Raw genomic sequence first — 288,358 nt, 5'->3', positions numbered from 1 at the left:
GACTCTCGGCAATATAACATTACTATCATCAAAGATTCAATGATACCACCACACTTACCAAATCAACCTCTAATCAGAAAAAGAAATCTAATAAAAATACCTCATAACTTGAAAAATGTAAATACATTATTGGGCACTTAATAAAAGGATTATAAAAATAAGGGCAAACCCTGGAGATGGATAGACAGCAAAGCCATGAATCTGGAACCCAAACTCAACAATGGAAAGTCAACACTGGGTATGGTAGAATGTTCATTGCCTTGGCCAGAAATATTGGCAGGAAAAATAATGACTGTTATGAGAAAAGTCTAACCCTGGGAGAGAATTTTCCAAGGGCTATGCCAAGGTCTATAATATTGCTATTATTTTCTATATAAATACATGTTCTGTAAAATGGACCTAGGGTGATTTGATATGAAGACCCAATTCATTAGCAATATCCAATAAATAACAGCTGTGACATGAACCCTCACAGAGCATCTAATCGTGAGTCACATTTTACTTGCAACATTGGCTCTAACTAGAAGTGTCAAGTTATTAGTTTTGAGATTTTATAGACTAGTTTTAGTAGATTCAATAAGCTGAAGGATATATGGTGGTATTGAAACACCCTTATGGAATTTTCCACTGAGGCCTAACTGAAGATAATCCCAGGAACTACATATTATAATTCATGTATTCAGGCATATGTATACATTTTGAGAGAGAAAGAGACAGCATCTGTCTAAGGATTTATTTATTCATTCAGTTAAGGAATATTTATTAAATTACTATTATATGGCAGACCTTGTTTTAAGCCCTGGAGAGACAAATGGAGAACAAGAAAGACAAGACGTCTCCGTTCTTGTGGAGATAACATCCTAGTGGAAGGAGTTAGGAGACATTCAACTAAAGCAATAAATGAATACTTTCTTACGTGTAAAGTGAAAAAAAAAAGAAAACAGAATAATGTGATAGAAAGGAACTGCTCAAGGGCTATTGGTATCTGATTTCCAGAAATGCCAGTTAAGGTAAAGACAGGGCTGGGACCAAATGTCAAGAAAGAGCCAGACGATGGGTACAAAATTGTAGTTACATAGAATAAATAAGATCTAGTATTGGAGAGCACAACAGTGTGACTATAGTCAACAATAATTTATTGTACATTTTAAAATAACTAAAACTATAATTGAATTGTTTGTAACATGAAGGATAAATGCTTGAGGTGATAGATATCCCATTTACTCTGATGTGATAATTACACATTGTATGCCTATAACAAAATATCTTATGAAACCCATAAATACATACTCCTACTATGTACCCACAAATATTAAAAGTTGCAAGTTATTAGAAAATATTTTTAAAAAGAAAAGAAAGAGCTGTCCATGCCAAAAGCTGGCTGCATAAAATATGCTTACTTCTTTTTGACCCACCTATGGTTTTGTGGTTGACTTTTACCTACTTTTTTTCCATGTAACCAAGTCTGATTCCCAAGTCCGAATCTTGAAACCTCATACACAATCCATGGGTAACTACCTGACTGTGAGAGTTGATAATATTTAAGTTACATTCTTTTGGAAGTAAGATGCCTTGCCTTAGCAGTGTATTAAGGCATATGATGAATATAAAGTTATAGAAAATATGGAATAGGTTCTCTAAGAGGTTGAGGAATGACAGATTGACTTGTATAGCTATAAGAGCACTTTAATTTTTCAGACAGAAAATTAATGTCATTTTATCTAAGGGGAATGAAATGAGTTGTAAATCCATTGTTTTACTTCCTTAAATAGCCTGTGTATGGTACAAAAAATTTTTAATCAAAAGAAAAATTTAATCTTAATGGGAAAAAAATGAGAATATGAATACTTTTATTAGCACATTTGATTTTGTTATTAAGAGCTACATTATATATTTCTGAATTGTAAAGTAGGGTTTTGGTCAGCCTAACATTGTATCTTCTTAGTTGTTCAGATTGGTGTCTCAAAATATTACTCTGAATTATCCAACTTTGCCAGTCATTAACAAAATTGAAATTCCTGCCCAAATCATCACCAGTTATCAGAGAAATAATTAAATCAAGAAAAATTAGGATGTTCTAAAATTTCCAGAACTTATCATGGAAAGTAGAATGAATAGAAGATACTTTTATTAATTATTCATAAGTTTTTCCATAATGACTAAGGAAGCAGTATACATAGAAATTGAAAAATTTTCCATTCTTGCTGTCTATGATTTCATCACCAACTTTTTCTGCAACTTTCATTTCTGTACTGGAAGTTCTCCTCCTACTTGTTTGCCAGACATATGAAATTGGACTTAATAATTTGACATCTTAACTTCCTTTATAATAAATAAAATAAGAAAATAAAAAATGTGAAATTGTTTTGTAATCATTAAGCCATTCTTGGTTTTGTAGCAGGGTTCTTGGAAACTAGAGTGGACTGTGTCCTATTCTCTATATTCACTCATTCAACATGTTTTTCAGCTTTCTTTTATAGTGCTTTCAGTAGACAGAGTTAGCAAAGGTGAAAATGAAATTTCTCAGACTTCCTTACAGTTAGAGTTCTAGATGTAACGTTGGTTCTGCCAATCAAGTGAACCCTGAAAGATAGTAAAGACCTGAGACACTGATTTTACTGTTGAAGACCCAGCCAGTGGATTACGGGTCTGAAGCCAACATTTCTTGCAAGTTCTTCTTGACTTCCATAATACTGATAAGCAATGATTTCCTGGAGACAATAATGTGGTACTCATAACAGCTTTCCAATTGGATTATGAATAAGATAATATAATACTAGAGTCAGTAATTAGTATGTCATGTTCTGATTCCTCAGCTTCCTGATTGTAGAAGACAACCACCCCTTCATAAACTATTTTGGCAGTGCATTCTGGGAGTCTTTCCTAGAGGACCAAGGCTAAAACTTGGCTCCTCCAGCCTTTTTAGTGATTTTACAAGTACCCAACAGGCTGTTTCAAATCTCTTTCTGTTCAAAGACCAGCTAGAGTTAAGTTTCCAATTTGGGCTAAGATGAAAGATGGAAGTGCTAATTAAATTTGTTACTTCCAACAAAATTCAATATTCCTGAACTTTTTATGGATGAAGGCAGAGATTAAATGCCAAAACTGGTAGATGTGTATTATTTTAAGTGTAGAAAAATATTTTATTTTCATTAAATTATTTTTTCCATTTTTTCTATTAAGTTGTGAGAAAGATCACTTTATAATTCTCTCAGTTAAATTCCTATTCAATATCTTCAACTCAGTCCTGAATTTTGGTGGAGTTGTTCAAATTTCAGACTGACATGTGAAAAATTTTACTTGGAAAAACGTGTTGTAGACTTTTTATAAGGAAGGAGCTCTCAGCTCTCCTCTCATGTTAGGAAAAAAAAAATTCTCTTTCCAAAGGGAAATATATAGACACAGATATTTGAGTATCTAGATTACAGACACAAGTTGGGCCTTATTTACTACTTACTGGCACCCATGTTCATGCTATGCTGCTGTATGGGTAAATTAAGTCTTCTTTCTTTAGAGCAGACCCAACCATCTCATTCTTTGCTTCTCATTTCTTTCCTGCATGCTATGGTACTGTCATTTTCTCCAGCTCAGAGAAAAGCTAAGGGTAAGCTTTCAATTTTAGCTAAAATGAAAGATGGGGACTCTATATAGATCTCAAATCTAAGCTGACTTCCCGACAGAGCTTTATCAGAATACCACAATTATACCAGACACTTCACAAGCTAACAATACCTATACTGCTATTGTTTGAATGTGCAGTTTTCTGTGAAACTTCCTGGAACATAGACAAGGCAATATTTAGTTGTTCTTGAGTTCCTGATGATCATATCACCAAACACTTAGCCTTGGGTCCTAGATAGAGGAGTGGGGAATAGAGGTTTTTTTTTTTTCATTGCTCCATTAGTAATCTGGAAGTTATATGGATATCTGGCAGCTCCAAACTTGGACTACAAAATGGAAAGTAATGGTCTTGCATGCCAAGATATATATATTCCTGCTTAACATGATAATATTTGCATGAATCCTTGACCTAGTTGGTTAAAGACAGTTTTAGAAGTGTCAGGTATTCTACTTAAATCACAAGGGAGTTAGCAAAGCAAGTACAGAAATAACTAAGACTCTATCACTTCTTGAAAAAAAAAAAAAAAGAAATGCTTTATTGAGTTCTCATTATTTTTAATATTATTTTACATTTAAAATAGATACTGAGTTTTCATTTTAAGCTGGTATATTAAGATGAAAACAAGCTTCCCCACTGCTTAATAAACTGTGGTGCATACCTGGTCAGTCAAGTACATTTTTATCAATTATAAACAAAATGAAACAGAATGCTCTTCTGTCTCACATTGTAAACAAATGCTAAAATGCTAACATCTTTTTTAAAACATGAGTAATTTTGGTCTACAATCCAAGGTCAGATGCTGTTTTAAAATATGTTATAAATACACATATATATGTATACACACATATACAACAAGATCCAACTTTTCTAGATAGGAAACCTCTTCATCGACTATATGACTATATACTTTACAATGGTTTGTACAATGACAATTGAGCGAAAATTTCGACCTATTTCATTTGGTTGACTCATTTGGATTCTAACTCAGCTGTAAACACTTTAAAAGTGGGTATCAATTTTATTCCTTATACTTAATTCAAAGTTTGCCCAGAGTAAATTTCAGTAAAATTTTGTGGCGTTAACTGTCAATTTAATTTCCATCTAGGTCAATGTCTTCATTGACCTAGTGTCTCTCAAACTAATGTAAATATGATTGCCTGAGGAGTTTGCTACAATTCACATTCTAATTCAGGAGATCTAGAGAGAAGTCCAAGATTCTGCAATTCTAATCAATTCCCAGAAGATTTAAATGCTACTAACACTGGGACCATATTTTCAGAAACAAAAGTCTCACTCGCTCCTAAGAGTCTTATTTCCGTGAGCCAATGCCACATAGTGGTTAAGAGCATGAATTAGATGAATTAGGGTCAGAGAAACATTAGCTCACACTCTATCTCCTGTATTTATTAGCTGAGTAAACACAGGAAAAAAATAATCTTTCTGTGCTTTAATTTCTTTATATGTAAAATGCTGACAATAATAGTATATTTCATATAGGTGTTATGATATTTAAATGAACTATTATAGAAAAATACTGGCAGAATGGCTGGTATATGGCCAGCACTCAATAAATGGTAGCTATGTATTCTCCTATTTTTTCTTCTTCCAATGCCTGAGATTATACTTTCGAAGAACTCTTTGTAGGCTAAGCGAGTTTAAACCTCAAGCCTAATCTTGCCAAGTTTAATTCTCTCAGACCCCTTCAGAAATTGACGGCAAATGCAGGAGACCCAGAGTTGTAAGGTATAACTGAGTGAGAAAGCAAAACTAATGAAAAACAAAGAGAGAATCTAGATAGGAATGTGGGGGTTATTACTGAAAAAGGCAATTTTTAGAGTAAGATAAAGAATTTTAAAAGGGCTAAAGAAAAGGACATAAAGAGCCAGTGTATTTGATGGGGAAACTTGAAAACCTGCAGAAAATATAAAATGATATTCAAAATGCTTTTGTTTGCCATGTCTTAGGTCACCTTGCCTAGAAGACAGGTCTTGAGACAAAGATGCATAGTAAGTGGTACAATAAGGAAGTGCTCTTGAGGAAACCAGCAAGAGCATGTGAGCAGCTGACTAGAGAAAGGGAGAAATTCCAGCAAGGGTGAGCTTTCCAGCAAAGTATCACAGAGGAAATCTTCCACAGAACATTCAGGGAATCCCGGGAGTGTAAGTTTTCCTTCAATTTGTCCTGATTTGAGGAAACGGAGCTGAAGTTTTCTTCATTGGTTATAAGCATCCCAGAGAATTGGGGAAGACATAAAGTGAACACCCTATACACTTCTAGCTCTTCACAGGGGCTGGCAAAGCAGTTCCCAGTACCTGAAGACAATTTTGCAAAAAGAGTCACAAGTCTTCAAGGTTCAAATTCAAACCTGACAGAAAGAAAGGAGACTTAACGACATAAAAATGAAAGATGCCAGCATACTAAATATCACATTACAATATAAACTTTATTGATTACACTTCCCAGGACAACCGTTAACAAAGAAAGTAATTATTTGTCTGTGACTCTTTCAATGCCTACAGCTTCTTATTGTGAGATACTGCATGGAAATGTCAATGTTTCCAGCAAGTTAGGCTTATTTTTCAACATGAGCTCTTTATTTAATTTTATTTCTGTTTCTTTTTTTTTTTCTTTAAACCTACTCTTCAGCAGCAGAGCGAGGGAAAGCAAGCAAGATGACGGAAGTGTTAGTAAGCACTACCAGCATAAATAGAAATTGGAACGAAGGCCAGCTATAACCAAATTGCTTAAAACTTAGTGTTGTAGATGAGAGAGAAGAACGTCCAAAAACCATATGCCACAATAAACAAAGTATTATACTAAAAATATGGTTAACCCATATGACTTTTAAAAATTGTTTGTCCCTTTTGTTTGCATTCCCGCTTTCTGGAATGAATAAGCCATCGTGAAAGATGTAGAACTAAATCAATGCTATAATGAATGATGTCCAAAATAGCTATGCAAATGTATGTTTCCTAACTTGACTGCCAGAAATTTAGAGGCTGAACATGGAAGAAGTGTCTTAGGGTAAAAATAAATTAAAATGTTCTGTTAATTGAAGAACTCAAATCTAGTTCCATATTTCACATTGCACACAAATTGAATCTAAAGAGAAAAACTAAAAATACTGGAATATATTTTCCGTACTTGTTACCAAAAATGCTGAAATTGGAAGAAAGGGGGGATTGCCTTTTCCAGGAATGAGAAATGTAGAACATTTTCTTCTGAAATGTTGGAAGTTTCGTTATACGAGGCAAGATTTAAATTAACCCTTAAATAGCTGAAGCTTAATAAACCAACACCAAAATATAGGTGTATAATTAGTTTTCTCAAACAAAATATTTTATATACAGTAGGACAAAATAATTAATTATAAATAATGACTGGCAGAAGTAACTGACTCTTTTTTAGGGTTAAGTACTTTAGAAACAAAAGGTACTTCAAAATAGCACCAAAATATTAAAATAGCCGGGAAAAAAATTTAACAAGAAATGTTCAGAAACTATAAAGGAATAAATAACATAAAGGACAAAATAAATACAGAATACAAAGAGGATAAAAAGTCTCTGAATCAAAGGAGAGAGAGAAAATTTTCCTAGATGGGAAGACTTACAAATTTTAAAGATGCCACAAACTAAGATATAAATTCAACCACATCCAATGAGAAAGTCATTACAATTTTAGATGGATTTTGGTATGCAAATTCTAAAGTCCACCTGGAGTCGAAAACTAGAGGGAGTAACTAAAAAATATCTGGTAAAAAATAGTGCAAGGAATATTTTCTTACCAGATATCAAGTTACATTATAAGCATATAAAAATGAAAACAGAATGATTTTAGTGAAGAAATAGATTAGTCAAACAGAAGGAAGAGTCTAGAAACGTTTGGATGTGAATTTTAGTATTTAAAAAGTTAGTCGTTAGAAAACCCAGGAACAGAAAACCAAAAACCATATGTTCTCACTTATAAGTGGAAACTAAATAATGGGAACCCATGGAGAGAAAGAGCGGAACAACAAAAACTGGGGCCTACTTGAAGGAGGAGGGAACGAGAAGGGAGAAGATAAAAAAAAAGAACCAAACAGTTGGGTAATATGCTTAGTACCTCGGTGACAAAATAACCTGTACACCAAATCCCTGAGTCACAAATTTACCTATATAACAAACTTTTACGTGTACCCCTCAACCTAAAATAAAAGTTAAAACGTTAAAAAAAAAAAAAAAATTAGCGTTGCAATCCAGTGGAAAGCTATTTAATATCTCCATTTGCACCCACTACAGGCAAAAATAAATCCCAGGTAGATTAAAGATAAACTTAAATAAATTAAATATAATGTTAAAAAATATGCATACATAAGATGAATGGACAAAGAAAATGTGGTATGTATTTACCAAGGAATACTATTCAGCCTTTAAAATCAGGGCAATTTCATTATTTGCTATGATATGGATTAACTTGGAGGACATTGTGTTAAGTGAAATAACACGGGAACAGAAAGACAAACACTGCATGACCTCCCTTATATATGGTATGTGAAAAAGTTGAAATAGTAGAAACAGAGAGTAAAATGGTGGTTACCAGAGGCTGAGGCATAGGGAATGAGGGAAATGTTGGTCAACAAACACAAAATTTCAGTTAGAACAAATAAGTTCAAGATATCTATTGTACATTATGCCAACTACAGTTAAAAACAATACATTGTATATTTGACCATTGCTAAGCAAGTAGATTGTAAGTGTTCCCACCACAAAACAGTGATAAGTATTGAAGTAATGCGTATGTTAAGTAGCTTGATTTCGTCATTCCACAATGTATACATGTATCAAAACATCCTGTTATATATGGTGATATAATTAGGATGTTTTGTCCCCTCCCCACAAAATCTCATGTAGAAATGTGACCTTGTGGTGGAGGTGGGGCCTAGAGGGAGGTGTTCGGGTCACGGGGGCAGATCCCTTATGAATGACTTGGTGCTGTCCTTGCAGTAACGAGTGAGTTCTCGCTCTGAGTTCACACGAGATCTGGTTGTTTAAAAGAGCCTGGCAACTCCTCCCTTTTTCTCTTGCTCCCTCTCTCGCCACGTGACCTGCTGGCTTCCCTTCATCATCCATCACGATTGTAAGCTTCTTTAGGCCCTCACCAGAAGCAGATGCCCACACTATGCTTTGTGTATAGCATGCAGAACCCTGAGCAAAATAAACCTATTTTCTTTATAAATTATAAACCCTCAGGTATTCCTTTATAGCAATGCAAATGGATGAACACATACACCATCAATATATATGATTTTTAGTTGTCAAATAAAAATAATAAAATGATATCTGAAAAACAATTCATATAGCAGCATTTTAATATAAATAAACAGAAACCTAAATGCTCTTAAAATGAGCATAATCTATATATATTCTAAATATATATATTATGATTTATATAATAACATATAGTATATATAATGATCTAGCCACATAACAGAATAATATACAGCTATTAGAAAGACAAAGCTAGATATGGATGAACAAAGACTGAAATATTTTCAAGATATGTAATTAGATGAATAAACAAATTACTGAACAATATGTATAATATCACTGAGAGTTTTTAAACAATCTTTTCTGCTTAAAAGGATACATAGCTAATTATTATAAGTAATTACCTCTGCAAAATGGAAAGAAGCTGGGTATAGGTGATAGTGGCAATATGAAGAAGAACGCCACTATTTTTGCTCTCTATATGGGTTTACATTATTTTTGAAATTAAAAAAAAAAGATATTAAGAACACCCCCCTGAGTTGTGAAAAGCAAAGGCATACATGAAGTCATGATGAAAGGTGCCAGCCGCTGAAATTCCTCGCATGGCCACACTCTAAGATCCTGAGTTGGAGACTACAAAATTCAGCAAGAGTGAGAAAGTGAGTCTACAGAGATGACAGTCAGCCAAGGCCAGCACAAGCAAAAATGTGAACTATCTTTGCTGGCACATATGGCATTCCCATTATAAGGGCTTATTCAGCCAAAAGTAATAAATTTCATTTTAAACTAAAAAGCAAAGAAGAAAGGATAACCATAATCTTTGCAAAATGTACATGATAAAATGTGATCATTCTGGCATAATATACAGAATGCATTTTATATAAAAAGGAAAACGTGGAACTAATATAAATAAATCATGTTTTATAAGTTATTTTCAATTGACTGCTTCATATGGATCTACCATATGAGCCTACACTTACACCTTATAAACATGAAAAAAAACCAAATCAGCAGGAGGGATTTCTTTCTTCAATAAAAGAACCATATGCCAGCTAAAAATTAAAATAATCACATCCACCTATGTTATTCTGAAACTCTGTCCCTGCTCAGTAACAGAACTGTAGCAGAACCATACCATCAACTAACGTAATGGTGTAGAATAGCCTTTACTTATGATGTAAATCAAAAAGACAGCTAAGTAGAGGCACTTTCTATTACTGGTTTCATCAACTGACAATCTACACAGAGAAATAAATATTCCTAACGAAAAGTTAGAGGCAGCCTGTGGTAAATATATGCTGTACATGTCCCTTATCTTTCATCCCAGTGGAGCTGGCAGAAACTAATCAGCAATTGCTGAGTTCCAACATGGTCTCAGAATCCTTCTCAATTCAACAAGTCAGGCAGTCACTATCAATCAAATAGAATTCTTGCCAATCTAGAGGAAAGTAAAGAAATTCCATTTACCATTTAAAACTTTATCTCTATTCCAACACATTTTGTAGATCAAGAAATTTGGAATTGCTATTGATCTTGATAATTTTATAGTTTTAATAATCTTGATAGTTTAATTTTCATAGTGTATGAGAGTAATAAGAGAATTCAATTCAATAGAAAAGTATTTTCATTGTAATTCTCACATGATTTTGGCATTACACTTACTGTACTATGAGTTAAATAGAATGTTAAGAATTCAATCTGTAACCCAGTATTGTTTTAGACCTCTATACTGGAAAAATAAATTATTTTTTTATTTTCTTTTTAAAAATAGTTTTGATTTATACTTTCAAAGATAAAATTATTAGTCTTTTTCTTACTGTATAATAACTAAGAATAACTGAATATCTGGCATGTAAAATTTTGTACTTTCCAAGGTTCTTGAGAGATAAACATCATTTTCAAATATCTCAGAAAAAAAGCAAAGTTTAATACGAGGTTTTCATCTCTTCTGGCTTTTATCATTTTAGTGGCAGCCCTTAAATTGTTATCACAGCATTTGTACTTGCTTTCCCTTTATTTTAATACCTATAGATAGAAAAAGAGAACTTGATAAAGAATTTAGTATATTGTTTATTTATGCAATAACAAGTTAATAAGCAGAATTTTGTGAAATGTAATAAATCGAATAAGTAAAAGGTTATTTGATATAAAAATAAACACTTAGCAAACGTATAACTTAAGGTGCTGGTTACATTTCCATTGTCAAACCTGATTATTTATTAAATTCTGCTAATCCACTTAGTTTTAGGCCTCATAGTTGTGATTGACAAAATTGCTTTTTAAAGCTTTATGAAATAACCAACTAAAATTTTATAATTTTGTATTCCATTGTTGGAACCTGGAATAATTTGTTAACAGTTTTTGCAAGGGAACAAATCCTATAATAAAAGTGTTTATCATATGCATTTGTTAATTTCTTATTGTGATCGGAGTCTTACACTGTAGAAGTTACAGTAAGTCACCAATTGAGTGAAGAATTAAATGCATGAATGACAAAATGATTAAGAAAAACATAATTCATTTGATGAATAGATCATATGTATTGAGATAGACATTTGCAGTCTTTAATTGAAAGGATAAGTAAGTATAGCACATTATACTTTGATATATACAATTTATTGTGTGTATTTATTATGCACATTTATAATGGTGCCATGCCTTTTTTCTTTCTCTATTGCCCACATAGTCTTCCAGCTGTTTAGAGAATCTTAATTGTTTTATTAGTGAAGTAAGACTAATAAAGTTAATTATAAACACATTCTACAAAATGCTGACTGTATTTCCTTGATTTAAATTTGCATATTTGCCATGTTTAATGTGGTGATGAACCTTTCAATAAGTGGCTTCATGTAGTCCGGAAACAGAGTAGGGGAGAACTTGTCTCTGATTTACAGTAGTTTAAATAGTCTTCTTTAGCTAGGTCTGTATTCTAGGAACATAAAGATGTAGCTAGAACTGTATGTAGACAACACTCACTCACACTTAACACTGAATACAATGGTGAATTGTCTTCATGGCTTCACCAAAAACTACTTCACCAATTAAAATATGAAGAGATTTGACAAGTAACATACATAAGTGGAAATTTGGGACCAAAAAGTTTTCTTGCATTCTGCACTCTGTGTTAGTCACACATACTCAGTAGAAGTATATTATTTCTCACATAATCATTCTGGTTTCCTGGAATAGTATACATAATGATCAGATAATGAATCAAAAGCAAAATATGTGTACAATACGAAAATGAGTTTTATTAACCACACTTTTTAAAAATTAGGACACTCTTGCTTGATGACTTGTGATATAGAAAAATAAATTAGGACACAAAGTCCAAATAATTTATTTTGTTAGATATATTTTAATAGGCATTAATGTTTCACTTTAAATGTTATTATTTATATTGTTGAACTGGCTTGGTAATTTATTCCAGACTGACAGATACATTAGTAGTACAATTAAGCCAATGCAGTGAAAATTCACTGCCATTAATTTAAGTAAAAAGCTTTATAAAAGTCTAAATTTGAAAAATACCCCAATCTACAAAAATGTGTTTTATATGTAAACTAGGCTATTTATGATATTAAACTAAACTGAAACATAACAATTTCATTTTAATTAATAAATGTATATATTCACTAAAAGACTAGAGAGCCAATAATTTCAACTCCTGCAAATGGCCCCAGGAAAATATGATTTAATATAATTCAGTTATCATTTATTATTGAATTAACATATTCTAACAAAAGTACAGAAAAGGCATTACATTTATTATTGGAGGTCATCATAACTTTAGTAGCATGCCATTGTATCATGGCTAGAAACCAAAAAGTAAAAATACTTTACATTTCAAAGTTCTTAGTTTTATTATTACAATTGTTTAATGGGAACCATAGAATATGAGAGTAATCAGAACACAGAAATTATTGTCCCAAGCGAAAGGAAATATATTTGAGAAGGTGTTACTTATTAGTTGCAAAACACAAATATATCACATAAAGACAAATGACAAGGTTAGGAAATTCATAATCAAAATTTTCCCAAATCTGGCCCTAATAATACTAGTGCCCTGAGATGCTGTGAAAAAAATAGTCATGTAGTCTTATTTGTGAGAAATATCATATCTCCTCTCTGTTTATCTTTTACGTCTACATGTGTTTGTCTACTTGTATATATGTTTGTGTGTTTATTTCATATCTGTCTTCCCCATTAGTCTATAAATCCATGATACTTGGATCCCTATTTATTTTATTCATCCCAAGAAACAATAAGCTCTCAATAATGTATCTTAAACTACTATTAAAATATCTCCCAAATAGAAATAAATGATGTATACTTACATATTAAAGGTTCTAGCTAGTTCTTCAGTAAAGAAAAACAGAACAAAACTATTTAATTTTTAAATGCCCATTTTGCAAGTTGTTGAACATCCTTTGAAATTAGTGTTCACATGATTCATTTGGAGAAATTAAAATGTTAAATTAATTGCAGGCTTTCAAGTCTGGCAAATAATGTAGTCAGTATTAAATGTAAAGGTAAGAGAAGAAAAAATGGCTATGAGGACAATTATCCAAATCAAAATATATGTTTAAGGCAGAATTTATTCTGTAATCTATTTTGGCATTAAGTAAGCTGTCTGAATATGGTTATTATATTCCATGGATACAACTTAATTTTTGATTATTTGAATCTCATACACATATTGCTAACTATATATAAGCAAAATACTGCCTTTATACTGTCTTAACTTGTATATTTTTCCCATGCATATGCTAATCTAAAGTATATCTAAATTCTACCACATAAGTCACGTTAAGTACTATGCTTTCCTATGATATTAGTAGTTCCTACATGATAACTGATAATATGGTAGTACTTCTCTTGTATGAAGATAATACATCCATATAACTGACTAAAATGTACATTTTTTATTTTGATGGAGATGCATCCTTGGGTTCAATCTTCTAGATTTTGAGATAAATCCACTAGATATTAAGTGTATGTGTGTGTGTGTGTGTGTATTTTCCCATATGTGCACGTGCCTTTATATATTTTTCTGTTGTTATTATAGCTACACTTACCAACAGTAATAGATATACTTATTTGTAATTTAGGGTATGAACTCCAGTAGCAAAATACTTAGTAATAAGGCAAAATATTGTTTCAACATTTCATCAAAATTTATTCAGTGGATATCTCAATCAAATCAGTAAATCCTCGAAAAGTAGGAATAAATCATTTCCTAAAAATCCATTAAGTGTAAATGAAGTAAAATTTAATTTAAGGTAATTATATCTTTAAGAACTAATCTCATAGTGTCCCCCACTTGTGTAAAAAATATTATACATGCAGAAAATATGTTTCCTAGATCTTAATAAATATAATCCACTTCTCTCTGCATTGTGAAGTCTCTCATAAGAAATTACATCTTTTATTCTTTTCTTTTTGCATAATTCTTAGAAAAAGTAAGTTACTAGACAACTGCTTCTTATGTAGTTTTTATACACAGAAGTCTTAATGGATGTTAATTTTTATATTCCTATATTTTATAAACTTAGCATAATTCATTTAATATCTACATGATCAGAAACATATCTTTCTGTCCACCTCCTAGAATTTTATCAGAACATCTCAATTTGAATTAATCTTTTTTCCTCTGTATTTTCACATATGTTCTTTACTACTCTACCTACAATTACTTATGATATCTTCCTCATTTGATTGGATGTTTCTGGCAGCAAGAAAATCTCAAAGGTAGCACTTGCATTGCTACCTATAGGGACCAAGATAGAAATATCTGCATAATTATTCTTTCTTATTCCCCACTGTCCCCACTTTCCTGAAATTTTACACAGGAACTATTTCTTAAACATTGACATGTACTATACACTTTTTATTAAAAAAAAAAGGTGCTACTTGATTTTTTATGATAACAGTTTTAATAATAGTTTATTAAGAAATTAAGCTATAAACTCCAGGAGCAAAATTCTTAGTGATAAAGCAAAATATTGTTCCAAAATGTTTCATCAAAATTTATTCAGTGGATATGTCACTCAAATCAGTAAATCCTCCAAAAATAGAAATGAATCATTTCCTTAAAAACTATTAGGTGTAAATTAAGTAAAATGTAATTTAAGGTAATTATTTATATCTTTAAAAATAATCTCATATTCTTTCCCACTTGTGTGAAAAAATATCAATTTGGAATTTAGACATTGTATTAGTCAGGGTTCTCTAAAGGGACAGAACTAATAGGATATACATATATATGAAGGGGAGTTTATTAGGAGTATTAACTCACACGATCACACGTGAAGTCTCACAATAGGCCATCTGCAGACTGAAGAGCAGGAAGCCAGTCGGAGTCCCCAAACCTCAAAAGTAGGAAAGCTGATAGTGTAGCCTTCAGTCTGTGGCCAAAGGCCCAAGAGCCCCTGGCACATCACTGGTGGAAGTCCAAGAGTCCAAAAGCTACAGAACTTGGAGTCTGATGTTCTAGGGCAGGAAGCATCCAACACGGGAGAAAGATGGAGTTCGGAAGACGCAGCAAGTCTCTTCATTCCACTTTCTTCTGCTTGCTTTATTCTAGCCACAGCTGGCAGCTGATTCAATGGTGACCACCCAGATGAGGGCGGGTCTGCCTTTCTCAGTACACTGACTCAAATGTTTGTCTCCTTTGGCAACACCCTCAGAGACACCCAGGAACAATACTTTGCATCCTTCAATCCAATCAAGTTGACACTCAATATTAACCACCACAGACACACTTTATTTTCTTTTAAAGTTAAACTGAAAATACATGAGAACACTAATATGTGTAATAAAAATTAGCATACTTTTTACAAACAAACTGAAACCATAATAAAATTCTAGCTATTTTATCAGTTCTTAGATTATCATCTGTACTTTCCATTTGGGCTGTTCTTGGATATTGCATATACATTTTTAGAATATCAATAGATTAATAAGATATATATGGTGCAGAGCTGTGCTATTTACAGTAGCCTAGCCTCTGGGCCCATGTGACAGTACAGACTATATGTGTCAAATTATCTTTGTCATAGAACATTTCATCATCACCAAAGTTCTGTTGGTCAGTGATGGTGTAGAGAGTTGAGATAAAAATTGCTGCAGGAACTAGAAGTTATACTTTTTCTGAAGTCACAGTGTTGTATATAAATAATTCAAAGTTTTCCTTTTAGTCTTCTCGATATTTCAATGACAGAAGCAGCCATTAATTGCTAAATATTGTTTTGTGCATCTTTCTGACAGATGTGACAGGGATGTGACCTATTTTTCTATGTTTCTTTGAGGCATGTTATGCTCTGAGTCCACTCTGGTACTATGCCATTAATTCCCAAGATTTTATCACTCTCTCAGACTCAAATATTTTACTCTGGTTGAAAATCTAATATTTCAACTTGCATTGTATAAACTAAATTACTTTTCATTATGACTTGCTGCCAGAGAACAAGAACCTGGATTAGGCAAAGCTTACTGATATTGAGTGGTTTTATCATGAGAAAATATATTAGAATACTCAGTGCTCTCTCTCTTAAATTTAATATGAGGTTTTCTTGCCAATGTCTAAAAAACACTAGCTTTATAAGTTCTCTTTTTTCAGAGGACACTTCCTGGTGGTTATTTTGCACCCTCTTTTTCCTTAAGATTCCACTTACTCCCTTTTATTCTCATTTAGAATGGATGATTGTGTAATATTTGTCTTTACTGCGATCAAGGTTATCTACCTGTGCTTTCACATAGAAATCTTTTATAATACCATTTGCTTCCACACCTTCTTGTCTGTAATTCTCTCCCCTCCCTGCTGTTGTAATCCTAGATGAATTGAAGGAAAGCCTACCTTCTGCTCTAGAATGACTGCTCCACTCCTTGTTTTTTTAATCCTATTCACTCTTATTCTTTCCCTCCTTGTTTAAAAATTCTATTCACTCTTATTCTACACCCAGTTAGAATTATATGGTTGCAGACAACAGAGATTATCCCTGGTCAATCTACATAAAAGATAATTTATTAAAGGGATATGTATTCTTCACATGTAAGAATAGCTGGAAAAAGTAAAAATAAAAATTGGAAAATGGCCAAAGAAACAGGAAACATCTAAGGATCTAGACACTCAGCTCAAGCCTGTCAGAACACCAAGATCAGGGTGAACAGGGAGAGCAGAGCACCTTAAGCAGAGCTCCAACTGTATACAAATAAAAAATATACTTTTCCTGAAGTAAAAATAAGGTTTTGTTACCTGGAGAGGAACTGCATGCTGGAAGGCATAAGCTAAAAATGTCCGCTATACTTCCCTTTCAAACATGCACAAAACCATTTTAAATATGCACATGCACGCACACACACCGCTGAAAAATATACCATTTGCCCTCTTCCTCCCTCCTCCTCCTCCTTCTTCATCTTTGTCTTCTTCTTCTTCCTCTTCTTCCTCTTATTCTCTCATTATTATTAGCAGTAGTAGTAGGATCACGGTTCCATAATAATATATAATATGTATTAGTCATTGAACATTTATCATATGCAAATACTGTTTATCTTCACAAGGACTCTGGGTAGGTTGGTAGTATTATGATTCTCAGTTTTTGTCAAATGAAAATTAACCTATTGCTCAATAGGTTTCCAGTTTGCATTTGTCTAATTTTAAATACTGTGTTGGACACATTAGTTAACAGTAAAGTTGTTTGCTATGGTCTGAGTGTTTGTGTTCCCCTAAAATTCATACGTGGAAATCGTAACACAAAAGGTGATGGTATTAGGAGGTCATGAGGGTGGAGCCTTCACTAATGGAATTAGTTCTCATGTGCCTGGCCTCTTGCCATGTGAGGCCCCATCTATGAATAGTGACAGACTTTGTTTAAGACTGCAATAGTAGTATTACAATAGCCATAATCATAGTAAGAATCTCAGTGGGTGGAAAATTACTAACAGGAGACATCAAGGATAGGAATTCTTGCTAAACTGGCCTAACAGGAATCTTGCTAAAGGCTGGTCAAGACATCAAAGGTGAATGATAATAAACTTCATCTGATATCATGGGTAGGGGTTGACTTAGCAGGATTATTTGCTCAGACTGGGCTGAGTAGGCCAAAAGCAGGTGGAGGTGGGGGCAGTCCAAGCCGAAAGAAGGCTCAGAGAAGCGTTACTAAAATTTGGTCAAAAGGTGAATCTTTGGGCTTTGTCCAAGTCACACATTTTAAGTTGTCCTTTTCTCTCTGACATGGTATGTGTTCAGAATTCAGAAAAAACAAACAAGCCAAAAAAAAAAAAAAAAAAAAAAAAAAAAAAAGACTGGCTGTAAACACAATGAATGGCAATATTGTCAGTGATTTCTTAAAAAAAAAACCCTTCCCCTTAGCAATTTCTGGACTCAGTTAAAGCTTAGCAACATCTCTCTTTTGAAATAGTCTGAAGAACAGATTAGGAAGACAAACTCTCAAATATTATCCTAGCTTCGAAACATTATAAATTCCCATTTATTGGAAGTTACTAGGATGGGGCGTGGTGGCTCACGCCTGTAATTCTAGCACTTTGGGAGGCCAAGCATGGTGGATCACCTGAGGTCAGGAGTTCAAGACCAACCTGGCCTACATGGTGAAACTTTGTCTCTACTAAAAATACAAAAATTAGCCAGGTGTAGTGGCAGGCATCTGTAATCCCAGCTACTGGGCAGGCTGAGGCAGGAGAGTCTCTTGAACCCAGGAGGCAGAGGTTGCAGTGAGCCAAGAACGCGCCATTGCACTCCAGCCTAGGCAACAAGAGCGAGACTCCGTCAAAAAAAAAAAAAGAAACAAACAAAGAAAGTTATACTATAATTGTGTTATTGTTTAAATTATTTATTATATGTAATTATATCTCTGAGAAGCCATTGTAAAACAGTTCTTTTCACTCACACCACAGTTTCAGAATAGAATATTTAAAGCAGAGCAAACAAAGGTATATTTACCCAGTTTAATGTAAAATAGGATACTTGAATAATGATTATACTCTTATTTCTTTCTTTTAATCACAGCACTGTTGCATTTTTATATATTTTTCCATAACTAGGACATCAAAAAGGTAGAGATTTATTTGATAACAATAGGCAGTGTTAACTGACATGTTATCTTTTAAAATATGTCAGTAGTTCTTAATTTCTTGTTGCAGAAAGGTCACAATTATTTCTACCTTTCTATCAATCTTTCCTGACTCTAAAGAATATTTAAAAGGAATTCGGTTTGGTATTTCTATGTCAAAGTTACAGACAACTTATTTTCAATTCACACATCTAATAAGACAAAGTATGTTATTTTCCTAACTTTTTAAAAAGGAAAACAACTTCCGGCTACATAAATAAATTTTATGTTCAAAATGTTTGATTAATTATATATAATTATATATAGCAACATACACATATTCACAAATAGTTTGTTTTATGCTTTAGCTAATTGCCTTTTTTCTCTAGCTTCTCTCATCTTTCTGTCTTCTCTTGTTATGATGCATAATAGTGGTCCGCAGGGAAAAATGTATCTGGTAACTGCACAATTGCTGTCATACAAGGCATAAATCAGTTTCATAACATCTACAGGCTTACATTTAAAAATCACTAAATCAATGCCCTGCTAGTGAGTATGAAATTAATGTGTCTGGTCACCTTGGCAATGGTTATTAAATTAATTTGATGGTGGCTGAAATTGATATATTTTCTTAACTGCATTCAAAAAGATTATTTTTAAGATAAATGTATGGCATTTTAGTATATATAAAAAATTATATATGTTTACTTCTTTAATACAACAAAAGTTCAAAAAAGAAAGCGAAACCAAGACCATATCCTACTATCTAAAATAATGATCATTAAGTTAAGCTGAACTAGCAGATCCTTTTCTATGCATAGCTGTATGTATATCTATAGATGTGGCTATAGATGTTGATAGATGTGTAGATAGGGAGTTAGATAATAAGTAAGTAGATAGTTAAAGATAGCATTATAAAAATTGAATTTAAGAAAAAACAAAGTACAACTTTAAAAATTGATAACACATATCTGTTTACTATAAGAGATATTAATGACTTAAAGTTCTCCTTATGGATGATATATAACTGTCAAGGTATAGTCAAGAAGACAAAACCTATGCCAAGTGGCCCATTAGATGGTTAAATAAGGGAAATTTAATGTGAGCAGTTAGTTACAATAATCAAAAAAGTGGCACAATTTAATTATTAAAAAGGTTGAGAAGCCACCACCATTCAGGGACAAAGAAGGAAGTGGTTTTTCAAAGCACAGGAGCCAGCGCTGCTTGGATGGAGGAAGCAGGCACTACAGAGGCTGTTCTTTGGGAGCTGGGATCACATAAACACAGTTACTGCCAGAGATGTCACCCAAAGCAGAGAAAGAAAGGAGTATCTTGGCTTTTCCCCACCTATCAATCTGCCACCTCTGATTCCCATTGGCCAAACCTAACCGAAAGTCCTGGGTAAAGAAGCCTAAGAAATATAGCTTATAGAAATTAGCTCCACGACATACGGAGCAGACCAATGGCAGGGGTGAAAAATAGACCTGGAAGCCAACAACCAAATTACTAGATAAATAAACTCAAAAGATTATGACAATAAGAAGGGTTGGTGACTTTTGTTAATTCCATATTTCAACTTTAGACAGTATTGACTTTTTGTCACAAAAGATGAACAAATTATCACTCCCATTTTCTCCCTCTTCGTTTACCTCTATCTCACGTTTTTTTTAATCAGTTATATGTTGACTACTGGGCCATAATTTATAATACACATTATGCCACACACACACACTCACACACACGCACGTTTTAATAGGTTCAATACTTACCACTAGGCTTCCTACATACTTATGCTCCTTAATTTGATAATTCTCATAGTTGGCTGCATTTTAAGTATTTCTTTAGAAATTTTACTTACAGATGGCCATGCACGATGACTCATGCCTGTAATCCTAGCACTTTGGGAGGCCAAGGAGGGTGGATCACGAGGCCAGGAGATCGAGACCATCCTGGCTAACAAGGTGGAACCCCGTCTCTACTAAAAAATACAAAAAAAATTAGCCAGATGTGCTGGCAGGCACCTGTAGTCCCAGCTACTTGGAGGCTAAGGCAGGAGAATGGCGTGAACCCGGGAGGCGGAGGTTGCAGTGAGCCGAGATCTCCACTGCACTCCAGCCTGGGAGACAGAGCGAGACCCCCTCTCAAAAAAAAAGAAAAAAAAAAAAGAAAAGAAAAGAAAAAGAAAAAAGAAAGAAATTTGAAATTTTACTTAGAGATGAGGTTTTCTGAGTTCCTACTTGAAATCTTGCCTCTTTGAAAATGACTGTTGCCACAATACTTGAAAGGAAGTAAGGCTGGATGTAAAATTCATGACTCAAATTCATTTCCCCAAAATAGTGCCCATTGCTCGGTAGAGGACAAAGCCTCCTCCATTTATCTTTTAGTTGGCTTTTTGGCTAGATTGCCTATATAAGTAGGTTATTTTAAATTTATTTCTAAATTTCCTAAGTTCTCCCATGATTAATATGTGCCTCTTATCTTGTTCTTGAAAAAGTAATCAAGACTAATACAATATTCCTGCAACACACGCTCCACCAGCACCTACCATCAGAGTATATTTATATTACTTATTATCTTGTGGCATTCAATCTTGCTGAGGGGAAATTTTAGGCCAAATTGATCTTTTTCTTCGTATGTGACTCATTTTTTTCCACCTGGTTCTCCAAAACTTTTTATTTGATCATTGAAGTGCAATACTTTAATCAGCATATTTGCTTGATATTTTTAATCATTTTTTCCAAGAATGTGGCATGCTTTTTCATTCCTTAGTTTCGGTGTTCTTCTTTTCGTTTTTTTCTACCATATCTTTGAATAGTTTTATTTGTTCCATTTTCGCAGGGGTTGGTTGTCTTCTTCAAAGATGTCAAGTACCCTTATTTTTAACTATCTTTATCCATCACATTTTTATCTCTCTAATTTCATTAATATTTTAATCTCACATCTACCATTTAAAAATTACTGTGATTATCTCAAACCTTTCTCTAAGTCAGCACATTAAAATCTATTTATTATATATTCAGAAATGATTCACCATTTGTTTTAGTTTTGCAACCTCTCTTTATTGTCATGTTGTCATTGAGTTCATTTTTCATTGAATTCCTTAACTTATGTTTTTTACAGTATGAAGAATCACTGGGGAATTTTATCCTTTTCCTTAAGTTATGTTTTCTTCAAGAACAGTTTCCTTTTTGTTTATGACAAACTAAACAAAATTTGTGTGTGTGGTGGTGGTTTGCTTGCATATTTTTCTTATCACTCCTTTTCTGTCCAAACATTCTGCTTACTCTTATTGAGTAGCCTTATTGTTGGTATCTGTGAAATAACAATATACCTAAGCGGCCAGGTGCGGTGGCTCACACCTGTAATCCCAGCACTTTGGGAGGCCAAAGTGGGCAGATCACGAGGTCAGGAGATCGAGACCATCCTGTCTAACACAGTGAACCCTGTGTTTACAAAAAAGTAGCCGGGTGCGGTGGCATGCACCTGTAGTCCCAGCTACTCAGGAGGCTGAGGCAGGAGAATTGCTTGAACCCTGGAGGCGGAGGTTGCAGTGAGCCAGATTGCACCACTGCACTCCAGTCTGGGTGACAGAGCAAGACCCTGTCAAATGTGAATTCAAAAACTTTTAAAATGTTTTCCCATGAACCCTGGGTCAATGGCCTACATGTAGCCAATGATTGAAGTAGAGGAAATGACAAAATTTTGGAAAGAATAGTTATAATCCTCTCTCCTTCACTTACTAATTGAATGAACTTGGACAAGTCATTTAACCTTTACAAACTTCTGTTTCTCATTTACAACATAGAGATAATGCTATTTATGTTACCAGGTTATTGTGGTGATTAAATAATATCATAAAGGAAAAAACCTAACAAAGCAAATAGGAGATGCTCAATAAATATTAAACTCTCTCCCTTTGGGCCCCAGGACTACCCATGACCCGATGTTTTGTTCATTTTAATAGAAACTAGTTGGTTCCATTAGAAGTATCATGAATATCTTAAGAAAAAAGTGACTAGTGACTGTATGAGGCCCAAGAAGTTGTATTCTCATTTTTAATCTTAGCTCCAAGAACAACCACGGTTTCTTCTCCTCCCTTTTCCTAGTATTTAAAAAAAGTATAAATTTGCCCAAAATTAAAGTTAAAAAAATTAAAGATGAAGGTTAAAAAAGTAGAAATTTACCCAAAATTAAAGGTAAATTCATACTAGTTTTTCCATTGTACCTGAAAGATACACTCCAAAATCTTCTTATTTGTTGACTTTTTGGATCTATTTCTATTCTACTATGGCATTACAATATTTTGACAGCCAACATTCCTGTAATATAATTTCTTACAATTTCCACTAAGTAAAAAGCGCTTATTTCTTTGGGGAAAGAGAACATATCACTTAGCACACGGATATAAAATAGTATCCCAAACATGTTTTTCTAAACATCTATTGTGGTTGTTTATCTGTTCTTGGATTTGCAAAACCTGGCTCTGCATGTTAAGAGTGCAAGTCTGGATGACTGAGAACATAAAATTAGATAATAAATCCCATAACGAGGAAAAATTATATAACAACATTAATCCAGTCTTTCCTTAGAGAACAGATTAAAATCATTTTCTGGAATGTGCATAGGAGTTGGGAGAAGTTTTGAAAGAGAAGGCAAGACAACTTGAATATGGATAAGGAAGTCTGTTTCTAGTTTTACCTTTCCTTAGAGTCAAAATCATAAAGAGATTATAGGACATGCTCAATAGGTTTGGCCATCCAAAAGTCGAAGGAACTTGAGAACTTTTGTGTCACTTTCCATATGGAACTCTGAGAGGAGAGAGTCATGAAGAATCGTTCATGCTATCACGTAGGCAAGGCAAGTCTGAGGAGATAAAGGGCCTCAGATTTTTTCATCTCTTTCCCTTTTGAGTTTTACTTCACTTCCACAGAACATTGGCAAGACGTGACATGTGTTTTGCATACTTGAGAATTGAGGGCCTGTATGCCTAATGCAGTGCAGAGGAAGGAGGGTATACGTGGGGAACCATTAGCATCAGCTGGACATTACACAGTCTCAAGTGTCATCTGGATGAAGGATGTGGCTACTTATGGTATCAGTACTGCCACTCGTAGTTAAGGTGTGGGCATATTCTTTAAGGAGTGACCATCAAGATCTCCATGCACTGCCTGATATGATTTGGCTCTGTGTCCCACCCAAATGTCATCTTGAATTGTATTCCCATAATTCCCACGTGTTGTGGGAGGGACCCCCTGGGAGATAATTAGAATCATAGGGGTGGTTTCCTCCAAACTGTTCTCATGGAAGTGAACAAGTCTCACAAGATCTGATGGTTTTATCAGGGGTTTTCACTTTTGTATCTTCTACATTTTCTATTGCCACCACCATGTAAGAAGTGCCTTTCACTTCCCACCATGATTCTGAGGCCTCCCCAGCCATATGGAACTAAAAGTCCAATTAAACCTCTTTTTCTTCCCAGTTTCAGGTATGTCTTTATCAGCAGCATGAAAACGGACTAATACACTGCCCAGGCCAAAAACACAGATAAATGACACCAATAGAAGAGTGCCACAGGGCTCTTGAGCTGAAATTTCCCATGGAATATAGGGATAGAATGGGGAGTCTTTACTCAAAAAGACTGTGATTTAAACCACCAGGAATTTTCTTACCTTAATTTGGTAAAATAATGTTTTCTGCAATAAAAAGCAGTCAGAGTTTGAGAGCTAAGTTCAGTAGGAAAATAAAATTAGAACTCTACACATGTGATAATATAATCTGAAATTTTAAAATGGCTGTGAAAATAAGGCATTTACTCAAAAAGGAAAAGATTTATAATTCCCTAATAAGCTCTTATTTGAAAAATGAAAAAAATAAGTGTAGCTCATCTCAGAGAGTTGTTATAACAATTCAGTATATTAGTATATGCAACTGAGATGACTAAATAAATATTAGCTATTTTGTTATAATTATAGATTATAACTAACATCATGTTGATTTTGATATATAATCTTGCTTTATACATCCAGGTACTGCATAGGGTAGCATGAGTCAACACGATTTTTTGTATAATTTGCCCATTTGAAAATCTGATGAAAGCTGAGGACTGCCCCCTATAGAAGAGAAAACATGGACACCAAATTTTGCATGTAATTTCAGGAGTTCAACAGTAATACAGGTTCGTCATTTGAGCCTCTAAAAATCATTGAGCCTCTAAAAATAATTGGGTCCCATGTGGAAAGTCCCTGATTTTAACATTACAAATAACATCTACTAGGGCATTTAACCTTCGAGGAGGTATATAATTTTTTATTTTTGATAGAATGAATAAACTTGTTTCATCAAAATATCTTACTGGACAATGAGAAAACACTGAAGTAAATACAAAAACTAAAAAAACTCAATGGAGGAGCTTAACAACAAAATGAAGACGACAGACGAAACAGTGAACTTGAAGCTAGAACAGTAAAAATTACCCAACTTGAACAAAAGAGAAAAAATAGACTGGGAGAAGGGGTGGAATTCATGAACAGAAACTAAAGGACCTGTGGAACTAAAACGAAAGATTTAACATCATGTCAATGGAATCTAGAAAGGAGAAAAGAAAGTGGAGCTAAAAAAATATTCTAAGAAATAATTGCCGATATTTTCCAAAATTTGGCAAAAGACATGCCTACAGAATCAAAACGATAAGCCAACTCTAAACAGAAAAAATGGGTGGAAATCCAAACCAAAATACATTAAAATTACACTTCTGAAACTGTGAAGAAAAACTCTTAAAGTGGTGAGAGAAAAACGACATTTTAACAATAGAGCAAAAATAATATAAATGACAAATTTGTCAACAGAAACCATGGATGCCAGAAGGAAACGGTACAGCATTTTCAAATGCTGAAAGAAAAGCAGTGTCAGCCTCCAGTTCTATATATGGTTAAATTATCCTTCAAAAATCAAGACATTTGGCCGTGCGCGGTGGCTCACGCCTGTAATCCCAGCACTCTGGGAGGCCGACGCGGCCGTATCACGTGAGGTCTGGAGTTTGAGAACAGCCTGACCAACGTGGCGAAACCCTGTCTCTACTAAAAAAAAAAAAAAAAAAAAAAAAATTAGCTGGGCGTGGTGGTGGGTGCCTGTAATCCCAGCTACTCAGGAGACTGAGTCAGGAGAATCCCGTGAACCCGGGAGGCGGAGGTTGCGGTGAGCCGAGATCTCACCATTGCACTCCAGCTTGGGCGACAGTAGTGAAACTCCATCTCAAATTAATTAATTAATTTTAAAAAAGACATTCTCAGGTGAAAGAAAGCTAAGACAATGTGTCACCAACAGACCTCCTCTAAACAAAGACTAAAAGAATTTTTTAACAAAATATTCATGTTTTATTGAGAGAAGATGTAGTTATTATTTATATGTAAATTGTGTAAATAAGAACAAGGAAACTTAATGAAGAGTTTACCCAAGATTTTCAGAGATAATTTTACATTATAAAAATAAGTCACTAAAGAGCCCGTTTAACAAGTTTTTAAATATATTCCCCCTTTTGTCTCCATACTCTTTAGTTCCCACACCATGAAAAATATTGTTTTTTTAAATTTTATTTTGCTCTTAAATAGAATTATAAATGTCTTTTAATTATAATTTTGTAACAGTAAGTATAATATTCCATTTATATAACTAGATTATAAATATGAATATAATACCTTTAACAAATTGCAGAAACTATATTCTACCAATATCCTGCCCTGGATAATATGTATAATGACAAGCAGTGAAATCGTTTTTAATCTACAGGGGCCAATTTGCTGGTGCACTGCACAAGGTTCAGTGCTTTCCAGCTATAATTAGAAAATGGTGTCTGCTCTTGATTAGTTTTGGTTACTATAGCAATTCCATATGCAACCTATGTCTGCTGACTATTGAACTATATCGTGTATCTTCTGTAAATTGCTCATTAGTCACTTGTAATTTATTTTATGTTTTCAACAACAATTTCAAACTGGCAGTGTCAGAAACACATGTTTTTACAATTATTGGAAAAACAGACGAACGTCCACCTTCAATCTCACCCCCACTCTTGGATATTCAGGTTTATGTAAACTACTGAATATTTTTGTAAATCATCAAAAAATATGAACATGGTTTTATGTTTCTCTATTAGAAAATACAAAATAGATAGAAAAAATACTCTTTCTACCAAGAGTATTTATTATAAAATTAAGAAATCCCTTTATTTCTAGAAGAGATTATGAAATGATTTATAATCTGCATTGATTTTACTATTCTGATTTTGATAGCCAATTTTTTCATGAAAGATTATTTGAAATTCAATTGTGCATTTAAATTCAGTTAACATTTTGAAGGTGCCTAACATGCCTGAGATTAGCAAATACTTCTATCCATTCTTTTCCATTGGTGCATGTATATACAATGAAAACTAACGGCATTCTATTTTCTTATTCCATCTTGGCATATTGTCAGTGCTTATAAATATATGCATAACCTCACACAGAATATCTTACAAAAAGACTATTGATATTATGTCAGATGCTTAGTATAATAATGGATATTTTAACAGCTATTCCACAAAGCTTTGAAAAATTGTGGAGGGTAAAAATCCAATATTGATCTGTACATATATGTGTCCTTTACATACTGCTTTCCAGAAAGATTTTCATTTAAAAAAATGAGAAATTTGGTTAACAAAATTTAAATATATAAACTATGGAAATTGGTGTGTAATCATTTTAATGCATTAAATCACATCCTGACATATAGTTGGTTACCAAATTCTTATTGAATAAATGAATGAGTAAAAACTTGTGATATTAATATAAAATTTAAAGGTTGTGTATAAAGTGAGAAGGCTTTGTTTGTAGTGATAAACAAATAAATTTGCTTTTAGAATAAATTAAACATTGAAGTATAAATCTGAATTTTAAATAAATGCTCAATATTCTGAGATTATCATAGACCTCATTTAGAGATTGATACTACTTGTATTACATATAAATGTAAAATAGAATTTGATTATTCATGTTATATCCCTGCACTTATAGTTTGAAATCATTGCATATAAAAATTTTTTAAGATTTAAGTCCTGATCATTCATGAGTTAAAAGAATAAAACCACAATGGCGCTTTAGAACACTGTAAGCTATTCTGAACTCCGATCTTAACCCCAATATTAAGAGTAATAAAGCTCCAAGAGACAGTTGTATACACGTTAATTATTGTAATGATTCAAGCTACTTTTCCCTAGGGACACCATATTTCTAAGCCAAAAGGGCATTCTTAGCCCACTATGACAATTAGCATCTGATAAATGATGCTACTGCCACACTTCTAATATAGTGATTGATCATTTTCAATTTATTCCTGAGAGAAATCAATGGTTCCTTCCTAGAGCATTTACATTAATTAATTTATGTTAATAATAAATACCCTATATCCACAATTTCTTAGGGAAGATGGGCCATTCTATTTATAATTGGTTTCTACTTTAGAGCTTTGATATATTGTTTCAGAGCTTTTAACATATATAAAAGAGCTATAAAGATCAAGAAAAAAATGGAAATTTAACCACAGCAACTAAATCTTGACATTGATAAATCTTGTTGATCCAACTCAAATGCAACAAAGAAGATTTGGAAGATTTTTCAGATTGTTGGGTGGCAGCATGAAAATGTTACCATGTATTGGGACCCCCACTCTTCTTGTGTGAGTTTACACTCTTTGTAGCCACTACCAAAATGACTTATGTTTCTTAGAGATATGACACAGAGGATGATGCTCTCATCAAATTTCTAATTTATTCCTATTCATAAGCTACTTAATGTATGTCAGTCATAGTATGAGGGGCTTAGATGTTCAATAGTTAGCAAAAGAGAGGCATTCTCACCCTCCCTGAGCTTATAGTCCAGTGAAAAAGACAGACACAAATGAACAGGAAAACTATAATTAATAGAAAATGGGCTACCTGAAGAAAAATATCAGGATGAAATATATTTAGACAGAGATGTTATAGTGAGAAGATAAGGTTAAGCTGAGAGGTGAAAGACCTGAATGAGAACATTATTGACTGAAGGAATAATGTAAGCAAAAGTGCTAGAACAGGAAAAACAGAATCTGTTTATTTCAAAAACTGAAAGAATGTGCATGTTTTTGGAGTGTATGGAAAGGAGAATGACAAGAGATGAGGAAATAAACATATGTAGAGAAGGAGAGTATACTTTTAATCTTGTAAGGCAAGGAAAGAAAGAAAAATGGCCTTTATTTAAAGTGGAATGAGAAGCCACTAAAGGGTTTTGAGTAAGTGACTGAAATCATAAAATTGACTCTATGAAAACTACTTTATTCTTTCATATATTTATTTAACAAATGCTTTTTGAGCTTTCACTTTGTGCTAAAAACTGTTCCCCACTCTTCGGATATATGACCAAACAATACAGACTAAGTACCCTCTTTTTAAGGAGTTTACATTCTATAGTGAGAAGGCAGAAAAAAATAATAAATAAAATAAACAAGGAAATAGTAAATTAGTAGGTAATGATGAACATTTCTATGGAAACAAGAAAGAATGGAACAGTACAAGGAGGATCATGAATGGGGATGGGAAAAAAGTGAGCAGGATCTCTGGTAGTGGGGAAAGTTGCTATATTAAACAGAGTACTTAGAATAAGATTCAACGAGGTGAAAGTTGAGCAAAGATTTGAAGTAGGTTAGAAAGTTAGCTAACCAGGTAATGGGAAAAAGAGTTTCACAGGCAGAGAGAACAGCAATAAGGCAGGGCCATGCCTGGCATTTTCTAAGAGCAGCAAGGAGGGCAGTGTGGCTAGGGCAGAGGGAGTTAGGGTAAGAGTAAGAGAAAAGGCAGAGGGGTACAAGAGAAAGTGCTGATTATATAAAGCCTTGTAGGACAGTAGAACTCGATAAAAGGAGATGCCAATGCAGTATTTTAAGGAGAGGAATAACATGATCTGTCTTATATTTTAAATTACCCTAACTGCATTGTTCAGAATGGATGGTAGAGAGACCCCAATGCAGTCAGGACCTGATTAAAAAGCTACTATCTACCACAAACTAAAACAATGAGATACCATTATATACCTATTAGAATGGCTAAAGTTCAGAACGCTGACAACACCAAATGCTGACAAGGATGTGAAGCAACAGAAACTTGCATTCATTGCTGGTGGGAATGCAAAATGGTACAGCCACTTTGGTGGACAGTTTAGCAGTGTCTTACAAAACTAAAGATACTCTTACAGTACAATCCAGCACTCGCATTCCTTGGTATTTACCCAAAGGTGTTGAAAACATGTATTCACACAAAAACTTGCACATAGAGGTTTATGAAAGCTTTATTTATGACTGACAAAAGTTAGAAGCAACCAAGACGTCCCTCAGCAAGTGCATGGATAAACTATGGTACATCCAGACAATGGAATATTATTTAGCACTAAAAGGAAATGAACTATCAAGTCATGAAAAGACATGGAGGACGTTTACATATATATTACTAAGTCAAGGAGGCCAATTTGAAAAGGATACATTACTGTAGGATTCCAACTATATGACAATCTGGAAAAGGAAAACTATAGAGACAGTAAAAGGATCAGTGGTTTCAATGATAAATGGGGAGAGAGGAAAGAATAGGCAGAGCATAAATAATTTTTAGCACAGTGAAACTACTCTCTATGCTACTATAATGGTGGATACATAATATTATATATTAGCCTAAACCCATAGAATGTGTAACACCAAGAGAGAACCCCAACGTAAACTATGGACTTTCAGTGACATGTCACTCTAGGTTCATTAATTTTAATAAACATACAATGTTGGTGGGAATGTTGATAATGGAGGAGTCTATGCATATATAGGGGGAAGGGTTGGGGGAATCTCTACACCATATGCTCAGTTTTGCTGTGAATCTAAAACTTCTTTTTTAAAAAGCCTATTAAAAAAAAGAAAAAAGCTATTGCAGGAGTCCAGGTAAAAGATGATGGTGGCTCAGACAAGGGGTTTAGCAACAGAGATGATGCAGACACATTCTGAAGACATTTGAACTAAAAGCCTGGCAGTTTGGACACAGAACAATAAAGAGAGGAAAGAAGAGCAACTCCAGGATTTTTGTCCTGAGAAAACTGGAAAGATAGAAGTGCCACTAACAGGGATGGGGAAGGCTGCAGATCAATAGGTTTGGCACGTGTTTAGTTTGAGGTATCCAAGAGGAGGTATTTAGCATGAAATTGAATATACAGATCTGGAATTTGAGGAAAAAGTCCGGGCTGGAGAAAGATCTGAGTCACTGACACATGGATGATGTTAAAGTCATGGAAAGGACAAGATTATTTAAAAAGTTCGTGTATAGAGAGAAGAGGATGAAGGAGTCAACTTTGGGGCACTCCAATATTAACAGTTTATAGAAAGGAGAATATTGAAAAGGAGTTATAATAAAGGTAGAGGAATATTAAGGAACTATGTTATTCTGGAAGCCAAATGGAGAAATTGTAATAAGAACAGAAGCATCAATGATGTAAACTTTTGCTGATCAACTAAACAAGATGAAGTCTGAGAACTTACCAATGGATTTAGCAAGGTAGAGGAAACTAGGTGTCCTTGCAAGGGCATGTTTGATGGAATTGCAAGGTCAGTGGGAGAATCCAGATTGGAACAGTCTTAAGAGAAAATAGAGGCTTTCGAGAAACCTGCTGCAATGGAGAGCAAATAAATGAAGCAGGTATTTGGTATGTAAAGTGGGAACAGATGTTTTGTTTGCTTTAAGTTGGTAAAAATAGTGGCATGTATGTAGGCTGGAGTGGTAAGAAAGAAAGAATTTCTGAATCCCTGATCTTGAGTGCTTGAAGAGGTATGAAATCTAGTGGGGAAGTAGAAAAAATTGGCTTAATATAGAATAACATATCACTGAAAACAAGCAGAAGATAAAGCACATAGGCATAAATGTTACTATAAATAGATATTGTGGTGAGAGACTAAGTTATCTTCCAGTTGCTTCAGATTTCTCAATGAATGTCACTAAAATATCACTACCTGGGCAGTAATGTGGATTACGGATTGTATAGGTGTAATAAAGAAATAAGGGAAAACAGTCAAGACACAGTTGCAATAATCTGGTGGAGATATGATGACTGGGACCAACGTGATCATATAAATTATCAGTGAAACCATGGCACCTTAGAGAATAAAAGGGACGCTTATAATAATTATGCTTGGAGAATAGACATATCCCAAATATTTCCTGAGCAAATAAAAATACATGGTTAACATATCCGATATGAAGGTGATGAGTAGAAACAAAGAAAAGGTGACATATGTTGACGTAATGGATATGGTGCTTAGGAGAAAGAAATAATTTAAGGATAATTCCCAGGTTTCTGGGTATTTACTGAGAAACATATGAGGATAAGCAGGCTTCTGTGGATATATGTAGAGTTGTTTTGGGTTTTTTGTTTTCTGTTTTTAATTTCTGTGGGTACATTGTAGGTATATATATTTATGGGGTACCATGAAATGCTTTTCTATAGGCATGCAATGCAAAATAAGCACATCACGGAGAATGGATTAACCATCCCCTCAAACATTTATCATTTGAGTTATAAACAATTGAATTACATTCTTTAAGTTATTTTAAAATATACAATTAAATTATTGTCGACTATAGTCACCCTATTATGCTATCAAATTGTAGGTCTTATTCATTCTTCCTAGATTTTTGTACAAATTAACCATCCACACCTTCCCCTCTCAACCTCCCACTTCCCTTCCCAGCCTCTGGTAACCATCCTTATGCTCTCTATATGCATGAGTTCAATTGATTTGCGTTTTAGATCCCACAGATAAGTAAGAACATGTGACGTTTGTCTTTTGGTGCCTAGCTTATTTCACTTAACATGATGATTTCCAGTTCCACTCACATTGTTGCAAATAACTGTATCTCATCCTTTTTATGGCTGAATAGTGCCCCATTGTGTACATATACCACATTTTTTATCCATTCACCTGTTAATTGACACTTAGTTTGCTTCCAAATTTTAGTTATTGTAAACAATGCGGCAACAAATATATGAGTACAGATATCTCTTCAATAGAATGATTTTCATTCTTTGAGGTATATACTGTATTAGTTCGTTTTCACACTGCTAATAAAGACATACTTGAGGTTGGGTAATTTATAAAGAAAAGGAAGTTTAATGTATTCACAGTTCCACGTGGCTGGGGAAGCCTCACAATCATGGCGGAAGGAAAAAGTCACTTCTTACTTGGTGGTGGCAAGAGACAATGAGAGCCAAAAAAAGAGGTTTCCTCTTATAAAACCATTAGCTCTCCTGAGACTTATTCACTACCATGAGAACAATATGGGGGAAGTTGTCCCATGATTCAATTATCTCCCACCAGTTTCCTCCCATGACACATGGAAATTATGACAGCTACAATTCAAGATGAGATTTGGGTGGGGACACAGCCAAATCATATCATTCCACCCTTGGCCCCTCCCAAATCTCATGACCTTATATTTCAAAACCAATCATGCCTTCCCAACAGTTACCCAAAGTCTTATTTCAGCTTTAACTCAACAGTTCACAGACAAAAGTCTCACCTGAGACAAGGCAAGTCCATTCTGCCTATGAGCCCGTAAAATCAAAAGCAAGTTAGTTACTTCCTACACACAATGAAGGTACAGGCATTGAATAAATACACTCATTCCAAATCAGAGAAGTTGGCCATAATTAAGGGACTAAAGACCCCATGTGAGTCCGAAATTCAGTGGGTCAGTCAAATCTTACAGTTCCAAAGTGATCTCTTTTAACTCCATGTCTCACATCCAGGTCACATCAATGCAAGAGGCAGATTTCCATGGCCTTGGGTAGCTCTGCCCCTGTGACTTTGCAGGGTACAGTCCCACTCCCAGCTGCTTTCACAGGCTGGCATTGAATGGCTGTGGCTTTTCTAGGTGAGGGTGTAAGCTGTCGGTGGATCTACCATTCCGGGGTCTGGAGGATGGTCACCCTCTTCTTACAGCACTGCTAGGCAGTGTTCCAGTGGAGACTCTGTGTTGGGGCTTCGGCCCCACATTTCCCTTCTGCACTGCCCTAGCAGAGGTTCTCAATGAGGGTTCTGCCCCTACAGCAAACTTCTTCCTGGATATCCAGACATTTCTATACATTCCCTGAAGTCTAGGTGGAGGTTCCCAAACCTCAATTATTGACTGTTAATATTGGAGTGCCCCAAAGTTGACTCCTTCATCCTCTTCTCTGTATACACGAACTTTTTGTGCACCCAGAGGCTAAACACCATGTGGAAGCTGCCAAGGCATTGGGCTTGCACCCTCTAAAGTCACAGCCCAAGCTGTTCCTTGTCCCCTTTTAGCCATGACTAGAGCCACTGGGACACAGGGCACCAAGTCCCTAGGCTGCACACAGCTGGCTGTCCCTGGGCCCAGCCCACAAAACCATTTTTCCTCCAAGGCCTCTGGGCCTGTGATGGGAGGGGCTGCCGCAAAGGTCTCTTACATGCCCTGGAGATATTTTCCTTATTGTCTTGACCATTAACACTTGGCTTCTCATTACTTGTGCACATTTCTGCAGCCTGCTTGAAATTCTCCTTAGAAAATGGGTTTTTCTTTTCTATTGCGTCATCAGGCTACAAATTTTTCAGACTTCTATGCTGTTTCCTTTTAAAACAGAATGAGGCCAGGCGTGGAGGTTCACTCCTGTAATCCCAGCACTTTGGGAGGCTGAGGCGGGCAGATCATGAGGTCAGGAGATCGAGACCATCCTGGCTAACGCGGTGAAACCCTGTCTCTACTAAAAATACAAAAAAAGTAGCTGGGCATGGTGGCTGGCGCCTGTAGTCCCAGCTACTCGGGAGGCTGAGGCAGCAGAATGGTGTGAACCCCAGGAGGCAGCACTTGCAGTGAGCCGAGATTACGCCACTGCATTCCAACCTTGGCAACAGAGCAAGACTCCATCTCAAAAAAATAAAATAAAATAAAATAAAATAAAAAACAGAATGCTTTTAACACCACCCAAATCACCTCTTGAATGCTTCCTTGCTTAGAAATTTTTTCTGCCAGATACCCTAAATCATTTCCCTTAAGTTCAAAGTTCCACATATCACAAGGGCAGGGGCAAAATTTCACCAATTTCTTTCCTAAAACATAGCAAGAGTCACCTTTACCCCAATTCCCAACAAGTTCCTCATCTCCATCTGACACCACCTCAGCCTGGATTTCATTGTCCATATCAATATCAGCATTTTTGTCAAAGCCATTCAGTAAGTCTCTAGGAAGTCCCAAACTTTCTTACATTTTCCTGTCTTCTTCTGAGTCCGCCAAAGTGTTCCAACCTCTGCCTGTTATCCAGTTCCAAAGTCACGTCCACATTTTCAGGTTATCTTTACAGCAGCGCTTCACTCTACCAGTATCCAATTTATTGTATTAGACTATTTTCACACTGCTGATAAAGACATGCCCCAAACCGGGTATTTTATAAAGAAAAAGATGTTTAATGGACTCAGATCCACATGGCTGGAGGGGCCTCACAATCATGGTGGAAGCTGAAAGGTACTTCTTACATGGTGATGGCAAGAGAGAATCACAGCCAAATAAAAGGGGTTTACCCTTATAAAACCATCAGATCTCGTGAGACTTATTCACTACCATGAGAACAGTATGGGGGAAACTGCCCCCCACGATTCAATTATCTCCCACCAGGTCCCTCCCACAACACATGGGAATTATGGGAGATATAATTCAAAATGAGATTTGCATGGGGACACAGCCAAACCATATCAATACTCAGCAGTTGAACTGCTGGGTTATATAGTAGCTCAGTTTTCGGATTTTTGAGGAATCTTCAAACCTCCATAGTGGGTATACTAATTTACAGTCCCACCAACAGTGTACAAGGGTTCCCTTTTCTCTGCATCCTCACTAACACTTGTTATTGCCTGCCTTTTTGATATAAGTCTTTTAACCAGGTTCAAATAATATACCATTGTAATTTTGATTTGCATTTCTCTGATGAGCAATAATGTAGAGCACCTTATCGTATGACCGTTTGTCATCTATATTTTAAGAAATGTCTATTCAAATATTTTGCCCATTTTTGATTGGATTATTAGATTTTTTTTCTATACAACAGTGCATGGAAGATAATTTTTCTATGGATGATGCAGGTGATGGGAGTATGGTTTCTTGTTCAACAGGCATTAGATTCTCGTAAGGAGAGCACAACCTAGATCCCTAGCATGTACAGTTCACAATAGGGTTTGTGCTCCTATGAGAATCTAATACTGCTGCTAATCTGACAAGAGGCAGAGCTCAGGCAGTAATGCTTGCTCACCCATGGCTCAACTCCTGCTGTGCAGTTTGATTCCTAACAGGCCATGGACCAGGGTGGGGAAAGGGCTTTTGGGTTTGGGACCCCTGCTATAGAGTTATTTGAGTTCCTTATATATTCTCATTGTTAATCCCTTGTCAGAGTGGTAATTTTACAAATATTTTCTCCCATTCTGTGGGTTGTCTCTTCACTTTATTGATTGTATCCTTTACTGTGCAGAAGCTCTTTTACTTGATGTGAACCCATTTGCCAATTTTTGCATTGGTTGCCTATACTTGTGGGATATTGCTGAAGAAGTCTTTTCCAAGACCAATGTACTGGAGTTTTCCCCCAATTTTTTGTAGTAGTTTATTAGTTTAAGATATCAGATTTAGGCCTTTAATTCATTTTGATTTGTTTTTTATATATGGTGAGAGATAGGAGTCTAGTTTCTTCTCTTACATATAGATATCCAGTTTTTCCAGCACAATTTATTATTGAAGAGACTGTACTTTCCCCAGTATATGTTCTTGGCATGTTTGTCAAAAATAAGTCTGCTATAGGGATTTTTTTTAATGGGTTCTCTATTCTGTTCCATTGGTCTATATGTCTGTTTTTATACCAGTACCATGCTATCTGTTTTGGTTACTATAGCTCTGTAATATAATTTGAAGTTAGGTAATGGGATTACTCAAGTTTTGTTCTTTTAACTTAAGGTAGTTTTTGATATTTTGGGTCTTTTGTGGTTCCATATAAGTTTTAGGTTTTTTTTTTCTATTTCTGTGAAGAATGTCATTGGCATTTTGATAGGAATTTCATTGAATCTGTAGATTGCTATGGGTAATACAGACATTTTTAAAATATTGATTCTTCTACTCCATGAACATGGAGTACTTTCCCATTTTTTTGGTGTCCTTTTCAATTTCTTTTATCAGTGTTCTATATTTTTCATTACAGAGATCTTTTCATTTCTTTGGTTAATTCCTAGATATTTAATTTAATGTGTGGCTACTGTAAAGGGATTACTTTTTTATTGCTTTTTTATATTGTTTACTGTTGGCATATAAAAATGTTACTAATTTTTGCATGTTGATTTTTGTATCCTGCAACTTTACTGAATTAGTTTTAATTGTTTTTTCATGAAGTCTTTAGGCTTTTTAAAATATAAGATTGTATCATCAGCAAACAAGGATAATTTGACTTTTTCCTTTACAACTTGGATACACTTTATATCATTCTCTTATCTGATATCTCTAGCTAGGACTTTCAGTATTATGTTAAATAACAGTGGTGATGGTGGGCATCTTTGTCATGTTCCAAGTCTTAAAGGATGTGTTTCCCCAATTCAGTATTATACTAGATGTGGGTCTGTCATATATGACTTTTACTATGTTGAGGTATGTTCCTTCTGTATCCCGTTTTTTGAGGGTTTTTATTATGAAGCGATATTGAATTTTATCAAATGCTTTTTCAGCATCAATTGAAATGATCCTGTTGTTTTTATCCTTCATTCTCTTGATATGATGCATCATATTGATTGATTTGTATGTATTGAACCATCCTTGCATCACAGGAATAAATGCTACTTGGTGATGACGAATGCTCTTTCTAATGTATTATTTAATTTGGTTTGCTAGCATATTGTTGAGGAATAATATGCATCAGGGATATTGGCCTGTAGTTTCGTTTTTTTTTTTTTTTTGATATGTCTGTCTGGTTTTGGTATCTGGGTAATATTGCTCGTGTAGAATGAGTTTGGAAGCATTCTCTCTTCCTCTATTTTTCAGGATATTTGAGTAGTATTGTTAGTTCTTCTTTAAATGTTTGTTAGAATTCAGCAATGAATTCACTGGGTCCTAGGCTTTTCTTTACTGGGAGAGTTTTTACTGCAGCTTCAATCTCATTACCTTTTATTGGTCCATTCAGGTTTTGGATTTCTTCCTGATTCAATCTTGGCAGTGTGTATGTATCTAGAAATTTTCCCATTTTTTCTAGATCTTCCAATTTATAGGTAAATAGTTGGGCATGGTGGCTGGCGCCTGTAGACACTAATGATTCTTTGAATTTCTGCAGTATCTGTTTTAATGTCTCCTTTTACATTTCTGCTTTTATTTATTTGGATATCTTTTTCTCTTAGTCTGACTAAAGTTTTGCTAATTTTATTTAACTTTTCAAAAAAACAATTTTTTGTTTCATTGACATATTTTTTTGAAATTTCAATTTCATTTATTTTTGTTCTGATCTTTATTATTTCTTTACTTCTACTAATTTTGGGTTTGAGTTCCTCTTCCTTTTCTAGTCCTTTAAGATGCATTGCAATATTGTTTATTTGAAATTTTTCTTGTTTTTTGATGTAGGCACTTATAAACGTCCCACTGAGTACTGCTTTTTGCTGTATCCCATAGGTTTTGGTATGGTGTATTTCTATTATCATTTGATTTGAAAATTTTTTAAATTTCTTTCTCTATTTCTCCATTGACCCACTGGTCATTCAGGAGCATATTACTTAATTTCCATGTATTTGTATAGTTTCCAAAATTCCTTTAATTATTAATTTCTAATTGTATTCCATTCTGGTCAGAGGAGATGCTCGATGTTTTTCAAGTTTTTAAAAAAATATTTTAAGACTTGTTTTGTGGCCTATTACATAGTCTATCCTTGAGAATGATCCATGTCCTGAGGAAAAGAATTTATAGAAATCTAAAGAATCTATAAAGATCTGTTAGATTCATTTCGTCTACAGTGCAGATTAAGATTGAGGTATCTTTACCGACTTTTCGTCTGGAAGATCTGTCTTGTGCTGAAAGTGGGGCATTAAAGTCTCCAGCTATTGTATTGTGGCTTATGTCTTTCATTGGCTCTAATATTTCCTTTATATATCTGGATGCTCCAGGGTTGGGTGCATATATATTTAAAACTGTTATATCCTCTGACTGCATTGACCCCTTTATCATTTTAGAATGACCTTCTTTGTCTCTCTTTACAGTTTTTGTCTTGGAATCTGTTTTGTCTGATATAAGGATTGCAGCTGCTGCTCTGTTTCTGTTGGCATAGAATATCTTTTTTCACTGCTTTTTCAGTCTATGTGTATTTTGTATGAAGTGTGTTTCTCGTAGGGGACGAATCAACGGGTCTTGTTTTTTCAACCATTCAGCCAGTCTATGTCTTTTGATTGGAGAGTTTTGCTCATTTACATTTGATGTTATTATTGATAAGTGAGAATTTATACCTGACATTCTGGGTGCTTTGTAATCTCTTCCTTATTTCTTTTCTTCCTGTCTTCAACTAGTGGAGGTGATTTTCTCTGGTTATATGACTTAGTTTCTTGCTTTTTATTTTTTGTGTATCCATTGTATGTTTTGTGTTTGTTTGAGGTTACCATGAGGCTTGCATATACTATCGTATAAGTCATTATTTTAACCTGATAATAACTTAACACTATTTGCATAAACAAACAAGCAAAAAGAAAACTAACAAAAGTCCTATGCTTCAATGTTATCCCCCTCTTTTTAGCTTTTTGTTGTTTCTATTTATGTTTTATTGTATTGGTTATGTCTTGAAAAGTTGTTGTAGTTATCATTTTTGATTAGTTCATCATTCAGACTTTCTACTTAGGACAAGAGTAATTTACACACTACAGTTACCATGTTATAATACTCTGTGTTTTTCTGTGTACTTACTCTTACCAGTGAGTTTTTACCTTAAGAAGATTATTTGTGGCTTATTAGTATCATTTTCTTTCTGATTGAAGTACTTTAGCATTTCTTATAGGACAGGTCTGGTATTGATGAAATCCCTCATTGTTGTCTATCTGGAAAAGTCTTATTTTATCTTCATGTTGGAAAGCTGTATTCACCAGATTTACTATTCCAGGGTAAAGACTTTTTTTTTTTTTTTCTTCAGCACTTCAAATATTTCATGGCACTGTCTTCTGGCCTGTAAAGTTTCTAATGAAAAGTCTTCTGTCAGACATATTGGACCTCCGTTATATATTATTTGCTTTTATTTTGCTGCTTTTAGAACCCTTTCTTTATCTTTGACCTTTGAGAGTTTTATCATTGAATGTCTTGAGGTAGTCTTCTTTTGGTTAAATCTACTTGGTGTTCTATAACCTTCTTATACTTGGATATTGATATCTTTCTCTAGGTTTGGGAAGTTTTCTGTTCTTATCCCTTTGAATAAAGTTTCTCCCTCCATCTCTTTCTCTACCTCCTCTTTAAGGCCAATAACTCTTAGATTTGCCCTTTGAGGCTATGTTCTAGATTCTGTAAGCATGCTTCATTACTTTTTATTCTTTTTTTTTTTTTTGTCTCCTCTGACTGTGTATTTTCCATTAGCCTGTCTTCAAGCTCAATAATTCTTTCTTCTGCTTGAACCATTCTGATATTAAAGAAGTCTGATACATTCTTTAGTACACTAATTGCATTTTTCAGCACCAGAATTTCTGTCTGATTCTTTTTAAGTATTTCAATCTCTTTGTTAAATTTATCTGTTAGAATTCCAAATTCCTTCTCTGTGTTATCTTGAATTTCTTTGAGTTTCCTCAACATAGTTATTTTGAATTCTCTGTCTGAAAGGTCACATATCTCTGTTTCTCCAGAATTGATCCTTGGTGCCTTATTTAGTTCATTTAGTAAGATCATGTTTTCCTACATGCTGTTGAGGCTAGCAGATGTTCTTCGGTGTCTGAGAATTGATGAATTAGGTATTTATTGTAGTCTTCACTGTCTGGGCTTATTTTTAACTGTCCTTCTTGGGAAGGCTATTCAGACATTTAAAATGACTTGGGTTTGTGATCTAAACTATATTTGCATTAGGGGGCACCCCAATCCCAGCAATGTTGTAACTCTTGTGGACTCATACAGGTGCTGCCTTGATGGGTTTGGGCGAGATCCAGGAGAGTTATCTGGATTACCAGGCAGAGGCTCTTGTTTCCTTCCCTTACTTTCTCCTAAATATACAGAGTCTCTCTCTCTGTCTCTCTGTCTGTCTCTCTCCCTCTCCTGAGCCACCCGAACCTGGGGATGGAGTGACACAAGCACCTCTGTGTCCATCACCACGATGACTGCAGGAGGTTAGACCTGAAGCCAGCACAGCACTGGGTCTCACCCAAGGCCTGCTTACAACTCCCTTTCTACTGTCTATATTTGCTTAAGGCCCTGGAGTACTACATTCAGCAGATAGTAGAGCCAGCCAGGCCTGTGTTCGTCCGTTCAGTGCAGCAAGGTGCCCCAAGTCCTGGGTGGGTCCAGAAGTGCCATTTGGGAGTCAGGGATGAGAGTCAAAAACTTTAGGAGTCTATTTGATGTTCTAAAGTACTGCAGCTGAGCTGGCACTCAAGGCACACAAGGCAGTCCTTACCACTCTCCCTATACCTTTCTAAAGGCAGAGAAGCCTCTTCCCACAGCCACTGCCACCCCAGGCCGTGAGAAATATTGGCAGACTACCTCCGATGTTCCCTTAAGGCCCAAAGTCTCTTAGGTGTGTTGTGAATGCTGCCTGGCCCGGGACTCGTCCTTCAGAGCAGTGGGCTTCCCTCTGGCCCAGGGCAGGTCCAAAAATGTCATCCAAGAGTCAAGTCCTAGAATCAAAGACCTCAGGATCACACTTGGTCCTTCCCTCCCCTTGTTGGTGCCCAAAGTGCAGGAAAAAAAGTCCCCTTTACTTTTCCCTCAGCTTTTCTCAAGTAGAAGGAATTTTGTCCCCTAGCTACCATGGCCGGTTATGTACTGAGTCTCACCTGAAGTCAGCAAATCTCAGAGGCTCACCAAGGCCTTTGATATAGTACCTGGGCATCACTGCTGGTTGTTCAGGGCCCAAGGGTTCTTCAGTTAGCAGGTGATAAATGCTGCCAGTAGAGGGTCCTTTCCTTCAAGGCAGCAGGTTCCATTCCCTTCTGGCCCAGGGTGTATCTAGAAATGTCATCTGGGAGGTAGTGTCTGGAACAGGGGCTTCACTACTTTGACCAGTCCCTTATTCTGCTGTGGCTGGGCTGGGATCCTACATGCAAAACGAAGTCCTCCTCACTCTTCCCTCTGTTCTCCTCAAGTGAAAGGAAAGGGTCTCTTTTGGAGACACGAGCTGTGCCACCTGAGGTTAGGGGAGGAGTGATGCCAGAACTCCCTTGGCTGCCCCAGCTGGTTTATCAGTATGCCGTGTGCCCTTTCAGTCCATTGTCTATGGGCCTAACTCAACACAAGGACTTGCCTAAGAGTTTATGACCTCGACTGCCTTTCAAGTTTACTTGGAGGCACAGACTGCTATAGCCTGTAGCCCATGTTGGTGAGATCTGCAGGAATTCAGATTCCCACTAGGGCTGGTTTAAATGTTCCCTCTGTGGGCAGGATGAGTGTGGTCCGGTTTTCCTTTCTGCTGTAACAGGACAGCACTGAATTCATTGCTTTACAATTGCTGTGTTCTCCCTCTCTCAGTGCTCAGAGGCTGCTGCTTCCTGGTGTGAGGAAGGGATGGCATTTGTGATTCAGGGCTGTTTTTAAATCACTTCAGTACCTCTTTTACCAATATGTAGTTAAAACCAGGCACTATGAGTTCTCACCTGATTTTTGGTTGCTATGAAGATCTTTTTTCTGTATACATGTCTTAACTCAGTGTCCTTGCTGGGGAGGCAGGGGAATGATTGGTTTCTGTTTGGCCATCTTGCTCCACCCTCTCTCTGATATTTAGAGTTGGTTTGGGTGTTTGGTATGAGAGGCTTGTGAGACATTCAAGTGGGGATATTGGTCCTGAAGCTATGATGAGATCGCCAGGCTAAAGATATAAACTGTGCAATTCATACCATATAGGTAGTATTTAACGCCACAGAAATGGATGAGATCATACGGGGTGAGAGCACTACACAAAAGAGGCAGCAGTTATTAAACACTGAGAAATCTTGAATATTTAAAGGATGATTAGAAGAAGAAGAGACAAAAAAAGTAGACTGTAAAAAAATTGCTGGAGAGGTAAGAGGAAACTAGGATAGAGTGGTGTCATGTATGTTATAACAATAGAATTCCAAGCCCAGTTTCAAAAAAGAGAGGATAGGCCATGGTATTGAATGCTGCTGAGAAGTCAAATAACTGAATACCAGAAAACTGTCTGATATGGTTTGGCTCTGTGAACCCACCCAAATCTCATCTTGAATCGTAATCCTCACGTGTTGAGGGAAGGGCCTAGTGGGAGGTGATCGGATCATGGGGGCAGTTTTCCCCATGCTGTTCTCGTGATAGTGAGTTCTCATGAGATCTGATGATTTAAAAGTGTGGCACCTCCTCTCTTCTCTCTCTTTCTCTTTCTCTCTGTCTCCTACAGCCTCGTAAGGAAGGTACTTGCTTCTTCTTCACCTTCTGCCATGATCGTAAGTTTCCTGAGGCCTCCCAGGCCATGTGAAACTGTGAGTCAATTAAACCTCTTTCCTTTATAAATTACCCTGTCTTGGGGAATTCTTTATAGCAGTGTGAAAATGGACTAATACAGTGTCTTTTGAATTTAGCATCATGCAGGTGATTGGTGAGCTTGACAAGACTTATTTCAGAGGAGTGCTGATAGCAGAAGTTAGTTTGGTGTGGGCTAAAGGGAAAATGAGGACTTCCACTTTTAGCAAATCAGTAACTAGATATTCCATAGGGCCCAACTGCTACAAAACAAATAGATTCTCAATATAACATTCTTTGAATGTTTTGTTGGAGTTTCAGAAAATAAAGGAAATTTCCAAGCCACCCCTTCATATCTGTTTCTCCAAAACAGGGAGATCTGAGTAGTAAGCAAATAAAATTTGGAAAATATGCTTTGAGCAAAACGTAAGGTAGAAAAACTCAAGCCAAAACTCTTACAATAAACCAAAGTAGTCCTAGGTTAGGGGGGTTCTCTATTTCTCTAGCAGAAGCATTTAAATATGTCCTCATTGGGCAAAGAATACCCTATTTAGACTCCTAGGTTTACATAGACTATGACCAAACACATGCGAATTTACAATAAGAAATTACAAAAGATGTAAAGAAATAAACTGTCATGAGAATCAACAGAATAGGTTTAGATTCCCAATACTTCAGGTTGTGATTATTAGATGATAAAATAACAATGATAAAAAATGAAAATAGAATCACAAAAAGCCTGCCATATGAGATTATTAAAAGGTAAACAGATTAGGAGAAAAAAAGCCAATTAAGACTTTTAAAAAAATCACTGAAATTTAAAACTCAATTGATAGCTTAAACCTCAGATCAGACAGAATTACCAAGACTATACCAACACTATTTAGGATTATAGGCAATGTTGATGACATAAGACATCTCAAGCAGTGTTTACAAGACAAAGTTGTATTCCTCTCCTATATTAACAGGACAAGCTACGCAGGTGGGCTCTGTTTTGCCATTCTGTACATATGACTTCATCTTTGGGTCTACAGCAATTGTCCCAGTCATCTTCAGCCATCTGGTTCAAGGTAGCCGCAAACTAGCAGCAAATTAACTTTCCAGCCCATAAAAAGGGAGAAGCAGAGCATTAAGGGCAAATCATTTCAGATTTGTAGAGAATGAATAGTAAGTTGTACATATCACTTCTGCTTATATAAAAGTAACCAAAACCTAGCATTATGGCCACATGTAACTGTAGGAGAAACTGGGAAATTTACTCTCTGAGTGGCCATTTTCAGCTAAAACATGGTGGTAGGCTAAAATGAAGATGGGGAAATTTATCTTGGGATATAACAGCAGTTTCCAGAGCAAAATAGAATGATATGGAGATAGAAACTGGAAGAGACAGGTTACATGATTTGAGTAGTGTGAGAAGATCTGCTATAGGCCTGATCAAAGTTACAGGAATGATTTAAAAAAATGGAAGAAAGGAAATATTGGGGAAAAAATGGCTGGAAATTTTTCAGAATGAAGAAAAACGCACATCCACACATAAATGAAACACAACATAAAACAAGCAAGAAAAACATAAATTTACAATTAGATATTCTGAAGTGACTATAGACACTGAAACCGGGACCACCTTAAAATAAACCAGAAAGAAGAAATCACTTACAAAAGAACCACAAGTAGATGAATAGCTTTCTTAATATCAACAATGGAAACCAGAAAAGAGTTAATATCTTTAACATGTTAACCTCAAATCAGGAACACAGCAAAATTACCTTCCAACAACATCAACAAGGAATGATCTTTGTAAATAAAAACTGAGTAAGTTTACCACCAAGAGACCTTCTCCAAGTGAATTTGAGGTACAATCATGGGAAACAAAATTGTTAAACCAAAACACTGGATAATAACTTGAGAGTTTAGAGATAAGAGATCAGAGTTAAAGTTTCCTAAGGTCCATCGTATCATTAAGAGGAGGGTTTAGATACTAATATTAGATATTTTTAAGTTAAATATGATAAGTTTTGAGAGTAAAAGCATGGGTATAGAATATAACATCCTAACTGGTAGAGGGGAAAAGATCATGAAATAAGAAGGCAAACACATATTTAGTCAATTAAAGAACTGAGAGAGAAATGAAACAGAGAAATCAAAGGAAGTGGAAAGCACAAAATAGGATAGCAGGGAAAAGTCCAATCATATAGAGTTAATATATGACAATGACAATAGACAAAAATAGACTTTAAAGCAGAAAAGCAGTCACTACAAATAAAAGGTTCAATTCATTAAGATGATATAACAATTGTATATTTGTTTTCATGTCATAAAATTGCTCAAAATACTTAAGATGATAATTGATAAAATTTCCTGAAACAGTGTTACAATGGGAGATTTCAATAGTGCTCCCTCATTTGATAGGACATAGGGAAAAAAACACAAAATAAATATTTCTAGATGTTATAAAGAAGTTATCAAATATTCTATTTTTATAGTCTTCCTCTCACTTTTCTCTCTCTCAGTGTATGCATAGATTCTTAATCTTTTCAAGTCTTTAAGAGAAAGTATATAAAGCTCTAATGCTGGTTTCATTTATTCAAACACTAGAAGTATCTACCATACCCTGAACACTATGCTAGGCCCCTGGAAACAAAATAAATAACCGATACAGTTTCCACTTTCATGTTGCTTTTGTTTATACCCTTGGGCATTTTACTTAATCTTTTAGCTTATATTCATAAGAATACAGTTTTGGTGTGAAGATTAAATAAGATTATGTATGTAATGTACATATGGAGACTAAAAGAATAATAAATGGTAAGTATAAAATAGATTTTAAAATGTTATTTAAGTCTATTGTCAATCTTTATAATTGCATTGTAAATCATAGTGTGAGATACCACTGCAAATATAGGGAAGTAAGTTCACAAACTTATTTTCTAAAGCTAAAGCTAATATTAGGCCTTGCTATGGTAGAACTCTTCACTGGGTTCTTTCTTAAAAAAAAAATAATTTCATGTAACTGACAGGAGGAATTGTCTTTATTCTTGCATTAATGACAAATGTAATCTACAAGATGGCCTTCATGGATTAGAAAAAGGAATCTGACCACAGGGAAAAAGAAATTACTGGTTTTCACTCAAGATTATCTAGAAAAGTGTATTTCCTACTGGAATAATAGTTTACCCCTGGGTTGTACCACAGAATGAGAAATTCTACAAGATTATACAACTCTTTTTCCACAAGATTACACAGTTCTTACTGTTTTTATTCTATTCTGGAATTAGAAATTAACTTTCTAAATACCATTTTTTTAACCTCCAAAAAAATCCTGTTACCAGCTAACCTGAATATGGACAAAAATATCTTGATTACTGTAAAGTTCTACCTCCCTAGTAAAAATGAATAAATTGCCCTTAAGTTTGGTTACTGGAAATCACTACCAGCTATGGAACACCCAGGTAAACTAACACAACCAGGTTCCTACATGCAAAACAAATATTCTAAACTGTTTCCATAGGGCAGCCACCAAGGGAAAAACAAGGACATTTAACTTATTTTAGTCTAAACACTTCATTTACATAAAAGGCAACTGTGGTCCCAAGTTTGTGATTTATTAACCTAGTTAACGGCAGAAGTTGCACTAAAACCTGGATCTTCTACTTAAAACGTTTCTTTTGGCTGGGCGCGGTGGCTCACGCCTGTAATCCCAGCACTTTGGGAGGCTGAGGCCGGCGGATCACCAGGTCAGGAGTCTGAGACCAGCCTGGCTAGCATGGTGAAACCCCGTCTCTACTAAAAATACAAAAAATTAGCCGGGCATGGTGGTGTGGGCCTGTAATCCCAGCTACTTGGGAGGCTGAGTCAGAATTGCTTTAACCAGGGAGGCAGAGGTTGCAGTGAGCAGTGATCGCACCACTGCACTCCAGACTGGGCGACAGGGCAAGACTCCGTTTCAAAAAAAAGTTTGTTTTGATTCTTTCATCATCAAGCATTAATTTGATATCCAAAGGCACATATTTGTATTTACTGTGCTTTAAACATTTGTCGGTGAGTCAATGCTTTAAATGGACATACTATGTGGTGACTCATTTTCAGAGTAAGAATTTGCAGAAAATGAGAAACAAACTTTATTAATAATACAATTTTAATGCATACTAAGGCTGGTTAACTGGCTAGAATACTTAGAATACTAGCTTAACAAGGCCAAACTCTAGACAGGCCAATAGCTTTTCAAACCAACATTCCTGACACTGTCACATATTGGTTGGTTAAAGACAACTCTTCACTACTGAGGGACGGAAAGAAAACCTAGAAAAATAAACCATACTGAAAGAAAAACGGTATTTTGTTTGTCACCTTAAAGCTCCTTTTTCTTTAAACGGTACATATATTTTCAATATTCTTACAAATGGGCCTTCTATTAACAAGCAAACTATTGCTAATTCCATGGCTTTGAGTACTTCCAATCACTTCCCCTACCCAGCAAATCCATGACACTACATGCCAGTTACTTTGCACATTTATAATTGTTTAATAAACTATTCAAAATTAGCATCTAAAATAATTATACTTTGGACACACGAAGGCATATATTTGGTGAGAACATTGTAATTTTCATTTTGTAAACTATATATTCTATACTCAAGTAATAATAACACAGCATTGCCTATACAGAACTGAGGCCTGGGCTGAGACCCAAAACTTGTCTTTTCCTAAATGCACCACTCCGCAGAGCTAATAAGAGGTCTGTCCAGATGCTAAGACCAGGTACTTCGAAATCTCCATCCTGCGCTTTACAGGTCTCCAGGGCAGTTAGAACTTTATCTTTCAGAGGTGGAGGGGCCTGACAGAGGCTTTGAAACCTATTGTGCAACTCCTCCCAGGGCACATCTTGGGACTCAGTTCCAACCCAAATGCCTTTCTGAAGGTCATAGTGCAAACGCTGACCCCAGTCTGTTAGCAGACCCAGATAGACAGGAGACAGCGCTGGGTGGCGGCTAGTCACTAAAGTCAAAAGCCCGGCTGGGAGGGCGCGACAAAAGGCAGCAAAGACTTCCGAATTCCCCAGAAGCCAGTGGACTAGCGCTTGGCTCCCCTCTCCAGGTGTTTTGTGGATGCTGGGTTCCGACTCTTCTTGGGGCCGGGGAGACAAAGGCGGCTGCAACAGCGCCACCGCTATCACCTTCAGGAAGTTGTTCTGAGGCAAACGCTCCCACAGGCTGCTGAGAAATCTGGCGGGACCCTCCGCTTCGGCCTTCCCCACCTCCTGCAGACGCTCCAGCAGCAGCTCCGCCTGGGTCTTCATCAGAGAGTCCTCCTGGAGATTCAGGTTCTTTCTATAGCCGTTGAAGCGCAGCATGTGCACCGCGGACCCGCAGCGGGCAAGGCGGGCCAGGCTCTCTTGGAGCGTCTCCTCATCAGCGTCCGGGACGCCCGGGCCCGGAAAGAGTTGCTGCACCAGGTGGTGACGAGCTGCATCCCCGAGGGCCTGGTTCTCCAGCAGGCGCAGAGAGAGCAGGACATCACAGTGACCGAGGGCCTGGAAGTTCGCCAATCCCGGAACTGGACCCCGCCCAAAGCCGCCCTCTTGCCGCCACTGGTTGTGCAGCCGCCGCTCCAGAGCCGTGCGAATGGGGCCGTGCCGACCAAAGCGCCGATGGATGTGGCGCAGGTAGCGCGCCCACTGCAGGGCCCGGCGCACAGTGACGGGGTCCCAGGTGCGGACGTGGGCAGTGCGTGAGACCGCCAGAAGCTCGGAAAAGCGATCCAGGTGCTGCAGGAGGGATTCCATGAGGTGCGCGAAGGCCCTACTTCCGCTTTCACCTTGGAGACAGCGACTCTCTGTGTACTGATTGGGACATCCGTGAAATGATACGCCTTTCTGCAATGCTATTGGTCGAAATGCATGTCAATCTCCTGGCGTCTTTAAACGTGTTCCTCGACTGGGCAACTTAAAAGCCTTAATACTTTTACTTTCGCCACACGAAGAGGTTCTTCTTAGTGGAGGGAGAGCGGATGTAGGGCATCCTACCGAGAATTTCCGGAGCCCATATGCGAGATGATGCCAGTCATGAACGTCTCTGCACTTCCTTTCGCTTTGGAAATATCCTTAAGTAGAACTTTTCTGAGCTTTGCCTAAAACTAGAATCTGTGTTGAGGTTTTTCAAAATTAAGTAACGCCAGAGACATACCGTGACGTGAGGAAACGCTCTTAAATGAAATTTTAAGATCTATTTGAGAAACATGTACTAAAAATGTACTGACGTCCTATTAATGCCAGGCGCTATGCTACATTCTAGGCCTTCACATTGTCCTTTCGTTATTAGAACTGAAGCCCTGATTATTTGAAACAAAAAAAAACTTTAATAATTTATTAAAATTTGCAAAGGAACAAAATTTTACTTCACAATTGTACATTTCGTTTTCGTAATTTTTGGGACAAAATAGCTTAATTGACTCTTCTGTCACACAAATAATCAGCTGAAGGAAATGGCGTTTAAGAGCATCGAACAATAATAAATGTTTGATTAAATAAAAACTGTGAGAAGAGAGTAGGGAGGAGAAGGTCCTATGTCGCTCATTGATGCACTTAACAAACATTTGTCAACTCCTAGGAGTTACATTGTGTACCAAATGCACAATTCTTACTAAAGTTGATAATATAGTAATTCGTTTGAGCTGAATTTCTTTCTAGTCCTACAGACAGTCAAAACTATTCGAAAAAGTGGGAGCAAGGTGTTTTGTTTTGTACTTTAACAAAAAGGGGAAGAGAAATTTAAGAGGGGAAAAGTCATTTTTCATTTATTAAAATAAGCATTCCTACACCTTTTAGAAAGTAAAGCAGTCATGTGCATGCTGTTAATTCAAATTTATGCATTTATTTATTTATTTTGAAAGGGAGTCTCATTCTGTCGCCCAGGTGCGGCCAATTTTTGTATTTTTAGTAGAGACGGGATTTCACCTTGTTGGCCAGGCTGGTCTCGAACTCCTGACCTCAAGTGATCCTCCCGCCTCGGCCTCCCAAAGTGCTGGGATTCCAGGCGTGTGCCACTGCGCTCGGCTATTATTTGATTTTTATTAGTTATTTCAAACTCGTATTTGGTCCTGAAATGGTTGTTTTATTTTATCCTAAGGATACTACGAATCTTAAAATTATTTTTGTTGGCTACTAGAAACTTAGAACCAAATGTGCAGCCTGCCTTTAGCAAATGTACAGGCATCACTAATTATTTATTCTTATATTGAACACCTATTATGATACATAGTATGAGGTGCTACAGATGTAGTAGTTAAATAAATGCAGTCCTAGCATGAGTGGAAAAGTTCATGTTGTACGGTTTAAGAGAGACATTAAATGAATAACCTCAAATGTGTAGGAGGATGAAATTGAGTAGGGTCACCAAGTGATAGGAAAGTCTCTTTAATTACTGACTTTTCAGGCAGGGGACAGTGGCTTACGCCTGTAATCCCAGCACTTTGGAGAGCCAAGCTGAGGCAGGTGGATCACCTGAGGTCAGGAGTTCGAGACCAGCCTGGCCAGCATGACAAAACTCTGTCTTTACTGGGAAAAAAAAAAAAAAAATTAACTGGGCATGGCGGTGCACACTTGTGACCCTAGCAAATCGGGAGGCTGAGGCAGGAGAATAGTTTGAACCCAGGAGGTGGAGGTTACGGTGAGCCGAGATCGGGCCATTGCACTCCAGCTTGGGCGACAGAGGAAGACTCCCTCTCAAAAAAAAAAAAAAAAAAAAAAAAGCGGGGGGGGAAAGAAAAGAAACGGACTTTTCAGTTGAAAGTTCAAAGCTGAGTGTTGAGAGGAGCCTTCAAGGCTACAGGAATCCTTAATTTTTTTTTGCAGGTATCTGAGTTGAAAGAACCAGGCCTATTTAAGGAGGTAGAAAAATCCAAAAAAGCTTTGATTCAAAATGGGGATGACAGTGTATGGCAAGAATTATGCAGATTAACTTTAGCTTCATACCTTTCTACTTATGTATTTAAATCTTGATTTTAAATTCTTCCTTGAGCATAGTAATGTATAAACTCCTACATATTTCAGGTTAGTCTATTTTCATTAACTAAAATGTCTATGAAGTTCCCCCCTGTAGAAGAAAGAAAAGCCTAGGATTTTAACCTATATTCTTGAGGCAGGGTGGGTAGGGATACAAAAAATTATAATGCAAAGCAGGTTTTATATATTTTGAAAATTTTAAGAATGTTGCTATGAAAGACTAGAGATAAACTGACAGGAGAATTCTCAGAAGACTACAGAGGACTGATACTTGATTTAGGCCTCGAAGTATTTGAACAATCATGGGACAGAAGAAAATCCAAGTGAGAGAAATAATATAAGGTAAAATATATGAGAACACAAATGTGTGTACTGTGTGCCATGAATACCAGGAACAGTCTCCCTCCTTTTGGTTTTGATCCCCAAATTCCTTGAATACAGTAAATTGGGGGGAAAAAAGGCCAAATTTCAGCAGATTTTATTTTTATTTATTTATTTTGATTTTTTCTCTTTGGTGAAGTTTTCAAATATTGTAGCTCATAAAAATTTTTTTGTCCTCTTTTCATTAACAGACGTCTTTTTTTTCTTTTTTGTTTATTTTTATTTCAATAGCTTTAAGGGTACAAGTGTGGATTTTGGTTACTTGGTGGAATTTTATTGTGGTGAAGCCTGAGATTTTAGTGTACCCTTTAACTGAGTAGTGTATGTTGTACCCAACATGTAGATTTTTATCCCTCACCCCATCCCACCTCCCCTGCTTCCAAGTTTCCAGTGTCCATTATACCACTCTGTCTGCCTTTGCATACCCACAGCTTAGCTCCTACTTACAAGTGAGAACATGCAGTGTTAGGTTTCCATTCCTGAGTTACTTCACTTAGAATAATGGCCTCCAGTTCCATCCAAGTGGCTGCAAAATATATTATTTCATTCTTTTTATAGCTGAGTAGTATTCCATGCTGTGTGTGTGTGTGTGTTTGTGTGTGTGTGTGTGTGTGTGTGTATGACTTTTTGTATCCACTTTTCAGTTGTTGGGCCCTTATGTTGGTTCTGTATCTTTGCAATTGTGAATTGTGCTGTGATAAACATATACATGCAAGTGTCTTTCTGATATAATGACTTATTTTCTTTGGGGTAGATACTCAGTAGTGGGATTGCTGGATCAAATGTAGCTCTACATTTATTTCCATACTGTTTTCCATAGAGGTTGTACTGGTTTGCATTCCCACAAGCAGTGTATAAGCATTCCGTTTTCACCACATCCATGCCAACATCTATTTTTCGACTTTTTAATAATGACCATTCTGGCTGGAGTAAGGTAGTATCCTTTTCCATAGAGGTTGTACTGGTTTGCATTGCCACCAACAGTGTATAAGCATTCCGTTTTCACCACATCCATGACAACATCTATTGTTCTTCGACTTTTTAATAATGACCATTCTGGCTAGGGTAAGGTGGTATCCCATGGTGGTTTTAATTTGCATTTCCCTGATAATTAGTGAAGTTGAGTACTTTTTCGTACATTTGTTGGCCATTTCTGTATCTTCTCTTGAGAAATGTGTATTCATGTCATTTGCTCACTTCTTAATGGGATTATTTTATTTTCTTGCTGATTTGAGTTCCTTATAGATTCTAGATATTTGTCCTTTATCTGATGTATATTTTGCAAATATTTTCTCCCATTCTGTGAGTTGTCTGTTTGCTCTGATGACTATTTCATTCGCTGTGCAGAAGCTTTTTAGTTTAATTAGGTCCCACTTATTTTTGTTTTTGTTGCATTTGCTTTTGGGGTCTTAGTCATGAGTCTTGGCCTCAGTCAGTGTCCAGAAGAGTTTTTCCTAAGTTTTCTTCTAGAATTTTTGTGGTTTCAGCTCTTAAATTTATGTCTTTAATACATCTTGAGTTGATTTTTCTTAAATGATGAGATATAGGGATCCAGTTTCATTCTTCTACACAGGGCTATCCACTTTTCCCCACACCATTTATTAAATAAGGTGACCTTTTCCCAATTTATGTTTTTGTATGTTTTGTCAAAGATCAGCTGGTTGTAAGTATTTGGCTTTATTTCTGAGTTCTCTATTCTCTTCCATTGGTCTGTATATCTACTTTTATACCAGTGTCATGCTGCTTTGCTTACTACAGCCTTGTAGAATTTGATGTCGAGTAATGTGATGCCTCTAGATTTGTTCTTTTTGCTTAGGATTGCTTTGGCTGTTCAGGCTGGTTTTTGGTTCCATATGAATTTTATGATTACTTTTTCTAATTCTGTGAAAGATAATGTTAATATTTTGATAGGAATTGCATTGAATCTGTGTATTGCTTTGGGCAGTATGGTCATTATCATAATATTGATTCTTCCAGGCCATGAGCATGAGGTGTATTTCCATTTTTCGGTGTCATCTGTGGTATCTTTCAGCAGTGTTTTGTAGTTCTCCTTGTAGAGATCTTTCCTCTCCTTTGTTAAGTAAATTCCTAGGTGTTTTTTTTTTTTTTTGCAGCTACTGTAAAAGGCATTGAGTTCTTGATTTTATTCTCAGCTTGGACACTATTGGTATAAAGCGGTGTACATTGCTTTGGTAACCTGAGACTTGACTAAATTCATTTATCAAATCTAAGAGTCTTTTGGAGAAGTCTTTGGGGTTTCCTAGGTATATTATCACATCATCAGCAAACCGAGATAGTTTGACTCCTTTTTTTCCAATTTGGGTGCCCTTTATTTATTATTTCTCTTGATTGAGTGCTCTGACTGGGACTTCCAATGCTGTGTTGATTAGAAGTGATGAAAGTGGACATCTTTGTTTCGTTCCAATTCTTAGGGGGAATGCTTCAACATAAATGTTGGCTGTGGGTTTGTTATATATGGCTTTTATTATTTTGAGGTGTGTTTCTTCTATGCTTAGTTTGTTGAGATTTATGTCATAAAGAGATGCTGGATTTTAATGATTGCTTTATCTGCATTTATTGAGATAATCATGTTGCTGTTATTTTAATTCCATTTGTGTGATGAACCACAGTTTTTGACTTACATATGTTGAGCCATTGATTCATCCCTGGGATGAATACCACTTGATCATGATGAATTATCTTTTTGATGTGCTATTGGATTCAGTTTGCTAGTATTTTGTTGAATATTTTTGCATCTATGTTCATCAGAGATATTGGTCTGTAATTTTCCTTTTTGTTATGTCTTTTCCTGGCTTTGGTTTCAGGGTGATACTGTCTTCATATGAAATAGGGAGGATTCCCTCTTTCTCAATCTTTTGCAATAGTTTCAGTAGGATTGTTACCAATTCTTTGAATGTCTGATAAAATTTGGCTGTGAATCCATCTGGCCCTGGACTGTGTGTGTGTGTGTGTGTGTGTGTGTGTGTGTGTGACAAATTTTGTATTACTGATTCAATCTTACTGCTTGTGATTGGCTTATTCAGTATTTTTATGTCTTCATGATTCAAGCTAGGAGGGTTGTGTGTTTCCAGAAATGTATTCATTTTCTCTAGATTTTCTAGTTTGTTTGCAAAGAGGTGTTCTTGGTAGTCTTGAAAGATATTTTGTATTTCTTTGGGGTTGGTTGTAACATCTCCATTTTCATTTCTAATTTAGCTTATTTGGATCTTCTCTCTTCTTTTCTTGGTTAAACTAGCTAATAGTCAGACAGTGACAAATTCCCTTAGCATTTTCTTGTCTGAGAAACAGTTTATTTTTCCTTCATTTATGAAACTTAGCTTTACTGGTTACAAAATTGTTGGCTGATAGTTATTCTGTTTAAGGAGGCTAAAATAGGACCATAGCCCTTTCTGGCTTATAAGGCTTCTGCTGAGATGTCGGTTGTTAGTCTAAAAGGTTTTACCTTATAGGTTACCTGATGCTTTTTTCACACTGCTCTCGGAATTCTTTTCTTCACATTGACTTTAGATATCCTGATGACTTTAGGTCTTGGTGTTGGCCTTTTTGCAATGCATTTCCCGGGAGTTCTTTGAGCTTTTTTGTATTTGGATATCTAAATCTCTGGCAAAGCTAGGGAGGTTTTCCTTAATTATTCCCTCAAATAAGTAAGTTTTCCAAACTTTTTGCTTTTTCTTCCCCCTCAGGAACATCAATGATTCTTAGGTTGACGCTTTTACATAATCCCATGTTTCTTAGAGATTTTATTCATCTCTTTTAATTCTTTCTTTTTATTTTTATGTGATTGGGTTAATTCAACCTTGTCTTGTCTTCAAGTTCTGGAATTCTTTATTCCATATGGTCTAGTCTAATGTTAAAACTTTTCCCTGCATTTTATAATTCCCTAAATGTGTCTTTTGTCTCCAGAGTTCTGATTTTTTTTTCTTTAAAATATCAATCTGTTTAGGAAATCTTTCATTCATAACCTGATTTTCTTTTAAATTTTATTGTGTTGTTCTTCATCTTTTTCTTGTATTTCCTTGAGGAACTTAATAATCAACCTCTTGAACTTTTTATCTGGTATTTTAAAGATTTCATTTGGTTTGGATCCATTGCGGGAGAGTTAGTAGAATATTTGTGGTGTTATAGACTCATGTTTTTACATATTGCTAGAATTATTTTTCTGATTTCTTCTCATTTGGGTAGACCATTTCTTCTAATTATTTTTTGAATTTATTTTTTATTCAAATGTGGTTTTTCAATTTCTATTTTTCACTCTTGAGGATGTGACTTTAATGTTTATAGTTTATTTCAGCTCTTGGTGTTTTCAATGATGAAGAATCTGTATGAAAAATCTGTACGAACTCCTTGGTGTGATGGCCTTCTCAGATACTGGTTATAGTAGCAATGTGCTCAGTGTGTGAGCAGGTTCACTGTCTCCTGTGGGGCCAGAATGACAAAGATGTCACGAAGCTTATTTTGTTCCCCAGTGGTGTACATTAATTCATTCAGTAATTTATTTATTTTCTCAGTATTTTATTCACTGGGTTGAACAGTTCAGGCTTCAGGCAAGTAGGAGGTATTCATGGGTAAAAACAGTCTGCAGCTAAAGCAGGGGTGTAATGCAATATCCGATGATGGACAGAGGTCCTAACCTTGACAGAGGCATCTGGAGAAGCTTTCAGTGAAATGCACTAAGGTCTTTTCATGGTGAAGGGAGGAGCCACTGTAGTTCCCCAGCCAGGCCCAGGAAAGTGATCCAACTCCCAGTCACACTCCTGACCCAGTGTTCCAGCTATTCAGATGACACAGGCATCCCTTTTCTTCTGCAGGAATGATGATGTTACATGTAGAAAAGGACTATGACTCTATCCCTCACGTAAGTCTGAACCTGGAGGACACTCCTCCTGTGGGGATGCAGTCACCCTGAAGTGTTCCAGGAAGCCTCTCTACATGTGCACCCATGCCAAGCTCCTGTGGGAGAAGCCACAGCTATGTTTGCAGTGATGGGCAAGAGGAAGTATATTAGTCTGTTTTCAAACTGCTGATGAAGACATACCCATGACTGGGCAATTTATAAAGAAAAGAGGTTTAATTGATTCACAGTTCCACATGACTGGGGAGGCCTCACATTCATGGCGGAAGATGAAGGAAGAGCAAAGGGATGTCTTACACAATGGCTAGCAAAGAGAGAGTGAGAGCCAAGTGAAAGGGGTTTCCCCTTATAAAACCATTAGCTTTTGTGATACTTAGTCACTCCCATGAGAACAGGATGGGGGAAACTGCTCCCATGATTCAGTTATCTCCCACTGGGTTCCTCCCACAATATATGGAAATTATGGGAACTACGATTCAAGATAAGATTTGGGTGGGGACATAACCAAACCATATTAGGAAGAAAAAGTCTTCTTCCCCAGGATGCTTCATGAGCACCAGGGCTACCTGATGGTTGGAGTAGAGACACAAACTTTCTCCACTGAGCCCTGCACTGTACCTGTGCCTTTGCTGAAATAAACTTCCCACAAATGGACAGTTTTGGGACTAAAGGCCTGCAGTCTGGATTCTTTGGTCTCACAGGGTGCTCCCTTGATATGGTATATTCCCACTTCCCCTAGGAGGAGGGATCCCTGAGGGCCAAACTACTGTCAATCCTGCTGCTTCTCTTCTGGTTCTAGCCACCCAGTGGGGCTGCCATTCTCCAGGATGGTGCTAGGGAATGTCTGGAAGGGATCCAGTGATAGGACCTGTTCTCTAATCTCCCAGTAGTGGGTACCAGCAGAAGTTCTGATGGGGGTGGCAGGGGAGTGATGTAGACTCTGAGATTTTCTTGGTTATACATAGCCTTAATGCATTGCTATTCTCAAATGCCAGCTCTAGTAGTAATTTGCTGGTCACGTGAATAGACTAAAGACCTCCTGGTTACCCAGAGTAATGCAGGCAGTGGTGCTGAGGTCATCCAAAAGTTTTCTCCTTCAGGGGAGCTGTGTTTTTGTGCCAACAGATGCTGTAATGGACTGTGTCAGTTGGCCTCCAGCCAGGAGGCAGTGCTTGCAAAAGAGTGTCAGCTGCAGTGATTGTGATGGGATTTGTGCTTATCTTATGTTACCCAGCGTAGGTACTGTGGTGTCTCAGGCAATGGGCAGGGTCATGGGACTCCCCAGAGCCCCTGCCCTTTGTGTTAGGATACTAGGGTAGATGGAGGTGCAAAGCCAGGTGGTGGTTGGGTCAATCAAGTCCCACACTCTGGCCTCCCACATGCCAGCATAAGCAGGAGCTCTAGTGGAGATCAAAGGGGAGTTCTGTGGCCTCTGAGGGAACATTCCAGGGAGGAGCACAGCTGCCTTTGTTGTGCAGAAGAATCTGTATGGTGAGCAGTGGGTAGTCAATAGCAGTAAGCCTCACCTGGCCCCTACGCACTTGTCAAGGCACATCTCACACCTGCAGTGTTCCACTTACAGCAGCTAACTGGGTTCCAGATAGCCTGTGCTCAGCACTCAAAACTGCCCCAGGCCATAAGCCTTCCCTACCAAGACAGGAACGCTGGCTTTCAGACCACACCCCTCCCTGTCTGCCTGCAGAGCTGGAGTGCCCAGGTCCTGCACCTGTGGCTTATAGTACTTCCCACTTGTCTCAGTTCTTACCAAAGTGGTTCATCCCTGTTCAAGATTATATTGTGAATCTCCACTGGGAGCTTCTTTCAACCTGTGACTGCTGCCTGAGTTAGCTGGCTTACTTCTGTGAGGTCCCCTGTGAGGTAGGATTTGGAATGGCTTTCCTCTGTCTCCACTGGAGTCTGGGAGTGCATGCAAAGCATGTCCTGATGCTGCTCCTTCTCATATACTCCTCACCACTCACTAAATCAGCTCCAGTGTTAGATAGGGTTAAGGCCTTCCTCCATGGCCTGGGGCAGGTTCCCCAATGGGAGTATATATCATGGAGGCAGTCTCACCACTCACATTCTGGGGACTCACAGTTTTCTGCCTGACATGTGGATTTACCATGGAGGCAGTCTCTGCCCACTCACACTCTGGGGACTCAGTTTTCCACCTGGCTTAGGGGGTAGGTTGCTGCCCACTGCTTCTTTCAAAGGGTCTATGTTTTTGTTTGCTTGTTTTTTGTTTTTCCAGTTTTTCTGTTAAATTCCTGTGTTGCTTCTTGGAGAAAAGTTCACAGCATGAATCTCTACACAGTGTTTTGTCTTTCTCAGTGGGAGAGACATGCTAACAACGCCTCCAATCCACCATTCTGGAAAAACAGGAGGTTGTATTAAATTAAGATGTCATTCAAACGATAGGAGTTAGCAACACAAACAACTAAGGATCAGAAAAAGATACTTTCACAAACAACCTACCTCATGGGCCCTGGTAAGGATTAAATGGGATAACAAATATAAAATGCCACAAATATAAAATTGTGGCTGTCTTTTAATATGAATTCTACCGCTTACCCACCCACATTGCATAACAGCCATGCAATTTGGGATACTGACCACAGCTCAGCTCAATGGGGGATTCGATCATTTTGAGCCAATCATGTTAATTCAATCCCGTTCTAATTCAGTAATTAATTCAAGAACCTAGCCTTAAGCCAATCAATGTATAGCATTCTCTAATGTCAGAAATTTGTTCAGAAATATCCATATGAACTGAATTAATTTTAATCAATTAGGCCTAGAGGATCTAGTGAAAACTTTTATTACTTTCTTCAGTGTTAGTACATGAACATTAATTAATTTTAAGTTAGCCATAAGAGAATGTTAGAGTATACAGGCTTAATATCAAACATACTAGATACTTTCTCTCTTCCTCTTTACATAAAGAGGAAGATATATGTGTTATATACATAGTTATATATGTTATATATAGATGGTATATATGTCTAATAAGTATATATGAACACATTTTATATAAAAATTTGTTACCTATTTATATTATTTAAATATAACAATATACAATATTTATATTAATAATATAAATAACATTGTTAATATTAATATATATTTATATCAATAATACATTTAACTATAATAGTAATATTTATATTAATATATTGATATAATATAAATATTTATATTATATTGATATAATATTAATATATTATGTTTTTATTATACACTTAATAATTAATATAATTATATTAATATATAATAAGTTATATATTAATATATGAATATAATTATATTAATATAATTATATTAATGATTATGTATTTTATATATAATATATAATACATATATTTAATATATGAAATATATTTATATATAATTATATTAATATAATAACACAATATATTTATATTAATTATATATTATTTATATTAATATAAATAATAAATGATAACATATTATGTATTATTTATACTAATATAAATAATATATTGTAGATAATATATATCAATACATTTAACTGTATTATTGTTTATATTTATTAATATTATTGATACAAATACTTATATTGTTAATATAATTATCTTATTAATTATATAATTAAAATATATAATATATAATATATAAATATATTTTATGTATTAATAAAATAATATATATTGCATATAAATATATTTTATATATTAAAAATTATACTATATTTTAATTATATAATTAGTAATATAATTATATTAGTATTAATATAATGATTTATATTATAGCAATAATATTAATATAATATAAATGTTAATATAGTTAAATGCATTATTGATATATATTATTAACAATATATTATTTAAATCATTTATATTATTAATAAAATAATATATTATTTTATTATTAATATAAATATTGTATATTATGTTTATATTAGGTAATATAAAAAGGTAATATAAATTTTTATTTAAAATAATGTTATATATTTATATATACTTACTAGACATATATAACATCTATATATAACATATAACTATATACCATACATCTTCCTTTATATGTAAAAATTATATATGTATTATATATGTAATTTATATTATTGATAAATTATATTACTATAATTTATATTATAGTAGTATAATCTATATGATATTAATATTAATACAATTCATATTATATTATAATTAATATTACATAGTCATGTATTTGTAGTAATAAATATTTATTTTTAAATGTAAATTAGTTTATATTTATATATTATTCATATATGTAAACTATAGATTTATATATAAATTACATATATATTTTGTGTATATACCTGAAACCCAAAGCTGCCATAGATATCTCCTTCCCCAAACCAAGAAAATCTCAGAATCACAAATAAAAATTGGATTAAGACAGACCTTAAACAAACCTGTTTAAAATTATGTAACCTTACATGTATTCCCAAATGCTTTTTTTTTTTTTTTTTCCCAGTTTCAGTTTTACTTTCTGTTGCTTTCATTTAAATGCACCCAAGTATAAGCCCTTTGGAATACTGTGTGGTACAAATACTCAATGAGCATTGGCTATTGTTGTTATAAATATTACATAAGCCTCCAAAGTTTACATCTTCCCATGTCTTCTCCCTATTCCACCACTGCCAAATGTAAAAGGGCAACCACTAACATCTTTATGGGCTGTGGTGGAGGAAATGTCACAACTTGCTGCTGCAACATGTACTCTGGTCCTGAGAGGTTTCTAAAAAATCTTGTCCAATGGACTATTAGGACTTGAAAACTTGAGTTGATTTCATTCTCTACATTGAATCTAATTTTTGTTGTTATTATAACACTTTTTTTGTTTTTTTTTTTTTGAGACAGAGTCTCACTGTGTTGCCCAGGCTGGAGTTCAGTGGCGTGATCTCGGCTCATTGCAGCCTTTGTCTCCCCGGTTCAAGCAATTCTTCTGCCTCAGCCTCCCAAGTAGCTAGGATTACAGGTACCTGGCACCACACCTGGCTAATTTTTGTATTTTCAGTGGGGACAAGGTTTTACCATGTTGGCCAGGTTGGTCTGGAACTCCTGACCTCAAATATCCTCCTGGCTCGGCCTCTCAAAATGCTGGAATTACAGGCATGAGCCACCGCACCTGGCTTGTTATTATTTTAAGATATGCAAGAAATTATAGGACACTATGCAACTGATGGACCAATGAAAACAAGTTATTCTGATGTTTTTACTCTGAACAATATTATATTTAATGACATGCACACTAATTACAGCTCTCTGCTTGATGAAATAATATTTCTTTATATGAACAAATAGAATTGGACTCCATATCTTCAAACAAGGCAGTCATAGAGGGTTTTTTCCTCATCCAGAAATCTACTTTTTGGGAAATTTTTTGATGTGTTGGCAATCACTCTGAGGGTAAATATTATAGGTGGTGATTATACTGATACCAACTCCACTTCACTATCTCAGTCAAGTCAGGGATAAGGTTAGGTCTTTCTATGTGCTTTAGTAGCAACTATAAAGAGCAAGCTGGAGCAATTTTTTAATCGAGATTTCTAATAGAAACTTTGCAAACATATTTGCCATGTTTGTAGTATTGCAAACTATCTTTCTGGAAAAAAGCTTTCCATATTGCTGTAGTTTGAATGTCCTCTCCAAAACTCATGTGAAATTTAATTGCCAACATAATAGTATTGGAATGGAAGACTGTTAGCAGGTGATTAAGTCACGTGGGCTTTGTCCTCATATAATATTAAGTAAATGGTTAGTTAGCCCAGGAGTAGGTTTCAGATAAAAGTAAGTATAGATCGATTTCCTCTCTTTCTTGCCGTATTTCACCATGTGTTGCCTTCTGCCATGTTTTGAAGCAGCAAGAAGGTCCTCACCTTGGACTCCCCAGCCTCCAGGACCATGAGCCAAATAAATATCCTTTCTTTCAAAATTACCAGTCTGTGGTATTCTGTTATAGCAGCAGAAAATGGACTGAGACATAGATCTTAGTCGTATTTACTTGTAAAATCATGATTTCTTCATTTCATTGATTTCCCTTACAAAAGGGGAAAATCGCCAAATGAATTACAATGGATAGAAGACTTTATGCATGTAAAATCTGGTGATTAGGTTTTCAGTCTTGCATCCTATGATATTATAACTATTCCCTGATCAAACTATAAATGCCATACTAAATCTTTAAAAAAATTAAATTTATATTTTAATGGGGAAAACACACTAGGTTTACCTTTCCTACCATTAGAGTTATTTTCAGTAGGCCTTAATAGACTGTAACTAGACAAAAAATTTTCTGGTTCCTGAGCATTCTACTTCGTGTACAGCAGAAAGGGTTACAAGTGTATGCCTGAGATATCGATCTCCTTTACCTTTGGGGCATATGAATGAGGTCTGGGACATGACTGTCATTACTGAGATGGAAAGAGATCCTTTAATCCATCCTGTGGTCTTCTTTAGATATTCATTACCACCTGGACATCTATACGCTAGCTAGAAAGGGCATACATTGCAATCCATCATAGACGAAGGGCCCATGAAGTTAGTGGAAGAATTTCAGATGTCCAAGAAGAACATAATAGAACCTAGTGAATTCAGAGGAAGGTAGTGGAAGAGGAATTTAAAGACAGAATTTCCTTGTGGGCACACATCTAAATGTTGGCCTCAAATCTGTTTTCACAAATTTGAGATACATCTTTTTAGTTCCAGTGAGTGTGACTTTAAGTGGCCTTAAAGCCAGCAGCAGAAAGACCGCTATAATAATGTATGTATATTCTACAAATTCGAGCTTCATCAACGCTTTGAAATTTGTGATATGGAAAATGTTGTTTGAATTTAAAATGTATTTACATCATCATAGTAATGTTTAACATTTTATTGCTTTTGTAAGGATAGAAAAGAGCTTTTATTTAAATGTAATCTCATTTCTTATAAACCTTGAATGGCTTTATAGACATTCACAAAATAATTTTACCTTTTTTGTCAACAACATTTCTCTATGAGAGTCAATGGAGATTCTCAAGAATATAAAGAGAACGTGTTTAAAAGTCTTGATCAGGAATTGTAACTGACCACTTCAAACATAAAAACCAATGTGAAAAAAATTGCATTCATGAAGCAAGCTTAATTTCTCTCTTAAAAATATGAGAATTCTAGATGTTGGGAATTTTTATATAAATTGTATATTTAATCACCTGTATTCATATTATCATACAAAGCAAGTGCAAAAGAATTTATTTCACCACGTATGTATGTATGCCTCTTAAATGCTCATTGGTTGACTGCCTATGCTTTGGTCTGAAAAAGTTTGGGAATTACTGTTCTAATACAGGCATTCTAACACAATTAGCTAAGAAAAGAGGGCAAAAGAAAGGGCATTGTGATTCAAATTAGCGTGTCCTAGATTTGTGTAAATAGGACTGGGAGAAAGTAAGTTAGCTAGTTAATCTCCATTTGTTTTTCCCTCTTAGCTTCTTCTGTTTCTTCTGTTTTTCCCGCCTCTCTGAGCAGAGGAGTGAACTGAGCTTTACTGACTGTGTGAGGCCTTGTTCCCTTGTGCGCCGGCTTTTTTTTAAATTGACCAAGGGGAGGCATTAGCAAAAAATTAGGACTGAAGGGGAGAGATTAAGGGTTTTTATTCACTGGTCTCGGCTAAGGTTCCAGGATTCTGGTTCGTTCTTTCTATATATATATAGATAGATTATATAGATAGATAGATAGATAGATAGATAGATAGATAGATAGATAATATATATATATAAATTCAATGACATGCACACTAATTACAGCTCTCTGCTTAATGAAATATTTCTTTATATGAACAAATAGAATTGGACTCCACATCTTCAAACAAGGCAGTCATAGAGGGTTTTCTTTATATATATATGTATTTATATTCTTTATATCTATATAAACTATATATATAAATATACTTTAAGTTCTAGGGTACATGTGCACAATGTGCAGGTTTGTTACATACGTATACATGTGCCATGTTGGTGTGCTGCACCCATTAACTCGTCATTTACATTAGGTACATTTTCTAATGCTATCCCTCCCCACTCCCCCACCCCACAACAGGCCCTTCTGGAAGTCCTGTAAGATGTCCCCCAGACTGAGGTAACACATATTATTCCTTGCAACTGTAGGGGCCTCCTGATGTTGCTAATTCCTAACTGCTCTAACATACCTTTTTGATTCCCTTAACCCTACCCATGCTTCTGTAAATATTACTCTATTAAATGGTCTTAAAAATCCCTGCTGAATGTGCTTTTGATTCCTGCCAGGAGCTTGACTGAACTATCAGCCATTCTTATAATTAATATAAGTTAGTGAGTCATAATATTATCCATCAGTGTGTTTTCAGAAAATGATGAGAAGTCTAATACAGTGATTCCCAAATACCTGTCATTACCATGCAATGTTGCCAATCTATGACAAAGTCATCATTGTTACAGTAATAAATGAAAAATATATGACAGAACAATATGAAGTGTTTTCATAAAAGTAATTAAATAAATTGAAGGGGAAAAGCATTTCTTATAGTGTGGGAAGTGGTGGAAATATTTGTAGATGGACTAAGATTGTGAAGACATTAGAATACCTTGCTAAGGAAGAGAGTCTGTGTTCAATTGACATTCCAATTTTACTGAGAAATTTGAAGCACAAGAATGATAAGAGTATATCTGTTATAAAACAATGTAGAGAATTGATTACTGCTAGCTGGAACAACTGAATACAGATAGAGGATCGCTGGAAAAATATTGCAATAGTCCTCATGAGCAAAATGATGGCTCACTACAGCAGTGGCAGAGGAAATATTAGGAAGTCTTGATAGGATGGTGCTGAGATTTGAAAATTTTGATGAAGAATAAACAAATCTTAATGGAGAGAAGAATGAGAAAGATTATTCTGCATTTTCTCGTTTACGTGATTGGGTGAAGCCTCTTTACCTCTGGAATTGAATTAGTGTTGATTTAGACTGATGCCAGTAATTAGGAAAAAGAAAACAAAATTCATAGCAGAACATTGACTCAGTGGAAATTCTTATAAACTTGTTTTTTAATCACAGACTACTGTCATTCCTCACACTCTTTAAGAGCCCCTGGATAAGACAATTATAGAATATAATAGATAATTAGTGGATAATAAGGTATGCACAAAATGTCCAGAAGACATCTGGATTATTTTAAATCAGCAATCAATACCAGCTGAAAGCTTATTTTATTTTGTCAGTATCTTGTAATTATGTTAAAAAGAGGCAGGAGAATGACGTGAACCCGGGAGGCGGAGCTTGCAGTGAGCCGAGATTGCGCCATTGCACTCCAGCCTGGGCGACAGAGCGAGACTCCGTCTCAAAAAAAAAAAAAAAAAAAAAAAAATGACATCTGAAAATTTACATGGAATATAAAGAACAAGATAGTTCTATCCACTAAAAAAATGATTTTATGTTCTGGCTAAATTATCAATATGTTTTATAGGTATGCCATAATGTGGAACCTTATCTATAAATTATTCTAGACCCATTGCCTGCTCTGTAGTTGGGCTCAAACTCAGGAAGGAAAAGGATGTTAAAACAGCGGCAAGACCAACATCTGCGTAGCATTTTGTTCTCTTACTCTTGAGTTTGAGAGACTTTCACGACTTCTTATTGCTCAGTGCATAGAATCTAAGGTCCTATGTTTGTTTCCATTTTTATATTTTGGCTCCACTTTATCTCTTCGGTTTTGCTTTCTAACTTTTTTTTTCTAAATAACTTTATATAATAAAGTTCAAATAAATGAATAATGGGAAAAGTATAAAAAGCCTCCAGCTTTGGTTGGTTTGTTTTATTAATTCATGAGATTTAAAGGCAGATAGACTTGGTTCAAAGTCTACCATACAACATCTTGAATTCATGAGAGATGAGTTATTAAAAACATGGATTAAAATATAAAAAAGGAAGATTTTAAACAAGAAATTATCCTCTTCCTTAAAATAATTGTCAGTTCAATGCCCAGAATCTGAGCATTTAATTTGAAACCTCTTGCATTGCTAATATTCGGAAACTACTTAAATACTTGAGTTAGTCCCACTGGAAGGGGCTTCTATGACTTTACCATTTTTACATTTTTGCCACTGCTTGGACATCTGTTTTTTTTTTTTTTTTTTTAAAAAAAACAAAACAAACTATATAGAAGGGACAACAATGGCAATCATATTAACAGAAATTATTTTGAAACTTCCTATTAATATACAGATAACCCACATATCTTCTGTAGTATGTAAGTGTGTTTTTGTGTAGTAATAAATGGGAAAAACTTATTAAGCAGATATTTGAACTAAATAAACTAAATTTATTTTTAAGACTTCATTTTTCTTTTACAATTGATGATATTTTTCTAGTGTTCAAACCACAAAGAAAAAAAAAAATACAGACCAGGCTCTGTTTTTACTTTTGAATAAGAAGTTGCATTTCATATAGAAGAGCTCTATAATAATGTCTGGATGCCTTTATTTTTATCCAGCAGTTATCAGTATATTGCTATATACCTGCCAGGAAGGACATTTTTTTTTCTGGTTCAATAACTGTTTAAGTGTCTGTTGTTCCCATTTTCAAATCTCCGAAACTTTTATGTGAATTCTTTCAGCACATTTTTTTCATTATTTCCCAACCTCCTTTTTTTCTGGATGGCTGAAATTTCCAGACATATAACACAAAATGTCTTAAGAGAATTAATATAAAAAAGCTAAGAAAATGTAAAGCAGAAAAATTTGCATGTACATTACCTGTATGTAGACATGTAAACTCATTTTTAATTTCCTTTAAAAGATAATAGATGAATCTAATTTTTCTTATTACTCTTTCACTAAGTAGCAATTATGATATAAAAGGTATCAGGAAATTTCTTTTTTAAAATTACTTCCAGACGTAATCTGAGTAGTTAGATTGGGTTAGTCTGTTAATATCATTAATGTCAAGGAGCATTTTCCCCAGAGCTCCCTAGCATTTCAAAATAAACTGGCTGAAATAAGCCAAATAAGTGATTTAAAAAAAAATTGCAATATCACAGAGGCATTTTGTTAGAATGTAAAAATTTTTTCCAGTATTGTTTTTATCAGTTAATTTCCAAATATAAAGGGAGGCTTTACAGAGAATATTCTATCAGATTTGAGAGAACCACTCTAAGGGAATAGAGAGGTATTTGAAGTCAAAACTACTATAGCTTACATTTCTATTCCCTTTGTTCTTTTGAACAGACTAATAAATGCTATAATTTCTGAATTTGCATATATTATTTAAACAGATATGTTGAGTGAAAGCTCCTACTTGCTTTTGTTTGTTTTTCGTTTTTGAGACAGTCTCCCTCTGTCACCCAGGCTGCACTGCAGTGGCGTGATCTCAGCTAACTGCAACCCTCCACCTCCTGGGTTCAAATGATTCTCATGCTTCATCCTCCCAAGTAGCTGGGACTACAGGCATGCACCACCACGCCTGGATAAATTTTTGTATTATCAGTAGAGATGGGATTTCACCACAGTGGCCAGGCTACTCTCGAACCCCTGGGCTCGAAGTGATCTGCCTGCCTAAGCCTCCCAAAGTGCTGGGATTACAGGCATGAGCCACCACTACCGCTGCCTATTTCTTGTTATCTTAGAATAAAATGTGTCTTCACCTTCTCTCTTGTTGATATAACTAGAATTTTCTATCTTATTGATGCTGTACATAGAGGAGGAGAAGTACACAATGGAGCAATATCACTGTTACCAGGATGATGGTTGTACCTGGATCCATTCAAAGACGTTTTGTATTCCATAGCCAATTCTGCATATCATAAAATGCCAAGAGTTAGAACAAGTCTAAATTACAGAGAGAATTGTAGGGTAGAAGGAGGAAAGCAGTGATAATAATAAAGGCGAGATTAAAAGTATGTATATATGGCCAGGTGCAGTGGCTCACGCCTGTAATCCCAGCACTTTGGGAGGCCGAGAAGAGTGAATCAGGAGGTCAGGAGCTTAAGAACATCCTGACCAACATGGTGAAACCCTGTCTCTACTAAAAATACAAAAATTAGCCGGGCATGGTAGTTTGTGCCTGTAGTCCCAGCTACTCAGGAGGCTGAGGCACTAGAATCGCCTAAACCTGGGAGGCAGAAGCTACAGTGATGTGAAATCGTGCCACTGCACTCCAGCCTGAGTGACAGAGTGAAACTGTCTAAAATATACATATACACAGATATATATACAGATATATATACACATATATAAATACATACATACATTTACACATATATACATAAACATATACATATACACACATATATAGATATAAATACACATATATACATATACATATATGTATATAAATATAAACATATACATATATGTATATAAATATAAACATATATAAATACATATATACATATATACACATAAAATTTTTCAGGCTAAATTTATTTAGTGGGAAATATTGAGAAAATTTTCAGAGAGATGTTGTTCTAAATAATATTGTCATTAAAATATTACAAAGTTAGGGATCACAGTCAATGATATAATTCCAAACAAAGAATGTCAAATTTTATAGTGAAAATTTTTGTTAGTAAAAATTGTAAATTTTGAATTGTGACATTATAATTTTCTAGTTCAGATAAAGTTTTCTGTCTTGGTGTTCTTAGTTGCAAAAAATGGTATTTGTTTCATTTGCTTTTTTTTTCTTTTCTTTTTTTTTTTTTTTGAGATGGAGTTTCGCTGTTGTTGCCCAGGCTGGAGTGCAATGGCACGATCTCGGCTCACCGCAACCTCCGCCTCCTAGGTAAAAACCATTCTCCTGCCTCAGCCTCCCGGGTAGCTGGGATTACAGGCATGTGCCACCACGCTCAACTAATTTTGTGTTTTTAGTAGAGACAGGGTTTCTCCATGTTGGTCAGGCTGGTCTCGAACTCCTGACCTCAGGTAATCCAGCCGCCTCTGCCTCCCAAAGTGCTGGGATTACGGGCATCTTTATTTACTGAGAAAAAACAATTTGATTTTCTGTCTTCTGCTTACCAGGAGAATATCATGTCATATCTGTAATTCTGTATAATGAGAACTTATTAAGGGAAATGCTAAATTCTTTTCTAGCTCTCTGATGTGATAATTTCAATTAGTTTGTTTACAGATTATACTTAAAAAAATAGCTTAATTTTAGCAGAATGACTTAATGTCTTTACAGTGTGCTTTAGGATCAGTTTACCTTTTATTGCCTATGCTGGCTGCCAAATTTTCCTTTTTATGCTTTACAATTTAGAGTTTAGCATACACCAAATCTAGCACTTGAATTCTAGCATTCCAAATATTTTCAACTTCCAGTCGATCTATGTGTTTTTGAATTTTGTAATCTCATTTGGTATATAATCAAGGAGCATAAACTATGATACCCAGATGACAGGGAGTTGTAAGGACTTCTGACAGCATTAAAGGAAATATGCAACAGAAACTTTTAAAACAAAAATCTACTTTGAGAAAGGCATGGTATTTTAGAAACAGAGAGCCATGACATTTGCCTCTGTTAAATTGTATTTTTATGGCATTTCTTTTAGAACTTAATCCAGAAAGCAAAAACCTACTTCATACACCATCCACGGTAAATGGCTTAGTTAAGTGGTATTGACACACAGCTTGCTTTGTCATTCTTATAAACTTCTCTCCCTCCCTCCCTCCATCTTCCTTCTTTCTTTTCTTCTCAATTGTGCGTGCTTTCTTTCTTTCTTCCTTCCTTTCTTCCTTCCTTCCTTTCTTCCTTTCTTCCTTCCTTTCTTTCTTTTTCTTTCTTTTCTTTTCTTTCTTTCTTTCTTTCTTTCTTTCTTTCTTTCTTTCTTTCTTTCTTTCTTTCTTTCTTTCTTTTTTCTTTCTTTCTTTTTTCTTTTCTTTCTCTTTCTTTCTTTCTCTTTTCTTTTTTCTTCTCTTTCTTTTTTCTTTTCTTTCTTTTTTCTTTCTCTCTTTCTCTTGCTTTCTTTCCTGCTTTCTTTGTCTCTTTCCCCTTCCTTCCTTCCTTCCTTCTTCCTTCCTTCTTCCTTCCTTCCTCCCTCCTTTCTTTCCTCCTCTCTCCTTGCCTCTTCTCTCCTCTCCTCTCCTCCTGCTTATTTTTCTCCTTATGTATACTCATTTGCTTCTATATCTGGTCAGAATAAGACTCATCGATTGCAGAGTACCAATATTCTCACATGTAAGTACTTAGAAAAAAAGAGAGCTGTTATCATTTAGTGTATGGGAAGAATTTAAACAAGAACTGTGCCTCAGGCAAGTCACTTAACTTTTTATTAGATAATTACGTTTCATTGTGAGGACTCAATGAAATGTTTGCCAGGCACCTAGCGCAGTGACTAGTACATTATCAGTGTACAGTTAACATTAGCAAGTAGCAAAATAGTGTAAATAGCAAATATGGTGAAAAAGGTATCAATAAACTTTCTTGTTTTTAATCACTTCCAGATCTATATGAAGACTGGAAGATGAAAAAATAATGTGATCAGGATGCATTTGGGAAATAATCTGTTTATTCTTTCAATCAATACTCTTGAACCTGCACTATATGCTATACTATGTTCTAGGGATACAATAATGAATAAAATAGAGTCTGCATTAGCAAAACATAGTCTAAAAGAAAAGAAACTTCAAATGGTGGACAGTCACAGTTAGGATTGAGACACTAGGTGTGGCAGTTTTAAACATGTCTTCAGAATTATTTGACACTCCTTGTCTGGAGAGAATGGGCTTGTGACTGATTTGATCAATAAAGCATGATAAAAGACATGCATTGTGGCTTCTGAGGCAAAATCCCAAAAGGCCATACAGCTTCCACTCTATTCTGCTCACTCTTAGGGCCCTCCTTTAACGATGCTTTTTCTGGGAACCCCCCTCTATAATGTAAGAAAATTAAGTCACATGGAGAAGGCTCAGTCATCCCACACCAGGCACCAGATATGTGAATGGTAAAGCCCCCAAATTATTTTGATTCTTGAATGTTGAGGTTTTCCCACCTGACGTCCCAAGCACTGTGGGATAGATGTAAGCTATCGCCACAATACAGTGCTTTGTCTGATTTATCTGATGGAATCCATGAGCAAAATAACTTTGTTGTTGTTTTATATCACTAATTCTGGGATGGTTTATTTCACAACAGTAGTAACTGGAGCATTAGGTGATGCTTAAATAGGAGTGCTTAATTCAAAACTAGGCTAAAGACTATGAGGTCATTATCACTTAATGATCCAGGGATATTTTTAAACCCCTCTAGTTGAAATTATTTAGATAATTTTTTCCTTCCTTCCTTCCTTCCTTCCTTCCTTCCTTCCTTCCTTCCTTCCTTCCTTCCTTCCTTCCCTCCCTCCCTCCTTCCCTCCCTCCCTCTCTTCCTTCTTTCTTTCTTTTTTCCTTTTCTTTTGTCTTTCTCCATCACCTAGACTGGACTGCAGTGGTGCAATCATGGCTCACTGCAGCCTCGAGCTCCTTGGCTCAAGCAATCCTCCCACCTTAGACTCCTGAGTGGTTGGGACTACAGGCATGTGCAACAATGCCTGGCTAACTTTGTAAAGTTTTGTAGACACAGAGTCTTGCTGTTTTGCCCAGGCTGATCTTGAACTCCCAGGCTAAAATAATCCTCCCATTTTGGCCTCCCAAAGTGATAGAATTACAGATGCAAGCCATCACGCTTGGACTGTTTTAAGTAAGAATAAAATGACATGCAAGAACTCATAGGTCCAAATGACAATCACTTATTATTTACCTGGTAAAGAATATATTCCTTCCCCAGGTAGTATCTCCCTGAAATTTTATTATAAAACTAAAAGAACATAAAGAGTTACGGTTAACTTGGAGCTACATACTAGTCTTCATGATTAGAAAATGAACATTTTCATCAAAGAATGAAATACGTAGTGTGTGATGCTTAAACCTGAATTAATAACCAAATCTGTCAGAAAATTGAATGGAAACCTTAGTGTCGCTATTAAGAGTCCAAACGTCTTAAAATGGTGCTCAAAACCACCTTAAACCTGATCAGAGCCTCCTCTCTCCCTCCCTACTGCCCTTTATCTTCTGATCTCCTAAGTTCTTCAGACTGTCTGTCCTTTTCTGAAGACTATACATTTTCAGACCTCTGGGCTAGGGCTCAATCACTTACTTTATCCTGACAGGGCCACTGAACCTTGCCACCTACCCTGATTCCCAGAGGCATACTTATCTTGCCTGTCTTTGCTCTCCCATAGAACGTCATCTCTATTTATATGTAGCAATTATTTGATTCTGCATTAGGTTATGTTTCCTTCACCAATGGAAAATTCTTCAAGGACAATATTCTGTCTAATTCATCTTGTATTCCCACAATGCCCAGTTTAGCTACTCAATAAAGAGTTCATAAATGTTTAAAAACAATATGAAAAAAAGGAAACATTCCAAAAACATTAGCAGAATCTCCACCTACTCTTCACTGATTCAAAAATTTGATCCAAGTATTTGAAAAACAAGAACAAAAACAACAATCACTGCACTTCGTTGAAGTCATAAACTTCATATTGTGGAAATTGCCAATTTTCTTTGGAAAAAATTAGTGTCTCTATTCATGAAGGCATCTGTATTGTTCCTACACATAATTTGGTTCCACTTATAAAATCTGCCTCAATGAAAAATATTAATGTATGATTTGGCAGGGCTCACAAATGTCTTGTTTGCTCATTCAGCAAATAAATTAAACCAAACCGTAAAATGTAAATCATATTCTTCCTTCATACAGAGCCTACTTTTATTTCTTTACTTTCTATGTGTCTAGACTGAAAATTAACACAATCTTTAAGGATTAATATATGCGATTTTATCAATTATTAAATAGTTCTGAGGAAGAATGATAAGCAAACATTTTGTCTATAGTATGTTTTTATACTTCCTGTTCCTAGTGGGTCATACATTCTTCCACTGTTTCATAGAAATATTCTCATTCACTAAAAAATAAAAATATCTTTTTGGGTGGTGTCATGTTGTCTGAGTAAAACTGTGGACCAAATGTATTAATGAACAAGGGACTAAAATGTTTTAAAACAAATTGAATTTTTCAATTTCAGTCATACCTATAATTTCTACAAATCTTAAAACCACAGCATATACTAGTTGCTGATGTCTCTTAATTCTTGACTTATATTTTGGGCGTTTAAACTTGGCTATGTTTTCTGAAACCTGAAACTTTTCATCATCTCCTTCTGAGTTGCAGCAACATATGTCATTAATGAAGGGAGTTGAGTAACTTCCCTTGCTATTGTTCTTAAATCAACACATGACAGACACCAACACCAATTAGAGAGATCTGCCTAAGGCACAGAATGTTGAAAAAGATATCTGTTGAATGAAAGAGGGTTGATATAAGAAAAGAAAAAATACTACAAAATTGTGTGAAGGATAAATTGAATAACTATAAAAAGAATATTCAGATATTGAGGAAAACAAAGTACAATGCCTAATCCAAGTAAGCTATAAAGAATTACTGGAGCTTAAGAAAAACTTAAAAGCACCTAGAAGTAAACCGTATGCTTTCATGAGTCCACAATCAAAAGGTAAAGCAACATTAACATGTAAAAATCATCCCCAAACTTATATTAATAACCTGTAAGATGTATGAGCTGGAGAAGATTGCTAGTAGTGGAAATAGTCAAAGGCAGGTCATATCACAGTGCACATGACACAGAGATATTGCTTATTACTTTCTCAGCGATAGTGTTTGTCATGACGCGTGTGTGTGTGTGTGTGTGTGTGTGTGTGTGTTAAGGAGGCGTACTTATAGCACTTACGTGCTTTCATGCTGTATGCTGAATATTTTCATTTTTACTCTATTAAACTTCATATATTTTACACATGTCATTTCTTTAGCTTTAACTTTTATGATGTGTTTTGAGATAACATACAGAAATTTCTGATCCCAGTAAGTATGATCACTATATTTCATAGAGAGAAGACAGTGGGAGTGAAAGAACTTCGTAAAAAGAGGAAGGCAGTGAAGTAGAAAGAATCTAGCAATCAAATAAGAGGAGAAATTCTGAAAGTGTGAATAAGATGAAGAAAGCTAAGTGGTCAGTCTAAAAACAGACTTCTTCGTCCCTTACTGATTTGTAAAACTTAAAGATTCTGTTGATGGTGGGACACAACACATTGACACCTGATAGATGAAAGGTAGGACTCTTTGTTACCTCTCCAAATGAGAAGGCTGTCAGAACCACACAGGGGTTGGACCCTGGGACAGGGTAACAGCAAGCTGCAGCTGTGGAGAGCAGCTATGTATGGCAAACAAGGTGGGGTTAGCTGGTTTTCCCCTCCCTGTGGATTTGCTAATTTGAATAATTCTGAAGACTCTAGAGCAGAGGGTCTCCCCCTAGTTTTCTGATATTTGGTCCCAGGGGAGATTAAGGTGAGTGTGTAGTGGCTCAGAGGGTGAGAACTCACTAAGGGAAGTGGTTGGAGTGTGGGCTTCATTGGCTGTTCCTGCGTGTGTGTGTGTGCCCTCCCCCCCACACACACACGCACACACACATACACGAAGTAAAAAAGAGCTGAATAAACTCTAAATACAAACAAGACAAAGAAAACAGAGAAAGTAATAGGGAAGAAAAAAATATATGTTTGCTCCTGAACAGAAGATTCTTTACAAGGTTATTTTCTTCTTTTAACCTGCAGGGTCATGACTTCCTGACATGTCTAGAACTTCCTCACATGTCTAGAACTTCCTCACAATCCTCTCCAGGTCTTTTGTTGTCAAACGGGGCAGCTGACTTATGTGAGCATCAAATCTTGGCCCACAATCATGTATTAATTTTAATGTGTTTTATTAGAATTTAAATTCACTTCACAATTTAGTAATGAACTGAGTCTCCCACACAGTTGTGCAACAACTGGTAAACAATTAGAACTATTTATAATTTCTACTTTTATGTAGGAATTCGCCACTATTTGGTGTCAGAAATTTAAAACAATCCAGATGTATCTGTGAGAAGTGGTGGAATGTAGGCAACTGAACACAATTTGCATTTTGTCTTTTTTCTTTTTTTTTCCCCGTTTTTGAGACGGAGTCTCACTCTGTCACCCAGCCTGGAGTGCAATGGCACAATCTCAGCTCACTGCAACCTCCACTTCCTGGGTTCAAGCGATTCTCCTTCCTCAGCCTCTCAAGTAGCTGGGATTACAGGTGCCCGCCACCATGCTCAGCTAACTTTTAAAATATTTTTAGTAGAGGTGGTGTTTCATCATGTTGGCCAGGCTGGTCTTGAATTCCTGACTTCAGATGATCTGCCTGCCTCAGCCTCCCAAAGTGTTGGGATTACAGGCGTGAGCCACTGTGCCTGGCCTTTGCTTCTAAAAGACTCAGTTAACTTTGATTTACCCTCTTCCTGTGCCCACTGACCACACGATAGATCCCTCTAGTTATCGGATACGCATCTCAAAATTAACTTGTCTAGAACTAAAACCCTGATTTTCATTCCACTGAACATGAGACAAGACAAAACAAAGCAAAACAACTTCTTCCCATCTTTCCCATTTCATTAAATGGCAGCATAATTTTTGCAACCTCCTATCCAAAAAAAAAAAATCTAGGAGTTTTCCTTGTCTGTTTCTCACACCACATATCCATCTATCAGCAAATCATAATAAAATCTAAATCGTAATTTAAAATAATGAATTATATCATGGATGATGTATGTTTGTAGAGTAGGATTGAATGCTCACATAATTCACCTGCTTTTTTAGAAGATGAGCATCCTGAGAAAGAATAAAAGAGAAGAGAATAACCACTCAAAAGATCTCCCTGACTTTTATCTCCTCTCCCCTCATTTATTGATTCTGCCATGGGAGTTTGGATTATACTCCTTAAAGATGCAATTCTAAATACCGTAAGTCTGAATGTTGAAATTACGAAAGCCAACTTGTGGGGATGAGATTAGTGTGGTTTTGGTTGTATGCAGCATAGTTGCATCATGTTAGTAGCATCATATTAGATGTAACTATGATTTTGTTATTGCCTCTTTTTGGAAATTAAGTATAGTTTAAGGAGATGCATATGGTTGCTAAATTGACAAGGAGTAGATGTGTGAACTTAATTTTAGGTGTGTCGATGTGACTGAATTAAGGAATACCTAGAAATCTGTTGAAGTTTTATTTTGGGTATGTCCATGATGGTGTTTCCAGAGGCAATTAATGTGTGAGACTAGATGGTCTAGGTAGGGAAGATCTTTTACTGTTAGCTCTGATAATCTAATCCAACTCCGGATCTTGATTGGTATGTTCTTATTCTGCATCTTATTTTGAAGTCAAATTTGTTTGACTCAATTCCTAGTCAGCTTATTATTAAAAATAGAAATGCAACCCCTTCCCTTTAAGAGGCACTTTGAGTCTCCTGGCTATTCAGCCTGCTTAGGCTTGGGAGCTAGTTAAGAAGACATCTTCCCTGACCCCCATCTATCCTCGACTGATACCAAATCCAAAAGAAAAGAGATTATTTCTGTGTAGGATTCGAAACCTTCTCGTGACTTTTCCTGGTTAAAAGTTTTTCCTCAAAAGCCTTCTTCAGTATTCTTTTCATGAGTTCCTTCTCATACTTCTATGAGGCATCTGACTTCATTCTCTGTGATGCAGAAACTTCAGTACAGGGGGCAGCTCATCTGGCTTGGAGTTCAGATACCTGACAGAAACACACTTCTTTTCAAAAATGATTTTTTTCTCAAATAATTTTATTATCACATTTTAACTTTTAAATATAAAATCCTTCTAGTTTTTATCTAAGAAATTTTTAAAAATGATATATAGACTCCCCACACCTCCTCATAAAGAAACAAAAAGAAAGGATGGAAGGAAAAAAGGAAGGAAAAGAAGAAGAGAGAAAGGAAAAAATGGAGGAAAGAAGGAAGGAAGAAGGAAGGAAGGAAGGAAGGAAGGAAGGAAGGAAAGAGAAAGAGAAGGAAGGAAGGAAGGAGAAAGGAAGGAAGGGAGGGAGGGAGGGAGGGAAGGAAAGGGAAGCTCTGTTGCTTCAAATAAGTTGCTTGAAGTTGCTTCCCATTTGTGTTGGGAAATGAGCATATTTTCAAATCAGTCAGACTCAGGCATGAGTTGAAATCTTATCTATGCTGCTTAATAGATATATGCCATTAGGTAAGCTTTTTAAAACCATTTTTTGTTATTAGAATGAGCTCCTGGAATGCAGGGAATGTGGCTTCATTTTGATACAAGTGCCTAATGCAGAGGAGGTCGGAGAATAAATGAATGAGTGAACCAACAAACCATCAAGCCACTGGATGTCTAAAGAGAGTAAAATGGAATGGTAGGAAGCAAGGAGGAGAAGACTCAGAGAAAGGATGTATAAGATTCTCTGAACGTTTGTATTTTTAATGCTGCTAATATCTTTATCTTAGGGAATTGTTTAATGAGTCAATAAGAATATTTGGGTGCTCACTTAACAGTAACATACCTAACATTCATTTAAAACTTGCTATATATCAAACAGTAAACTATTTTACATGTATTAACTTGTATAACTCTCAAGACATGCCTATGAGAGAGTGGTATTTGTTAATCTCACTTTACAGATGTGGAAACTGATACTGAAAAGGTAAAATCATTTACTTATAACTTTTAGCAGACAGGCGAAGAAGCTAGAAGTGGACCCTGCCTGATTTCATCCATGACCAAATCTGGACTCCAGATTACTCTGCTAACTGTAGTGACTACTATATTACAATTTACTATGCCTATTCCTGGAGAACTTCTGTGGGGATGATGGCTGGTGAAACTTCTTTGCAAATGACTCTAGAGACTCAGTGACTACTGTGATCATAGCAGAATGGCAATATTCCTTTATGCTAGGAAAAGCCCCACTGACACTGACACCATCCTCGGACAGTTCTCTCACTTTGGGCTTGGAGTACTGCCCTTTTATAGGATGCTTCCTGATCCATTATTTGGAGCTACAAAAATGCTTTAACGAGATTACTTTAAGTGTCATATCTCTAAGTGCTTTGTATAAATTAACAGCTGGAAAATATTCCGTATTTGTGACCTATGTTATAGTTATAATAATGGAAGTTTCAGCAAACTTCTCATTCTTCAACAAAATAATCCTAAATTTGAAATTATCAGCGTACTTAAAAATCAGTTAACAACTGGAACAATATCTAACTGCGAGAGAATCCCAAGAAATGTGATACTAAAATCTCACTTGTAAGTAAATTGTGCTAGGAATAAAGATGCAAAATTAATAACTGGTATTGTCTTTACAGAGGGATCTCCATTGAATTTTCCTTTGATGAGCACAGTTCTTGCTGTATCCCTTCTATCACCCAATGGCCCCCACTTTTTCCTCCCTTGGATATGCAGTGGTTTTGTGATTTATTTATTTACTTATTTATTTACTCAATTATTTGGCAACCTTAGGCTTGGTATTGTGATAAAGACTTGAAATATAAGGATGAATAGCCTAGTCCTTACTCTCTAGGACTCACAGTTTGGTAAGTGAGATAGATGCATAAGCAAATAACTGTGATGCTACATTATAAGTGAGAAACAAAAGAAATAGCAAAGTGCTCAGAGCAGTGAACATAGAGTCACAAAAAAAATCTCTACCAGAGAGATCAAGAGAACCACAAAGAAGGTGACAATTAAGCTTCTCCTAGAAGAGTGAATCAGATTTCTTCAGAGGGAGACAGTGAAGGTGAAAGATCATTTTGGTTAGCATGAGCAAAGGCTTGAAAGTGTGAGGTTCTAAGATGTTTGGGATGTTGTGACATTACATCGCATCAAGTCTACCAATGACAATACATAAACATATCTGTTTCATACTTTATAATGAAACCGTCCATTAATTGAGAACCTACCTCACTTTTTATTGATTTTCCCCTTAGTTTAGTTTCCTTACAGTCAGATTTTTTTAAAAACTGTAGGTCATAAAACAAGTTTAGCAGTTCTCTAATAGCATTTCTTTTAAATTGAATAGCATAGAAGAGACTATAATAATGTCAAGCAGAAAAATATCAGAGTGCAATATAATAGGAAAGTACGTAATGTTTTGTGAAACATGTTTAGTTTATTTGTGTCTAAGTGTGTTTCTATGCGTCTGTTCCATAATGTATTTCATATTGTGGGTCACAATAAAAAAAAATTTGAAAGCCACTGCAGTAGTAATATTTTCTATTACTTTTCATTGCACTCTTGTTATATTGGTTATGATTAAACCTTGAGTCCAAATGAACCTTGGTTTTTAATGAAGTGACAAGTGACACAGACTGACCTCATTTATAAGCCTGGCACACAGGCAAGCATCTGTTTTAGTGAACTCTAGTTACATTTTACCAGATGAAATGCTGCTAGCTTCGGAGTGAAACTATCATTTGTAATGTTATTTTAACATTACTTTTCTATTCTGAGTTCTAAACTGTTAAATTACAGACAATATGTAAAGATATAACCAATTAGTTGTATATTTTCTGAGACACCAGCTTCTTCTAAAATAATCATTCGTTTCTTTCAACAATTATTGTCTACTATATGTCTAATGATATTCTACATGCTAGAGATATAGTGGTGGAAAAGACAAGAAAGGTTGTTGAAATAAACATTTTACATTAAACATTTATATTATACTTGAGGTACTTGTGATTAAAGTGACATGACATAGACTTTTTTAAGATTTAGAAGCAAACTACAAGACATACAAATAAAGAAAACTTAAAACACCTTCAACTTAGACAACAGACGTCACACCACAGCATGTACTGCATAGGATATTTAAAACTAGATGAGGCAGGGTGTGGTGGCCCATGCCTGTAATCCCAGAAACTTTGGAGGGTTGAGGTAGGAGCATCATATGAGGCCAGGAGTTTGAGACTATCCTGGGCAACATAATGGGACCCTGTCTCTGCAAAAAAAAAAAAAAAAAAAAAAAGATAAAAAATTAGCCAGAGTTGGTGGCTATATTAGTCTGTTTTCACTCAGCTGTAAAGAGCTACCTGAGACTGGGTCATTTATAAAGAAAAGAGGTTTAATTGACTCACAGTTCTGCATGGCTGGGGAGGCCTCAGGAAACTTACAATCATGTGGGAAGGCAAAGGGGCAGCATGGCATGTCTTACATGGTGGCAGGAGAGAGAGAAAGAGAGGGGAAGTGCCACCCTTTTAAAACCATCAGGTCTGTGAGAACTCCCTCACTATCATGAGAACAGCATGGGAGAAACTGACTCCATGATCCAGTCACCTCCCACCAGGTCCCTTTCTCAACATTTGGGGATTACAATTCTAGATGAAATTTGAATGGGGACATAGAGCCAAACCGTATCAGTGGTGCTCACTTGTGGTCCCAGCTACCTTGACACTGAGATGGGACGATCGCTAGAGCCTGAAAGGTCAAGGCTACAGTGAGCCATGGTCACGCCCCTGCACTCCAGCCTGGGTGAGAGTGAGATACCATCTCAAAAAAAATAAATAAATAAAAAACAAAAATTAAAAATAAAACTAGATAAGATAAATGGCATATTTCATGAAATGATTTTTAATCTATTTCTTATGTAAAAATTAGAAAACGTATGCTTATATATAACATGATTTGCCAAAAAATGAGTCTTGCACAGGAGGGAATTAATATTTATGCTACTGTTGTGTTGTACTTAAAAAGTTTAAAGTTCTCCACTGAGAGTAAAGTAATAGATTTTTTAAATTGCGTATTAGATGGCGAGTAAACCTTGAACTTTACATATGAAATTTCTTTGATTTATCCTTTGTAATTTTATATATGAATGGTGGTGGAAAGTAATAGCATTTATCGTTTAAAATTTCAGAAACAGTCTGTTTTTATTCGTAACAGTATTTGTAATTACCGTGCTAGGATTTATAAAATTTATTCTCTTTGCTTTATGACATTAAAAAACTATATTTCAAAATATGTCAATTGAAGGCCTTGTATTATAGAGTAATATGCTAGGTTGGGAAAAATAAACATATTTGACCTCACTGAGGAAGTGTTTTAACAAAATGTAAATAAATGTTTTAAGTTATTATTACATATATTTCTTCATGTATTTTTTAATACTATTGTATGTCTTCATACTGCTTTCTGTATCATTATTCTCACTTGCTTCCCAGGCTGTCTTTTGTCATTTTTAATTGCTCCTTGGAAGCTGTTTAGGAATATAAGTCTTTGTTGGTCACTTCTGGAAATTTATTTTACCAAATTTAACCCAGTGTCTATTTGTGTTTTTCAATTTTTTCTCAAAGTGTCCTCTAACCTCAATTATTTATTGCAGGTTTGCTTCACTTTTAAGAGTGAGTACTACATATATTATTTTCATTTGGGGGAAAGACTGTGAGAGAAAAGGAGAGTTATCTACATAGGAGGAAAAAAATAATGTCTTTATTGATCATTTTTAAACTCAAAATTTAAGTATTTCTTAGAGAAATGAGAAAATTCATGTTTGAGACAATGTTGAAAGTTTAGAATGTGGGACACACATAGTAACCCAGAAACTTCCCATGTTAAAGTCTTCTAACTATGATCACTTGACAATAAAAGCTAAACTGTTTAAATCTAGCTTGACTTTTCTTTTTAATGGTGTTAAGTTTCAAGGATATATGTAAATATTTTTTCATCTTATTAAGTGAGGTATTTGCTTCCTTTGCCTTCACATGAGATAAGCTATAGTTGCTTCAGTTGGACATTTTCCTAAGGTGAACAGTTTGGGTTGAGTCCACACTAAGCTAATAAAATACTTAGACAAAAGATAATCTTTGATAAATGTATCAGTGAGTGATCAGAATATATAAATAGAAATATCGATTTTGAAAAACACAAGATAAAAATCAAATGGGAATTTTTACATATGCTAAAAAAATTAAAATAAAAACACTATATTCGTGTCTCTTCAGAAATCTTTTGTATTACTTCTCTTTTGTCACAAAACAAAAATTATTCAGCGCAAGTCTTAGATGTTAATGAAAGAAAAAACACATTCTTTATTTCTCCTGGTATTTTTCTTTTGGCTCTTTCTGAGAGACAGAGGATCTGCTATAATGCAAAATTTAAGGCCAAAAAAAAAAAAAAAAAAATGCCTGGAAGAAATGACATGGAGATGTAAGCCTCCTTTTCTTTCCCGCCAAACTGTATTTAGCATTGTTCCTGAATGAACAAAAACATTGCCTTACTCTTTGCTTTTTATAACACCAATAATGAACAATGTGACAAGAATATTCATATCTGGGGAGAAATAGGATGCAAGATTTTGAAAGTTCAAGTTGCTAAATTTTTTGAGCTCATTACATATATGCATAATTCTTAAATTAACATTTATTGGCTGATGATGTTTTGATTAGGAAAACTTATCAAGAACATTTGATTTTTTACTAAATTGTATATGTTCAGACACTCAAAATTCTTTGTTGGGGCTCTAGGAATACTCAGATCTGATCAAATTTTAGGAAATTTTATCATTCAGATTCGTTCACTAAAACTCATCAGTAACAAGTTCTGTATGTTTTGTTGTTATTTATGTTTATCCAAGCTGTTATGTAGAGCTCTTAAAAATGCTGTTTCTCCTTAAAATTAAGAATGACTATTTCTTCCTTCTTTTAGAAAGCTGAGGAGGAAATGTGGAGCTGATAGCTGCAAAACCAAATTAAACTAAAATAAAAAGTTTGGAGTTAGATGACTCCAAACTTTTCAGTCTGTTTTCTCTTCTTTATTACATGTATTGCCACTAGGAGCAAATAACTGATGCAGTTTCTGCCAGATAATAGCAATAATAAATGTGAAATGTGAATAATTTTTTAAATTATATCTAAAATCATCTACATCATTTAGCTATTGTGGATGTACAGGTAGTTTCTATTTGGGAGTGGGGCTAGGTAGCTCATCATTATAAAAACGGTATCCAAGCAAGGATCAGAACACCTGTGCTACTGCCATTGTAAACACTGGATGGCAATATACATGAAACTGATGAACATGAGAACAAAACAAAATAAAAAGTGTAATACGTTTTATCTATGCTCCGTGGGAAGTGGTAACCTGTGGCAATCAGTACACTCAACAAGCAGTCCCCGCGCATTAGAGGTGAATCAGACACTTGAACATCTGTCCACTTCGTGGAAGACATTTCATCTCAGAATACACGTACTAATAAACAACAGTTGGAGACAATTGTCTCTGACATTCAACATAATTCTGAGCTGAGGCTGAGAGAAGGAAGGGTGGAATTGTATTTCCTTTGGTAAAGCAAAAACAGCCGTTAAGTGCAGCCTCTTCTAAAAATCTGATATTTAAAGAGAATCATAAGACATCAAAATGTTCAATTTGGAATGAAGAGTGGCCGAAGTTACTGGAAAGCTCGTGCCTCCGTCTGCAAAATCACTGGCCAGGAAAGCAAAAACTTTTCCAACACCCAATTTTAATATTGTGCTAAAGCTATTGACTCTGTTAAACCTCTAGAGTTAAATATGATCCCCTCCCCACCCCCCACCTTTTCTCTCTTAGGTTAGTGTTTGGGGGACAAGGAGGGGGCTGGAGCTTGGCCCCAACCTCGGAATTGCTGCCAAGGGTTTGTAATACAATCTCTCCCCGTTTGAAGGGTAAATCAGTGTCAATTGCATTTGCTGTCCACCAGAAAAAGTAAGCATTTTACTTCCGCTCAGTCTATGAGGACTGATGAAATGTAGGAAATCTGTTTCTGGCAGGGAGAAAAAATCGTTTTCCCAAACAGCACTAAAAGGAGCCATCAGAGAAGTATGAAGAAGGGTAGTGCGGCTGTAGCTGCTGCCGCTGCCGCCAAGCTGGTGGGGTGCGGGGATCGGCTGCTGCAGGACCTGCGCCTGGAGGGGGCCGGCCCCGAGAAGCTGCAGGAGCCCAGCCCGGAGCCCAAGAGCCTCTGAGAGCCGCCAGCAGCCCAGCTCGGGACGCGGGGGTGAGCATGACTGGCTGGCCCAGTTCTGCGCCAACGCCGCCGCAGCGCGCGCGCTCTGCAGCCGGGGCTCACGGGAGCCCCTGCCTGTCTGCTGCACCCGGGGCGGCGGGGGAGGGGAGAGGTCATTAAAAAATAACCTCAGTAACGAGGCGGGGAAGAGTGAAGAGCGGCAGACAGTTGTACAGGCTTTTTCTCTAAGAGTGGGTATTCGCTGCAGGGGGTGACTTTCTGATTCCCTGGAAACAACCATGTGTTCCTTATCCCTATTGTGGAACACCCCAGATGACCGCAGCGCGTAAGCCCGCTGGGGTGGCTCTGCAAACCAGGGACAGAGTGAGGATTTTTAATGAACACATCGATTATAAATGTACACATATGCATTCGTGCACAAGAATATCTGTAATGCATGCTCAGCATTTCCTATTATGGGGGCGGCGGGCGGTGGGTGGGATGGAGCCAGAATGGTCTTCAAGAGCTGATCCTGAATGTTTTACTTCAGTCGTTGAGGCCAGAGTGGGAGGAAAGAGCACCACATGTGTGATCTGGGGTGATACTCACTGTTTGTGTCGGATAAGTTTGATGAAGTTAGGTTTTATGTGAATAAACAAACGCTAGCCGATATATATCAACACACTTTGGGAAGATTTTGCATGGTATTGTTCTTTTTGTTCGGTCCAAAGTTGAGACTGGAATCTGAAATTGTTTGGGGAACAAAGGAGGCAATTTTGGTTTGGAGACATTATTTACACTGGCAAAATTAAATTCTGTCAACTCAGTATGGTAAATTACCATTAACTTAGCCCAAACATCCAAAGAAGTTTCCATTGTCTTGAATGAAGAGGGAACAAAAGCGAGAGTTAACATATTCTATTTCTACATTCCAAAAACAATTGAGGTTGGGGGAGGGTTATTAATTATTTTCCCAGTTAACCTTTTTGAAACCACAGTCTTTACCTTCTCCATCTTCTTCATCTTCATCCTCTCACCTCTGTGATCTTCTTACAGTGAAGTGTTTGCAAAACGTTATTCTTATAAAATCATCTCCTCCAACCCTCTCCAACAAAGTAAGATCAATTGTGTATGGGAGTTCTTATGCCAAGGAAATAAGATCTGCTTGTGCACAGGAACATCCATTAGACATTCTAGTATTAAAATAAAGGCTCGGATAGGTTGGATGTGCCAGTCTGGCAGAGGAAGAACACCTTTCCTCCGCACTTATCCCCTGAGATTCACAGAGGCAAGGTAGATAACAAGCCCTGTGCTCATTGCTTCTTTACCCCAAACCTTAGCAGTGTGGACACTGATTAACTGCAGCTGGGGTCTGATTCGCCCAGCTTGACTTTGATATTGATCAATGAACTCCTTCTCAAGGAATGCTTTCCTCTAACTGCGGTGAAGGTGGTGGCTCTGGTGGTCCTCTCCAACATGGGTGTCTGGGTTTTGACTGCCTAAGAGAAGGTAAGGGACAGATGGATGAGGCATGGGACAGTGTGCCTTTGCAATGCACACTGGAGACTTTGCACGGGGCTGCCTGCGTGGTCCCTCACATAGAAAAGGTAGCTTGGATTTCAGCCTGAATGCTACTGCAGTTTGGGTTTATTTCATTACTTTACTGTTAAACACTATACTGTGGAGTTATGGACTGTGGTTTACTGGGAAATAAGTTCACATGGCAAAAAATTATTTCACCTGGTGCAAAAGGTCATGTGATTGCCCTGGAATTTTTTTAGCATCTTGGTTAGAAACTTCAGTTAAACCTCAAACTTTCAAGTATGGTGAAATATCTGGTCTTATATTAACCCTAAGTATGTTGTGTGTTACTTAAAAATCTTACTTCAAGACTGGAAGTCTGCACTGAAGACTCAGGGAAACTTTGGAAAGCTAAGTTACCTTGGTTGAAACGGCATGATGAGGCTATAACTGTTTACAGAGAGACTCCTGTTTAAAACTTCAGGGTATGTTGTGAGGTTAGTTTGGTATCTTTGTGGTTTTGATATTAAGGTCCAAACAGGATCCAACTGGTTCTTTAAACCTGAGCATCTAGGAAGGTTTCCACTCAATGTTTTTTGACTAGTAAAATGAACTGGAGTAAAAGTAGAAAATAATATATTGTCAAAATTAAGTAAGAGGCTTATGTAATTTTCTGTATTAAATGTTTTCAGGGTCAATACCATTAAAACTTTGCTAATTTTACTCCCTTATGTGAGACCATGTCATATACGTATATATATTTCCACAGAATGTAGAACCCTGCTGGTTCTTAACTACATTATAGCTACCTAAAACAGAAAGATTTATATTTAAACAACAGAAAAGAATTTTCTCATGAATTGAGGTTTACCTAATCAACTCAGATAAGATTTTGATGTAAATCCTTAAATATTCTAGTTGTTAATATTGTTAATAACTGTCAGATGGTTTTCTATTTTAATTATGTTCCAAGCTAATCTGGTAGGGGTTAAAAAAAACTATGCTAAATTGTTTGAAAGGATGGTTTAGTATGATTTTTTTTAAACTTTAAAATATCCCTAACAACATGAAAATATAGAAAAGCAATTCTCACTCAGTTTTTTTAAAGCATAATTTGAGAAGAAATTGTTATTTGTAACTATACCATCATTTCACCGAAGACAAATCAAGATGGGATTGTGGGATAAGAAAGAACTCTCTAAAAGGGAGTCAGCACTATACAAAATTAAGAATCACAAGAGATGAGTAGGATACTTTTAATAATTATGACTAAACAGTCTTGTTACTGTGGACAAAATATCCTCTTAGGCTACCAACCCCTTATTAATAACGGGGAGTTTGAATATATTGTTATTCTAAGGTTCCTTTGAATTAAAGATATTTATTATGGAATTAGATAAACTACCATTAAGTGTCATTTTGCTTTATGTTTAGTGCTTTTCAATTTGTGGATAAATTGCTCTACTGAACCTGAGGTGGAGGTACCATTACAAGGTCTGAAATTGCCTTCCTGTTGAAATTATGGACTTTATTTTCTGATTAGAACTTTATAGTAAGATTTTACATCCCTGGCATTGGTTGAAATTGTGTATTTTGTGAGATACTATTAACTACTCAAAATGAATCACAAGAGTAAAGAACTCACAATGATGAAAGAGACATCTAGAACTTTCCTGGGTAGTTTGTTCTTTGAGTTCAGCTAGAAAAATGGCATTTTCTCTTTCCAGATTTTGGAAGGGTATTCAGTTTGGAGCACTGTTTATTTTTAAAGGTAACGTGACTGACTGATAAACTATTTCCTCAGTGTTTGACACCTGTAACACATGAAACTGAACAGATGTAAGGACAAGTGCTGCAGATGAGAGCAAAGGTTACCTTTAGGGAGGAGACCTTTGACTGTGGGTTGATTAGGATTCGTTGTTTTCAATGTTCACAGTTGAGTCTGTGTGTGTGTAGACGGGGTGGCGGTAGTGATGTCCTCTCACACTTACTTTGAGAGGTATATAGCATTTCCCTATTAACTGATTAATCATCATCTTAGGGGTAGCATTCTTCTCAATATGAAGAAAACTTGAAATAATCCATTATCTGTTGTATCATTAATACATTTATTTGTTCTCCCTCTTGTCCTTTGTCTTTTCTTAATGATTTAGAGTTCTATAAAATATTCCTATTTTGTCACAGAATTGCTTTTCTTTTTGGGATAAGTCAATAGAAGTTTTATTTTGGCACATTTCTGATGGTGATCATTTCTATTTTGCTAATAAAAATATATTGAATATTAAATATATGCCAAGCATTGGCATAAATATTTAATCCTCACAATTATCTTTAAGGTTTTGGCCTCCCTTATATAGAGTAGAAAACACAGGTACAAAGAGGAAAATTCATATGACTAGAATAGAATAGCTACTAAATGGTTAGGTAGTGGAGCTATTATTTGATCCTGGACTTCTCATTCCAGTTCCAATATTCTATCCATTATTCAGGCTTCTAAGTGAAATCTCATAGCAGACAGAAGTGTATATCATTTCATTTTTTTGGCTTTTCAGTTGCTTTTCTATGTCATATCGCAATGCATTTTCTCTAACATGTCGGCACAGTCTAGAGATAAGCCAGAAATCATCTTGGTCATAGTCAAAGCACACCTCTAGGTGGCATGGAAGAATACTTTTTCTTCAGAGTCAAAACTGATGTCTTCAGTGGGATTCTGGGACAACAAACTAGACAGAGTCTTTAAACATGTGATATTTTACTTACAAAGTCATTTTTTTTTTCTTTTTCTCCTGGGCTATTTCAAGTCTCATCATATTCATAATTGTTATTCCAGAATCACTTCTACTATGGAAAGAAAGAAAAAATATATACACACACAGTCTTTGAAGGATTTAGTATTAAGTTTCTGCATGTTTTTCTCTTTAAGTTTTATTTTTCTGAATTCCTAGACCTAAGGGTTGGTTATCCATTTTAGGAAGACCCAGAAAGCTTGGAGGAGCCATAGAAGTATTTGAGTCGTTACTCTTCTTTTTAAAGTATTGACTTTGTTTAATAGTTACCAAAGTTACTTATCAAGCTTTTAAAATACTTGGACTATATATACTTTATTGGAAACATCATTCAGTGTTTAGGCACATTATACAAAAAGGTTTTTCTTTCTTCCTAACCTCACTGTTTTCTTCAAGTCTGGTGAATCATCAGTCACTTTATTTCCCACCTTTAAAAGTTACCCCTTGGCATCTCTTGTGGTTTTGAACACTTTTGAATGAATTAAAAAGAACTGAAATGATCTTTTTGTGTAGCTTGTTCTTTAGGATGTAATTCATCTGATCCATATTGACTAAACATTTCTTTAAAAAGTTATAAGATGGGTAAAATTCCATAGTGATCTTTTTATGGGAATAATATAAATTAATTTGACCTTTCTTCACCACAATATAATCATTGTAGTTGGAAACTACTTCACCAAGGGGTAAATTCTCCATACTCCAAATTTTGATCATGCTAGCTGAATCCATTTTCATGTTTCGTATTCATGGATTAGCCAAATCTAAATCCAAGACCTCCATGTATTGACTTTCAGCCAAACCGTTGAGTCATGTTAAGTTTGGCAGTGATTTGAAATGTGAAAAAAGGATCAGGAGAAATTGGATTGAGAATCTGAATTCTTTTAAAGGATCAGGAGAAATTGGATTGAGAATCTGAATTCTTTTAAGAAGGGACTTAAACAGAAGAGTCCTTATCTATGACAGTGACTTTAGGTTTCTACATATTTGACATAAGTCTAATTGTGTAACTTCTATTGCATGTTAATTACTCACTAAGCCTTCTTTCTCTCACCTCTGTCTTGTGGGAAAATGTAACTGTATTTTTGCTTTTTTTTTCACCACTAAACTTTTGACTGTATACAAAGTAGGAAAATAAAAATTGCCTAATTATTCTTATTGTTTTTACTTAATGTTCATCTCTAATTATTAGAAGGTAGTTTGAGTTAGTTTTCTGGCAAAACACAGGACAGAGTACATGAGAAATAAATGTGCCACTGTCAAGGAAAATAAAAACTTCACTGTTTAGAGGTTTTGAGGGAAAGGATTGTGTCCTTCTGGCTCATTGAAATTGTTACATGCCATTAGGCTTACTGTAAACTATCCCTTGATAAATTCTTTGCTGGACAATGAGCTTAAGAATCTGAGGTGTCTTCTTGCTTTTGTAGAGCAAAATAGGACTCTGATGCTTAAATGGAAGTTGCAGAGCACATAATAGGGTGTAGGTAAAGTTACTGAACGGCCACATCTCACTTTCAGGAAAGTAGTGGGAGAGATTGTGTCTTGAGAAGAAAGGCATTTTAGAGGTAACCCTTTTAAGATTTCAATTAGTTATTTCAGTATATGAATCTCGTGCTCATATGTATTACTTAAATGTTTCTGAGGCTAGCTGGCATATAGGAATCTTAACCAGCTACAGGGAGATGTTTTGTTTTTTCTGGGACTAGACATATATTTTTTTAAACTGGGGCAGAAAATGCTTTAGGTTTTTGGTGTTTAATCACAGAATTTGGAGAAAACTTTAGGACTGTATATGGATAATGTCATTATTAACTATGAAATAATAAAAAGTGGTGATGTTCTGATTCCCCTAATGACAATCTAACAACATATAGCAAGGTATATTAAAAGCAGTTCACATTTATAATGGTTGAATTTATATATATATATATATATGAACATATATATGATGTTTTCAGAGAAAATTTATGGCATTTTTTTGAAAAAATTACTCGAGAGTAATTTAATTATAAATGAAATTGTACTTTTAAATAGTGTACTTATGATACCTTTTAGGTACTTACTCATGCTCCCAACAGTCTTTTCTATCGCTACAGCAAAATATTTGGGAGATGCTCCCATTTTGCATTTTTCTAAACACCAGTGTCTTATTTTTTCTTCAAAAGCAATATTTAAAAGAAATTAACTTATGTTAAGTGAATTAGAGTTTGAGGTTACCTGGAAAGGAATACTATGTAGAGTTTCAAATGATAAAACCAAAAGGAGAATGTATAACTTATTGGTAACTTTAAAATGCCATAAATACTGGAATATCACTGAAAACCCCATGATACCATATAAACATTACTTCTTGCCTATTGTAAATATTTTCATTTTCATTGTCATGCAGTCATACTGCATCTGGTTATTTCATAAGCATATTTATATACAGAGTAGAATCCTACATGTTGTTAAACATTATGACTATTATATTAACTGCTTCATTAGTTCTTCTGTAGTCTTACATCCTATAAATAATGCATACAAAAGTGCTATAGTCTGTCTGGGCATGGTGGCTCACGCCTGTAATCCCAGCATTTTGGGAGGCCGAGGTAGGTGTATCACTTGAGGTCAGGAGTTCAAGACCAGCCTGGCCAACATGATGAAGCCCCATCTCCACTAAAAAATACAAAACAAACAAACAAATAAACCAAAATGCTATATTCAAGGCCAACTATATATTCAAATACCTTTTCTACAACCCAAGTAGGGGATTGCACTATTTCACAATATGGTCAGGTTAATGAAAGCATCCTTGTTTTTATAGGTGTAAGATATTTAAGTACTTCTACTCTAAAGATAATTTCAAACAAAACCCTGCATGTAAAACAAATACAGTGGTAAGATAAAAAGCAAGAAAGAGAAAGAGATTATTGTAGCGATAGCAGAGGACAAACAAACACCTCTGGCAGCATTTGTTAGAACTATGGTGCAGTTCTTGGGTTATCATCAATATGGGTTCTTAACTATTCCGTTTTGTAAAAATGTGTCATTACAGGAAGGGTAGTGGTCTTGGGAATACGAAGACTCAGGTTCAAGACTAGTTCTGTTATGACCTAGCCATATGATCTTGGTGTAGTCACTTATCCTCTCTCTCTCTCTTTCTTTCTTTCTTTTTTTTTTTTGGTTCCTTTGACTGCAAGAGAGAAGTGTGGTAGAGAGTCTTTGGGTGTACCTCTTCCCCCGCTTTTTACCCAGTTCTCTAAATTGTGAGTCCATGATTGCTTGGCCGTCTCCAAAAAGGAAGTGATTTGCTTAACATTTTAGGCTACAATATTAAAGGTAATGATCATGTGTTTACAGTGAGTTGTACAAATGCTGTTATTGCTAGTGTTCAGTTCATAAAATTTGGTGAAAATCTATGGTTTTAAATAGTAGCCAAACAATAGGAGCTAACAAACTGGACACTAACATTTTACCATTTTTTTGTGTTTCAATAAATGGAATTTCTTGCTTAGAAGCTGGCTCTTTCCAAGTATATTGTTTCATACAAACTTGGAGCTTCTTGTTTGATTTTCTATTTGACCTTTGATTACTGCTGTTTTCCTGCTAAGTGGTTGGCCAAAAGTGAGAGGGCCAGTACAGATAAAGCAAATAGTGTTTCATGGGGTTTAATAATTAGCAAACTGATCTGTCATCAAAAAACTCATAGATCCAGTTCATTATAATGTCATGATGACAACATTTTAGTGAGAGAAGTGTGTATAAAAAGCAATTGCTCTTTTGTTTCCAAAACAGGTATTACAAGTGGATAAATAATGTGCACTGCTCTGAGCCCAAAGGTACGCAGTGGACCTGGCCTCTCTGATATGCATCAGTATAGCCAATGGCTAGCCAGCAGACATGAAGCTAATTTGCTACCAATGAAAGAAGATCTGGCCTTGTGGTTAACCAATCTATTAGGTAAGGTTATAAGATCTCATTTTGTGATCAAAGATAACAGTTTTTGTTTTATTTTTCCTCCTGTAGTGTCCTTCACCTAAGCATGTGATAGCACCTTGGAAAGAAAGACTTTTACTATTTGGCATTTGCACTGGGGAAACCTGAGGCAGGTGGAAAATTTTAATGAATTTCTCACCGTCTGTCACATTAACTGTGCTTAGTAATTCCAATATGATGCACTCAAATGTGGAAATATGTGGTCAGATTGCTTATTTTATCTATATGCTGGTCTGATTTATTTTTGGCTTTTCTTTCATGCAACTGACCAATTTGACCTATTCTTTTGACATTGTACACAGGCCACAGTGTCTGTAAAATCTGGCTTCTAAATCTGGATTTCTTTGCCCTACTTTTACAGCACACCTTCTAAAACTGCTGAATACTCAAACTCAGGAACAAAATCATATATCCTTTTTCCAAATGAGCTGACTGGAATCATCTAACCCTGAACTAAAATTTTTCTTTTCCATTTGCTTTTGTTTTTAAGGTCTAGTCTAACAGTACTTTTGCTGACCTCATGCTACCTCCTTGTAAAGATGCCTCTCCTTTTGTTGCTGTTGTGCTTTCATATTCACGGGATAAAATTTCAACTATGTGAAAAATAAAACCACATATTTAAAGGATCGTCATATATAGCAACACTATTTCCACTAAGTTTTTTACAGAGAATAAATTTAATTTAAATGTGAGAAAAAAGATCCCTGTAGACTTTATAAGATATAAGATTTGAGCATTGAGTAAACATAGAACTTGCATGCAGCTTTATCATTTGCAGGGGAGATTTCATCAACACTATTTTATTATTTAAAGAATCTGTCAAGGTAAGGGCTGTTATCCTCATTTTCTAGCTAATGAAACTAAAGAGCTTAGGAAGGTGCACCCCGTCCATCTGAAATTTTAGCAATTTTTGGCAGGGGTTTAGCACATTTTATCAGAGTTTTGCTTTCTCTCCATGGCTCTGGATTTTTGCATGGCTTTTGTATTTATTTATTTTTTAGTCTTTATCCTAGGATTTCTTTATCCTATGTTTCGTTTTTCTTCATGGTGTGCACACAATTTTGGCAACTCTGTAGTCTAACCAACGCTACTGAATATGGGTATGCAAATTGTACCCTTCACCAGCAAATAGTGAGGTCACAAAAAGAAGACACTCCCCAGAAAGACCCTTTACGCTGCTATGGAAGTCTCTCCTCCAGAAGGAAGGGGCTACACCTTTCAGCAATTCATTCATGCAGAGGACCTTTTATCTCCATCAAGGAGTGGGAGTTATTTAAGCCTAAACAGATGGATTTTTCTCTCTCTCTTCTGTCTTTTTTAGGTTCACTAATGATTACTATATTAGGAATTAATTATTAAATTTGAGCTATCTGTTTTCCGATGTAGGCAATCACAAGTATGGTAGTATAGAATAAAAGTTAAGAGCACAGGCTCTGGAAATAGACTACCTGTGTTTGAACCCCAGCTCTGCCACTTGGTAGCAGTGTGATCTTGGGCAAGTTACTTACCTCTCTTGTGCCTCATTTTCCTCATCTGTACAGTGGTAATAACAGTAGTAACTACTTTGTAGGGCTGCTGTGGGAGTGAATGATTAAAATACGTATAGTACTTTGAACAGTATCTGGTCCTAGTAAACACTATATTGTTTTTGTTATACTACTTATATAGTTCAGTGAAAATTTGATTTTGTGCATAGTTTTTTTCATTTTTTTTCAACGAACATTTGAGTGTGCAGCAGCATAAGCATTGGTAAAAAATCAACTCTGGAATAAGAATGCCTCAATTCAAATCTTGATTTTATCACTATGTGATACTGGGCACGTGTCTTATTGCACTGTGTCTTGGTTATATAATCTGTAAAATAAATACCATAATAAAACTGACCTTACAGGATTGTTGGGGGTTTGAATGAGATAATTGCCTTTAGAAGAAGGTATGGCACATAATCAAGCAGTAAATAATAACTATTATGATTATTGTGTTCCAGACAGTCATCTAGGTACTGAAAGATAGTGATTAAGAACAGATGTAGTACCTATTCTTGCAAAGTTTAGAGTAGATTAGCAAAAAAACACAGTAAATAAGTAAATGAATGTATAATCTATTACTTGTTATAAACACTAAAAGATACAAGTTGCAATTAAAATGTAAATTGAGGTAGGAGTAGGGCAAAGGATCAGAGGGCTTGGGAAATCTTCTTTATGGGAATGTATATTTAAACTGAGAACTAAGATTAATAGCTAGCCAGACCAAACATGGGGTAAGAGCCTTTGCAAGGAGGGAAGGGCATGTGTTGAGGTAGGAAGGAGCTTGGTACATTGCAAGAAATGAAGCAAGTCTAGTTTCAACAGAAAAGAAATAGAAAGAGAGTTTCATGAGACATGTTCAGGCTGGATCATATATCACTTTGAAGATCATATTAAGGAGCTTATAATTTACAGTATGATCTATGAGAAACCATTGAGATGTTCTAAACAGAGAAAGAGTGTGATTAATTAGAGTATAGCCTGCTTATAAAGGTATGCTATAATATCCTATGACTTGTCATCAAAGGCATTTTATTTAGTGAGTGTGGTAATTTACAAGGCAGCTTGATCAGTGTGAGCAGCCCAAGACAGCCTCAAAGAATAGAGAGTCAGTGTTTGTAATGGAAAGATCCTTGGATTAAAAGTCAGGAGACCTGGCTCCTAACTGGGCGTCAGGAGACCTGGCCTCTGGTTCTGGCTCTGCTACTTGGTAGGAAACTTGCCCAAAGTCACTCAGCCATCTTTTCTGGGCTCAGTGTCTTCAACCATAAAATGAAGGGGTTGAAGTAGATGATCTCTAATGTCCTTTCCAGATCCCAAAGTCTGAGTTTTAGGAAATCCATCTCTTGAGACCCAGTTTGGGGTAGTTGAGAGAGTCATCAATATACATAAACAGGGAGGAGATTTACATAAATGAATGACTTTTTTCCTTCAAATTAAGACTTTTTTAATGTTAGTAGTTATAACACAAATGCAATTGATGACTTGTGAAATTTTCTCAGAAAAGGAATCCTAAAAGAATCTCAAGATACAGTAAAGTTTAACCTTTGAATTGACTTCAGTTCATACAAAGTAGACAGATAATAGACTTCAAGTCAATATTCTCATCGCAATTTGATAAGTGGACTAATAACTTGAGATTATTAAAAAGTGGTAAAACATTTGGAGGTAGAAAAATGCATTGTGTACTAGAATGGTGATAATAAGGAGGGAAAGAATAAATTTATGGTTATGTTAGAAGATATTTTTCTTACACTTAGGTACATTTAGTACTCACATACTTTGGAAATAGAGCAATTAAAGTATATTTTAAAATAATTTATTATTGGCTGTTTTGTCACTTCAGAAATATTTGCAGATTTTTATTATGCCACTCTTTTTCAAGTCTTGCTTTTTATCTACTTGAAAGAGATACAAAGTAAAAAACATAAAAAGAAAATGGCTTGAAAGCAGCTTCAGAATTGATATATCTCCTCTGAATTCCTAACTGAGGTAGAAATTTACATGTTAAATTAAAGTTTTTAATTAGATGTTGCTGTTGTGCCATTAGAGTTTACTTGTAGAAAGATTTTTCTCCTTATTTCTAGTATGCTTGTCTAAAATGTAATTTTTTTCCTTTTATGTTTTTCAAAAGGAGTATTAATGATGTTCTAAATGCAGATATTTCTGATCCTACATATAAACTGTCTATTAAAAATGGTTCCTTAAAGAATACTCCATTTATATTCTGATATTTTGATGGATCAAAATGATTCGATGGAGAAGAAAGTGATTTTATTAGTTCATAAACCAATGTTCATATTCATGTAATGTATGTATGTATTATACTGTCATTTCCCAGAAATATACTTACTTAATCAGTAATAATAATAAATATCATTTTAAATTCCTAGGCATAGGATTAAAGCATCAACTGCAAACTTTTAAGCTAACTGAAATTTATATATTAGAATATAAAATACCAGCTGTCTTGTGATGTTAACTAGTTAAAATGAATAAATAGTTTATAGTAGCTGGGATTTATCTAGGGGGTAGCACACATTAATTAATGAGAAGATTATCATGTAATATTTACTGACTATTTACATATCCTTAGATATATCCACTGATCTTATAGAAAATACTCTTTGCAGTCCTAGTATGTTTTTGAATAATGACTGGCACCACAGAGCAGTTTTGTGACCAACATTCAAAAAAGACAGCAAAACAGTCATGAAGATCTTATCGTCTTTCTTTATAAAAAGTTTCTTCAGCCATTGTTGCCTATTGTACATTAAATATACACATTTCATTTTTATTTTAGGTCTTTTGCTATTTTTGCTCATGAACCAAATATTGCTAATCTGTTATTTGACTATGCCCTTAGGGTATATTAGAACATGAATTGCATATGTAAATAAATCTTGAGGAAATTTTTAATTGTCATTGTGAGCAAACAGCATGTTATTACATTAACAGTCCTGGATTATGGCAACCACCCATTATTCAAATACATTAGGCATATTCTACTACTTTTATAATTATTATTATTATTTTTTTTTTTTGAGACGGAGTCTTGCTCTGTAGCCCGGGCTGGACTGCAGTGGCCGGATCTCAGCTCACTGCAAGCTCCGCCTCCCGGGTTTACGCCATTCTCCTGCCTCAAGACTCCCGAGTAGCTGGGACTACAGGCGCCCGCCACCTCGCCCGGCTAGTTTTTTTTTTTTTTGTATTTTTAGTAGAGACGGGGTTTCACCGTGTTAGCCAGGATGGTCTCGATCTCCTGACCTCGTGATCCGCCCGTCTCGGCCTCCCAAAGTGCTGGGATTACAAGCTTGAGCCACCGCGCCCGGCCTAGGACTTTTGAAGAATATTACTGGCTTGGTTTTGATTATATACTAAAATAAATGTTCTCAAATTGTCTATTTCATATGTATTTTTAATTGAAAATGATGGCTTGCCTTTATTTTCAATTAATATTTGTCTAATGCTGTATAAATTACATGGGAGTGTATTTCAAAGAAAGGATTATAGTTGTTAAACATCAAATAAATTAAAATTGTTCTTAAAGCTTATAGATCTTTAGGATATAGGCATATGTGTTTGGATAATGCAGGGACTTTGAATACATCATCAGATATATTAAAAATCAAGTTATGCCGAATTGATTTTACTTATATTTAGAAAATGCATTGACAGTTGATATCATGGTTATATTCCCCTTCTCTGAGCTTTGTGCATGCATACAAAATAAAATGCAGTTGTTTTCTACTTAATACAAGCAATATGTAACATTTCATTATTTTCAGTTATTCTTAAAAAATAAAATTTTCATCATTAAACATTTAAGCACCTATTTATTAGGGTTGCTGCTGTCAAATACAGCTACTATCTAATGAGTTTGGAACAGCTTGCTTTTCTTTTTTCTTGTGGCCCTTTTGCCAGATACTTATTCTGCAGGGTTCTCATATTCTTGGTATAGCCAACAAAAATTCCGTAGGATGGGTGGTATCTTGTGTTAGTTCAAAAGCTTACAGAATCACCTTCATGTTCACAAGTTGACACCTTTCAGAGCAGTTATCCTAATTTTGTATGTGATTTGTGCAGCAGAACCAGCTTTATATTTTTTGATGTAAATTCAGGGTAGACACTTGAAAATTAGTGTGAAGCAGGTGCTGGTCTAGGGATTTTGCGTATAATGAACTGTTTCCTATCTTACAACCTTGAAACTGTAGACAGCATATGAACCACTTTGAATTCTCCAGTTAGAAAAATATATTTGTATTGAGAGGTACAGTGGGGATGAAAATAGAATTTGATAGTATCTGGATCATCTTTAGGGATTAAAAATATACCAACTTTCTTCTTCAGTGAATCATGCCAAGTACCAGAACTTGCCTGAATGATATTGTTAGCCATTCTCCAACCTACAAGGTGGATTGCTATTCATTTTTCAGCACCACAATCTTCAACCCCAAGCTTTTATTTTTTTTCTCTTTTTTTCCTAAAGAGGTTTCTGTGGTGTTTCTACATAGAAAAAGACAACTGCAAGAGGGATAATTCATAGTCATGGAAAATAGTCATTTGTGTATTCAGCAAATATTTAAGTACTCAAGCATAGTGGCTAAAAGCATAAACTCTGAACCTAAATTGCCAAAGAGCCAAGTTCCTCTGCCCGCGAATTAGGTGACCTGAGGCAGGTTACTTAATCTATACATCTGTATCTGTAAAATGGATATATAGTAGCACCCACTTCACAGTTTTCTTGAGAAGATTAAATGCATTAATTCATGTAAAATGCTTAGAACAGTACTTGACATATAATAATAACTCAACTGTTAAATATTATTATTAGAATTCTTTAGAAATTTAATACTGCTAATTTATTGGGAAGAAAACATTCTTTCTCAGCAACTTAGAAGATTAAAAGGATTATTTTTTTCCAGGTGGCCCCAGTCTAAAACACTTTATAGACTGATATGTAAATCTTTACAAAAGTTATGGCAAACATATTTCTGGGAGGAATACACTGATGTGTATGTGTGTGCATGTTGATTATAGTTGCCTGGCAAAAGATTTCAGGCAGATGTTTATATCCCACCTTTGAGCTATAATGTTTTAACAGAAAGCGACTAGCCACAATATTTAATCAAATTTCCTGATTTTGATCTACTGGCAAGTTGTCATTCTTGACTAAATTAATCATGTGAAGATTAAATATCACAATTATAAATTCAGGAAACAAAACTATTACTTCTAGACTAGGATACACTAGATTAATGTTCGAACCAATGGCTTTATGGACCAGCACTGGTCAGGACTTTAACATGCTTTAATTGTATCTATTTATTGTTCTTTCTTTCCCTGCAAACACCAACCACAATGAAATGCTAGGGTTAGGGAAGAAATGATTTTCTGGTGCTAAAATCACACTGTTTCCAGTACGTGTAGTCTGATGTGTTAAACCAGGTGCACAATTTAAATTACAGAAGATCTGATTCTGTTTAACAGAGATATTTACCTATGTATGACTTTTACTTGAGAAATTGTAATTATTTCTACATAGCCTGTTCTTAAGAATTTGCCATAGATAAATTCAACTACTTTTATATTGTATTGTTTTTTGAAAAAAATACTGTTGATATTATTAATATTAATGCAATAAAGAACTAGATAATATATCATCCCCATATAAAGATTATGACTGATTTCTTACAATCACACAGTGATTGTAATCATAAAGTATATATTTAATAATTTTTAATCATTGGAAGGAAAGTATGTTACACATCAAGTTATTTATAAAAGTCTCAGACTTATATTTTTTCTTCATTTGAGGCAGTACATTTCAACTATAAAGTATGTAATAGTCTGTTTTAGCCAAAAAAAACTCACCTTTCAGAGCTATAAAATATACAGAATTGAAAGCTGACACCTAATATATTTTTCATTAGATACAGATGTTCAATGTAAAATTCTTTTTACAAGTATTCATGAAAAACAGGATAACTAAAAAGATATAATGCATAAAAAGTAAAAATCATACCTTTTGGTAAACTGTTAGTGGCTTTTTAATGAAAGCTATTTTTTTCTTTTTATGATTTACGTGTTCTTTTCAGTATATTGTAAACATCTTATAACTTAAAATTATGAATGGAATCTTCAAACTGCCATAGAACTTAATGAAATAAAAATACATAAAGATCTATTAAAAGTGGAAAATCTTGCAAGTAGTTTATAAAGAAATAATTCAACAATTTAAATTTTATCTTCTTTATCTTAAAATTTAAATTTATTTGAATAACACTATAATTAAGAAAATTATTTCTAATATTTACTTTCTGTAATTTTGTGAAATAATTTTGTTATTATTAAAAAATGCAGCCTGGCGTGGCAGCTCATGCCTGTAATCCCAGCACTTTGGGAGGCTGACGTGGGCGGATCACTAGGTCAAGAAATCAAGACCATCAGGGCCAACATGGTGAAACCCTGTCTCTACTAAAAATACAAACATTAGCTGGGCATGGTGGCATATGCCTGTAGTCCCAGCTACTTGGGAGGCAGAGGTTGCAGTGAGCCGAGATCATGCCACTGCACTCAAGCCTGGCAATAGATCTTGGCAATAAAGCCGAGATTGCGCCACTGCACTCCGGTCTGTGGCTAGTCACTTTCTGTTGGAAAAAAAAAAAAAAAAAAAAAAAAAGAAAAGGAAAATGAAGGCCAATATGATGAATACACAATACAAATTCTGTTATGCTGGCTTTTTGTATTTTGGCATGCTACTTTCATTTCTGAACTGAGCTGCACACAGTTTTGAAATAAAAGTTCTGCTCAGGCTACCTGTGTGGTGAGTATTTAAAGCTACTGATGTTTTTCCACCTGCAGAAGTCATTATTCTAATTGGGGGTCAAAATATGAACTACCCAGTAGGGGAAAAAGAACATTTGTTTAAAAAGTAATTCTTTGTCCCTAAGACTGCCCCCCAAAATGGAAAAAAAAAAAGTCATTTTAAGCAGATGTTTCTTGAAATCCAAATATATTAGATACTGTGAGTTTAACTTAAATGGTAAATGGTTCATCTGTTGTTCCAGCCGGATTTTATTTATTTATTTATTCATGAGACAGAGTCTCACTCTATCGCCCAGGCTGGGGTGCAGTGGTGTGACCTCTGCTCACTACAACTTCCGTCTCCCAGATTCAAGCCATTCTCCTGCCTCATCCTCCCAAGTAGCTGGGATTACAGGCGTGCGCCACCATACCTGGCTAATTTTTGTATTTTTAGTAGAGGCAGGGTTTCACCTAGTTAGCCAGGTTGGTCTTGAACTCCTGATCTTAAGTGATCTGCCCACCTTGGCCTCCCAAAATGCTGGGATTATAGGCATGAGCCACCATGCCAGGCCGCATTTTCAAATAATAAGAAAATTATTTCACAAATTTACAGAAAGTAAATATTATAAATAATGTAAGTAGTTTTCATATTCCAGGTAAAGGAGAAAATTAGGGATTGTGCAATAAAGGTGTCTGGAGAACGCCTCAGTGAGGACGGTGTTTAGCAATCTTAATTTTAGCAGTGAGCATGGTATGTATTGGAGAGAGAAGTTGAGGACAGAAAGAATAGCCATTGTTCTTGTTGCTAGAGGTTTAAGTATCACATTATGAAGATTTTTATTAAGGTTATGGCATGAGAAATAGAAGGAAGCTTGAATCTGTAGGACTTCTGACTAATAATTTACAGAAACATAAGGCAGGAAAATGGAATATTCTGAAACTTAGATTAATAGGAAACAAAAAAGGAGAGGGCTTTGAGAAAGATACATTTTGAAAGAATATATAAGAAAGCAGTGCGGTAGCAGGATCTCAGCTCACTGCAGCGTCTGCCTCCCAGACCCAAGCCATCCTCCTACCTCAGCCTCCCAAGTAGCTGGGACTGCAGGCATGCACCACCATGCCTGGCTAATTTTTGTGTTTTTGTAGAAATGGGGTTTCACCATGTTGCCCCATGGCTGGTCTGTAACTCATGAGCTCAAGTGATCCACCTACCTCGGCCTTCCAAAATTCTGGGATTACAGGCCTGAGCTACTGTGCCCAGCCTACCTGTATTATTTTAATCAGGAAAACCATTTCAATGGAATCTAGAGATATGGTTTTATATATTGGCCATGTTATTAAAGTTCCCAATGGTGGTTTTTAAATATATATATATATGGCTCTATTTTAAATTAAAGAAAATTGATCTGGCTGAGTGCACCCCAGATTACATGACTGTAATCCCAGTACTTTTGGAGGCTGAGGCTGGAGGATTGTTTGAGCCCCCGGAGTTTGAAACTGCAGTGAGCTATGATCCTGCCACTGCACTCCAGATTGGGTAATAGAGTACAATCCTGTTGAGAGAGAGAGAGACCTATGTTGTTCTTGTAGTCAGACGTACACCTAACAAAAAATACTTGTTCTGCATTATGTCCTGCCTTATGGGTCAAAGTAATTGAATGGGCCATTGAGGATGAGAATGGAATGATTAATGGAGGCCAAATTGTGAAATCACTGGTAAAGCTGGTTCTTTGAGTTTTGTTGGTTAGTTTTCATTCCCCCTGATTACTAAATGATGGAATTCTTTTACCCAGGATATCATTTTGCCACCTTTAATATGAAACAAAACTTTTATGCAGTTAGCACTATGTTATGAAAATATTAAATGCTGAAATTCTTGCAACCAACAGAAGATAGAAAATTCCAAAGAAATGACTATTTCTGGTAAGCTCCTATCCCAGATACGTAACTCAGCTAGAATAGCAATTTTAGTAATAAGATTGTGTCAAATATTTTATTTAGTGTGAATCTGACATTTTGATTTTCTTTTTATAATGCTTCTTTTTGTCATTTCAGGGAAGGAGATTACAGCCGAAACTTTTATGGAGAAGTTGGACAATGGTGCCTTGCTCTGTCAACTTGCAGAAACTGTGCAGGAGAAATTCAAGGAGAGCATGGATGTTAACAAGCCCACAAAGGTAAAAGATCCCAATGCAAAAATCACTCTTAGGTGGTAGATTACATTTATAATTACTTATAAATTGTGTGTAATTAAAAAATTTATTGTGAACAGATGCATCAAGGTCTATACTAACAACAAAGTACAAAGGGTTCTTTTTAATTAAGTAACGTGTTATTTGCAGTCTAATTACATAAATTGCATAATCCTTTTGGTGAATCTAATTAAATAAAAGCTTATGAAAAATGATGGTATTAAAAGAGTGTTGTATATAAACTCAATGAATCTAAAGTATTGACTAAAAACTTAGCAGAGAAATAATTGTGTCATTAGGCAATGCACAAATCTAGCCAAGAAAGATTTACTGAATAGATCTTTGTTTTCAAAAATATTATGGCAGAATACTAGATCAAAATTTCTGGACTGTAATTTTTTGTTTATTCTAAATAATAGTACCATTGAACTAAGTAAATTTGGACAAATTATATATTTTATTTCTAACTACTCAGATTTCTTTTCTCCACATTAATTCTAATATTCTTTTCTAGTGATTATAAACACTTGATGAAAGTATGGTGTTTGACTTTTTTGAAGAAAACAAGAGAGATTGTACTTAATTTTTAATAGAGAATGAAAATAGATATAAAAAAATATTAAAATAATGTTGACTAGGCATGGTGGCTCATGCATGTAATCCCAGTACTTTGCTTTGGGAGGCTGAGGTGGGCAGATCACGTGAGATCAGGAGTTTGAGACCAGTCTGGCAAACCTGGCCAAAACCCATCTCTACTAAAATAAATAAATAAATACATAAAAAATAAATTAAAACAATTTAGCCCAGCACCATGACACATGTCTACAATCCCAGTGATGCAGGAGGCTGAGGCAAGAGAATTGCTTGAACCCAGGAAGTAGAGGTTGTGGTGAGTAGAGATCACACCATTGCACTCCAGCCTGGGTGACAGAATAAGACTCTATCTAAAAAAAATAAAATAAAATAAAAATAAAAATGTTGAAGACAACTTACTACAGAAAGCAACTGTTAAGCCTTTTCTGCAACTCTAAGAGAAAAAATAAAAGGGGTGTGTGTGTTTGTGTGTGTGTGCGTGTATGTGTGTATTGCCACTGAATTTATTTTTTAGATATTTTATATTACTCTGTATTGTATAATATACAAAACCTTCCTCTATTTTTTTAAATCTTAAAAGCAGCTCTGTGAAGGTATTAATTAATTAAGTGGCTCCCAAACTTTGCTGCACATTGGAATTACCTGAGCATCTTTAAGAAAAATGCTGAGAGCTGGGCTGGATGTGATGGCTCATGACTGTAATCTCAGCAGTTTGTCAGGGCAGGCAGATTGCTTGAGCTCGGGAGTTCAAGATCAACCTAGGCAACATGATGAAACACCATCTGTAAGAAAAACACAAAAAAATTAGCAGGGAATGGTGGTGGGTTCCTGTAGCCCCAGCTATTTGGGAAGCTGAGATGTCAGATTCACTTGAGTCCAGGGGGTTGAAGTTGCAGTGAGCCGAGATCACAACACTGCACTCCAGCCTGGAAGACAGAGTGAGACCCTTTCTCAAAAATAAGAATAAAATAAAATAATACTGAGACCTGGATCGCATGCCTTAACATTCTGATTTAATCCCATAGGGTGAAACCTGGGCACTGGAATTTTTAAAAAGCACCCCAGGTGATTCTAATGCGCAGCAAAGTTTGGTAACCATGAATTTCTTTTAATTTTCTCCTTGATTGGATGGTTGAAGACTCTAAGTAATTTGTACAAGATTGGCTAGTAAATGACCAATCATGAAGTTGATACAGGCAACTTTGCAAGTTTAATGCTGTCTCATTTTGGTTCATTATGGGTAGCCCAGGAGTGAGGAGACTGTTTATGAAAATGCTTTGTGTCAAGCTTAATGTTAGGACACCAATTTTTCTTCTGTTCTCATTTCCATCGTGATGTAACCGGCCTCTACATCAGCTACTGATGAGAAAATATAATGCCAATAAGAGGACAATTTGTATAGAAGGTTTACTGTAAAGCAATGAGCAGAGGGAAATAAGCTGTGGTGCCCAGACACTTGAAAGCATTACCTTCACATTACGAGGTTCCTGAAACCCGTATTGCTTGTTTTTGAGGATGGAGAGCCCAGAACCTCAGTGTTAAGAATCCTTGAATCCTCCAGAGTAATAAAGATTAACCAACTCTATTAAAGCCATTGTGCGGTTTTCTGGTTTTGCTTTGTTTGTAAGTCTTTGCTTTTTTAAAACAGAAGCAAAGATTCCCAAATAGATTTCTAATTGTAAGACTCCAATGTAAGATAACCCTAAAGCATTAGGCTATAGGTCAAAGGCTTTGACATTAAGTGCATTTTGCTTGGGTTCTAGTTTTATTTATTCATTGGACATGTCTGAGCCATAGTTTCCTTATCCGTGAAACAGGATTAATACTTAGGCATGCATACCTTCCATAGAGCATTGCACAAAATGGGGCTCTTGATAAAATCTCTTTTTCCTATGTGAAAGATAAGAGACCCTTATAAGAATTTTCGATTAACTATAAGAAAATAAATATTTTATCGTCTATGGCCATACCACCCTGAACATGCCCGATCTCATGTGATCTCGGGAACTAAGCAAGGTCGGGCCTGGTTAGTACTTGGAAGGGAGAAAATAAATGCTTTATAAATGTTTGTATTTAGCATGAGAGCTGCTATGTGCAGATATGTATACATTTGCCCCAATCTCCATGATAATATGTAATGTTGAGGATGTTTACGGATCGAAAGTTATGTAACTACTTTCCTTTTAAACATTTATTTCAATATTATAATTTTTATAATAAAACTATAAAACATAAAGAAACAAAAGAATATTTTTCAGTTAGTAGTAGAACTGCAGCAAGTTATTAAACTTGAAATAGTTCTGTGAACCTAGGCAATTTTGTTTGACTGAATATGAAGCTAAATTTTTTTTCAGATTGTGATAAAGGTTTTAGTATAAAACCTTAAATGTGTTACTTGAAGAAGTGCAGGTTTAAAAATACTTATTGTCATCTCACCAAAAAGTCACATGCACCTGTGTGTTCATAGCAGCACTATTCACTATAGCAAAGACATGAAATCAACCTAGATGCTCATCAATGGTGGACTGGATAAAGAAAATATGGTCCCTGTATACCACGAATACCATGCAGCCATAAGAAACCAAAATCATGTCCTTTGCAGAAACATGGAGGCAGCTGAAGGCCATTATCTTAAGCAAGTTAATGCAGCAACAGAACCAAACACCACATGGTCTCACGTATAAGTGGGAGCCAAATACTGAATACATATAGACACAAAGAGGAGAACAAAAGACACTGGGGCCTACTTGAGCAGGAAGGGCGGGAAGAGGGTGAAGGTCAAAAAACTACCTATTGGGTTCTATGCTCACTATCTGGGTGATGAAATCATTTGTATACCCAACCTCAACAAGGTGCAATTTACACATGTAACAATCCTGCACTAAAAGTTGAAAAAAAAAATACCAGTTATGACCTCACTTTCACTGCTCAATACATCAAATTTGATCTGAAGTAAAAGTTGACATAGTTGCTCTTGACTGAATTGCCTTCTGTGTTCTTAGCAGCATTTATATATTCACAACTGACTGCCAGTAATATGCAGCTTAAATCAATAATAACTTGTGCCTTACCATATGAAAAGTGCAAAGATCACTACATTTTCTTTTCTGCCTTTTATAGTAAAATTTTAAAAGATGAAAAGCCAAAACGTTAGTATGTGTATCTTCATGGCTACTATTGTTCATAAATATACTTCTGTTGAACTCAAGATTTTCAGTTCATTTTTGGTCTAGAAACAAACAAAAAAAAATGTTATGAGATTGTAAGCATGTTGATATTATTAAATCTAAATACAAATTTAAACAATAATGGATTTACTACAACCCAGGTAATTAGGATTACAGTGAATATTTCCCATGAGAAAAAATGAGGCTTTAAAATTGAGTTTAAATAGTCTGGAGGTTACAATATTAAGTCTGCTTTTACATGTGTTTATACTCATGAGTTCATGTATGGTTTGTATAGAATTATTTCTCATTTTGGCATTTTGAAGTTCCAAAAAAATGGTGGCGAAAATAGATGCATTAGTCAATACATTCTCTGAATTAGTGAAACTGTGCATGGGGAGATGTTGAAACAGAATTACTTTTAAAAAATTGACAACAAACTTGATCCCATCCAAAGCCATGCCACAGGAAGCTCTCTGTAGTTTTTTTTCTAGCAACTTTAATCTTATCTCCTCATTTTCATAGCAATATTTTTTACTTTTCCTGGTTGATAGTTAATTTGGAGATTTTACAGCTGTGTAAACAAATTTGAACGAGTAAGTTATGCCTGGTATGTGTGAAGTATGTCTATATTAAGGATGATTTAAATGCTCTTAAATCTGAAAGTAAATTTTAATAAATGTTAGTTCACATATTTAATATTTTAGATATAAATCCATGACTCTTTTATATCCAGCTTTGGTTTGATAAAATGCTCTGAATGGAAACAATTCTGTCCTATGATTCTTTCTTGCAGACATCAATAGATCAATTTAAAAATAGCTTCTTTGTGTGTGTGAGCTCTAAGTAGTTAATCTTAGCTTTCGTGTAGTGGGCCATTTTCTAACTCTGCATGAGAGCAATGCAGAGACTTCGCAGACTTGGGCAGTAGATGGGTGGAAACATTTGAGACCAGTGTGCAGCCGTTTAATGTGTAATTTTATTTAATTCATTTGTATGCAGTATAATATTATAAATTCACTGTAATTATAAATCTCAATATTTCTGGAGTTGAGAATGTTTAAAGACAAAAATGTAAATGAAACGAATCTTTGCAGTATCGTTTTAGGATGAGAAAACCAAACCAAATGGCAAGTTTAAGGCTAAGTTTTATGCTTTTTGGCTCTCAGCTACCTGATCCAGTTGGCATCTCTAATCAAGACAGGGGAATTGTTACATTTATGCATGAACTTTCTTTTCCTGGTGCAAATAGTGTTCCATAGTACAAACCTCTTCCTATTGTATATTTGCTCTCTCTTTTTTGTTTTCTCCCCTACCAATCACAAGTTTGCTGATTTATGCAAAAGACTCTCTCAACCAAGGGGCATTAGTGTGGGGCAAGACATTCAAAAGGTTTAACCTTTCTTTTTCTACTAATTTTCCTTTGCATTTGTCTCGTTTATTTTGAGTGTCTTCTTCAGACATCAGAGTTTCTCTGGGTTCAGAGCTTCCTCTGACTTCAAAGAACCCTGGGTGGTTAGATCAAGTTTGAAGCAGATGAAGGAGGGGGGAAAAAAGAAGTTCTGTTACCTAGTAGAATGCTACATTATGCTCCAAGGAAGGAACTGAACATTAACCGTCTAAATGTAGAATCCAGTCCTTGTTCAGGAGAAAGAACATCCTGCAGATAGAATGCCTGCAATGCATTTGCCCATCAAGAGTACTTGGTTCCTTGAGCTGCAAGATAACAATACGTCAGGATGTTGTTTTGTGCCCTCCGGGAATTAAATAAGACATAAAGATTAGAGATTTTCTTCTCAGAAAAATCAGTAGCACTTTGTGTTCAGAGAACATCTTATCAAGATTTAATTCTGAGAAATCCAGATATTTGTGTTTACTGCTGATCACTCTGGCAGAACAAGAAAGTATGGTAGATGCAATAAAAGGTTTTGTATGAAAAAGAAAATAAAATCTCAGCTGTGATTATTCTGGAGTCATTCGTTGCTGGCTATACAGCTAAATGATTTTATATCCCTTAAAAATTTATTTTTCTAAATTGCAAACATAATGCTAGAATTAAACAGAATATATTATGATGAGATGGGAAGAATATAGGTGGAATGATGAGGAAAGAAATAATTTTTTATAGGTATGTTGCTACCAGAGACTAAAGGAAAAAGAAAGTTAGTGGTAAAGTCCAGTTCCTCAGGGTTTGTAAAATATAGGTAAAATATATTTAAGCTTTAAATACACTGAATTTTTAAAATTTTTTATTTACTTTGTAATTGCTTCCTCAGGTTGAATTATTTCTCAGTATAAAATTAAATCCCCCCATCACTATTTTTCTAAGTCTGATCAAATAGCCAAATTATTCACCTCCAAATCAGAGACAATGAAATGTCTTGCTTAATTTCTTTTTCTTTTCCCCGAGAGTGTTTCTGTTCTATACCATCTTCCAGAGATATGCCTAAATGGGATTTCAATGCCATATCATTACATGTTGGTATATCATACAGAATAAAAAGAATAGTACGTAAAGGAACTTGACTTTTTTCAAATAAAACTGGTCACAGGAGACTTGATACGGGCTACATTTGCAGTTGGCGGGGGGCACGGAAAGCAGCAATGTGAAAAAGTGGGCAAGATAGGGAATGAGTGATGTGCCTATAGAACTTATTTAGATCTTAATGTCTAATTGAGCCCATCCCATACATGGCACTTGAACTTGTAAACCCAGAAAATCGGAGACAAGTCTCAGTTCACTTAGAAAGCTTATTTTGCCAAGATTGAGGACGTGCACCCATGATACAGCCTCAGGAAGTCCTGATGATGTGTGCCCAAGGTAGTTGGGGCACAGCTTACTTTTATACATTTTACGGAGACATGAGACATCCATCAATATATGTAAGAAGTACATTGGTTTGGTCTGGAAAGGCAGGACAACTTGAGGCAGAGGCAGAAAGACACGAAGTGGGGAAGATGCTCCAGGTCACCAACAGATGAGAGACAAACAGCTGCATTCTTTTGAGTTTCTGATTAACCTTTCCAAACGAGGCAATCAGAAATCCCATTTATCTCAGTGAGCAGAGATATAACTTTGAATAGAATGGGAGACACGATTGCCCTAAGCACTTTCCAGCTTGAGTTTTCCTTTTAGCTTAGTGATTTTGGGGTCCCAAGATATTTTCTTTTCACATATTCAATGATAAAGTAGTGCTGGGCACAATAAAAAATATGGCCCAGTAGATCACATGGCAATAAGTTCATCATAAACAGTTAATGTTTCATGATTACTGGTTCCCATGGTAGAAATTCAGTCTCCATCAGACAACAAGAACAAGCGAGGAACATTTGAATCGTGCCCTTCCTAAAAGGGCAATGTTCCTACCTGGCCCCTACTACTAGACCCAGAAACTTTGTTTAGTTGGCAGAACCCCCTTTCTGCATTTTCATGACATTTATTCTCTACCCTCCAGAATGTGTGTATTTTATGAAACCATCTGGTTTGCCTACTATTCTTGCTTTCCAGTATCAAATCTCCAATGTCAAATATCATAAAATAGTAGAGGAGCTTGATGACCTGTGATGTTGAAATATCCATGGTCCCTGTCGGTTATGTCACAAGGCTGGAGATGGTGTATAGGATAGTAAGAGTTCTATTGTTACTGTCAAACATATGCAAACTGATTCTGGAATTTTCTACTTATTAGAATAAAGAAAGTTGCATTCTCCAAACCAAGAGAGGAATGTCAAGAACCAGGATATTGAGTGATACACTTCATTGAAAAGAGCACATCTGTAACAGCGATTCTGATTAAATATGTTACTTCATTGTAATCTCCCTGCTGTTTCCAAGTCGTATCAATCTTTTTTTTACTGATTTTCATTGAGAGGTGGTAGAAATCACTTTTTATTTTTTTTTGCAATATTCAGGTCATTAATAATTGCATGAATCTCTGACTTTTTAAATAGGTGTGCTTTTTTTATTTGATCCTTTTACCACAAAAGAACTTATTCCATGTGTCAAAGATAAAAATTAGGACAATTGTTGAGAATATCCATGCAAATTATGCACTCAGGAAAAACTATAAAAATAACATCTAATGTTTGCAAAGGTGTACTAGTCATAGTATAAAGTAGGTTTAGGTAAAAATTCTCACTGTGACCTGATTCCCCACAAAGCATTTCCCCTTTCTGAATGCATAGTAAACAGATCAGGTCCCTTTGGAGATTAGAAGGAAGCTTTACATAAAGACTTGAGATCATTACTGCCTTCATTCAGTGAGCTCTGGATCTATAATTTGGCTCTAGTCTGAGAATTGGGCAATCAGAAGATTCTCTCATATTGTTGCTCTTTTTGTTATACAAAGAAAACCAAATATTGCATGTTCTCACTTATAAGTGGGATCTAAATGATGAGAACCCATGGGCACATACAGGGAAACATCACACACTGGGGCCTTTCAGAGGGTGGAGGGTAGGAGGAGGGAGAGGATCAGGAAAAATAACTAATGGGTGCTAGGCTTAATACCTGGGTGATTAAATGATCTGTACAACAAACCCTCTGACACAAGTTTACCTATGTAACAAACCTGCACTTACACCCCCGAACTTAAAATAAAAGTTAAAAAAAAAAAAAAAAAAAAAAAAAAACCAAGAATTTAGGGAGCTGACTTTCAATTTACTTCCCAAGGCCCCATGATTAATAAACCATAATCAGATTTCCTGTGCTTTAGGTCATTCTAGGAGATCTGATTGGCCTCTCCAGATTGTGTTCTATCCATCATATCCACTTTGCCTCTGGAAATTAAGTGCCAACACGTGTTACTGCTACCCTGAGAATTTCCATTCACACTAAAATGAGGAAGCTTATTTCAACAACAGCTCCTGAGACTTTCTGAAGAATAATGTCACCTTAAAATTTTTGAAGCTTTCTTCATCAACTTATTCTTCATCCTTTAGTGGAAAATAGAGCCTCTTGGGCCTCACTGAGTGGCATAGTGAAAAGTATGCTTATGTGAGGTATTCACTATAGGTTGAATGGAATGTGGAATTTTTTCTTCAAGTTCTTAATTCCTTTATCTATATCATACCAAGTGATTCCTGGCCTTTTTGTGTCATTTAATGTAAGCTATTGTTGAATCTACCTGTGTATTAGCAAATCTAGCAAACTTTAATAGGGTCATTCCTATTGAATTGGGGACATCTTTTTAGTCCAGTATGAGTAAATTAATTTTGCTGATTCTAAAATTACATTCTGCTCTCCTCAGACTAATGCCCTCAAAATTTATTGCAAAGACAGCAAAAAGAAAAAAAAAAGAAAAAGAAAACAAAACAAAAAATGCTCTGCCATATTATATTTAGTGGCACTCAACATTTTAAATGTATATTGAGGCTTTGTAACTAGTTATCCAGGGATTCCTGAGCTTTACTGTGACATGTATCTAAATTAATCCTTAGCCAGGCTGCAGTATTTTGACACCTGGTAGAGGCTGTCAGCAGTGGCTTAAAAAAGTGTGGGTTTGGCTGGGTGCAGTGGCTCACCACTGTAATCCCAACACTTTGGGAGGCCAAGGCGGGCAGATCACTTGAGGTCAAGAGTTTGAGACCAGCCTGAGCAACATGGTAAAACCATGTCTCTAACAAAAACATAAAAAATTTAGTCAGGTGTGGTGGTGTGCACCTATAATCCCAGCTACTTGAGAGGCTGAGGCAGGGGAATCGCTTGAACCCAGGAGGCGGAGGTTGCAGTGAGCCAAGATCATGCCACTGGACTCCAGCCTGGATGACAGAGTGAGACTCTTTCTCAAAAAATAAAAATAAAAATAAAAAAAGATTCTTTATTCTGTGGCTAGCTAAAATTTAAGGACAGAGCCATTGTTTCAGAACTGTCTAAGTTAATTGATACGCTTTTCTTAACCTGGTCCAGGAGCATACTGGATGTAGAGGAATCCACCATGTACCCTCCCTATTTCCTGGGAGGGTATGCTTGCTATTTTCTTTCCCAACTTGTCCATTCTTTTCATGTCTCTGACTCTCTTCCCAAGAAAAGAATGTTAGTCCCTTCTCATCTGAGACCAGGATCTGGCAAGGGGACAGGATTTTAGCAAAGGACAGGAAACAGTAGCAAATGCAAGTCATATTATTCTGTAAATTCCATATATCACAGCTCTTTAGTGGAAAATTCTTTTGTATGCAACAGTCACAAATGAAAGAAACTTGGTGATTTCTCTAAATTTGACAACAGAATATTTGTCAAACAAATTTGAAATAAAGAAAAAATTTCAAAATTTTGTGATATTCACCAATAATGAGCTGTGAGTTTGAAAGAGATTTTCCTGATTATTAGAAATTTTATCCTGATTAATCATGCTAAAGGAAAGATTCCTATGTATGTATATTTTTCCTATGTAAATATTTCTAAAACATTGTTTTAAGAAGAGGTGACCAAAAAGTTTAAAATAAAGATATTTAAGAAAATGTGAAGTAGCATTCATTCATGCAGTTAATTAATAAGAAATATTATGTTAGTTTTCTGTGCTTTGTGATGGCTCTAGTGTTTGCCATCTTTTAAAAGTTATTAATTTCTTGTATTTTTTTATTATGCTAAAATATTTAATACCATATCTAATTTTATATTTATAATTCTGTTCTTTTTTGTAAGGAAAGCCCCCAAATAAAATAAGCTCAAGACCCCACAAAAACTGTTTCTTTTCTAGCCCCTGTGTAAATGGTATGGGCTGCTAGCTTTCTATTCCACAGTTGTGTTCCATTATCAGTCTCAACACCAATTCCAAATATAAAATATTTTTCTGAGTCTTGACAACTTAACTCCATACTCTAGTACCAAATAAATTATTGGAAAAGATGAATTTATTGAGATAAATTTACAGAATGAAGGGAGAATTCTGAATGGAGTAATGATCTCAAGTCTTTACTGTACTGCTTCCTTCTAATCTCCAAAGGGATCCAGACTCTCTATTACGCATTCAGGGAAGAGAAATGCCTTGTGGGGAATCAAGTGACAGGTAGATTTTTTTAAAATCTAAAATTTTTGGAAAAGATGAACTTATTGCCAAAAGAATTTATTGGAAAGATATGGGGGTACCTCTTAGAGAGAAAAGACATGTGAAGGAAAGTTAAACTGGACTTTGAGGGCTTAAGAATTAGACTATTTGCAAGGATTATGCAGCAGAGATCCACAGTCATTTCAGGGTACCGCTGTTAGGGCAAATAATTTCAGACATTTTTTAGAGAGGGCAGCTGAACAGAAATGGTTAATAGTTTAAACTCAGTTGTCACACTACCTGGGGTGAAATCGTAACTCCTCCTCTGTGCCTTAGTTTTCTCATTTGTAGAATGTAGTAATAGTTGTAACTACCTCATTTAGTTATTATGGGGACTAAGTAAGTTAGTATGCACAAGCACTGAGTGGTACCTAGTACATATGGGTGCTCATTAACATTTAGCTATTAACTTTATTGTATCATTCCTCTCAAGACTAAAATTTCAGCAAGAAAGAGCTTGATTAACAGCCAACATTCTGACTAGATCATGGCTTCATACCTTGACTGCTCAGACTGAATAAAATGAAAGAATGAAAGTGTACCTAAGGAAAATTAATATACTCTTACCTAAGAAGGGAAAGGATACTGGAAGTGTAGAGATGCTCTTGCAGTCTCTACACTCTGTATCTGTAGATCTGGCCTCTCTCTTATGGTTGCTCTCTATCTGCATGTTAACCACTCTTTCTTGTACCACACTGTTGTACTTAGTTGTTTCCTAGTCTTTATCCCTTTGCTGGACTCTAAGATCCTTGAGTACATAGTTTATGTTTTATTCATCTGTGAGTCTAACATAATGCCTAGCATATAGATGCTCAGTAGACATGGTGTTGGATGAATGAATAAATACATGGCTCGATATGGATATTTACTTTTAGATCCAGAATACTATTATCCATGGATTTTAGCCATCTTTGATTATTAATCCTGAAGACTTTATTCTCGTTAAGTTTGAAATTCCTCCCTCTGCCTGTTTGCTTAGCTCAAAAGCCTTTGATGTGACAAAGCATGAGGAGCAAATCTGACTTTTCAAGTAGGAAAGATGGAAGATTTGAGAATTTTAGAATGGTCTAGGGAAAGAACAAGGATCTGAGGATGTTAAAAGCACTGACAAGAGATTGGCTGAAGTAACAGACCATGGGGATTTAAACTAGTTAGGAAAAAGTGAATCTTGGAGAAGGTTAATCATTTAGTTAATTGTAAATGTTATCATATAGTCACATGATGTATTATTTGAGTTCGGAGCATTATATAAAGGTAAAAATTAGGATAAAAATGAGCATATTTATATCCAATGGTTCATTCAGTTTGGGGATTTCTTTTCAAGGCCTGATTATACTGCTTGCATTATAAAATAAGCATCAGATGTACGATAGCTAATAGTTTCATGAATTTGCTCACCATTGAAAATTAGGAAGAAAAATAATTGTAGGGCTTTTAGGTAACAGGTTCTCAAGAGATGTTTTTGACCTGAAACGAAGTGCTGTGTCTTTCAATGACTCAAGGAACCATAAAGATGAAATCATTTTTTTTTTCTTTTGCATCTTTTTCCCAATAACTGCCTCTTTCGCTCAATAAAATAGTTGGTGAGGGAAATGAGAATATTAGAACCTTTATTTTCTCTCACAGCACCTAATTAGCTGTCTGCCAAAGCACTATTTAACAACCAATGTAAAAATACAATTTCTTTAAAACTGCAGGAGAGAATCAGAATTCTAGTACTTAGGAAAACTGCACAATAAATCCTGCTATCGACTTTCTGAAAATGTGTTATTAAACAATGGGTAACTCAAAAAGGAGTTAAATATGATCATGGAGTACAGCAAGTTCATTTTATCAATCTTGTATAATATTGAATATTACCATCTACAAATATTTTATGATAATTGAGTCCTACTTATATATGTTACTTTAAAATTGGATGGTTTGAGTATATATTAGCAACAAAAGATGATGTTATTGGCTGTGGGTGTTAATATGCATTTGTCTTGATGGTGAGAAAGATAGTTGTGATTTAAAGAGTGTGATTTAAATATAGAATATTCTCAAGGAGTTTACTCTCTATTAGGAAGAAATTTGTTGTATGTGGTAATGCATAGCTTGTGAGATCAAGCTTAAAAAAAAAAAAGTTGAGAAAGGACTGGGCACGGTGGCTCATGCCTGTAACCCCAGCCTTGGGAGGCCAAGGCAGGTGGACCACCTGAGTTCAGGAGTTCAAGACCACACTGGCCAATATAGTGAGACCCCGTCTCTACTAAAAATACAAAAATTAGCCGGGTATGGTGGCAGAAGCCTGTAGTCCCAGCTACTCAGGAGGCTGAGGGAGGAAAATCACTTGAACCTGGAAGACTCAAGGTTTCAGTGAGCCAAGATTATACCACTGTACTCCAGCATGGACAACGGAGTGAGATTGTCTCAAAAAAAAAAAAATTGGGAAAAAAAATTAGTTGCAAGCAGTCACAGGTCTTAAGAAAAAGGCATTATTTTATTATGGGCCTTAAATTAAAACAGAAGTTAAAAGATATAACAGTACATACTGAAACGTTTTCACACTTTTAAAATTATTTTAAGTGTGTCCTATCTTCTTAAATCAAAAATGATATTAATTAAAAATGAAAATACCTGCCATATAATATAAATACAGGCGCCGCACATGCATTGCAATGTCTAAAGTGCTTATGCATACACCTATTACAATGATTTTTAAGTGGGTTTAAACTGATTAATTTGACCATTCTGACTACCCATACATTATCATTTTCTTTACTGTTTTTATTATCACAAGGTCAAAATCCAAATTAATCTCATTTATTTGTTTTCAATGAATCATAGAAGGAATTGTCTCTCATCCTTTTGATATATAACTCTAGAGGTGGGTGGCAGAAGAAGCCAGTGTCTAAGATATTGGGCAGAGGTTCTTTAGGAATAATACTTAAAAGAGTATGAAGTTTGTTGAACTATCTGTAGATGGAATTACAAATAGAACAAAACTACTTTATGGCCTATGTATTTAAAATTATTTGGATAAGAGTATATAGGCCCTAGCAAAATGAAAAATGACCATATGTAAAGCCTGGAAAGCCTTTGTAAAAAACACTCGTGTTTGAGATAGCTTACTTTTTACACCCTAAGAAGCAAATGGCAAAAGTAAAATTTATTTTAGAATTTCCCTTAAATTATAAGAGGGTAACATAAAATCTATCATCTTCATGTTTGTCTCCTTTCTTATTTGTTGTAGGCCAGTAGCTGCTAGTCTTCTCATATGAGCAAAAAGCCATTTCCCCAATTCTAATGTTCTCTTCATATTGGGATATGCTCCTAATAAGGACTTTGTGCTGAGATGTGGGGAAGAGTATATCTAGCCCTATTCTGTACTATGCTGAGAATCTACATAGTTCAGAGCAAGGAGAAGAGATAGGGAAAGACCAGGTGTTGGATTCTAACCTAGAAATTTGTCTAGATTCCAGAGGCTACTACATTTATATGAATCTGCTTATAAAGGCCCCCTTCAAAATTGTTCTTTTTGCTTATGAGCTCAAACCATAATATATTATTTGGTAGTGTAAATAACTGTTGCATTAAAGGCATATGAAACATATGACTGAAAATAAAATATGTTAAATTGAAACTCCAGAAAGTATAAAAAGAAGAAGAACAAATTCTGGATTGAAAAGAGGGAGGTTCACACACACATGCACACACACACATTTTTCATCTACATGATTTCCTAGCACTAGCACAGTGTTGTCCCTTGAGCATAAAAGTAAACCTGACTGAATTTTTCCATGATGATATCATCCCTTCTACTTACAGTCTCACATCCTGCACTTAACAACATGCAGGCACATCAGTAAGACAAGATTGTAAAAGGAGTCTAACTGGGGAACTGTTTTCATGATATTTGATAGCACTAATTGTGGTCACTGCTTTCAAAGCACTGTGGATGTAGAATATCATGTCAGGAAAAGTCACTCTCACCATATGGAAAATGGAAAATTAATTACTTTAAAATGAGCTGTTACTAAATGTGTTGGAGAAACTCAAGTCTTTGGAACAAATCAATAATGAATATGTATGCTATTTCTTGAAGGGGAACTTTCATAGATTTTATATTAAGAGCCTTTTCTAAAAGGCTGAAATTTGGGGAAAAGAGTTGCTTTTTCATTTAAAAATGTCTGAGAATTGCTAGGTAATTTAAAATGTAAGCACTCACCATATTTATGTGTGTGTGGTCCAAGGTATGTGGTACTGGTACATTACAGAGTAATGGAATAATGTTTTTTAGATGAGATAACTGAGTTTACAGTATATAGAGCTCTTCAACTGTGTCTTAAGCTCTTAGGGGCTGACTACATGAATGCCTTCTATTGTTTGACTTAGCAGTTTGAAAATGCATTACATATCATGCATGAAGCCTTCTAGTATGTGTTTTGTGTTTATATTAGTGGGCTGGTCATGTCTAATTTCACACCAGTGTAAGCTGCTTGTCTAACAGATGGCTCGCTAGCATTGCTGTTTCATATAAGAAATAAAAAAAAAAAAAAAAAAAAAAAAAAGATAATTTGCATATCTTGAAGCCAAAAGAAACAAACAAAAATCCCAGCTCAATCAAAAATTGTTAAAAAAGAATTAAATCGTTGAAGTGACAAGGAAGAAAAGAACCTGAAAATGAAGGTGAAACAATTCAATAAATTCAGAAAGTCTTTTGAGAGTCTGTTTTGTAGGTGTTATGGAGGATGTGAAGCAAATAAGTCATAGATTCTTTCTTCTAGGTCAGGAACACTTAAGTGCTTTTGTGCCGTGTTATTTTTGGCACTTGGGTGAAGCCTGTGGATCATTTCTCATCATGCTATTTTTAAATACATGAAATAAATACAAAATAAAAGGAACCAACTTTATTAAAATACAGTTATTTCAATATTAAAAATCAACATTAAAACACAAATTTAAAATAATATGCTTGTATTTTTAAAAGGTTAATCTGGCATTGCTTCTAATAAATCCTATAGTTATAAAGTAGAGAAGAGAGTAAACCCAGTATTTCCAGATATCAGGAACAATTGTAATATGAAATAAAAGCTTCTACAATTTTTACTGATGAGAAAACTACTGTGATTTTTTTGTCTACATTTATAATTGAAGGGATATTAAACTTCAAATACAAACTAGTGAAAATAAACATACTTTTCTTTTTTTTTTTCCTCATCTCAAATTCATGATTCTCCCAGAAAAGGACCCTTTCTTGTAGTGAGGAGTGTTGTAGTAAGGAATATTCTAATAAACAAATAACACTCAGAATAAATGGATTTTTACAGAATAAACAAAATGCAGTGGGAAGATTAACACAGGAGAGATTAATCTTTACTTATCTAATAAATGTGTGTGCAAACATATATGTGAGGAACCAAACCATATGTTGTTCTATGTTGTTATATTTGCTACATTTAAAATTGTTCAAAGATTGAAAAGTAGATATATGATCCTTTTTTTCCACAGACTTAATTAATGTTATCTGATATGATAATAAAGCAAACATTTACTTAGTATTTACTTCGTGTCATTCAGAGTAAGCTTTTTACATGTATTAAATCATCAAATAATTTAAAACTCAAGATAGAGCTTGCCACTTCTTAGCTCAAATTTTTTCAAATGGCACGTCAACTTTCTTGGAGAAAAAGCCAAAATCTATATGACAGCCTATAAGGCTCTATATGCACTGTTCCTTGGCAACCTTTCTGATCTCATTTATTATTAACTTGTCCCTTACCTGACTTTGTTGCAGCCACACTGGACTCCTTGCAATTCTTTGAACCTGACAAGTAGGTCCCATCTACCACAGAGCCTTCACAATTGTTCTCCTAGCTTCTTAGAGTATTATTTTCCCAGGGATGTGTATGACTTGCTTTTCACTCTCTTCATGTCGCTGCTCAAATGTCACGTTTTATCTGAGGCCTTCCCTGACCAACCTATATAAAGAACCTTTCAAGAATGCTCTTCCAGACTTTTCAACTGCCAAACATTTATTGAATGCTAACTGTGTACAAGATCTGATAAATAAAAGAAGAGTAAAGCATTACTGGGTCCTCCCCAAGAACTTGCAGTCCAATTAGGTACATAAAATATGAACATATAGTAATACAGATATCAATGGCAAGTGCTAAATAAATGATACCCACCAGTGGTTCTCAACTTTTGTTTAACCTTAACATACATTACAGTGATAACATTCCATTGATTATTCAACATATGTATATTGAACACCTAAAATATACAGGGCAAAATATTCAATGCTCACATGCTTCATGCCTTTGTGGATTAGCAGGGGATAATAACATTAAGCTGGTAATTAAAAAGTATGCAAACAGTGAATTTCAACTGCTGTGTATAGATACAAGAAAGTGTACATACATGACCAGCTTTAAGGGGAGGACCTAAACTAGTCATGTACAAAGGATATGTTAGATTATTTTGGAGCAGAATGAGAATAAACAAGACAGAGAGGGAATACAGAGTGTGCCAGATACAGTAAATTGCACACGTGAAAGCCCTCAGATGTGAAGGTGCATGGTGGCTTTGAGGAAGTAAAGGAAAGCAAGTATGTCTGGAGACTAGCACATAACTCAAGAGAATCGAGAGATGAGACCAGAACTAAGTCTTGTTGGATGCTGGCATTTATCTTAAGTATAATAATATGCCATTAAAGTATTAATATTTTAAACAGAAGCATGATAGACTCCTTTAAAATGACAACATTAGCAGTATAGAGAGTGGAACTAACTACCCAAGTCAGGAGGCTATTTCCCAGCTCAGATGACAGATAATGACCACTTATCCTAGGGTAGTGGCAGTGGAATGGGAAAGAATAGATGGTTTTGAGGTATATTGAGACCAGGTGGGCTTGTCAGAGCTTGGTGATAAATTGGGTAGAATGGGTTAGGGAGATTGGTCCGGAGTTTCCTACTTGAGGACACAGATGGATGGTGGTGCTTTGTTTTGCAATTGGAAAGGCCACGGAAGAGTAGGATTGGGGAAACATCGTTGTTTCTTACACACATGTGCATTCTATCTTCACGAGTACCTGAGGGTTATGAGCCTTGTTGGCTCCCTGTCACGCCACTCCTTTCATTTCTGCTCAAGGAAACGTAAACAAATGAGTAAGGAGGTGCTTTAGACGTAAACTTGAATTTTCTTTGACCTAGTCCTTGAAAAATATTTCAGTTGTAAGCTGTTAAGATCTATACTTTTAAAAGTAACAAATGTTTATAGACTTGCCTCTCAGCTGATCTAGACACACCATTGTTTAGACAGACCTCTGCTGATATACATAGTAGGTTCTTGTAAGGGTTCAGAAACAGTTTGTCTAAGTGCTCGGGGAAGTTTGCATGTCAGCAATGGAATTTAAATTGTCCAAACATGGTGCAAATAAATGTACAGAGAAATTTGTGGCAAATGCAATATAAACATGTAGTGACTGAACCAAGTATTAAAGCTGGAAAAATGCAAGCATGTACCAGGAATAGTGAATAGAAAAACATGGTTGACGTGGATCACATATGGAGAGAACGTTTGGCACACAGACTGGTGAAGCTCACATCTCATAACTGTAAGACTTAAGTATTTGAACTTTTTTTTTGTAAGCATTGAGCTGGAGAATGAGAGCATTAAATTTAGGAAGATTAATCTGAGGTTGATGTATATTCTTATTAAGTTGGAGAAATTTGAGGTAGGAGACAGGAGGATCGTGGAGTAAAGTTTCTGCATTTGTTTAGATCTGAGATGTTAAATGGTCTGAAGTTAGTGTGTCAACATTTGATTAAAAGGGGCAGGGTAATTGAAGAGATATTTATTGGAAAACAACAATGAGCTAGATTGGTGATTTACTGGGCACAAAAAGAAGGGATGAAGGAAGAATCAAAGCTACTATAATTTTTGCAATTTGAGACAATATGATGATTAGGGGACAGAACAAAAGAAGGAAATTCTGTTTTTGTGGGAGACATATAATGACTTGATAGATGTATTGAATAGCAAGATATGTAGGTAGATATTACAGATATTTTTGAGATTGTGTTTATGTTTTTTAGTGATTTTTAAAATCCCCAAATTTTCATTGGCACCCCAGACTGAATTTTATTTCAATTACTTTAAATGTCCTTTTCTTCAGTTTTCTAACAAACATGTACCTAAATTTTACCATATGCCAGTCATTATTTCAAGAACTTCTGTTTAAACTTATATAACCCTCATAGCAACTTCATGATGTAGATGCTATTATTATGCTATTTCACAGACGAAGTTAATATGCCTTATGTCAACACAACTAGTAATTGAAAATCCAGTATTCAAACTCAGGCAGTCTGGTTCCAAATGTATTTATGACCACTCCATTCTGCTGCCCCTCACTATATATGGAATATATGCCTTAGCTACAATCATATTTGTATTTATTCAATAAATATTTCATAAGTACTATTTGATGGGTTGTTACATTAGGTGCTAGGGATAAAGTGGTGAACAAAACCAGTCACTGTTCCATTCCTCATGAAGCCTACAGCCTAAAAGAGAGATAGTTGTTAATCAATTAATCATATGAAGGAACTTGATAGCAGGAGCACTTAAACAATGTGGATTTTACCCAGGTAAACTGAAGTGTAAGGGGTGGGACTTGCAGTTATTTGGGTGAAGAAGTATGAGAAGAGCAGAGAGGACACATAATGTGCAAGAAGTGTGTGGTGGGAGGCAGATGGAGAACATGCAGGAATTGGAACAAATGCTAGCATGGCTACAGGAGACAGAGGGCCTATGGTACTAGAGCAGACCATGTGCAGGCTAATACAAACCATGGAAGCCACATCACAGGGAGCTTTGTCTTTATCCTAAAAGCACTGGGAAGTCATTGAAGATTTTTAAGCAGGGGAAATCTCAATCAAATTTTCCGTTTGAACACCCTAATTTGATTAGACTGTAGAACTCAGAGGTGAATGCACAGCATGGTAATGAAAAAAAAAAAAAAACAAAACAGAAGATATTGTAATTAAATCACCATAGAAAGGTAAAACATTTGTCTTAAATGTTTATTTTTTCCTGTGTATATGTGGGCTTACTACAGTAATTACAGATGTAGTAAGATAACTAATAATCAACTCTCCTCAGGGCATTATTTGTAAAAGTAATTAAAAGTCGACATGTATTTGAAAAAAACATTAAATTAATTGAAGATAAGCTATTATCTAGGATTGGTATTAGGTGCTTTCTAGGATATCTTATTTAATTCTCAAAACATGTTACAAATGTTAGGCCTTCAGTTTGAAAGGTTAATTAGATTAAATTGCTGTTCTTGGTTATTATTAGTGCAGTGACATTAGCAGCCAAAAAAAAAAAAAAAGTTTCCCCTAAAATCATTTAGTAATCTGTGAGCCACTAAAATAAATTCCTTTCTTGGAATCCATCTGTTAAAAAATCTTTGAACTTTTGAAAATACTTATCTCATATATAATTTACAGATGACTACCCAAAAGTAGTTTTGACTAAAATATTAGAGCCAGAGACTCTGAACTCACAATTTGCTGCCAATAATGATAAATTATGATGTCATGGAACATGCAGAATATTTGTTGGAAATGAAAAATTCAAGATATATATATATATATATATATATATATATATATATATATATCAAAGTTTCATACTCCTAAGAAAGTTACTCAACTGTGGAAGAGACAGAAAAACTGATGCACATTCTCAAAAATAAAACTATCATCAATTTGATTGATCTATAATTAATAATAATTTCTATTAATTGTATGGAGAATCTGAGGATTGTCATACCTGCTGTCTCAAACTCCTTCCTCTTTCTGAGAAATCTTTCATATTCCATTTTGTATGTCACTTTTTCTGTCTTATCACTCAGCTATGACTTAAGGGTTTCCAAGATGAAAGTGTCAGGAGGAAAAGAAATCAATGTTTTTACTTCTGCAGAAGTATTATTAATTTTTTTCCTTTAGTCTCTCCTTGAGAGCAATGTCATAATTATTTTTTCCAAAGTCTATGTTACTTCTTAGTTTAAAATGTTAAAATCTACAATTCAAGTAGGAAAAATGGCAGATAGGAGACAGGACTAACAAGCAGCTCCCACTTAGATGGACAGAACAGTGTCTGGAGATTCACATTGTGAACTTTTGCTCCAAGAACCATCACAGGAACAAATCAGGAAAACAGAAATAATTCAAAGACCCTTTGAAACAAGCAGCTTGCTTCTGCAAATGCCATGAGACAGCTGAAAAAACTATGAGTTCCCAAAGTGTGTGGGGTAAAAAGTCAGCCTCTAAACATATATCCCCACTGTGAACTGAAAAATACTGATCATGGGAGAAGGATTTAACCTTACCGAGAGCCAAAACAGATTTAGGAAGCCAAATGAAAGATAAAAGTAGAAGAAGCAGTGGGGAGGAGCCCCATAGGCACTTCCAGTCTTCAGCTTAAGTCCAGGGAAGCCATCTCTGGCCTTATCTCACAGAGGTCCTTGGGGAAAGGAAAGCAGCTGGTGGAATTTGGGAGGTGCACAGGGTGAGGTAGACTCCTAGCTTAACTTTGTAATAATTTCAACTGAGCACAAACTTTCCTGAGCAGAATCAGGGGGAGAGAGGGAGAACAGGAAGTGCAGATACAAGTACAGAAGCCACAGATGGTGTGGGTAGGCAGGCCAAGGCCTGAGAGCCCTGCTTGCTTTCTCAATTGGGATGCTTATAGCCTGGGGCAAGATCTCAGCCCTGCCCACAAGCTGCCTGGATATAAACTTAATGCAGTTGGGGAGGCACAGTGGGAGTGAGACTGGCCTTGCTGACTATGTGGCATCTGGGTGAGCCCTGTCACTGCCAGCTTTCCCCCACTTCCTTGGTGACCTGTACAATGCAGCAGAGGCAGCCATAATCTCCCTGGGAACATAACTCCATTGGCCTGAAAACCACCCCCAAACCCCCACAGTGGCTGCAGCAAGTCCTGCCCAAGGAAAGTCTGAGCTCAGGTCCACCTAACTCTGCTCCTACCTGATGGTTTTTCTCTACCCACCTTGGTAACCAAAGACAAAAGACATAATCTCTTGAGAGCTGTGTGACCCTGCCATCACCTAAGAAACCTGAGCACTCATCTGGTCAATGTAGGCAAAATTATATCCCTCTTCTACTGCTATCCTCCTTTTACTCTCTTGAAAGCACCACCTCCAGGCTGGAGGCCAGCCAACTCAAGTCATTACAGCAACTCATAACAGAACAACCTTGCTTCGAAGCAGGAAAAAACAACAGCTAATTCTACCACCTGACACACCCTGGCTAACCAGAGGTCCTGAGTCTGTCCACATGACAACTTCACTGCTAGCATAACCAACACTCAAGAAAACCAGTGCACTAAACAAAACTATAACCAAGGACTCCCACAGAGTCCACTTTACTCCCCTGCCATCTCCACCAGAGCAGGTTCCGGTATCCACAGCTGGTAGACCTGAAGATAGATTGCATCACAGGACACTTTGCAGACATTCCCCAGCACCAGCCTAGAGCCCAGTTGCCCCACTGGGTGGTTAGATCCAGAAGGGCAATAACAGTCACAGGAGTCTGGCTCTCAGGAAGCCCTATTCCTAGAAGAAAGGGGAGAGCGCTGTATCAAGGGATTACCCCATGGGACAAAAGAATCTGAATAGCAGCCCTTGAGTTCCAGATCTTTCCAATGAAACATTCTATCTAAATGAGAAGAAACCAGAAAAGTAATTCTGGTAATATGACAAAACAACATTCTATGACACCCACAAAAGATCATATTAGCTGTCCAGCAATGGTCTAAACCAAGAAGTCTCTGAAATGCCAGAAAAAGAATTCAGAAAGTTGATTATTAAGCTTCTCAAGGTGTCACCGGAGAAAGATGAAAACCAACTTAAAGAAATTAAAGGCTGGAAGCAGGGGCTCATGCCTGTAATTCCAGCATTTTGGGAGGCTGAAGCAGGTGGATCACTTGAGGTCAGAAGTTCAAGACCAGACTGGTCAATGTGGTGAAAACCCATCTCTTCTAAAAATACAAAAAATTAACCAGGTGTGGTGGCTCAAGCCTGTGGTCCCAGCTACTTGGGAGGCTGAAGCTTGAGAATTGCTTGAACCCAGGAGACAGAGTCAAGATTGTGCCACTGCACTCCACCCTGGGCAACAGAGTGAGATTGTGTCAAAAAAAACAAAAAACCAAAAAAAAAAAAAAAAAAAAAAAAAAAAAAGGAAAAAGGAAAGAAAGGAAGAAAAAAAAGAAAAAAGAAATACAAAAAACATATAGGATACAGATGAAAAAGTCTCCAGAGAAATAGATATCATAAAGAAAGGAAATCACAACTTCTAGAAATGAAAGACACACTTAGAGAAATGCAAAATACACTGGAAAGTTTCAACAATAGAATCAAACAAGTAGAAGAAAGAATTCAGAGCTCAAAGAAGTCTTTTGAATTAACCCAATATGATGAAGACAAATAAAAATAATTTTAAAAATGAGCAAAGACTCCAAGAAATTTGGGATTATGTTAAATGACCAAACATAAGAATAATTGGTGTTCCCAAGGAAGAAGAGAAATCTAAAAGTTTGGAAAATGTATTCGAGGGAAATCAAGGAAAACTTCCTTGGTCTTGCTAGAGATCTAGATATCCAAATACAAGACGGTCTAAAGAATACCTGGTAAATTCGTCACAAACAGATCATCACCTAGGAACGTACATAGTCATCAAGCTATCTAAAGTCAAGATGAAAGAAAGAATCTTAAGAGATGAGAGGCAAAAGCATCAGGTAGCCTATAAAATAAAACCTGTCAGATTAACAGGAGATTTCTCAGCAGAAACCCTGTAAACCAGAAGGGGTTGGGGTCCCATCTATAGCCTTCTTAAAATAATCATCAGCAAAGAATTTTGTACACAGCAAACTAAGCTTCACCAAAGAAAGAGAGATAAAGTCTTTTTCAGACAAATGAATGCTAAGAGAATTCACCACTACCAAGCCAGCAATATAAGAAATGCTAAAAGGAGTTCTAAATCTTGAAACAAAACCTTGAAATACACAAAAATAGAACATCCTTGAATCATAAATCTCTCAGGACCAATAGCACAATGAGAAAACAATGAGAAACAATAACACAATGAGAAAAAAAAAAGCGTTTTCAGGTAACAGCTAGCATGATGAATAGAACACTACTCTGTCACATCTCAATGCTAATGTTGAATGTAAATGGCTCCACTTGAAAGGTACAGAATCGCAGAATGGATAAAAATCCACAAGCCAAGTATCTGCCATCTTCAAGAGACTCATCTAACAAATACGTACTCACCTAAACTTAAGGTAAAGGAGTAGAAAAAGATATTTCATGCAAATGGAAACCAAAAGCGAGCAGGGGTAGTTATTCTTATATCAGACAAAACAGACTTTAAAGGAAAAACAGTTAAAAAAAGATAAAGAGGGACATTATATAATGTTAGAAGGATTAGTCTAAAAGGAAAATATCACAATTCTAAATATATATGCACCTAACATGGGAGCTCCCAAATTTATAAAACAATTACCACTACACATAGGAAATGAGATAGATGGCAACACAGTAATAGTGAGGGACTCCAATACTCCACTGACAGCACTAGATAGATCATCAAGACAAAAAGTCAACAAAGAAACAGTGGACTTAAGCTATACCCTAGAACAAATGGACTTAACAGATATTTACAGAACATTCTATCCAACAACTGCGGAATAAAGATTCTTTTCTTTAACACCTGGAACATTCTCTAAGATAGCCTACAAAACAAGTCTCAATAAATTTAAGAAAATTGAAATTATATCAAGTACTCTCTCAGACCACAGTGGAATAAATTTGGAAATTAACTCCAGAGAGAACCCTCAAAGCTATACAAATACATGGAAATTAAATAATCTGTTATTGATTTCATTGTGGACCCAAGGATCAAGATGAAAATTTAAAAATTCTTTGAACTGAATGATAACAATGATGCAACCAATTAAAATCTCTGGGATTCAGCAAAAGCAATGCTAAGAGGAAAGTTCATAGCATTAATTGCCTACACCAGAAAGTCTGAAAGAGCACAAATAGACAATCTATGCTTATACCTCGAGGAACTAGAGAAACAAAAACAAACCAAACTCAAACCTAGGAGAACAAAATAAATAACAAAGATCAGAGCAGAACTAAATGAAATTGAAACAATGACAAAAAATACAAAATATAAATGAAACAAAAAGCTTGTTCTTTGAAAAGATAAACAAAATGGATAGACCATTAATGAGATTAACCAAGAAAAGAAGAGAGAAGTTCCAAATAAGCTCCAGATAGAAACAGGTCAGGTACGGTGGCTTACACCTGTAATCCCAACACTTTGGGAGGCCAAGGTGGGCAGATCACCACGTTAGGAGTTGACGATTAGCATGAACAACATTTTGAAACCCTGTCTCTACTAAAAAATAGGAAAATTAGCCGGTCGTGGTGGCACATGCCTGTAATTCCAGCTACTCAGAAGGTTGAGGCAGGAGAATCACTTGAACCCCGGGAGGTGAAGGCTGCAGTGAGCCGAGATTGTGCCATTGCACTCCAACCTGGGCTACACAGTAAGACTCTGTCTCAAGAAAAGAAGGAAGGAAGGAAGGAAGGAAGGAAGGAAGGAAGGAAGGAAGGAAGGAAGGAAGGAAGGAAGGAAGGAGGACAAAACAAAACAATAGATATTTCAACCGGTAACACAGAAATACAAAAGACCATTTAAGGCTACTATGAACAAGTTTATGCACACAAGCTGGAAAACCTACAGGAGATGAATAAATTCCTGGAAATATACAACCCTCCAGATTAAACCAGGAAGAAATAGAAACTCTGAAGAGACCAATAACAAGTAGCAAGATTGAAACAGTAATTTTTAAAAATGCCAACAAAAAAAAGTTCAGGACCAGGAAGATTTACAGCTGAATTTTATCAGACATTCAAAGAAGAATTGGTACCAATCCTACTGAAACTGTTCCAAAAGATAGAGAAAGAGCGAATATTCCCTAAATCATTCTATTAATCAAGTATTACTCTAATACCAAAACCAGGAAAGGACATAACAAAAAAAGAAACCTACAGATCAATATCCCTGATGAACATAGATGAAAAAATCCTTAACAAAATATTAGCTAACCAAATTCAACAGCACATCCAAAAGATAATCCACCATGATCAAGTGGGCTTCATACCAGGGATGCAGGGGTGGTTTAACAAGTCAATAAATATGATACACCACATAAACAGAAGTAAAAACAAAAAACATACAATCATCTCAGTAGATGCAGAAAAGGCATTTGGCAATAATCCAGCATCCCTTGATAATTAAAACCGTCAGCAAAATTGGCATAGAAGGGACATACCTTAAGTTAATAAAAGGCATCTATGACAAGTGTTTTACTGATCAGGGAAAAGTTTAAAACATTTCCCCTGAGAACCAGAACAAGATAAGGATGCCCACTTTTACCTCTTGTATTCAACATAGTACTGGAAGTCCTAGCGAGAGCAGTCAGACAAGAGAAAGAAATAAAGGGTATTCAGGCTAAGCACAGTGACTTACGACTATAATCCCAGCACTTTGGAAGGCTGAGGCAGGCAGATCATTTGAGGACAGGAGTTTGAGACCTGCCTGGCCAACATGGTGAAACATTGTCTCTACTAAAAATACAAAATTTATCCAGGCGCGATGGCACACACCTGTAATCCCACCTACAAGGGAGGCTAAGGCACAAGACTAGCTTGAACCCGGGAGGTGGAGGTTGCAGTGAGCCAAGATCACGCCACTGCACTCCAGCCTGGGTGACACACACAGCAAGTCTCTGAAAAAAAAAAAAGAAAGAAAGAGAAAGAAAGAAAGGAAGGAAGGAAGGAAGGAAGGAAGGAAGGAAGGAAGGAAGGAAGGAAGGAAGGAAGGAAGGAAGGAGAGAAAGAAAGAAAGAAAGAGAAAAAAAAGAAATAAAGGGCATTCAGATTAGTGAAGAGGAAGTCAAACTGTCGCTGTTTACTGATGATGTGATCATATACCTAGAAAACCCTAAAGACTCCTTGAAAAAAACTCCAGATCTGATTAATGAATTCAGTAATTCATACAAATCAATGTACACAAATCAGTAGCACTACCATATACCAACAATGGCCAAACTGAGAATCAAATCAAGACCTCAACCCCTTTTACAGTAGCTGCAAAAAATAATAAAATACTTAGCAGTATACCTATCCAAGGAAGTGAAAGACCTCTACAAGAAAAACTGCAAAACACTGAGGAAAGAAATCATAGACAACACAAGCAAATGGAAACACATTTCATGCTCATGGATGGGTAGGATTAACATTGTGAAGATGACCATACTTCCAAAAGCAGTCTACAAATGCAGTGCAATTCCCATCAAAATACAATCATCATTCTTTACATAACTAGGAAAAAAAATCCTAAAATTCATATGGGACCAAAAAAGAGCCTGCATAGTCTAAGCAAGACTAAGCAAAAAGAACAAATCTGATGGCATCACATTACTTGATTTCAAACTATTCTGTAAGGATATAGTTACCAAAACAGTATGGTATGGTATAAAAATAGGGAAATAGACCAATGGAACAGAATATATAACCCAGAATAAAGCCAAATACTTACAACCAGCTGATCTTCAACAAAGCATACAAAAACATAAATTGGAGAATGGACACCCTATTTCATAAATGGTGCTGGGAAGACTGGCAAATCCCATGTAGAAGAATGAAACTGGATCCCTGTCTCTCACCTTATATAAAAGTCAACTCTAAGATGACCTGAAACTGTAAAAACTCTGAAAGATAACATCAGGAAAAACTCTTCTAGACATTAGCCTAGACAAAGAGTTCATGACCAAGAACCCAAGAACAAGTGCAACAAAACAAAGATAAATAGATGGGACTTAACTAAAAAGCTTCTGCCCAGCAAAATAAGCAATCACCAGAGTAAACAGGCAACCCACAGTATGAGAGAAATATTCACAAACTATGCATTTGACAAAGGACTAATATCCAGAATCTACAAGGAACTCAAACAAGACAGCAAGAAAAAAATTGAATAATCCCATCGAAAAGTGGGCAAAGGACATGAACAGAAAATTCTCAAAAGAAGATATACAAATGGCCAACAAACACATGAAAAATGCTCAACATCACTAATTATCAGGGAAATGCAAATCAAAACCACAATGTGATGCCACCTTCTGCAAGAATGGTCATAATTTAAAAATAAAAAAAAGTAGATGTTGGCCTGGATATGGTAAAAAAGGAACACTTTTACACTGCTGGTGGGAAATTAAATTAGTACAACCACCACGGAAAACTGTATGGAAATTCCTTAAAGAACTAAAAGTACAAGTACAATTTGATCCAGCAATCCCACCACTGAGTATCTATCCAGAAGAAAATAATTCATTATATGAAAAAGACACTTACACACACATGTTTATAGCAGCACAATTTACAATTGCAAAAATATGGAACCAGACTAAATGTCCATCAACCAAAAAGTGGATAAAATGTGGTGTATATATGGTGTGTGTATATATATAATGTTATATATATCATATATATATAATGTTATATATATCTCATATATATATATATAAAATGGAATACTATTCGGTCATAAAATAGAGTGAAATAGTGGCATTCACAGCAACCTGAATGGAGTTGGAGACCATTATTCTAAGTGAAGTTACTCAGGAATGGAAAGTCAAACATTGTGTGTTCTCAGTTATAACTGGGAGCTAAGCTATGAAGATGCAAAGGCATAAGAAAAATATAATGGGCTATGGGGACTTTGGGGGAAGGGTGGGAGGGGGTCGAGGGATAAAAGACTGCACAATGGGTGCATTGAACACTGCTCAAGTGATGGCTGCACCAACATCTCAGAAATTATACCTAAAGAACTTAGCCATGTAATGAAACACCACCTGTCTCTCCAAAACTATTGAAATAATAATAATAGTAAATGTTACACTCTTTCTGTTACTCCTCATTATGAACACTGAGATTTCTATTTAAATTTTTTAGATAGCCTCACCAATTGACTTAATTTTAAAGTGTAGAACTAGACTTTTGGAGGTTTTAAGAAATTAATCTCAGTGTGTTCATATGCAAACGATTAGTTGGGAGAACAGAAGCTTTTCATAGTTGATGATGATTCCATGTGGATGGATATATAAATTAGGCACACAGTATATAAAAATGGAAGGAATGCATTTGTTGTCAAACTTCCTGTACTTTCTCCTTTGGGAAGCATTTGTTGCTTCTCAAACTATCAATGACATAGTAACCTTTTTGCAGACATTATTTTAAAGCTTTGTTAAGGTATAATTAACATGTAACAAAAATTACATGTATTTATGGTGTATTTGTGATGTTTTCATATATGTGTATATTGTGAAATGATTAAATCAAGATAATTAAAATATTCATCACCCCACTTACTTTTTTTGTGATGAGAACATTTAAAATCTTCTCTCTTAGCAATTATTATGTGATACATTGTTATTAATAATAGTCACCAGGTTGTACAATAGATCTCCAGCACTCACTCATACTGGCTGACTGAAACTGTACCCTTGACTAGCATCTCCCAAGACCTCAACCCCTTTTTCCTACCCCTGGCAATCACCGTTCTTGTCCCTGACTTTATGAGTTCAACATTTTTAGATTTCACTTATTAGAGAAGCTTTCAGTTCACAGCAAAATTGAGTGGAAAGTGCACCAGAATGGTATATTTGTTAACAGTCATTGAACCTACGTTAACACATTGTCACCCAAAGTCCATAGTTTTTAGGGTTCACTCTTAGTGTTAAACAGTCTGTGTTTTTACAGATGACATGTATCCAATATAGTATCATACAGAATAGGTTCACTGACCTAACAATTCTGTGTATTCTACCTTTTCATCTGTCCCTCCCTGCTGACCCCTGATCTTTTTACTGTCTTCATGGTTTTGCCTTTTCCAGATTGTCATATAGTTGGAATCATACAGTCTGTAGTATTTTTTAGATTGGCTTCTTTCACTTAGAAATATGCATTTGGAGTTCCACCATGTGTTTTAATGGTTTGATAGCGCCCCTTTTTCTTCTTTTTTTAGCACCAAATAATCCATTGTCTGACTTTACCGTCGTTTCTTTATTATTCATCTGCTAAAGGACATCTTGGTTGTTTCCAAAGAATAGAACTGCTATAAGCATCCATGGGCAGATTTTTAGTAGATAATGTTTTCAACTCCTTTACATAGTAACTTTTATTGTCCATCTTGTAAGCCTGAGGCTTGAGGACTAGGTTTGACCTTCATTTCAAACATCAGTTTATATTATGCCAGAGATGATTTCAGATAATTCAAAATGCTGTACTTATTTGCCAACTTTGTCAGTTAAGTGATTAATTTCATGATTTCAGAGGAAGAAGGGTGTACTAAAACTCTGCTATGAGAAACTTGTTTTATATTTCCTTTTTATGCATGTGAATATTCCTGTGGCATTACAGCATGCATATTGCACTAAAATTTTGATGTAAGATGCATTCTATATAAAGTGGAATTTATCTTGGAGACGGAAAAAGGAGAAAGGGTCAATTTTGGTTCAAGCTTACTGTGTTCAACTGTCCTAAATCATAGCTCACTGCTTGAGGCATAGGGTCTTACTGGAGAGTCCCCAGGAGAGGGTTAGGGTACCACAAAAGTTTTTTTTCCTTTTAAAACATTTCTATAATTTTTATCTTAAAGACTATATTTTCATCATTTATCAAGCCACTTGGTTGTTATAGTTAGACACCTTGATACTATGAAATCAGGAAGGAAATAATTTTATTGAAAGAGATTATTTTTCTATTAAATATACAGTGAAACTAAAAGTAGCAAGGGGATACAGGCAGAAACATTAATTTCATCATGGAAAGAGTGACTTTATTGCCTGCCTATTTGAACAGTACACTTTATATACCCTTTGGAAAAGAAAAAATATTAGTTCTTGGCAAGCCTCGTGTCTTCATTTATTTATCTCTTCTGTTTTATATCTCAAATGTCTACTTGATGTAATCAAGGGGAGTAGTATGACTTAAACTTTTGTGAAGAATGAATTATTTAAACTACCAGTATTAAATTTTCAGTTCACACAATGCAAGGGAACTAAAGATACCATTCTCTCAGTCTTTTTTCTTCTGACTTGAATAGGTGAAAGAGAATATATGATTCTTGATTTTAATGCTGCCTGGACAAACATTTGGGAGATAAATCAAATGCTGAAATATATTACCTTCAAGGCATTGGTGGGCTATAATGGAACAATTGAAAGTGTAGGAGCATAAGAGACCAAATGATTTGGTTTGAACTGTGCATAAGTTCAGTTTCTTCATCTGGAAAATGGGGCTTCTCTTACCTACCCAATTCATTTAGTGGTGTTTTTTGAGAATTAAATAGGACAATTCATATGAAAGTAAATGTTGTGTACCTAGAGCACTGAAGGCACTTACAACACGAGTACCCTCCTCCCTACTCCCACCGTAACTTTCAGAAAACAGTAAGTCAGTACCCCCTGTGTGTAAAGCACCATATTTGGCACTGTGGCAGTGTAATGCTAAATAACCTGGTTCTCCAGATGCAGATTATTACCACATTATAAATAGAATTAGTTATGAATGCGCTTCATGACACCATAACTAGGACATACTGCACCATATATGTACAATATTTGAAAATGATTTTCATGTTTGTATGTCTTAGTAACTACACCCAGGGTAACTACTGGATTTGATGGGAGTTGAGAGACATGGAGATGATTTAGGAGGGAAGCTAGTCAGGCAGTCAAACACCACACTTTATAAAACTCCAAATTATAGCTTCACTGTCCCCCCATGAATGTGCTGTCTAATATGATAGCCACTAGCCACATGTGGGTATTTAAATTTAAGTTGATAGATGAAATAAATGCTTAAAAGTTCAAATATTCAATAGCCACATGTGACTAATGGCTACCATATTGGTTAGCACAGATATAGGATATTTTTATCAATGTAGGAAGTTACATTAGAAAACTATTCAGAAGCTAAGGTTCAAATTTAGGGTAAAGATAGGAAGAAGTAAATTATTTGGTAGTCTATTTCTGAATTCTTATACCCATAATGGAAATAATGCAATGTTGGCAAGAAAATATGAGAGAAGGAAATCACAGATATTCAGTATGTTTTTACTTGCATTGATGACCTTTTTTGAACACTTACTAATACACTTTAATTAATTTGCACCCCAATACATATAGTCAATTGGGTGTACATCTTGTTTTATGAACATCATATAGCAGAGGAGACTGAAATACAGATTTTAAGTACATTTACCAATCACAGCATGAAGGGAAATATAGCTGAGTTTGAACTCAGGTAATTGGACTCCAGAGCCCTACCTGGCAACTAATCTGAAAAGCAGTGGATTGAATTAGTAATAACAGCCTTTAGAATAAAATTTAATTTTTTTCTATTTATTGTCACCTATCTTGGTTGTTTCCTGATGGGAATGGGAAGGGCCCTTTTGGAATGCATAACTGTTCTCTTATAGGTCAACCAACCAATCTATCAGTATTTTAGAAGCTATAAGTATGTATGTTGGATTAATCTTGTTGAGAGATAAAATCAGTAGAGTCTTGATATTAGAAATTTTACTGTTCATCCTGTTGACTGCTTGCACACAATCCCAATAGCTTATTGGTAGTAACTTATCATTTTGCTAACACAAAATATTGAATCCTACACTTTGGACACTATTGTACAACATAGCATGACTCTTGCTAGTGAGTGAGTGAGACTAAATTTCTGTCCAACTTAGGTTCAGCTTGACTGTTTTCTATTCATTATTCATATTCAGTAACTTTCAGAAAAGGTTTGAAGGTATTAAATTTTTCAGTTAATGCTTTTCTGAATTTCTGGAAGGCATTTTATGCATGGTTATCCCATTAACTTAGTGAATTTTGGAGGCCTGGGAACATGTCCCTGGGGGATGTAAAACTTCTAATACAGAGCATTTGGTCCTATTCTCAAGTCGATTATGATCTAGTTTGAGGAGGCAGTCTAGCATTCATTCATTCATTCATCAATTTGTTTTTGAGGACATAATATTGTCTAAAAATACTTTACTGAGTAAACAAAGATAATATATATTTTAAATGTTGTAGTTATTTGAAGAATTGAGCAGTTAATACTGCTCAATATGCTAAATAAAACTAATATGGAAAACATATCAGGTGAGCTATTGAAGATTCTCTTTTAAATTCCTGATGAGCAGAGATCCTTATTTCTACTTATGTGATGGACTTGATAGGACAAATGAGTGTGACTTTAAAACATCCTCAAATGAAATGTTTTATCTGGATGAAAATTGGAAGCTTCTATTCACACTGTTTACTACTTTCCAGTCTTCAGCTGGCATGGGAACACTCAATTTAACAGCTCTTCCTCAGAAGCAAACACCCCATAAATTACCTAAATGCCAAGTATTTAGATCAGGGTTACTGCTAAATTCTTCTACACTGGGAATTCTCAAGTTTTGCAGTATCAATAGCCAGCATTCATTTTATTTGTCTTAAAATGACTTTCCCATCTTCCAGTACGATTGCATTGAATTTTAAGTAAATACTGAGATTCTGGCATATGATAGGTACATGACTTTGTAAAGGGAAAATAAATGCTATTTTCATTTACACGCTTAGTGGTTGTCCTTGTAAATTCTTCAAGAGTGGGCTGAATGATACTTGAGGGCTTGTCACTTGTGCCTGTTCTTTCAAAATGTACCCCTTGGTGGATTAAGTGTCAAATCAATCTCTTGCTTCTTCAGTGCAAAATGGATATTTTGTTCCTTTTTGCCACATAGATCATGTACCTCATGTCATTTAGCAAGCCTGTAGCTATGTGACTTATTTTATACTTCCTAGATTACAATTTTTACCTGCAAACTCATATTGGTTTGAAGTGGTTTCACATGTAGTTTTTCCTGCCCACCAGGGATATAGGTGGTAGATCTTAAAGTGACTCATTGTTTGGATTTAATTATGTTCTTTTCCTAAACATAGTTTTTGCCTTATTCGTGTCTTTAAAAAGCTTTACCATCATCTCTTGGAAATTTTATTCAGCAGATTTTTAAAAAATATATTTTGACTGACATAACTTGCCTACTACTTTGATTTTTTTTAATTTGGTAGTATTGATAAAATATAAAAGACACTAAAAATCCTATTAGTTGTTTTGGAATTATATAAAATAAGTAAATGTTCCTTGATACATCAATCAATTCCTTTCCTCAAAGGCAGTTACTATCAATTATGCAGGTCCTTCTTGAATTATTTCTAAATCTACATTCTATAACTAGGTAAATATTTATATATGTATCACAATATATTTACATGCAATTTAACTTTATATATGGCCAATTATATTGCATGTATATACACACACACTAATGTGTACACATGTACATACATCATAAAATGATACATTATGGAACAAATATCTGTTTCCAAATTTATTTCTGCTTAAGAGTATATTCTGAACATATTTCTGGTTCAATATGTGTACATATGTTGTACTTTTATGATTGTATAGAGTTTCATTGTATTTATATATTATATGTCATTCCACTAGCTCTCTTGATGTGTTTTTGTTTTTTTCCTATTCAATCAGTGTTGCAACAAATATACTTGTACATATATTTTAATCATGAATGCTATTTTATGTGTAGAATATATTCTTAGAAGTGAATTGCTAGACTTAAGGAATTTATATTTTAATTTCAATACATGCTAATTAATGCTTATGAATACGTTACAAGGGAGATATTATACTACCCTATTTCTGATTGTTTTTATAACTCATCTAGGAAAGCATTCTTTTGAAAGCCATTACTTGATATCTGGGCAAAATCATTTAAGGAAATATTGTTATATAGGTAACCCTATATATGGTTTATATAGCTATAGTGCCTGAAGTATATATCTGTGTATTTATGCAGAAACTTTGATTGCATCTATCCTAAATCAAATTCGAGTTGCAACAAAGAGATGGATCTTTGAGATTAGACAGACGTGCATTTTGAGTGACGTAGTAACTGAATGTTTTAAGTTGTTATGTATAATCACAAAATCCCTGGAACTCTAGTAAGAACTCTAGTAAGAGTTGCATGTTGGCAGGACTTCACCAATCCACCTAAGCCACTATTTTATTTTTTATTACCATCCTTGTAAATGAATTCAACAATCAACAATGTTTTGGTTGTATTTAAGGGTTCACTGTGAATATAAGAAAGATTTTATAAATTTAAATCACAAAGTGCCTCTCCTTTGATTTTTTTGCTTGTTGAGGCAAAGTCCTATGTAGCCCAGCTCACCCAAAGGCATGGCTCATTCTTTCACATCACAAAGAATTACATTCTTTAGTTTCATGGAATGTCATGGAAATAAGTTATGTTCTATTAAAGAAAAAAGATAACACTTGGTATGGTTCCAAGGGAGACTTCCTGCTTAAAATTTTACAAGATGGTTAACAGAAAACTCTATCCAGTTTCACCCCCACCCTTATCTTAAGCACTTTCTTATCCCAGAATAGAAATGATGCAGAAAGTAAACAATGTATTTCAAGGTCAGATAGCAGAGTTCAGACCAGAAATATGTTTGTATTATATACTATTGCTATATCCTGTGGTTTAAAAGAAAATAGTCTGGAAAAAAGTCTGTAGAACGTTAGATTTTTGATAGAACATCTCACTTTGTCACCTAAGTTGGAGTGCGGTGGCATGATCAAGGTTCACTGCAGCTTCAACTTCCTGGGCTCAGGCAATTCTCCTGCCTCAGCTCCCTGAGCAGCTGGGACTACAGGTTCACACAATATCTGGCTAATTTTTATTTGTAGAGATAGGATATACTATGTTGCCCAGGTTAGTTGCAAACTCCTGGACTCCAATCTTCCTGCCTCGGCCTCCCAAAGTGCTGGGATTATAGGCATGAGCCACCACACACAGCAAATGTTATCATTACATTATTTTTAGCATTTCCCTTTCTTGGTATTGATGATTGAGACTTGTGATGTTAAATAATTCCGCTGCTCTCTTTTGACTTTATAATTCTTGTATAATTTTTACAATATGTGTTTATACCTGTAAGAATGCAGGTGTATATATGTTATATGTGTATCATATTCATATCATATATTTGTGTTTCTCCCATTCCTCTTTCACCAATGAGAAATACATTCATAAGTACTTTGTGAAAAATACTGATAGAATGCTTAGATGAAAGGGAAGGCCATAAAAATTATAGAAGACAAAGAGAAGCGGCAGCCCGAGCCAAGAAAGGTACTTAACTATCTTTCCTCCTAGGTACGAAAAAGAAAAGGATATATGCTTGCAGGAACACATTTTCAGTCCCTTACTGCCAGGTTAATTGCATAGCAGTATATTTCCTTTCTAGGGTTCTTCACAAGCCTATTTATTGGCATGAAGTCATTCCAAAGCATTTTGTTGAAAACATGTTTTTAAAACATCATTGTGCTAACTTTGACAGATTTTTCCTAGAATGAATTTCTTTATTTTTCAGAATCTACCACTGAAGAAGATCCCATGCAAAGCCAATGCACCCTCGGGCTCCTTTTTTGCCCGAGACAATACAGCAAATTTCTTATCCTGGTGCCGAGATTTAGGGGTGGATGAAACATGTCTATTTGAATCGGAAGGTTTGGGTATGTATTTCCTTGAGAATTTTAGTTGATAACATACTCAAGTTATCTTCTTTGTCAGTATAGCCATCAAAAAGTTTTCTGTATGATGTCATTTTGCAGATTATCAGCTTAAAAAGTCTGAGTTTGTTGAAAACTTTCAGGTTTGCTGCTAACTTGATACTTTGAAAATAGAAAAATGAATATGCCCTCTTACTATTGGTTACCTCATGGATACAAGAATAGAAACAGAAGTAGCACAATTCTTTCCAAGTTAAATATAAGGGCCATTAGTGTAAAACTGTGGGTATTTGGAAAACACAGGGCCAAATTTTACCCCCAGACTTTGATCTGGATTAAAGGGTAGCTGTGCATGTTCTAGCCATAGAGAGCACTCTTGTCTGTTCACCTCTACAACAGTATGGAAACACTATTGCCCATAAGCTCTACCTTTATTGAAACTACAGATTATTGTTCATTTATTTATTTTTTAGTAAGTTAAAAATCAGGCAAGTTAACAAGAGATTGATATCATCAAAGATGTTGAATTAAAAGACAGATACCTTAGTGCCTACACCTACTGCGATAACTGTCTAGATTTCTGTAGTTGTGTTCTGATTGGATTTTGGCAAAGTCACTTCCAAATCGTAGAATAAGCTTATTTCTTTGGAAGAAAACATATATTGGAGCATTCAGTGTTTCAATACCACTCCATATACTAGGATAAAATGTTGAAACTTTCCATGTAGGCTCCACCACAGTACAACTCGAATATGTAAAATAATAGGACTAAAGGCTCATTTTTGCAAAATGCAACCAAGTTGAGAAAGGAGACATCTAGAGAGAAAACCTTTGCTTTCTTTTTGCCTGAAGCCTTAAAAAATCGACTTAATAGGTCATACAATACCGAATATTAATATCAAAGTAAGCTGAGCATCCTTCAGAGAGAACAAGTATACAAATTACCTTCCAAACAGCCAAAATGCCTATTGCCCCTAAGCCCCATTCCCATGTGTAACCTAGGAAATTTATGGAAACAGCTGAAATCTTACTCATTTTATATGCTTAAGGAAATCTGTATTTGTTCTCAGAGGAGTTGGTGTGATATGGCAAAGAAATACCATCAAGTTTCTGAAAATTCTCTTAGCAAAGATGGGAACAGCATAAATTTAGCCTGGGGGAATATTCTAGACCTGAATTTTAAAAAAAGGAAACAGAATAATCTCACAGTAGTCTGCTGTATACAATAGTGTGCTCATGAAATGCTCAGTAAATAAATCAGCTTTTGATTATTATTACCATTTCCTCATATCAAAGTAAAAAAATTTGGTGGAAGATGTGTGTGTGCATAGATAATACCTGTTTTTCAGTCCTGTGGTTAATTTACGGATCAATTTTAACTTTCAGGTTTGTAGGAAACCATGTGAGTAGAGGATTATAGGAAGGGGGCATAGGAGAATTATTTGCACAATTAACTAAAATCACTTACAAGATCTGGTAAATGTTAAGATCTTGTAAAAATATATAGCCATAAAATCAAATCTTAGTAACAAGTAGTACACTCTGCATGTGTGGACAATTAACATCACGATTTAGAATTCTACAGTGCCTCTGAATTGCCAAAGAACAATCACATGGAGAAACTATCGTTAATTTGCTAGTCTGTTCATTGTACAATTTTTCATTAAAGAATTATTTTCTCAGTGATTACTATAGGCTAATTTGGTTAATAAAATCTATGAATGTAAATATGGTCTTGTCTTATTTTCTCATTGTCCATGACTTCTTTTGTTATTCGAACTAATAAAATTTTCCTGTGGACACTGAAAAGAATCCATCTAATATTAAATCCTCTCTGCTAGAAATAGCACTATAGGTGAAGGTTCTAATGGGTATTTACTTTGATGGCTTTTAAAAACCTCATTCAAATAATAATACATTTTACCCTAAAATTATAAAGTTTAAAGCAACTTATATAATGACCCTGGTACATAAATGCATACTCTGTAGCAAACAAAATTATGTTAGGAAGAACTTTTAGATGCCCTACTTCTTCAGCCTGTTTGAAAAAATATATTCTGACATTATAAAAAGTCCATAATTTATATTATACATATATAATTGTACAAAAATTTTTGTATACTTTTTAAAGGCTATAAAAATTTAAAAATCATTTGTAAACTTCTCAGTACCAAGTTAAATTAATTAGTTAGGTTTTCCAGTTGCTGCTCAATGAAAAGATACATTTGCAATTTCTCCTGCTCAGAATAGAACCCAAAGTGATATATAATAGGCTCTAAGGATGTAATAGAAGGGGGTCAATATTATGGCATTGACTTTAGGATTGGTCAGAGAAAGGAAACAGCTGTGCTCATAGATGTTCATGATAATCAGGAGGAAGCACAATAAGAAGTTCCATTTCCACAAGTGGAACCCTTTCTCCTTGTTTTCATTATCATTATTATTATTATGATTATTATTATTCATTGTGGGTGAGGAAGAGATTGAGTCGCTGCTGATGACTTTGGACTCTACTTGCAGAATTGACTTTCTTGCAACAGTAACACTGTGTCCTCTGCTTGATGTCTTTTCACACTTCACTTTTGAAAGGAAATTTAGGGCAAGGCTTTTTTTTTTTTTTTTTTACCTCAAGATTTCATTTCAGTGGCACAGAAGATGAAGCACATCCTTTGTGTCCTAGTGTTTTGAACAGCAAATAAAATGAAAAGATGCTCTGATGAACAGGAAAAAAAATGTGTTTGAATGATAAAGTAGATCACTGGAGAGTGTGTATGAAGAGGCTTCTGTGTTTAGCTGTTCAAAGGTCTTTGCCTGCATAAAGCATCCTTATCTTTGTGGCAACTGATATGCTACCCTCTGTTGCAGTGCTTTTTTGTACAAGTATTTGTTAGAGGATCTTGATTCACAACTCACTGTTCTCTTTTCACAACAGCTAATGACAAGAAACCTCAGTGGGTGAGGGAAGGTGTGCAAGGGATGAACTGGGGAGAACGGAGAGCAACTAATTCCATATGTTTATGTCATGCTTCTTGTCTTTTTTATGCTTGGCAGGTAACTTCCTATGCCACATACAGGGTTTCACCTGCAATTTATACTCTGTGGAATTCTTTACAGATAATTTTTCCTCGGTAAAATGTCAGTTCTTAGATCATATGTTCGCTACATCCTGAACTGTTTCAGAAATAAACCTATAGAAAAGTGGACATGAAGAACCTATTTGCAAAAGACTTATAAAAATCCAATTAAGATATTAAAATGTTGGACACTTTAGTAATAAGGTAGATGTGAATAAAAGCTATGAAAAAATAGCTAAATTAAGAAAATTATATAGTTAGTATTGGTAAGTATATATTACATCAGAATCTTCCATACATTGCTGAAGAAAATTGGAAATTGGCATGCTTTCTTTGGAAGGCAATTTGATATTATATATCAAAGACCTCAGAAATATTTATACACTTTGATTAAGTTCTTCTGCTTCCGAAAATGTATTAAAAGGCAATTAGTAGAGATAGGAACCAGAATGTCTACTGAAACATTAACAAAAAATAGCTGGAACCCATGATATTTGGTAGCAGCTTAAACAAATTGTAGTCATCCATAGATACCATCCAAAGATAATATTCTTGAAACTAAGGATATGGGAAAATATGATATATGATTAACATGAGGTCACCCGTTTGTGTCTATATGTAACAATAAAATTTAATATTCAGACTTTGAAAGAAAAATAAATAGTAATTAGGTTGTAAATTATATCATTTTCTTTAATTATCTATTAACAAACAAGATAGTGAACAATTATGGCATGTAATCTGAAACATGAACAATTGATTTATATTATGCAATTGGACCAATTAGCCTAGAGATTTATTGACATAAAATTTTATACATCAGTATATTAAAAGGATTTTTCACATTGTTGAAGTTAAACTGATACTTTAAGTGATTACAGAATTCTATGTTGTATCATAACAAAGGTTTTTGCGTGGTCTGCGGAGCATGTTGTAACCAGAAGGGTCTACATATAACCCTCACTCTGACCCCTGCTGTTCAAACCATGTTGACATACAAGTGACAAGAGAAACATTTCTTTTCATTACTCTGATATATTAAGATGAATAACAGTTTCATTCGATTCCTTTAAAATGTTTAGGATTGTGCTTTAAGGTAAAAAGATGAGCATAAATATTTTGAATTCAGAAGTATGTAGTTGATCAGTCTATAAACAAAATAGACCCCAATAATTATTTCATAAGAAATTAATTTTTAGTGTAGAGTTAAAAAATATATATCTATAGAAGGCTCTAGGTGTGAAAGCATTTATATTTTCAATTTCACCAAAATGTGAAAGTTATTGGACTGTATTAATGAATAATCTTGCTAACAGTAAATTTAGTAATTTTTCAAATGTTCATTTAAATAAAAAATTTAAGCACGTTTTCTAAAATGATGTTGAGTGTTTTTATGGGGCTTAGCTTTACAATTTAAATTAAGATCAGAAATCTATACTTTATTTTCAAGCTTAAAAAGAATGTTCAATTATGAATCATAAAATTGATGGTTTTATGTCATTTTTTACTAAGATATTTTGAGTAACCATTGTCTTAAATTAATGCTAGTCTTTCTGTACAGTTTATTATTTGTAATTTACATTGGCCTATCAATTTAGAAATTGTCAAGTTAACTTTTTTTGCTAGAAATTTGTTTATTTCGTTTTATTTATATATATTCTGGTGAGCTGGGAGCTGGAGAAAAAAGGAATGGGGAACTACTTTAAAAATACACACTTTTTTTGCTTGCTATAATTGTGTCAATATCATTATGTTATTGGATAATTATAGGACTTGGAATCCAGTGACTATGCTTCATCTATTTCTCTGAGAAAGAATCTACTCAACAAGAAAAGGGTTTGCTATCTGCGGTGTAGCATGCAAATGTGTGTGATTTGTTTGAGTATAACTTTAAAAACTTTTTATTTTCTGTGTTTGTGTTTGCTGTGTGGTACTGTCTTCTTCTGATGCATCATTCTGATGAGGAATTTTATGAATATTTTATTTTTTTGAACATTGGCCAGCATTTTGCTTCAGAGGCAAACATTGTCTACCTGAAGTGAAAAGGTTTGTGTGTGGATTTTTAAATGTTAGCATTTTCCATTTCATTTCTTAAAGTCACATGTTGCATCAGAAAAAGAATCTATGCCTGCCTTTAAGTGTTTGATAAATCACTCGTTATTCTTGTTTTTGTCTATATTGAAGACTATGAGAGTATTTTTGTGGGAAAAAAGCTATATTACTTTTATTAGTATTAATTTACAAAAATAATTTCAGGCTACTCATTCAGCCCTGGATTATTTATATTCATTTATTTCCCAGGATCATTTTCTTTTAGACTTTTTGCTTTTTAACACATTTTTGTTTTATGAAGTTTAGCATTTGAATTCACTTTTACTCTGGAACTCAGAAAACCCTTTTCAAATCTGGCCCTCTCCCCTATGCCAGGGAAGATGCAGGAGGGAGCAATTAAATCCCTTGCCCAATGTTACACAACTTTTAAATGGCCCAGCTACAGTTTGAATTCAACTCCAGTCACCTTCAAAAATCATGCCCCATCTGTTATAGAAACGTATACTTTGTCTGCATTCATTTTAGATGTTATTAGAATTATTTCAAGCAAAAGGAAAAAATATACACCAACTTAGAAAAGACTCACCTCTCATTACTGTTCTGAGTGATGGTGGCTTAATCCATTATTTTAACCTGGGCACTTGGTGCTAGAGAAAGAGCATTCTTTCTTCCAGGATATTTCTCAACTCCGGGGCAAAGGCAATGAAATACGTTCTACTCTGTAGGGTTTCCATTACTGATAAGATTATGAATGGACGCTCCTTGTTCAAATGATTTATATGGATGCCATATTCCATTTTAAATCATTTTTACTGGTGATTCTGGGAAATGTGGATACTCACACATATGATTATTGAGCTTGTGAGATTCTTCTTTGTTTGCTTTTTCCTTCTTCTCGTTAGCCTCAGATCAGTTTTATAGCCCCTAAATTTCTATCCCTATTTGACGCCTACATTTAACCTCACAGATTTTTGTGTGGGTCTTACTCAGAGTGACATGACACAGAAAGTAGTTTGTGACTGTCTTCACTTTCTTGGGAACCATGAAAGTTTTTATGTATCTTACAGATTCTGGCAGGAGAGAAATGCCTATAATATTTATTAAGGGCTAATCTAACATTCACATTATTTCCCCTCCATTTATCATCATCATCATCATCATCATCATCATCACCACCACCACCAACACCATTGTTATCCTTCACATTTGTAGAGCATGTTACATATATCAAAGCACACTTAAATATTTTCAGCAAAACAGATGTAGGAATGATAACCTCTATTTATTATTATAACATTGATTGATACAGTACTTATCAAACTTTATATACGCATCACCTGGAAAATTTGTTTAAATGTAGTTTCTGATTATTAGAGCTGGATAGGGCCCCAAATCTGCATTTTTAACAAGCTCCCATGCCATGCCAATACTGCTGGTCTGTGGGCACACTTTAGTGCAAGAGAGTAACATTTATTGAGTGTTTGCCAGGTACCAAGTGTTCTTAACTGTATGGTTACCTTATAAAGAAGAGCAAGTAGAAAACATGGCACTTGTTGAAGAAATTAGCCTTAAGTAGAACCCAATTCTTCTGACCTCTAGATTACTATTTCTTCTACAATACCACTCTCCTTGGCATATTAGAAGCAATTCTCTACTCTGGGAAAGTAGGCAGTCATTAATTTATGATATTCTTATAAGTGAACAACATTTATCTAAAAGTATATTTTTCAAGTTTCCTCACTAAATAAAAGGTTAAAAAGCAATTTTCTTCAACATTACCATTAATGTTATAACTTCTAGTTATATAGAAACCAAATGGACAACACGATTTTTCATGCTTTCATTTCTTTGCCCATCTGTTAAAACTTAATATATTTAGCTAAACTAGACATTCATGGTCCAATGCATTTTATCCTTGCAGATTCTGTGACATTGAAATTCTACCCTCTTGCTTTAGTGGAAGGCCTCATTTTCTATTCCTGGGGCTAGCAGCATTCCATTTGACATTTGATGCCCATGAGATTTTTTTTATAGAATCTAGGTTATGAGATTGAGTCTCTTGCCACATATTTTTAGAATGGAAACCTGTGTTACTTTTCCCAGAGGTGTTTTACATTATGCTTTTCTTGAAATGGTTTTGATTATTTAAAAAGAAGCCGCCAATGATAAAACCATTTCTGTAATAATCACCATTGACTAGAGAGCTCTTTATTTGTTCTGAAGAGAATTTGTTCAGAGGAAAGCTACAGCAAACCTCTCTTCTACCCCTAACTCAAAGCAAAAGGCTTCGTTAATGTTACAATGATAAAGTGGGGAAAATTTCTCCTACTATAAATTTTAAGGTAACTAGACGCTCTTTTGAAAAAGATAAATGATGAAATGTGCTTAAAATGACTAGTACATATGACTGGATGCAACGGCTTTAGTACAAACACAATACAATGAAAGTTCCCTGTCTAATCATCTTGACAAAGGTATACATTCAGTTATTTTATCTTCTAAAATAGACAATACATAATCAACATAAATAATTACTAAAAGTGAACTCTACTAAATTTAATCACAAAGGAAAATTAAAGGCAAGATATTTGGTGTTTCAGAAACTGATATATGTCCTAATGCAATTGTGACTTGAACTTTATACTTAGCATCAACTTGTAATCGCTGAAGGATATCTGCTTTATATTTTTATATGTTGGCTAAATTGACTCATTTGACATGAAATTTTATTAAATTTAAAATTAGCTATATCTGATATAATATAAAAGATAAAAATTTAATGTATACTCATTATAACAGAATCAATTGAAATTATATCTCGTAACAGTAATCTTTTCTTCATTCCAGAGTTTCTCTCACTGTCTAGTAACTGACACATTATGATGCACAAAAAGTGCCTATGGGGAAAAAAGTGAATTAATGTTAATCGACTAAACCAAATAAAATAATAATAATGAAAAGAAAAAATATAAAACTAACATTGGGCAGGTATTTTCTATATGCCAAGTACTGTGCTAAGCATAACAGTAAATATTATTTTGTTTAATCATCACAAAAATATTATGAGGTGGGCATTATTATTTTCCTGCAGAAAAATGTGATTTTGTAGAATAACCTCCCAAAATAACATGACCAGCAAATATTAGTGCTCATACTCACACTCAGAGCTTTGTGGCTTGAATTACACAGCCATTATACTCTTTTCATCTATTAACTTTAGTTTAGAACTTGCTCTAGTGCCACAACAAAAGTCACCTTTTTAGTATAATATAGACACTACATACAGACATTTGAATTTAAATTTTATAGCAACAAGGTAAGAGTGCTTGCTTTTGCAATTAAATATTTGCATGATTTAAATTCTTTCCTTTTCTAAAGATGCTAGGTAAAATGTTAGCCTTTATTCAGTTTGTTCAGCATCACAACACCTATCACCACCACCATATAACCATCATCTTCCTTGTCTTATAAGGCATAGTAGTTACTAAGGCCTTTCTCTGTTCTAAGTATTGAGCTAAGTTATACAACTCTACAGATTTATCTGAGTCATTGCTTAATGGTCACCAATCATTCTTTTTTTTTTTTTTTTTTTGTCCATTAGTGGCCAGGCTTGGTATATTCATTATTTGAAAAGCTATTAACATGTGAGGTAATACTACAGATGTGCTTTAAAGCAATGTTATTGCTTTATGAAAAGGTGATATTTACACAAAAAAATTGAAAGTAAAACACCATTTTTCTGTTAGCATTTTCCTAAGTGATGCTGGGGAAGAGGTTTATCTGTCTTAAATTTTAATGGGCTGATTCTGTTAAGGAAATAAAATGGAGAATCATGCAGTTTCTTCTCAGTTTGCCAAACTGATTTTCTAATGAGTCTATGATAGAGTTGATATTGAGTTTTGGCATGCAAAAGCTGTTTTAAATTGATAAATGAAGAAGCAAAGAAATACACAATATTGATGCATCCTACATGTGAAATTGTCTTTCTTATAGCACTCACATTATTATTTTTCTTCAGAATGAATTTGATTTTCCAAATTAGTACTCAGAATATGTACAGTAAGTTGGTTAAAGAACCATTATTATCAGGTATTACCTTTTATAGTTGGTTATTAGCTGCACATTGACACAATTTAGTCAGTTAACTAATAGTTTTTAGATTTTGACACTCTTGTCATCAAGAAATGCATGACATTGTATCCAAAGCTCTTGATGCTACAGCCACTGCTTCACACAGCTTTTACTTAGGTTGAGAGCATTAGCTTTAAAAGTCCTCCTCTCCTCAGTTTTTACATACTTTTTTCTCCCACTCAAAACTCCCTTTTGTTATTTTGTACCATGGATATGTTAAAAAAAAAATCTGAATCGGAAAAAAATTGATGATCTAGACAGGAAGATCCATTTTCATTTGTTTATTTCTGTTTTGTAATATGTGTTATTGTTCTCTGTATGAAATTGATGACTGTGTGATATTACAGCCCTTAGGTTGCTATGTGCTGGAATTTATTTAATATGCTAAACCTTATGAAGTTGATATCATTCTAGCCACAGTCAACTTGTAGTACATTTGAAACTGGAGGTAGTAAATATCTTCATTTTAAACCCTTTTAATTAAAAGTAATTAAGAATTCCCTAACTAGGACTTTGTGACAATTAACTAATGGTCATCTGAATCTAAAATTTGTATTATCAGTAATAGAAATATCTTGCAATTCAGATTTTCCATAATTAGTTGTGCGATTTAAAATTTAATGGTGGCATTAGAATTCTGGTAGGATTCAAATTTATTTTAAAAGCTTTAAAATGCCATTTTATAACCAAATAATAATCCATTTGGATATCTCCCTAAAACTAAATGAAATCACATACTTTTACAATCAAGTAAAAGTGTTTATTCTATTTACTACACACACACAGCAAATTCCACTGTGCTGTCACTGGATCAAATAGTGCCACTATCATAATCTGTAGAAAGAAGGAATTAGAATATTTAAGTTAAGTGAATAGACTAACACTGGCAAGTTAAATTATTACAGAATTCTGTGTTTAAGAATAAAGGCAATATTCTCTTTTTCTTAAAGTCTATCAATAAACAATCAATAAACTAATATTTTCTTTTAGAATGTTACTTATCAGTGTAAGACTGCTCTCAGTGCAAATTTTTTCCAATGTCTCTTCTCTTTATTCAGTGCTGAATAAAAGAATATTGTAAAAATCCCCACATTTTGCTTAAAAAAGAGAATAGTACGCTCTTTTACATGCTCTTCTTGTAGGCTTGACAAAAACAAGTATGATTTGTCAACGTTACTGAATGTCTATCAATAAAGCAAATGCACTAATTAATCACACTATAATAGAAATATCAATTCAAAGTATAACCTTCTGATTTGCTTTTGTGCGGGCAAAACTGGCTGATGGTGCATTGGTACATATTTACAAAATTCAGTCAGTTGAAACTGTTTCTTTCTAAAGTATTATTTAATCAGATTTGATTCGAAGGGTACATGAAGTGACAGGGTCTCACTTTGACATTCATCTTTGGAGGATAACAAAAGAATGTAGTATAAAATGTTTATCCTTATTTCATTTTTTTCCTGCTAAAACCACTGTTGGAGGTAGGCCCATAATATTAAAATGGCTAGCCCTTGCTCCATAGTTGTGTTTTGTGTTTTTAAATATCAATTATTGACAGATATCATAATTACAGCTACATAGGTATCCAATATTGACTTACCAATATTAATTAATTGAAGAAAACATTTTTAGGGTGAGATTTACCTGGGGTGAGAGTTCCTAAGACTAATAGCTTTCAAGAGGAAGCATAGGCAGAGTTTTGAGAACGAATTTAAACTTTTAGTAGAGCCAGGTGAATTGAGGAATGCGATGGGTTCTATGACTGTCAGAATGAAGACTAGATCCTTTCCTGGGAGCATGAGGGATGAGGGTCATTGGCAAGCCAGTTCTGTTGAGCTGCTTATTCCTTCTGTTGTAAAGGTGTTTGCCTCTGTCTTGTCTTTCAGTCCTCCACAAGCAACCCAGAGAAGTGTGTCTCTGTCTGCTAGAGCTTGGCCGGATTGCAGCCAGGTAGGTCAAACCACTGCAACTATGTCACGACACAGACGATTTCAGCATCCAAGCAACACAGAAGCTTGCTGGCTTTTCATTGCTAATGTTTAACCTGGATGTTGAGAAGCTACTCATTTGCGAATGATAGTATGAACTTCTTTAGGGCAGCAGTTGACCAAACTAAAAGTGTGCCACCAATATTCTTAACCTCAAGATCTTGTTGTCAAAGCCACTATGTCTAAGCATTTGCTAATATCGTTTAACAAAATACATTTTCCCTCCAAAACTTTCCTGGGGGTGGGGGAGGACATTGTACATGCAGTTTTATATGACAGTTCTCCTTAGTGGAAGTCTATTCCCATATTCTGTGTATCTTCCTCCTCTTTAACCTCCTAGCTTCCTGTTTACTTTTAAATAATCTTCAGCTTCCCTTTTTATTCCTTTTTTTTACTTTCCCTCATTCAACATTTTGCTCTTTTCGTTTCCACTTCTGACTCGGATGATAGTTTTAAAATTATCTATGTTTTTATTAGAAAAAGATATAGAATGTTATCCTTATGTAGAAGCCTCTTTGAAACCTGTTTTTTCCTGTAGGAAGGCAAAAGAAGAATTAATTGCAGAAATCATAGCTAAATAAGCAGAGGAAGGAACTCTGTTAGCTAAACCTACTTGCTTTGGTTTCATGTTTTCCCATTTATTATATTGCATATACCATCAGACAGGGCTTCTGACCAGTCCGTGAAGCCCAAAGAACAAGAAATGAAGATACAAACGTTTGAAGAAGTCTTGATGCAAATTAGAAATTTAAGATTAATTAGAAAATGGTTTCTTATCCACATCTCAGTATACTTTTAGGGTTGAGATCAGATGAACAAGTAAGATAAAGTCAGAACTAACACTGAATGAATATTCTCAAAGAATGTGTTAATAAAATCAAGAAAAAAATGGGTGAGCACACCAGCAATTTACAACATGGCTAGAAAACTTGCTGCCAATTAATAGACCTTTCTTTGATCCAATAGAAAATTAACCTGTAATCAGAATATGTAACCTCAAGTTCTTTATATCATCATATCAATACAATCTTTGTGAATTGTGCATCGGGTATAAATTTTATTTTGCCACAATAATTGGGTGTGCAAAATATCGCTTTAATGTTTTTCAATTCAAATTGAATATTTTTGAGTCTTACCTCAACAGGGAGTAAAAAAACCAATTTGAGACATGTGAAGATTTTTCTATTTACCTCACACTCTTCCCAGTTAATTGTGGGAAGGCCTCTGGGGAAGAACTCTCTAGTCTTGGTGCTCTCAGATATCCACTGCGCAGGCAGAGTTCACACTTGTGGCATCTGGCTGTTTCTTAGGACTTCGTTCTCTATCATTGCTGCCACATACTTGGGTTCTGTGAAGGAGCAGGATAAAGATACACCTCTTGCTTCTAGGACCCTGCCACACCTACTCCCCCACCAAACCTTGGGGCTTCTGGCCTGGAAGACAAATGGCCTTGAGTCAAGTGAAAACCAAGGACTTAGCATCTATCGCTTAAGAAAGGGGAAGTTGGCCGGACCCCACGGCTCACGCCTGTAATCCCAGCACTTTGGGAGGCCGAGGCGGGAGGATCACGAGGTCAGAAAATCGAGACCATCTTGACTAACAGGATTAAACTGCCTCTACTAAAAATACAAAAAACTAGCCGGGCGAGGTTGTGGGCGCCGTAGTCCCAGCTACTCGGGAGGCTGAGGCAGGAGAATGGCGTGAACCTGGGAGGCGGAGCTTGCAGTGAGCGGAGATCGCGCCACTGCACTCCAACCTGGGCCACAGAGCGAGACTCCGCTTCAAAAACAAACAAACAAAAAAGAAATACAGATTGTCTAGAGTTCCTACTTAAAGAGAGAATAGAGAAAAAAACTTCTTTTTTGTTACTTAAATATTCTAAATATTTCATCAGATAAGCATCTTGCTTCTGAAAGTTGTGATACAGAAGTAAACACACGGGGTTATTCTATCTCTAGAATTAGGTGAAGTTTATAAATTTTCCTCCAATTTAAGTTTATAGCATTTGCCTTATTTCTGGATTTTATTTTATATATTGTTATTATATATTATATCACATGAGCACTCTGATTAGGGAGCCCGCTGAATAAATATTTTAATCATAGGCAAGCCATCAAAGAGCAAGACAAGCTGCCCAATTATAAAATGCCTTTAAGGATCACCTTTCCTCCAGCTCTGAGTCTGGCATAAATTGTCCCTTGTTACAGGATGTACAACAAATTAAAATCTTGGTAAATGAAAGTGAATTATAATGGCCTTGTCATTTTCAAGGTGATACATTATATGAAGGGTTCCTCCCACCCAAATATTTTAAAATTGTGATTTGGGGTTGTTCCATTTCTGACCGTGCTTCATTACCATGCAACCTGATAAAAGTAGTGATTACTCACTTTACCAAAAAAAAATTATGGATTTTACAAAAGAAGATCCACAAGGATTAAGATACCCCTTACATTAAAATATTTAATTTGCAAATTTGATCTTTTATCTTCTTTACTCATTTGGATGGTGTGAAGTATTGTGTACTTCCAGCAATAAAAATATCCTAATAAGTTATTCATGGTGCTATTGTTGTTTTAGTGTGTGACGTGATGATAAACAGTTGAATACCAGTAGGATAGATTGAACATTTAAGTAAGAATGTCTAGGTTTCTCTCTGGATACATTTAAAGTTTTTTTTATTTTGATGCAAATTCAAATGTGTTTTACAAACAGCAACCCAATAAACCCAGATCTTACTGTTTTACCCCTGTGTTGAAGCATAATTAGTTGAAAGAAAAAAGGGAAATTTCTCTTAATCTAATTTTACTCCTAAATTTTGCCTTACATACATTAAACATACATCTAAATGCTTAAATTTGTGCTTCTCACAAACCCATAAAGGATTATACAAATTAATAACTTAAAGCAGTTTCAGGCAGAACTAGAACTGATTTTGGGAGCGCTCTCAATAATCAACAACAGTAATTTGCACACAGAGCAGATGAGTTTAAACCTTAATGAAGTCTCCAGTACAATATTGTGAGTTTTGTGTTTTTCATCATTGAAAGACGATGTATTCTTATATTTGATTCGAAACACTTTTCCAGATTACATAAACATAATTTTAAAACCATAAACATAACTTTGGAAATGATTCCCAGTGAATTTCTGATTCTCTGCCGTGTTTTCCTCTCTGGGGACACTTAGTGAAGCTCCTTTGCAAGCTGTGGGCTTCTCTGAGTTCTGAGATGGCTGAATGAGACCACTTATTTTTGTTCTCATGGGTAAAACTTCCTTTATTTTCAACTAAATAGAGCTATCATCACTGGAGAGTGAAATCCCTCTGCTAATATTTCGGAAAAATATCAGTTTCTGAATATAAAATATGTGTTTGACTTGTGAAAAGTAAAACTCTGTATAAAAGCAAGTTAATAAAACCTCAAAGGTATTTTTAATGGCAGTGCTTTGATATTTATTACTGAAAACAAAGTTAGTATAAATTCAACATTTTTGGACTGTAGAATTAAAATGATCCTTATAATAGAAGTAAAAAACAACTTTTGATATTTTCGTTTGGGGTCATAATCAATAATCGTGGTAGAGTGGAGTTTTTTATGATTTTTATTTTTTAGTATTTCCTTGATTTGGAGCAAAATTTATGACCATTTAAAAGAAATATACTTTCTGAACATTTTCTTTAATCTCTCATTTTAATTCATGGTCTTATGAAAGGAAAAGTTACTTAAAAGAAAAAAATGTTCTTATACAAAGATGATTAACTGATCCATCCTATTTAAAGCACTTGAGCTAACTGCTGAGAACATCATATACTTTCACATGGTTGAAATTTCCTTCCAAATCTAAATCAATCTTTAAATTGCTTTAAAACAGAAGATAAATGAGGAAAAAATTATCTTGCAAGAATCTATAAACTGTCTGTTATATGCCTTTAAAAGGGCAGTTTCTTGCACTAGGCTGTAAAATTTGTTCCTCTAACCCTAGTAAAATAGGATCCAGATGTCTTTTGTTTGAAAACTCTAGACTACTAAATAGTTTGAGTAAATTTTCTAGTTCAGGTCTCAGTTTGGGGACTTAGTTATTTTACCTAGAGCTCGAAAATTGTGTCAAGTGCCAGAAAAATGAGAAATCCATTCCTAAAACCTCATCATAAAGTCATTAACCATAAGACCTGTTCCCTATCACTTTTTTTCAAAAAAAAAAAAAAAAAAAAAAGAGACAAGGGTATGTTGCCCTTTGAGTATTCACCCTACTTTCATATCACTGGGGTATAAAGGTATGAGGATATGATTTTAGTAGAGTCGACCTTCTTGGTCTCTTTGGTGCGACCCTTAATTTGTTGGAGAACAACAGCTACTCCATCCTAAAACTCTAAAATCTTTGTAGTTGGAAGGGAGTGGAAAATACTATAAATGTGTAAAAACCTCATAGACAAAATAAAAATGTGGAGTGGTATAGAATTCATGGAAACCAGAATGAAGCAGCCTTTTGGAGAACAGAAAAAAGATCTATTTGATGACTAAGTTGGCTTGCAGGTGCAAGCCCCCAACCCAAAGGGAATTTTGTGATTTACAATCTGTTGACATCTCCAGACAGACAGGAAGCCAATGAATTGTGTTTAAGTATGCATTTCAGGACTGGCTGACTGTACCTTAGGCAGTTTGAAGTATTCAAAAGCCAATATAAGCAGAGATTTGGGACTTAGTGTTGATTTTTTATGTTCAGTGGCATAACTAATTTTCAGCATTCCCAGATAAAGAAAAATCTCCAGAGAAAGGTTTTCCATGTGTGACTTTGTTACCAATTTTATTCAAACCTAGTCTACTTTGTTTATATTGGACATAGAGCCAAGCCTGTTGTTACTCTAACATATTTATTATTATTTCACTTAGTAAAAAAATTTAAAAATTATGCAATCTTTCCCTGAAAGGGGGCATGAATCCACCTACAATTACAAATGAAATCATATTTTTCCAATTCACCTAATTTAAGTTTCAAATATGATATTTTCACTTATGGATGACTTTTATTTGGCTGTGACTTCTCATGTCTTAAGTTACTCTAGCCTCACTACCAAGTTTATGTTATACTCTTAAGAACATTATACATAACCAAATTTTATAGCTTCCTGGAACTAAGATGGCAGAAAAGTTTACAGAGTTCAAAAGGGACTGCTTGCCGAATTTTATCCAGTGAGTTAGTAGCAAAGCTGAATTTATAACTTGATCTGCTAAACTCCAGTACTGAGATTTTTCTGATATTTCACAATTCTAGGGAAATTTATTTAAAAAATACCTACAGTAATTTTTTTGGTAAAGAATATAACAATATTACTTTGTATTTTAACACCTTAATTTTGAAGTCAACACGATGTCATTCAGTGGTATAATATATTCTAAAAACCAAGAATTTTAGCAACAGAACCTTAGTGCTGCAGTTTCCAGGTTGTGCAACACTTAATTTGTCGATTAACTTATCAACAATCTCAGATGTTGTGCCATGTGTCAGACACTATACTAGGCACATAAAGTATACTATTTTAATTCCTTCTAATAATATTAAAACATAGAAATTAGAATTTCCATTTTATATTTGAATAAAACTGAGATTCAGAAATAATATATGTCAAGATATCCAACAATGTCAGATGCATGGAAGATGTTCAGTAGCGGTTGCTTTTCTAAGATTCTTCCTCTTGCTTCCCTCTCTCCACTGCTACAATAGATCTTGAGAACAGGCCATTTTCATTTCTACTTTTCTGATAGAAAAATAGACTCATCAAGGTTAAGTGATTTGTGAAATTTTAGAAGTAGGTTATAAAGGAAATAGAAGAATAAGAACAAACTAACCCCAAAGCTAGCAGAAGAAAAGAAATTACTAAAATCAGAGCATAACTGAACAAAATTGAGACCCCGAAATCCATACAAGGAATCAATGAAACCCAAAGTTGCTTCTTTGAAAGGATACCAAGATTGGTGCACCACTAGTTAGATTAACAAAGAAAAAGAGAAGATCCAAAGAAGCTCAGTCAGGAATGACAAGGATGACACTACAATTGATCCCAAAGAAATACAAAAGATCCTCAAAGACTATTATGAACAACCTATATACACAAACTAGAAACCCTAGAGGAATGGATAAATTCCTGGAAACATACAACCTCACAAGATTGGATCAGGAACAAGTTGAAACCCTGAACAGAACAATATTGAATTCTGAAATTGAATCAGCAATAAAAAACCTACCAAAAAAAAAAAAAAAAAAAAAAAGCCCTGGGCCAGATGAGTACGCAGCTAAATTCTACCAGACATACAAAGAAGAGCTGGTATCTATTCTACTGAAACTCTTCCAAAATTTAAGGAATAGGGACACCTCCCAACTTCATTCTGTAAAACCAGCATCACCCTGATTCCAAAATCTGGCAAAGACACAATGAAAAAAGAAAACTACAGGCCAATATTTCTGTTGAACACAGGTGCAAAAATTCTCAACAAAATAGTAGCAAACTGAATTTAACAGCACATTATTCCTGGAATACAAGATTGGTTCAACATATGCAAATCAATAAATGTAATTTACCACATAAACAGAATTAAAAACAAAAATCATATGATCATCTGATAGATATGGAAAAAACTTTTGATAAAATCCAAAATCCCTTTATGATTAAAAAAAAAAAACCTCAATGAACTAGACATTAAAGGAACCTACCTCAAAAGAATAAGAACTATCTATGACAAAACCACAGCCAACATCATCCAACTTCATACTGAAGCAAAAGCTAGTCAAAACTGGAAGCATTTCCCTTAAGAACAGGAATGAGACAAGGATGCCTACTCTCTTCACTCCTATTCAACGTGGTACTGGAAGTTCTAACCAGAGCAATCAGGCAAGATAAAGACATAAAATGCATCCAAATAGGAAAAGAAGAAGTCAAATTATCTCCCTGCAAAAAAAAAAGAAAAAAAAAAAACACCTAGGAATACATCTAACTAAAGAAGTGAAAGATATCTACAAGAAGAACCACAAAACACTGCAGAAAAGAAATGATAGATGAGATGACACAAACAAGTGGAAGAACCAATATCGTTAAAACAACCATACTGCCCAAAGCAATCTATAAATTCCACACCATTTATATCAAACTGCAGCTGTCATTTGTTATGGAAGTAGAAAAAAGTATTCTAAAATTCGTTTGGAACCAAAAAAAGGAGCCCAAATAGCAAACACAATTTTAAGCAAAAAGAATAAAGCCAGAAACATCACATTACGTGACTTCAAGCTATACCCTAAGGCTACAGTAACCAAAATAGCATGGTACTGGTACAAAAACAGACAGAACAATGAAACGGAATACAGAAGCCAGAAACAAAGTTGCCTACCTGCAGCCATCCGATCTTTGACAATGTTGCCAAAAATAAGCAATGGAGAAAGGACTCTCTTATTCAATAAATGGTGCTGGGATAATGAGTATCCATAAGCAGAAGAATGAAACTGGATCCATACCAATCACTATATACAAAAATTATCTCAAGATACATTAAAGATTTAAATGTAAGACTGCAAACTATAAGAATTCTAGAAAAAATCCTGGGAAATACTAGGATTTCTAAATACTAGGAGTAAATCCACAAAAACAATTGCTACAAAAACAAAAATTGACAAGTGGGAACTAATTAAACTAAGGAGCTTCTGCACAACAAAAGAAATTCAACAGAGTAACAAGCAACCTACAGAATGTGAGAAAATATTCACAAACTACACACCTGACAAAGGTCTAATGTCCAGAATCTATAAGAAACTTCAGCAATTCAATAAGCAAAAACAAATAACCTCATTAAAATTTGGGCAAAAGACATGAACAAACACTTAAAAAAACATACAACTGGCCCCAACACATACAAAAAAGTTCTCAATATCACTAATCATCAGAGAAATGTGAATCAAACCAATAATGAAGTCAGGCACAATGGCTCACACCTGTAATGCCAGCAGTTCAGAAAGCCAAGGCAGACAGATCACTGGACCCCAGTTGGAGATGAGCTCCACCTCTACAAAAAATTACAAAAACTCCACTTTTACAAAAAAATGCAGAAAAAAAAAATATTAGCCAGGCATGGTGGCATGTGCCTGTAGTCCCAGCTACTCAGGGGGCTGAGGTTGGAGGATCACTTGAGCCCAGGAGGTCAAGGCTGCAGTGAGCCATGATCACACCACTGCATATCCGCCTGGGTGACAGAGCAAGATCATGTCTCAAAAACAAACAAACAAACAAACAAATAAACAAACAACCCACCAGTTAGTGGTGAAGCTGCTGAGACAAGGGAAGACTTATACACTGTTGGTAGGGATGTGAATTAGTTGAGCCACTGAGGAAAGCAGTTTGGAGATTTTCCAAAGAGCTTAGAACCACTATTCAACCCACCAATCCCATTACTAGGTATACACCCGAAGGAAAATAAATCATTCTACCAAAAAGACACACGCACTCATGTGTTCATAGCAGCACTGTTCACAATAGCAAAGATGTGGAATCAATCTAATTGCCTATCAATGGTGGATTGGATAAAGAAAATGTAAGATATAGAATACTATGCAGTCATAGAAAAGAATGAAATCATGTTATTTGCAGTACCATAGAGGCAGCTGAAGGCCATTATCTTAAGCAAATTAACACAGAAACAGAAAACCCAATACTGCATGTTTTCACTTATACATGAGAGCTAAACACTGGGTACTCATGGACATAAAGATGTGAACAATCGACACTGGGAACTCTAGAGTGGAGAGCAAGGGAGGGAGGAAAGGCTAAACAAAAACTACTTATTTGGTACTATGATCACTACCTGGGTAATGGGATCATTTGCACTCCAGACCTCAGCATTATGCAATATGCCCATGTAACAATTCTACACATGTACCCCTGAATCTAAAATACAAGTTGAAGTTATTTAAAAAACAAAAAAATTAAAAAGTAGATTAATGGAGCAGTTAGTTCAAAATCTAACTCAGAGAAGAATGAGAAATAAATCTTAGTGTGAGTATTGTTGGTACTTGTCAAGAGCAAGGTAACCAGATGCTGTCTAGAATTCAGCATAATCAATGATTACTAGAAAACTAAAAAATAAAAAAATAAAAAAATGTGCTCTAGTTTTCGACAAAGTTAAAGTCTTCCAGATTAACTTTTTTTGGTGAAGCATTTTTGTACATTTAATACTTACATGTTTTATTAAAGCCTTGTGTGCAGTTAGGGATTCAAAATCATAAGACTGAATTCATATTAAGAACCTTATTTTCATATGAGAATAGAGGAATTTTTTTTACATTCAAATGGTACCAATTAGGTAATCACCCTGTGCCCAGGTCTATGTGAGATGCTTGTGATTCTTGGAATGAGACAGACAGTGGTCTCGACCACTACAGAGTTTGCAGTCTAGCATGTTTCTGCCATTGTCCTGTCCCATAAACTATTACCTATGTATGAAACATTAGAAATATGTTCAATGGTGCCTACAGCCTTTTAGCTAGTGATATCGATGTAAGTAAACACGAATCTGTGGACTAGAGGCTGTTCTCAAAGCAGTAATTGTTCAGTAGAATTGAGCTCACTAGACTGTTTTGTTTAAATTTTCCATCTCTCAAAGGGCTCCTAACACATAGCACCCCTCTTTACTATCTGAATTCTGAAAAAATAGAAAATAAAAGACTTACATATCACCTTTACAGCTAAAAAGATCCAAGCTGAGAGACATGCTTAGTGTCTTTAACAGAGCTCCAGAATTAGGCCAATTAACTGCCTAGTCACAAGCAAAGTGGGGGTCCATGTGGAGGGCTCCTGGTGGACAGCTTCTTCTCCAGAAGAAGTAGGGTAAACTAAGTAAAGCATGTTCAGTTTATTCTTAAATTTACTGATTTTATAAATCCCTTTACGTCGTAGCGGATGGGTAATGAAGCAGAAAAGCCAGGAATAAAACTACTTCAGCATCCACTGCAAAAACAAAACACCAAGAAGAGGGAAATTGCTTTCCCCTAGGAGTATGTACTGAACGTATGTGTAATGGTATCCGTTAAAATAATAAGCCATTAGAATAGGACAGTTATTTAAGGTACATCTAACGATGTTTTCATATACTGTTCAATAAGAGGTACAAAAACATATTGTCAATGTATTATCTACCTATAGATTATTTACTTTGTAGATTAAAAAATAGATAAAAAGTAGATAATAGTTGATTTTTAAAAGTATCTATTTTTATAACCCTCCAAGTGATTTTCCCCCTCCTTTTTAACACCCAATCACCTGATTAAAGTCAGAGAATCTGCATTTAAGTCTTTATCCTACTCCTCACTAGTTATATATTTTCTCTAGATCTCTATTGTTATCTGTAAAAGGGTGTAAATTAATGACCCCCAAAACCCTTCGCAACTCTCAAATTCTAGAATTATTGTGGGCCTTCTAGGTACAGTTGATATCTACTTAGGAAACCAAATCTAATTTTATATTTAGGTAAAGAAATACATGATTACAGGAGATAGTAACTATGTCTCTCCCTTTGAACTTTTCTGGCATTTATAATTTGCAACACACATTTTTTGTACCTTGTTTCTCTAAATTGTGTCTCTTTCCTCTCTGCTCAGTTGTTTCCCAACACAATATATGTGCTTTCATTATGCTGTTCCTAGGAGCATAACCTATGACATTGTATAACCCATAGTACATTGTTCTGGGCCCATAGAAAATATGTTCAAAGTTAATTCTCTCCTGCTAAATCATTTAAAGATGTTTATTTCTGGGGATTGCTGTTTGCAAACTTGACTCTGACCCTCTGATTGTATTTCTATTTTTAACAAACTTAGGTTCAAAATAGTTTAATTACAGCACTAATATCAGTAAAGCTGGTAAATGCGAATGCTGACGACCAAATTTTACATGGTTATTCATGTTGCTGTTTCATTAATATACTGCATTGAGTGTTTTTATTTATTTTTAGTATACTATATGTGTCCATATATGTGCACATATGAATGCACAGCAGGTATACGTGTTTTTCCTCTGCTTAGAAGGATGCTAATTCAAGAGCTTACCATTTCAATGCCAGAAAAAAAGTGAATGTTGTTTTTAAAAGTCAGCAATTTACTCCCATGGTGCTCGTCATCAAATGTAATATACTGTAATTTTATCATTATAAGTTATGCATGTGTAATGATCCAGTGTCTTTTTAAAGGTATGGTGTGGAGCCTCCTGGTTTGATAAAATTGGAAAAAGAGATTGAACAAGAAGAAACACTTTCTGCCCCTTCTCCTTCACCTTCTCCTTCATCAAAGTCTTCTGGAAAAAAGAGTACAGGAAACTTACTGGATGATGCAGTAAGTAAAATCAGTCAGACTTCTTACCAACGGTTACTCTCTCCTGCACTACAAAACATAATCTGTGCAATCTCATATCAGTCTAATCTTTACCTATATCAATTTTCTTGAAATTTATTTTAAGCCCATATGAAAAACTTTGTAGTCCTACAATTCATTTTGAGATTCAAAACTGAACTAATTGTTTAAAATAAAGTGTCACTTAATGTTGCAGAGCAATATCTAAAACTTTAGAATAGTAAGTCAGCTCCCTGAAAATTGTATTTGAAAACATGAAAGTCTGTTTGTCACTAGATCACGATTCCCACTTTCACAGATAAGAAGTCTGAAAACAAGATCTTGAGGATTGTTAAAGAAGGGAAAGTAAGTATGTGATAGAGAAGATAAGTGCCTTTTATGGACTACCATTGTTTTTCAAGTGCTCTCATATATGAAAGGCAGGTTCCATCTTGAGGAATGGAAACATAGAAGTTGAGTAACCTGCTGAGGGGAGGGGAGGAGCTTAGATTCCAACAGAGTTTTGTCTAACTCTTCAAGGTCCCTCTACTTAGCAGAGTACTTGAGTCACAATTTTTTGTAGTTAGGAAATGTTTTAACAATGCTCTCAGAATCACAGTAAATTGTTTTTAGGTATAACAGCAAACACGGTGAATTAAAACTCTCAAGGTACCTTGGTTGTCTGTTAAGTAGTTATTGGTTATGAAAAGTGGTGTGCTTGAGTATGTGTATGCATATGCCCTCCACACATATATTTTAAGTGCAAATGTAAAAAATATTAATAAAGGAGATAAATCATGAGTGACTGGGATGTTGTTTATGCAAAGTTTGTATTTTGGGAGTTGTAGTTGCTTATGAATTTTATAGAAAATCTCTATGCCAGAGGCATTAGACTGACACATATCTCACATATACGGAGAGAGTCCTTAGAAACTAGCACCAACCACAATGCCAGCTGTAAAAATAGGCAGAACTGAAAAGGACTGGTTGTCCATAGCTGTGAGTTTCTTCCTTTAGGATATGAGCAGAAAAGAGCTGGGAAAATGGTTCGACACTACAGGATGCAGAAAAAGAGATTTATCTGACTTTTGCTTTTCCCCATGTGACACTATAAACGCTATTGCAGACTTAGATGAGCCAAAATATAACGGTTTGTCTTATAGATTAAGAACCCTCATTTCTTTTAAGGGCAGCAAACATATTAGCTCTTAAAGGTATCTTAGCCAGTTTAATTTGGTTTCTTCTGGGTAACTGTTCAATCACTCGGGAACTAAAGAACAGGTAAGACATTTTGATTTAATACTACTGAAAAGGATTTTAAAATCACATAACTTTATCAAAGAATTGGTCATATACCTTGCTTTTCATAGTATTTCACTTTTTATTTTGTAAGGAAATTGAATAACATTATATTAATAGTAGATAATGGTCTATTGTTTACATATTGATGAGAATATTCTTTCTTCTCTGTCAATTATATGTTTTTGACTAGACTTACTTTAGGGCAAGATGTACCTCTAATCTTTCTGTTATAAATGTATTTCCCTGGGGCAAATATACTTGCTTATAGTCCATTTCCTCTCAGCTATCACCTTCATTCATTTTTTAAAAAAATACCTTATAGTCAGAGTTCCAGACCACTGAAGAGTATCTGGCTAATGTCCCTCTTAATCTCCTATTGAATGAATTACTGTATCGAATGAATTTTTTTAGTCCTGAAATTATGAGATCGCTTCCTGGTATTTGACACTGTTGACCACTCCATTCTTGAAATGCATCTCCACAACATTTCCGCTACCAGAAGGATCAAACTAAACGCACTTTGGATTTGATTAAAATTATATAGGGTTCCCTATAACATCTAGGGTGAAACCCAAGCTCGTTCGCATGTCATATAGTCCATTGCCCTCCATGTTCTGGCCTACTGTGTGTTTTCTGGCTATTTTGTCTGCTGCATTTGTCCCTGCATTTTGATGTAGCCATTGTTGCTTTCTCACCATATTTCTGCCTACTCACCTATTACACTACTTTTAAGCACCTTTCCATCTTTTAAAATTAAGGTTGTGCTACCTCCTATATAAAGATTTTTCTGGTATCTCTCATCCCAGGTATACTTGGCAAATTATTCTTTGGTGTTCCAAGTATTTGTATATATTTAATGAAGCATTTACCGTATTAGGCACAAATATCCTTTCATCTCAAGGTGCAGACCTTGTACTCAAAGACAAGGACCATATTTTATCGATCTACATCCAGTACCATGTTTGTTGGATAAATTATCGATGTAGCTAATCAAAGTTTAACCTTCTCCCTTATTCTATTTATCCAAATTGGCCACATGCTCTGAAAATGCATGTACCTTTCATTTCTATTGTAACTTTGTAGAGGGAGGAGATGCTGCCACTTGAAGCTATTTCTGTGAACCTAGAAGTAGCTAGGATGATTTTCTTTCTTCACTAGCTTGTCTCATATCTGGCAATCCTTGGGATCAGGAGAAAAAGAAGAGAAGGCAGGAAGGTGGTAGGAAATCTATGAAAAGGATTTCAGAGTTAAACCAATACTCCAGTTCAGAAAAAGAGAATGAGGTACTTTCCATACAATTGTAAGCTGTAAGCCAGTCAGTCAGTCCATGGTGGTTCTCCCCTACTCCCAAATTGTGTGCTCTCAATTGAGAACAATGGAAGGGATTTCACAGGAACTTCAAACCTTCTTTAAAGTTTACCAGAGTTTAGAACATAACTATCTGCTTAGTTAAAATTTTTAATTGAATGTAGGAAATATACAATGTGGATATTTCTGTGCCTTTGTCAGCTAGAATACTATGTTTCTCAAGTCTTTAAAATGGCATTTTTCAAGGAATGCTTGATCAAAGACACCATGGTTAAATTAGTTGGAGAAATACAACTTACTATAGTCCTCATCTAGAGTCTGGTGATATAGTTTGGCATATCAAAGACTCTAGTGAGTTCCATAATAAGATCTTGTTTAACCTGGAATCTTCCAAACTTATTTGACCACAGAAGCCTCTTGTTCCTTCATTTTGCGCTGGAGAAAACTGCATTGAACTATTTGCATTCTGTTTGATAGGTTTTTTTTTTTTTTTTTCTGAAGTGTTTTATTTCAGGAACTGTGGAACAGAGAGAAAAGTAATTTGAGATTCACTAACGTTTTAAATCAGAAATTAATATATCTAATATAAAAGGAAATTGTTCCTATAGTAACCACTTCACTGCATGTGAGGCATATATAGCAGTTGGGAGTTGAAATTGATGTACCCCAACATGGGTTTTAGAATAGAAATATAAAATAGAGATTGCTTGCAGAGTTTCTGCATTTAGTTAATAATATTGGCTATTTTTACTCTGGGAAAGCTGTTATCTGCCACCTCAAAAAAGAAAAGGAGGAGGAAAAAGAGAAGAGGAGTAAAAAAGGGGGGAAAAACAAGAAATAAAAATAAAAGAGAGAAAGCAAAATAAGCAGATCTGTGTTATTATATTCCAGTGAACAGTTTCAGCAATAACTGCCAGTTTTGAAACCTTCAATGTTTCTTCACATTTCTTTGTTTGATACTTAGGGGAATAGTGGGAAGAAATAGGTGACCATTTATGTGGAAAATATATCACCTTCTTTAATCAAGATATCATGAAAGAAACACAGTGGTGTCCATTCAGATTAATTTATTCTCCAGATGTCCTGATAGAGTGATTCAACTGTGATAAAACGGTGGAGTCAGGTTTAGTTCTCCTCTTCGCTGGGCTAGTTCTCACACAATGAGTTGAATACAGTTCTCAGAAATCATTCTTACTTTCTTCCTCTTCTCCATCAACTTCCTCAGTCTGGGGATGAGAGATAGCATAATTCTGAGTAATCAGGCTCCTCTTGAAATCCCATTTCAGCAGAAAACTGGCTGGGTTCCTAGCCAAAAAAGAACACCTGCCAGACTGACTTTTCCCTAGGTAATGTAAGAAGCATAGATGTCATCAGTCACTGTTTACTTAACAATATATTTCCACTGGCCACAGTCTGGCCTTGTTTCTTTCATTTCTGCTTCCACCTCTCATACAACTACAAAAACAGCCCTTGATTTTTAAAATCAACTCCATTTTCAAAGCTAGAAAGGCATTAGAGAAGGGCAGGCCACTTGAGAAAATGTTTCTTGTATTTTACTTCATTTGATACCAAGAGTTACTGTCTTTTGTCTAAGAACACTGAAAAATGGAAATACTTTCCACACAGACTTATGATTGCCATTTTTTAGTGGAGGAACCAGTTGAACATCAATTTACTCTGTGGTTAATTACCACATGGCAGCAAAATTGTGCCAAGCATGATCCTCCTAAAGTTTAGGCCTCAGGCCATGTGCTTTCTTGATGCTGTCAGTCTGATTTTCTTCTGGATGATCAACCCCTCCTCCCAATGCCCCTCCATTTCTTCATCCTTGCTTTCCTCATGGAAGCCCTTATTTGTGGTGAAAAGAAAAACTGTACCACTTCTAGCAATGGCATAAACATAATTTACATATATATACACATATTTATATTTAAACATATTTTAAAACACATATAGAAAGAGATACACATAGAAAAAACACTGAAAACAGGAACTATAGACAACATTCATTGGTCCTGTGGCACTACCCTCAGTCCCAGAATGTGGTTCTGCATTATTGGAAGGAAATGATATGATCATTATTCAACTTTTGTACATCTTGTTTTATTATCATCGTCCCATTAGAAATAACCTTTCAAACAATTTCTTAGAACCGAAGTCTATTAGTACTGGGGTGAATGTATCTATGGGCCAAGTATAAGAAGATAGAACAAACACAGAACACAAAGTAATTGCCCTAATCACTAACTTAATGTTAAGTAGTTTTCTCACTTTTTGATGAAAGCTATTTCTAAGATTCTTTGAATCCATGATTATTTTGTTCCTCTAATTTCCCCCTGTGGCCTGTATAGATTCATGTTCTTATTTATCTATTTTGTCAATGTATATTTAATGAATATTTATTTGCTGTTAAGACATGCTTTATATCAATGATTTTAAAATATAGTGAAATACCATCTTAACTCTAAAGGAACTCAGTCTAGCAAGAAGACATTAAGGTTAACCACTAAATGAGATACAATATGCTATGATAAAAATAAGTACCAAAAGCTATAGGTTTATATGTCAGCAGAATTAGGGACAGCAAAAGGGACTGATGGCAACGTATATATTAAAGTTGGTTCTTTTGTTCTTCCCCCCCCGAAATAGTGTTGATTCTCTTTGTATACATCCTCATTGAGTCATAATTGCTTATGAGATAAATTTAATTTCAGGGTTTTTTTTCCTTTTTTTGGTTATTCTTCCAGTGTCTTATGCTTCCATACTTTCTGGAACATTTCTTATTCTAGGAAAAACAAGTTGTTTAATTCCTTTACATTAACATGCAATTGAGTTCATGTTTTACTCTCTGCACAGTTTTTGCTTAGAAGGCTGTTTAAAGCCAGAAATTTAATTATTTGAAGGAATGATTGCATTTCTTTCGTGACATAAATGTAGACACCATGACATCTTCGTGGAAGAATTTCGGTGAGGAAAATCCAGGCTAATTTCTAAATTTGTTCTATCTAGCTTCTAAATGCAGGCTGCACATCATTTATAGCTTTCTGTTTCTTCCATAGAAACTTTTCCTCAAGACACAGGAGATTATTGTTTTGGATCGTTTGGTTGGTTGGTTAGTGAAAGAGCAGACAGAGTGGGTGGTTCCTAGTCAGGGAAAACATAAACATTAAATTGTTCCTAAAATCATAGGCTATTATATCATCTTCTAGTTATCACAACTATTCATAAGTTTGTGCACATATCATTTAGATTATGTATTTTTAAAAGAGTGGAAGAATAGATATAACAGGGAGGAAAATCTGATATTCAGGCATCGATTACATAGAACACACGTAAGCTGTAAAACATGGTCGAAGAAGGGTTTGATAGGTAGGAATTACTGAGATGGAATGAGTTGCAGGGTAAATCTGAGTAAATGAGATTAATTCTTAGAGAAAATCTTAGAGTTCAAAATAAGGTGAAACAATAGTCTCATAAAAAAAACAACAACTTGTTAAATTCACACTCAATTTATTTTGAAACTGGGTAACATTAATATAATTAAAATTATACTGAAGTAACATAAACTCTATGTTCACATACTTTCTATTCTAGTTTTCAACAGGTTGACCTTGACAACCCAGATGTGCATGGTCTTTTCAGTTCTCCAAAAGTAGGAACCCAGCTGATTTATATTCTATAATTTCAGTTGATTTCCCGCTCATTATCCTCCAGCCTCGTCACTGTCATTAGCTAGCTTATGCCTTAGTGCAGTCATTTGCCTTCAGATGTCTTTGGGACCTGAACTTTACATAGTTATGATTTAATGTGATATTCCTATGCTCACATAATGTCCATAGATAAAGAACAAGTTTAAAGTCATTAAGGGTTCAGCGGCAGTGGAGTCCTTGGAGCAAATTAACACAAATGCAACCTAATTAAGAAGAATGAATTTGCCTGCTCTTCTATTTCAGGTGAAACGAATTTCTGAAGATCCTCCTTGCAAATGCCCAAACAAGTTCTGTGTGGAGCGGCTCTCCCAAGGAAGATACCGAGTGGGAGAGAAGATCCTTTTCATTAGGGTAAAGTTTTACTTTTCACTTATTTTGTTCTTTATGGGAACATTCAGAATTTGAGTTAGGGGAAATATGACAGATAAGAGCAGGAACTTCCATATGGTGCTTACATTTAAAGATACATGGTATGAATTTTTTTTTTTTTTAAGTAGCATACATTATAATGTTCTACTGAAGGCTAAATAGAACTGTTTTCTCTTTGTACATATACCAAAACACATACACACCAAAGACAGGTGGAGATCAAATAGAATGAAGAAGCCTTTCCATTTGTGTTCTGTTTTGCTAAGAATCAAGATAATTTAATCTCTCAAAGCAAGTTTGTGACTTTTACTAAGACCAATAATTCTTTTTTTAAAAAAAAATAAGAAAATGAAAAATAGCGATACATTCCTAGAAATCGGCAGTTGAAAATAAAAGTAATTTTCTGCTTTATGGTTTAGTCATTTCTAAAGGAACAGAGGTTGTGATATTTTTAAGAAAAGCTATATTCTTTCCTCAGTTGAAAAAGTTAAAAAATATCTTGCTGATTTGTAGAACACAATGATTTGAATACGTACATCTAGTACCAGCAATGTGTATTCTCACAATACTCAAATCTGCAATGACTCTGTTGAAATATTGCCCTTGTAAAGTTTTCTTAATTTCTACTTTTGACCAAAACTTATTTGTATAACAGGTCTTTTTAAAGACTCTGCAACATGTAGTTGAAAAAAGAAAGTTTAATCATAATTTTAGCCTTAAAATATAATGTTAATGATTTTGAATTTTAATCTAATTTTAGATTAGTGTTTACTAATATATTTCTTAATTTTCCAGGAAATAATTGCTGTTCTGCTTTGGAATAGCAGCAAAAATGATATAACAATGTGTTATTATTAGGGGTATGAGATCTGGGTAGATGGCCTCCCTAGGAAAGGCAGTTGTCTGAGTTGCTTATTGTTTTTTTCTTCTTTATTGCAAAGATAGCACACATATTTTGTTAAGTCAAACTGCCTGCTGTCACTTAGTACGTTAAATAATAGTGATCTAGAATCTCCACAGATGTGTTTAAATTTTACCAGGTTGACCTTTCTCAATTGATAATCAGTCTCCTTTAGAATATTAGGCTCCAGAGCTTAGAATCAAAACATAGGGAGTCATTTGTTTAAACAGTTATTCCTTTTTGCAATAAAAGTGTTACTAAAACACATGATTAATAAATTATATACTGCTCCCTCCAACGTAACCTATTATCTTCAGTCAAAATATATGTATTACATATGTTTATTTGCATCTGAGCTTTCACATGCAAATTTAGTCATTCGTCAAAGACTTTAATGTCCACATTTATGAATAACATGTTTTTATAGTCCTTACTATATAAGACAGGTTTTTCATTGTTCCATTTTTCTTTTCAAGAAATATTTATCTTTTGATTAAATCTATTCATGCATTATTTATAGAGAAATTGAGATTTGCTGTACTGAAAAAAATTGTATCAAATTTCTTAGGGATATTAATTTAATAGCAACTGATACATAAGAACATGTTGTGCACACTCAGTTTCTTCTAATGTTCCAGGTGAACCTGCAATAAGAGTTAACTGTGATGTGGTTATTCACTGATTAGCCCAGCAAGTTATGGCATCATGCTATTATGACATGTTTTAGAATAGTGTATTAACGAACTTTAATCATTTATTCTCTTGATTTTTGTACTATCCACATACAATTTTACTATTTTTATAACATTTCCCTCTAAAATGAAATTTTTTAAAAATTTAATTTTTAATAAAGATAAATTTCTATCACTGCCTAAATTACAAACCAAAACTATTTGTCAAAAAAAAGAAAACATTTTTGAACATATGTTGATTGAAATACTTATCCTTTGACTTGTCATGAGTTCATTTCCACCCTGAAGGAGTAACATGATTCAAAAAAGGCTTCTCTCTATGTGTCTGGTTATCCGTGGAGGCTTAAAAATTAAAATTTCATAGGCAGGTCACATGTGCCTTGAATTGCATATTTTTCCCTATTTCCTCCTCTATGTTAACTAGAGAAACTAAAAATATCTCCTTGATGTGCATATACATATGCTAGTACTTTCGATTTGTGATAGGGATTGTCATTCTGCTCCAACTCATTGTAAGAAATTGGCAGTTACTACTCAAAAAATCTCATAGGTATTGAATTTGTTTTCAAATGATCATATGGTTGTCGCTGCTAATGTTTTACCTGTATTTCCTTGAACACCTGGATTAAGTAGTAAGTGACTGTAGTCCAATTCTCACACGTACTAGGTGAACAACTGCCTCATAGTGTCTTCACTGCAGTTCTTGCATTTCTTAAATTTGCATTTTTCGCATGGGCATATTTTAAACTTTGTCACATCTTTATAGAGGCTGCCTAATATGGTCATATTTACTGGCAGTATTTATGTGTAGTATTCTATAAAATATACATGCAATAACATATACATTGTGTCTTAACATTTGTCCCCTAGTTAGCTGTTCACCCTGAGAGCAGCAGTGTATTCATGTGGTCATAATGAACATGCCAAATGCAAAGAACAATTCAGAGTCACTTAAAGCTAATGAAACTGTTTACTTTTACTTAAAGATAAAACAATTATCAGAACACTAACTCAGTAAGAATTATTCCTTAGAAAGTCATAGATATGCCGGGTACAGTGGCTCACGCCTGTAGTCCCAGCACTTTGGGAGGCCGAGGCGGGTGGATCACCTGAGGTCAGGAGTTTGAGACCAGCTTGACCAACATGGAGAAACCCCATTTCTATTAAAAATATAAAATTAGCCGGGCTTGGTGGGGCATGCCTGTAATTCCAGCTACTTGGAAGGCTGAGGCAGGAGAATCGCTTGAAGCCTGGAGGTGGAGGTTGTGGTGAGCCAAGATCATGCCATTACACTCCAGCCTGGACAACAAGAGCAAAACTCCATCTCAAAAAAAGAAACAAAGAAAAGAAAAGAAAATCATGGTCTTTTGATAAGCCTGTACCTAACACAGTTAACTCTTGACTGATGCTTAACTAAGCCAGAGTTAACAATTCCATTGCTAACCACCTTACAAGGTTTGTTGACAATACCTACTTTCTGTGTCAATTTATGATTATGTATGTATATGAATGTATCTTCCCTATATATTCAAACAGATACAGTAATAACAACTATGAATGAAAAAAATAAGAATGCCTGCAAATTTCAAAGGAAGACTCAGGAAGATATTTTCTGCAGAGAATATCTTTACTAAGCATATGTCTTGTCTGTGGATTTCTAAAAACCAATGTATGAATAGATACTTCACATACATGGCTATCTAATGTGTACTTATGTATTAATAGAGGCGTGGATGTACTTTTGTAGACAGGCTTGTTTAATTTCATATTTCTCCATTTACAGGTGAGGATTAATCCATGCCTAAATATTAAGAATCCTTTAGTACAAAGAAAAACCTCTGAAGATTTAGGCAAACATCCTAATAATCCATTGCCAAATGGGAATTTTTTTGTTTCTAGCTTATGAAAAATAATTTGTCAAAGCCAGATTTTTGCCCTGTGCTTTCCAAAGAGCAACATTTTTTTTTTGAACTATCAAATGCAGCTAATTTTTATCTGTATTGTGTACATGCAAATGTACTCTCCTCCAAGATATAAATATTTCAGTTATTTTTCAGGGACTTTGAATTTGGAGAGCGATGATAAAACCTTGCTGATTTCTGCAGTAATAGAGATTTGGATTATTCCCGTTCAATCATAATACATATCTTTGAAATGTAAATAGGTGAATCTTGGGACTAATGTCTTGATTTCAGGGAGGAGAGAATTTTCTCTTGTTCATTTGTTTATTCAGTCAGTTGGTATTTATATAGGCTTCGAGTATCAAGAAGTCACTTGGCAATACAAATCCGAATGAGCCTGTAAAAAGGGACTTCAGAAATATGTCTTAGATGCAATAATAATGTCTGTGTTATTTGACTTATCAATTCCAGTTTGATGGCTATGTTCTACCTAAGTACTCCAAGTTGGAATGCAGTGCTGCAATCTCAGCTCACTGCAACCTCCACTTCCCAGGTTCAAGTGATTCTTGTGACTCAGCCTCCCAAGTAACTGGAGTTACAGATGTGTGCCACCACACCCAACTAATTTTTTTCTTTTTTTTTGTATTTTAAGTAGAGATAGGATTTCACTGTGTTGGCCAGGCTGGTTTCGAATTCTCGGCCTCAAGTGATCCGCCTGCCTTGGCCTCCCAAAGTGCTGGGATTACAGGCATGAGCCACCGCCCTCAGCCTCTTCCAACAGTAATTTTTAAAATGGCCACAGATTAGCAGCATCAGCATCATCTGGAAACTTGTTAGAAATGTAAATCATTGGGGCTCCCCCAAGACTTACTAAATCAGAAACTCTGAGGGCAGGGCCTAGCCACCTGTGTTTTAATAAGTCCTCCAGGTGGTTCATATGTGTCCTGAAGTTTGAAAATCACTTTAGAACAATATATAGGAAGGGAGTCAGTGCACCAACTACACAACTCAAAATCATTTGCATGTCTGATGATGAAAGAATATTAGCAGTCAGGTGCTAAAAATGATCATTTTGAAGACTTTTATGTATTGTTGGAAGGAAATACTTAAGATGTCATTGTAAGTGAAAAAATAGGCTTTTAAATTATATTTACATATAAAATAACTGTGTAGAAATGATTAGCATAAAGACAAAGAAAACGGGAAACATAGAAAATAGTTTTTATTTGTCAAGGACATGGAATTATGAGTGATTTTTTTCTGTTCTGCAAATTTCTGATGATCATTTAAAAAATATGAACTCTTTAGGATAAACCAGCAACCAGATACAGTTAAAAATTTGAGAATAAATTAAAAGCCCTCTGAAAGTTGTCAGGTTAATTAGCAGACTGCTCATTTAAATGGTCCTTTTGCTGAGCTTCCTATCTTCCGGAAAAGGGTGGGGAGGTTTTTTTGAGTCATGGTATTATTTAGACTACAGAGAATTATTGCATATTTTTGTGAACTTGTAGCATATTTTTCGTTAGATGAAGCTGTCTTCCTTTACTATTTTCTCTCTCCATTTTGGAAATTGATGTTGTTTAGGATTAGCACCTGGAAATATGCAAATGTTTACTGTCTGGATAATATGCCTTGTCTTTCCTTATCTTTGCAGACCCTATCAGTGATCTACATACTCAGATTTTTCTCTACTAATCATTACAATTTTAACCGTTTGGTGTTCCATTCATTTAGGGCTCAGTTTTTAGTGACAGGAAAATAACCTAATATGATAAACTTATCTGTGCTAATTTATGAAATGGATGCAGACAGGCCTGGTGAATAGAACATCTATGGGATAAGGTCTTCACACTTAACTAAGCTGCTCTAATGTTCTGATAATAAAAATTTCTGACAAAGTAGCAGCCAGTGGGGTCACATGTTGTGAGGTAGATGACATTTTGTGCTTCTTGGTTTGCTCACTAATGTAATGAATACTTTTTTACTTAATTGCAATTTATCACTACCCTAATATTGCACTTTAGAGTTGTTCAGAGTGTGTTCCCAAGAATAATAGTTCCAGAAGATGTTCAAAAATATTATTTGTAAAGTTAACATGGTTAAGAGTTGAAACAGGTTTCTTTAATTGCTCTTATTTACTGATAATTGCCTTTGTTAGTCTGAATCAGAACACTTGATATATCTCATTATAACCTCCCAAACTCGTGTGGAAAATTTTGTTGCCATTTCCGTTTTACAGATGGGGAAACTGAGACACTGAGGTTGAGTAACTTCTCAAAGTTCTAAAGTAATAAGCATTGGAAGTGGACACTAAACCCTGGCAGCCTAACTCCTAAATGTATACTCTTTACCACTAAACAGTATTGATCACTTTACCTGGAATTTCTTGGACAGTTCAAAATACTAATGTGATTTGTAAACTCTTAGAGGGAAATATATTGTTCAGCATTTTCCAAATGTATTTAACCATAGAAATAGTCTCCCTCCCACCTTTCTTTCCCCCCAGATCATCTTCCTGTGCTAGGAGGTCATGAAAACATAGTTTTAGAAAGACTGTCAACTGAAGCAATTGGAATAATTTGTAACATAGAATTTATATTGAAAGTTTTCCACCTCTTGCCACAATTAAAACTCATATATTTTTAAGGTATTAAGGAATATTTAATTTGTACTCATTTTTACCTTCAAATTCCATTTGGAAATGATTTTCAAGGACATGACTGGAAAACCTTTAAAGAAAAGACAGCTAAAATTTAATAAGGATCATTTGTTCCAGGCATTTTACCAGCTGCTTTATGTTTATATTTATATCACAGGATTCTTTCTAAACCATACAGCTTGGAAATTGTTTTTATCTTTTTGTTACAGGTGAAAAAATAAAGTCTTAGAGAAGTTCTTAAGTAAGTAGTAAAATAAATAAAAGTCAAAGCCCTGACTTGCCAAACCTACAACACATTCCTCTCTAAGCTGCTGCCTGTGGCATGTCCATTAAATGCAAATATATTATTCAAAAGTTAGTCCTCTAAAAATAATCAACACAACTCAAAATCATTTGCATGTCTGATCATGAAAGAACATTAGCAGTTAGGTGCTAAAAATGATCATTTTGAAGACTTTTATGTATTGTTGGAAGGAAATGCTTAAGATGTCATTGTAAGTGAAAAAATAGGCTTTTAAATTATATTTACATATAAAATAACTTTGTGTAGAAATGTATTTTTTATAATATATGTTATAATATATTTCATGCTCAACCATAGTAAAGTATTTTTACACCATTTTTACTTTAAAAGTATTCAGTATCCAAAGGGCATTCAATTGCATAATCAATAGTGCCTAATGTAAAGATATATAATATATTTGCCTGACTATATTATGACAGGATAAAACATATGATACTATTTTTGTTACTGTATGATGGACACTATATAAAAGCTTTATGTGGTCTATCTCCTTAATAGGCAAAATTAACTAGCATTCTATAATAAGACATATTGGTATCTGTCCTGTTATCTTTTCAATACAAATCAGAAGATAATTCTCCCATATTGCTTGTATAGTCTTGTTGAGTCTTCTCTTGCTAATTGTAGTTTTTTTTTTTAAAGTATATTGGTATTATTTCAAGACATTTTCATAGCAGAACTTCACAGTTGGGTAAAATAATATGAAATTCCATACTGACCCTCCAGTGGCTTACGGGTAGTTTTCTAGTTAAGAAATATGAGTACTTGAGGGGCCTAAAGAAAAGACAATGAATAATTTAATTGGAAGTCAGCAAAGGGATTTGAAATGTTATGGTGTTACCTCCTTTGTACTACTTTTAAATTAAATCATCACCGATCAATAGAAAGGTCACACACATTGTTATTGACTCTGTGTAATTTCTTCCTTAGCATAAAAATTCTTCAGGATTATGCCTGTGTGGTAAAAATCAACTCTCTGAAACAAACCAAGCAAGAGAGGCACCAGAGCTCGGTTGCTATAGCAACTGAACTTGGCAGTGTCTTCTGGGACTTGCTCTAAGGAAAGGTCCATGATAGTGAGTGATATTACGTTCTTTTTTGCTCTTATGACACATGCTGATTTACTGTGAGTAAAACATAGCATGGTTCAAATTTCACATTTTTCCTAGTGATGAAAAATGGGCTGTTGTGTGAAAATGTAAAGGAGTTTTAAACAACTAGCAAGGAAGTTAAAACCTCCATTTATCCTTAGTGGAAATGCTGCAGAAGCAGCCATTACTCAGCAGCTGAAAGTCAACAATTCATTAAAACACACACACACACACACACACACACACAAGTCATCTAATTTAGCAATGTATGAGAACAATGAATACAATTTTAAAATTACATTAATGCCTAGATTTGTTTCTAGGGGGAAAATATGGGTGTGTTTGTTTCCGAGGTATATAAAAATCTCAGACATTTATAGTGCTCTAAGCCATAGTAAGAGAAATATGAGTGCTATTAATACATGAATATTTCCAAACTCAGTTTTCCCAACTGCCTCAAAACTAAACACTAATTCAGGAAATGCAAGTAATAGTATTTTAAATGTGTTCAAATGCTTTTAGCTTTTAATTCTTTTATGTTTTTGCTTCACTAAAGACACTCTCATTTGTTTTGTCATCCATTGATGACAGTTTGGTAAAATGTATCTCAAAGGACTTTGCAGATATTGATAAATACTCTTAACCTATAGTGTCTAAGAAAGGCATATGTTTTAGATAAATGCAATTTAAGTAATAACTAACCATTGCTGTAAATAATTCAGGTACTTTTTTTTTTTTTTCTGAGAGTTACCCTTTCAGGTTGAAAACCTTTAAAAAATTTTTAAAAATTCAAAACAAACTTTGTTAAGAATTGCACCCTGAAACTACATCCATTTTTTTAAAAAAGCAAGAAAGACAATGAAATTTGGTATTTATTACAATAGTTAAAAGTAATGGCAAAAACCGCAATTACTTTTACACCAACCTAATAATACATCTGGGCAGTTTTCTATATTCTAAATTAAGTTAGATAACTCATTTCTTCTTCCACTGACATATTAAATGTGGAAAACAGTAAATAAATAGAAGCTCAAAACCAAAAATTATTCTTCATTAAAAACTTACCACTATAGGCCATTTAGTAATGAGTAGATTTTTCAATAGTGTCTACCTTCACTTGCCCTGATAAGCATTCTTACTCATCTCCAACTCAGTTAGCAAAGTTTACTATGGTTTTAAGTTGTACAATACACATGCCACCTTACTTTACTTTGAATAATTTTCTTTTGCTGTTACGCTGTATCTAGAATCAACGTACAATTGCTTTTTCATTGGCCACAAATCAAAATTATATAAACTAAAGGAAGCATTGAAAAGTCAAATGACTTCATTGAAAAAACTGCACAGCTTCTATAATCTGCATTCAGATTTCTACATTGCTATGGCCTTCCTGCCATTAAGATAAATTTGTTCCATATATGTGTATTTTATACCTAATGATGTGTGTGTATATATATGTGTATATATACAGTGTATGTATATATTATACAGATAGACACACACCTCCATACACACAAAAAAAATACAGAAATATATGTGTGTATAGTGAAAAGCAACAATATAGTAGAGAGTTGAATTGGTCCAGTGATTTGGCATTTTAACTGATTTTAACAGGGATCTCAGGTTGATTTTTCTGCAACTGAAATTGAAATCCCAACTTAAAAATGTTGCGGAAAAATCCACCTTTTTATCCTATATTTATATATACATTTACTGCATTAGGCCATTATTGCATTGCTATAAAGAAATACCTGAGATTGTCTGGGGGCAGTGGCTCACGCCTGTAATCCAAGCACTTTGGGAGGATGAGGCGGGCAGATCATAAGTTCAGGAGATCAAGACCATCCTGGCTAACACTGTGAAATCCTGTCTCTACTAAAAATACAAAAAATTAGCCAGGCGTGGTAGTGGGCACCCGTAGTCCCAGCTACTTGGGAGACTGAGGCAGGAGAATGGAGTGAATCCGGGAGGCAGAGCTTGCAGTAAGCCGAGATCGCACCATTGCATTCCAGCCTGGGCGACAGAGAGAGACGAAAGAAAGGAAAGGAAGGAAGGAGGAGAGAGAGAGAGAGAGAGAGAGAGAGAGAGAGAGAGAGAGAGAGAGAGACCTGAGACTGAGTAATTATAAAGAATATAGATTTAATTGGCTCATGGTTCCGCAGGCTGTACAGAAAGCAGCATCTGTTTCGCAGGAGGCCTCAGGAAGTTTCTACTCATAGTGGAAGAAAAAGAGGGAGCAGGCACTTCACACGGTGAAAGTAGGAACACGAGAGAGTGGGAGGGGAGGTGCCACACACTTTTAAATGACCAAATCTTCTGTGAACTCAGCGATAACTCACTTATCATCAAAGGGATGGTCCAAGCAATTCATGAGGTATCTGCCCCCATCATCCAAACACCTCCCACCGTGTCCTGGCTTCAACATTTCAGCATGAGACATGGGTGGGAGACAAATATCTAAACTGTATCATACACTATTTAACACTCACTAAATACTTTCTGTGTATCTGATGTCTAAGTGCTTTCCTTGGATTTTTTTTTTTTTTTTCCAACTCTCACAACTCTTTGAGGTAGGCACTGTTGTTATCTTAATAGTAACAATAAGGAAATTAAGTGTTAGAGAGTTAATTGCTTGTCAGAGATTATACAGTTAGTAAACGTCAAAGCCTTTATTTGAATTTAATGTGTCTGATGTCAGAGCCCCCAGTTTTAATTATATGCTATTCATTCCACTTCAGACCATATAGACATTTGGCATGTCATTTTGTAAGTATTACTGCTCACCTTTTAAAATCCAATAGTAATTTACCTATACTCAATGCATGGCTCCTAGTTTGCTTATTCCTTTGCCTTTGTGCTTTGGCAAAACAAGGAATTTAACAGCCAATCCCTATTCTAGTGTCAAAAAAATGAAACAAAACAAAACAAAAAAAGCACCCAGGAAATAGAATCTTACAAAACAGCCTCAATAACAACAACAACATAAACTAGAAAACCCAACAAGAATAGTTCAGTAGTTCAGTATAGTTCAGTATAGTTGTTGATTTTCTTTTCTTTACTTGAAAAGTCTTCCAGAAACAAAAATTTATTCTAGGAATGAAGAAACTAAGGAACATTTACAATTTACTACAATTATAAACTTACATTTATGGCCTTTGGTCAGTCAAGATTAAATCCTCTTAATTTCATTAGGCATGGAAGGATTTTCTGAGCATGCTATGGTATAGCGTAGAGATGAATTTGCATTTTGTATCATTGTTTACTTTTATTAAAGGGTCTAAACTGAATATATGACCAAGTGCAAACTGAAAACGTTGGCATAGCAACTAATGCTTTGAAAGCAAGTTTCCTAAATTTAAGCGTCAAGTAATTTTTACATAACATTTTTTCTTAACTGTTTTTGTCTTGTTTCTTGATAGCAGTACAGATATCTTTCTTTTATATTGTTTGTAAAGTACTTTCATTTTATACATTATCTCAATTTAGCTTCATTAGTACTCTAGGACAAAAATTAGTGTGATTGTTAATTTATAAAACTTATGGATGAGGAAACTGCAGCTAACAGAAATTTAGTAATTTTCCTAAAGTAATCCTGTTAGTAAGTGATTGATCCAGGTTTAATTATATTATGAAAACTTTATGTCTAAATTGTATATGATTTAAACTTCACACAATAAAATTTCCTTTTGAAGTTTTTTTTTTTTTTTTTGAGATGGAGCCTTGCTCTGTCCCCCAGGCTGGAGTGCAGTGGCGCGATCTCGGCTCACTGCAAGCTCCGCCTCCCGGGTTCACGCCATTCTCCTGCCTCAGCCTCCTGAGTAGCTGGGACTACAGGCGTCCGCCACCAGCCCGGCTAATTTTTTGCATTTTTAGTAGAGATGGGGTTTCACCGTGGTCTCGATCTCCTGACCTTGTGATCCGCCCGCCTGGGCCTCCCAAAGTGCTGGGATTACAGGCGTGAGCCACCGCGCCCAGCCTGAAGTTTTTTTAAAAAAAACTTTATGTAAGTGAAAGTAGTTGCTCACTGTGTTTTTGATTTTGGCATTGCTTTCCTTAAATTCCAAAGTAAACAACGCATAGTAATGTCTACTCGCAATGTTTGTAAGATTTTTCTTTTATCTTTTTGTAGACATCCTGACAAGAATATTTCTTGGTTTATATGTTCTATACTGATATGTGAATGATTTTTTTGCAAAGGGGAAAGAAATGAAATAATTATGCACAATACATTTTGTTATTGAATAATTGATGTCTTCTAGTTGCCAAAGAAAAAAACCTGTGAAATAACTGTCATATAAATTGTCTATAGTTCTCCCATGGGCTCAAGTTGCATAAGTAGGATGTAGCTAGATTCATTAAGAAATATACTTTGCGCGTGTGGCCATTTTGAGTTTGTGTTGAACATAGTCAAGCGTGGTGGAAATGCTGCTGTTACAAGATTCACTATGATAAATTAGGACTCATTTAGTGCTATCTTTTTCATAAACTTAGTGAGTTAAGTTTCTATGTGACTGGTCATTTTAGAGCTTGCCTTGCATTTCCCTTTAATACTTGACATTTTGAATTTCACCTCCTCAGTGAAAACACATAATCTTGGTCCTGGACCCAGCAGGCACCTCCTTCATCTAAACGGCCAGTTCTTCCATTGCAAGAGGCTTACTGATTCACATTCAACTTTTAGTTCACTGAAACGGTGTATTAACATTTTCATTTGAAGGCTCAGTGTACAGTGTTTCATGATATAATCTGCCATCTTGTTAGAAGCAGAATAAGATCTTAAGGAGCTCTTTATGTAAGTTTTGGGAGGAGCAGTGTGTGAAAATTTGGGTTACATATTGTCCTAAAGATATATTATTCAATTTTCTTTATAAAGAAATTCCAAATGTTATTAAAACAACAACAAAGCAAAATGACAACAAAAACCCTGGCAAGTTATTTAATGGCATTTTGTCTATTTCTTTAAACAAACACCAGCAATAAGAAATCACTACATCAAGGTGTTATTCATCTCCCAGTTGTAGCTTTCTTTTACATCACTATCTCTTTTACACACCAGCTTTTCATGCCAGCTTCTAATCTCCCAGCCCCACACTCACACCTTGCCCTTCAAACACTCTTGCCAATTATGGAAAACTGCCTTCTCTCTAGCAAGTTTTAAGGGACTACAAACTCTGTGGGAACAAATTATTTGAGACTTCACCTTGTAATGGGCTTCCTGACCTTTTGTTGTTGTTGCTAAACCAACCTATCCAACGTTTTATTAGTTGCCTTTCTCAGAAACTGATACCTTGGTTCACAGTCTCTAACTTTCACTCTCAACATAGTTCATTTATCATATTTTTCCTAAAATCTAGCTTCATAGACTATAGGGGAATGCAGAGACAATTGAATAGTCTTTCTAAGATCTCATTTAAAGGCAGATAAAGGGCAGGTCTTATTTCAAATTTGTCTTCTAACTTTTGCATTAGGCATAAGGTCTCTAAGAATTTCATTCCAGAACTGTAACATGCAGACAAAGTAACACATTAATTTGTCATCATCTACCAATGTGTTATGCATGCTAATGTTACTCAGTCCTGGACTCTATTTTGATAATCAGGCTAAGATCTTAAGGAACTTTTTATGTTCCTAATGAGGTCCAGGGTTAATAGAAAAAGTATGGAAACTCATATGGCACACAATTTTATTCACATCACATTGCCTGTCCACCTGGTAGGACTTAACCTGAGGTGGGCTTTAGCATTGTCCAGGGAGACACTTAGAACCACAAGATATGTATCACAAAACTCCTCTCCCATGTTGATGTTTACAAAACACCTTCATACCTCCTACTATTTCTCTAACAACCTACAGCCAACATGACAAGCAGGTAGGGGCATGCATTCTAAGGAGCACAGCAAGGAATAACATGTCCAACCTTGAAGATCTTATTTATCCTCCTGTATTTCCCCAACATCTTGTAACAAAAATAAATCCACCAATAAGTACTGAAAGAATTCCAGATGAACCTGAAATTTAATTGACAGCTTGGCAACAGCGACATGAACAGTCTCTTCCCTCATGTACAGCATTCATAGATCTGATAGATAACATGTATACATATATTAACTAGAGGAAAAGTGAAGATGAAATATTCTAAAGACAAAAGGGAAAGTAGCCTTAAATAGTAAATTTTAAATATTACAGCCATAATACTAGCTAATCATGGGAGGGGAAACAGTTTTCCCAAAGATGACTTAACTTTTCATCCTGATGCTTAGTCAGAAAATCTGAAACATGTCCTTTGATTCCTATTGAAAGCCTTTCAACAAATTACCTTTCAGATAAACTGTCTCCTTGTGAGTTTGGAATCTCTAATTTTGAGTTAATCTCTCTAATTGTGAGCTTAAGATGCTATCTAAATTACATTTTTAATTACAGCAAAAGAAAGCGGTAGAGTAGAAACGAGTGCCTCCTGTGTCATATAACCTTCTGAGGGTAAATATTAGGTTGGTACAAAAGTAACTGCAGTTTTTGCCATTGAAACAAATTGTAGGCATGGAATATTATGCAGCCATAAAAAGGAATGAGGTTATATCCTTTGCAGGAACATGGATGAAACTGGAAGCCATCATCCTCAGCAAACTAACACAGGAACAGAAAACCAAACACCGTATGTTCTCACTCATAAGTAGGAGTTGAACAATGAGAACATATAGACAAGGGCAGGGGAACAACACATACTGGGGCCTGTGGGAGTAGGGGAGGTGAGGTAAGGAAGAGCATCAGAACAAATAGCTAATGCATACAGGGCTTAAAACCTAGGTGACAGCTTGAGAGGTGCAGCAAAATACCATGACATATGTATACCTATGTAACAAACCTGCACTGTCTACACAGCTACCCTGGAACTTAACTGAAGTTTAAATAAATAAATAAATAAATAAATAAATAAATAAATAAATAGCGATCGTAGGTTCATTACTTTCATAATACAGTGGTAGGGCCTAGACAGGAAGCAAGGGGCCAACATGAGTGAAGTGAGAGGGAACTCAGAACAATATAGTAGGATATTTCCCCAAAGTAGAAAGTTTTACACTGAAATTAAACATTTCATTTACTTAACAATTTTCTCTAGGACTTTATTAGACATTCTCTAGAGTCTGATATGTTTCTCTTGTAGAATTGAGACACAGACTTGATATCTGTCATCTTAAGCAAAGAATATTTCCTTACAGGTATCTTTTATTTTGGAACAGGAGACTAAAACCCCAGAAGAGAGATAATTCTAACATGTATTTCAAACTGCCAACAACCAATGTAACCGGTGATTCTCAGAGTATATATGTCTCACATATCGTTTAATATGGATTACTATGCAATGAAACTTCACTATAAGATATGAAAAATATAGAAATAGTTATTCTCATTGTCATTCAAAAGGCTTTTCTTTAGTCTTGTCACAAAAGATCACAGTTTGCATTTTTAGGTGGCGTTCACGTACCTTTCTTCATTGAAGACGGAGAGCATTTTATGAACTTAATATCTTCTTGTTTCAGTAGGGTCTTCATGGTTGTGACTATATCTCCACAGCCAAAGCAAAGCAGACATTTAAGGTAATTACTTAGATAATTAATGGGCAAATCTCCACTTTGCTTTCACTGTGGTGCCTTGGCCTTTAGTCAAATGAGGGAAGTTGGGCACTCAAAAGTTCATATTTTACCTTTTTTTCATGAGGTACTAAAACACTGTTTCTTCTTTTGATTTTCCCATGATACTTTTTAAAAATGGCAATCTCAGATTTATTGTGGGTGGTTAGAAGACAGTAACTTAGTAATATAATATTTGTCATTTTCTTAGTAAAATTCTTGTGCTCCAGGAATGTTGAGCTTACTGTTAAAAATTGTATAAACCTGGGTTTTAGCTTCTGTATGCAATATCATCTTGGTCTTTGCTTTCAAATGTTTGAAACAATACATTTATAGAATAAAAAATGAAACACCATATAATTTCAGAATGTCCCATTTCTACTCCTATTTGTAGTTTAATGCAAAAGGAACCTCATGGACCTCTACCACATTTCTGCTCCTGACACCATACTAAACTTCCAGATGTATCAGACATGTTTTAACACTTCAGTATGATGAAAGTTAGAGAGGATAGAAGTGGAACTTGATTTTGATGTACTGAGGTTGAATTGCATGCAGGAAAACTGGCTCATTTTTAGTTTTTAAATGTTAATAATTGTATCTAGAAAGCACAGTTTACTTGAGAAAGTCTTGTCTCTTATAATAGTTATAAGAGAAACCCCATGTTATAAATTCTACTTCAAACTAGATGAATGTATCTTGAAACTACATTATGAGAATGTTTAGATTTCTAAAAGAGCATGGTTAAATGTATTTCCTTGTCCATCATTTATTTTGTCATTCATTCATCACATACATGAGGGTGTGCTATTTGAAAGAACTGTTAGAAATCTTGAGGATGTGATTTCTTTGTAGGTTCTGTGTCCTTGGAAAGATAATGCTTAATAATGTAAATATCGGTCATATACTACTAATTATTTTGACAGTTCAATATAGTTTAATTTCTTATCCCCATTAATAATTGACAAAGACCAGATGTGAGTTTCTGAAAATCTTCTAAAATTCCTTCAACAGACCTGCAAATGTGTCGTACAAGATGCAAGTATAACTCAGTTGTGTGACAGAAACACCAGACATGACTTTTCTTGGAGCTGTTGAAAGGCATTGTATAGACTTATGAAGCAAATTACTTGTAAATGAACATGAAACCTAAATCTGTGGAGCTAATCTGACCATGACAGCCCTGAGCCCCATTCATCACCAAAGTCAATTGAACCCCTCTTGCTGGCTGGTGTTAAGTTTCCCCCTTTCACTATTCAGGTGTCACTTGGTTAAAGAGGAAGATGTTGGCTGACAGGTTTTCTTCATATAATATGAGTACCTCTGTTATTTTCACTACTTAAATTGCCGCAGTTCTCCTTGTGTCTCATAAAAGTATTGTTTTTTGTTTTTTACTTTTCATCAGTATCTTTTAAAGGGGTGTGTGTATTGGACTATATAGACGAGGTGGCATTTTCTAAAACCCTAGGAATAATTCTTATTTTAGAATAAATTTCAAAAAAATATCGCTAAAGTTAGTATGATTTCCGTAGGCATCATGGATTTTATTCTGGAGGTTTGTAATGGAGTTTGCGTGATAGTTTTTTGAAGGCAGTTCAGGTCTCCATTTGGAGGGGCTAAAAATCATGCAGAGTTCTCTTCTTTCCTTTCCTCTGCCTTCCATCTTTTCCCAGAGATGAGTATAAGGAGGGAGGATAATTTGCTAAGTTTTGGCAGTAGCATCCCCATTTTGATTTGTTTTTCTTTCTAAATGCAGGTATCGAATGACAGCATTGGCATTATCCTACTTAAAGTTTAAATGCAATAAAATCAAGAGCAAAGCATGCTTCCTACATTTCTCACACTCTGCAATGCCCAAAGAAATAATTTGGAGCTGAGCTACACCAGTGGGCTCTTTTTCAGTCCTAGAATAAAGAGAGGGACCTTTAGTGTGTATAACCCCTTCCACAGTCATCTCTCCTTCCACTCTTGAACTCAGGAAGTTCCAGGAGAATGCTAAGAAGTGCAGGCTTTCTCATACCTTGGCACCTAGGGCTGAAACACCTGGAGGCCAGCAGAGGCTGCATAGTGCCAACTTCTTAATTCTTCCTCCTCCTAGAGGCTGCAGTCTTCTGTCTGTGGTCACGGTTCATTTTCCCAGTATTCCCCAGAATAACCTCAGTCCTCTGGCCCTTCTGACTTTTGGTAAGGAGGCTTGCCAAGATATCTTCACTCCTGAGTCTCATTACCCACATCTGGGCCCAGTTTTCCCTGCCTAATTTCAAGCACTTTTCCAAGGATGGAACTTATGCTCCAGTCATCTTTGCTCTTTATGTCCAATGTCACACCTCAATCTTAATCTCTCCTCTTTGGAACACCATCAAGTCTTGCCAGATCTGTACAGGGCTGGAATTGGCACTCTCCTTGGGGCTTATTCACTATGAAATATTTTCTCCCTGAAGCAAGATTGTCCTTTCTACTTGTTTTTGTTTGCATTTCTCAGATCAGTTTCTTTCACTTGATCATCATTTCAACATGATCTCCTTCCTGACCCCCCTTCCACAGCAGGTTATAAAAAAAGGTGGCAAAGACCATTTTAAACATTTAGATTCCAGCAATTTTCACATAACCAGAGGCTAGTGAGGGAGGCATTGGTGTATGTAATGTGCTTCCCAACTGGCATGTGCTTCCTAGACATTCCCAATTAAATACATAAGAGCTCCGTTTTTATTTTATGTGCACTTTTATTTTATTTTATTTTGAAATGGAGTGTTGCTCTTGTTGCCCAGACTGGAGTGCAACGGTGCAATCTCAGCTCACTTCAATCTCTGCCTCCTGGGTTCAAGCAATTCTGTCTCAGCCTCCCAAGTAGCTGGGATTACAGGAGCGTGCCACCACACCCGGCTAATTTTTGTATTTTTAGTAGAGATGGGGTTTGACCATATTGGTCAGGCTGGTCTTGAACTCCTGACTTCAGGTGATCGGCCCTCTTCAGCCTCCCAAAGTCCAGGGATTACAGGCATGAGCCACTGCGCCCAGCCTTTTGTGCAATTTTATGTTCAATGATCTCCAAATTTATTTACTGTTACAAGTGTTTATCTAAAATAACCCAGAACTGTCTCAAATTACTAGGTATTAGAGCTACTACAAATGACTTATCTTCAAACATGATCTCTTTCTGATTTTCTTAAAGTGAAGAACAAGACCTATGTTTTGTGTTTGACCTATGTCAAAACAAGACCTATGTTTCATGAAAATGTAGTTAGTATGACATTTTAAACAAGGCATTTTCTTAAAGTAACAACTCCTAGATTTTTTTGGTAGCAAAGCACTTGAAGATTAGGAGACCCAAACTGAATTGCATGAGCAAGTACTAAAGGCAGTATTTGGTATGTTGACTTTAAGAACTGAGATTATGTTTGAGGAGATACCAACTGAACATCAAACTTAAGGTAGAGATTTTCCTTTCATGAATCTTTCATGCAATACATTTCTTTTGGTTAGATTTGGGGTTGAAGTTGCCAGTAGAGTTTACCTATCATATTCTTTTTTTTTTTTTTTTTCTGTTAATCTGGACGTCAAGAGTCAAGAAAGGGTATTTGCAGAAAGTAATGTTTGAGATGTGACTCAAAGAATAAGCACATGTTGGCTAAACCAAGTAGAAGTGAAAGTGTTTCAACCAGAATCAGAAAGAAAGGAAACAGCATACAAAAAGGCCCAGAAGTAACAGAGGTGGAGATGAGGGGAAGAGAGAGAAAGAATGAGACCTCATCAGAACTGTAGAAGTGCAGCCTTGAGAACAAGAGGAGGAGTGGGCAGCGAGGGGCTGGTGTAGCAAAGGAGATATGATGCCAGGCAGACACACAGACCCAGCTCATGGAGAGCTACCTGTATGATGAGAGCTTTGGCTTCATCCTGAAGGCAATAAGGAAATTCTGAATAATTTTTAGACAAGGAGAAACATGAGTATATTGCATTTTAAATCATCCAGGTTGTAGTGCAGATAATGAATTGAAATGGTATAAAGTTGGAGAAATAGCATCCCACCGTTATGGCTTGGAGAGTGTGTAGGTCAAGAGAGTGGCAACTCAGCCTGGGAACCTATCTCATGAAATTCCAGATATGTATATTATTATCTGCTGGGTGAGGCTTTCTATCTTGGTGTTTTGGTTATTTAAAATGGAAACACCGTTAAGTTCATCTTTGTCCTGCAAACAATAACAGAAAAGCAACATGTTGATTTTGGCTTATTCTGATACATATGCCTGGCAGGGAGGAATTGACTGGGTTTCAAAATATTAGAATTTCTGCTTGTAAATGCCTGGTTTCTTCGGTGAGAATTTTATGTAGAATAAAATTGTGGGCTACTCACAGAAACTAAAAGAGAGTGACGGGAAATAGTATTTTAACTTTTTACCACTGTAGTGAGTTTTTTTTATTTTGTTATTTAAAAAAAAAACAGGTAATATCAACTGAAAAGAGTCAAATAAATTAATAAAAAGCACAGACTGGTGCTCCTAACAAGTTTTTAGAAATTTGTTACCCTAAGCTCTTATTCTCCAGATGTTATTCAGATTCTCAGTTCTAGGTCTGCCTCATGATTTAGTACATACCTCATTTATCATAGAAGAACTATAAAAAATATAGGGCTCTGCCCACAGTAAGCCTTTCATAGAGACCAAGACATTATATTAAAACTGTTCCTTGGGCCAAGATCCATTCTGGAGCATTCTTTGGCCATTTACAAATTTCTTTACATGAGTTCATTGCAAATATACCCAGAAAACATTGATTCCAGATGTACGGCTGAGTTAAGAACTTTGGGTACACGTTAACACAATTTATTTACCTCCTATTATGCCTGTTGATTGTCAGTAGCAGAGAGTAATTACCTACTATGTGCCTGGAACTGGTGTCGTGAATTGAGCAGTGAACAAAACAGTCTTGCTTTTATGTTCTGGGAGTGGGAAGACAGAAATAAATACATAGACCAAGGGGGCCAGATATAACTATTTTAGGCTTTGTGAGGTGTATGGTTTCTGTTACAACTACTTACCTCTATTGTTTTAGCAATGAATTTGCGTGTCTGTGTTCCAATAACACTGTACTTACAAAAATAGAGTATGGGCCAGGTTTGTTCTATAAGCCATATAGTTTGCTGACCCCTCACATAGATCATTAAATAAGGAAGTTCATCTTATCTACTAATAAGAAAGAAAATAGGACAGGAGAATATGGAAGGCAGTAGTTGTGGCAGCTTTCGCCAGAGTGGTTGTGCAAGACTTTTTTTGTGATTGGGTTAAATCAGTGTCCAAGTGATTGAAGAGCAAGTTGTCAATATCATCTATTTATCATCTATTTACCGTTCTCTTAAAATTATGTATAAAGCTATGAAAATTAAGTTATATATCACACGTTTATAGGAGGTGGGAATCATATAGAACATGCTGACATATACCTGGACTCAATAATTGTTGTGCTATTGTTGAAGAGAGTTTCAGATAATATCTTTCTCAAAAGTTCCAGGCTTCTTTAATTCATACTTCCCTCTGAATTTCCATGGCATTTATTAAATGATGAGATTCACTTAGCCCCGAGAAAATGTAACATTGGTTAGTGTATATTTTGTGTATGCTGACCTGAAGTGTGTGGGCAGTGTTATATATTAGTTTCTAAATTGGCCTCTCAGCTTGGCATTCTTCTGTCGTTGGCATGTCCTAACCATTGAATTACCATTTTATGAGGATCAGAAAAGTTAAAAGAGAGTGCAGCTAGGATTCCAAGAAGAGGTGGCTCAGATTGATAATTTGCTTTCACAATGCATGAAAACTTCCTATGTGGAAAACATTAGCTGAAGGAAAAGGAGAGGCTTACTTGTGAATCTCAAGTGATCTCTCTAAGATTTGTAGAGTTAGTTGTTTTATGTGTACTGTAGTTGTTGTTAAATCCTAAGCCATACAACAAATTAAAGAGTACAAGTTTATGAACATTGCTCTGTGTCTTTTGGCTCCCTTTGTTGATGCATGTGGAATAATCTGTCAGACAACAGGTGTTACCTCTTGTATATAAGGAACTGGATAGAAGCTATGGCTTCAGACCTCGATGATCCAGTTTAAGAAAGACTCAAGAGTTAATTACACAAATAAAATAAGACAAAATGAAAAGTTCCATGAAGCAGCATTATTTAGAGTACATATTCATTCAACAAAATTGTGCTGAGTACTTATAATGAGCTAGATATTGTTCTAGACACTGAGGAATTGTGACAAATAGGATCAATATGATATAGATTTATCTGGAAAGCTTTCAAAGAGAAGGTAGAAATTCACCAGTGTCCTGAGAAGTATTTGGGATTTTAATTTGAGAGCGCCATGTTAAAAGGTAAGCATGGCAGAGGAATAGGAAGAACTCGAGGTCTTGTCGAACTATGAGCACAATTAGTTTGACTGGAGATTATGTAGAGAATTCCAGTGGGGAATAATGTGAGAAAGGTAGGTTGGAGGCAATTGTTGGAGGGCCTTGATAAAGTCAAAATTTTGGTATTTTAACCTGAAGGCATTACACAGCAATTGGAGATACTGAGCAATAGCATGGTAAATTGAAGTTTAACCCAATTAATCTGACAGAGATTTGTATGTACAATTATAGGTGGAGCAGAAAGAAACCAAAGGCAATTCTGCCAATTAGGAGGCTATTTCAGTTGTTCATATGCTATGTGCATTCACAAAAATAGTAGAATGGGAAAATGACAGGCAATGTTAGTGGTATTTTGAGGGTAGACTTGATTGGCTATTAATGGAATAGAGGGAAAAGGTGAAGAAGAAACTAGAATTTTGAAAATAGTGATTTCTTAAAACAAATAACTCCTCCCCAAGAAAAAAATTTAGTTGAAAAGAAATCTTTCTAGCTTAAAAGAGTTTCTGAGGTGAAATGATTCTGTCGTCCACTTGCTACATAACCTTGATCAAGTCTCTGTGACTCATCTATGATGCGAATTATAATGCTACTCATTTTTAGAGGGCTGATTATTCATTCAGCTGATATTCCATCAATTATTGTCTAGCTCCTGGGAATAGAGTGATGAATGAGACAAGGTCCCTGCCGTTAAGTATATTTTCTTGTGGAGACAGATTCTTTCTCAGTGAGCAAATATACAGGTAATTTTGAGTTCTAATAAGATTAAACCATGAGTTGAAAGGAAACATTTGATTCAATGTAGAATAATAGGGCTCAGGAAGGGTTACTTTGGGTAAAGCTTGAAGAGATGGCCTCTCCAAGGAAGTGATATTTGAAGTGAGATGTAAATGATGAGAAGGAGCCAGGCTTGTGAAGAGCAGGAAAAGCAGTTCAGAGGTAACAGGAAGAGCAAGTGCAATGGCTGGCTTATTTGAGGAGCAGTGTAGCAGACTTTTTAGGAAATGCACATTTACAAATGTAATACTTAATTGTTAGCCTGTGGGTAGAAATCATAGCAGATTTAAAAGGGTCACATGCCCTCTAGTGTCCTCTATGGCTTATTTAATCCTGTTAATAGGCTTTTCCAAGTGCCATGAAGAATGTTGAAACTGTGTATGTGTGCATTTGTTCTGTGAAATGCATTACTATTTCTTTATGTAGGAAACAGAATTCTGAGAAGGCAGCTCTGTTGAAGAGGAATATATTTATTTATTTTTGTAAATGAGAAGGAATGGAAACAGAGGGGAACAAGAAGTGTTCTGTTGAGAGGGATGACTTGCATATTTTGATTTGGTCTGTTCATTCTTATATAAACTAGGGCAAAACAATGACCCCATTAAGGTTTTTTTTTTCACTTCAGTGTTTTTTTGGGGGGGATAAAATAAAGCAAAAAAATAGAATCAGGGAATACTTTGATTCTGTTGTGTGGGTTTAAATTCTATCTCTCCACCCACAAAAAAATTCTGAAAAATGGTTCTTGGAATTTTTTTCTTCATGATCCCTAGTAATTGCCCTCATTTTGTGCCCATCTCCCTAGTTTTGGAGATGATGGGGAGATAATAGAGAAAAGAGTGAAAATGTGGGGATGGTGGCCACCTCTACACCTATGTCTGAGTTCTTGTTTGTTCTGTAGCCATATTGGTCTTCTCTTTTTTCAGCACAGTGTGTTGTATCTTGTTCAAGGGCCTTTTGAAATACAATACCTCAGCTGGGCACGGTGGCTCATGCCTGTAATCTCAGCACTTTGGGAGACTGAGGTGAGCACATCACTTGAGGTCAGGAGATCCAGACCAGTCTGGCCAACATGGTGAAACCCTGTCTCTACTAAAAATATATAAATTAGCCAGGTGTGGTGGCATGGGCCTGTAATCCTAGTTACTCGGGAGGCTGAGACAGGAAAATTGCTTGAACCCGGGAGGCGGAGGTTGCCGTAAGCCAAGATCGTGCCACTGCACTCCAGCCTGGGCAACAAAAAGTGAAACTCTGTCTCAAAAAACAACAAAAAAAAGAATTACAGTAACTCTTTCTGGGATGTACCTCCCTTCTCTATCCATTGTCTAACATCTCATTACAATTTTTTTTAGTGGTTACTCCCAATGTCCTGTCCTACAACTAACCAACCTTCCTTCCAAAATTAGGCCACTGTTAGATTAGGTCTCCCTGTTGAGGGATACTGATCCCAAGCACCCTGTAATTTTCTTTCATGACGTTCATGATGTCATAATCTTTGCTGTGTTTTCTTCCGTTCTTTACTGCTTTTGACCTTAAGGGTTGACTTGGAGTTGATTGTTACTCTCTTCCCAGTGCAGTGTACTTTCTAGTACATTGCGTGGTATATATGAGTTGCTTAATAATTATTTGTCAAATGAATTGAGCTAAAACAAACAGGTACTGTTTAGATATAATACAGGATTTTGGGAAGTCAGGGAACTCTGAAAAGTAGAAAAGTAATTTCACTAGCTAGGGTTAAGATTGGCTGTGAGGACTGGACGTGGCTCACGCCTGTAATCCCAGCACTTTAGGAGGCTGAGGCGGGCAGATCATGAGGTCAGGAGATCGAAACCATCCTGGCCAACATGGAGAAACCCTGTCTCTACTAATAATACAAAAATTAACCAGACGTGGTGGTGCATGCTTATAGTCCCAGCTATTCAGAAGCCTGAGGCAGGAGAATTGCTTGAACCCGGGAGGCAGAAACTGTAGTGAGCCAAAATCGTGCCACTGCACTTCAGCCTGGGCAACAGAGCAGAACCACCTTGGATCATATGTGACTGAGACCTACCACTGTCTCTCTGTCTGGGCAACACAGCAAGACTCTGTCTCAAAAAAAGATTGTAAGATTGTCTTACAGAAACAATCTTACAGAAACAATCAAGCAGTAGTTACTTAAACAACAGTAACAGAAAACAATCAAGCAGCAGTTACTTAAAGAAGATAAAAGATTGTTTCTTCACCATAAAGTTCCAGGGTGGTTTGATGACTCGAAGTCCCCACAGACTCAGTTACTCCAGCTCAGTACTCTGCCATCACTGGTGATAGGTCTCAGACACATATGGTCCAAGGTGGTTCTGTGTCTCAGGCAAAAAGATGGAGAAAAAGATGGCTTTTATAAGGAATTGCATGTTTTTCTGATGAAATGTATTGACTTGGAAATAGCTTAATTCTAACTTGGATTCAGGATTAAATTCAATCAGCCTTCTATGTCTGTAAATTTCAAAAAGTATGACAAAGTAAATGTGGTTCAGAAATTTTAAAAAGATAATCACAGCATCTTGACCATTTACAAAGCAGAGCATTCTGAATTAGGGCATTTGACCTCATAACATCCCCCAAAACTAGATAGATTAAGAGGTGAGAACCTGAGAAAAAAGCAGATCTGAGTAGAGACAGACAACTTATATGTGATAGAGTCAAGACTGAACCATGTTTGTCCTATGTTAAGTCCAAGTTCTTCATCCTGTTCCCAAGGGCATGTCAAAGCCTGATATGTAAAGCTATGGATGAAAAAAGATGGATCGCCTAAGTGTCTTTCTGGTAAAGTAGGCAATATAGAAAGGGAGCATGCATTATGATATTTTTATGGATAGCTAGTATTCTTAATCGTAGCTCTTAGCGAAATTGCTTATAGAGTCTTGCTTAATTACTGCAGCAAAACTGGAAGTTGCAGAGTGGCAGAGTCTGCTATCCTTTGGTAAACAAGGGACAGCCCACACACACTACAGACATCCTGTGGTCCACACTGTATTGTCACTTAGCAACCAAGAGGAGATTTCTTTGTATTCCGAGCTATTCACTGAGGGTGGGGGGGGTGCGGGGGGATCTCCTAGAAGGCCCTTCAGAACTAGGCCACGTAGAGAGTTAGATTAAATGAAACTCAAGGGTATTATGGCTTTTCTCACAGAATATCTATATCCTGACATGTTCCTGCCTCTGCTACTGAAGCAGGTCATGTATGAGTGCAGCTGCCACTCAGCCTGATTTAGATGTTTTCACTCACAGGTTTAATTAAAATTTCTAGCAAGCACCATCTATCATTTCTGTTTTGTAATTTTTTCTCTCTGAGAGAAAAAAGTTCAGTGCTCATGACCTCTTGCATGGTTATGGTGCCTTTCTTTCTGTAGGAAGAGATTAGTAACCCCTTTAACAACATATAGATTTTCATTGGGAACCTTGATTGAAAGAAAATCGTAATTGTTAGTCTGTGTTTTGAACTAAAGATATGTGGGTAAATTCCCTGAGGTTTATTATTGACCCCAGTGTAATATATTATATGGTCCAAAAAATATAATATTAGCAGGAATTGTTTTTTTATAATACTGTAATGTAACAAAGCAGTTCCCCTCTAGGACTGTCTAGATCCCTGGGTCTTGTGCTTATAAAAATTAGGATTCATAGGTTAATTTCAGTGTTTCAGAAAGCACAATGGAACTTGAACCTTTACCAATAGCTAGGTTGCATTGACTCACCAAATAACATACTTTAGGCCAAATTAATATAAAAATCGTTTCTTCCCACTAATCAGTTGATGTTCTGCATTTCATATATTTTTTCTTAATTAAAATGGGGACCAAGTTATTTATTAATGAATAACATCTGCTGATAAAGTCTTTCAGCATGGTATGTGAAAAATAATGTAGATTTTGGAAGGAATTGTAAGGTGGAACCCTGGTCCTGACTGTTTTGTCACTTTGAATAAGTTATGCAACGATTGTGGGAATGAATTCCCTCATCTATATAAAAGGGATTAATGATATTAATTAGACAGATTTGTTGTGAGAGTTGGAGAGGACACCCAGCTCATAACTAGCACATAGTAGCCTAGCCTCTTAATGATGGAGAGTTATCATCAGCAGTAGAAGCAGCAGTAGCATCATTATCATTCTTTTTCTTTCAAAACTGGAAGTTTAAAAGAAAAATAAAGTTAAGAGGTTCCTTAGCTGTGAGTCAAATGGAAAGCACTGTGTTTTGTCTTTCTTTTTCAACTTTTATTTTAGAATCAGAGACTGTATGCGCAGGTTTGTTACAAAGCTATATTGCCCAGTGCTGAGGTTGGGGTATGACTTGAACCCATCATCCAGGTAGTAAGCATAGTATCCAACAGGGAGTTTTTCAGCTCTTGCTCCCACATCCTTCTCCCCTGTAGTAGTCCCCAGTGTCTATTGTTCTCATCTTTATGTACACATGTACCCAATATTTAGCTCTCCCTTATAAGTGAGAACATACAGTACGTTGTTTTCTGTTCCCATGTTAGTTCATTTAGAGTAATGGCCTCCAGCTGCATCCATGTTGCTGCAAATAATAATAATCATAATAATGTGATTTCGTTCTTTTTTTTTTGTTGGCTGTATAGTGTATATATACTATGGTATATATGTACCATATTTTCTTTATCAAATCTACAACTAATGGCCACCTAGGTTGATTCCATGTCTTTGCGCTTGTGAATACTGCTGCAATGAACATACACATGCATGTGTTCCTTTGGTAGAATGATTATTTTCCTTTAGGTACATACCCAGTCATGAGATTGCTGGGTCAAATAGTGGTTCCACTCTTTGTTCATTGAGAAATCTCCAAAGTGGTCTTCACAGAGGCTAGACCAATTTACATACCCCAATAACATTGTGTAAATGTCCCCCTTTCTCTGCAACCTTGCCAACATCCTTTTATTTTTGACATAACAAAGCCATTCTGACTGGTACAAGATGGCATCTCATTGTGGTTTTGATTTGCATTTCTCTTTTGACTAGTGATGATGAGCATTTTTTCATGTTTGTTAGCCACTTGTTTGTCTTCTTTTGAGAGGTGTCTGTTCATGTCTTTTGTCCACTTTTTAATGGGGCTATTTGTTTTTTGCCTGTTGAATTCTTTAAGCTCTTTATAGATTCTGGATATCACACTTTTTGTTATCAGAGATATAGCTTGTGAATGTTTTCTCCCATTCTGTAACGTGTCTGTTTACTTCCTTGATAGTTTCTCTTCCTTTGTAGAAACTCTTTAGTTTAATTTGGTCCCACTTATCAATTTTTGTTTTTATTGCAGTGCTCTTGAGGACTTACCCATAATTTCTTTGCAAAGGCTCCTTATGATTTGCCATGTGCTTTTTGTTCCTGTTACTCCCACAGGCCAAGTTTTCCAGTGACTTTTGAAACAGTTTGTACCCCTGTACAGAGCCTCTCTCTGGCCCTTTAAGGATCCCACTTACTTACTTTTTTGAGTTAGCACGCCTATGGGAGGAGTGGAAATTCTTTATTTGCCCTTTGTGAGTTTTTACTCCAATCCCCATGTCAAGAAGGATATTTCCTAGGTTTTCTTGTAGGATTTTTACAGATTGAGACATATTTAAGTCTTTAATCCACCTCGGATTATTTTTTGTACATGTGTAAGGAAGGAGTCCAGTTTCGTTCTTCTGCATATGCTTAGCCGTTCCAGCATCATTTATTGAATTAGCATCTTTTCCCCATTGCTTGTTTTTGGCAAGTTTGTCAAAGATCAGTTAATTGTGGGTGTGTGGCTTTATTTCTGCGTTCTCTCTTCTGTTCCATTGGTCTGTATTTCTGTTTCTATACTTGGACCATGCTGTTTTGGTTACTGTAGCCTTATAGTATAGTTTGAAGTTGCGTAATATGGTGCCTCTGGCCTTGTTCTTTTTGCTTAGGATTGCTTTGGCTATTTGGACTCTTTTTGGTTTTATATGAATTTTAGCTTTTTCTATGTCTGTGAAAAATGATTGGTAGTTTGATAGGAATAGTGTTGAATCTGTTGGGAAGCAGTGTTTGAGTACTCATGAAGTCAAGACTCAACTGATCTTTGTTTGTATTTTCTGTTATAAACTATCTTGGGAAAGTAATGATATCATTTAAGGGTTCCTTGTCTTCAACGATAAGAAGGAAAGCTTTGGATTGATAATAGTAAGTTACTAGTAAAGTTAACTAAATTTCAAGGTACTTTCTAGGTCAGATAGTTCATATTCCTTACCATATACCAACTTCCCCAGGTCTGCTACAGATGGTTTTTTTTGGCAAGGCATGAATCCTCTGTAACTCTAAATTTCCTTATCTATAGAATGGATATAGAAATAACTGCCTTCCAAATGATTATACATTAAGAGCCTGGCATATAATAGTCATTGCTCACAATGTAAATGGTAGCTGCTCACTCAGCCTTTCCCCACAAGCAAGGTTTCATAGGTTTTTCACCATCCTATGCACATTTATTGTATATGCTCCAAGTTGACTATATCCTTCCTCCAGTATGAGCCTCAGAATCAAACCCAGTCCTACAAATATGCTCTCATAAGTAGCCTAAATCCTCTGCGTATCTTCTGTCTTCTATTTTATGTAGAGGCATTCACTTTCATTTCTGAGACATTTCTCCTGTCTCTCTTTCTACCTAGTTTCCCCAACTCATTGTTGCTTTCAACTGTAAGATCTGAGGTCATGGTTTAGATTCATTTGAAGACCATTTTGCATCTTCTGGCATGGCTGCAGAAGGTTCCAGTAAACCTGACACAGGCAAAATCCTGTGGTTAAATTGCAAGGACGTCTTCAGTCTTAGAGGACAAAAAGAGGAAAAACAATAGCAAAAATTCCAGTGTTCCTCCATCACACTCGACGTATTCCAAATCTAGAGATTCTGAAGGCCAAGAACAACTTGTTTGGTCTGCGTGAGTCGTGGATGTTTTGTCATCTAAGCCCGACGTACTCTGCCACACTTTAACATCATTGCTGAGGGGTAAAAAACAGAAACAAAAATCCCCCCATAGCACTCAGAAAGTGCATCTTTATAGTCTGTATGGAAGAAGAGGGTCAGTGGCACAGAGCATTTGATGCCCTACCACCTCCTCTTTTTCCATTCATCCTGAGTGAAGGAAGAGTGTCTCTTTTCTCCCACTCCTGCCTAGCCCGTCTAATTCACTGTTGCATTATCCTCCTTGGAAAGTGCTTTTCTGGACTCTTGACACATTCTTACTGTATCAGAGCTGTGCTTAACCAGGAAGTGCCAGATGGCACTGAATTGCTGGCTACTTAATATTCAAGAACAATATTACATACAGAACAGAATAATGTATGTGTTGATTAAAGGACTTTGCTGATGTCTTGGGAATCAGGAAATGCCCCAGTCACCTCCACAGCTGTGCCTTGACAATTTATGCAGACTACAAGTTTTGTGGGGGACTCTTTGCTAAGCATGTTTCCACCTTTTTTTTTTTTTTAAGTATATCTTCAGCACTTGGTTTTTTGCTCTAAGCTGCTTGCCATTCAAAGTCCTAGATATATGCCACTTTCATTGAAAAGATTGTTTTCTAGTGTCCTCTTCCTCGTCTCTCTCTTCAGGATTGTACGTCTATAAGGAAGTATAGGGCAAAAACTGTAAGCATAGATAGCTGTGCTTTTTTTTGGGAGAACTGGCATTATAATTCTGGAAGATGTCAGCATATTAGCATATTCAGGAATTACCTACATGATGATATGGACTGTGAGTAATATGTAGTTATCTGAAATTGTTTCAGAACATGAAAGGATATAATAAATGCAAAGCATACTTCTTGGATAAATCCTTCTAAAGGACTTAGTTTTCTATGGGGAGTTTTGGTTAAAATCCAAAGCAAACCAAGCAAAGAACTACCCTTTTATTGTTCTATCTGTCCAAAAACAGATTCTGCTTCTGTGGTATCCACCTCAGAATGGCTTAAAATGTTCTTAATTATGTCTCATAGTTCTGTTAGAACAATCACAAAGCTTACCAGGCTTTTATTTGTGAAAAGAGATTTATATTTACATGAGTTGGATTTAAAAAATTGTGAAAATGAACTTCATCCAATTAATTTGTATTATTTTTAAAAACAATTGGCCAGATAGAAATACTGGTAGAAATTACTGAGAATGTCTTGAAGTGGGTTTTTGAAAATTAACCAATAAGATCAACTGCATATCTCATTACCTAACAAGTCATCCTATGTCCATTCATCTACTTATTTATGGATAGATAAGCGTTTATCCACTTATTCATGCAGAAAGAACTTATCACTGTCCACTATGCAAGGATTGGTGTTCAGTAACAGTAATATAGGAGAGTATTAATAATAAGTCGTATCTCAAGATGTGTCTTGAACAATTTGCTGAATTTCTAGAAGATAATCGGCAATGTAGTACAGAAATGATTGTAATTTTATCTGTCATTTACTTCTATGAATGTTGGCCTTGTGTGGAAATAGACAAAAACAGATACCTGTCTCTGACAATGAAGTCACAAAATTGACCACCAAAGTAGATGCAAATGAGCAGGACATTGTCAATGTTGGTGAGATACAAACTTGTATCTCCTTCAGTGCTAAACATCACACTATTAGGTATTAGATATTTTCAGTTTTATTTTTGAGAACTTTTTCAGAAAAGTGAGAAAGGCTTCTACTACTACTTAAAATCTCATTCTCATAGTCGCTACTATGAGATATATATCACTGCTATAGCAATATAGATTCGAACGATGCATATTAGAATCACATGGATAACTTTTAGAAAACTACCCTCCGTAAGAAATTCTGGTTTCATTTGTCTGGAGTGAGGCCTGTTAATCCACATTTTAACATGTATTCCAATAATCACTTTCATTTCCCCACGTGAATTCTTTTTCCTCACCACCATGAAAATACACAATTGTTCTTAAAACTGATATAATAGATTTTTGAGCATTTGTCTATATTTGGTGCGAGAGAATAGACACTAATGAAACAAGATTCCTTTCTCTCAAAAAGCTCCCAGACTTAGAGTTTTCTGAAATGTATGACGTGAATCCAGGCTCTGTAGCTATTTATGCTGTGTGACCCTGGACAGGCTACTCAATCTCTCTGATCCTTGGCAATTAAACTGCAAAGGTAGAAAGCAAATATTTTTCTTCATAAGGTTGTTAGAAGCATGAAATGAGATCAAGTGCTCAATAGAAAGTAATATTGTTCCTATTATCCAGTATTTATTATCAATTTCATGTGCATAACTTATACAATTAAATGCAATATATGCAGTTCATGCACATATACATAGTTATGTATACATAATTGTTGTGTGTATATATGTATACATACACATATGCACATTAAATATTTGTTACTTTCACACAGAGAAACACATGTGCTGGAGTGACAAGTAGATTTATTCCGGAAAAAAAAAGAAAAAGAAAAAAGGGCAGCTAAATAGTTTTTAGCCCAGTAAAATGCATTGGAGACATTGGTGAGAAGCGTTGGGGGAAAAACATGTTTGCTTCTTTAGTTCCGATAGAATTTAAACAATGCAGCACTACATTTTTATTCCGGGACAAACCCACGCACTTAATGTGCTGCTGCCACCTAGTGCTTAGATTCAATAACTACTATTTTGCTCTGCGGGTTTTAATGTCAGGTATTCAGGGTTGGAGAGCAGCTTGGTATTTTGTTAGTTATTTTGAAAGGAATCTTAAATATGGTTGATATATGTTTGTGTTAGTGTATTGGTTCACCTTTCTTTTTAGAGTGTGTAATTTTGAATAGCTTCTGGCTTAAGTGGAATGGTTTGTTGGCTTCTTGCTTGTCATGTAGCTCATCTTTTTGAAAGCTGCCGGAGTGCCTCTGCAACATGAAATGGTGTGCATTTCCTTAAGTTTGTATTTAAGCAAGACACTTCTGCTCTGCAAGAAAAAGGAATGTAGCACTAAATCTGCTCCATTTTCGCTGTTATTATGTTATAGTAAAATGTTATAGTGTGAGTCTTGCATGCTAATTCAGCTCATGGTAGTAAAAGTGGCACCAAAAGGAAAGCCCAAGAGACATGAGAAACAAAAAATTATCTCTGAGATGTAGAATATGAGGAAAATATGTTTTTATTCCTTTGACAGGAAAAAGTTTCAGTGTGATTTGACTTCTTCATATGAACAATCACATGATATAGAATAGTATTTTTTCAAACTCAGGCTCTTGACATTTTGAATGAGATGATTCCTTGTTTGGGGGCTGGGGCTGCCCTGTGTATTGTAGATTTCGTTGCATCGCTGGCCTTTACCCATTAGATGCCAGTATAAGCACCCATCTCCCTGCCCCTTCTTGTGAGAACCAGAAAGGTCTCCAGAAATTGTCAAATGTCTCATGGATTGAGAACCACTGATAGAAAAGCACACTATGGTAATTACAGATCAAAAGTGATTTTTATATTTTTAATTAGTCTAGGGTTTGTACTAATTGGGGACAGAGCTTGTGTGATGCCTCAGGAATTGCCAGCAAATTCAAGCTATTTAATTACTTATTCCTTCATTTATATGTTTGAGAGAGACAACATCATATAATGATAAGTAGCATAAGTTTGAATCTCAGTTCTGCCACTTACTAAATTTTGTGATTAAATAATTTGCTATCTCTATTGATATTAAAATCTAAAGTTCCATTTTCTTCAACCATAAACTGGAGATAATTATTGTGTTTCCTTCACAAAGTAAGTGTAAAAATTAAATGAGATATTGCATTTAAAGTCCATATCACAGTGTCTACCAATTAGTAATTACTCAGTAATTAATTATCATGTAATAGATATTTTAAATCCCTCTATGTGCCAGGAATTGTTACAGTTACTAGGGAAAAAATGATGATTTATCCATCATTTCCCAAAGTAGATCAGTGTAGTGGGAAAATATTTCAAATATGGTTATATATATAATTATCTTGATCACTACTATAATAGAGAAGAAGTACAAGATCCTATGATGTGTCATTGTTATTAGGATTGACACCAATTCATTGGAGATGCCTTTGGGAATCAATGCTAGTCAGTAGTTAACTGGCTGAAGCAGAAAAAGTTCAATTTCTTGGGGCAGTATGCCTAGATTTCATATATATATGTGTGTGTGTGTGTGTGTGTGTATCTCATATGATATATATTTTAATGTAGTTTTTGAAACTAGCAGAAAAGTTATATCTATATATATAGATAGATATATAGATATATATTTTACTTCAGAATGCTGACCGAGTTATAAAACAAGTAAACGGTTCATTATAACACATTAATTATGAGAAAGCATGTTTATTTTTCTAACATGGCATGATATATAAACATGGTTCTCCGAGTCTGTTCTGGAAATCATTAGAAAGACAACATATTTGGTAAGCACATTTTCCTTCTGTGTCTCCCTTTTCTCCTCTGTTCAATGGGTTATGTGTACCCCTACCTACTCTACCTACCTAACACATGTCACAGCCAACGGCATGATCTCTCTCTGGGAATCAGTGGTGCATCCCGGGAAAACGATAGCAAAAATCTGGTGGGAAATTGGATGAGAGTGAGGTAGCTGGAACACCGTGAGAAAGATTCTAGTAGCTACACCACCCCTGGTGCAGTCAACCCTCTTTAGCCTGGACCACTGCAATAGCATTCAGACTGGCCTCTCCTATCCCTCTCACAGTTGTGTTAATAGCGAACTACTCAGTGCTGTGTACAGAGCCATGCTGCTTTACATTTCTGTCCCTCTGCACCCAATTTCCCTCAAATGGAATGCATTTTTATCCTTTTTCTCCAAAAAAGTCCTACTTTTCTTTAATGCTCGTATCATTTCCTCCAATGAGACATTTTCACAAAACCTATTGCCCTCAAAGACTAGGCTGAAAGTATCCTCAATGTTTTTTTGTTTTTTTTTTTTGTTGTTTTTTTGTTTTGTTTTGTTTTTTGATAGAGGCTTGCTCTGTCACCAGGATATCTTTAGTAGATACAGGGTTTCACCATGTTGGCCAGGCTGGTCTCGAAGTCCTGACCTCAAGTGATCCGCCCATCTTGGCCTCCCAAAGTGCTAGGACTACAGGTGTGAGCCACCACACCCTGTTTTCAGTATGCTTTCTTAGCATCCTTTATTAGAATAAGCTTAACAAAGATATATTATTTTATATATATAGGTAATATAGATTATTAAAATTACATTATAATGAGAAATTTAAAATGTACATGCAGAGAAGACCTATTTTTTGCTTCAGAGTATCAAAGATAATTGAGAAATAAAACAGCTATGTAAATGGACATCAGAGGATAAATAAAAATAACACTGACAGCATAGATAAAATCACAAAGGTGAAGAAATTCTAGCAGAAATGGCTGCTATCAGAGACCAGATAAACTCAAAATGAAAAAGAATAGATTAGGCAAGATTAAATCCCCTTCCTGAAGACCTGTTAGGGTAACGGATAGAGAAGAAAAAAAAAATGGTAAGTGTGAGATTTGAGAATGAATTTATGGTGAAGATGCTGAGAGACTGGATAATGGAATTTCTTGCAACACTGAGTTAAAAATCTAGAAAAGGTATAGAGGGGATGGAGGGATCTCTAAATGGAGAAATAGGCAAAAATAAAAAAGGGAGAGGCAAGCCTTTTAGGTGATGACATCACACATCAGAGATTACCACCAGGTCTGTGGTATAGATGGATAGCACAGTTTGCAGTTCTCAGTGCTGAGGTCTTCAAGACCTGACAGACATGCTTTTTGCAACTACTTTTAGAAGCTAATGGGCCAAAGATGAAATATCCATTTCCATTACAGTATATGTGTTAATCATAATATACAGGAAAAGAAAGAGGAAGGATCTTAAAATCTGGAGGCTGCTAATGTGACTTGAACGTTAATTAATTTTCTTTTTCTGATCTCACTAAAATAAGCTGGCTAGATACTAGGGAGAATGAATCACAAAGTGGCAGAAAAGAGATATGGGTGAACTTAAAAGATATTGGAGCCAAGGAAAGAGGGCTTTTAAGACAAATGAAGGAATGAACAGAATCAGAGTAAGTTACACTGTTGCCAGCTTTGCCTCCCTACACATATACTATGGATAAGGGGATGACTTCATGAAGCCAAAGTGGTGGCAACTTAGGAATGGTTTTGTATACTAGGCCCTTATATAAACAAGCACATCACTGGAGGCTGAGCTGAATTGAAAACAAGGTATTAGGAAATATAGGTTAGACTTATCAATGAGGAGTGAATATTGGTGTTCCTTCGACATCATTTTTTAGCTTAAAATACAAAAGGCCCAGGAAGGTGTTTATCAGAAAACTTACAGTTTCTCACTGACACAAAGTGATATGGGTATGCAGGGAAAATTCTGAAATATTAAAGATATTTGTGCAAGCAGGAGCATATCATTGCACACAGTGGGTTACTGGAGAAAGAAAAGGAAGTGGCTGAGGGATCCACATAGCTGAAGATTTGTGCCATAGTTTGTCATAAGAAAACACACATCATTTGAGAGAGGTGGACTAAACGAATAGAAAGTAGTTCCAGTATGCCAGCTGGGCCCTAATTAGATAAACAACATCCTTCTAACAATAGTTGAAGGAAAAAAGACATGGGAATGGGATGGATGTATATTTTTTATATCAGATGGGATAAATTTATATACATTTTTCTCTACTACATGTGTGCATATAGGAGACCTGTACACACATATATGACAGACTTCAGGAAATCATGAGAAAAAATTATAGAAATGAGAGAATAGAAATATACAATTGTGGAAATACAAAAATAGAAGATGAACTGGTGACAATTTTTAGTGTAAATTTTGAAAGGAATAAAGTTACTAGCATTTCTAGAGGCAAAAGTAAATTTAAGAGCAAAGAGTCAACATGGGAGCTTTGGGAGTTTATGTCTAAAAAGTGGCTGAATTTCAGCAGGCAGTTTGTAGTGAAAAGCTCCTAGGGCATTCGTTATGTGTGGCTTTTATAAACAGCATTTGTGTCATCCTCCGTATGGAGACCTCTGGGTGGCCCCATGGAACAACAGGCTCATTTATAAGTCAGCATGTGACCAGCTCTGAAGCTAGGGTGGATAGACATAGTCAGTGATGAATTGTTTAATTCTTCTGGACTTCATCTTTAAGAAGACTGAACAATTTGGAAGTGAGCTCCAAGCGTCACCTACTCATATTGGAAAATGAGTGATGGAATCAGAATATTCAGTAAAGAAAGACTTTGTAATTCAGAATAGGTCAAACAATTTAAAAGACATAACAAAGATCATATGTATGGAAGACAAAAACAGGGATTACAAAGAGGCCATGGCTGGGCACAGTGGCTCAGCCTATAATCTCAGCACTTTGGGAGGTTGAGGTGGGTGGATCACCTGAGGTCAGGAGGTCGACACCAGCCTGACCAACATGGTGAAACCCCATCTCTACTAAAAATATAAAAATTAGTCGGGTGTGGTGGCACACACCTGTAATCCCAGCTACTTGGGATGCTGAGCCAGGAGAATCTCTTGAACCCGGAAAGCAGAGGTTGCAGTGAACTAAGATCATGCCACTGCACTCCAGCCTGGATGACAAGAGTGAGACTCCATCTCAAAAATAAATAAACAAATAAATAAATAAATAAATAAAAATTTTAAAAAGAACACAATTACAAAATGGGTGGATCACGAGGTCAGGAGATCGAGACCATCCTGGTTAACACGGTGAAACCCCATCTCTACTAAAAAATACAAAAAAATTAGCCGGGCGTGGTGGCAGGCGCCTGTAGTCCCAGCTACTCGGGAGGCTGAGGCAGGAGAATGGTGTGAACCCAGGAGGCGGAGCTTGCAGTGAGCCGAGATAGTGCCACTGCACTCCAGCCTGGGCGACAGAGCAAGACTCCGCCTCAAAAAAAAAAAAAAAAAAAAAAAAAAGTCAGTTTTACATATAGGTAAATGAAATTGGTTTGTAATTTTCTTCTATGTTCATTAACTGTTCAGATAGTAGGAAAACTTTATGATCATTAAAGCTTTGAAAGAAGTCAACTAGTATAGTCTGGGCAAAAAATGATTGAGAAACACAGAGTTAGAGAAAGAAGAACACTTTGTGCCCCAGATAAAATGTTTGGAGCCTATTAGATTTATAGGGAACAAAATGATGAAGCTATGGAAAGTGTGAAGAGAAATAGGAAAAACAGGGAATGATGATCTTGGGGAGAAATTTTCTGAGAAAGAAATACGAAGGCTTATAATTATTCAGAAGTCAGAAGTATGTTATAGAAAGGGGAAGATAAAACAAAGGAAAAGCAATACAGATAGCAAAGCTCTGAGTCTTAATTCAGTCATGGCCTTGTCTGAGGATATTATGATGGTTGTGTTTTGTGATGGGAGGAGTTCAAATAATGTGTAATATGAAAATAGTTTAAAAAGTAACATTAAAGGATAAAGTGAAATGGTATAAGAGAGGATTTTGTAACCATAAAGTGCAATTAAAATGTTAGGAAATGGATTTGAAATTGGGTGGCTAGATTGTGCCTAAGGTCTGAGGACTCTTCCATTATCTGCTACTCCTGAAGTATGGTGGGGGAGGGGAATAGATCATTATTCATCCTTACTTTTGTAATGATTTCAGGTAAAATTGCATCTTTATATAGTGAATTGTATGACAGCATGCCAGCTAGTCTGCACAACAAGAATAAGGTCTTCATACTAATAAAACAATTTTTTTTCAGTGAAGAAAAACATTTTCTTAATGTAGACATTTTGGAAATATTTCTGTCTTCTAAGTAGCTGAGCTGAGCATTTTAAACCCAATTTTATTTTTTTGAAGAAATACATATATATTGTTAATAAAATGGTGCTATAAGACTTATGCCCTCAAAACAGCAGACCTGCTCCTCCTTTCTTACCCCTTTCCACTCTTTTTTTCTCCTTAGTTCTCCCCAGAGACAGCTGTTATGGCTGTTTCTTCTTGTATTTATCTCCAAGCTTCTAAATTATTCACTTACTCTGCTTTATCTTAGTTTTAAATTTTAGATATTTTCTATGGCATATTCATGAACTCAGTGTAGCAGGAGTAGGGAGATGATGATCTAGCCATCTTTTCTCTCCCCTTCCCCCACTCACCACACATATTACACTTCCTTTCTTTCTACTTGCTCAACATCATTAGCCATGCCATAACGTTGGTCAAATCATTATTCAGCATTTACTTTATAATGATCATGTAAATATTACAGTGTACTATGATTGCTCTTCCTTTTTGAAATAATTTCAGTTTTTCTTGAAGTCAATAATTCTTCATTGTGTTGTCCTAAGTATGATGAAAAGGCCCTTACCAGATCCCCTTAGGGAAGGGTAGGACCCTCACAATAATGTCACAGGCAAACATGCCAGTGAATTTCTCCATTTCATTTCCGGTCCTCTACATTTCTCCAACCTGATCTCATAGTGTCACCCTGAAACTTCTCTACCTTGTTCAGTTGGATCCCTTATTTACTGGATCAGAGTCTTCTGTAGATGACTCCCTCAATTTCCAGAGCTCATCCTGAGAAAATCAGTAATTCATTCATCCAACATATATTTATTCAACATCTATTATGAAACCAAAAGGGTTCTAGGAAATAAGGATATATCAGGGAACAAAACAGAAGATCCATGACTCTCTAAGGACATCATATTTATGTGTGTAGTGTGTAGGCTAGCCATATAAAATACAGAGTGCTATATTCCATTTGAACTTCAGGCAACGAATACTTTTCAGTAGGAATATTTTCTAAATATTGTAAAGGATATACTAAGAAAATTTAATTTTTTATCTGGAATTAAATTTGACTGGGTGTCCTATATTTTTATGTGCTAAATATGACAACCCTAACTGGGAGAGATTAGACTGTATACCAGAAAACCCTGGTAAATAAACAGCATGGTAGAGAGTGATCAATGTCATGCTGCAATGGGGAAGGAGAAGCAGAACAGGGTAAGGCAGATTGGGAGTAACAGGAGGAGGGATAGCAATTTTTACAGGGTGGTTAGGATAACCCTCATTGAGAAGATGAGATATTAGCAAGGGCATGAAGGAGGTGAGGTGCTTACTCTGAGGTTATCTGGGAGGAAAGATTCCAGACAGAAAGAACACCAAGTGAAGAATATCTAGAGTGGACCTGAGTGTTTAGGAAATAGGGACACCAGTGTGGCTGTCACAGAGCATTTGAAGGGTGCAGTGGTAGGAGATGAAGTCAGAGAAGTAACAGGAGTCCAGATCCCCTAGGAAATTTAGGTTATTGGGAGAACTCTGTAGTTTACTCCCAGGGAAATAGGGAGCCATGCAGGGTTTTGAAGAGTTATGGCATGAGGTGACTTCTCTTTTAACAAGATCCCTCTAGTTGCTCCATTGAGAATACACTGAAGGGCAAAAGTGAACGCCCAAAGACAAATTTGAAAATTGTTACAATAATTTGGGTGAGATCAAAGAATTTTGGACTAAGGAGACAGCCATGAAGATGGTGAGAAGATTGGATTCTAGATGTATTTTTCCTCTACTATTTTACCGTGAAAATTTTCATACACATAGAGACGGTAATAACTATGTAACTACCAAATGGATACTGCAATGAAATTTTTGCTGTATTTGCTTTATCATATATTTTTCCTTCTCTCCATCCTCTGGCTGAATCATCTGCCAGTCAGACATTTCTCTGATTCAGTTTCTGCAGAGATAAACCTTCAGTCTCCTGCTGTGATGACACAGTCTCTGGCATAGGAAATCTGGGGTGGGGACATAGTAATTCTGGGTGCTAACCAATCCTTATACCAATTTTCAACCCATTCTACTTTATTAAACTGCATTTTTCTCCTCACCTGATGGAGGTATGATGATTCTAAAGCCTACGTTTTCTATAGTTTCCAGGCATTGCTTTGCTTGCTTCTTTTTGACAGCTGCCATTTCAGGCTTTGAGTTCCACCTCTGTCCTCTTAGTTACAACTCATTTGTTTTCCAGCTTCTAAAAATGTATTGCTCTTTGTTCTCTATCATTTTATCCTCTCAACTTCCCTTATCCTTTGACTTTGTAACATTATTCTTTCCTTTTCATTTGAGTAGGGTTTTAAAAGGAAGGAGGCTCATATTTTTAAATATTTTACCAATAGAAAAAACCGAATATATTTAGTAATACTTAATTTTCCATTGTAATATCAATATACTAAAGGCACATTAAAACCAGTAGCAAAGTAATAGTTTTTCAGAGTATCTAGGTTACTAACTCTTTTGTTGCCTTTTAAGACTCAAGAGGACATCAGTTTGGAAACCACTGTTGTGTACCACCATCATGCAGTGTTAAACTTTGGCTCTCCCAGTCCTTACTTATTCTAGCCTATTTGTTGGATTTTGGTGTTAGTGTTTAGAAGCAATAATGGAATTCCGATTGAATCAGGCAAATGTGACCCTGTCTGCTTAGTAGAGGGAATGGTTTTTCTTCGCCCTATGGAATCCAGCTTCCCTTCCTAAATAGGTTATTACATCTTTGGAGTGGGTAAATTCTAATTTCACTCTGGTATAGACCAGCTACCAATCCTTCCTCTAACACCAAAATTTTCTATCTCATTGCTTTCACTATGCTGACTGTTCTATAAAATATTTATTATGACTGTCTTCTCTGTCTGAAATGGTGCTATACACTGGTAATTAGATGGAGACTAAGCCTTCTTAATTTCATTTGATGCAGGGCTGGGAAAATGGAGACCTTACATAACAAGGAGATGAGGACTGACAGGCAGTTGGCGTTAAGTGCTCCTACACATATTTCCAAGAAGATGCAAATGGAACTTCTCACCAGTCCATCATCATATGTCACTTACTTGCTGCTTTTCCCATGTTTGCTTCCAGAAAGAGGCTAGTGAAAGTCATTTGTCTCTACAATGAGCCTGCTTTATGAAGCTGAATTCCCTCCCCCACCAGAGGGAGACAATTATAGCAAGCCAGGAACTTTTTTCTGTTCAGTTCTAATAGCCAGAATATTTCTGACCCAAGTCCCTGTCCATGTTGGGAGATTGGTTCTCAACATCTAGGGCACTATAGTAGTTCACCCTTCAAATAAAGGTTTGAGGATGACATTCACCCTAATGTATGATTTATCACTGGAGACAATGCCTCACAACTGGGCATCAGAAGACTAGTGCACTGTGTGTCCTTGAGCTACCCACTTAACCTCTCTGAGGCTCTATTTCTCTATCCAAATAATGGTAACAGTAATACTTGCCTACTGAGCCACTGGGTAATTGTGATAACAAAATTAAATAGGAGGAAGTACTGTCAGGATTTTAATAAGATTTCATTTTTGAATGTGGGCTCAAGGGCTAAGCATGCAGGCTGGCCCTAGCTTTCAGCATTTTTGTATGGCCAAAACAATGAGGTTCAGATTCAAGTAAAGTGTTTCAAGCATGTAAATTGTTCCAAGCATGTAAAACACCTTCTTTATTGTGGTTTTGGAGTTCATTCCCAGTTGGGCAATATGACCGTCAGCAAGGACTTGATAAAATGGCAATATGTATCCCTAAAGAAAAGGGGTGTTGCCCATGGAAAGACCTTTGATAAAAACTCAGGTGGCTCTAACCCTTGGCAGAGTCACTTTAGGATGTATAGTTGAGTAGTAATGAGTATTATCTGAATCATAAGAGACTTTCAAATCTAAACTTTGTTGCTTCTAAGCTGGGTGACCTTGGGCAATTCACTCAACCTTGCCGAGCCACTGTTTTCTCATTTTTAAATATGGACATAATGCAAACCACTTAGAGTTGCTCCAAGGATTAAGTTAAATAAAACCTTTAACAACCTTATCATTATCAGTGGCAGCAGCAGCAGCACAACATTATTATTTAAAAATAACAATAGCAGGTTATTATTGAGTCTACATTATGTTCCAGGCACTGTTTCTACATGCTTACACATATTAATATCTGTGTGTGAACAATTATGGGGCGAAGGAATTACTATAGTCATTATTTTGTGGATGAGAAACTGAGACACAGATTAAATAAATTTATTCTGGTCATACAGCAAGTTAGCAGTCTGATAAAGGAAAAACAAATAGTAGCTTCTGCTTTATTTACTGTTATTTATCTCTCTGAAGTTTTATCTAAGGAAAGGGTATAATAGGCTAAAGGACTATTGGGAAGTTAAAATGAGATAGTAAATAAGATAATAAATAAGAAAAATGCTTGTAAACTGTAAAATGGTAATTCCAGAAGCTTGTTTATTTGGGTTGTGATTAACTATTTATAATTGCACATAACTAGAAAGGTTGAAATGAATTCCCCACCTTTGGCAAGGATGTCTTCAAATGTTATTTGTTATTAGTAGTGCCTCAGTTTGCCCTGCTAACCGGTGACCTTATCAGTTATCTTGAAAATGCTAGAATCAAGCTTTCAACATGGCAAACTATCCATGGAACACCTGCTGTCTCACTCCTCCATGTGTTAAGGTACCTCAGGCAAATAGCTGAATTCCCAATTGCCCAATTTTGAGCATATGCCATTTCAGAATAATAGTAGACAATGACAGAGTCTGTTGTCCTCTAAATTAATTTAACATTCTTCCTCTGGAGAGCAGATGACTGCATTCTAAAAACAATATTTTCTCTCGGGTTATGATGGCTTGTAAAAACACACAGTGAATGGGGTTGACAAGAAGGTGTTGGGAAGCATATGATATCCCAGGAGACTGAACAGATCTAAATTTAGGTGGGTTGTCTCTTCTAGGCAATTGGTGTCAGATACCATTGCCTCTTAAAAGGATGACTTCAGTGAAGAGCAGTTAACAGATTATGCAGAAACATGAGCCTCTGTGGTCCATTAAGTGGGGAATCGTTTAATGAGACCCAGAGTTGTACTGAGGGAACCATGGCACTTAAGCATTAAAAGAGAGAAAAGGAAGGGGTGAAAATTTTATGAAGCAATTTATTACTCCTGTAAACCATGTTTTTTAAAAAATGCATTCCAGGTATAATAAGAATTTGTGAATGAAGATCATGAAGAGAATAATGTACTTAATTCACTATGGATTCTGTCATGGTATTTGTTTCTTCTCTTTTTGCTTCCCATTTCCCCATTTCTTCTTCTTCTGTTTCTCTCTTGATTCTCAATACAATCTCCCACTTTCTTATGCAATTCCTGTTATAGCTTCAATTTTTGACCCAAAACTATCTTTCTTTCAAAGAGATTCTTGAAGCAAAACTTGGTGTCTGAATTATCATTCACACACAGATTTTTTTTTCAGACTTCTCTTTCTAAATAAGGGCACAAACCATTTTACCTTTCCCTTTCTCCTATCCTTTCATAAATAAGCAATGCAGATGTATTTTATAAAGGTAGTGTTGCTCAGAATGGGGCATTAGTAAGTATTAGTGTTGTTCATCCAGTCGTTTAGCACGCATTTATTCATTTAATATTCATCTAGTAAGCATTGTGTGCCTGACACTGTGCTAGGTCCCCAGGGTATGAAATTTAGCAAGGAATAACCTTGCCTGCCACTCAACAAATATTTGTTCAATGGTCAAAGGAAGGGATTCACTTTAATTCACCTGGTGAATGTGGAACAATTCTCTGCATGTATAAAGGCAGGAAACTTTCTGGGGATTTTAAGGAGTTCCGAATATCTATGGAGTGAGTAATTTGGAGAGTGGGCCTGGGCTCAGAAGGTAGGACTACATACAGTATAGTACAGTTGTGCAGTGCACATCCTCAACAGTAATACATGGTAACTCTGGCATAGTGAGAAAGAATGTGGGAAAAGAAAATAGTAGCTGGGCTATAAAGTGCTTTGTGAGCCAGGTTACTTATTCTTATGGAGGGATGGGGGTAGTGGTAAAAGAGAAGGTTATCAGAATTGCTGTCAAATTTTCCACATTATGTATGCTTCTGACCACCATGGAGATGCTGATATCCTCCCCTTACCCTCCCCACCCCCACCCCCCACCCCCGCTTTCCCAGGATCTTTGCCACATTGCTAATTTACTGTGAGTCATATTTCTCAGGTGAGCTATAGCTAAGAATGTCTGAGAAACACTAGACAATGGAGAGCCACTCACAGGTTTTTAAGAAGGCGGTAGCATGTTCAGATTTTCCTTTGAGGAATATTACTGTGGCTCTGGAGTAGAAGGTGGATTAGTGAAGAGTGAGAGATGAGGGGGCATCCTGCAGAAGAGCGTTCACGTCCTCAAGGTCTAATGACATCTGTGTTCAGAGCACTTGACAGATATTCCTGCTGCCCTCAGATTTCAGGGCCACCAGCGCACGATTAGAGACAGAATGAAACAGATTTGTCACTGTCATCCTGAGAGGGCGATGACCTGATGCATTTCATACGAATTACGATTTCAAACAGACACGGACATTCAAGCAGATCTATGCTGGGGAATTAAATAAAGCTATAAAATATAAACGTGAACCTTTTAATTTAAAATTATCATCTAAAAGACATTTTCTGTTGGGTAGTTTTTATTTTTGTTAGTGGTTTTGCTTGTTTGTTGTTTATGTAATATAGCTAAGATATATGCAGCTTGGTTATCTTAAAAAACAAGTATATTACCAATAAATGCACATTTTTTCCTGGCTCTCCTATGTGGCCATTACTTTTTCACTTAGTAAAATATATGATTTTCTGTGATCTACATGAATGTAGGCTTTGCTTTTTCAATGAAAAGTGAGTTGATATGCTTCTGTTTCTAAACACAAATGTTCCCAAGAAAAAGGAAAAGATATTCTTCTTTTTTTTTTTTTTTATTGCTTTAAGTTCTTAACTCCATATAATGTGATTCCAACCTATCTTGCTAAACTACATAATTAAGACGGGGGGAGGACTCCTTTCTGAAATCCCGTTATCACATATCATAGGAGCCAGAGCACTAGACTCCTTGATGCTGCAGTGACCTCCCCAAGACCCATAGGAAGTTGCTGACTGATCATTTCTACAACTTACAAAACTTTTTATTATATTCTGAGTTAACATGGGAAAGTTAACTTCTTTCATATCAACTTATTTTTCCCCTTTGGATTAAGTATCTGGATGAGCTAAGAAACTTGATTGGGGTTGGGGCATGGGATAGGTTTTTTTTTTTTTTTTTTTTTTTTTTTAATGTTAGGAAAATAAAATTAAAAGATAGCACTAAAAAGTAGGCATTAAGTAAACATATGATAGTCTCAAAAATGTGTATTCAATTCAGTAAAACATAGTGACTTACCTGACATGATGTAAATCACTGCTGTTTCAATATATTAAATGATACACCCACCCTTAAATATTACATTCATTATTAGGAAAACATTGTTTTGTTTGTTTGTTTTTGTTTTTGTTTTTTGAGACAGAGTCTCACTCTCTCGCCCAGGCTGGATGGAGTGCAGTGGTGCCATCTTGGGTCACTACAAGCTCCACCTCCTGGGTTCACACCATTCTCCTGCCTCAGCCTCCCGAGTAGCTGGGACTACAGGTGCCCACCATGATGCCTGGCTAAATTTTTGTAGTTTTATTAGAAACGGGGTTTCACCGTGTTAGCCAGGATGGTCTCGATCTGCTGACCTCGTGATCTGCCCGCCTCCGCCTCCCAATGTGCTGGGATTACTGGCGTGAGCCTCCGCGCCCGGCCAGGAAAATAATTTTTGAAATAACACAGCTCCTTAATTGTAAGGTCATATGCTGGTTTGGGAATAAAAATGTGGTTTCTAACCTGGCTCTGGTGAACCACCTTTGTGACCTCTCAGACTGTGCATCTGTGAAATGTTGCCAGTGACCTCAATGTTTCTTTTTATCCTCTTAATTTCAACAGGGGGTATTTGTAGATTACTGGGCACATAGTAAGCACTCTACTATTGTATGACTCTGTCATCCAAGGAAACACTTTCCCTCTTAGTGTCACATATGAAGAGGTTTTCTAATTAAAACACATAATTAAGCATCACAGTAAGAAAGAGTCATGAAACAAAATGCTCTTGATTAAGAATGGGAGTGTTTCTTCTCATTACTGAGAGAAAATATTTTTTTTTAAAAAAAGCAACAAAAAGACAACTTTGAGGCATGTTGATTCTTTCCTCAAGGAATGTGTGTCATTAATAGAAACAAAGAAACGATTTACAGTGTTTGCAACAGCCTGATTATGCTTATAGAACTTCATTAGGGCCACTGGGATAAAAGCTGAGATAAGATTTTGGTCACTGTCTTTTTCCCCCCTTCAGAATTGAGAAATTTTGCTTAAGTCAGTAATGGATCGCCTGGGCTTTGCTATGATCAGAGGCACAGTAATGAATGAAAACAGTTGTTCAAAATGGTGACAGCCATAATAAAACTAACAAGCAAAAACTACTGCTTTGCAACATATGATGTTGGAGGCTATTTGTAGCAACTCTTGTGTTTCTTATCAACAACAAAAATAAAGAAAAATAACAACAACATAGGACTCGATATTGAATGTAGTCATGTACTGTATAGCTATGTTTCAGTCAATAAGAATGGTTCTATAAGATTTTAATACGGATTTTTACTGTGCTTTTTCTGTGTTTGGATATGTTCAGATATACAAATACTTACCATGTGTTATAATTGCCTACATATTCAGTACAGTAATTTGCTGTACGGGTTTGTAGCCTGAAAGCAACAGGCTATCCTATATGGTTTAGGTGTGTAGTAGGCTGTACCATCTAGTTTTGTGTAAGTACACTCTGTGATGTTCACATAGTGGTGAAATCGCCTAACACACATTTCTCAGATTGTGTTCTCATTATTACGTGTTGCATGACCATCCTCAATTGACATATGCATTGATGCTACTGGGCAAGAGCCGCTACCTTTTGGAATGAAGAACAAAATGTTCAACTCTATGAAGCATTAAAATTAAAAAAAAAAAAAAACCAGTGAGATACACACTGGACAGAAATCAAAGCCCCTTCTTACTTATGCCAACAGATAACTAGATATGAATGTATTCCATCGTGTTACCTCACTTAACACATTTACTTCTGAAATAATTAGGGCTACTTGAGGATAATCTTCTGAAATTAAATTTAATATTTATTTAAGATTTATTAGGACATAAGCCTATGACTCATTTTAAATGAGCACAGTTAATCTGCTTACACTACTTACTACTTCTAATAGTAGTGATGTCTTGCCTGTGCTGAATTACCACAGGTAAGTAACCAAGCATGGATGAAAACCAAAATCTAGCAGGTATGGTTTAATGGAATAAAGGATTCTTGCCCTGTTCTGCTACTGATTTGTTGTGTAATCCTGCCTAAGTTGCTTAAATTCTCAGAGCATCAATATTCCTGTCTATAAAAGCAGTAATACTGATAATGACATTATAGATTAGATAAAGTGAGTACAACTTGTGGCAGTATCAAATGAAAAGAAGTATTATATGACAACAATATTGACCCTGTTCTGAGCTTGCATATATGAGATTCTAGAAATGAAGACTACATCATCCCTCTCTTCGGAGAGCTCACATATTCTGAAAAGGGACATACAGGTAAATCAGCAATTGCAATATTGTGGGATGCATGTAACAGTGAAATCATGTGGAAACTAAACTACACAGCAAGGAAAGATTCACTTATCTGGGGAAGGAGATGACCATGGAAGATTTTCCAGTTGGGGGTGACGTTTTGAACATCAGGGCTAGGGCTAGAGGTACAATTTGGAGACAAAAGTAGGTGGTAGTGGAAACCATGAGGTTGCAAATAGAGAGTGGTTAGAGTCAGAAAAGCAGTAAACAAAGGACAGAATATGTTGGAATGGCAAAACTTAAAATGTAGAAGAAATGTAACCTATCAAGGAGTCAGAGAAAGAACAAGATAGGTAGTAGGCAATTCAGGAGACATACTTGTCACAGGTAGTCAAGAGGTGGGGAGTTTCAAGGAAGGAGTGGTCAACATCATTAGATACCTTACTTGACAGAGTTATCATGAGAAATAAAGTTTAAGGACCACACATTGTATTTGATACAGTAGATGCCATCTGGCTCCCTTTCCCTGTGCAGTCAGTTAAGAGGTATGGGGCAGAAGAAAAGTGTACTGTAGGTTATACCGTGATGAGCAAGTTAGAAGTGAGGACACCAAGTGTGAATGTAACTATCAAGAAGGTCAGATGTAAGCAGAAGGTATAAGAATAAGAGTAGAAATTAACGAGAGTTAGAACATAGTGGGAGGAATTGAACTTGGACAGGAGAACTTCTGAGATAAGAAAGGTGGAGTAAATGATAAATATAGATTCAGGTATATTGGTCAGTGGAGGTGTCAATAGAGGATGCATGTTTGATAAAGGTGAAGTCATCAGTAGGCTGATGGAGGGAGGGGGACAAGTGGTGTGTTTGAGAATAATAGATAAAATGGGAAATGGAGCTGACCAAAACTAAAAGTAAAAGAATCAATTAATTGCAATTGACCTAATGTCACTAATCTGTGAGATGGAAGAGTTCTTGGATGAAGTATATAATCTTCTTTCTAAACCAGCTCAGCATCTGTGCTGGAAAAGCTCATTGTAGTGCAACCATTCTAGGGAAAGGGAGGAAAGAGTTTGAATAATAATAGCAGGCTAATTCGCTTTTAGGTTAAACAGTGGGAGTTTGGTTTATGGAGATGGAGGTGAGTGTTCAACTTTTTTTTTTAGATCGGTCACATATCAGAAAAGCATGGAATTTTAATCTCTATAATCAGGGCTATAAATCTCTATGACAGTAGTATCTTTTATAAAAACGAACTTATATATGGATCCTCTTCTATTTATCTATGTATTTGTTTAAATTGACAGATAAAATTATACATATTCATCATGTACAACATAAAGTTTTAAAGTACATATACATTGTGGAATCACTAAATAGAGCTGATTAACAAATGTATTACCTACATAGTTATCATTTTTGTGGCAAGAACTCTTAACATCCACTCTTTTTGCATTTTTTTAATTAAGGAAGGATACAATATATCATTCTTAACTATAGTCACCATGCAGTACAACAAATCTCTTGAACTTATTCCTCCTAACTTACTGTAATTATATATCCTTTGACTAACACCTTCCTATCCCCCTCACCCACCAACCACTCCTGCTTCTAGTAACCACCATTCTTTTCTCTACTTCTATGAGATCAGCATCTTTAGATTCTATATATGAGTGAAATTGTTACAGAAAAGGGGTCTGGATCCAGACACCAAGCGTGGGTTTTTGGATGAGTCCACAGAGTAAAAGTGAAAGCAAGTATGTTAAGAAAGTAAACAAACAAACAAACAAAAAATGGCTACTCCATAAACAAAACATTCTTGAGTGCTGCTGGTTGCCCATATTCTGGTTATTTCTTGATGAAATGCTAAACAAGGGATGGATTATTCATGCCTCCCCCTTTTGGACCATATAGGGTAACTTCCTGATGTTGCCATGGCATCTGTAAACTGTCATGGCACTGGTGGGAGTGTAGCAGTGAGAATGATCAGAGGTCGCTCTTGTTGCCAGCTTGGTTTTGATGGGTTTTGGTTGGCTTCTTTATGAGCCATATTTTGTGCTGACCTTATCCTATATCTTATCCTATGAATTATCCTGTGAAATATCTCATTCTATGACTTAGAATGCCTTAACCATCTGGGAATGCAGCCCAGTGGGTCTCAGCCTCATTTTGCCAAGCCCCTATTCAAGATGGAGTTGCTCTTGTTCACATGCCTCCGACAAAATCATATGGTATTTTTGTCTTTCTGTGCCTGGCTTATTTCAAGTAACACAATGTCCTCTGGGTTCATTCTTGTTGTTGCAAACAACAGGATTTTCTTCCGTATTATGGCTGAATAGTATTCCATTATGTACATATACTACATTTTCTCTACCCATTCATCCATTAATGGACGTGTAGGTTGACGCCATATCTTGGCTATTGTGAATAGTGCTGCAGTAAACATGAGAGTGCAGATATCTTTTTGATACACTGATTTCATTTCATTTGTATATATACCTAGGGGTGGAATTGCTGGATCATATGGTACCTTTATTTTTAATAATTTGAGGAATCTTTGTGCTGTTTTCCATAATGGCCGTACTAACTTGCATTTCCATCAATAGTGTGTAAAGGTTCCCTTTCCTCCACATTCTTGCCAACACTTGTTATCTTTTGTATGACCCTAATATCTTAATCCCATGCTTGAAACCTCTGAACAGCTTAGCCACTGGCTTTCTTAGCAAATTTTAGGTTACTGATTAGCAAGGTCTAACTGAGACATCAGCAAGAATAACTCAGAATTGAAAATCTGTTTTCTAGAGTATATCCTCAGACAGGGCCACCTATTTCATGGAGAGAGTTTGTAAGGTTTGCTGTGGAAACATTATAATATTGACCTAAAACCGTTCCATCTCCCGAGAATAGCCAAAATGAGGCATGAGGAAAGGTAATGGATTCCACAATTACTCCTCTTCAATATGAAATCAATATTCTTCTTTGAAGATGTAGAAAGTCCTTTCTCTTTTAAGTATCATGGGTAAGTACATGAATCATGGATGCTCACACCCTTGTCAAATACAGCATCAAGGAAGCATTCAGTGAAAGGCAATAGTATATTTATGTATGTTGTCATTTTTTTCAGTGTAGCTTAGAAACATGAAAGCAAAGAATAAAGGAAAAAACAACTCCTTCAAAGAAAGAGAGAAGCACTTTACAGTTCTGATAAATTTTTAAGGACCCAAGCTGCAGAGCACTGACTAGGTCCATAGAGAAGATCAGGAAAAATATAAACTCTCTTTGTAATAATTGGAAAATCCAAACAAACTACTAAGGCTGATACCTAAAAGAAATCTTTCAAGAGAAAGAAACCTCTGATATCTGATTTTGCTATTAGTAATGTCCCATTCTTAAGGTGTCCATATAAAGCAGTGTCTCATGTAAAGTGTTTTATAGGAAGTTGCATCTGTTTCTAAAAGGAAAACAATTCTCTAATTTTATGGATTACATTTTTAAAATGTAGGTATAAATTGTCTGTTCATTATTTCCTTTAAAAGCCTGGGAGTAGAAGGAGGTCATCTCATACCTTTGGAGAAAAACACCTCTCCAGTTATTGCCTACAGAACCACAATCAAAGGGAAATTGTTACCAATATACCAGAAGTTTGGTCTTTGTCCTATTGCTCTCCACGTAGAAAGTCAATCACTGGGCAATGAGTGTTGCCAGGAAAGAAGGCTTTTTCAGGTGCTGCAGCTGAGAATGGGAGATCAGTCCCAAATCCATCTCAACTGACTAAAATGAGGGGTTTATATAGCAGAGAAGAAATGTAACTATGTGTGGGAAAACAGGAATTAGGGATGGGTAAGGAGGAGAAGTTGGTTACAAGAAGCAGGTGTTCCCTTAGGCGATGGGTGAGGGGTCTGGCTCCCATAGTCCAGACGTGATGATCTGGTAAGTTTCAATTGCTTCACACTAGCTGGGAGGCCTGATGACTGATTTTCTGAGAAAAGAACTCAGATAAGACAGTTTTAACTTTCTCAGATTTTAAGACTGGGAGGGTCAATGTCTATGTTTATTCAAAAGAAATCATAAACATCAGTTCTATGGGACCCTTGGGCAAGTTTCAAAAGGATGAGATAATCTCATGAAAAACCTAGATTCGGGGTTCAAAATGAGAAAACAACAAATATATCCCTCCACCTCACAGTCACACAAAATCAATCAACAAAGCTGTATGCCTCCTCCAACTGTAGTTCTTATTAAAGGAACTTTCACATGATGAAGCTAGACTTTGGAGATGGATGTTATTCACAAAAATACAATTATGTCCATTAGACTACTCTTACAAAGGCAGGAAAGTAAACCTAGATACATTGTAAAAGTATTTCCTGCTAATCCTCCTCTATTGACTGTGGTAAGAATATTGGACTGAAACCAACATCTGCAGTAGAAAGGATGTGGAAGAAGAAGTGAGCACAAATTTAATTCCTGTATTATTCATATTCGATATGGGACTCTGTTCCATGCTGTATCCACTTTGCAAAGTACTATTGATTCATTAAGAAATTAGCAAACTGAATATGTGCCTAAATGGTCAGTATACTCCAGGCTGAAAAGTGTTTCTGTCACTGCTTCCTAGAATTGTTTAAAAACCGTTCTCACTGGCGGTTCTTTCTGGTTGAAATGGCCTGCTCATAAACACTGAATTAGACTTGGGCATTTTGCCAGGGGCATTGATACCAAGAATGTTTGGAGACAAGACTTAAATGTAATTTACAGAGCTAGGAGGTGTCAGAACTTCAAAATAGGCAAAGTTGTTCTCTCAAACAGTGGTAGAAAGAATCCAAGTGTTATTCTGACACTGGCCTTTGCAGTTTTTGTCCCAGTGAATTCAAGTTTTGGAAGCTGGTGGTAGTAAAACACATGCAGAAATTTGTAGGAATATGAATATGTGGATAAAATTATAAAAGCCCTAGTTGATTTTATTTATTTAGTAAAAGCTGTCATGAGAAAAGGACTAGACTGGAGTCAGATGCTAAGAACCTGGCTCCAGTCCAACCTGCCTCCAGTTAGGTTCTTGTTTTACAGATGCAGACACTGAGAACCAGATCTTTGATTTGATTTGCTTAGATCCTAAGATCTGGTTCTTAGTGTCTGCATCTGTAAAACAACATGGTACTGTGACCAAAACACCAGGGGTTAGGTCCTCTTGCTTGCTACATAGAAAGCTAATCACTAAGACAATGAGTATTGCCAGGGAAGGAGGCTTTATTTGGATGCTGCAGCCAAGAAGAACACATCAGTCTCAAATTTATTTCACCAATCAACTAAAATTCAGGGTTTCTATAATGGGGAAGGAATGTAGCTACATGCAGGAAAACAGGAATTTTAAGGAGGGGCAAGGAGTCTGGCATTTAACTGTCTGGTGTCATCTGTTCCTTGCCTAAAGGTCAGTTTGCTTAGCAAGAAACTCGGATAAGACAAATTTAAGTTTCAAGTTTAAGACCAGGGAGGGTCAATTTCTATATTTATTATTGTTATTTTCATTATTATTATTATTGTTGGAGATGGAGTCTTGCTCTGTCACCCAGGCTGGGGTACAGTGGCATGATCTCGGCTGACTGCACCCTCTGCCTCCCAGGTTCAAGCAATTCTCCTGTCTCAGCCTCCTGAGTAGCTGAGAATATAGGTGCCTGCCACCATGCCCAGTTAATTTTTATATTTTTTTCTTTCCATTAGAGACGGGGTTTCACCATATTGGTCAGGCTGGTCTCAAACTCCTGACCTCAGGTGATCCGCCCGCCTCAGCCTCCCAAAGTGTTGAGATTACAGGTGTGAGTCACCATGCCCGATCATATTTATTTAAAGTAAATATTAGTTCTGTGTGACACTTGAGCCAATTTCAGTGCCACTGGCAGGGCCAGGAAAGGCAAAGTAATTACAAGCTAAACCCTCTTTTTATCTGCTTTATGTTTCAGGGATTCTCACTGAGGTTTTGTTTAATGAGTACGTTCTGATGCTAAAATAAGTTTGAAGACTTCCAACTGGAAGATGTGTTCTAAGGTCCTTTTGCTACTGAAATGTCAGAGGTTCTGTCTAGGTCCTGCTGCTCACTGCATAGAACGCCAGTCACTGAAACAATGAGTGTTTCCAGGGAAAAAGGCTTTATTCGGGTGCCGTGTGATCAGTCTCAAATCCATCTACCTGATGGACTAAAATTAAGGGTTTATATAGCACGGAAGATATGTAGCCTTGAAAACAGGAATTAGGGAAGGGTAAGGAAGAGGAATTGGTCAACAGGGAACAGATGGTCTATTAGGCAATCACAACAGATGAGGGGTCTGATGTCTCATTGTCCAGATGCGGTGATCTGGTAAGTTGCAGCTCCTTGATACTAACTGGGATGCCTGTTGGTTGGTTTCCTGAGAAGGGAACTCAAATAAGACAATTGTAATTTTCTCAAATTTTAAGACTGGGAGGGTCAGTTTCTATATTTATTCAAAAGAAACCACAAACATCATTTCTATGGGACAGTAGTGCTGGTTTCACTTTCTATTCTAAAATTCTTATACTCAAATGAGAATAACCAGTAGAAATACATTTAATTCATTTAAATCAAATAGTTTTAATTACTATTTTTCATTAAATTTTTATTAGTTGGCACAATATTTGATTTTGAAAACTGCTTCATGTCAACCACATAAATGAAGTTCTATGAAACCCCCAAATACATATGCAGAAATTTTAGATACAGGTAGATAGAAAGCAGGTCCAAAACCTTTATCAAAAGCTACATGAAAGTGGTAAGAACACAAGTCATCTCCCACTGTCTGGGAGTCAAAAAAAAAAGTCTAGATCTCAAGCTGACACCAAGTAAGAAGAATTGAAACAGATTTTATAGACTCTATGATGTGACTTCCCAGACTTTCTCTCACAATCACATCCTCTTCCCAACATTACAGTGCCCATATGTATCCATAATATTTTGGGCAGGAGAGGGTGTCAGCAGGGTCTTTGATGATTGTGCAACATTACCTCTTAATATTAAATTTTCTGATATTTGAAAGAAGTTGATGACAAATTATTTGGTTTTCCATGTCAAACTGCCATAACATATTTTTACTAGATACAAAGAATCATGCATTCTTCACATTTAAATCAATAACCTTGTTAAGTTGGAGCTCTAGATGGCTCCTGGGCCTAGGGGTAAGTTGTTTGTTTGTTTTCAAAGACATATTCTACGATAATTAGGAAGAAAAAGAATAAAGAAAAACATAAATATTTGCCTATTCAAAAACACTTTGCCTTCAAGGGCTCAGACAATGACTGGGGAAAACTTCAATAATTTTTTTAGTGCATTTTTCCATGTTATTTTGTATTGAGTATTTGTCTGACTCTTAGCATTATAATTCATTAGCAGACATTTCCATGATCTTTAAAACCCTGATTCAGAGGGGAATAACCCACTGGGAAAAATGGAGCACTAAGCTGAGTCAGTAGGCAGGAACCAGAGACAGTGATAAGAACTGTAATAGAACATCAGATGTCAGAGAGAAGCCTCCAGACACATTAAACCAAAGAATTATACATAGGTGCTGGTTCCCATAGCACAGCAAAGCTGGGTTCTGGAGTTGTTTACCTTTAATTCACTTCCATAGAAAAAAAGGACTTCTTTCATAGACTATATGCTACCTCAGACATTGTGCACCAAGTAGAAAAACAATGGGTCATGAAATCCAAACCAAAACACTAATTTCACTAGAACCAGGGGTTGATTCAAGATAGTATAAGAATTTTCATAATGTAACACTTTTGATATTTTTTCATTTCAGATGCTGCACAACAAACATGTCATGGTCCGTGTGGGAGGAGGCTGGGAAACTTTTGCAGGGTATTTGTTGAAACACGACCCCTGCCGAATGCTGCAGATCTCCCGTGTGGATGGCAAAACGTCCCCTATCCAAAGCAAATCTCCAACTCTAAAGGACATGAATCCAGATAACTACTTGGTGGTCTCTGCCAATTATAAGGCTAAGAAGGAAATTAAGTGAAACAAATTGGTCATGACAAGGGGACCCTCATAATGGCCTGTATCTGCTTCTCCAGTATAGTCAGTTTAGTTCATATGTTCTGAAAACTGTTTTGGAGAAAGATAGACAGAAAAATGTCATCATATTGAAAAATGTTCAAAGAGTAGCACTATTTATTTTTAATGCTTCTGTAGAATATGACCTATTAAAAGAAATTCTAAACTCAAATTTAAATTAGCCAAATTTTAGGCAAATTATTTCTTAATATGCAAACACAGTATTTAGAACACAAACTATTAGAAACACAATTCTAATTAAACACTATAAGGAGAGAACATTTAGGATTTGCAGATAAGTCAACAGAAAGTGCCTGCTTTACATCCATGAGTAAAAGCACCCCAGACATTTTTATAACTGATTTTTATGCTGTTTTTTTTTTACATTACATTTTTGATTAGTGTGATAATGTGCTACAAAAAAAAAAATATCCAACAGCACTACAAATAAGTACAGAGTATTCACAATAGTAATATGTTACTGGAAAGGCCACTTCAGAAAAGTTTACATTCACTTGGAAGTTTGCCTTAAAGTATATCTCTTATCTGTGACCAAATATCTGGGGTACTTTTAGAAGTTTTCAGTACACCCCCTTAGAGAATAGCTTATGAGTTATTTCTCACATTGCTGAGCACATAGCTGTGTTTAGAATGATCTAGTGTAATTCACACATGAGCTGACATACGTTGATACTTTGATGAGTAAATTGTACAGTCAAAATGTTCATTGATTTCATGTTATTTCAAAGCATTTTCTTATTAAAAATATATCTTCAGTTAATCCTATTTTGCTATGCTTTCTAGTAAAGTAAATTCACCGTAGCTAATGATGTTACAGACTCACGTATACCCTTGTATACCTGGGACAGGGCTGTTTTATACCAATAAACAGCAAAATATTGTCCTTACTCATTCAAGAATTAAAAGGATATATTTTAAAAATGTTATCTGTCTCTAAATCAATGCCTCATTCTGAAATCAAGTTAATTTTCAAATGGCAACTTTCTCCAAGAGTTATAAGAAGAATCAAATTAGGGCTCCCTGGCACTTCTTCACTTTGGGAGATGAGTGATGGTGGTGTTAGTCTTCCTTAGTAGAGAGTTCAGGTTTTATTATTGGTAGTAACGTAAGTGCTGCTCTGAGTATAAAAAGGATAGCTGAATAAGCATATTTATTATCTCACGTATCTGCAGTCAGACATTCGACATGGTTTCAATAGGCTAAAATCAGAGTGTCACCAAGGCTGTTTTCCTTTCTGAAGAGTCTAGAGGAGCATCCATTTCCTTTCCTTTTCCATCTTCTAGAGGCCACCTGCATTCCTAAGCTCCATGATTTCCTTCCTCCATCTTCAAAATCAGCAATGTAGCATCTCTATGACCCGTATTCTTTCTTCATATCTCTTTCTCTCATAGGTTAGAAAGGTTTTCTGCTTTTAAGGATCACACGATTAGATTGGCTCTACCTAGATAATGTATTTTAAGGTCATTAACTTGAGCACATCTAAAGAATCCACTTTGCCGTGTAACATAACATATTCACAGGTTCCAGGGATTAGGACATGAACATATTTGGTGGAGAGGGAAGGATTATGACACCCATGCCACATCTAAGATGGTCTTTGAAGTGTCACTGAAAACATGGTCACAACTGCCACTGGAGTCTAGCTGCTAGTCAATCAGCACGAACCAAGGATGTGAAAAAAAATTAGACTATATTCAGCCTCTTACTCCTTGACTCCTTATTGAAGACTGGCCAGGACATAGACAAAGTAGGTTTATGTCACCTTATTCTCAGCTAGATGTAAGATCCAAGGAAGGACAATGGAGAGATGGGTCCAATAGCCAATGAATAAAGAATTAAAAAGTCTAAGTAGTCTAGAAATCTGGCAGCAAACAGAGTGGAAACATCTCAAACCAGAAGTTCAAGTAAATAGTAAAAAGGCCACAGTGAGAAATAATATCAACACATTGAGCAGACTAGGCTGATTCTGAAATTAAGTGACTCACTGCTATCATATTCAGTGTCTCCTGATGTGGGTGGGGACAGAATAGTACCTACAGGATACGTGGTAAAAGTGCTTGAATCAGAGACATATAAGGAATTATTTCAGGAACACTGAGAGGTATTCATTTTCACTGTTAAGAAATTACTTGGAGGAACTGTTAGCTGTCTTGTCTACAGATTGTTTTGTACTAGTGAAAAGAATAGAAGCAGGGAGAATGAGGAGAAAACTCTGGATCACCAATGTAGCTCAAAGGAAAGAGGAACTGTATTACAAAAATGATTCACGACACAATGCCCACCTCATAATGTACTTGACACTTTGTCACTGAAAAGACAATATCAACTAGAGTTGACTTCCTCAAAGATGTTACCACAGGAACATTTAAAAACACTGGGTGAGTAAACTAAATTTAAACTTGTTTGTGATTAATTAAATATTTTCTCAGATTGCTCTCTCTGGATCATGTTGTGGCTATCTTTGTCCTTAGGGTTTCTGAAGACCATTGACTGTCTCTCAGAACAGAGCATGAAATGAGTTTTTCTAGATATGAAGAAGGAAACCAACTACATCTCTAATATGTAAAATATCTTCAGATTAACCATGAAGTTATGAAATCTTATCCTCTCATTTTGCATTTTAAGGGCCATAAGGCATCAGAAAGTTTAAATAATTTGCCTATGGTAAAACAGGTAATGGCTCTAATTCCAATGCTCTTCTTTTCTTAGAATTCTATTTCATGACTCTTAATCAGAGTGGGGTAAAACAGGTCAAATCTCAATCCCAATTCATAGAAACTCAAAAGTGGAAAGATAAAAAATTATCTCAAATCTTCTGATTTTAGAGTTGAGGAAATTTTCTAGCTAAATTTCCCCAAAGTTAAACATCAAAGTTAAACATGCATCTAAAACTCAGGCCTTTAGATGCACAATTAAATGTTATTTCTATTATCTCTAGTGTCAAAGCCTTTGTGCATAAAAGGATCTTAGTAGCGAGAGTTGGAAGGTGGCTTGAAGTATTGAAGACTAATGGCCTGATTGATAACTGCTGTTCACATTGCTATATCATGTGTTTATCTCCTATAAAAGTAATTCATATTATTTTTGGGGCCCTTTGGGAAATTTATTTTTGCCATTTTGAGAAATATACAACTGTTTTCTAAAATGGGTGGACCAATCAGCAATGTACGATAGTTTGTTTCTCCATATCCTTGCCAACAATTGGTATTTCCACTTTTACAAATCATAGCCATTAGAGGAAAAAAGGGAGATCATGTTTTTTACTTTAATTTCCTTTTTTCTAATGACTAATGAAGCTGAACACCTATGTGGTAATGTTTGTTTTACAGTTTCTTTTGTGAAATACTATTCAAATCTTTTGCCCATTTTTAATTGGATTATCTTACTGAGTTGTAAGAGTTCTATAAATTCTGGATGTAAGCTACTTATTTACAGTTTACAGTTTGCCCTTTCTTTCTTTTCTTCTCTTCTCCTCCTGTCTCTCTCTCTCCCTTCCTCCCCCTCACCCACCTCCGCCACCTCCCCGCCTCCTCACCCCCACCTCTTTCTCCTCCCTCTTCTTTTGAGACGGAATATCGTCCAGGCTGGAGTGCAGTACCACAAATCTCGACTCACTGCAACCTCCACCTCCTGGGTTCAAGCAATTCTCATGCCTCAGCCTCCTGAGTAGCTGGGACTACAGGCGTGCACCACCACACCTGGCTAATTTTTGTATTTTTAGTAGAGACGGGGTTTCACAATGTTGGTCAGGCTAGTCTCAAACTCATGAATTCCAGTGATCCACCCACCTTGGCCTCCCAAAGTGATGGGATTGCAGGTGTGAACCTCTGCACCCAGCTGCGTTTGAAATTTAATAGTGCTTTTGAAATTAAAATTTTTATGAAGTTCAATTTATCTTTTAAATTAATAATGCTTTTGGTGTCATATCCAAGGAATCTTTGCCTAACTCAAGGTTATAAGGATTTTTTCCCATGTTTTCATCTAGAAGTTTCATGGTTTTAGTTACTGCATTCAGCTCTATGATACATTGTAATTTTTGTGTATGGTGTAAAGTAAAGGCTTGAGTTTAATTTTATTGGCATATGGATTCAGTTTTCCCAGCACCATTTGTTGAAAATGTTATTTCCCCATTCTCCATTGAAGTGCCCTGTAAAAAATGTGAGTTTATTTCTAAACCTTCTATTCTGTTTCACTGATCTAGCTAGCTACCCTTAGGCCAATACCACACTATCTTGACTACTGTGGCTTTATAGTGCATTTTGATATCAGGTAGTATAAATTTTCCTACTTTTCTCAGAAATTGCAATTTTAAAAGATAATTTCAACTTTTATTTTACATTCAGTGGGAACGCATGAAGGTTACACGGATACATTGCATAATGCTGAGCTTTGCGGTGCAATTGATCTCATCGCCCAGGTAGTGACTATAGTACCCAATAGTTAAGTTTTACAAACATTGCCCTCATCCTTTTCTCCCCACTCTAGAGTAGTCCCCAGTGTCGATTGTTGGCATCTTTACATCCATGAGTATCTAATGCTTAGTTCTCACTTATAAGTGAGAACATGTGGTATTTGGTTTTGTTTCTGCATAAATTCATTTAGAATAATGGCCTTCAGCTGCATCCATATTGCTGCAAAGGACATGATTATGTTGCTCTTATGGCTGTGTAATATTCCATGGCACATATGTATCACATTTTCTTTATCCAGTCTACCATTGATGGACACCTAGGTTGATTCCATGTCTTTGCTATTGTGAATAGTGCTGCAATGAACGTACATGAATGCATATGTCTTTTTTGGTAGAATGATTTATTTTCTTTTGGATATATACCCTGTAATGGGATTGCCAGGTCTAATGCCAGTTCTAAGTTCTTTGAGAAGTCTCCAAGCTGCTTTCCACAGTGGCTGAACTGAATGACTTACATTCCCACCAATAGTGTATTAGCATTCCCTTTTCACCACAGCCTCAGCAGCATCTGTTGTTTTCTAAAGTTTTTAATACTAGCCATTTCGACTGGCGTGAAATGTATCCGACTGTGGTTTTGATTTGCATATCTCTGATTAGTGATGATGAGCATGTTTTCACATTTATTGGCCACTTGTATGTCTTCTTTTGAGACGTGTCTGTTCATGTATTTTGCCCATTTTTCAATGGGGTTATTTTTTTACTTGTCGAACTGTTTTAAGTTCCTTATAGACTCTGCATACTAGACCTTTATCAGGTGCATAGTTTATGATTATTTTCTCTCTTTCTGTGGATTGTCTGTTTACTCTGTTGATGGTTTGCTTGCAGAAACTATTTAAGTCTCACTTGCCAATTTTTGTTTTTGTTGTAGTTGCTTTTGAGGACTTAGGCATAAATGTTTTCCCAAGGCCGATATCCAGAATAGTGTTTTCTAGGTTTTCTTCTATGAGATCATACAATTAAATCTTTAATCCATCTTGAGTTTCATTCTTCTGCTTATGGTGAGCCAGCTATTCCAGTACCACTTATTGACTAGTGAGTGCTTTCTCCATTGCCAATTTTCATCAACTTTGTCAAAGACCAGATGGCTCTAGTTGTGCAGCTTTATTTCTGAATTCTCTATTCTGTTCCATTCTGTGAAAAAATGACATTAGTAGCTTGATAGGAATAGCACTGAATTTAGATTGCTTTGGGCAGTATGTCCATTTTAATGATATTGATTCTTCTAATCCATAAGCATAGAACATTTTTCCGTTTATTTCTTTCAGTGCGTATTGTAATTCACCTTTTAGAGATATTTCACCTCTTTGGTTACATGCATTCCTAGGTAGTTACTGTGTGTGTGGCTATTGTAAATTGGGTTGCATTCTTGATTTGGCTCTCAACTTGAATATTATTGATGTATAGAAATACTACTGATTTTTGCACATTTATTTTGTATCCTGAAACTTTACTGAAGTTGTTTATCTCTTTTAAAACCTTTTGGCAGAGATATTAGGGTTGTCTAGGTATAGCATCATGTTGTCAGCAAAAAGAGGCAGTTTGACAAACTTTTTTTCCTATATGGATGCTTTGTATTTTTTTTTTCTTGCCTGATTGCTTTGGCTAGTACTTCCCTACTTTGTTTTTTCAAAATTGTTTTGGTTTTTCTAAGTCTTGCATTTCCATATAAATTCAAGGATCATCTTATTAAGATGACTCTTAATAAGAATTCTTAATTCTCTAGAAAAGTTTGCTGGGATTTTGCACTGAATTTACTAACCCATTTAAGAATTACCATCTTCCAATCCAAAAACACACAGTGTTTCTTCATTTAGATCTTAATTTCTTGGCAATGTTTTGTCATTTTTAATGTCTTCAGTTTTCTTTTTCCCTAAATATTTTATTTGTTGATATTGTAATTTAAATTTTCCTACTTTCAGTTATAGATTGTTCATTGCTTGCATATAAACATAGAATTGACTTTCATATATTTTTCATTCTGCAAGATTGCTAAAGTCATTTATTAGTTCCGTAAGTTCTTGTGGAACTTATGAGAATTTTCTACCTATAAGAAACTTGGTATTAACCTACTTTAAATATGTCTGTTACTTATAATGTAACTATGTCTTAAGAAATACAGACAGAGAAAAGGACATTTTAGGAGTTAGATTGGAAAAGGAGTTTAGCATAACTCCTTGACATCTGACTTATATGACAAGATAAATTTCAAATAGCCTAGATAGCACCAATCTGTATGCAAAACTAATTAGTTCCATTTGAGATAAGTTCGAGGTGCTTGCAAAGAATGGATCAAACCTGTTTTTATAACTAGAAGACATTAACTCAAAACTCAACACAAATTTGGTACTATAAAAATAGCCAATGCAGGCACAGCACAGTGGCTCATGCCTGTAATCCCAGCACTTTGGGAGGCCAAGGAGGGCGGATCACCTGAGGTCAGGAGTTCCAGATCAGCCTGACTAACATGGAGCAACCCCGTCTCTACTAAAAACACAAAATTAGCCAGGCGTGGTGTCACATGCCTGTAATCCCAGCTACTAGGGAGGCTCAGGCAGGAGAATCGCTTGAACCTGGGAGGCGGAAGTTGCAGTGAGCCGAGATCGCCGCCATTGCACTCCAGCCTGGGCAACAAGAGTGAAACTCTATCTCAAAAAAAAAAAAAAAAAAAAAAAGGTCTATGCAATTCAAGATACAACAAACTAGTATGATATCCACAGGAGTAATGTAGGCAATAGTAATCACATTTCAAGTTTATATTTGCAAGATGAAGCATAACTAGAAGAGGGAGAATAGGACAATAAAAAGCCATGTCAAATGGGAAACTTAGTGTTTGAGTTACTGGAACTAAAACTTCATCAAAGTCTGTTATACATACAAATGCCTTGTGTCTGTAGCTTTTGATAAAATTGAAGAAAAAAGCCACAATACTATATTTGAATTAGCTTAGATCATGTATAGTAGTTAAGAGAATTTGAAATGCTTGCTTGGAGATGTTAAAGAAATATACCTTTTGTCTCAACACATATAGGCAGTCATAGCTACTTACCTCTTACTGGTCTATTTATGCAGAAAGTATTCAAAACTGGCAAGAGTTGCTTTTGTCTTCTAAAGACATCGCATAATACTTACCAGTGAAAATAAAAAGTCAAACATTTGAAGAAAGGGAAAATTCAAAGTTCATGTCCATTTTCCTGGGGTACAGAGGACAGAATTTTTATTATAGTATTATTTCTTTAGGAAAAAAACAGGATACCAATTACATCATTTTTCCTTTATAGAAAATCCACCTATAAATCCAGGGATTGTATGAACACACCAAAAAACGTTTGGTTCTCTTGCTATTCTGAATCCCAATGTGATTAAAATGTTCCTGAGGTTTCCCTAACTACCAACTCAGGTTCTAAGTATTGAGGATGTAGCAAAGACAAAATTTTGTTAAAGAGACAGCTAAAGCTACTTTTTACATAGAAAAAAAATGTATATTTATATCCCTAAAAGGCAATACAGAATTTATAACCAAACCATGTGTGGGAACTGTTAAATTACATTCCAAACACCAGCAGTGGAGCAAACAGAAACACATAGAGATGTTTCAAAAAACATGCAGCACATTACAAAGGGGTCATGTAATAATTCACAACTTTTGTTAGCAGCTGTAAGTTTGATTAGTATTACGCAGCAATGGTTTAAGCAATTTTTAAATCATGATATGATAGTTACATATATGCATTTTACTGTTCCAATTATAGTTTAAAGTTAGGGGTTTTGAGCAACATTTCAAGCATTATAATTTTCTCCTGAATTATTTACTATGGGAAATTGGCTTCCACTTAAGGTTTTCATAGGAACTGATGGTTATTTTATGAGGGAGATGTCTGGACTGTGTGTGTGTGTGTGCATATATACACACAGATATAAATTAAAATTTGCAGATATTGTGTAGATATACACACATAATTATATATTATATATAATTTTTTAGTCATGTTTTTAGTCATTTACTGTTATTTTTTAGTCATTTACTGGTTTCTCATCAGACACCCAGTCACCTCTTTTTCCTTGCCCTTTCCTAACACTGTTCCTAACATTTGGGTACCACCCCTTAGCTACTGCAACCCACGTGGTTTTGGAGAAAGCTGATCACACTCATGGTGACAGGCCATGGTTGGAAGTAACATGTTCCATTTTTCCCGAAAAGTAATATATCTGAGTATCATTCATGGTTAACAAAAGACAAACATGACATTTAGGTATGAACTGCTGGTAGAAATAGGGCATGATTCCCTGGAAGGAAGTCATTTACACCAACCCAAGTTCTAATTCCTTAAGATGAAGTAAAGAGAAAATTGTTCTTGCTATACTAAAATGGGAGAAAGGATTTGCAGAGTTCAAGGATGATATGCTCTAGCTCTATATGTACTGAGCTATTGATCATTCCTTTTCCTTTTTGCCTTGAAAAAATCATTTTAATAAAATCAAAAATTTTCATTCTATAGTTCAATGATTTCACTATCCTTTATGAACAAAAACAGCAAGAATCCTCTAAAGAATAAAGAAAATTGAGTCAAATTTTATGTTTTCCTAGATATTCACAGAATATTTCACGCCATAATGGAAAAAATAATTTTTCCATGAGAAGTCAAGAGACCTGTATTATATAATAGTTCAAACTTTTAAAAATTAACATGTACAAAACACCGCAGTATAAGTTTTGTGGGAGGGATAGATGAAGATAGTGGTTCAGTTTCCTTTGCGTAAAGCAAGTGAACTTGGTTGATTTAACTTAAAATTTCTATTGGCACTTAATAACTGCAAATTCTAATTTAGGGCTCAACATGTGGCCTTGCCATTTAAAAGAGCTATCAGCCTTAATAGCTAACACCAATTCTTTTATTTCAGTGTATTATATAGGAGAAACAAAAAATGCTATAAAATTCATGTTTGTAATAAACAACGTTAAGGTTTATGACTATGCATTGTACAGAATTACCTCCTAATATTTTTACATCTGAAGTAGACCTTTTGTAAGTACAGTACTTACTACATTTTTTTTTATACATTCATACTTGCCTTGGCAGTTTCACATCTGTATAAATCTTATGATCAAGCTCTAGTACACAAGATTAACACTACTTATGAAATATGGACAAATATATTACTACTCATTATAACCCATCCAGATTATCAAACTCATTCAATTACTACAAAGATCTTTACAGAGCTGAATTTAATATACAATAGAACATCACTGCCCTCTGATGGTATCAGTAACATATAATTTTAAATTCAGCAAACAAAAAAAACCCTTTTATCATAATGTAAAACATGGTATGTTAATTTTACAAGCTACATAAAAATGAATTAGAAAAAATTTAACATCTGCCTAAGAATATTCATTACTTAGTAAGTTATAAAGCTTTACAGTGCTCCTTCACATCAGCCCTTCAAATGATTTTTTCAAGATTCTCCCTGATGATCAGTTTAAAGGCACTAAGTCCATAAGTTTAATCAAACGTCTTCATATATAGTGAAATAAAAACAGATGTAAGGTGACGCAGCACAAATATAAGTAGTTAGATCATATTACAAAGGATGAAAAGACAACTGCAAATTTTAATCTTAGAGGTATATGCAGAATTTTTACATGCAATGTATGTATATTCACTATTTAGTTTCATTTTTTAATTACTAAGAAAAATAGCAAATCACCCACTAACTGCAGAAGAGCAAATGTAGAAAAATTAGTATTTCATGAAAAGTGTAGCCATTTTCTAAGCTTGAAAATCAAAGTGTTTTTTAGCATTGCACTTAAGGGCAATAATATTACAAAGTCTGAATCTTCATTTATTCAAAGAGAAGAAATTAAATTGATGAAGTCTACTTGATTGCAGATAATAAACAGTTATTGGCAGTAGATTCTTCTACTCATGTTATGCTTTATGAAACTGTCCACTAGAAAAGATAAAAAAGAGACAGAAAAGTACATTTTACTTAAAGTTACATAACAGTATTTTATTGAACAAACAGGTAAAAAGAGGAATATGGGACACAGAAATGCAAAATGATTTTTCTGAATAGCAGCTATTCATAAAATTTTACATTATAGTCCAAAGCCTCTGAAATAAGGTGATAGTTTAAAAGTATAAAGAAGACAAAATATCTGGTCAGATCAGTGAGTAGTTGCAGGATAGCTCTCTCCCACTGTCTTGCCTGTAGTTTTCAGGAACAACTGTAAAATGTGCTGGGAATGTAACATCCTGGGATAGCAAGTGAATGGCCAGAATAGCTCAAGCTCTATTCCAGTCCCTCCCTAAGAATAGGATGTCCTTCAGTGCTTTAGCCCAAGGAGTCATGTAGTACCTCCCCTTCTAACCCCCAGGTCATAAAACCCAGGGCACTCATCTGAGGTTCAAGTGGGGCACACACAGATGCCATCAACCCCAGGCAGTTTTCCTTGGGAGACAAGCTTATAATGAATCCTAGGCTTCTGTTGTCCCTTGTTGCCAATCTGTAAGTAATAAACTCACTCCACGTTAAATGTTTTTGGGTTTGTTTTGGGGTTTTGTTGTTTTTTTTTTTTTTTGAGACAGGGTCTCACTCTATCGCCCAGGCTGGGGTGAGGTGGGAATGGCTCACTGCAACCTCAACCTCCCAGGCTCAAGTCATTCTCCCACCTCAGCCTCCTGAGTAGCTAGGACCACAGGCACATGCCACCACACCTAATTTATTTTTTATTTTTGTAGAGACAGGGTCTTACTATGTTGTCCAGGCTGGTCTCTTCACTCCTGGCCTCAAGTGATCATCCCATCTTCTCAGCCTCCCAAAGCCTCCCCCTCTCAGCTGAGATTACAGGTGTGAGTGACTATGCTTGGCCTCTTCATGTAAATGTTACATGCATGGGTATTCTGTCCATTGGACTCTGCAGTTGGTAACCACTGCACAGTGAACCTGCTATTCAGTAGCAAGATCCTAAATATCCAATAATCAGTAAAGGAACACAAAATAAAACACCACAAAACAAAAATTTAAAAATCCTTGTTTGGGCCAGGGAGTCAAGAAATGGCAGAAACCATTAAAAAATGGTTTGGCAAGGTCTTTTCCTTGCTTGAGTTGAGAAAATATTCCATTGCTCCTTTGTTTAATCAAGTCTATTAAATCTGTGATAGGTCCTGAAGAGCCACTGGGATAGAACCAGAGATATTTAGCAATCTCTTGATAGTGTTTTCCAAGTACATCCAAGGAATATTATTGGGTGTTATACATATATATAAAATCTATGTTTAAATAAACTTTCAAAATTAAAGATTAATCCAAGTAAACTTTCCTTCATTGTACAATTCCTTAGAAACCATAATTTTGTGCCTTTTTTAATCTCTAAGAAGGGGATAAAGTCTACAATATACAATTTAGCATTTTTAAACATTTATTCCCATGGGACTCTATCTTCCAAAACATCTTTCTTAGGACAAGTGTTATAAACGCTAGGATAGTGATTCTCAATCTGGGTTCACAGCAGATTTCCTTGTGAAGCTTAAAACACTCCTGATGGCTAAACCCCACTCTCGGAGACTCTGACTGGTGTGAAGTGGAGCTCAATGAACAATCCTTTCTGAAAGCTGCCTATGAGACTCCAACATGCAGCTAAGGTTGAAAGCCATTGTACTAGAGGTCTGCCCTTACTCCTGTGCTGCTATATCCTGTACTGATAGTACTTTGCATCCTAATGCCATCATTACATTGACCTCTTCAGGTAAGAAGTCAGAAGACAGCATTACCCATGCTAATTACCCTGGAAAGATGCAGCACTCTACCTAAGGAAGAGTCTTCCTAACCTTCCTACCTTAGGAAGACTCTACCTATACTTCAGGCCAGCCCATGAAACGAGCCAGTGGTTACCAACTTCAGAGTCCAATGGACAAATACCCATGCATGTAACATTTACATGAAGAGGCCAAGCATAGTCACTCACACCTGTAATCTCGGCTGAGAGGGGGAGGCTTTGGGAGGCTGAGAAGATGGGATGATTACTTGAGGCCAGGAATTAAGAGACCAGCCTGGACAACATAGCAAGAGCCTGTCTCTACAAAAATAAAAAAATTAATTAGGTGTGGTGGCATGTGCCTGTGCCTGTGGCCTTAGCTACTCAGGAGGCTGAGGTGGGAGAATGACTTGAGCCTGGAAGGTTGAGGCTGCAGTGAGCCATTCTCATCTCACCCCAGCCTGGGCGATAGAGTGAGCCCTTAAAGGACCACAGGCCAAGAGTTTTGAGGGTTAAGTACTTTTGCCTTGTACTTTTCCCTTCTGTTATCCTTGAGCCTTCCAGAATTTTGATTTTCGCTTGATGCTCTTGACATGTTGTGCATGTGTAAAGCAGAAGGAAGCATGCCCCTTGAAGCCAGTGTGTTAGTGATAGGTGATGAGGAATATTCCAAGGAAAAATTACTCACAGTGGACAACAGCAGTGGCTAATGACAGTGAGCCACTGGAGACAATCCTCCTGCCACTATCTAGTTTCATGGTCCTGAAGGTAATTTTTACTAAGGGAGTTTGAGAGATTTCTTCCAAGAACAGTACATAAAGAAAAACAGGAACTAAATTTAACATTGGGTATGTTTTACATTTTACATTTTGAGCACTTTTGAAGGGATAATAAAAGGGCTATTTTTTTTTTTTAATGTATAGACTTCAGAGTGTAGAAGCTTCAAGTTTAAGAAAGCCTCTTTCTTACAGTTTAAAAGTTGATGTTAATTTCATTAGGTTAGAACTTGTGAAATAAGTGTCTTCTCAATTATGATTAAGTGTTGATTAAAGTATCCTCCTATAACATTATATATGACTTTAACTTAATACCTTCACCACTTCTACTGTGAAATAGTGGATTTCAACATTATTTCCAGTCCTACAATTTAATTTTTGTAATTTTGTGTTTGTTTTTGAGAACCCTATATGAAGTAAACCTAGTGAAACAGCACTTTATCTCAACAGAATATTGAAAGAAAGAATCTATATTTCTGATAAAGAATTGACCTTGTTATCACTCAACTGTTTTACTTTACAGTAGACCTATTCTGTTCTATTATGGAATTATAAAAAGCATAAGCAAAATGGTCAGACTTATTTATCTTATATTGAAACTAATTACCTTATACATTGCTAAAAGGTCACCATGAAAAAACAAACTTTATTTAAAAAATTTCATTCATTAAATGGTATTAGATGAAGTAACTTACAATAGTAAAACACACAGACACACATTCTTATTTCTGTGATATTCTTGAGCCAAAATAAACTGCTCAGGGTGTTCATAAGCTGCCTGACCCACAAGTTAGGAGAGTATCTACACGTAGGCAAGTATATGTGTAAATGTACATGTGTAGGTATGTGCATGTGTGTGTAGTTTTGAGAGGGAAAAAACAATGAATCTGTTGAAAAGTACTCACAAATCCTTGACAAGTTAAATATAAATGACTGAAATTAAAGACATTTTCACAAATATACTAACTTCTATATTTACTTTAAAAAATGGACCAAGAATAAATTCTTAATATCTGAACCATTATTTTCCTGAGCTTTATGTAATTTTAAAGGATTTTAAAAATAAATCCTTTAAAGTCCTGCTAGACTGTAAAGACTCCAGCATTCACAGACTCTGCTTAACTTGTCCACCATTATATTCCCAGTGTCTAGTTCTGTGATCCATACCTTGGGAGGTATGTGTACGATACCCACACCTATATACATTCTGTGATCCAAATTAACATTTACGTAACTATAATAAAGGGTGGCAATGGAAACATCAAAGATTCCAAATCAATGGGTAAAAAGAGCTCAGAATTTATAGTATAATCCAATTTAATAAGATATGTAAATGAAGGTTAGAAATTATGTCTATCAAAATGATACTTAGATGACTTTTATACTTCTTTATACTTTTCCATATTGCTTGAATTTTTGAATTATTTAAGATTAGTAGTAAGCATAAGAGTATTAAAATATAGCATTAAAATAATAAATCTATTATTTCATTTTGGGGAAATAGCTAATTGATTACAATAAATGTTAAAATAAATCGATATAACTTCCAATATTTACTACTCATGATTTTACACTATTTCAAAATTTTCTGATAATACATTTCAGGAGAAAATTATTGAATGGATTGCTACTTAAGTTTTTTAAAATGCCAGTTAAGCACAAGAAAATTTTAATACTTACCCTAAGTCCCCCTTCTGGTGGGGGCCCAGATGTAGCAATTTGTTTTTCTATTTTTTCCTTTTTCTTTCTCTTTTCTTGCACAGATTGAACATCCAAAATTCCCCGAGATGCAGCCTTGAAGAAATTTGGTAAGATATACAGAAAGACAGCAAAAATCTGTCCAGTGTGCAAAACATATTTTTGTCTATCTTTGCTTTCTAGGTTTTTCTTTGGGGGTAGGGAGTTGGTTTATTTTTGGTAACGAAGGAGTATTTCTACAACAGCCTTACATAAAACATCATTTCTTCACTGGGTATTTTGTAACTGTACAAATTTTCCCCTAAACTTGCTTCACATCTGTAAGTATTTTACAATGCACAGCCATTTTAAAAGGAATGATGTTACTAAAAGAGTATCTGAATTTAGAGAAGATATGATAGTTTTCATATATTAAATAATATAAATATATTAATGCAACTCATAAAAACAAGGAAATCATTTTGAAAATAATTACCTTTAAAGGTAAATTTTTGGGATATCAAAGGCCATTTGCGTTAGAGAATTTAACTATGGACATCTATGAAGAATAAAGTACAAAATTATCTAAGTAGGCAAAACTTGATCTTTAAACTTACCTCTTTTTGTCTTCTCTCTGCAGCCTCTGCAAGCTTTGCTCTTTTCTCTTCCTAAGGAAATGCGTAAAAATATGTATTAAAATAACAAACATTATTGTGAATAAATTATAAACATTTATTTCATAGGTACTATAACAGTTCACAAAAATATTCAGTACTGGCCCTAAATGTCCCACAAAGAATGCCGCTACTCAACTTTCTGAATTTCATTCTCCTAATCAATACACCTTCAAATCAGCACATGCTAAAACAGATACAAGGTTTGCCTATATAATCATTTCTTTACTCTCTCTTTTTTTTTTTTTTTTTTTTTTTTTAAATCAAAAGGCCTACAAGCTAGTCAGGGCAATAATAAAACAAATAATGTTTACAAATACAAGAAGGAAAATACATGGTTTGATACTGCCAGTTAAAATGGAGTCTGAAGTAACCCTGTGTTTTTAGCAAAGGTTAATGTATAAGTGGGCTAATCTCAGTGTGCAGGAGAGAAGGATTGGAGTAATTTCATGACAGGTATTGTTCCAGATCAGAAAACAGTGAATGTTATTTTTCTAGACCATGTACTACTTATTAAAACCCTTTTTCTAGGTGCTAGGATACAGCAGTGTAAAAACATAGATAAATGTCACCTCCCAAATGAAACAAATTCCAATTGCGGGCACACAGACAAATATAATAAAGTAAATGCCTCTCAGATGGTATGGCAGATAAGTAATGGGAGAATGGGTGGGTGGTATTGTGGGGAATATATTTTGTTTAACGTGGTCAGGAAAAGCTTCACTAATGAAGTGACATCCAAGCAGTGAGCCGTGTGGTTATCATGAAGGTATCAAGAGGGTATAGCATGAGAATGGGGGTAGGGCTTAACCAATCTGACATGTTATATTTTATCAACAGCCAGAACAACAAAATCAACATAATTTAAAACAACAGCAACAACAAAGAGAAGCTGAACTTTCCCACATCAAATTTATAAGTACTAAATTTTTAGTATCTATAATAGCTGAAGAGTTAATGTACTTTTCTAAATACTTCATTTTCTTCAACTAATGTTTAGTTAGAGAAGAGAAACAGGTTTATGTTAACTCCCTGTAAGGAGTACTAACGTAAAGATATTGTTAACAGAAAGCTACAAAAAGTGTACATGTATTGTACCACACACCTACTAGTTACATTTGAATTTCAGATAAGCAATGAGTAATGTTTTTGTAGAACTAGATCCCTAATATTACACAGCACAAAACTATATTATAAATGTATTACTTGTATATCTCAAATTCAAATGTAACTGGGTGTCCAGCATTTCTGTCAAATACGACATTCCAAATTGGACACTCTGTACTACATACTCTTTTAAAGGGAGAACGTAAAATAATGAGATAAATACTAAAAAGAAATCATTAAAATAACATATCCGATAAAGCTCAGGCGTATAAGCGACTTTCTGAGCACCTTCTTTTAAAAGATGGTAGACACAGTTGAAAATACACTTCTCCTAGACGACTAAAGAGCTCCCAGTGAAAGCAATGTCTTTTTGCGCCGAATTCCATCTACCGCATCCCCTAGAATGTCCCATGCGCAATGCCCTCTGCGTGCGCCGGCGCCCTACGAATTCCCGGTGCAGCCCAACTCAGTGGAAGGTAAAAGACGCCACAGCCGCCTTTGGACAATTTTTTGTTACAAAAGTGGAGATCTACACGGAGGCGGCGGCCTAGGTCGCTCTGACAGGACCCAGCGACCCTCCTGACCCGTCCACCCGTCCTCGCCAGCAGGGTCTCCCTCGCGCGCTCTCGACCTGCGCCCCCAGGTCCAACGGCCCGGCCCGCCCCGCAGCCCGAGGACAGGTGCTCAAGGCGCAGCCCGGCGGACGCAGGGACCTGCTTTACTCACCAGGTCCGGCGTAGGAGGAGCGGACTCCCCGGGACAAGGAAAACACAGCCCCATAGGGACAACAACTGGGGAACCCTGACCGGGTCCGCCCCAGGCCAGGAGGCGCTAACTGCGCGATCGGAAGCGCGTCCCTGGTACTCCGCGCTTGCCCCGCCCCCACCACCGTCCACTGGCTCGGCTCCACCCCTGCGACAACGCCCCGCCCCCACCCCGCGGCTCCGCCCCGTCTCGCCTCTCTGCGGCAACGCCCTCCTCTTCTCGCGACACCGCCCCCCTCTTCTCGCGACACCGCCCCCCCTCTTCTCGCGACACCAACCAGTCCCCACAGCTCAGCTGCGCCCCCATAAGGCATTGCCCCTTCCTCACCCACAGCTCCGCCTAGCCCCGCCCGGAGAGCGCAGGGCTTGTGGCCAAAGCCTAGGTTCCAGGAAGCACCTGCTGTGGGTAGCAACGCAGGGAAGGGATGGAAAAGCTTCGCTACGGTTCCAAAGCTCTTCCTGCTAGCCTTGCCTTACCATATACAAATGAGTAAGTGGCACAACTCTGGGTAGTTCATGCTACCTTTTTTATGAGATGGCACTCTGGTGTCCTAGAAATTAAAGCCCAAATTCCAAGTCAACGTCAGTACCCTTTGCTCCCTTAGTGACAATGCTATACCAGAACAGAGGGCAGAATATAAAATCCATTATTATGACGATGAATCTAGCGTCATAAATGTGACATTAGTTGAGATTTCCACTAGTTTCTGGTATTTAGGAGTCACTTATCCCTCCGAGAGAAATAATAAAGTTTCATCTATTGAGAAATATTTTAATGACATTCTTCTCAAATTTTAATAAGTATGAGAATCACCTGGGCAACTAGTTAAAATTTACATGCTGATTTAGTGAGTATAAGGTGGGACCTGAGATTCAGTTCCAGTAAACCCACAGGTGATACTGAAGTTACTGATCTCGTCCCCACACAAATGCTTTCATTTTATTTTATTTTTGCATTCTATTAGTTATTTTTGCTTATTGGAAAATTTTCAAACATTACAAAAAGGTAGGATGTATAGTGACAGCATCTCAAAACCATTGTCAACTTTTTGATATATATTCTCACTGGTTAATTTTTTATAGATATATAATTTACATATAATATTATGCACTTATTTTGATTGTAGAGTTCACTTGGTTTTTACAAACATGTGATCACTACATTCAAGATATGTAAGTTTTCCATCATCCAAAAATCTTCTATTATACCCAATCCCATTCAATACTCTATCCTATACCTAGATCCAGGAAACTATTAATTTAATACCACTTTAGTCTTTAAGTTTTGCATAAATAATATCACTATAGTCTTTAAGTTTTACATAAATGAAATACATGATATGTTTTGCAAAAGCCATAATGTTTTTTAAATTCTTCCATATTATAGAAGGAAACGGTAGTTTATTCCTTAAATAATAGGGGATGATGCTTTTTTAAAACTATTATTCGATTGCATGGGTCCTTTCTAAGGGTAAATAAAAATCTGTGAAGGTTCTCTGTTGCAAAAAGAGAAAGATAACTACCCACCTCCTCTTTAGATTGTGTTTAGAAAACTTGAAATTGTAAGCTCTATCTCTGTCTCACTGAAATGTATGGGGGAAAAAAAAAAAAAAGCAGGCCAGGCTCGGTGACTCACGCCTGTACTTTTGGAGGCCAAGGTGGTTGGATCATCTGAGGTCAGGAGTTCAAGGCCAGCCTGACCAACGTGGGGAAACCCTTTCTCTACTAAAAATACAAGACTTTGTCAGGCGTGGTGGTGGGCGCCTGTAATCCCAGCTACACGGGAGGCTGAGCAGGGAGAATCGCTTGAACCTGGGAGGCGGAGGTTGCAGTGAGCCTAGCTTGCGCCAGGAGGGAGGGAGGGAGGGAGGAAGGGAAGGAGGGAAGGAAGGAAGGAAGGGAGGAAGGAAGGGAGGGAGGGAGGGAGGGAGGGAGGAAAGGAAGGAAGGAAGGAAGGAAGGAAGGAAGGAAGGAAGGAAGGAAGGAAGGAAGGAAGGAAGGAAGGAAGGAAGGAAGGAAGGAAGGAAGGAAGGAAGGAAGGAAGGAAGGAAGGAAGGAAGGAAGGAAGGAAGGAAGGAAGGAATCTAAATAAGTCTCTTGCCAGTTTTGCATCCTCCGAATGTCTTTGGAGGCCTGTTGGCTTTCTCTTAGAAATGAAAACATCCAAGAGTGGCACCTGTCTCCCCGTCTTCATGGTAGTTTACTGTCTATGCCCTTGGCTTCAAGATGGAGCTTTCTGCTTGTCAAGAGATACAAGTGTTATTCTTTCCTTTAGATTTTCTTTAGATAAAAACAATTAACATGTGTGTAGTGGATTGTATCTGCCAGGCTATATAAAAACGGTGAAGAATTTTTTCATTGCCAACTCTTTAGTAGATTGCTTCTGATAGAAATCACAATTGGTTTAATGCTTATTCAGTGATAAAACTGTTTCTTTCCTGCGTTTGTGGGGATTTTGGTTTTAATTACTATCAAAACACTTTCCATGACATAATTATTTCCCCAACACTTTCCATGGTTTATTGATTTTTATTTTTAATAAACTTTATGAGATATAAAATACAATTAACACATCTACTTTAGGTGTACAGTAGTGCCTTCCTTTCCTGATCTGGTAAATTTTCAGTTTATTCAACATTAATGTCACTATAATCTTTAAGTTTTACATAAATGAAATATACAATAAATGTTTTGCATATATTGTCAACTGCATGGTCAACTGAGGTCCAAAAATATTAAATGGAAAATTCCAGAAATAATTTATAAATTATAAATTGCTTGCCTTCTAAGTGTCTGATCAAATCTTAGGCTGTCCTAATCCATCACACCCAGGATGTGAATGGTGTGAATCATCCCTTTGTCCTGCATATCCACGGTGTCTAAGCTACTCGCCCATTAGTCACTTAGTAGCCATCTCAGTTGTCACATTAACCATTCTGGTATTATGGTGCTGGTGTTCCAGTAACCCTTATTTTACATATTAATGATCCAAGTGCAAGATTAGAGATAATGGCATATTATTATAATTGTTTTATTAGTTTTTGTTAATCTCTTACTGAACCTAATTTATAAATTAAACTTTATCATAGGTATTATGTATACAAAAAAACAGTGCAGATACAGTCACTGACCAAGATAGCCTAATGTTTCCCACTGCCTGACTAACCTTTAGACAGGGTGCTTCCTGATTGTTGGCCTCTGACTTACCTATTTTTAGACCATTCACTTTAAAAAAACTTGCAAAGTGTACATTTTCTCTGCTCCTTTAAGATGTAAATCTTCTGGCCTCTCATCAGTTCTACAATGCAGAGCCATCTTTCTCAAAAACCTAGGTGCCATCTCTTTGAAATGCAATAATTAAGAAAGGTAGAACCTTTTCTTATCTCCTAATCTGTGTGGGAGAGTAGGAGCCTGACTTCCCTAAGCACCAATCAGCGAACACAGATGGTCTAACTCTATTGACCAACATACAGTACTTTTCCACTCTGTGCTTAAACTCTCTCCCCTCTGTGATTTTTTCCACTCTGTGCTTAAAATCTCTCTGCTTTTTTTTTTTCAGTGGCATTGAGCCCTCTTTCTGTGCCCTATTACAATGGTCTTAAATAAAGTCTTTTGTTCTTGTTTAACTCTGTCAGGTGCAAATTGTCTTTGATATTAGAGTTTTTGACGATTATATGTGCTCTTGTAAACACCATAAGAAGGTATACAACATTTCCTTTACTCTTCAAGGTTACCCTGTGCCACTTTCCAAACAACCACCCATTGACCTCTAGCCCACGACAAATATTGATTTGTTTTCTGTCTCTATTAATTAACTACACATTATCTAAAATTTCATAGAAATGGAAATATATCATAAGTGCTTCTTTTGTCTGGCTCTGCTCCTTCTACATAAAGTTTCTGAAATTCATCAGTGTTATTGTGTGTCTGTTTCTTAATATTGCATTGTTGTAAGTATGCTATATTTAAAAAGTTAATTTACCAGGGGGCACAGTGGCTTTTGCCTGTATTATCAGCTACTCGGGAGGGTGAAGAGGTAGGATCACTCGAGCCCAGGAGGTTGAGACCAGCCTGGGCAACGTGGGGAGACCCCATTTCTACAAAAAATACAAAAAATAGCTGACTACGGTCGTGTGTGCCTGTAGTCCCAGTGACTGGGGAGGCTGAGGTGGGAGAAACACATGAGCCCAAGGAAGTCGAGGTTGGAGTGAACTGTGATCACACCACTGCACTCCAGCCTGGGCAACAGAGTGGGACCCCATCTCAAAACAAGCAAACAAACAATAACAACAACCCCCAAAACCCCCCAAAAGTCAGTTTACCTATTCATGGATGTATGGGCTCCTTTGAGCCTTTTCAGGACATTATGAACAAAGTTCCATGAATATTTGTGTGCAGTTATTTGTGTGAAGTTTTTTTTGTCTTGACTACCTAAAAATAGAATAACTGATTTATATTTTACATGTATGGAAATGAGGACTAAACTCTGACTTTTTTATCTTGCCCAAATCCCTATCTAAGGGTTCTGGGGAGTCATGCCCTACAAATCATAAATTCTCATCAGATGGATTTTATTTAATCCTATACATCATGATTTACTTTCCAACATAACTCTGGCATAACATTACAAGACAAAGAAAAAAATCAAAATATGTTACTCAAAAACATGTTTCTTTGCTGTATTTTGAAATGAACTCCAAAGCTTTTCTTTGAGGGGGAAAATGTGCAGCTGTAAAGAATCTCTATTAACATAGCTAGGTATTTTTCTTCCAGACCCTCCCAATCCTAAAGAGATTAACTAAGATCTGAATAGGAAACATTGGCCACCTGTTGTCTCTAAGGGCAGCCACTATAAGGCTTCAAAAGAACTTTGATCTCCACAATCTTTATCTTAACCTGAACATTCCCTTTCTATCTATCGCAGGTCTTCAGACAAACTCAACCAATTGTCAACCAGAAAATGTTTAAATTTACCTATAGCCCAGAAGCTCTTGCTTTGAGCTGTTCTGCCTTTCTGGACCAAACCAATGTATTTCTTAAATATATTTGATTGATGTCTCATACCTCTCTAAAATGTATAAAACCAAGCTGTGCCCGAACCACCTTGGGTTCTCAGGACTTCCCGAAGGCTGTGTCTCGGGCCATGGTCACTCATATTTGGCTCAGAATAAATCTCTTCAAATAATTTACAGAGTTCGACTCTTTTTGTCGACAATAATATGGCGCCCAAACACACGGGGCCTCAGAGAAGACTCTGGATCCCGAAGGTGTATCCCAAAACAAGAACTAAGATACCAGCTGGAGCCCACTGAAGCCTCACCAAGTTTGAGCTTCTCCTCCTGTGGAACTGGTGAGTCCTCCTGCGCCTCGGACCTCCAGTTTTGGTTGATAGTCCTTGATTTATCCGAGCTGTTTTGTTCTCCTAGGAATTTGTTGCTTTAGGATCCCAATTTGAGTTCAGAGATGCATTTCTAAAGGGTCTCCTCAATTGCTTTTCTCTCAGAATTAATCTCAATTTGGCTTGTCCGTGCATGTTTGAGTGAGGAACTGAACTGTCGTTTTCATCCACGGCTCATCAGTTCCTCCTTTAAAAAAAAAAAAGTAGGAAATAAATTCACTAAGAATATGGAAATAAACAAGGAGAATGACCCCCTTTTGAGCACTCCGTAGGTTTTGTGGCAACTCTACTTTCCAGAGTTTATGTAAAATAGAAGTAATATGGTCTTTGTGCACATATTACTTTAAGGAAAAAGAGCCCTGAGGTCGACCTGCAAACTGTAGAGTTCTTAAGTTCTCTTTCTCTATTTTCTGCCTGCTTTAAATCTGGTGGACTGAGAAAAAAAAAAAAAAACCCACTGTTTGGATCTAACTATTTTTTTTGCAAACTGGCGAATTTATATTCATCTCATGGCCAAAGTACTAAAGTAAATCTATAGGATCTTTGTGTGTGTATGTGTATGTGTGTATATATGTGTGTATGTATTTGAAGGCCTTTATAAATTCTATAATTTTGTTTAATTGGCAGATGAATTCATTTTAATTTTCCTTTAGCGTACCAAACTTTTCTTTCTGTACCTTATTATGTAAATTTTGCTATCTGATTGTCACCTGAGTTGTTTCCTTTAATATGCAAATTTAGGTCTTTTTAACTGAAAACTACTTAGGTGGTGCAACATGTTATCAAGAATTTGAAAGTCTAAAATTGAAAACAAAAATGAAAAGGAAGTCTTTATGAATCTATAAATGTACCTCTATCGGCATGCCTAGATATGTCCATGTATTTATGTCATGCATACAGTGTTTCACTACTAAAATATAGATAAAATAGGTAAAAGTGCTTAGAGGCTTAAAAAAAAAAAGAGTAGTAAAATGTTTTTTCGAATTTGCATGACTTAAGTAAAATCTTTAATAAATAAGGTGGCTTTAAAACTGTTGGTAAAATAATACCAGCAATGTTAGCATTTTGTTTGCATTTATTGATCAAGTAGTTTCATGTTTATTCCAGCAGAATACTATCAGATTTGCCATAAGGGTTATAAACTATAAAACCCAGTCCAAGAAAGAATGATCTTTGCTTGTATATGCTTATAAAATATTGTTGGCTGAAAGAAAACAGCTAAATCCTGAGTTTTTGGTATAAATACCCGTAAAATTAATAAGTGTTGTTATTTAAGTAAATACCTGAAATTAAGTTATAAAAATGGTTAATAGGAAAATAACTTTAAATACTAGCTATCACAGTTTTTATAAATAATCTAGGTAAACTATTAATCAGGTAAGTGTAATGGAATAAATACTTATGAACAAACGTGTCATAATTTAGGATCTAAGGTTATTTGATATTAACTATCTGCGTAATTTCCAAATTAAAAAATATAAAAAAACTTTTTTAGTGTTCTTATTGAAGGTAAAATATCTTCATCTAATTCAAAGCTTATTTAAGGGTTATGTATGAAACAAGGTAAAGGAATCAGGAAATAAGAGATAAAGGAAGTTAAAGATATGAAGAGGTATTTTTGGTAAAGGAGGTAAAAAGGAAAGTAATTTTATATAAGAAAGAATCTTGTGTGGTGAACTTTTGCCCTAAAATAAAACAACTGGGTTGTTCAAGAAAGAGAGATATTTAGGGCAAAACAGAAAGTCTTAACTACTGTGAGTGGTCTGTGTAAGTCGTAATATGGTTAGTAAAAAGAATTTTTAAGGGGTTGTATAATTCAGTTGGCTATAATTAAAAAGAAACTATAATAATATTTCTAGAGATGAGTCTTTAATATTTAAAAATGCACTAATACAAAACTAAATAATTGATTAAAACAATATTTTATTACAAATGTTGACTTATTTTTAATGCAGGAAATTTTTAAGTTTTTTAGTTCTATAATCTCCTCTTTAACATTCTTCAGATTGATATCTTAAAAGTGCCACTCTTTCTCTTTTGAAAAGGCCTAAAATGATGGCTCTTTCCTTCACCTTGTGTTGGTTCCTGTAACTTTTACTAATTATCTAAAGTAAGGGAAATAATTTTTGTTTTGAAAACCGGCAAATAAAGTAACTTTTGAACATGACTTTTATTTTGCATGCCTGTTATATTCCTATATTTATATTTGTCATGTGGAAGTGATATTTCACCACCAAGCTACATAAAAGAGCTCTGATGGAGTAACTTAAAAAATGTAAGTGCTTATCAAATTGGTAGAAGCTAACTCAGATGCCTTTTAATTCACATAATGTAGATAATCTTTGGTAAAATGACTGGTGAGTTTAATCTCAAAACTCTTCAGTAATTTAAAAATCTTAAAGTCATATTTAAACCCTCAGTTTTTCCCCACTGGAAATTTGGGTTACTAAAAAGTTAAAGTAGTAGAAGCATAAAGTGTGCTTTTGTTAAAATTTTATAAACACAAGAATGTCAATTTTCAAAAAATCTTAAGTTTTTTTGGTTAAGAAACTATTTAAGAGTTGCTTTATAAAAAAAGGAAAATATACAGATAAAACTAAATAAGTTAAAAAAAAAAAACAGGGCAACAAAACTGTGAGCCCTGTGGTTACCAAGAAAATGGTCGATATGGGGGAAGGATAAAACCAAGTAACTGTTTAAAACCAAAGGGTGTAATGTAAAGCAATTGTTCCATTTTGTAGATTGGTATCATTCAACTTCTTCAAAAACATCTTTACTATAGTGGATTACAAAAATAAACACTCTAAGGACAAAAGTATTAATTTTAAATGCTATAGAATTTAAGAGCTTGTTTGGATTAATGTAAGACCCACAGCTTTTTACTGAACCATCACTGAGTATATGTGTTCCAAATGCACGGGAGGTTATTCCTAAGAAAGCAATCAGCCTAGTGGGCCAGATAATGCCATTGTAAGGTTTGTTTGCACTGAGAAGGGGATTGCCCCACTCTCCCTATAAAATACCAAGTGAAGTACCGCAGATGAAGCAGTTAATATGCTTCATATGCAAGCCATGTTGGACTAGCTTTATGATAACTGGGATATCCTCGTGCCAAATATGCCTATTACCTAGGTCATGGTAAATTTGGGGGTTAAGGGGACCCCTTTTACATGGGTGCCTCTGTGACAGAATGACAGGACTGTTTAAGAAGGCTTATCAAATCTGCGGTCCCTCATAGGTCTTATAGATGTAACTCCGTGCTGGGAAACCAAACCCTTTTCACCAGAAAAAGTAAAATGGTCTGGGAGTAAAAAAGGGTTCCTGAGACCTGAACATAAAATCATGCAGTTTAATAGAATTATAGATTTTAAGATGTTTAAACCAACTTTATGTAAAGTAGTTGTAACCCCCTTTTACTGAAAAGTCTCATGAAAATGGGTACTATATCTACCTGGGGGATGTTTTTCCCTTTTCTAGTACTATACAAACTGAAGACATATAAATCAGCTCTTTAGGAAATGTTATTTAAACATTTACTAAATTTATTTATTTAAAAATGTTATTCAAACACACTAAATAGAAACTAGTAAAAGCCCACAAATATAGGGTAACGCTTTCCTCTGCTGCATAGCCCTTTATGTGGAGCTTTTATCGGGGCTGATGGAAAAAACTGAGTACCTTTCACTGACGATGACCAAACTAGGCAATTTCTACTTGATAGGGCATTTACTGCCTTGCTATGAAACATTAACTGAAGCTACACCTATGATAATGGAAATAATGTTTTCCAAAAGAGTTCCATGGTAAAATAAAAATGGCTTACACAAAATCTTGCTACCTAATAAGCAAAGAGCTTCTTTTCTAGGACTAATTGTGAGGAGCTGCTAAATTCTACATTGCCTAATAGTTCTCAGGAGCTGTTTGTTTTGTAAATGGCATTTCCAAGGCAAACAAACACTTGTTTTAAAAGCTGTGGCTCTGGTTTAAAAAGGGTGAAAAAATATTTTAAGTTTTTTGGGTAAAATTTTTTTTTTTTAAGCAAATTTACCTTTCTGAGTCCTCCAAAATTCAGATTGAATGTTACGACAATGTAGTTGTCTGCGTAAGTTCAATTACAAATTTTTTCTCAAACAATTGGAGACATTGGATATTTTACCAAGACTGAAACTAAAGTATCCTATTTTTAGGTAAACTTTCAGCAAAACCAACTCAAAAGGAGTCTATATGGCCAGTCAATTCTTGCTGCATTTTATGCAGCTATTCAGGCAAGCATCATAAGCCTAAAACTTACCTCGCACACAAATTGGCCTTGCTATAATTTTTTGTTTGATAAAAAGGGCAGCTAAAAAATGTTTCAAGGGTAAGACATACCACTTAATACTAGATTTCATCCCTAACTTTTTGAGAACAGATTAGATCATTATTTCTTGGCTACAAGAATCCTCTAGAAAGCACCAAGTTATAATTTTTCTTCATATTTTTAGTTAGTTCCCTAATGTAATAGGTTCCTTTTTCTATTCTGATACATGAATTACTCTCAAACTATAAATGTTAATTATCTCTCCTTGTTTTACATCCAAGGAAACCAAAATCATGGTATTTTGAAAACCAGAGGTATGAATCTCCCTCGTTTGGTATCCCACTGGGCCTGGACCTGTTTCACTGCTAATATTCTGCTGCCAAAACTATACAAGCTGCCTCAACTGTTGGAGAAAAGTTGGGTGCATAAGATTGTAAGGGCCAGCTTTCAGCGAAAAAATTAGGTTAAGGTCAAATCCTCCAAATCAAGAAGGGGATATAAAAATGCCTAAACAGCTGGTAAAACAAGTTTAGTTGCCTTCTAAGCTATTATGTGTCACTTTTGCGTCCACCCCAACCATAAAAATTTTCTGCTTACTATAGAATTAAAGGAAATTCTTTACTAACAGGATAAAAATATCTTATAACAAAGCCTCCTGGGTATAACACTATCTATCTATCTATCTATCTATCTATCTATCTATCTATCTATCTATCTATCTGTCTAATCTATTTATCTATCTCTCTATCTACGTATCTATATTTCTCAGAACAATGCTTATGTTTGGTATATAAGGCTAACTACTATAAGTCTGTAACAAAAACCAAGCTCACGGTAGCTCAACACATAGAAGTTAAAAATAAGTCTGTCTTGTAACTTTTTTTTGTTTTGTTTTGTTGTTGGCTTTTTTACTTAAAATAATAATTTTAAGAAGTAACAAATGTCTGTCCACATCCATTCCTATGTGGTTTAGAACAATTAATTAACTATTTGCCTTTTGACTGTTAAGGCCCTTGGCCATAGGGAGTTCCACCAAGGGACAGGAATGAAAAAAAAAAAAAAAAAAGCACACTGTAGAATTATATGACTTTTCCTGTGACAAACCTTTTCTCTCCCAAATACGAGTCTATGGTGCAATACGAAAGTGGTAGGAAAAATAGATTTGCCTACTGTTAACAAGTTTATAACAATTTAGACACTGAGGACCAGGCATTCCTTGCATTTGATTTATACCCTTCTCAGGATGTTATACCCATGGAGATATATTGGCCAGAAGAGAGACTATTTATTGGATTATGATTTAATGTTCATAAAATCTTCAAATAAGATTTATCATAAGGTTCAAATGACCCTGGATAAGGAGGGTAAACACACTGTGAGTCTGATCAAAGAATATGATGATGCATGCAGTGACGTTTTTGGCTGCTTAGGTTGTTTACTGTCCTCTGACTCTACCTATAACATTTTTGGACGCCTACTTTCACTATCTTACGATATTTTATGTTATGAAGCCAGCTCCTTTCCTTAAACCTCATGTATCATCATCCTCTACTACCTTTAAACTTTTCTTTCGCAGCTACCTCACCTCTCTTAGCTTTCTTAGAATTGGTGAGTTAGGACCTTGCTTTGGATAGGCTTTGGTATAAAGGAATATTGTGGCTTGTTTGATCTTCTATCCAGACCACTAAAACCTTTTCTGTATCAGCAATAATACTGATTCACTTTCTTATCATTTGCGTCTTCACTGAAGTAGCACTTTTAATTTCCTTTAAAACATTTACATTCACAACTTGGCTTACTCTTTGGTGCAAGAGGCATAGCTTTTGACCTTTGTAATCTTTCGCAGTGCCTTCCTCACTAAGATTAATAATTTTTTTTAATTTTTAATTTAAAGTGAGAGACATGTAGCTTTTTATTTCATGTGAATACTCAGAAACCATTGTAGGGATATTAACTGGCCTAATTTCAATATTGTTTTGTCTCAGTTAACAGGAAGGTTGTGAAAAGAGGGAGTGAGATTGAGGAATGGCTGGTCAGTAGGGCAGTCAACACATACATTTATTGATTAAATTCATCATCTTATATGGGTGTAGTTCATGGCACCTGAAAACATTTATAACAGTATTATGAAAGATCATTGATTGCAGGTCACCATAACTAATATAATAATAATGAAAAAGTTTGAAATATTGTGAGAATTATCAAAATGTGACACAGAGACAAGAGGTGAGTGCATGCTCTTGGGAAAATGGTGTTAATAGACTTGCTTGATGCAAGGTTCCCACAGACCTTCAATTTGTAACAAAAACAATATCTACCAGGCACAATAAAGTGAAGCACAATAAATGAGGTATGCCTGTATGAACAATTATAGGTTAAAAATAAAAGGATGGAATAATACTGTGCAAACATAAATCTTTAAAAATGTGAAATGGCTATATTAACAGAACATGTAATAGTCCAGAATAAGTCATATTATCAGGTATACAGATGAACACTTACAATAAAAAGGTCAATTTATCACAAAGGCATAATAATCATAAATATATGCACCCAATAACAAAGCAAAATATATCCAGCAAAATCTTCCAGAACTCAAAGAGCAAATAGACAGATTTACATTATAGTTGGAAAATAAACATTCCTCTTATAAGCTGACATGACGAAAAGAAAATAAGTAAAAATACAGAAGACTTAACATTATCATAAAATTTGACCTAATTGACATTTGTAAAATATTTCAGTCAATGTCAACAGAACACATATTCTCTCAAGCGCACCTTGCAACACAAAAACAGACTGTCTACTGAGCCATAAAGTAAGTTTTAGTAAATTTCACAGGATTAAAGTTACACAGAATATGTTCTTTGACCAAAATGAAATTAATGAAATTAATCAATCACACAGATATATCTGGAAAGTTGCTAACATTTGGAAATTAAACAAGGATGTGAATAATACATGGGTCAAAGAAGAACTCACAATGGACATTAGAAAATACTTTGTAATGAATAGACAAATTCAGTATAAAATGCACTTTATATTTGTGAATACAGCTAAAATGTGCTTAAAAGAACACGTATAGCTCTTCTCGATGAGAAAAAAAGATATAAAATTGAACTTGTGTTATGTATTATGAAAATAGGAAAAGAAGAGTAAATTAAGCCAATTTAAGTAGACGGAAGGAAATATGAAAATATGACTAGAAATAATGAACTAGAAACAACAGAAGAAATAAATGAAACTCTAAATTTGATATATATATATTTTGTGTATATATACATATATATTTATATATATATTTGTGTGTGTGTGTGTGTGTATATATATATATATTTTTTTTTTGAGATGGAGTTTTGCTCTGTCGCCAGGCTAGAGTACAGTGGCACAATCTCAGTTCACTGCAACCTCTGACTCCCTGGTTCAAGTGATTCTCCTGCCTCACCCTTCCAAGTAACTGGGATTACAGGCACGTGCCACCATGCCCAGGTAATTTTTGTATTTTTAGTAGAGATGAGGTTTCACCATGTTGGCCGGGATGGTCTCCATCTCCTGACCTCGTGATCTGCCTGCCTCGACCTCCCAAAGTGCTGGGATTACAGGCGTGAGCCACCATGCCCAGCTTTAAATTATGTTTTTAAAGACCAATACAATTAATAAAGTCTAGATGGAGTGATCAAAAAGAAAAGAAAAGACACAAATAACCATTAGCAGAAATGTTGAAACTGATCAAAATTGAAAATCAGAACACATATATATTTGAAATATATATATTTACATACATAATTTGAAATGTATATAATATTTATATATATAGATGAATTTGTAATTAAAAATCTTTCTATAAGCAATTCTCCAGTCCCAGATGGGTACACTGGTGTTTTCTACCAAACATTTAAGAAATTAAACTGATCTCATACAAATATTTTCAGAAAACAGAGGCAGAAGGAATATGTCCCAATTCATCTTATGAAGCAGTTTTAAGATGTACCTGGGATTTTGTTTAATCAGGTATGGTAAGACATACAGACATGAAAATGTTTGTCATGAAGGAAAATGTTTTTATTATAGTCACATCACAGTTGCCAAGAACTAGTAGACATGTCATGTTGTTAAGGGCCACTGAGGGAAGCACAGAAACAAAATGAGCAGGCAGAGAGAGGACTGGAGGGTGACTATTGTGGTTTTACTGGGAAAAAAATAGAGAAGAAGAGTAAGCAAGTTAAACAAGTTGAGTATTAAATAGTTTAAATAACTTGTATAATTTCAGTGAGGTTTTAGCTATAGGTCGTCCCCTAGTTGTTAGTCCCTGACCCTGAGGTGACTAGACTGGAGGGACAGTGTCCCAGATTGCAGGAGCTTGATAAAAGGAGGTGGGTGAGAGTGTGGACTCAGGATTGGTTGAATATCAAAGCTTACTCACAAGCAAATTGTTTACTGCCTCTAAGAAGTAACCCTGTAAAAGGTAATCCCTCCCCGACTCTACAAAGTCCTGGGTGACACAGACTCAAGAATATGGAAAATACATATTTTGCACATGCATCAAAATACCACTCTGTATTCTATAAATATGTACGATTATGTGTCAACTAGAAATAAAAGGAAAAACCAAAAAATACTGGCCCTACCCATACTTCAGCTTTCTCACCTCCAATAAGACTCAAGTAGTTGCAGCTGCTGGTATGGTAACTCATGTTCTGTCCACCTGTAATGCTGAGATCTATGAGACAGTAATGGACAGAGCCACATCAGTGTCTGCAGGGCACATCACGGAGTCCAGTCCATTTCCATGGACAAGCTCCCCAGTCTGGAAGGACACCTCCTCCGAGGACGTCAGTGCAAAAGACATCAGCCATGATTCATGGGCAGCCAGAGAGGTATTCATATCTTACTACTTTGTTTCTTAGCATTTAAGGTGGCCCCTCCCCTGCTGCTTTCTTTTCTCTTTTCAATGTTTTTGAGCAATTTTATGACAAGGTAATTTGAACAGATTTATTCTTTGTTTTGCTTAGTGTTCTCTGCAGCATTTTGGATCTGTGGGTTTCATTTTCATCAAATTTGGAAATGTTTTAGAAATGTGATATGTTTTGGCTATGTCTTCACCCAGATCTCCTCTTGAACTGTAGCTCCTATAATTCCCACATGTCGTGGACGGAATCTGGTGGGAGATAATTGAGTCATGGGGGCAGGTCTTTCCCATGCTGTTCTCATGGTAGTGAATAAGTCTCAGGAGATCTGATGGTTTTACAAATGGGAGTTCCCCTGCACAAGCTATCTCTTGCCTGCAACCATGTAAGAAGTCCCTTTGTAGGACCAGGCATGGTGGCTTATGCTTGTAACCCCAGCACTTTGGGAGGCTGAGGCGGGCGGATTACTTGAGGTCAGGTGTTCGAGACCAGCCTTGCCAATATGGTAAAACCCTGTCTCTACTTAAAAAAAAAAAAAAAATTAGGCAGGCGTGGTGGCACACACCTGTAGTCCCAGCTACTTGGGAGGCTGAGGCACGAGAATTACTTGAACCCAGAAGGCAGATTGCAGTTAGCTGAGATGGTGACATTGTACTCCATCCTGGGCAATGAAGCAAGACTGTCTCAAAAAAGAAAAAAAGAAGTTCCTTTTCTTTTCCTTCATCTCTGCTATGATTGTGAGGCCTTTCCAGCCATGTGAAACGGTGAGTCCATTAAACCTCTTTTCTCTATAAATTACCCAGTCTCAGGTGTGTCTTTATTAGCAATGTGAGAACAGACTAATACAGTAAATTGGTACTGGCTGAGTGGAGTACTGCTGTACAAGTACCTGAATATGTAAAAGTGACATTGGATCTGGATAACAGGCAGAAGTTGGAACAGTTTGGAGGGCTCAGAAGAAGACAGGAAGATGTGGGAAGTTTGGAACTTCCTAGAGACTTGTGGAATGGCTTTGACCAAAATGCTGATGTTGATGTGGACAATAAGTTCTAGGCTGAGGTGGTCTCAGATAGAAATGAGGAACTTGTTGAGAACTAGAGTAAAGCTCACTCTTGCTATGCAAAGAGACTTGTGACATTGTGCCCCTGCCCTAGAGATCTGTGGAAATTTGAGTTTGAGAGAGATGATTTAGAATATTGAGTAGAAGAAATTTCTAAGTGGCAAAGCATTCAAGAAGAAGTGGAGGATAAGAGTTTGGAAAATTTGCAGCCTGACAATGAGATAGAAAAGAAAATACCATTTTCTGAGGGGAAATTCAAGCCAGCTGGATAAATTTATGTAAATAATGAGGAGCCAAATGTTAATTGCCAAAACAATGGGAAACATGTCTGCAGGACATGTTAGAGGTCTTCACAGCAGCCCTACCTATCACAAGACAGGAGGCCTAGCAGGAAAAAATGGTTTTGTGGGCCAGGTCCAGGGCCTTGCTGCTTTGTGCAGTCTCAGGAGTTGGTGCTTCATGTTCCAGATGTGGCTTAAATGGGCCAACATAGAGCTCAGGTCATTGCTTCAGAGAGTGCAAGCCCCAAGCCTTGGTGGGTTTACACGTGGTTTTGGGCCTGTGGGTTCACACAAGTCAAGAATTCAGGTTTGGGAACCTCTGCCTAGATTTCAGAAAATGTTTGGAAATGCCTGGAGGTCCAGACAGAGGGGTGCTGCAGGGATGGAACCCTCATGGAGAACCTCTGCTAGGGCAGTGAGGAAGGGAAATGTGGGGTGCAAGCACCCACAGAGTCCCCACTGGGGTACTACTTAGTGGAGCTGTTAGAAGAGAGCCATTGTCCTACAGGTCCCAAAATGGTAGATCCATCGACAGCTTTCACCTTGTGCCTGAAAAGCTGCAGACAATGCCAGCTCATGGAAGCAGCCAGGAGGGGGCTGTACCCTGCAAAGCCACAGGGGTGGAGCTGCCTAAGACCATCGGAACCCACCGCTTGCATCAGCATGACCTGGATGTGAGACATGGAGTCAATGAAGATCATTTTGGAGCTTTAAGATTTGACTTCTGCTCTGGATTTTGGACTTGCATTGAACCTTTAGCCTTTTGTTTTGTCTAATTTCTTCGATTTGACATCGGTGTACTTTCCCAATGCCTATACCCTCATTGTATCTAGAAAGAAACTAAATTGCTTTTGATTTTACAGGCTCCTAGGCAGAAGGGATTTTGTCTAAGATGGAACTTTGGACTGTGGACTTTTAAGTTAATAGTGAAATGAGTTAAGACTTTGGGGGACTGTTAGGAAGGTATAGTTGGTTTTGAAATGTGAGAACATAAGATTTGGGAGGGACCAGGGGCAGAATGATATAGTTTGTGACCCCACCCAAATCTCATCTTGAATTATAGCTCCCGTAATTCCCACATGTTATGGGAGGGACCCAGTGGGAGATAATTGAACCATGGAGGCAGGTCTTTCCTGTGCTGTTTTCAGTGTAGTGAATAAGTCTCATGAAACCTGATGGTTTTATAGATGGGAGTTCCTCTGCACAAGCTCTCCCTTGCCTGCCACCGTGTAAGAAGTCGCTTTACTCTTTCTTCATCTTCCACCATGATTGTGAGGCCTCCCCACCCATGTGGAACTGTGAGTCCATGAAACCTCTTTTCTTTATAAATTACCCATACTCGGCTATATCTTTATTAGCAGTGTGAGAACAGACTAATACAAAATGGTTTTAAAAATCTCATCCCAACTCATTCTGACATACCCAGTTATTTATATGTTAGACCAGTTGATAAGGTCTCACAAGTCAGTGAAGCACTAGTCATCTTCCCACTCTTTTTTATCTTTGCTTCAGTTTGGGTTTTTCTGGCTATATTTATTATATCTTCAATTTTAGTGACTTCTTTATTTGTATTTAATATAGTGTTAATTTAATTTAGTGAATTTTTGAATTTTTGGTATTTTTAAAAGTTACATTTACTTCTTTTTTAAATATTTCATTCCTCTCTTTTTGTTCATGTTTTTTTTTCAATTACTGAGCATAGTTAACGTACTTGTAATATATGTTTAAATTAATTTTTTCTAATTCTATTTTTTTTCATTTCTGTTTCTGTTTCTATTGATTTTATCTTCTCCCAATCATGTGTTTTGTTTTCCTACTTTTTGGCATGCCAAGAAATTTATTATTGTATACTAGACATCGTGTATGTTAAATACCTGGATTTTGTAGTCTTTGTTCCGGTGGGCAGTTACTTGCAGATAAGTCTGATTTTTTTCAAACAAGTTTTTAAGCATCCTTAGGCTAGGCCTAGAGTCATCTTTATGCTACAGGTAATTTACCACTACTACTAATACATGACTCTTGTGGTCTCTCTACTAAATGCCCTGTTTGAACAACAAGGACTCTCCATGCTTGCTGGCCAAAATTCAAGCATCTACCTCTTGAAGTGTGAATGCTGAGGATTGTTTAGCTTATCAATAACCAGGTCTTTACTACCTGGCATTGTGGAGAACAGAAAGAATAAAATGATGTGACCTTTTTCAGTTTCATTCTGTGCACATGCAGCTTACCAATGAGCAAAGACTCAACATGAGCAATATGTACATCTGCAAAGTTCTTCTCATAGTTCTTACTGTGGAACCCTTCCCTACAACTTCCAGTTTCCTCAGACTCCCTGAATTTTTATTTCTGTTCATCAACTCACCTTCAACTCGGGATTACTGCTGTGCTCTACTTATAATCCTTTTCCCTGGACGATGATCTGGAATGCTCCTCCAGACAGTAAATGGATAATTATAGATTCCTCTCGTTTATTTCTCTTGTCTCAGAAATCACAGTCCTTCTCACTTTTGTTCCATTTCTGGGAAACCATTGTTTTCAGTATTTTGTCCTATTTTCTAGTTGCTTATTTTGGAAGCATAATTACAGTACTTTCATCATTTCCAATAGTAGAATTCCCTGTACCTCACTTTAAATTGCATTTTAGAGATTACAAGTCAGTTACCAAATACAATGTTCTGTGAATCCAATAGTTTGTAATCTTTTAATTTATAAAATAATTGTGATAATTCAATCTACATATTACAAATTACTTAAGTACTATAATTAAGAAAGAATTTTAGACAGAGATAATTATCATTTATTTCATACATAAAAGTAAAATTTTAATTCAATATTCAAATTTTACCTTAAATGGAAATTTTAATTACACTATGGCTTATCTGCAATAGCAACACATAATATAGGAGTTAGTTGTAATAAGAGTCTCCTAGGACTGTTTAAAGTATTTAAACATTTTGTTTAAGCATAAGCCATTATAAATATACGTCAGAGGAAATCTGGTGTTCTATTACTAAAACATACTTCTAAACATCTAAATATGTCATAAAACATTTGCAAAAATTTAAACATGATAACAATATTTTTCAAAAGCCTGCCTACACATATTCATTATTTGTTGAAAAGCAGCAAATTTCAAGTTTACCAGGAAAAAAAAAACAACATGTTAGTGAGATATGGTATTTAATAAAATTCTAGAGCATGTAGCTTAGATATTATATACTTGTACTGCGTTTATTTTCCTGAAATGGTGGAGTATTACATTTATTTTTCAGATGATCAATTCATGATATGTCACTTGATGTTCACAATCCACACATTTTGATCTGGAGCATGGTTTCCTTCAAATAGACTCCTGCTTTATCAAGATGACCACTAGACAAGATTTAAAATACACAAAGAATAAGGAATGTAATTAAAATTTATATAAGGAAAGATTATATATATCATAAATGATTTGAAAATGGTCTCAGGGAAAACCTATTTCATACAAGAAGTATTGTAAAAAATAATCCTTAATAGCTAGGAATGCTATTTTAAACTAAAGTAAGGTCACATTCAGATAGAAGCCAGATACAAAAAAATTAACATTAAATAAATCATATCTGAAGATGGATATGATATAGAACAATTCTCTATAAGTCATACAACAAATACTGCAAGCAGAAAGAATTTGTAGAAACCGAGGATATCAGTTATGAGAAAGGTCAAAATCATTTCTATACATAATAGATGTGACAGAGACGTTAAATATAAGGCTTTTATTTTCCAAGTCTTATGTTCTGTGAGTCACTAAGGCAGCATATCCTAGGCATCTGTTGAGTGTGTTTATGTTTTAAAATGACCCAGAATAAAGTCAGCAACAGGGACAAATAAAAGACAAGAAAAATGAAAAAATTATCTACATCAGTATTGCTTAAAATAACATTTAAAGATAATTTTAACATTCATAAGTACTTAACAATATAATTTTTAAAAGGTTTTATTATGTAAACATTGTCCAGGCATGGTGGCTTATGCCTGTGATCACAGCACTTTGGGAAGCTGAGACAGGCAGATTACTTGAGGTCAGGAGTTTGAGACCAGCCTGGCCAACATGGTGAAACCCCATCTCCACTAAAAATACAAAAATTAACTGGGCGTGGTCACACACGCCTGTAATCCCAGCTACTCGGGAGGCTGAGGCAGGAGAATTGCTTGAGCCCGGGAGGCGGAGGTTGCAGTGAACAGAGATTGTGCCACTGCATTCCAGCCTGGCCAACAGAGCAAGACTTTGTCTCAAAAGGAAAAAAAAGAAAAAAAGAAGTTTAGCAGACAAAAATAAAAACAAAAATATTTTTTTCAAACTTCTTTTAACAACTGTGTTCTAACTTCACACATCCTGTGTTCTACTGGGCACAACTTATTTGCCAAATAAAGTACTTATTTTTAGGAATTCAGGCCTTTATTTTGTCCCAAAACATTTAAATTGTACAAAAACTGTTATCGCATTTTTTCTTAAAGATCGATTTAAGCAGAAAAAAATGAGAAGAGGGCAATAGTAGGGATACTGCTTATAACAAAGCAAACTGCAAAATGTATAAGAGATGAAAAGATAAAATGAGAAGAATCAACAAAGATTAAAGCAGTGTTACTCTGCAGTATGGTTTCTGGTGTGTCATATTCATTATCACTTTGAGACAAGATTAATCGAGAAATTGAGAGTAAACATTTATATTCATTTGTAACAATTTGATGCTATGATGACATTATGAGTGATTGTATATGTTAAAAATTATCAATCCACAATGATTTGAAAATTAAAATGAAATGAAGCAAAGAAAAATTAAACAAACTGTTTTTGACCACATTTGAGAAGCACTGAATGCCTGAGCTTAAATAGGAGATACTATACATCTTGGTCAATATATAGAAGAAAAACTAGAATAGGGTTTTCACAGTAACTTCTTGTTATTACCATTCTCTGAAAAGTAAAGAGAAGCCTTTTAGCATAGTGTGTATTTTGGACCTTTGAGCTCCTCAGTGTTCTTTCTTGGAAGGAAGGTGTACTTTCTCTTTTATGAGTTGTCAGAGCTTTTATAAATGCCCAATACCATCAGTAAAAAGTATCTGGATGTTCTGAAGACAATTCCAGAATTTTTGTATTAATGGAAATGAAAACATAAGTACCAGAGTGAACTTAGGATTTTCATATTTAATATATCTTATTTTATATATTCTTATTTGTTTGCGAAACATTTCAGTTGTCTCTGAAACCTCAAACGAGTTGGTGGGATGAATGGTATAGAACAGTTTTGTAGACATTTCTTTAAAAAACATCTGGCACTTCAAGAAAAAAGGGGGTGCTTTCTTTCAGTTTATAGCAACTTATTTTATTTTAATTTGTAGGGGGAACAGGTGGTTTTGGTTATATTCATAAGTTTTTTAGTGGTGATATCTGAGATTTTGCTGTACCCATCAACAGACCAATATACACTATATTGGTCTATATAAAGACTATACATTGGGTATGGTCTTTTAGCCCTCACTTTCCTCCCTTCCTTCCCCATGTGTCCCTAAAGTCCATTATATCATTCTTATGCCTTCGTGACCTTATGGCTTAGCTCCCACTTGTAGGTGAGAATAAGGCAGCTACATTGTCTGGGTTAAATACCCAGGGTTCATTGTCTCGTGCTAAGAAAATTTAGGACACGGACACACATGAGGTATTTAGGAGTGGAGGTTTAATAGGAGGAAGAAAGAGACCGGAAAAGAGCTCTCTCTCTAGTGAGAGAGAGGAGATTCCTGAGAGGAAAGACTGGCCGGTAGTGGAGGCCACAGATTTTACAGTCAGGTTTGAGGAGGCGTCTGATTTACATAGGGCTCACAGATTGGTTCAATCAGGTATGATGTTTACACAGCATGCAGGGAAGGCTGGCCATCTCACCCTAACATTATGCAGATGAATTTTCCCCTTGACCATTGAAATCTTCTCTGCTTCTTACTATACACGTGGCTGGCAGAGAAGGGAAGATGGAGCTGTCATTTTGAACATGATTGGCACAATGGCCAGCATCTACGTCTGCAGCTTGATTTTATAGCCTGCCCTTTGTTAGAAGGAAAATGATTTGGGGCTGCTTTTCATTAAAGGGAAAACCTTAACAAGGACTTCCATACCCTCACTATCTGCCTAAGTAATTTCTTCTTAACTCCTATATCAAGAAGACATAATATTTTATTTTCCATTCCTGAATTTCTTCACTTAGAATAATGGTCTGCAACTTCATCCAGGTTGCTGTAAATACCATTATTTTGTTCCATTTTATGACTGTTCCATTTTATCTATATACCAGATTTTCTTTATCCACTGGTTGTTTGATGTGCATTTAGACTTGTTCCACGTTTTTGCAATTGCAAACTGCACTTCTATAAACATGCCTGTGTAAGTACCTTTTTGATATAACGACTTATTTTCCTCTGGGTAGATACCCAGTAGTGGGATTGCTGGATCAAATGGTAGTTCTAACTTTAGTTAAAAACGGGAGCTTTTGAAATTAAAAACCTTAGATGGTTTGTTAAGGGCCAAGTCATGGAAGAAAAAAAGATTGATGGTACTAGATATTGAAATGAAAAAGAGATAGAAAGAGTAACCAATAACTGTGTGTAAGTGAATCAAGAGGTACTTGATTCAGAAATGATGGCAATTGTCTTGCACTATAGAAAGGTAGATTCAGGAATAATTCTCTTTTCTTTCCTATGTCTCAAATTATTATACTTTATACTAAGAGATAACTTGAAAGGTGAAAATATATGTTGCACAGGCATATTTTAATGCTTAAAAGAGAGACACAGATTATGGGGTTGGGGTTATAAACATTGGTATATCAGCAAGGGAAGAGGTTTGTTGATATTTAAGGCAAAACACTAACTGTGTATAGTTGATGGTCCTGGGTTTCCGTATGGCAATGTGTAAGTTCCCTTCATTATGCAAAAACAAATGGAAAACAAAGCCAATGGGTTGAACTTTTACTCATAATATGCATTTTCTCCAAAATCTCAAAGAGGAGGAAGTTACAGAAAGAGAATCCTCATAGTCTATAAAAGGAAGGAAAGTACTTTCTTCCATGCTAATGGTACCTCTATTCTCTTCAGGGCAGCAAGGAAGTCAGTTTAATTTTTCACATTTCTAAATTTATTTGCAGCTAGGGGTGGCCAGTAAACCAATTTTGATCAAAGAGATTTAAGTGGAGCTTTCCAGTCTGACATATAAAGAGCTTGTTCCTTCCATCCTTACAATAAGAAAAAGTCAGAACAAACTGAAAAGCAATTAATCTTGTTATATTCATCAGAGAAGTGAGGGCACAGGGCAAACTACTACCCTGAAAACCAGAGAGACAGACAAGTGGAGAATCAGAACTTCCCAGGAACAGAAGCCTTGTCTCTAAGGCCAATACCAGTAGGAACATGTCAACTTTATTTGATGAATGGCTGGAAGCTCAGTATGCATGAGCTTAAATTAAAAGCTTTGGGTGTAGAGAGGACAGTCTTAAGGAAGCTTCCATAGTTTCCTAAATTTTACCTCCAGGAGCCTCACTAGATCTCTCTGTAAAGATCAGAGAACAATCTTTTTTTGCTTCTAGTAGTGAAAGGGGAAAAGTTATCATTTAAAAATACCTCAGAGCTCTCCATTCTCTTTACCAGAGCATGCTCTCAAGAGAAACTATTTTAGCAGAGCCTAAATAAATTGGGTTTTACCAAATTCTAAGTGACTTAGGGGAAAGGAAATATGCAACTCCTGTTCCCTATAGCTTTCCTATCTCATCTAATGGAGAGAATAGCAAAGAAAAAGTTGTGAAATTTACATCCTAGGGATAGGAAACTGCTCTTGCAGTGAAAACTTATGACAGTAAAGACTTCTGATCTAACCAACTCCATCTTGCCTTTCACCTCCCAACTGCCCTTGGTTATTCCAGGGCATGGACAAAGCTAACTATAGGAGAAATTTAGTTTACAGTTTCATAATAGCCTGTCCCCAAAACTAAACCACCTTTGTAAAACTAATGAAAGGCCACAAGGTTAGGAGGATGAGAGTGGCCTGAATTCTGCTAAGATGCAGGCATAGTCAAATGATTACCAGCCATTATTCTGGAGGTCACAAGATTTGCAACTTCCCCTATTCACTATTGTAGAAACTAGGATTGACCTTTTGACATGTCTTTTCAGGCTTTTGCATTTCTGATGACCAGGCAGCCTGATATGGACCCAAGACCCTTAGCTCAACTAGTCCTGTGGTCCCCACCCAGAAGTGGATTCATCTCATGAGGGGGCATTTTCCGTACCCCTGTGATTTCATTCCCAACCAACCAACAGCCCATTCCCATAGGCCCCTGCCCATAAAACTATCCTTGAAAAAGCTTAGCCTCCAAATTTTCAGAGAGGCTGATTTGAGTAATAATAAAGCTCTAGTCTCCTGTTTAGCTGGCTCTATGTGTATTAAACTCTTTTTCTATTGCAATTCCCCTGTCTTGATAAATTGGCTCTATCTGGGTAGTTTGTAAAATGAGCCCATTGGGCAGTTATAGATACAGACTCACTTAAAGACTGAATCCAAATCATAAGCTATGGAACCCTTCTTCCCCTACAACTTACCAACACATCAATTAGTCTCCTGTATATATCAGAGGATTCCAGCTTTAAAAAATTACAAGCTGCAGATATTATTTAAGAAAGAGTCCCTAGCAAAACCAAAAATATGGAGGAAGACAAAACTGAATCAGGGGAAATTTTACCCTCTGATATTACAGCTGCAAGTAAACAGAAAATGCAGCCTAAATATTAGTCAGATAAGCATAAAACCTGCACTACAGGCTTATCTTTCTTAGTTTCTGTTACCCAATACATCGTTTCCAGCTTTCAGTAAAAAATGACAAGACACACTAAAGGGTAGAAACAATCTGAAGTGAAAAAGTAAGCATCAATCAGATCCAGGCTCAGATAATAGCAGATATTTTAGAATTATCAGACTAGGAACTTACAATAATTATGACAAATATGCTAAGTTCTAATAGAAAAGTGGACATAATGCAAGAAAAGATGGGTAATATAAGACAAAATGGAAAATCTAAGAAGAAATCAAACTAACACTAAAAGTCTAAAATATTTTAATGGAGATGAAGCATGACATTGATAGACTCATTAATAGGCTGAACTCAGAGAAAAAAAATAATTAGCTTAAAGATATGTAAATAGAAACTTTCCAAACTAACAGTAAAGAGAAAAAAGTATTAAAAAAAGGAATACATTATTAAAAAACTAAGCAAAAATTACAAAAGTATAAATATATATAATTGGAGAAAAAAGAAGGAAGAAGAAGGAGAGGAAGAGGAAGAAGAAAGAAGAAGGAAGAAGAAAGAAAGGAAAGAAGGAATAGAAGGAGGAGAAACAGAATAAATACTGACATAAAAATAGATGAGAACCTTCTAAAGTTAATGATAGACAACAAACCACAGATCCAGAAAATTTGTAAGACACAAAACAGGATAAACACCAGATAAATGTCTACATCTAGACATATGATATTTAAACTGCAAAAAAATCAGACAAAAATGAAATCTTGAAAGAAGCTGTGGAAAAGTGGTAGGATAACTTACATAAATAGGAACATGAATAACAACAATAACATAGGATTTCTTTACAGAAATCATGCAAGTAATAAGAGAATGGAGTAAGATATTTAAAGTGTTCAAAGAAAAAGAGCAGAAACCTAGGATTCCGTATCAAGTGCAAGTATCCTTCCAAAGTGAAAGAGAACTAAAGACTTCCTCAGACAAACAAAAATGGAAGGAATATTTGTTCCTAGTAGGCTTGCCCACATAGCGATAGTTAAGAAATTTTCAGAGAAAAGGAAAATGTTGAAGTCAGAAACTTGAACGTACATAAAGAAAGGAAGAGCATTAGAAATGAAAAAAAAAAAAGTAAAATAAAATATTTTATCTGTCTTATTCTAACTGATCTAAGTAATAATTTGTTCAAAATAATAATTGCAACAATGTATGTGTTTTTTATGTTTTATGGAGAAGTGAATGACAATAATGTTATTAAGAGTAAGAAAAGGAGAATGGGAATACTGTGTCATAAGGTAACTGCATTACCCATAAAGTAGTATAGTGTTATTTGAAAGTGAACTTGAACAAATTATAAATATATAGTTCAAATGCAAAGGAAACCACTAAAAAAGTTAAAAAATAAAATAAAACAAGTATAATTGATATGCTAAGACAGGAGAGAATATTGAATAATATAAATTGCTCAAAACTAGAGAATGCAGAAGAAGAATGGAAAAACAAAATACATAAATGAAAGAAAAAACAAGTCCACAACTAAAAGACAGTAACAGATAAGGCACATACTAACTCAACTATATCAATAATCACTTCAGATGTCAATGATCTTAAAGACAAACACTGTCAGAGTAAATAAAAATACAATACACAACTGTATGTTGTTTACAAGAAACTCATTTTAAGTATAAGGGTAGATAGAGTCAAAGGGATGGAGAAAGATATACCTTGCTAACAATAATCAAAAGAAAGCTGAAGAAGGATTATTAATTTCAGACAAATCAGACTTCAGAACAAGAAAATTATCAATGATAAAGAGGGGCATTACATAGTAATAATGAGGTAAAATTACATAGTAATCCTTAATGTGTTTGTGCCTAACAACACAACGTCAAAATATGTGAGGCAAAAACTGATAAAAGTGCGCGAAGAAATAGACAAATCTGCTATTATAGCTGGAAATGTCAATTCCTTCTAACAGTAATTGACAGATCTAGCAGTTATTTCCAAACTGATCCTTTGGATCCAGCACAATCCCAATAAAAATTCTAGCAAGTTACTTTGTAGATTTCACCAAACTGATTGTAAATTTCATATTGAAAGGGAAAAGTTCCAGAATAGCCAACACAACATTGAGGGAGAAGAACAGAAGAAGAGTGACACTACCTGATTTCTAGACTTACTGTAAATCTATAGTTTTCAAGACAGTATAGTACTGGTGAAAAGCAGGATTCAATGAAACAGAATAGGGGACTCAGAAATAAACCCACATAAATATATAGTCAATAAACCTTTGATATGGAAGCAAAGGCAATACAATAGAGAAAAGATAGTCTTTTCAACAAATGGTATTAGAACTTGATATCTACATGAAAATGATAATGATAATCTGGGCACTGACACCTTTCATTAACATTAACTCGCTTTGGATCATAGACCTAAATTTAACATATACGACTGCAAAACTGCTAGGAGATAATATATAAGAGAACTAATGTGACCTTAAATTTGGCAATAAATTTTCAGATATATAGCCAAAAGATTTAAGTGATTAACCTTATGTAGTCATCGAACATATGGCAAAACAAGGACTGGAGTCCAGAACAACCTGGTTTCAAAGATAATCCTCTTTTCATTAAACCATATCACCTACAGGAGATGACTGCAAAGGATATTTAAATAATAGATGAGACTTTGATTATAAGACTTTTAAGACTGAAATTACAAATTTCTCAAAGAGAAAGGGAAAAACAAAATTTGTAGTGAATATTACATGAATTAAAATGAGGATGTCAGTTGCATTTAATGATGTGTTAATTTTAGTGAAACCTCTATACTTACTAGGAGTCCTGGTTCTGGAATAGGAGAAGGCCTTGCAAACCTTTTATTCAATCTCCTCTTCTCTTTCTTTAGGTTTTGCATATTCTGAATACGTTTATTTGCAAGCTTTAAAAAAATTAAAATGAAAGAAAAATCATACTTTTTTGTAACATATATAAGATAACATGCTGATTATATTTTTGGTTTGTGTCAATAAAAAAGGTAAACACCACCACTGCAAACGGTTTACGTAACTACACAGAAATAGGGGGGAAAATCCCTTTTGTTCAAATGTGTGGTTCATAGGTGAAGAAAACCACATTGGAGCATCAGTAGAGTTTTCAAATAGACTATTCTTGATTCTCATCTTACCACTGTGGACATTTAAATAGGTCCAGACACATGGATTAGTGTGTTTACTTTTACTTTAAAAATAATGTTATTAAAGACACCTAGCGAATTTTCTCTACGGAAGCAAGAAAACAATTATTCACTCCTTTGAAATGTTGCATGATGCACATAGATTTTTATGCCACCATTGTATATGGTATCTACAAGTAGCAGAGACCTAGGAGATCAAACTAGAATTCTTTGAAGCTAATGAAATACAGTAATAGAATAAAAAGGATATGAATAACAATAACTTTTTATCCACTTCCAATGAAGTATAAATTGGTAGAATTGCTTTGAAAACAAACTTTTTAAAAAATCCACTGCTAATGGAGTATAAAGTTGAACAATTGCTTTGAAAACAATGTGGCACTACTTTTTAACAATAGAAAATTTGCTTTCCCTGTGATTTAACCATTGCACTCCTGCCTAAATAATCAAGGCATTCTTGTGCATGGGGAAAGAAGCCGTGTACTAGAATGTTTGCAGTAGTACTATTCATTTTAGGAAAATGTAAAAATAACACAATGTCCATAAACAAGAGAAAGCATTAATGAACTGTGATATGTTCCATGACAAAATATTGAACAGCAGTGAAAATAAAGAAACTATATACAGCAATATAGATAGATCTTAGGAAATAATATTGAGAAGAAAGAGTAAATCATACACTAAATTTTGTGTGATCTTATGTTTATAAAGTTCAAACCCAAGCAAAAGCAGATAATGCACTCATAGAGGCACCTATGTAACAAACTATTAAAGAAAAGGAAGAGATTGATGTAACTAAAATTCCAGATGGTGGTTACCTCTGGGAGAGATCTTAGGAGGTAGAATAGAAAAGCATTCCCTAGCTGGATTCAGAAATACCGAATATCTTAATCCTTAAATGGGAGACATATTATAGTTTATAAATTATATCTGCCACATATGTTTTTGTATATGTATCAAATGTTACATTAAAAAATAACATAAGTCATTTACTTTACTCTAGTTAAGACCCATTCCAATAGTAGTCATGAGATCCCAGAGTCCCAAGAAATATACCGAAGTGTCTACTTAATACAAGTTCTATTATGTTAGGGACAACTACATAAAGAACAAGTTACATGCACAATGTTTAAACAACCAGAACCTAGTTCTTTATTTGAACATTACCTGCCGCTCAGTGACTTCTGAAGGATGATGTTGTCTTGGTCCTTCCTATATAATATGCAAAATTAAAACACATTGACACACAAAAAAGTCATTAAAAAATAGTAAATTAGTTATTAGTAAGCCTATGCTACTTTTACATTTATGTATTATATGAATCATTTCGACTATAAGAGGCAGGTTAAAAAAAAAAAAAAACAAAAAGAAAAAAGAAAAAAAGGTAGGTTCAGAATTAAAACATCTAAGATAAAAATTGTGGTGGAAGATGGAGACAGTATTATGATAAAAAGAACCAACTGTGAGGCACCTTACAGATAAAAGGCAGAGTATGAAAAATAAGAAAACAATTATTCAGGAGGGAAAGAATGTACAAGAAATAGAAAAATGCATGTTTCTGCTTGTACAGGACTTCAGCGGTGCCATTGAACAATCTAGTCTTCAATCTGGTTTCAAAGCCTAGGAATAATTGGTGATGTATTGAGATCATGTGGTTTTCTGAAGCACAGGGAGCTTGGCTGTTAGTGAGATTCTCACCACTTCCTCTATTTCTTGATTGTACCTTAAATACCTCTTCCTTCACTCATTTTCATCCAGTCTTTTAACCAGAAGACCCAAGAGAAATCTGTTCCACATCTGGCAATTGAGAACTTTATCCTGCTCCCTACTTCTGTAATTTCCACTCCACCTCCTAGGGCAGGTCAATGGGGCAGTCAACATACAGTTGATGTACCTGACCTCTAAGCACACAATAGGTGGAGCTTTGTCTTGTTTCAGGGGGTCCAGCAGTCAGGATGTAGTCTGGCTACATCACCTGGAATTTCCCAACCCCAACCACCAAACCACATTTGTAAGAGCTAGAAGTACCATGGCCAAGGCCACAGTGGCCTGGAGCTCAAGGCACAGGACAGAGTAGCAGAGGTGAGGTTATAGACCCCAGCAGACTCACAGGGCTGACTTGGGAAGGCTCAATGTCCCAGCAGTACAGGCACATGCCGTGGAGCCTTAGGGCGCCCCCTGACGCCTACTGCCTGTTCTGGACCAAGTGATTATGGGGTCCAACACTCACAGCCTTCAAACCCTGCCCCCACCCAGTTCCATCACAATTCTCTTTATTCTCCTCCCTGCTATGGGCCCCGCCCTTTGCCCAGTTGTATTCCAGTCCAGTGCAGGGAAGGCAAGGCCTCAAGTTGTCTGCAGTATCTTTGAATTATGGAAGTCAGTTTACCATAATTCCCTATATTCTATCCATCTTCGTCAGAAAATTGAAGAATACCAATTTCCCACCTTTTCTACCCTTCATTTCTCTAGTCTCTCTCTTTATAAAGCCCCTTTTATTTGTTAACATACCTAACTTAGTCTCCATGTTCTGTTACTTCAGACTATCTATTGTTAGGGTTCTCAATTCCACTACCTCATTGTTGTTCCTTCACAGCTTCTAGTTGGGTTGACCCAACTGTCTGCCTTCTTCCCATCCATCTATACCAGGTGAAGCGAGGAGAAGCTTGAAGATGGTTGGAATACATATTTGTGACCCTTAATTAATTAATTTATTATTTATTTATTTATTTATTTTTTGCCGAGTCTCTCTCTGTCGCCCAGGCTGGAGTGCAGTGCCAGGATCTTAGCTCACTGCTACCTCCGCCTCCAGGGTTCAAGCAATTCTCCCATTTCAGCCTCCCGAGTAGCTGGGACTACAGGCGCACGCCACAACGCCTGGCTAATTTTTTTTTTTGTATTTTTAGTAGAAACGGGGTTTTACTATATTGGTCAGGCTGTTCTCAAACTCCTGACCTCAGGTGATCTGCCCGTCTCAGCCTCCCAAAGTGCTGAAATTACAGGCGTGAGCTACCACGCCCGGCCGTGACCCCCAATTTAAACTGGGTCCTCGATGCTGCTTAACACTTTTATGTTGCACCAGGTCTTTTTGTGCTCTGTGTTATTCCCTTCAAATAGTCTTCTATTAAAATCTCTGAATCTACCATCACTCAGGCACTTCCAGCGGAAGTGGGACAATCCGTGCTTCACACTCTGATGCTGGTGAACATATATAGAGCTTACTATGCACAGCACTGTTATATGAATTTATGTGTGTTAACTGATCAATTCTTTAGACCACTCAAGGAGGGTAAGTGCATGATTATAATCACTGGGAAACAAGGCACTAGCATGTTAAATTGCTTTCTCAAGGTTATGCTCTTAAGAGAGTGAACTGGAATATAAATCCAGGGTTGTCCCTTAGACCATGTGCTCCTAATTGTGTGCTATGCTACCATTGCTTTTGAAGCCCTCACTGGGGTTACATCAATACTACCTAAAAGCCTATAATCTTGTCAATATCCACATTATCCTTTTCCATGTAACCCTGTCAAAATGGGGGAAAAAAAATGGCATCCCTTCTCTTGTCTCAAATAAATCCGTCCATTTGCATTTCCATGCCATTTCCCTCCTAGGAGCCTCCTCAGATCTAGCTCTGCAGATTGTTCCTCTCCTTGTTAACTTCTCTATATTGCCTCTTTCCTTTAAACATTTCATTACTATATGTTCAAATCTCCCCTTCTCCAAACTAATAAAGGAAACTCCTTAGAACAACAACCAATTGTATGTATTGCCCATCCCCTCTATATAAAGTAAATATTCATGAGAGTGGTCTGTACCTCTGCCTCTTCTTTATGTTCAGTGTAATGTTTGGCTCACTGTTTCAACTCCCACTGTTCCACTGGTTTCAACTCCCTGTTTCAACTCCCACTGTTCCACTGGGGCTTGTCTCAAAATGGTTAATCAAATGATCTTTCTCCTGAATTCAATGGACACTTTCTGCCATATGACTTTTGTATCATGTTAGAAACTGCTGAAAAGTCTCTCTGATGAGCTAGGCTTAGAAAAATTAAACAGTTTTGCCCAACTGTAATGTTCAAAACCATTACCCATGCCCTTCTTGAAACGCTCCCCTCTGGGAGCAATAAGTTGTAGAAAAATTGTATAAACTTCCCCATTATCACAAACCAGGAATTGACTTGACACACTATTTAAAATGTTTTGAATGCTACTATTACTCATTTTGTCAGGTATACAAAATGAATAAATTATTGCCCTCAAAGGCAGTCAGATAGATTAGCAAAAACAAAAAGGTAGAACAATGTACAGTGAGCTTCAATAATTACACATGTTGTGTTGTACGGACATTTGGGAGCCCCTAATGCTCTCTGAAGATGGGCCCAAATAGCCTTCTCAGTGGAGTAGAGTAGCCAGAGGTTGCCAGGTAGCTAAAGAAAGAGCATTTCTGACAGAGGTGCAGCATGTCCAAATGGCAGTGGGTACAGATAAGTAACATGGGTTTGATGAATATGTAACTATTGTCATCAAGTTTTACTCATGATGTCTCACTGCTTTTCCTCCTAACATATTTTGTACGGAAAAAATCAAAAGGATTAGCAGGAATCAGGAACTGTAAGACTGAATGAAAGAATATTCCAGAGTCACGTGTCTGAGACTTATTAGGAAGTTGGTAGTGGAACCCATAAGAGCCCAAATCCTATTGTAACTACTTGAAAACTCTTGTGACCCTGGCCAATTCATTATCATGCATGATCCTCAATTACTTTCTCTATATCTATAAAATGAGAGTGGTAATATCCAACAATATAGAGTTGTTATAATCATTATAAATAATATAAATAAGGAATTGGATCCAGTACTTGTTAGGTAGTGGTTATTGATCCTGGTAGTTATGATTATATTTTACTATGGATTACATTGTAAGATCATCCAAATGAAAAGAACCTTAGATATCATTCAGCCCAGTCTCCCACTGAATTGCCACTAAATGATGATATTGTCAAGGGAGTTGCCAGTAAATGAAGACACTGCCTTCCCTTGGCAATATCTTCATTTAGTGGCAATTCAGCTTGTTTTGATTAAATCAATGATCAAAAATTCAATCCAACCCATTCAATTTTTTGACACCTCTAATTACTGAAACCTTCTCACCTACATTGATTTGAAATATGTTACTCTATTATCCTAGTTATATTCTCAAAGTCCTCACTCAATAAATTCATTTTTTTCTACGTGATAACAGGGCTGGGGAAGAGGCTGGGATGGTCAGAGTTCGGAAGTTTGGAGGAGCAGCCCGGTAAACTAGGAACCAGACCTCTGAGGAGGGGAACACTGCCAATCTGAGCGAGTATCACAAGAAGTTGGAGGGATGGTAGTGGCGGAGGGAGGTGGGGGGAGGTCCTTCAGAGCTGGGGATTGGAGAGTTTTTAGAAGGGGGCAGTATCTGGCAGGTGTTGGTATGATTAAGGAAGAATGATAAAACCAATTCTGGGAATGTGGAAAGATCTTGGAAACTGGAAAGAACTGCTGCTAAAAATATTTGCTGCTGCAAAGTCTAGTGTTATTGCTAGGATGACACTGCAAGCCAAATAAATAAATAAATAAACAAACAAACAATATCCTACCCCTCCACCTGCCTTCCAGTCTCCTTCCAGTGTCACTTATTGGATACACCTTCCAAGACTCTAGCTGGTTAAATTTTCAGCTCTTTATTTCTAAAGAGAAATAAAATATGAACAGTTCCAACCCTGCCTTCACAAAATAGATTATGAAAGAGTGGATTTACATTTGAAAGACAACAGCTTAATAAGTGGCATCAACCATCAGGTCCTAAACCACAAGCATTCCTTCAATGATACCTCTGTGATATAGTTTGAATATTTGTCCTCTCCAAATCTAGTGTTGAAATGTGACCCTCATTTTGAGCCATGGCAGTGAATTCTTCAGGAATGGTTTGGTGCCCTCCTTGTGGTAATGAATGAGGTCTCATTCTGTTAGTTACCACAAGATCTGATTGTTAAAAAGAGCCTGGCATATCCTCCTCCTCTTCTTCCTCTCTTGCCATGTGACACACCTACTCCTGCCCCCCATTTATTTATTTATTTATTTATTTATTTATTTATTTATTTATCTATTGAGACAGAGCTCGCTCTGTTGCGCAGGCTGGAATGCAGTGGCCCAGTCTTGGCTCACTGCAACCTCTGCCTCTTGGGTTCAAGTGATTCTCCTGTCTCAGCCTTCTGAGTAGCTGGGACACAGGCGCCCACCACCATACCCAGCTAATTATTTATATTTTTAGTAGAGATGGGGTTTCACCATGTTGGCCAGGATGGTCTCAATCTCTTGACTTCGTGATCCGCCCACCTCGGCCTCCCAAAGTGCTGGGATTACAGAAGTGAGCCACCGCGCCTGGCCCCCCTTTTTTTTATGCCATGATTATAAGCTGAGGCCCTTGCCAGAAGCAGATACTGGCACAATGCTTCTTGAATATCCTGTAGATATTCAGAACTGTAACCTAAATAAGCCTTTTTTCTTTATATATTACTCAGCCTCAGGTATTCCTCTATATCTTTATAAAATGGACTAAGACATTCTTAGAATGGTTTCTATTTTCCCCACCATTGGTTGATAACCTTTATTATACTGTAGTAAGCCAGTGTCCCACACAGGACAGATATCTCAAAATTTTGATCAGGCCAAGTGTGATCTTTAACTTTATGAGTCAGCTTGACTGGGCCACAGAGTGCCCAGATACTTGGTCAAACATTATTTGGAGTGTGACTGTGAGGATGTTTTAAAATGTGGTTGATATTTGAATCAGTAGGTTAAAGCAGATTGTCCTCCATATTATGGGGGAGTTTTATCCAATCAGCTGAAGTCCCAAATAGAAAGAAAGGACAGCCATCTTCCAATTAAGAGAGAATTCTCCTACTTGATGACTTCTGAACTGAGACACCAGCTCTTTCTGATCGTAAAGCAGCCTGCCTGCTTTCAGATTCAAACTGGAGCATAGGCTCTTTTGGACTTACCTCTGTCTCTGATTAGAGACATAAATCTCTTAGGTAATAAATCCCTTTATATATAAAACAGGATACATATATATCTTTTAGTAGAATATATCCTATTGGTTCTATTTCTGTAGACAACTCTGACTAATACACAAAGTAAAAACTATAAGGGGAAAGAGTATTAATTCCCTGATTCCATACAGTATATTTGCATAAACATTACATTTTCAAAAAATGAGTACAGTTAAACTGTAAAATGAATTGTGAAAAGTTGTGACTATTAAATGTAAGCATAGGCAGTATTCTTGTTTGTACATGTTTGATATAGAATTGTGATTCAAAGTAAACTCCAGAAAAAACACCGTCTCAAAATGCCTGTAATTTTATGTAAAAATAAACAGGTAAACAAGCCACGTATTTCCCTACCTTAATTAGGTATCGAATTTAAATAAGTTTGGGAAATTCTAGGTCAAACAAAGTTAAACAAATATTTTTGTGTAGACCTTTTCAGAACTTATAGTATGTTAAAGTGGTTATGAATTTTCAGAAGGGTATATATTGTACAATGTTTCCCCAATTTACTTGCCTGTGGGACTCCCTGGCAGTGTACCTTCTATAATCTCTAACTTATATGTGGAGGATTCTATATTAAAGATAGCAGTTTATGATAGTGACCGGAGGCAGCCAAACGCCTAGGCAGATAGTGGTGGGTACCTGGTGAAGCCCCACCTGCAAGCCAAAGACAGTTTAAAGCCCAAAAGCCAAGCTACACATTATGTTCTTGGACCAGGTTGAGAGCTTGTCTTTAAGTTTGGAGTGTTTTCCTCTGATTGATCCCTACCCTTCACCTATTTTACATATACCTACCCTTTCCTAATTGGTTTTCTTCACTGTCATGCTCACCTTTGAGTGGTGTCTTTGCTTTAACCCTTTTGCATACTCACAAACCAATCAGCAGGCACTCCCCATCCTGTGCCTATAAAGACTCTAGACTCAGTCAAGAGAAGGAGACAGCCTGACTTTAGGGAAGAGATGGCCTGACTTTGGGGAAAAGAGATAGCATGACTTAGGGGAAGAGACAACCTGACTTTGGGGAAGATGACCTACCCTTCCTATTCCCTCTCCAGCTCCCCTCACTCCTGAGAGCTGTTTTCATCTGTCAATCAAATTCTCTACCTTCACCATCCTTCAACCATCCATGTGACCTCATTCTTCTTGGATATTGGGCAAGAGCCTGGGGCCCACTGAGTGTGGGAAACCAGAAAGGGCTGTCACACTGGCCCTTTGCCCTCACTAGTGGAGGGCAACCACCCCATGCAACAAGGCAAGGGGCCAACCGAGTTGCTAACACACAACCATCTGCGGACAGCAGGAGCGCTGTACCACCCTCTCTGGAACTTCAGGGTCACAGGCACCCTCACCTGGGCACCACTGCATTCTCCTCATGGCAACATTCTTGGTCTGGCCGTGGGCCTCACACAGAGCTTGCTCCTGTGTTGGTGCCTTGAGCCAATCAGATCCCACTCACTTGCTCATGAGCTCCCTTCTGCAAGGGGTTGAGCATGGCAGGCCGAGTAGACAGGGTGCCCCTTCTGTGAGTCTGGCAAAGAGACAGAAAAATCCTGCATCAGTTATGTCTGAAAATTAAATGTAATTTTATATTACTTTAAGTGTTATCTTTTTATGTCATTAACTACACCAAGAATTTGGAATGTTAATATTTAAATCAGAATTTCTCCCATCTGATTATTTTTCTCATTTTCTGTCTAAGCAATATATGCTAATTTTTATTTTATATCTGATGTGCTATTTCATAATTCAAGTAAGATTAGCTTATTAAGATGTTGCTGTACTTCAGCTGCCGTTTTTATTATTTTTCCCTGGGTGCTTGATGCATATATACTGATGAAACTAGTTAAAGTACCATTGCACTAATAAATGCTATATCTATGTCCCATAAAACAAGAATTTTCCGAGCCTCCACACAATTTTTGTTAGTTTAAATATTAATATTAAATATTGTTTTTTAATTTTTTGTAGATAAAATAATTTGAAGTGTGTGTCTCTTCATTTTTCCTTTCTTTCACTCCCAGTGTTTTAAAACTTGGTCATTTGGCAACCAAATTTATAGAAACATCAAATATTCTATTTACATTTTAAGAAAAAATGTTTGTCATGTTTGTTTGATGCTTCCGTAATTAGATTGTACATTTGTAAATTTATGCAAACACAGTGTAAGTTCTTAAAAAGTAATTTGTAAGGTTTTTCACATAAATGAAACAACTTGAGCAGAAATACAAACGGAATATCAACACTGATCTATCTTGTACCATTCACTGATTTTCTGTTTTATTAGTTTGTTTTCTGGGTTTCCAGTGGGCTGTGGAATCCATTTGGGAATATTAATAGACTTTCACTTATTTAGTTTGATTTCAATGTAACTGTTTATCATACAATCTGAAGCTATTTTTCAAGGTAAATGAGAGAATTGTGAGTAATTCAGATCTGTAGTATTATCCTGTGACTTTCTTATTGAAAACAAAGTTTGAGGGAGGTAAACTGTGTTTATGGTCCTATGATTCTCTAAACACTGGAATGTTTTCTTATAATTAAAGTCTCTTATCTTTCCATACAAAATGTTATTTGTCCTCTTAGTAAATAGGATGTTGAGAGATTCATGACTCTTTCTTTTTGGCCATCCTTTCATTCTGTAATATCTACTGAGCATCCTATGATTCCAAGCTCTGTGTTTTGTGTTAGAGTTTTAGTACTCAACAAGGCAGATATGATGGATTATGATTGCTATATAAATGGATCTCATGTAAAGTAATACCAGTATGGGGCTGGCTTCATGGTATATGGCCTGTGCAGTCACACAAGGCTTTGTACAAAGAAGAGTTAATATGGTTTTCCTGCAGCCTTTTGATAAAATTCTTAATTTTTGAACAAGTGATTCTGCATTTTTATTTGGTGCTAGAACCTGCAAATTATGTAGGTGGTCTTAAATCTACACCACAAAGTTTGCGAGAAATCTATTATCTGTCTATCTGCCTTCTATCTTCTATCTGCATATCTATCTATCTTCTATCTACCTATCTATCTCTATCATCTCTTTATCGTCTGGCTCATTGTAACATTTAATATTCTTTTTTACTATCTTTGTCATGTAAGGAATATATGGCGGATTTTTCCTTTTCCATGCCTATACAGTTAACTTGTGAAGTCTTGATTATAGGATTTTTAATTTATCTATATTAAGTTACATCTTTTTAGATTTAACTTATCACTCTGTTGTCGAGAGTCATTTTTATTCATCTCTGCAACATAATGCCTCCATATCGTGTCATGTTGTCATCCAGATTTGTGATACAAACCTTGCATAGAACAGCACTGAGAAGCATGCTCTGTAGCACAGCACAGAAAGCTTCCTTTCATGTTGATCATTGTTGATTTGCCAATACCTTTTGACAGAATTGTTTACTTAGTTCCCATTCACCCAAGTTTGCAATTAACTAGTTCTTTCTATATCCATTTCGTCTGAATGTGTATCATAACATTCTTTTTCAAATGTATTGCTAAAATATAGAAACATCCATGTTGAAGATTTTTCAGTAATTTCTCCCTAACTCTGGAAACAATTTAGGTGAAATTCTACAGACTTAGTGTTGAACAAAGAAATCAGTGAAGGAGGCCAGGTGCGGTGGCTCATGCCTGTAATCCCAGCACTTTGAGAGGCTAAGGCGGGCAGATCACTTGAGGTCAGGAGTTCAAGACCAGCCTGATCAACATGGTGAAACCCTGTTTTAAAAAAAAAAAAAAAAAAAAAATACAAAAATTAACCAGGCATGGTGACACACACCTTAAGTCCCAGCTACTTGGGAGGTTGAGGCAGGAGAATTACTTGAACCCAGGAGGTGGAGGTTGCAGTGAGCGGATCACGCCACTGCACTCTAGCCTGGGTGAGAGTGAGACTCTGTCTCAAAATAAAAAAAAAAAAAAGAGAGAGAAATCAATGAAAACCAATGAAGGAGTCACACCAGGGTGAAGGGGCAGTTTTTGTTGGACTTCCCTAAATTTATGTTATGGGTTAGTGTATTCGTTTCCTGTTGCCACTGTAACAAGTCACCACACTTGGTTACTAAAAACAACAGAAATGTATTATCTCACAGTTCTGGAGGTTGAAAGTCTGAGACTAATATACCAGCATGGCTTTGCTACCTACTGACTCTAGGGTAGAAACAATTTTGACTCGTCCAGTTTCTGGTGACTGCCTTAGCTTGAAGCCATGTCACTCCAGTTTCTGTTTCTATCTTCACATGTCCCCTTCCTCTGTGTGTATCTAATCTCCCTCTTTGCTTCCTTCTTATAGAGACAGTTGTGATAGCATTTAGGGCCCACCCAGATAATCCAGGATAGTCCCCTCATCTCAAAACTCTTAATCACATCTGCAAATACCCATTTTCCAAATTAGGTAACTTTCATAGGTTCCAGGGATTAGAGATAGGATGTGTACACGCTTTTGGGAGCCATTATCAGCAGATCAGATTTAGTGTTGCAGTTTAGTTTTGAATTATATGCAGAAAGCACGTCACATTTTCCATCTTTAGGGCTATGATTTGTCTTAACCTGTTCTGGGATGGGGGCTAATTTCACCCGCTTCCCTTTTACCCCATAAAGACCTGCTTATTCTTCCTACTGCCTGGAGCTATAGCTTCTCACAGCTTTGGCACAAAGTTAGCGCCATGTTTAATGTGTCACTAGGTCATTGGGCCATTGCAAGAAAAGCAATTAACCAGGAGCTGCAGTTTGAATGTTAAAAATAACAATTGTCGTCCAGGCTGATCTCAAATCTCTGGATCACTTGAGTCCAGGAGTTCGAGATCAGCCTGGGTAACAAAGTAAGACCCTCCCATCTCAACAAAAAATTAGCCAGGCATGGTGGTGCAGGCCTGTATTCCACTACTTGGGAGACAGAACTGGAAGATCACTGGACCCCCAGGAAGGTTGAGGTTGCAGTGAGCTGTGATCATGCCACTGCACTCCAGCCTGGGTAACAGAGAGACCCTCTGTCAAAAAAAAAAGTAACAAATGGCCCCCTTTGCTATTATGACATATGGGAATTTTTCTTTGACAATTTTTTATGCACTTTAATCACATATCCTTTTTGGTTGGACCTGTCGTATGTCACTATTTCTGATCTCTGATTTCCTTTTGGACTAGTGGATAAGTAGAGGCTGGGGATAGGCGCAAGCTGGCAGAGGTGAGCTTCTGGCTGATGATGGTGCCTCATAAATTATGGGTCTTGGTAGATGAACAGAAACTAAGATCAAAAGTCATCAGTCGGCTGCCAGAAAGGATAAGGCAGAGCAGGTATGTTCAGTAGAGACAGTAAGAGGCCTGGACTAGAGGGATTCCACAAGGTTCAGGAAATTAGAAGTGGGCATTGCCCTTTTCTTAAATTAACTTTATATTAATGCATCGGTTATGAATGTATCAGAGGAGGGATAAGAGGAAAATCAGAATTAACAAGAAATGGTTTTATAGGCCAGGAGGGACCATTTAAGGGCCATCTTTTCATTTGCCTGTAGTCATAAGAGACTGATGGGTGAAATCTAGCAGTTGAAGAAGATAAGGTTAAATGGTTAGAAATGGAGCTAAGAGTTGAGATTAGAAGAGGGAAATAAATCAGCTGAGAGATCCCAAACCCTTGGTGACTGCTGTTTTTCTCACTGCCTCTCTCCTTTCCTTCCTCTACCCATCTCTCCAACTTCGTAAGTTTAAGGAAGTATTATGCCCATTCATTTAGATTTTCTCCTGTTATTTTGAACTTGATCTACGTTTTCAGCTTCCTTATCTTTGCTGACTCCATATACACTTCGTGCCTGATCCAAGATGAGGTCAAGTTATTCTGCTAAGTTATTTCACAGAAGAGAGTTGCTTCATCTCAGGTCCCTTATGAAGTCTCTATTTCAGGGCTCTTCCTCAATTATTTTATTTTGGAAAATAAAGTTTTTTTTTTTTTTTTTTTTTTTGGAAAACACATTAGTTGGAAATGGAAGTAATGAATGCTAGTTTTTAATATTTATTGATGTTACCTAGCTGAATCAATAAAAACACAAGTCAAGAAAAAGTTACTAATTATCTCTTGGGGTAAAACTTCACCTTTTAGAGTTCTGAAAGTAATTATAAGCAAGTCTTTTAAAGATCACTTTCAAAGCTAATAGAATAAATAAATGGCTACACTTTGGAGATCCTAAATATACACTTAAAGGACAGATAAAAATGAACAACTATTCTAATATAATATGAAAGAGTGTCGAGGTGTTGGATAAATTCCCTGTAACATGAAACGGCATAAAACTAGAACTTAAAAAGTGCTGTGTTTGAAGACACTGAGATGGGAGTGAAATAATAAGGCTTTGAAAATCACTATATGATGCAAAAACTTGTTGTAGTGATGATGATGATTATTATTTGAGACAGAGTTTCACTCTGTGGCCCAGGCTGGAGTGTGTGGCACCATCTCGGCTCACTGCAACCTCTGCCTCCTGGGTTCAAGGGATGCTTGTAATTGGGATTATAGGTGTGTGCCACCAGGCCTGGCTAATTTTTGTATTTTTAATAGAGATGGGGTTTTGCCATTTTGACCAGACAGGTTTTGAACTCCTGGCCTCAAGTGATCTGCCTGCCTCAACCTCCCAAAGTGCTGGGATTACAGGTGTGAGCCACTTTGACCAGCCTCCAGTGACAATTATGACAGTAATGTTGAACACACATATGAAGAAGTTGAATACAACTGTTTAAAGAAATGTGGGCATGAAAATAAGTAATATTTCTAAACTTATGTAGGACATTTGTAAATATTATTTATAAAACATGGGTTTAAATATAGATGTGTAATAAATTAATAAATTATTACAAGTAGAAACAGCTATTTTAGCTACATCTCTGAAAGTTTAAAGAGTCAAATTGACAACAAACTTTTGTGATATTTGCACCCCAAATAGTTTATTTTTCTCATAGTTGGAATGTTTTAACTTTCTGTCAATCCTGTATCGAAGTAAATAAAATTTTTGGGGAAAGACTGAAAACACAACTTCTTTCTAGAAAGGACCCAAGTGTACCATCAGCTCATCAAACACAAACAAGAATCCAAAGGCTAATATGAAACATTTTCTCATGCCGTCCAGTCTCTGCCCTGACTCACCTTCTCCTGCATGCAATCAGTCTAGAGAAACATATTGAGACCTGCTCTTCCTGGTTTCTCATTTGTGTTCTGATTTATGGAAGTCAAGGTTACAGAATCCTTTGGTCCTGCTTCATAGCGAAAGGAAGATACTCACACATAAAAGTATAAAAGTATCAACACAAAAGTACCTTTTATTTTATTTTATTTTATTTTTGCTAATGATGATTAACTTTCATAGCAAAACAAATGACTCCCTCCCCATGAAGGGTGATCTTCAGAGCAATAGAAAAATTTCTTCTTGCCTAATTTTGATCTGAAGAAATCTTTCAAAAGCGATGATAATGTCATATTTGCTCCTGGAAATGATACAAATCTAAAGAGGAAATACTGGTTGATTATTTAGCTGGAGTGACAATTAACTGCCTACTGAAAAAAATAATCCTGAATTTCAGGACTTAATACTAATTTTTGGACAACCATCAGAGCAAAGGTGAAATGAATGATTAATAGTCACACTTTACAATTATTGAGTACTTAACTTTTAATCTAGATAAGGCGTGGCTAAAAGGATCAATATTGTATGTATCTTTATTAGATAGTATGCCTTTTTAGGAATTGTATATTGAAAGTACCTTGATGTTAGGATCAGTAATACTCAAGACTTAGAGTCTGTATGGCAAGTCATAGCTTCCTGTTACTCTCAATTTTCTTCTAGGTTTATACTATATGTGTGTGAGCTTACAGGAGAATAAAGGGACTCATTTGAAGCCTCTTGTTATTTTGCAGTCTTCAGCTTATTTAACTATTTAGCTTACACTTATTAGAAAAAAACAATGCAATATATTTTTAGAACAAAAATTAATTTCCAACTAAGTTTTAGTAATGAAGAGAGCTCCTCTTGAAGTACTTATAATTCTTAAAATCTCAAATCAAGGGAAAGCTAGGATGATAACAGGGTGAGTGTACTAAAACTGTCATTGCGTTATAATAGCAAATAATTGTATTCAAGTTCACAGAGATAACAAATGTCTTCCTCTATGCATTCTCTAGTTTTGATTGTCATACAATTTTCTACAGTAAGTTACTATTTTGAGAACAAAAGTGAAAATAGATGATACAGAATGGAAGATTGGAAATTTATCCAAAGAGCATACAGAATTATTTATTAAGCAAAAAAAGTAACCTTATTAAGATATGCTCATTTTTACTGAAAACATTTTTAAAGACATTTGATTTTATCTTATCCTAGGTATTTAATTAAGTAGTCTTTGAAAACTGCATTATGTATTTAATATCACAGAAATAAATACAAACTGCTCTTCTGATACTTACACAATCACAGGAACACTAACAGTTGGATTAGCATCCTAAATAAGATATTTTTTCAGATAGCAAGAACTGAAAAATTTGTGTGAGAAATTATTTCCTCTTATATTGACAGAATTACTTTTTTTACAAAGAGAAAAAATGTAAATGCACTATTATTTCATACAAAGGATTTTCTTTCAAGCACCTACTATATGACAAATATAGATGTTAGTAATCATTATACTGATACTTTAACTTAACTTACTTTGTCGTAACAGTGAGTTACAGTTCTGTGTGAAATTTTAAAACCCTTGGAAAACTCTCCCTTCCTGTCTTTATGTATTAGAACTGACACATGGAAACAGATTACTCTGGCAAACACATTTACCTTTATTGAACATATACCATATTTAAGGAACACTTTCCGGGTGCATGGATTCATTTGTTGAACAATATGGCAGGTTAAATGTCATGATCTTTGATATTTGTATAGCACATTTATAAACCATATTAAATATGAGAAAAGGTAAAGTGTACATGATTACCTTAACTTTCATAATTCAATAAAGTAATGAAAGAGAACTTAGGAGAATAAGATCATTCCATTCTAAATATATTAAGTCAATAAATATTTTTGGAGTACTGTATTAGTCAATAAGTACTATAAGTATTAGTACTGTATTCATCAGTAAGTATTTCTGGAGTACTGTATTAGCACTCTTTTAGTTGCAAGAGCAGAAACACTTATGAAAGCAGCACACTGGAAAGAATATTATTTTGTTTTGGTAATAGGTTAAAAACAAAAGGAATTTTGTTCAAATAATAACTATTTGTCTTAGTATTAGCTTTATTCCCTCTGTATGCTGACCTTATTCTGTCCTACTACTGATAGGTCTCTCTGCAGATGAGGGAGGCTTCTCACATCCACCTTCATTCTGCTAGGCTGCCATCCTTCTTCACAACTTAACCTAAAAGAGAGTCCTCCTTGCCAGCTGCAATGGAGGATCCTGACTGGCATTTATTAGTAGCTAAAACGCTATTCAAAATGCATTTAAAAGCTCATATTAAGTTCTAGTATTCAATAGTACTGTAAGTAAATTACACTTAACAATTATTTATTGTATAATTCAAAATACTTAGAAGAATTGTGATGTTGCCAACACAAAGAAAAGATAAATGTTTGAGGTGATAGATATCCCAGTTACCCTAACTTGATAATTACACATCATGTAACTGTATCAGAATATCACAGGTACCTCCAAATTATGCACAGCTATAATATACCAATGAAAACACAAAAAGGAAATCCTTTAAAAAGTTTAGATCAAATAAGATTAGTATTAGTAAATTCATGAAGCATCTGTTTTTAATTTGATGGAACTTTTAGCATCCTAATGTTTATATAGAATCTAATCAAGATCTTGGAATAATTAACAAGTTATTGTTCCTTCTTTTGTACCTTTCTGCCCAAATTTCAATATTCAAATTTGATTTGAATATTGAATATCATGATTGGTTTTAGAGATAGCTAGACAGAAAAAAAAACCAGGCAACAAATAGAAAGTGTGGCATGCAGCCTGTGGAAAACTAATAAAGGAAATAGAGTGATCTTGGCTAAGAGTAGTTATTTACTTCTGACAAAGACCTACTATTAACAGAGATTAGCAAATGTTTTCACAGGCTTAAAAAATCATATTTAATTACAATCCACATTTTCTCAACCCCCCTTAATTAGCAATGAAAACAGGTAGAGTAGAAAAAGCAAAAAACTCAGTGTAAAAATACCTTAATTCAAATTTTACTGTATTTTATTTTGGTATAAGATACTTTAGATGCAGCTAAACTAAATAAATCTCAATTTTCTAGTGGGTAAATGGGGGATGAATACTATATACTTCTTACAATTATACAATTTAAGGAATAATCTATTTCAGTGTGCTCAAATATTAATTTTCCTCAAACTATTTTGGGATACTTTCTTTTGTGGCTAAAGTTTGCATTGGGACAGCAAGAGGAAATAGAAAATGAATTGCTAAAGGGATATATAACTTTTTTGATAAGAATAAATATAGTTCATAATAATCTTTAGAATAATCTAGCTATTTTTCAAATATTATATATTTTTTTCCAGATAAATTAGAAGTCATATTTCTGCAGTATAGCAGCTATCTAATTTCCCATCTCTAGGGTATGTGTTTGTTTTTAGAAAAACATTCCAGCAGGTGGCGCCAACATCATAATATTTAACCATGAAACTATGCCACGAGTGGGTAGGGAAACAAA

General features: G+C 35.7%; 4 protein-coding genes across 5 annotated transcripts; 1 reads left to right on the top strand and 3 right to left on the bottom strand.

Moving 5' to 3' along the window:
• Positions 1-46,660: 46,660 nt before the first annotated feature.
• Positions 46,661-49,562, bottom strand: FANCF (FA complementation group F). Its single transcript, XM_008004110.3, has one exon. It carries the CDS (start codon positions 49,427-49,429, stop codon positions 48,305-48,307), a length of 1,125 nt encoding a protein of 374 aa, XP_008002301.3. The 5' UTR covers positions 49,430-49,562; the 3' UTR covers positions 46,661-48,304.
• Positions 49,563-84,442: 34,880 nt separating this feature from the next.
• On the top strand, positions 84,443-226,304 carry GAS2 (growth arrest specific 2). Of its 2 annotated transcripts, none has more exons than XM_008004061.3 (8): positions 84,443-84,812; positions 92,843-93,007; positions 103,432-103,553; positions 140,026-140,167; positions 151,311-151,374; positions 162,638-162,779; positions 169,340-169,447; positions 225,106-226,304. In XM_008004061.3, exons 2-8 carry the CDS (start codon positions 92,863-92,865, stop codon positions 225,322-225,324), a joined length of 942 nt encoding a protein of 313 aa, XP_008002252.1. In that variant the 5' UTR covers positions 84,443-84,812; positions 92,843-92,862; the 3' UTR covers positions 225,325-226,304. The 2 variants fall into 2 exon arrangements, with proteins under 2 accessions (XP_008002252.1, XP_008002262.1); XM_008004071.3 differs by lacking the exon at positions 84,443-84,812 and adding an exon at positions 86,024-86,270.
• Positions 226,305-234,723: 8,419 nt separating this feature from the next.
• SVIP (small VCP interacting protein) lies at positions 234,724-242,744 on the bottom strand. Its single transcript, XM_008004056.3, has 4 exons — positions 242,571-242,744; positions 240,681-240,731; positions 240,067-240,180; positions 234,724-235,803 (listed from the first exon to the last, which is right to left on the bottom strand). The coding sequence occupies exons 1-4, from the start codon at positions 242,622-242,624 to the stop codon at positions 235,789-235,791; spliced, it is 234 nt and encodes a 77-aa protein (XP_008002247.1). The 5' UTR covers positions 242,625-242,744; the 3' UTR covers positions 234,724-235,788.
• Positions 242,745-261,329: 18,585 nt separating this feature from the next.
• CCDC179 (coiled-coil domain containing 179) lies at positions 261,330-272,777 on the bottom strand. The gene is made up of 4 exons (XM_008004018.3): positions 272,682-272,777; positions 271,739-271,783; positions 270,212-270,316; positions 261,330-261,926 (listed from the first exon to the last, which is right to left on the bottom strand). Exons 1-4 carry the CDS (start codon positions 272,724-272,726, stop codon positions 261,915-261,917), a joined length of 207 nt encoding a protein of 68 aa, XP_008002209.1. The 5' UTR covers positions 272,727-272,777; the 3' UTR covers positions 261,330-261,914.
• Positions 272,778-288,358: the final 15,581 nt, after the last annotated feature.

This window comes from Chlorocebus sabaeus, chromosome 1 (assembly GCF_047675955.1).
Source record: "Chlorocebus sabaeus isolate Y175 chromosome 1, mChlSab1.0.hap1, whole genome shotgun sequence".
Classification (NCBI taxonomy): domain Eukaryota; kingdom Metazoa; phylum Chordata; class Mammalia; order Primates; family Cercopithecidae; genus Chlorocebus; species Chlorocebus sabaeus.
The sequence above is the reverse complement of the archived record's forward strand: the minus strand, read 5'-3'. Positions and strand labels throughout refer to the sequence as shown.

What these genes read in the sequence shown, in the direction of transcription:
- FANCF (XM_008004110.3), bottom strand. Translation starts at nt 49,429, where the DNA reads ATGGAATCCCTCCTGCAGCACCTGGATCGCTTTTCCGAGCTTCTGGCG.
- GAS2 (XM_008004061.3), top strand. Translation starts at nt 92,863, where the DNA reads ATGTGCACTGCTCTGAGCCCAAAGGTACGCAGTGGACCTGGCCTCTCT. An exon ending in GTGGTTAACCAATCTATTAG is followed by an intron (nt 93,008 to 103,431) that starts GTAAGGTTATAA and finishes TTGTCATTTCAG; the next exon opens with GGAAGGAGATTACAGCCGAA. An exon ending in ATTTGAATCGGAAGGTTTGG is followed by an intron (nt 140,168 to 151,310) that starts GTATGTATTTCC and finishes CTTGTCTTTCAG; the next exon opens with TCCTCCACAAGCAACCCAGA.
- SVIP (XM_008004056.3), bottom strand. Translation starts at nt 242,624, where the DNA reads ATGGGGCTGTGTTTTCCTTGTCCCGGGGAGTCCGCTCCTCCTACGCCG. An exon ending in CTCCTCCTACGCCGGACCTG is followed by an intron (nt 240,732 to 242,570) that starts GTGAGTAAAGCA and finishes GCATTTCCTTAG; the next exon opens with GAAGAGAAAAGAGCAAAGCT. An exon ending in CAGAGAGAAGACAAAAAGAG is followed by an intron (nt 240,181 to 240,680) that starts GTAAGTTTAAAG and finishes AATTTCTTCAAG; the next exon opens with GCTGCATCTCGGGGAATTTT.
- CCDC179 (XM_008004018.3), bottom strand. Translation starts at nt 272,726, where the DNA reads ATGTGCCTGTACTGCTGGGACATTGAGCCTTCCCAAGTCAGCCCT. An exon ending in AGCCTTCCCAAGTCAGCCCT is followed by an intron (nt 271,784 to 272,681) that starts GTGAGTCTGCTG and finishes CATATTATATAG; the next exon opens with GAAGGACCAAGACAACATCA. An exon ending in CAGAAGTCACTGAGCGGCAG is followed by an intron (nt 270,317 to 271,738) that starts GTAATGTTCAAA and finishes ATTTTTTTAAAG; the next exon opens with CTTGCAAATAAACGTATTCA.